The 287139-nt window shown below is 46.0% G+C and overlaps 5 protein-coding genes, 1 long non-coding RNA gene, 1 other non-coding gene and 1 pseudogene across 17 annotated transcripts; 4 read left to right on the top strand and 4 right to left on the bottom strand.

Annotated features, from left to right (window-relative positions):
* Positions 1–53341: 53341 nt before the first annotated feature.
* LOC122220268 (protein POLR1D-like) lies at positions 53342–101111 on the bottom strand. The gene is made up of 3 exons (XM_042939608.1): positions 101033–101111; positions 72785–72859; positions 53342–54501 (listed from the first exon to the last, which is right to left on the bottom strand). The coding sequence occupies exons 1-3, from the start codon at positions 101056–101058 to the stop codon at positions 54165–54167; spliced, it is 438 nt and encodes a 145-aa protein (XP_042795542.1). The 5' UTR covers positions 101059–101111; the 3' UTR covers positions 53342–54164.
* On the bottom strand, positions 99491–101117 carry LOC122220318 (DNA-directed RNA polymerases I and III subunit RPAC2). The gene is made up of 2 exons (XM_042939711.1): positions 101033–101117; positions 99491–100065 (listed from the first exon to the last, which is right to left on the bottom strand). Exons 1-2 carry the CDS (start codon positions 101056–101058, stop codon positions 99690–99692), a joined length of 402 nt encoding a protein of 133 aa, XP_042795645.1. The 5' UTR covers positions 101059–101117; the 3' UTR covers positions 99491–99689.
* Positions 101118–101310: 193 nt separating this feature from the next.
* LNX2 (ligand of numb-protein X 2) lies at positions 101311–181908 on the top strand. Of its 7 annotated transcripts, XM_042939190.1 has the most exons (12): positions 124223–125149; positions 125434–125655; positions 126551–127219; positions 145222–145734; positions 156254–156501; positions 157691–157890; positions 163218–163586; positions 167373–167513; positions 170860–171037; positions 174095–174326; positions 177779–177937; positions 179754–181908. In XM_042939190.1, exons 4-12 carry the CDS (start codon positions 145328–145330, stop codon positions 179887–179889), a joined length of 2070 nt encoding a protein of 689 aa, XP_042795124.1. In that variant the 5' UTR covers positions 124223–125149; positions 125434–125655; positions 126551–127219; positions 145222–145327; the 3' UTR covers positions 179890–181908. The 7 variants fall into 7 exon arrangements, with proteins under 7 accessions (XP_042795344.1, XP_042794973.1, XP_042795267.1 ...); XM_042939410.1 differs by lacking the exons at positions 124223–125149; positions 125434–125655; positions 126551–127219 and adding an exon at positions 101311–101360; XM_042939039.1 differs by lacking the exons at positions 124223–125149; positions 125434–125655; positions 126551–127219 and adding an exon at positions 102539–102717.
* LOC122203153 lies at positions 155048–155192 on the top strand (annotated as a pseudogene).
* Positions 181909–240537: 58629 nt separating the features above from the next.
* On the bottom strand, positions 240538–257075 carry LOC122219970. Its single transcript, XR_006202630.1, has 3 exons — positions 256942–257075; positions 244400–244555; positions 240538–240692 (listed from the first exon to the last, which is right to left on the bottom strand). It is a non-coding gene; the product is annotated as an uncharacterized LOC122219970 (long non-coding RNA).
* MTIF3 (mitochondrial translational initiation factor 3) lies at positions 256695–273675 on the top strand. 5 transcript variants are annotated; one of them, XM_042938662.1, is made up of 6 exons: positions 256695–257233; positions 264757–264832; positions 265890–265990; positions 268972–269432; positions 272314–272471; positions 273420–273675. In XM_042938662.1, exons 3-6 carry the CDS (start codon positions 265929–265931, stop codon positions 273636–273638), a joined length of 900 nt encoding a protein of 299 aa, XP_042794596.1. In that variant the 5' UTR covers positions 256695–257233; positions 264757–264832; positions 265890–265928; the 3' UTR covers positions 273639–273675. The 5 variants fall into 5 exon arrangements, with proteins under 5 accessions (XP_042794596.1, XP_042794442.1, XP_042794677.1 ...); XM_042938508.1 differs by having other exon boundaries at positions 265878–265990; XM_042938592.1 differs by lacking the exon at positions 256695–257233 and adding an exon at positions 257772–258073 and having other exon boundaries at positions 265878–265990.
* Positions 273623–286914, bottom strand: GTF3A (general transcription factor IIIA). Its single transcript, XM_042954194.1, has 10 exons — positions 286866–286914; positions 285690–285889; positions 283389–283489; positions 279296–279392; positions 278811–278899; positions 277531–277604; positions 275998–276078; positions 275259–275488; positions 274117–274176; positions 273623–273885 (listed from the first exon to the last, which is right to left on the bottom strand). The coding sequence occupies exons 1-10, from the start codon at positions 286912–286914 to the stop codon at positions 273721–273723; spliced, it is 1146 nt and encodes a 381-aa protein (XP_042810128.1). The 3' UTR covers positions 273623–273720.
* Positions 283231–283337, top strand: LOC122202388. Its single transcript, XR_006194631.1, has one exon. It is a non-coding gene; the product is annotated as a U6 spliceosomal RNA (small nuclear RNA).
* Positions 286915–287139: the final 225 nt, after the last annotated feature.

Genomic DNA, 287139 nt, shown 5'->3' with positions numbered 1-287139 from the left:
CCCTGCGTCGGGCTCTGTGCTGACGGCTCAGAGCCTGGAGCCTGCTTCGGATTCTGTGCTTCCCTCTCTCTCTCTGCCCCTCCCCTCCTCACGCTCTGTCTCTCAAAAATAAATAAATGTTAAAAAAATTTTTTTTTAATAAAGCCAATTCTGGAGGAGGACAACAAGGAGGAAGAGAAAAAGGAGGAAACATTTCTACAAGCCTGTAGAAAAATGTAAGGCTGCTGAGTTAGCAATTAGATCCCCACATCTGGCAGATACTACCATCTGCTGGCCTTACGAGGTAGGGAACAGCTGGGTCCCAAATGCCGAACTTGGGTCTCTCTCAGCCAAAGTTGCGGGGTCCAGCAGAGCACGCTTGTTCAGCATTTGGTTGTGTACCAGCAGATGGGCTGGGTCTCCAAGGAAGCACATCAGGTCCCCAAAAGCCAAGAGTTTGCAGCAGGAAAGGTGGGGAATGGCCCCCTCGTCCTTGCGGAAATCGACTCCACTTAGGTGGGCAACCTGACTCACTTCCACAGGAGCAGTAAGGGCACCAGTGTGCCAGATGGGAGATTGATGGAGTGGGGTGACAGGCTTTGTGGCCATCAAAGAGGAGAGCCAGGTCACTAAAGTGCAATCAAGGTTTTCTGTGGTCACCATTTATTCTACTAGGAAATTCAAGGCCTTTCGTCATGTCCTCTGGAGCATGGGGATCTCACATGGCTCTTCAGGAAGCAGGGGATGTGCTGTTACCAGTAGAATCCCTCAAGAAGACTGTATGAGTGATGGATGAGGCGTGTCCTGATCTAGTCGAAACAATGGAGGTGGTGGCGCTTGCAAAGACTGACCCTAGCTTCTTCCAAGACCTGTCTCTTTATTGCTGTTAGGAGACTGGCTAGAACTAGGTAGTTCACTGGGATTCCCATTTGGTTGGCCAAGAGAGAGAAAAGCAAGTGAACTCCAGCCTACTTCTCTCTTCCAGCGCTTTCTTCTAGGGAACTTCATTGCCTGAGCCCTAGTTTTATTTACAGGATCATTAGTGCCTGAGAAGCAGAAGGGAGTCTGAAGGAGAACCCAATGACTATGGCAACAGTGTTTTCTTTCCTTCCTTCCTTCCTTCCTTCCTTCCTTCCTTCCCTCCCTCCCTTCTTCCTTCCTCCCTTCCTTTCTTTTCTTCCTTCCTCTCTCCCTCCCTCCATCCCTCCTTTTCTTTCTTTCTTTCTTTCTTTCTTTCTTTCTTTCTTTCTTTCTTCACCTTAATATATATTAAAAAGTATAAAGAATTAAAAAAGAAGAGGAACTTTATTCTTTTCATGCTTCTCTGAGCATCCAGGCTTTTCCCATACAAGGGTCCCATGTCCAGATGAGAGCTGCCTGTGCCCCCGCCTCCTGAGTGTTGGCTGTAAGGAGACTCTTGACACGGCAGCAGTGTTTTCTTGACACAAGTGGGGTGTTGCGATGGCATCCTCCTCCAGTCTCTTTGTTCTTACGTTTCTCCAGTTATAGTAGAGAAAAAATCCAGCAAGATCCAAATGTGCAGAGATTCCCACACTTAGCTGGATGAAGACTGAATAGGACACAGTGTGATTGGAACCGTTTGGTCCTGGATTACTTACTACGAGGATTTCGTGTTTCAGGGTGTTAAATCCACTATTACCTGGTGACAGTATTTGATAGGGATAAAGGAAAAAAACCAAGGTTTGTTCGCTTGTTTTATCAGCTAGGAAGGATACCCCAGTTGTCCCCAGAGGTGGGTGCATTTCAGTGTCATGGAGAAGGTATTTAGGGACCAGAGTGCACTTGTATGTCTTTGCCAAGGTGAGCAGCAGGTGTGGTTAAAGTCCTAGACCTACAGGATGGAATTGGTGTCTGGTCTCCCTGAGATACTGGGAATGTTGATGGGCCTCCATCGCTCTGCTCTACAATGAACATAAATCATGAAGGATCTCGCGAGGGAATAATCTCATCTAGAAAAGAGAATAAGAGATATGCTTTTAATTGCGCAAATTTTTTTTAGCATTCCAATCTGTGTTAATATCTGTCAGTCCCCCTAAAACAAGACTTTCCCCCCTGTTGCTCATCATTATGAATGTTTCCTATACTATTTAACAAATGAAAATAATCCGTTAAACTGGGGCCTTAGTGTGGACTGAATGTTTATGCCCTCCTCCCCAAATTCATACGTTGAAGCTAGAGCCCCCGGTAGGAAAGTTTCAGGAGGTGGCCTTTGGGGGGTAATTAGGCTTAGATGGGGTCATAAGGGTGGAGCCTCCATGAATGAAAGTCACTAGAGAGTTTGCTTCCTCTCTCTGCTCTCTGCCATGTGAGGATATAATGAGACACTGGTGGTCTGCAACCAGGAAGGGAGCTTTTACCCGATTCCTACCTTGCTGGTACACTGATCTTAGACCTAGACCACCTGGTCTATAGTGTCTTTGTTACAGCAGCCTGAATGGACTAAGACAGGCCTCTCATAGGGGTCTGTAATGGGGGCTATTTATTACTCCTCTGATTCATACGGAAGCTGAAGGCCTAAGGATAGCAGTACCCATTGACGCCCATCCTCAACGTATGTCTTCACTCTTTGGTCCAGGCCTTCATTTTCTCATGTATGAAAATCAGGTTGTATGACCGTATGGGTGTATTGTTTTGAAGATTTTACAAAAAAGACAGGAAAAAAAGGAGCAAAATTGTGTAGCAGCAAGCACTCATTTCAGAGTCAGACCTCGAATCTCAATGTATATCAGTTTTCTTCGTTCACTTCTGTTTGTCTGCCTATCTGCCATATATCCATCTTTCTTTCCTTCCTCCCTCTTTCTTTTTCTCTCTTCCTTCCGTAAATATTTACTGAGCATCATGGTATTTATTAACTGTACTTCCTTCCTCTTCAGATCATTGCTGGTTTCTGCCCTTTATCCCTCAACTTGTTTTATTCTGCCTCATAGCCAGAAGTCTCTGAAGTTCTCAGCATAAAACATGAGGGCTCTAACACTCCGGTAGAGTCTCAGGACCAAGAATACTGAGTCCATACCAGATTGTAGAGCCTTCTGTCGTATTATATGCAGGACTTTCTGCTTTTTACGGACTAGCGACAGACTAGGAGGAAGACAGGAGACAATAGGGATTCGGGGCCTGAAATAATCACTTTTTATTAAAAAAGTAGTCAATCTTCCCCAAATGTGCTTATGCTTTAGAAGGAACCCGAGAATCACCCTGCATGTGACCATGTTGAAAGTAAGAGGGATGTAAATAAATATTTGGGCTTTTCAGTGACTCTTCAGTGTCTCGTGGATGTGGTGATCAGACCTCTTTTTGTTTCTTAACCAGAAGTATGTAGGTTTCAGCAAAGATGCTCACGATGTTCTTAAAGGCAAGATGACTGGATAACAATTGCACCGCTAGGCAGATTCGCAGCTGCATGACCACTGTGTCCAAAGAGCATTAATTAATGGATCCACTCATTCATCATTACTTGTGGATGTACATTGTATTCGTTCAGATTCTTTGCCTATAAGCTAGAGAAATTTACTATGGCTAACCCAGCAAAAGAAGAATTTACTGGATGGCTAGCGAATTAAAGAAAGAATTGGAAAATCGGATGCCAGAGACTTTGGAGCAGAAACTAAAGGACAATTATCTTCAGCACTCTCTCCAGGAGATGGCTCTGCTTTAACCATTTTCCATTCTGTATCCCTGCTCACGCTCCAAATTCCCCAGAAAGAAAGTCTCAGTTGCCAAGCTTAAACTAGAAGGGGCACAGGGGCAATGTGTGATTCACATTCCCTAGGGAATGAGGGAGGGTAGTTCTCCACAAAAGAGATACTGTTAGCCAATAATAGAGGATAGAAGGAATGTCGGGTAGGCAAAAACAAACTCCACATAGAAGGAAGTTTCCAGTGAGAAACCATAAGGCTCTGTCCTTGACCATGACCTGCTCTACACTTAATCACGGCCTGGGATGGAGACACTGGTGGTAGACCTTGACTATGGACATGGCCCAAAGCTGAAGAGAGAGCTAATGATGTGAATGGCTGAGTTGAGGTGTGGAAGATTTTATAGGCCATGACATATGGAGAAGTCCTAGATTAATGTTAAACAATGATTCCATGCTCTCTCAAACTCCCATCAACAGTATCCCTACTGGTGAAACACTAGAGACATTCCCATCAAAATCAGAAACAACAAGCAAAAGTGTATTGTTATTTAACACTGTTCTGAAATTTCTGGACAACACTGGGAAATTGGCACCTGCCAACACACTACACTGTGCAATTCCAAGGAGCATTATTCATACAAGTCTACGTGCATGGTGCTCTTGGAGTTGTGTCATTGTGCCTACATGTCTGTTCATGGCAACCCTGGAAACCGAAGTACAACTATTGGAAGGAAGAAGGAAAATTCTCATATACGTAGGTGATGTAATTTCCACTTAGAAAATGCATGAACTGGAAAACTATCAAAATGAATAAAATGAATAAAACTATCAAAATGAATAAAATCATGCATATATATATGTTGTATATAAAAACCGAAGTGGGAGGGGGACGGATGAAATAGGTGAAGGGGATTAAAACACACTTACCCAGAGGAGCACTAAGTAATATGAAGAATTGTTGGATCACTGTATTATACCCCCGAGGCTAATTTAACATCATAGGTTAATTATACTAGAATTAAAAAAAAATGAGTGAGTTCCTGATATCCAAGGCACAGCATGGTGATTATAGTTGACCATTACTGTCAATGTATTTCCAAGTTGCTAACAGACTAAGATCTTAAACATTCCTACCACAAAAAAGAAATGATCATTACGTGGCAGTAGAGACGTGTCAGCTAATGCTACAGTGGGAATCATATCGCAATAACATAAATGTATTAAATCAACAGGTTGGATGCCTTAAAGTTACATGGTGTTACGTGTCCATCGTATTTCAATAAAAAGTAATAAGAGTATTAGAATGGTTTTAATAGATGGTATTTTTATACCAAAAATAATAAATTAGAGGATATAATGGGGATAAAATCCATCTGTGTTGAAAACAAACTTCTCCCCAACGTGCACACACACACACACACACACACGCACACTCTAAGTATAATCTTAACAAGAAATGTGTAGGATTAATATGGAAAATAATTAACTCCACAACTCTTTACTCAGAGATATAAAGGACAACGTGAGCAGATGATGAGATGCTATAGACAGTATTTGTGTCCCCTCCCAATTCATGACTTGAAACTTATTCTCCCAATGTGATGGTTTGGGGGTGGGGTGGGGGCTTTGGATTGATTAACAAAATTAATCACTTTAAAGTGAAAAACTCAGTGACAATTTGGTACGTTTACAGTGTTGCGCAACCATCACTTGTAATTCCAAAATGTTTTCATCACCCTAAAAGGAAACCCTGGGTCCCTTAAACAGTTCCTCCGTCCCTTAGCCCCTGGAAACCACCGATCAATCCACTTGATATCTCTATGGATTCGTTTTCTGGCTATTTCATTTCATATGAATGGAATCATACAATAGGTAGCCTTTTGTGTCTGACTTCTTTCACTAGGCAGGTTTTCAAGGTTCAACCCTGTTGTACTTCATGAATTTTCATGGCTGAAACACATCCCATTGTATGTATATGCCACAATTTATTTATCCATTATCTGTCGGACATTTAGGCTGTTTCCGTTTTTGGGCTAGTGTGAAAAGTGCTACTTTGAATTTGTGTGTACCTGTATTTGTTGAGTATATGTTTTCAATTCTTTGAGGTATATACCTAAGAACGGAATTGCTAGGTCGTATGGTAATTGTATATGTAACTTTTTAAGAAACGAGCAAACTGTTTTCCATAGCAGCTGAACCATTTTACATTCTCACCAGCAATGTACAGGGGTTCTCATTTCTCCATATCCTCATCAACCCTTGTTATTTTCCATTATCGTTGTTTATTAATTGTAGCGATCCTAGTGGGTGTGGAGCGATACCTTGCTGTGGTTTTGATGTGTATTTCCCTAGTTACTAACAATGTTGAGCATCTTTTCATGTGCTGGTTGGCCATTCATGTATCTTTTCTAAAGAAGTATATTCAGATCCTTTGCCTATATTTCAATGACAAATTTAAGTTGTCTTTTTATTGTTGAATTGTAAGAGTTCTTTATATGTTCTGGAAACAAGTCTCTTCTCAGATATCTAACTTGTAAATATTTCTCCCATTCTGTAGATTGTCTTTTCATTTTCTTGATAGTGTCTTTTCATGTACAAAATCTTTTGTTTATTTATTATTATTTAATGTTTATTTACTTTTGAGAGAGAGAGAGAGACAGAGTGCAAGGGAGGGGGGGCAGAGAGAGAGGGAGAATAGACACAGAATCTGAAGCAGGCTCCAGGCTTTGAGCTGTCAGCACAGAGCCCAACTCAGGGCTTGAACCCACGAACCATGAGATCATGAACTGAGCCAAAGTTGGATGCTTAACTGGCTGAGCCACCCACGCACCCTAATGTACAAAACTTTTAAATTTTGATGAAGTTCAGTTTATTTATTTTTTCTTTTTTTGCATGGGCTTTTGTGTCATATCTAAGGATCCATTCCTAAACCCAAGGCCATGAAGATTTACCCCTATGTCTTCTTTTAAGAGTGACGGTTGACTTTGACTATAGGACTCTATGACAGCTTTTTCAAACCTTCCTTAGGCTCCAGGGCAGACCAGGATGCTTCCGTCCTACCCTTCCCTCCTCTCTTCACTCAAGATCAGATTTGCCTCATGGTCTGATAGCCCTCTCAGCCTTCCCTGACTAACTCCTCAATTTCTCTCACTTTCGTTAACGATATTCTTGTACATTCTTGCCAGTCTTCGTGCTGGCATCTCAGAGGATCCAGACTGAAACAAGATTGAAATATTTGTCTATCTAAATACTGGGAGATATTGCGAAACTTGTCAATATTTACCAAAAGTAGTATCAATTTCATTTCCAGGATTCAATCTCCAGCAAAACAGGTAATCAGAGATGCAAACAAAATTTAAGCCTATGTAGGGGGCTGTTCCAAATAATCCTAAGTTGTGGTTTAGAGTCTGGCATTGTGCTGAACGTCTAGCCGTGGCTGGTGTCCTGACCTTTTCCTCCATATATTTTATACAAGTTGTTGTGGTGGGGAGGGATAGTAACTCTTGGGAGATTGAGTGCTTTGACGTCTGGGCCAGAGGCTGATGACAGGGAAGATGGAGGAAGTTATACTCTCCCTTCCTGTATGAGATGTGTCCCCTGGAGTCATTCACAGTGAAGGCTGGAGGGGACCGCTGCCACCTCACGCAATGGACACACTGAGAGCACAGCGCCGCTGGCAGGGGTCAGCTTGTCACAGGGGACACCATCAGTGGTGGTTGTGTTGAAGACCCTCTCTTGAAGGACTTGTGAGTAAACAGACACCCTTCGGGAAGATGAAAAAGGAAAAAAGTGGCCCCAAGCACATGTAAATCACCCCCGGAGTCTCCCAGAAGACTTTAAGATTTTTTTAAAAAGTAATCTCTATATCCAATGTAGGGCTCAAAATGTACAACTCTGAGAGTAAGAGTTGCATGTTCCACCGACTGAGCCAGCCCAGCGTCCCTCCCAGGCTAACGAGAGGTTCACGGCCAAGGACCAGCTGACAGGGGCTATGGGGCCTCCAGGATGAGGTTATACTGTTAGTTTTAGGGTACTTCTGGCCTCAAATAACAGAAAGCCTATCCTAGCTGTCTCTGACATTAAGGACTCCCTCCGACCCAGACCCTGACTCCAGCTTTTTCCTCTCCCTTTCTCCCCTTGGAAACTGGTTCATTTGTTCCTAATCATCTGAAAGCTCCCAGTGATTTACCCAGTAAACCTACATAAGTAAAGTGAGGGACGGATCACAGAGCTAGAACTTGAATATGGCATCTCATGGATACTCTCTAGGAAAATAAGCAAGTGGCTGTTCCTTTGCCTGTCCAGATTAATATCTGCCTCTTCTTAGAATGATTTGAGATTATATGAACATCCAGAAGGGCTGTTGATAAGCTAAGACTATGGAGCTAAATACCTAACCTTTATAAAAATATGGACTTGTAACTACTGTATGACAAGTCAATAAAAGGAATAGGACAGAGGATATTTGGAAAGCAGTCTCACTGCCTTTGGCCAACAGGCAAAGAACATGCTAGGAGTCACTATTATCCTATCCTTAGTAGAGCTATTCTGTGGTTCTACCTGTACACTAATCGGCAGTTGGGAGGAATGGATTGCCATGTGAAGGACAGCTCCAGACTTCAGTACCTTGTGCCGGGCAGAGACAGATACAAGTAAAGGATTCCATGCAAATGAAGACCCTCGTGAATGGTACAAACGAGAAAAATATTTGCCTGGTCCCATTTAGGTTTGGGAGAGGAGATACATTTGGAGGACTTCTGTTATTTCAGATGTCTTCAGTGTGGTGCTCAAGGGCTTCAGCTTGGTTTCTTCACGATTCTCCTGGTTCTACCTCCCTTCTGTGCTATCTCATCTGGTGTGGGACTGCTGAGAAAGAGATGTGCCTTCCTTTTCTGAATGTCGTTATGTCTCAGGCGAAAAAAAGACGACGCTCTTTTTTCTAGGAGTACGAAAAGGTTTTCCAGAAGCCCCAGCTGATGTTTTCCCCGTATTCTGTTGGCCAGAACCAGATCTCAAAGCACTGCCCTACCCATTGGCTTGCTGAGGGTGGGATTTACTTCCACTTAATGTAGGGAAGGGCAGGATCGTTGAATAAAAACAGAGATCTATTAGGGAAAGGGAAAAATGGATTTAGGGTAGGCTATCGGTGGAGTTTGGCCAATGACTATCTTTAATGCTATCTCATTTGGGGCTCGGAAATACGGGTTACATTCATGACCTGACCAAACATCCAAAATAACCTAAATGTATGCTGGGATGATTGCAACCGCTTCTTTAAAGTGGCCCCTCTCTTCCACATTTGCCTCCCTACCGTCTGTTTATTCTCCACAAAGTAACCAGAGTCATGCGTATAAAATATAAATGAGACCTCATCCCTCCATTGCTCGAAACCTTCCGCTATCTCTCCGTTCATTAGGAATAATATCAATATTAAAAATAGTACTGATGTGGGGCGCCTGGGTGGCGCAGTCGGTTGAGCGTCCGACTTCAGCTAGGTCACGATCTCGCGGTCCGTGAGTTCGAGCCCCGCGTCAGGCTCTGGGCTGACGGCTCGGAGCCTGGAGCCTGTTTCCGATTCTGTGTCTCCCTCTCTCTCTGCCCCTCCCCCGTTCATGCTCTGTCTCTCTCTGTCCCAAAAATAAATTAAAAACGTTGAAAAAAATTAAAAAAAAAAAAAATAGTACTGATGATACTAACTAGCATCCTTTGCCCACTGGGCCTACACCATCTGGCTCCAGCCTTTTAAATAAATTAATTTAAAAAATGAATTTCTTCCATTGGAATGGTAACTCTTTGAGGACAAAGACTTGATCTGTGACGTTTACTGCTATATTGCGATACCTAATACACAGTCGGTGCTCAATGAATACATTTGAATGTTCCAAAGGGGAGTTATTATAGATATAATGGTACATATGTGGGGTGGAAAATTATGTGAAAGCTGTTTCTTTTTTTAATGTTTATTTATTTTGAGAGAGAAAGCACGAGCGGGAGAGGGGCAGAGAGCGGGGGCGAGAGAGAACCTCAAGCAGGCTCTGCGCTGACAGATGCAGGGCCCAATCCCACGAACCTACCCATGAGACCATGACCTGAGCTGAAATCAAGTGTTGGATGCTTAACTGACTGAGCCACCCAGGCGCCCCTGAAAGATGTTTCTCTTGAATTTTTAACACGGTGGAAAAACATTATAATAAAATGCCGAGTGAAACGTCGCCCTTTACAAGTCCAAGTTATGGTATGATTCCAATTTGTTAGGTAGATAGATAGGTGACAGGGCTCAAACAGAGTGACTTTTAATTTTGTTTTAATGCTTATTTATTTTTGAGAGAGACAGAGCACAAGTGGGGAGGGGCAGAGAAGGAGACACAGAATCCAGAGAAGGTTCCAGGGCACAGAGCCCGACCCGGGGCTTGAACCAACAAACCTCGAGATCATGACCTGGGCTGAAGTGGGACGCTTAACGAACTGAGCCACCCAGGAGCCCCCAAAACAGAGTGAATTTTAACAGTGGCTCTCTCAGTCTTCTGGCATTGTAGCTAATTTTTATTTTCCATGAAATACTTTCCTATATTAAAATTTGTTTCTACCAAAGATATGTATGATTTTATGATCAGAGTAAAATAAATAAGCAATATTTTTGTAAAAATTAACTGCATGAATACTGGTTGGGGATCTCCTGCCTTTCAGGCTGTAGTCCTGCAGTGTAATTCTGACCCTGACCACCCAGAGTTAGTGCAGACTCAAGGGTTCGTCAACAAGACCAACTTCATTTCAAATACCAGCTGCCAGTTCGGAGGTCCCCAGGCCACCGACACTTCTGACCAACTGGCTACCAATCTGGGGGGTTCCCACCATCCCGTCAGGTTTGAGAATTCACTAGAATAACGCTCAGAACTTAGGAAAGTACTATGCTTACAATTACAGTTTCATCGTAAGGGATGCAAATGAGGACCAGTCAAAGGAAGGGACACCTAGGGTGAGGTCTTTAGAGGGTCTTGAACACAGAGTTTCCATGCTTCTCCCTGTGGAATCACGATCCATCACTCTTCCTGGCACATGGATGTTTTCTCCTTCCACGAAACTCACCCAGGCCTCAGTGTGCAGAGATTTCATAATGTTCGAAGTTTTCAATGAGATCTCCTTATTGGCATGATTGATGGAAGCATTGGCCACAAGATCACATTCAGTCTCCAGCCTCCTCCCCACAGGAAGTCCTGGTGATTCAAGTTCCCAACCTTCTAATCGTGTGATTGGTCTTTCTGGCACAAACAGTCCCATCCTGAGTCGCCTCATTAGCACCAGCTCAGGTGTGGTGGGGGGGGGGGGGCACCATGAACAAGAAGACACTTCTGTCTACTCAAGAAATTCTAAGATTTAGAGGCTGTCTCCTAGACACCAAGGACAAAGGCCGAATTCTTTATTCTACAGCACAGACACATCATATAGGAAGTTCTGGGGGGTTTTTAGTCCCTAGTATGAGTCTGCAGTGTTTTATGGCAGCCAAAGACAATAAAAATAACAAAACCAAAATTAATGTTGGCTTGCAACATTGGAAACATAGCGTATTAGCTTGCTCAGGCAGCCATAACAAAGTCCCACAGACGGGGGGTGCTTAAACAACAGAAATCTATTCCCTCACAGTTCTGGAAGCTTGCGATCAAGGTTTTGGCAGAGTTGCTGTCTTCTGAGGCCTTGTCCTGACTTGTAGATGGCAGTCTTCTCTCTGTGTCTTCGCATGGCTTTCTGTGTGTCTGGGTCCAAATTTCCCCTTCTTAAAAGGACACCCACAATGTTGGGTTAGGGCCCACCCTAATGGTCTCATTTTAACAAAATCATCTTTTAAAAGATCTTATATCCCCAATACATGCACATCCTGAGGTACTGGGGGTTAAGACTTCAACTTATGAATTTTTTTTGGGGGGGGCACAATGCAGCCCATAACACTCCACTCTCCAGCCCCTCAAAACTCATGTCTTTCTCACATGCAACATACATCTACCCCATCCTGATAACCGAAAAAGTCAGCCCATTCTAGCATTAACTGCTCTAAGTCCACAAATCTCATCTGAATCTCATTCTGTGGGTGAGAATCCAGACACAATTCATCCTGGGGTAAAGTTCCTCTTTCTCCGTGAACCCGTGGAACCAGACAATAAATTATGTGCTTCCAAAATACAATGGGGGACAGGCATAAGAGAGGCATTTCTGTTCTAAATGGGAAAAATCGGCAAGAAGAAATAGGTCATGAGTCCCAACTAAGTCCAAAACCTAGCAGGGCAAAGCCCATTAGATTTTAAGGCTCAAGAACTATCCTCCTTGGTTCCGTGATCTGTCCTCCAGGCCCCTGGGGTGGTGTTGCTTTTGGGCAGACAAGGGCATTGGCCCGGCCCCTCTGGAACTGAGGAGGAGATAGTCTTAGGCCTGAGTTTTTTGAATTAATGATTAATAAAGAAGGATGCTAACAGATCCAAAGATTCCCTCCGTGTTTTAATTCAGCTGCGGGAAGAGAAGAAACTGCCTTTTGAATACAAGGTCGTATGCCTCCCACGGAAGGCCATAAATTAAGACCCAAAGTTCCAGTTGCCCTGTCTCCGAAAAACTCAAAATCGTTCCAGGAAAAAATAGGATCTGTGGAAAAAAAATGTAAAGAAAGGCAGGAACTTTCCAGAGATGTTAAATATCAATACCGGTTTTGTCCTAAGAGGGGATGAAAAGACCACAGTCCTCGGGTAAGCAGAGCTGAATAGGCAGAGTCGGGGCACAGGGTGGTGGCCCTGATCACGCCCCTCCTGGCTCATCTTAGTGCCCTGTGTCCAGTGGTAGGGAACATACTCTGGGGACAGCGTGATGCCTGGGTACGATTTCTGCAAGGGTGAGCATAGGATTAACAGTTCGCTTTCTTGGCCTACCTTCATGACTTCTACTATTGACCTCTTTCCCAAGAGATGCATTTTTATTCTATTTTAAAAGCTAGCCTCAGGAAAATATCTCTTATCCGGCAACAATAACCCCTAATGAGGGCTCACCGCTACTTAATTTAACGTGTCCTTTTGTGCCACATTCTTGGTCACATTCACAGATTCACAAGACGGGTGATTGGAAGGGGCTTGCCCCAAGTTTCCCTCAGAGTGTGGGCTTTGTCATTCCACAGGCACGTCTGCTCCTCTTTGGCTATTTGCTACGTGACCGTAGAAAGCTTCCTGACCTCTGAGGCTCAACTTCCACATTTAGAAGTTGAGGATAACAAGATCTGCTTCAACAACGGTGCTGTGTTATTATACTGTCATAGGACCTGGCAACAATTAGGAGCGAGCTTTCTGGGCACCGAGAGAGTTTCCTCTGACTCTCGAGAACTCCGTTCTGGAAGTGTTGAGATTTCTCCCCCCTGTGTCCACTCACTGGGCCTTTTGCGTCTTTCTCGGTTCGACACAGAGCCCCAAAGTATTCGCTCAGCTCTGTCTTCCTGGGGGCATTTCATTTCCGTGAGCTCCGCACCTCCTCAACCACATCTCACGTCCTGGCCCAATTGTGCTGACAGAATTCACTGGGGGGAAATATCATCAGAATTGTGGTATTTCATAAGTGGTAGCAACAGTTGAGTTGCGTCGGGCCGCCTTCCTATAAAGAAATGGATGGATGGCTCTTCTACTCTTTTCAGTTGGAAAATGTAGGCGAGTAACAAGGCCACGAGTGAGAGAGAGAAGCAGCAACTAGGGTGGATGTAGCTTGAGGACACTTGTCTGGCTTTTTCCTGACAATTCTTCTTTTTCCGTTGCCTCCCCAGCCCTTTAAATGAGCACCGTTTGTGACCACTTTTGCCGTAGAAACACTCGCAAGAGACAGCTCCCCGGCTGCAGCCTGCAAGGCTGCTGTGGAAGATGGATAAAACCCCCTCTTGGGAAGAAAATCGAGTTCAAGGCAATCGCTTCCTTCAACGCTGGCGTTGGTTTCGCCCTCGCGCAAAATTAAAAACAAGCCCAAACTTTTCTCCAAAACGCTTGTCTCGCTACGAGCCAGACTTCAAACAACCCTAAAATGTCCTTTGCCTACGCACCAGAGAGTTCAAGGAAGCCGAAAAGTGCCCAGGAGAAGATTTTGTATGGGAACGTTAACTTCCCATTCCATTTGACTTTTGGTCTTTAAAATACAGGTCAAATCAATGAATTTAATGAAGGCCGTGGAACACAATGGCTTCGCCTTGCATTTTGACCCACATAAAGGGGAGGCAGCCCAGGTCACAAAGCTTTAGCAGAACTTTAAGTGGTTAGTACACAAATGTGACAGAACGCTTAGAATCTCAGAGGCTTGCAAGGCCTATTGACAAGCAGTTAAAAGTATTTGAAATAGCTGCATGAATGAACTTTGATAAGGTAGCACCATTGTCTTCCCGCTGCCTCTTTCTCTTCATAAGAAAACTCCCCCAGAAGGACAAGAGTCAATGAATGTGAAATGTAGTGTCAGTTTTACTGGACTCTGGACGCCTTTCAGCACCGTGGACTTTGTGTGGTGAGTTCATGCTATTTAAAAGCATTCTTCCCTCTGAGTTTCAACTCTTGCCAATGGCGACTTTTCAGTCAGCGACCCACCCAAGTCTTTTCCAACTGTTTTCACGCCATGAATGGCTCTCTAAGCTAAAAGAAGTGAAGATTAATTTCAGTATTTTTGCCTCGTCTTGACACTTGGATTTTTCGAGAGGGGATGCATCATCGCTCACCCTTTGGCTCAGGGGAGGGGGTGGCGGGGTTAATAAGCCATGAGGGGAGATGAGCCATGTTCTTCTGAAGGCTAAAGATGATTCCTTCACTCCAAGGGCATGGGCAGGAAGCTGCATTTCAGAAAACTGCCCATCACCTTTGAACTGGCAGACATGAGGGGACTCAAAATCTAAGTGTTACATTTTAAAGAAATATGTAGGGAAGTGGTGGGAATGGTCTTTTCAACAATACCCTTGGACCCTGGGTGAGCCAGTCCTTCCATTCCAAGAGAGGCTCGCTTCCAAAGATCATCTAAACCTGTCTCTCTCTATATATGTGTGTATGTATGTATGTATACACACACACACACACACACACACACACACACACATTAAAATCAGAAAACATCCATTTTTTCCAAGCTGTGTCTGAAATACCAGTTCCCAGGGGGGCTCCACCATTGTGTGAAAGCCTCCTCGCCCGTCGGAAAGTTGTGTGGAGAGAGTGGTGGGATTCGAAAAGTCTACAAAGACCCCGTCTAAAGGGCCATGTGTTGGTTTCACAGGGTTTCATGGTTCCAAGATTGGCTAAATATGCTTTGGGGGGTTTTCTCAGTAAATCTCTATAGATAGATTTTATTGTATTTTTACCCTTTTGTCTGTTTTTTTGTGTTTGAAATTTCTCCCTTATTCATTGACCAGTAACTTTCTGTCACCCATCTTTGACTTTTCTCCTTACATCTGCATTTAAGCTGTCATTTACTTCTGCTGTTCCCTCCTCTAATATCTGACAGCCAAAGCCTTCACACGCTTTTATCCCTTTGTGTTTGCATTATGACATAACCTGTGCAGAGTGGCCCGGCTCCCCAATTCTTGTATGTAAAATTTGCAACATTTTTTGAGACGGGTCAGTGCCCATTTTGGGGATCCTTTTCTTTATCTGAGTACCGTGTTAAAACTTTTTGCAGATGTGGCCTATTCAGGGGCAGGCTGCGGCTGCATGCAGAGATGGGGAAAAGAAGAAAAGGCCTTCCTATTTTGTGATTGCCATAGTAACTCAAACATCGCCAGTGTGTCTGCTGGTCCGGTCGGTCGCAGCCTGTGAGCTTGATTTCCTGTGCAATCAAGCCCTCTACTGGAGATCATGGCTCTTGTGACACAGGGCTACACAGAGGACAGTGTGCTTGTTAGGCCTGAAATTAAGCATTTCACTTTAAAATAATACCCATTTGTATCCATTTTGTTCAACATAACAACAGCTGCTGTCCCTGGAATGACAGACTTGCCTTTTTAACCAAAGCTTCATATGACATTTATGAATGAGGCTGGTTCCATTCACTTGTAGTTTGAATTCACAGTGGTTATTTTTGCTGGGGTTTTTTTCCCCCTTCCCCAGCATATGGGTGAAATCAACATGATTCAAGTAATTATATACACAGTTCATGAGGAGGAAAAAGCCTGCTTTGTTAGTCTCATCTCTTTTAAACTAGTTAGTGGGCTTTAGTTCCCCCCTCCTTTTAAAGAAGGCAAACTATAGAAGGGGGACCCATGCCAACGTGAAAAATGCTGATAGCCTCCAAAAAGCGAGCGATAACGAAAGAAGAGACAGTGTCATCGCGAGGTTTTGTTTATTCGTTTTTGGGTAAACAGCTAAAAAAACGGCAGTCTGAGTTTCTCAGTGGGAAGGGGGCGGAGAGATCCTGGGCCGAGCCCTCCTGCTGAAGTCATTGAAAAAAAGATGGCTCCGAATTCCTGTTTTGCTTGCCAAGGGCTCCGGGTCCAGAAAAATGAATCGAACCGAAGGCACTACCCAGGTGAAAATGCCTGATCTGGCACAAAACGCCAATGGGCAGTCCCTTCGCAGAACCCTGAACAGTCCCACGGCATCACTGGTGTTCAGGAAGATAATCACTGTTGTCACTGCGTTAGCCAGTAAATTCAGTGCAACGCAGATGAGTCAGTAGCTCTTCTCTCCCTCCTCCTCCTTCTTCCTTTGATTCACCAGCAGCAGCAGCAGATTAACTAAATCCGGCAGAACATACCATGTTTTCGTATCACGTCACCAAAAGGCTTCTCTTCCCGGCTTAAAAACTGGACAAGCAACAAGAAATCAACCTATCGGAGCGGAATCCTCAATTTGTAAACCGTTCAGCCGACGAGAGGTTGACCCTGTGAATTCAGCACCACTCAAACAGCATTCCCCTAACCTGAAAATAAAAGGAACCGGAAAGGATGCCTTTCACCGTCTGCAAGTTTCCATTTCTCTCAACTTGTAAAAATGTTTAGAAAATTAAAATATTTGTCTGTAGTCATGGAGTTTGGATGAGGTATTTATTCTGTCTTCCCCTCCTTGCCCCAATGTGTAGAAAGAAAGACTGGAAAGCATTACTAGGGCCGATGGCAATGGAAACCACCTTTCTTCAAGCTGCACGGTTTCGTTTGTTTTCCAGCTCTTTCAAAGTTACCAGTTTCACAGAAAATTCACTTGCCAGCACAAGCTATATAGATTCAGGCAGGAAAATGCCTCTTCTTAAACATGATGGTTTTTACTTTGGTAGGAAATTGTGTGTTAATATATTTAGGCAACGGTAAATAATCAAGAAGGGGCGTGTAGGTGTGCGCGTGTGTAAGCACACACACACAATATACCCAGACTCTAGTAAGTCAGGTAGAGACGAGTCAGGCACGTGGTAAGTATCCTCATGTGCTAGCCATTTTTATTGTCCTAGTCATTGTATCCATTCGTGTGTCCAAAATTCACTTGAAGCCAAGAGGGGAGGATCAATACTTCTAAAGAGTCAACTCGCCAGTAAATGATTTACCTAAGAACCAATGCGATTCTGAACTTCGTTTTTGACTGCACACACACTGAATAGATATTTCTGCATTCACTCCTTCGTGTGTGCAGAAACTTGATAGACTAATTGTAGCCCAGTGCTAGGCACTGAGGCCAAAGATAAAAATAGCCTAGAGTCTTACGAAGCGTACGCTTCAGCGAGGAGACAGCTGAACCAGAAGACCCCTCCCAGCAGTGAGGCCCCAGTGAGAGCAGTGTGTTCAAGGGTAGAGGGAGTATCTGTTCGTGAAGACAGGAAGAACAACACTCACCTACGACCAGAGGGCAATTGCAGCTTGGAATTCGGATCATCGCCGAGGAAGAGAGGACAGCAACGATGGAGAAAAGTATTTTAGATAAATGAAATCAAATGAGCAAAAGCATGGAAATCTAGGTGAATAGCAGGGTTTTTTTTGGAAATAAAGAATTCAGAGAGTTGGAATACTCCTTAGCTTTTCCCCAGAGTTTTCTAAGTAAATCATTTCTTTAACTGGTGTCTCTCAAATGCCTATTATAAGCGAGTTATTTTGTTATTAGAGAAAAAAAAAAAGTTAATCGCAGTATCTGCCCTCAAAAGACTCCCGATCTGCCACTTTAAGTCCAATAAGGAAAAAATTGCACTCCAAAGCTAAACAGAAAAAGTCTGTGGAATTCTGGCAGCTGGTTTCCCTGCACTCCTTTCACTGATAGAGGATGAACGAGGGTCACTCCTAACCACAGCCTCTCCTTTGCTATCTGCAGTTTGAAAATGTGTCATGTTCCCTGTGAACTTGTTCCAGCCGGGTGATGTGAGTTTAAGAGTGTGTGTGTGTGTGTGTGTGTGTGTGTGTGTGTGTCTGTGTGTGTGTGTGTATGGCATATGTACCTATATATAGTGTGTATATATACATATATATAGTATTACACTATGTATATGGATAATATATACTCTGCACGTGTAAGAGCATCTTTTGATGGGACCCTGGGCAACAGCTTTGGGCAGGACCACATTTCTGCAGCTGTGGGGAAGCCTCGGGAACAGCAATGGGATGGAACAGTGCCGAAGTCAAGGGCAGGGCTGCAAATGGTGGGGAGCCGAATTTAGCCTTTCTTGTCCAATTAATGCTTCGCTCTGTCTGTGCTCCTCACGTGTCTTGCCTTCCCGTGTCTCTCACACACACACACACACACACACACACACACACACACCTATGCAGAGCCTCCTTGATACTCGTGGGTGTGGCATAAGCAGTATTATTGCCAAGTTGTTGTGTTGTTTCCTGATGGCTTTTGTTAGTTCAAGTTTTCTTCGGTCAGCCCAGCTAGATCAGTCCTACTCTGCAGGGCTCTGACAGAAGATATCCTTTCACACACTTTTACAATCCTATCCCCGAAAGCCTTCTCTCCCAACCCGAGAATCGGGGAAGCCAATAAGAGCTCAACCGATTTGAGCCCAGTTCTCCATGTGTAAATTCACTGCAGTTAACAACAAGAAGTTGACCCCATGAATTCAACATCCTGTAATAAGTCTTAGTCTCTGCTCAGGATGAGTCCAGATGGTGGGAGCGAGGACCGAACAAGGAGGTGCAGATACAGCCCTGGGACACATTAGCACAACCGAAATTATTATTTAAACTATGACTTGGCTCATTGCTTGTATCGTCTCTGTGTCCCTCGCTGGAGTGTAAGCTCCGTGAGGGAGGACTGCTCTCTGCTCTGCCTTCAGGGCTGAGCAAAGTGCCAATAAGACAGCGGTCACTCAGCAAATGAGTCCATTGCTAAATGAACGGGTGAATGAATCCAGCAACACCCCTGCCTCAAACTCTCCGGAATCCTTCCGGCAACTACGTGGCCACCTCTGTTCCCACTGAGATTGTCTCCAGACATAACAGATACTCACCCAGGTCTCTCTGGTGCTGCCTACAATGACCGCTGTAATAGGAAGACAATATCTATCATTTCCTATTTGAATGAGAAAGAAAATAAGATTTTCCCCACTCTGCATAATTTCTGTGCCCCTCTGCAACCCTGTTCCCAACTGTCCTACATTGTGATAGACCTGTGGCTATGACATCTGAGGTCAAAGCACTTTATAAATTTTGACAATTCTTACTCCTCTGCATTATCTCTAGACCAGTGTTTCTCAGTCCTGGCAGGCCATTAAAATCACTGTGGAAGCTTCGATAAACTCCTGATACCCCAGCTGCACTCAGGCCAATCAAATCAGAATCTCCGGAGGCTGGATCCAGGACTCAATATATATATTTTTTAATGGTTATTTATTTTTGAGAGAGAGAGAGAGAGAGAGAGAGAGAGAGAGAGAGAGCATGAGTGGGGAAGGAGCAGATAGAGAGGGAGACACAGAATCCGAAGCAGGCTCCAGGCTCTGAGCTGTCAGCCCAGAGCCCAGTGTGGGGGGCTCCACCTCAAACCATGAGATCATGACCTGAGCCGAAGTCGGACGCTTAACAGACTGAGCCACACAAGCGCCCCAGGACTCAATATTTTTTAATGTCCTCTAGACGATTCCAATATGTAACAAAGTTTGAGAACCTGTTCTCTGGAGGCTTGTCATAAACTGTCTTTGCTAAGTTTGAGATTCTAAGAATTCTGTGATCAGAAGCCCCCAGTGGGTTGGGATGGGAGGGGTCATTTGGTTTGCACCTTTGCTCCCCACTGCTTCCCAAAGGAGCCACGCATTGGGCCTTTTCTCTCCGACCTGGGTTGGCTTTGGGAAGCAAGTGATCGTCCCTTGTAAAGAGTAAAGCCGCTTCTTTGGGACAGTATCTGGAGGTTTCCAAAACCGTGATGGGGGAAGAAGCACATGAGAAAGGTAGATGCAAAGGGTGAATGTAGGGGATAAGCGATATAGTCAGAGAGGCGACAAAGTCTTTGTGGGAGACCAAGACCCAGAGCTCTGACCTGTCTGATCTCCGTTGACCAGGTGAATCTATAATTGTAACCCAGCTTACCTGGACTTTCCAGGCTTTGGGTACTAATGAGTTCCCTATAAGAGGAAATGGCTTCTTGCCTCTACTTGCTGACAGGGGTGTCTGGGCAGCAGGGGTGGGAGAGTCTCACCCGGGCTTAACGGGCAAGCCTATTCTTTTTCGGCACCTGCCCCATCGGCTTCCCCACCCCCCCCCCCCGTTCTGCATGCTCACAAACACCTTGGTCGTTATGCTGACCCTCTAACGTGTCAGAACTACAGGACGGTTGTGACAAAGGCGGGTGTGGGGACCTTAGCAGAGGGCAGTGATTTTCAACTTTGCGGGCGGCCCCAGGGCCCGCCGCAGTTTGGGGGAGCCCTTGCTGAGGGAAGGCTGAGTGGGGAGAGCCCCAGCACGGAGCAGCCCTGCATCCCTGATCCTACAGGTCAGGGTCCGCGTTAGATGTCACGTTCACGAAGGCTTCCCTCGTCAAGCACAAGTGGGCAACCCTAAGGCACCTGTTCCACTTAATGGGATCCAAGTCAAGACACTGACCTTTAGTGTGGCTTTGGGGAGGCCCCCCTCCCCCGCCCCCATCCCCGCCAAGCTTCCCAAGTTCTACTTTCCATCTCTGTGAACTTGAGTACTCTCGGTGCCTCACAGAAGAGGAATCGTAAAGTATCTGTCCTTCTGGGACTGGCTGTTTCACTTGGGACGACGTCCTCAAGGTTCATCCACGTTGTCGCCCGTGTCAGAATTTCTTCCCTTTGGAAGGCAGAATCCTACTCGGTCGTATGCGTAGACCGCGTCCTGTTTATTCCTTCATCCGTGGACGCCTGGGTTGCTTCCACCTTTTGGCCACCGTGAGTAGGCCTGCTGTGGACGTGGGGGGCACCTGCGTTTACTTTGGAAGCAGATTTCTGCCACCCCTGGTGGCTCCGTCCCGCACCCTCGCTGGGTCTTCTTCCCGCGGTCTACACCCGGTGCCCGGCGTGCCTCCTCTCCCAGGTCCGGGCTGTTACCAGCTCTGCACGGAGAGACGACCCTGAGCCCGTGAGGCTCCTCTGTCCCAGCGCTGCCTCCTCTCCTGCCCCTCCCCCCGGGCCACCAGGTAACCGGCCCCCACCGCTCCCCTTGCGCGGTGCCCTGCTCGGGGCAGAACGATAGCAGCCGTTGCTCTGGCCTGACCGACTCCCCGGAGTGGGAGGGTCCCGCGGAATTCACATGTGGGAGCAGAGTTGAAAACGTTAAATAACACACAAAAAAATTAACCCTAAGATGATCATAGCAAGACAAGGGTGAGGATTCCCTCTTCTTTTCCTCCTTTGCTTCTGCCAGAAGCCACCAAAGGGTTAAATACTTGGCCACGAGGTGGGATCAACTTCTCAGATCCGTGGTGTGCCTGATTGTCCTGCCCGCTCTGTGTGAGGGATGCCCCAGCTGCTTTGTCGGTTATAATGGCACATCTTCATTATTGTTCCGATACTCCTTGAAGAAAAGAAACGCCCTAATCTTTCTCTGGTGCCAATGACTGCCACAATGCGGGGATGTTTTATTTCCCTCCCCTCTGTCCTTCCCTGCACCCCCTATTGTTGCCATAGTCACGATGGGGCGATAGCGAGGGCGCAGGGCCCTGTCTGTACTGTACCGCCCCGAGCGTATTGTTTAAATCTGTATTATTCCACTGTTCTGAAGATTTACATTTTTAATGGCTCATTTATGTAATCCCATAAATAAAGTAGCGAGAAAAGCATCCCACACAAATGAGTGAATCGGAGTTTAGAAAAGGCTCCTGAGGCAGGTCAGCCAGGGTCTCAGCTGCGGGGCCTTGATTGGTGTGGCGGGTGTAGGCAGGGTGGCAGCGGGCTTAAGACCACCCAGTCAGCGCCCAAATGGGGCATTACCAAGGAATAGCGGGACGGAGCTGGAGTTCAATCTCCCCTATTTATCGGAGGACGCAGTCCTACTGCAAAATCCATTTTAGTCTGAGACTCATTTACCTTATTGCTTTGACAGCTGCACCTCTCTCGGCAGAGAAGTTTCTACGGTTAGCTTTTTCCCTCCAAGCAGCTGATGCTGTGTGTCTCCACCCGCACCGCCTCCCCCCCACCCCCGCCGCCCCTCCTTTCTTCTTCTTAACCAATATATTCCTGGGGCTGCTAAATTCTCTCTAAAGAGCCTGTGAATTCGAGCACCTGCCTCGAGAATGTATTTGACACACTGAACAGAGATATGGTTGGAACAATTCCCCGTTGGGCTACCCTCTACCAGTTCTCTCTTCATACTCCCTCCCCGGCCAATGAAAAGCCGGAGTGAACCTTAGCTCCTTTGGGGGAGTGTGTACTAACGGGGCACAAATGAAGAAAATGGCTCAAATGGACCCGAATCAGCGCGCGCCTCGCAATCTTCCCCGTCCCTGCCGGGCTTCGAGGCAAAACTGTAGGTTGCTGTTCTCCAGCTTGGTAGGCATCGTGGCTCCGGAACACGTGTTTGAATAGTCACTATCTCGTGCTGTCACGTGAAACATTTTTGCGTTGGGCTATCCTAGCAAAGCGTGACCGCGAGTCGGGTCCTCTTGTCTTCATCTTCATCTGGCAGAAGCCAGTCTTTTCATTAGACTTTCCGTCTTTTAGAATATTTCCTAAATATCTGCCGTCCCGCATCTTTCAGTGGCCTCTGCAAAGACTTGGATGTCTGTGTGCGCGACTGTCCATCGGAAACCCACGGATGAGGTTTCGTAAGCGTCCGGGACTGAGCCCATAGAGACCCAGAGGGACGGTTAAATGCTCTCAGTGCACATAAATATCACAACGTGGCCAAATTTAATTGGTGAAAACAGTAGAGCAAGAAAGCGTCCGAATCCCACTCTCCTATTTTCCTGCCATGGAACAGATGACTTGTAAACTTGGCAAAATGAAGATTGTAACCTGCAATCTCCATGTCAGGAGCTTGTGGGAAAGGGCAACCCCCATTTTTCTTTTCTATCTCCGTAAGAGGGAAAAGCCCCGTGTAAGTCAAAGAGGACTCGTAAGATCTGTTGTCCGTTTTTCCCAAAATAGACGCAGAGGCAGGGAGGGAGGAGGCCTGGAAACAGAGCCAGAGCCCCGGGCTCGGATCCAACCCGAGCGTGTTCTTGCCGGGGAGCCTGTGACATGTCCTCACACTCGAGAGTGCGGGTCCTGAGAAGCCGGTGGGAACTTCTCTCCGCTCGCTGCCGAAACCTCACCACGCACGTTACACGACACGGGACAGTCATACCGACGGACTAAATGATGGAAGAACCTAACCGAGCCTAACCTCAGTCACCTGTGAAGTCTGCGTCTGAGTGCGTCATGAAATCCTCAGGAGGAAATGATACATGTGAACACCCCATACATACGTGCATCACGGCACACAGAGGAGGCCCTAAATGGGAGGTATGACTTATGGTGATGAATGCTTCTGGTAGAATGGGCAGAAGCCAGTCTTTTCATTAGACTTTCTGTCTTTTAGAATATTTCCTGTGGGAAACCTTTCAGCATTACTAATGGCGTCATTACCTCTCCTTAAAAGAGAGGAGGAAATTCCATAACGTCCTGGAGATTGGATTCAGGGTCACGATCTCCCTCCAGTGAGTTCTGACTAGTGGAGCTAAAATACCCAACCCGTCCATCCAAGATCGGCATAAGCTCGACCTGGAATTTAATAGATTGGAAAAATGAATCCGTGCATCTGTGTTGCTTCTACTCCTGGATATTTCTTTCTTTGATGAATCATGAGCCATGCATTTCTTGAGCCAAGGCCACAGACTGTTTCACTTGTAGTTCTTGAGATCAGCTTTTCTCCCTGATGGTTTCTTGGACCTAAACAAACCCTCCGGGGCACGGGTGTGTCTCAGGCTCCCAACACAACTGCCTGAGCGGCGGACGAGACATCTTCCGCCCTGCATAACCAATTAGATGCCAGGAACCTTCATATCGCATCTTGCTGGTGCTGCTTAATCAGATGCTAAAGCTGTCCCATGAGCTTGGGCCCAGGTGAGGGACAAGCCCTGACCAAGTCACCAGAGCCTGGGGCTTTAGGACTCAGTCTCCCTTACAGATCAATGGCGTTAATCCCATCATGCCTCACGCCCCTTCTTAATTCCAAACCAGTCAGGTCATTCATCACCATCAAGAGTCTTATCTCCATAGGGTCCTACAGTCACCTAATGTCATGGCTTTCAAGCTTTTTCACCCCAACCTGCAATAAGGAATACATTTCATGTCTGTATCTAGGATACACCCACAGCCACATACACACAGCCACATACACAAATTAAACAAAAGAATTTACTGAACAATGCTCACTTCAGGTTTACCAGATATGCTCTTACGTTTTCTCTTCTCTTTCAATGTTGTTAAAGTTCAACCATGCCGCACTAAATTCACTCATAATTGATGAAGTCATCTTCTTGCTGTAACTGAAGCCTGGCTTTCTCCTGCGGACACTGCTTTCACTCTGTCTCTTGAATGGAAACTTTTTCTTCCCACACTCCTTTTTGACCTTGCCAGGCTCTTTCCTCCATTTTCCTTCCAACCTCCCAGCAGCTTTGACGGGCACACCACGAGCCTTTGCTTCGCCACTTGTACCAGAATTCCTCTCCCTCTCGCCTCGTAAGGTCTTGGCTCAGAAGCTGCCCTCCTTCACTTGCGCGTCGTCAACTTCTCCTTCCCAACCGGGCAGTCCCCTTTAGCCTACAAATATGTCGTGACATCACCCACCTTAAAAAGAAATTATTTGGCCCCATGCTTCTTCCAACTCTAACCCAATATTTTGGCTTTCCTTTGTGGCGGTTCTCGAGTTTTCTATACGCACTGTCCTGACTTTCTCAGCTCATATTTTCTCTTTAAGCTGCTCCAACGATTTTCATCTGTCCACTGATGCTGCTCTCATCAAGCTTACCTCCGTCGTGCCCAAGTCTATGATCTAGTCTCCATCCTCTGGAGAACAGGCTGGTCACACAGTAGCTACCCAGTAATTCTTGTTGAATGAATGAACGCATGAATGGATGTAACCCCCCTCCTCTTAGTTTACTGGATTCATGGTTGCGCCCTACAAAAATAGGTGAAATTCAATTTTTACACCAGGTTAATGATCTCCACGCACTCATTCACTTCTTCTAAGGTTTTATTTTGGCTTAATCCATGTCCGTTTTTTTTTTTTTTTTTTTTTAACGTTTATTTATTTTTGAGACAGAGAGAGACAGAGCATGAACGGGGGAGGGTCAGAGAGAGAGGGACACACAGAATCCGAAACAGGCTCCAGGCTCTGAGCTGTCAGCACAGAGCCCGACGCGGGGCTCGACCTCACGGACCGCGAGATCGTGACCTGAGCCGAAGTCGAACGCCCAACCGACTGAGCCACCCAGGCGCCCCCCATGTCCGCTTTTTACACGTCAATTCCTGGAGCTTTCTCGGCCTTGTAAAATTTCAAAAAACTTTTTCCTTTTTTTTTTTTTTTTTTAACGTTTTTAAACGTTTATTCGTTTTTGAGAGAGACAGAGACAGAATGCCGAGTGGGTTAGGGGCAGAGAGAGGGGGAGACACAGAATCCGCAGGAGGCCCCAGGCTCCGAGCTGTCAGCACCCGAGCCCGACGCGGGGCTCGAACTCACGAGCTGTGAGATCCTGACCTGAGCCGGAGTCGGACGTTCAACCGACTGAGCCGTCCAGGCTTTTTTTCTTTTTAACTTTTTAACACAAATGCTCAATTCTTAGGATGAAGGAGTGCTCGTTGAACACATAAGCATGTGTAATTCTATGTTGGACCTCAGGTACACGCACCTGTACTAATCATAATCCAGAGTTCGAGACAAACTCATTATTCTCCACTCCTGGCTTGCTTTAACAAATTAATTAATCATCAAATTTTAATAGTGTAGCAATCATTCACGAGTCTACCACCCAACGTGAAGCTTACTGCATGCTAATTTGACATATACATTGTTCCAGTCATGGATTATAAGAGAATAGGAAGGAAGGAAGGAACTAATATGGCCTTTGTATCAGCCTCTATGCTGAATATTTTATCTGCGTGATTTGATCCTTGAGGTAGCTCTGAGACATAAGCATTGTCTTTACTTTCTAGATGAGAAAACTAGCTCAGCAAGATCATTTGTCCAAGTTATCCCGGAAGTACTAAAGCTGGAATTCACAACTAGGCTTGTCCAGCTTCAAAGCGTAGGCTCTCTCTCTGTGAGCACACTGCCCCTGGGGGCCGGCAGCAACACATAGAAGATGGTTGGGCCTGGCATGTCTGGGACCCGGCCTGTTCTGTGTCAAAGCCTTGCTGGGAGTTAGGTATCTGAACTCCAAAAATTCAGGAAGATTTTCAAAAGTGTTCTTTTGTAAGGTGTGAATGTAACAGCACCTGATATGCAGGAAACTAAATTTTAAAAAGACATACATTTTAGGAATCTTTCATATTGTAAATAATTTTTCGAAGACCTATCAGCTACCTTGCATCATTCAGAAGCATCTGGGGGTATCTGGAAACGGGAAAAAAAATGACGCAAACCTCCTGTTCTCAGTACCATAAAACTCAACAGTAATTTTGCGTCCCCCAAATCGGAGTTTTTCAAGCCACATTCATTTCCTTTATATTGCCCGTTAAAAGAGTTTGATGCGATAAGAAAACAAAACATAGCACATAAAAACTGTGTTGTATTTACGAGATGTTCGTTGACCCTCATTTAGTGGGGCAGCCTCACTCCACCCTGGATTGACTGTCAGCATCCATGGGGCTGGTGGAAGGGGTAATGGGGCAGCTCTTTGGAAAACTCCCCTGGTCTTCCCACCTGTGTACATCTTTTCTTGTTACTTCCCTGCTCAGCCTGTATTTTGGAGAATCTCTTGATCAGTAGTCGCTGCCTTTCCTTCTATGAAATTCACAGGTTTTTCGCTACATGACATTGCCTCTGACAGATAACTTTTGTTCTGTCCCTTTTGATCTGTGCTCATCTGTTTGGATGGCGTGGACTGGGTCACTGTGGCAGCATAAACTGATGTTGTAGACCAGACTCTGAAATTCTCTGAGTTCGCGTCCCTTCTGTGAAATGGAGATGATAGGGTCCATTAGGAATTGCATTTAGGTGGCATGTCTATTTCATCGTCTCTAATCGGGAACCATCCCAGCTGGTCTTTGTCTTTCATGACACTTTTGAAGGGTGCAGGCCAGCTATTTTGTCGAATGTTCCCCCATTTGGATTTTCCTGATGTTTCTTCATGGTTGAATTCAGGCTGCACACCCGTGATACGACTTTTGCAGAAATGCTGCGTCCTCAGTGCGGGTCCTTGGAGGCACGCTGTACTGCTTTGTTCTCGGATTGGTGATGTTAACGTGAAGCCACTGGAAATTTAACCACGTTCCCTTTTGTAATTAGGAATCTGATGGGGAGATATCTGGAAAGGTGCAAATACACATCTTCCTCGACTCACAATGGGCCTTGTCCCGATAAACCCATTGCAAGTTGAGAATATTTGAGTGGCAAATGCATGGAATACACCTGACATACTGAACGTCCTAGCTTAGCCTAGCCCACCTTAAACATGCTCAGTGCACTTAGAGTGGCCTCCAGTTGGACGGAATCATCAAAAACAAAGCCTATTTTATAGCGAAGTATTGACTATCTCAGGTAATTGATTGAACACGGCGCTGAAAGTGAAAAACAGAACGACTGTCTGGGTACAGGGTGGTTGTCAGCATGTGGGTTATTGATCCTCGGGATCCCACGGCTTGCTGGGGGCTTTGAGTTGCTGCTTCTCCCCAGCATGACAGAGAGAATCGTTTGCATATCGCTAGCCTGGGCAAGCATCCAAATTCAAACTTCCAAGTATGGTTTTTACTGAATGCGTATCACTTCTGCACCATTAAAGTAAAAAAAAAAAAATCGTGAGCCGTTAGAAGCCAGGAACTGTTTGCGTCTTTTTTCTCACGTGACTTTTGCCCACGGATTTCAGCACCCGTCGATGATTCTTAACTGACACACTTAACTGCCAAGTGGTGGTTTTCTAATTTCGCCATTCTTCCTACGTCCCGGTATTTCCAAACAGAGTAGTATAAGTATTTTTTAATCCAAGAGTTAGTCAATTATATTAATTCCTCCTGAATATAACCGAGTACACCCAGCTCTTCTAGCCTCTTAGACACCATGGCACTTGTGAGTCGATTCAGCATTTGAAGGGTTCCCCAAGCGCGCCTCTTCCCAAGCCCAACTATGGAGGACCTTCTCACCCAGTCTCCCACTTGTTTGATATTGTTGTCGTTGTTTGGGGAAGGGTTGTGTTGAACAGGGACTACTGAGTTAAAGGCAGACTCCAACCTAATTTAGACTAAGCTAAGTTTTATTCTTTCTGTGCAAATATTAAACTCAGCCAACGAAGGAAGTCATCACAAAAGAATAAACTTAAGAGAGCCAAAGAACTTATGAAATGGACAGAACACAGGGCCTAGAGTTTCTCCCAACTAAAACAATATTGGGCATTTATATTGCAAAGTCAATGACAATGTTAATTAGTAAGTCATTAGGTGGATGTCGTTAATAATTTTAAAAGATGTTTTCCTTTCTCAGCTTGCCCTGTTCTTTTCTTCTTCATTGCAAAGAGGCAGTTGCAAATACAGCCTTGAAAAAAGTTACAAGCAAGGAATAAAATCTACGTTTTCTTGCATCAAAGGGGCTTAGAAAATGCAATTGTATTTTTGACACATTTTCATTCATATTTCAGACATTTCTCGTTCATTAAACAAATACTTTTTAAAAGGTTTGCACTGAGAAGTGGCTATTTAGTCTGCCCTATTTAAAATAGCCAGCCTCCTAAAGCTATTATTTAGCTGACCATGTAGTGAAGTCATTTGAATGATTACTGTAAAACAGGATTTAAGAGGAAAATAAATGAAAGGGGAAAAGTAATTTTGTGATCGTTTCAAAGTTCTAAATACACAGGGCCGGGTGCCATGACACAATTATTCTCTCTTGCCTTTAGACACAGGAAAAGTGGATGGATTTCCTTTGAAAAAGGAGCTCCTTCTAAATCAACAGTCAGTGGTCAAAGTAAACACCCGGTTGAAGATTATGTTTGAGAAACTGCTTACAAGTTCTGCGAAGCATTAACAAAGCAAGGAGTGGAGAGCTGCAGACGCAGAGGAACGCACGAAGGAGTGTTGACAAACGTCCTGTGCGTTGGGCCATCAATGGCCGGAATCCAGACTCTTCTGCAAGGAAGAGTCCCACACCTTATCTATTTTGTGGTTCTCCTGAAAAAGAATTATTAGGAGCTACTCTGACGGAATAAAATAAGTGATGTCATCAGCAACTAGCTTGCAGACAAACACAAAACAACGATTCTATTTGTTGCGAGAAGCTCAACCCCCTCCTGCTACATTATTCCATTGATGGAAAAACATTTACATCTCCTTTGTTCACTAGTTTTCTGGAGAAATTTTATAATCACTGGGCAACTCTATTTCTCTACTCTCTTAGAAGTGACTCGAGTGGCCGGACCCATGTTTTTTATTCCATGGCCAAAAAGAAAAAAATCTTTCTCTGTTTTTTTTTTTTTTTTTTTTGAAACGTTAGTCTATCATACATCAAACCCGTCAAGCTTTTTCATTAAAGTTCATGGTTTTTAAGTTCATTGTAAATAACTCAAACTGATTTTACAAAAGAGAAAAAAAAAAGTCTTGCCCCGATGTTGGCCATTACAAACTGTAATAATATCCCTTGTCAAATGGGATTTCTCAAGTGGCTTTCTGAAGAGGGGGCAGAGAAAGCAGAGATTTAGCTAAATAAAAATACTTTGAGATTAAAACCCATGCCGTACTTGCCTTGTGGGTTGACTTGTTTTATGAAAAGTCTCGAATTGTTGCAAAATATTAAAAGAAAACCAGTAGTTATGTTTATCAAGAGGTTAGATTCCACAGTTTGAGAACCTTAAGAGTTCTTTTGCGGGAGAAAATCCCAATAATAAGAAAGAACCATATACTTGCTGATAACTCCGTAAATTTGTAGAGTAAGGATTCTCTTGGATTTTTCTTTCCCAAAGTAATGAAAAAGGCATCTTCTCACTTTTTTTTAATGTTTGTTTATTTTTGAGAGAGAGAGAGAGAGAGACAGAGTGTGTGTGTGGGGGGGAGGGGCAGAGAGAGAGCGAGACACAGAATCCGAAACAGGCTCCAGGCTCCGAGCCGTCAGCACAGAGCCCGACACGGGGCTCGAACCCACAGACCGTGAGATCATGACCTGAGCCGAAGTCGGACGCTTCACCGACTGAGCCCCCCGACTGAGCCGAAGTCGGACGCTTAACCGACTGCCTCTTCTCGCTTTTAATCAGACAGGGTCATCGCAGCAGGCTGCAGGCAGTAGGTCATTGCTCAGGGTTCAAATGGGGAAGCAGAACGTGACAAAGTGGTACAGAATAAGGGACTCTTGTAGGCATTCGGCTTTTCACAGCTGTGAGAGCAAGTGAAAATGTAGGTGAAAAGCTCTTGCCTCTCTCGTCGAAGTTTCTGCAAGGCAGCAGGGCTGGAAGTGAGGACGAAAACCCAGACAGAGCGAGACAAACCAGAACCTGCAAGGATAAATCAGAGCCCGCAAGGATAAGCTGGAACCGACATCTGTCTCTCACCACCTCCTCCCCGTCTGGCATGGGTGACCAACAGAAGTCGGCATTCTTCTGTTTGAGGGGCACCTGGGCCTGGCCTGACGCTCAGAATTGCTGAGCAGAGCTGGTGGGAGCTGGAGGGCCCGGGAGGGGGCTGGCACAGAAACCGTGTGCATGAGCTACCACAGTGCCTGTGCAATAATTGCAATAATCTTGAGTTTAACAGATGCTGTTTCACTTTCGCCTTTTCAGTCACAAATGCTCCCTACGGCCAACCCTAACCTAGAACCACACAGGAAGGGAATTCTGCGAAACACAGCTCCAGCTCGGGCTAAGGTGGCCCCTGGGGAACCATTGCCGCCATTTTCCTCCAATCTTGCGAGTCGCCCACCAGCTTTCTTCTCCTTCTCCCCACCCCCACCCCCTCCTGCCGAGAAGTTTCTGACGTTGCTTCCATGTTGGGCTGTCAAGAAGCCGCTTCAGGTTGATACAACTGAGGGAATCATCTTGACGTTCTTCTGGTAGTAACGTTATCACAATGGCCCCCACGTTTTCGGGACTTCTGTGTTTGAAAGGATACATTGGTCAACCTTACGTTTATTGCTTCCATTGTAAACATTTGAAAAGGCTCCAGTTCAAAACCCCAGACTAAATATTGATTCCGTTCATGGAACTCTTCCTGCTCCCCATGATCCCTCCCTCCTTCCTGGCACTTAGCTTATTTTGCCCTCTGTGCGTAATTTCTCAGCTTATGTCCTCAAATGTAGGGCGCCGAGAACGGGAACCTTGTCTTTCTCATTCGTGTTTCCCTCTATTCACTCCTACCTCTATACCTGATATCATGCCTTTCCATGGCAGTTGCTCAACAAATGCTCGCGTAGCCCCGATTACTTCGAGGTTGTAACTTACCTTTCTTGTTTTATTTATTTATTTATTTATTTATTTTACCATTTGTTTATTTTTGAGACAGAGAGAGACAGAGCATGAACGGGGGAGGGTCAGAGAGAGAGGGAGACAAGGAATCCGAAGCAGGCTCCAGGCTCTAAGCTGTCAGCACAGAGCCCGACGCAGGGCTCGAACTCACGGACGGTGAGATCATGACCTGAGCTGAAGTCGGACGCTCAACCGACTGAGCCACCCAGGCGCCCCCCCCCCTTTCTTGTTTTAGACTTTACTTTTGTGTTGGGCCTTACTAGCTGAGACAAAGATTATCTCCAGCCTGTGGGGCCTGCTTGATATTCTCTCATCACTTCCTGCCCCTCCCCTTCACTCTCTCTCAAAATTCACAAATAAACATTTAAAAAAATGAATTCTCAGTAAAAGATAAGGTAGAAATCCTTGTAATGATCTGCGAAAACACAGGAAGTCCTTGGCTATTTCTTAAAAATATAAACATACGTCTACAATATGTTAGAGATGTATTTATCTAAGGGAAATGTAAGCATATAGCCTTACAAAGACATGCATGTGCTATCTCATCGCAGTTTTATTTGTCATAGCCCAAATCTGGAAATAGTCCACATAGCCATTAATAGGTGACTATAAACCACTTATGGCATATGCATAGGATTGGATACACCTTAGAAATAAAATTAATGATGGGGCGCCTGGGTGGCTCAGTCGGTTGAGCGTCCGACTTCGGCTCAGGTCATGATCTCGCGGTCTGTGAGTTCAAACCCCGCATAGGGCCCTGTGCTGACAGCTCAGAGCCCGGAGCCTGCTTCGGATTCTGTGTCTTGCTCTCGCTCTCTCTGCCCCTCCCCTGCTCACGCTCTGTCTCTCTCTCTGTCTCAAACATAAATAAAACATTAAAAAAAATTTTTTTTAAAAAGAAATAAAATTAATGAACTATTAATTTTGCTGTCACATACCACAACGTGAATGAATCTCAAAACAATTATGCTGAGTGAAAAAATCCAGACCAGAAAAAGACAGATTATATGACTCCATTCATATAAAATTCTAGAAATGCAATTTAGAGTTATAGTTATGAAAAAGTGATCTATAGTTATAGAAAGGACATGAGTGGTTGCCTGTGGATAGAAGGTGTTGGGAAGTATAGAATGATGGATTAAAAAGGGTATGAGGGGGGCAGCCGGGTGGCTCAGTGGTTCAGCGTCCGACTCTTGATCTCAGCTCAGGTCTTGATCTCAGGATCAGGAGTTTGAGCCCTGCATGGGATTCCATGTTGGGCGTGAAGTCTACTTAAAAATTAAAAATAAAAACAAACGAAAGGAGCCCGAAGACACCCTTGGTTGTAATGTATGTGTTCCTTATCTTGATTGTGGAGTAAGTTTCACAGGTGTAAACATATACCAAAGCCTATCACGTTTTATCTTAAAATATGTGTCATTTATTGTATACCAGTGATATCTCACTACAGCTTTAAAAAACCAATGGAAAAAAGATTGTCAACCCCAAAACACGAGTCTACTGAAAATGCTCTGAAGCACCTGGGCCGCTCCGTCGGTTAAGGGTCTGACTCTTGGTTTCGGCTCAGGTCGTGATCTCACGGTGTGCGAGTTCAAGCCCCACGTTGGGCTCTGCACTGACAGAGCGGAGCCTGCTTGGGATTCTCTCTCCCTCTCTCTCTGCCCCTCTCCTGTTCATGCTGTCCCCCTCTCTCTAAATAAGTAAATAAACTTAAAAACAAAAGAAAATGTTCTTCAAGAATAGAGTTGAAGTAAAGATATTTTCACATATAGGAGAACTAAGCGAATTCATTGGACCAGATCTGCCAGATCCTTTGGCAATAACTGCCAAAGGAATTTCTTCAGTCTCAGGAAAAATGATGCTAATGGATAATTCTGGGAAAGAGATTAAAAATATATGAAACAAAAGCCTACAGGATTAAAGGAAGATATAGACAATTCCAAAATCATAGTAGAGGATTTAAATACTCTTCTATGAGAAACTGATAAGCCAATTAGGCAAAAAGTCAGTAAAGACACATAATCTGATCAACCCTATTTACAGTTTTAACTAATAATGTATCTCTAGTACATATTTATAGAGTATTACATCCCCCAAACTCTGAATGGTACATTTACCAAGATAAACCATAGACTGGCTTTTAAAGAAGGCTATGTAAAAAAGTCTAAAACAGTATTTAAAATACTTTTACCTGAAGTACTAAAAAGAACTTGCTATAACATTGCTCTGCCATAAAGATCTGAAAACACCAGTTTGGGGCACAGAGTTAACAAAAACACTGCAGTTTTCTCTGGCTATAGCAACTGAGTTCTCTGCAAACCATCTAACAAGACTACCAGAGTAGAATGGTCTATGTCATTCCTGACAGGAATAAGTATGCACTGTGTTTTTGTTGAATGCTTGTTGAAATGTGTTACTTAGCTCTTGCCAAACACTGATTAACACTTGATCCACTTAACATACTGAATAATAGACTTACATCACAAATATGGCTCTTATGACTAAACAAAATGTCCACAGAGCTTACTAGATTTACCGAAATAATAGAAAGTACTTATTGCTGAAATGACAGAAAGTAATATGGTATGTTCTATAACCGTGTTATGACTAATTAGAAATTGATTAAAAGGCCCAAATATTTGGAAATTGAAGAATACACTTGTAAGTAATCCAGAATCAAAGAGGAAACCAGAAGGGAAATTAGAAATTACTTTGAACTTAAAGAACTGAGATTGCAGAGCAAACCATGGCCTGAAATTTGGAGAAAAGACAGAAGATACAGAGGATCACAGCTTAGCACAGCAAAAGGCCAGGAGCAGAAGCCTCTGTTAGAACCAGTAGTAGAGAAGGAAAATTTAAACTGTGTTTGAAAAATTTCTGAAGACTGTATGTGGACAAACCTGAGATTTAAAACTCAAGGGGTCCAGTCTTCGGGGAGTGCTTACATGGTTGAGTGTTTACCACCAGGTTCTCACAGTGAAGACTGGGGGAAAATCTCTTTGTTCTTCTGGCATAAGGAGAGGAAAAGTAGCCTTTCTGAAAAATACCCAGAGCATTCTGTTCTTCTTCAGAAGGCCTGCCTCAAGGGAAGCTATTTTACTAGATCCTAACCAAACAAAGTTTTGTGAGAGCCCAACCAACCTGGGGAAAGGGAAATACCCACCTCTAGACTCTCTAGCCTTCCAGTGTAACTTTTGAAAACCAACCAACCAAACAAACAAACAAACAAACAAACAAAAAACAGAACTGAGGAGCACTTGTGAATGTCACAGGCCAGGGGTATGGGATCACGGAAAGACTGAAGCTTAATCATACAACTATAAAACCTCCCTTCCCTTCTAGAATGGCTTACCACCACATCAACAGAGTTCCTGTACAATAACAGGAATGCAACAGAAAGAATTGCACACCTCAGACCTTATTTAAGGAGTCTTTAGGGAAATCCAAAGACAACAGAGGAGACAAAAAAGACACCAGAGGAACTTTTAGCCCCAGACAGCTATAAGGACAGCAAACATGAAACACAATCTCTCTCCTGGACAGATACACGTTAAACCTTACACTAAACGCCTTAGTTCCTTTTACCCAGTACATCACATCTGGCTTTCAACAAAAAATTACAAGGCTTATTAAGAGATAAAAAGCCTTGGTTTGGGGAGACAGAGCAAGCATCAGAACCAGACTCAGCTATAGTAGACATTTTGGAACGATCAGACTGGAAATTTAAACAACTATGATCAATATGCTTAGGGTGCCAATGGAAAAAGCGGACAGTATGCAAGAACGGATGGGTAATATAAGCAGAGAGATGGAAACACTAAGAAAGAATCAAAAAGAAACACTAAGAAAGAATCAAAAAGAAATGCTAGAAAACACACGTGCGTGCGTGTGTGTGTGTGTGCGCACACACACACACACACACACACACACACACACACCAAACAGAAATGAAGAATGCCTTTGAAGGGCTCATCCATAGACTGGACACAGCCAAAGAAAGAATCAGTGAGCTTGAAGAAATGTCAATAGGAACTTTCAAAACTGAAATGCAAAGAGAAAAAAAAAACACACAAAAAACTCCACCAACCTAGAATTCTGTATCCAGTGGAAGTCTCCTTCAGAAGAGGAGGATAAAAACCATCTCAGACAAACAAGAGTTGAGGGAATTTGTCACCCATAGACCTGCCTTCCGAGATGTTCAAAGTTCTTCAGAGAGAAGGAAAATAAGGTAGGTGAGAAACGTGGATCTAGATAAAGGAAAGAAGAATATTAGAGATGAAATAAAGGAGGTAAAAGAAAATATTTTATGTTTCTTACTCTTAATTGATCTAACATGAAACAGTATTTTCAAAATAGTAAAAGCTGCAATTATTCAGTGATTATAGCTTATGGGTATGGGAAATAAAGGATAGCAAGGTTATAAGGGAAGGGGAAGGAGAATTGAGAACACTGTGATATAATATACTTGCACTACCCTTGAAGTGACACAATGTTACTTAACAGTGGATTTAGATTAGCTCTAAGCATATTTTGCAAATTCTAGGACAAATGCATAAAAAGGTTAAAGAAAAAAAGAGGGGGAAGGACAAAGATCTAAAATCACTAACATAAGCCTCCGCCTTAGGAGACAAGAGAAAGAAGAGTAAATTAATTCCACAGTGAGCAGAAGGGAGGAAATAATGAAAATTGGAGCAGAAATCAATCAAATTAAAATGAAGAGATCAACAGAGAAAACCGATGAAACTGAAAGCTTGTTTTTTGAAAAGATTAATAGAACCGATAAACTTCCAATTGGACAGATGAAGAAATGAAGAAAGAAAACACATATCGCTAATATAAAAGAAAAGTGGATTATTACTACAGATCCGACAGACATTAAAAGGATAATAAGAGAACATTATGAGCAATTATTCCTATATATCTAACAACTTGGATGAAATAGTCCAATTCCTTGGAGAATACAAGTTATGAAATTGATATGAGAAGAAACAGAAAATCAGAATAGTTCTGTATCTATTAAGAAATTGAAATGTATAGGGGCACCTGAGTGGCTCTGTCGGTTAGGCATCTGACTCTTGATTTTGGCTCGGGTCATGAACTCATAGTCCATGGGTTGGAGCCCTGAGTCAGGCTCTGTGCTGACATCTCGGAGCCTGGAGCCTGCTTAGGATTCTGTGTCTCCCTCTCTCTCTGCTCCTCCCCCACTCACGCTCTGTCTCTTTCTCTCTCAAAAATAAATAATAAACATTTTTTTTAAATGAAAAAGGAGAACATTATGAACAATTATTCCTATAGATCCAACAACTTGGGTGAAATAGTCAAATTCCTAGAATGGTACAATTTACAAGATTGGTATGAGAAGAAACAGAAAATCAGACTACTTCTGTATCTATTAAGAAATTGAAATGTATAGGGGCAGCTGGGTGGTTCAGTCGGGTAGGCATCTTGATTTCAGCTCAGGTCATGATCTCATGCTTTGTGAGTTCAAGCCCCACCTCAGGCTTTGCATTGATAGTGCAGAGTCTGCTTGGGATTCTCTCTCACTCTCCCTCTCTCTCTGTTCCTCCCCCCCTTGTGTTTTTTCTCTCTCTCTCAAAATAAATAAATAAACTTAATAAAAATAGAAATTGAAATATATATATATATATATATATACACACACACACACACACACACACACACACACACACCTTCCATGAAGAAAATTTCAAGCCTAGATGGTCTTACTGGTGAATTCAATAAAAATGTATAGAAAAAAAAAATCCACTTTTGTACAAAAGTCTTCAGAAAATTGTGGAGGAAGGACCACTTTCCAACATTTCTATGAACCTGGCATTATGCCAATACCAAAACCTAAGACGTTACCAAAAAATTAAAAATTACAGACAAATTTCCCTAATGAGCAAACATGTAAAATTCCTTAACCAAATAATCACATCCAACGGTATATACATATCCATCTGAGTCAGATCAGGAGACAGAAATTACACATGTAAACGGGGAAGTTAAAATTTAAGACATTATTAAGGTGAGATAGGAAAGTAACTATAACATGTAAAGAGAATTGTAGAGGGTAGTCTAGGGCTGAGGGAAAATATCCAAGGAAGGTCAAATAAGGAAAGGTGCCCCCCTTTCTAGGGCTGGCGTTCAGACTTTGTTGGAGAAGGTGTGGCTGTGGACCACTGAGTTGCCTCGGCAGATCCAAAGTCACTGGGCAAGCAGAAAGCAAGCCTCCTGGGTGAAGGTGAGCTGGGGCTGGTGGGTGGGCACACAGAGGGACTCAGGGTGCCACCAGGTGCACAAGGCTTGGAGTGTGTGGCGTTCACATGGGGTAGCTTTGGGGGCACAGATCAGCTGTCCCCAGCTAGTAGGCTAGCAGAGGGAGTCAGGGCATCATCGCAGACACAAAGCCTGGAGCGCACAGTGTCCATGTGGAGAGGGCCGAGGGAGGGTACGCCCCGGTCTAGGCGGGGTCTTCAAAGCACCAGGGGACCTTGTGAGCACGCGGCTGGGGAGGAACAGCCCCAGATGTCATTGCAACCACCTTGCCAACTCTCTGCATAACAGCTGGAACTCTTAAGAGAACGCCCCCTGAGTCCTGCACTATCTGTCCCGCGGACAAAGGTTAATATTGTGCTCCCTGCAAAGAAGCGATGCTTCAAAGAATCCACTCTGTTATCGGGGAACATTACTGAAAGGTGAATTTGGAGCTGAGAGGCAATGGATTGATAACTGGCACCGCCCACCTCTGGCTCACCGGCTTCGTTACGCGCTAGACTACACATACTTAAACTTTCTCATGACAACAAACCGATTTGCTATTTCTACCTGTCAAGGCACGGCTGTTCTCTTACAAGGGAAGACGTTTTTTACCCTCACCCCGAGTAAGAAGATGCACAGGCCCAATGTCGTGGTACCCACCTCTGGCTGTATTGACTTCTGCCTCAGTTCATTTGCCGTCCCACTAAATATTGTGTTACCTAAAGACTACGTAACCTCCAAGAACGCGTATATAAATGAAAATGGGAAGAAGGAGAGAGAACAGATAGGTGAGTACCTATAAATTAACATGTGCATGTAACAAGAAAATGCACAAGATTGCTGCACCTTCTTCTCTGTAACCAGTCACGAAGCGGCAGTTGGTGTCTATGGTTTCCTTCTTTGTTCGATATTGCTCTGGCTTTCAGCTAGAACCTCACCAGTTCCACGTTCTTTACCTGGCCTAATCCCCCAAATCCTCGTGTCGGCAAGGTTTGGGTTCTCAACCATGCTGTCTCTACGGTGGCTGTGGTGTTCCATTAACCTTCCTAACCATAACCCTTGGGCATGGAAGTACTGAAAGGTGCTACAGAGTCCCTGGGGTTGGAACCCCACACGTGCCTACACTTTCTGATCGGCGATCGGAACCGGTCACTCCAACCGGCAGGCTCACACCTTTCCCATTCTCCTTTTATGCTCTTGGGTTCGATGGCAAAAGAATCCCACAATTCTCTGGGGGCATTTTCATCTTCCAATTCAGTGGAACCGTTGTTGCGTTCGCTAGTGGAAGCAAGTTCCCGCCTCCTCTTGCCCCCCCTGGGGAACTAGGATCTGCAAACCAGCACAGCTCAAAGTTGCCAGGGAGCAAACATTCTGTGAGGAGGCTATAGTGAGAGGATCCCGTCTCACTCCAACCCTTGAGTCCCAGATCTGTGCATGCGGGCTCTGGGGGATACAGCATCATGTGATGGTCTCCGACTGGAAGCATAAACTGCATTCTGTAAAATAGAATCCCACACTTTCAGGGCATTGTTACTCAACGGGCTCCATACATGAAACCGTAATTCCCATTTATGCCTTTAAAAAAGATCAACCAACGAAACAAAAAAACCCCTTGTATGCACTTTAGCCACACAGCGGGGACTCTCCCCAGACTTTCAAGATAGAGCAGAGATTAATGTGTTTGTCGGTTTATTTACAGACTGTTTCTCTTTGCTAGAATGCACAGTTTATGAGAACACGGATTGTATCTGGTTCATTTACCGTTCTGTCCCCAACACCATCCATCCATGGTAATAACCATCGCATCCAAAGCATTAATGGAGATGTGTCTTCAAAGACTATGGATAACGTTCTAGATTGTTTCAAGTATCGATAGTTTATTCCCTTTGAAGTATGGAAAGTTTGTTGTATGTCAGCTGTACCTCAATATAGCTATTTAAAAGCGTTATTGGGGAAAAAACTAATGTGAGGTGATAGATACCAAGCTACTCCCTTTGATGTTTCCTGTACGCAAATTTTTCTAACAAAGTATTCTAAGGACGGAGATGCCCAGATTTTTCTTCAATATGACTTTTACTGCTCGTTAGAAAATTTTGCGTGACAATCAAAGGAATACTGTAGGTATTTACATTTTCTATAATTTTATATAAATGGAAGCAGGAACTAGGTGCCCATTTTTGGTGTGACTTCTTTGACTTAGCATAATATTTTGATTCGTCCACATTCATGCATCCATGTGAGTCATGTTTTTACATGAATCAATATTGACTTAATTGCTGAGTAGTACTTCATTGTATAGATATAGCATAATTTGGTCATCTGTTCATTGTGATTTGTTTTTGATACACATTTGGGCTGTTTCTGCTTTTTGCTTACAGCAAACAGAGCTGCTAGGAATGAATATTCATGAATAGGTTTTGGTATGAACATATGACTTCATTTCTCTTGGGTAGAATACCCAGGGGTGGGATGACTGGATCGTACGGCTAGTGTATGTTTAACTTCTTTTTTTTTTTCTTTTTGAAATTTATTGTCAAATTGGTTTCCATACTGTATGTTTAACTTCTTAAGAACACATCAAACTGTTTTGCAGAGCAGTTGTACAATTTTACAGCCCTGCGATCGACGTGTGGGAGCTACAATTACGCCACCTCCTCACTAACATTGGGTAGGATCGATATTTTTAATTTAAGATTTCTTAATGTACTGACATCTAATTGTTTCACATCAGACCTAGTTGTTGAAAAGACTCGTTCTCCACTGAATCTGTTTTTAATTTCTTTAGTGATTTTTGTTCACTGTATTTTTCAAGATTTTCCTTTGTGGTTGCTTTAGGGCTTACCATATACACCTTAATTGAACAGAACCAATTGAGAGTTTTACTAACTTAATTCCAGTGAGAATCAGGTCCGTCTCTTTTCCCCCCTTTTGTGGTATTTTTGTATAAATATTACATCCATGAGCGTTACAGACCTGTTGTTATTACTTTATATATTTATGACTTTTAAAGAGCTGAGAGAAGAAAGGAAAACAAGTGTATATTTATGCTTTTGTTATATTAACATCCTTATGTACTATTTCTGGTTCTTCTCATGTGTTCTTATGGATTCAAGTTACCATCTGGAGGCATTTTTTAGTACAATACAGCTTTGCCTCCACCTATCTTCTCCGTGCTGTTGTTGGCAAAATTACTATATTTCTATATGTTATGGTCCCAACAATACATTACATATACATTGTTTTTTTTTATTTTTTTTTATTTTTTAATGCTTATTTATTTTTGACAGAGAGAGAGACAGAGCATGAGCAGGGGAGGAGCAGAGACAGAGGGAGACACATGTCTGAAGCAGGCTCCAGGCTCTGAGCTGTCAGCACAGAGCCCGACGAGGGGCTCGAATTCACGGACCGCGAGATCATGACCTGAGCTGAAGTCAGACACTTAACCGGCTGAGCCACCCAGGCGCCCCTATATACACATTGTTTTATACAATTGTTTTTCAAATAAGTTAAGAGGAGACAGGAGAAGAAATAGGCGCTTTTACTGCCTTTCATAATTACATAAATTCCTTTTACCAGTGCCCTTGGTTTGTTCATGAGATTTGAATTGCCATCTGGGGTCACTTACTTTCAGCCTGAAAAACTTGCTTTGGTATTTCTTGTCAGTTGAGTCTGTGAGCAACAAATTCTCTCACTTTTTGTTTATCTCGTAATGTCTTTATTTTGCCTTCATTTTTGAAAGATGGCTTTGCTACATATAGGATTCTTGACGAACAGTTATTTTTTCCTTGCACTTTGAATATGTTAGCCCACTGCTTTCTGGCTTCCATTGCTTTTGAAGAGGAGTAAATTAATCTTATTGGGGTTTCTTATCAGTGACGAGTTGTTTTTCTGTTGCTACTTTCAAGATTCTCTCTTGCATTTAAGCTTTCTGTATTTTTACTGTCTGTTTATGGATCTCTTTGTGTTTATCCTACTTGGAATTTGTTGAGCTTCCAGGATGTGTAGGTTATTGTTTGTCAATAAATTAGGAAGTTTTCAACCATTACTTCTTTAAATATTTTTTTTCTTTTCCTTTCTCTCTCTTCTCTTCTTCTGGTGGTTTTTTTTTTTTTTTTTTTTTTTTTTAATATATGAAATTTATTGTCAAATTGGTTTCCATACAACACCCAGTGCTCATCCCAAAAGATGCCCTCTTCAATGCCCATCACCCACCCTCCCCTCCCTCCCACCCCCCATCAACCCTCAGTTTGTTCTCAGTTTTTAAGTCTCTTATGCTTTGGCTCTCTCCCACTCTAACCTCTTTTTTTTTTTTCCTTCCCCTCCCCCATGGGTTTCTGTTAAGTTTCTCAGGATGGTGTTTCTATTACATGTTTGTTGATCTGCTTCATGCTATCCTACCTTTCTCTGAGGCTCTACTCATTTTTCTTCATTCTTTTTTCTCTCTGTGCCTTGGATTGCATAATCTCTATCAACCTATCTTCGAGTTTGTTAATATTTCCTTCTGCAAGAAGTTGAGATCCTCTAGCATATTTTTCACTTCAGTTATTATACTTTTCAACTCCAGAATTTTTATCTGAGTCCTTGAAAGTAATTTATTTCTTTATCGAGACTCTTTGATGTGACATTGTCACAATTCCTTTATAAAAATCCCTTTATTTTGTAAACCACGGTTTCCTTTAGTTCTTTGAACGTATTTATAATAGCTACTTTGAAGTCTTTGTCTGTTAAATCCAATATCTGGTCACTCTCAAGGGCAGTTTCTGTTGCCTGCGTCTATCCCAGTGTATGAGTCATATTCTCCTGTTTCTCTGTATGGCTCATACTTTTTTTGTTGGAAAGGGGACATTTTAGATAATTTATAATAGCAATTTTGGGTTCCGGTCACCCCCACCCCTGCCACTCAGTGCTGGTTATTGTTATTTTGCTTGCTTATTTGTTTAGCGACTAGCTTTTACTTTAGTGATGTCTATTCACCAACACACACACACACACACACACACACACACACACACACACACAGTGTTCAACTTCCGATGTTGGTGTGCAGCCTGGGATGAGAGTGGTTTGCCAGGGAGTCTCTCCCCCTGACCATACTCAGCTGGGAAGTTCCACAAATTGTTGGATAATTATTCTATTGTTTTCAACAACGTTCTGGGACATAAATTGTTCCACAGACAAAACCAACCAAATTCCAGCTTCTCTGAAGGAATACTTCCTGCAATCAGTGTTCGATAAAATAAAAGGGCTCCTCCCAGCTGTCTTGTCCCTGGGGTTCTTTCCTGCAAACCAGCAGTCTTCAGTTTAGCCCGTACGTGCAACAAACCTAACGGTGTTTTTCCAATTTCCTTTCAACACAACATCCATCATTTTTCAGTGCACCTTAAGCCTTGAACTTCTCCATATTTCGCTGCAAATGAAGTCAGTTTCTTTCTTTCTTTCTTTCTTTCTTTCTTTCTTTCTTTCTTTCTTTCTTTCTTTCTTTCTTTCTTTCTTTCTTTCTTTCTTTTTAAAAAGCTGGCTTCACACCCAGCGCAGAACTGAATGTAGGACTTGAACTCACGGCGCTGAGATGAAGACCCGAGCTGAGATCAAGAGTTGAGGGCTTAACCAACTGAACCACGCAGGCACCCCGAAATCAGTTTCTTTGGGAAGAGATTAGGAGCTATCTATTTGATGGCCTGCTTCTTCCTCTAGGCAAAATCTCTGAGTCAGGACTCTGGAGCTAGGGTGGGGACATTGGTATACTTCTCTCTGAATGACGCTCCCACTTTAGGAGCTGAGCATGAGGTAGAGGGGGGGACAGTGGCCTCAAATCTTCTTGGCTTGCCTTTCCTGGCATGGAACCACAGCCTTGTGAACCAGGGCGAGGGCAGTCAGGAACCCAGAATTCTCAGTGGTGACATGCCCAAGGTGGAGCCTCTGTGCCACCAGTGGGAGGGGACTAGGCAGGAGAAGGGAGCCCAACCTCTCAGGCAACTAGCTCAGAACTTAGTCTCAGCAACAGGTAGCTGGGACAGGCTGAAAAATGCTGCTGTTCTATTCCTCCTGGGAAAATAGCGTATTGGCTGGGAGCTGGGGGCAAAGTAAGCCCTGTGTTCTTGTCTGCACCAGTCTGGAGTAGAGTTTCTATCTTTCTGAGCTGGGAGGGAGGAGGAAGGGAGTGGTCTTGATTCAGAAACTATAAGCTCTCACTGGTCTTAACAAATTTTTGTGGATTAAAAAAATGTTTCTTTACTTGTTGTTGTGCCCTCCGACCACTTCTAGAGACTTTAGTTACTTATTAAATAATTTTCACTGGGGAAATCCTGCTAGCTTTTTAAAATAATTTTTTAAAGTTTTTATTTATTTATTTTGAGAGAGACAGAGACAGCATGAGCTGGGGAGGGGCAGAGAGAGAGAGAGAGAGAGAGAATTCCAAGCAGGCTCCGTGCTATCAGTGTAGAACCCGATGTGGGGCTCGAACCCATGAACTGTAAGGCCGTGACCTGAGCTGAAACTGAGAGTTGGACACTTAACCGACTGAGCCTCCCAGGCGCCCTTAGTTTTTTTGTTTTTTTTTTAATTGGAATTGCATTGGATTTATATAACACATTTTGGGAGTATATATCTAAAAAATATTGAACGTTCCAATTCATGAACATATCTCCACTTATTTAGATCTTTAATTTCTCTCAGCTATGTTTTGAATATTTCAGTGTACAGATCTTGCACATCTTTTGTCAGATTTATCCCTCTCCTTTTATTTCTTTTTTGATGTTTTTTAGATTTTTAAAAATTTTACTTTTGATTGTTGCAAGTATTAGGAATACAATTAATTTTCGTATACTCATTTTATATCCTGCCTCCTTGCTAAACTTGCTTAATGGTTCTGGTAGCTCTTTCTAGACACTCTAGGGTTTTCTATGTAGAAAAGCATGTCAGTTGAAAAAGCAAGAAAGTTTTCATTCTTCCATTCCAGTCCGAATGCTATTTATTTTTTCTTGAGTTATTGCACTTGGCTAGGCCCTCCAGGATACTGTTGAATAGTAGGAGTGAAAGAGGCATCCTTGATCTTACTGAGGACAGCATTCAGACTTTCACCATTAAGTAAGAGTAAGGGGAGAGCATAATTTATGCCTTTCTTTTCTTTTTGTGCACTCTCCTAAAATATCAACCGCGTATAACTATTGTAACAAGTGCCAAAAGTGTGTAAAAGAATCGAAACCCCAGTGCCTCATCCTGACGCTGCCCAGTTCTTTTCTCTTACATGGGCTCAAAAGGGACTCATGGAGATGACAGCTGTAGCAGGGGCCTCTGACTCCATGCTTGCGAAACTCTCACTCTGGACGACCCAGCGTGCAAAGAAGGTCATAGCTGGTGGTTCCCCGAGGACAAGAGGATGAGGGTATTGGCAAGGATCTTTCATTTTTGAAAGATATTTTACCTGGGTAAAGAATTCTAGGTTGACGATTGTTTTCTTTCTTTCTGTGTTTCAGAGATGTTTCGCTGCCTTCTGGCTTTGTTTCTGGATGAGATACGCTTTGAACTTTATATGTGCTTCCCTGAATGTACTGTGTCTTTTGCGGGAGGGGCTGCTTTTGACATTATGTCTTCATCATTGGTTTAAAGCAGTTTGATTTTGATGTGCTTTGGGGTGGTTTTCTTCCCTTTTTTTTTTTTAATGCTTCGAGTTCATTGAATGTCTTATGTCCGTGTGTTTATAATTTTCATTATATTTGGAAATTTTGTGGACAGTATGTGTTCATCTATTTTTCTCTATCCATCACCGTCTTTGAGGATTAACATTTTTTTTAATGTTTATTTATTTTTGAGAGAGAGACAGAGACAGAGTGTGAGCAGGGGAGGGGCAGAGAGAGAGAGGGAGACACAGGATCGGAAGCAGGCTCCAGGCTCCGAGCCGTCAGCACAGAGCCCGGCCGACGCGGCACTCGAGCCCACGAACTGCGAGATCATGACCTGAGCTGAAGTCGGACGCTCAACCAACTGAGCCACCCAGGCGCCCCAGCATCTTTGAGAATTTTAAATACAAGTGTATTTGGCCACTTCAATTTATCTCAGAGCTGAATGATGCTCTGTCCTTTTTCAATCATTTTTCTCACATGTTCAGTCTTTTCTACAGTTTCGTGAACATATGGAATAACATTTACTGTCCTTAGCTACTATTCTATCACCTCTCACATCTCTAGGTCATTTCCTGTGGGTTCATTTTTCTCCTCATAACGGCTTGTATTTTTCCGCTTCTTCGGATGTCTGTTGATTTTTTCTTTGGGCCAGACATTGTGAATTTTGCCTGGTGGTGCTATTTATCTTTGTATTCCTATAATCATTCTTGAACTTTGTCCTGGAATGCTACTAATTTGCTTGGAAACAATTTGACCCTTTTGAGTCTTGTCTTTAAACTTTGGTGGATTCAGAGCACCATTTAGCTTAGGGCTCAGGTCGTGACCTCACAGTTCGCGAGTTCGAGCCCCGCGTCGGGCTCTGGGCTGACGGCTCGGAGCCTGGAGCCGGCTTCGGATTCTGTGTCTCCCTCTCTCTCTGCCCCTCCCCTGCTCATGCTCTGTCTCTCTGTCTTAAAAATAAATAAAACATTAAAAAAAATGCTTTGTGGGCTTCGTTGAGTCATGGAGGCAAGATATATCTAGAGTGACTTATTTGCCTGGAACAATCCAAGTTTACGCCTGCTGCCTTGATGTAATTTTCAATAGCACCCCTTTCACGTAGAGGTGCCTAGCCTTGGAACAAGAAATTATGTAGTGCCCTACTCTACCATGTTTGAGTGTGCTTCCCTACCCACTCATTGAGAAATCTGTAAAGCTAGCAAGTCTGAGTGGTACCAACAGCAAGAGAGGCTTCCTAGCTGTTTCAGGCTGCAGTGTGGATTATCCTCAGGCCTTACGATCTAGCGAATCCAATGATATTCAGTGCGTCTGTAGCAAATGGAGATGCTCTGTGAAGCCTGGGGCAAACTCAAATGGGAGAATTACAGTTTAGGTCACAGTGTTTAGGAGAAGAGCCACACTGCCCTGGGCAAACAGCTACCCTCCTGTTGAGAAAAGGCTTCCGGATTGCAGCTGGGTCTGGGTAGAGACAACACACTGCTCCTATAATCCCGAGTGACCCTATGACCTGAACTGCCCGTTATGAACTGGATGTCATCCCAAGGTCAAACATTTGGGCATGTGAAGCAACGCCCCAGTTTCAAAAGTGTTAATATGGGGGTCAAGTCCAAGCAGGTCTTGAAGGCTTAGGTAAGATTCAGAAGCAAGTGCCTTAGACTGCCAGTGCTCCTACTCCTGCTGTCCCGCCCCTCTTCTTTTGTTCACCGCCCCCACCCCCACCCCCGCCACTTTCTGGCCTCGTAACAAGCTCTCTCTGCTGGTCATAGGAACTCCTGCAACACTCCAGCCACACATGGATGAATCCTTTCTGGCTTCAGAGTTGAAGTAGTTTGTCTGATCGGCCCAGCATTGCTCATATGCCCACCCCTGTGGCTGGGGTCGAATCTGTCACAAAGCGAAGACTGGGGAGAAGTGATGGGCAGAGAAAGTCCTTTCGGTCCTCCCCTGGGTTGTGCATGCATTCACCGTTCCCAAAGTGTCCCAGTCTCTCCCGGTGTAACTGTCCTACAAACAAACTCTCTTCTTCACTGGTGGGAGAACCAGCAGTGTCACCCCCAGTCACTGCTTCTGGAAGTGAGGTCGTGGGGCCAGAGGGCTCCAGGATCTCCAGCCCATTTCGCTTTACTTCCTGCCCTGTCTCAGTGTTCACTCACTGCTGTAGACTCAAGGATAAATCACACCGAGAACCAAGACATTATATTCAATCGTAAGAGGGAAGGGAAGAAGAAAGAGACCGAAAACTCAAGGAATAGTCTTTGATTCTTCATCTGGTGGGTGATGTCACCCACACAGCGGCTCCCAGCGGAGGGTGTGAATGGCGCCAAGATCCAGCTTGCACTCAGCTCGCCAATACACAAAGTCACAGACGTTAGCGATGCCATGTTCTCACTCACCCAGAGGCGTGTGTCATACGGACTAGGCGTGTGTCTGGCCTATCTGGCCATGGCTGTTTAAAGCTTCAGTCACCCTCCACCAACCTTTATGCCTAAACATGATCGTGCACAGAGGTGTACCAGGATTTCTCTTCAGCTTCCTCCAGTTCCCAAGATATGATGTCAGTTTCCTTTTCATAGTCATGATCAAATTCCCAGTTCAGCGGTTGCAGCTGAGAAGAGGCAGACCTCGCATAGGGCCGTCTTAACTTCCGATTCAGTGGAACCACTATTATGACCCCTGGTCGTACTCATTCTCCCCTGGGTACTAAAACAGAGCTGTGGAACTCAGAGACTTAGGGCTGGGGAACACCCGTTTCTGAGAGTGAATCATTCGTTTTAACTTCGAGGTTTGCCACATCTTCCTAGTGGTTTCCAGACCTTTTGGTGTCCAGACCTTTTATGAGAGAAAGAGTAATTCATTGGTCACTGATTCACAGCAGGTACCCCATCCTGCAAAAGAACATCCCAACCTTATAACGAATGGACGGGACTGACTACAAGGCAACATGGGAAAATGAATGTAATTAACATGTAAGGAAAGAGCTTTGTTATCTACATTTTTTACATTGATATTATTGCTGTGTTTGTCAATATGGTTCTATAACAGTGTTATTAAAACAAAGGCAAGAACAAAAAGACAACTAATTGAGGATAGTTTCAGCAAATACCTAAAGGTACATACTAAATTGGATGGAAATCTCAGTATGTGGCTTTTAGAAGTAGCATTTCTTTGTCAACGAAGACCATTTCAGTGAGTCCTGGAAATACGGAGTCATTTTACCCTCTTGCGAATTGTTTTTCGAGAGTATTTGTATCAACATACTCTGGTTAGCAGAATTACTTTTTAAAAAGCCCAGCTATTTTGAAAAAGAAAAAAATCCTTTTAGTTTGCATTTTTTAATTTATTGGTGAGTTGAACATTTTTCATGTGCTTACTGGATGTTTGTATTTTCTTCTGAAAAAATGTTCACTTATTTATTTTCGAGAGAGAGAGAGAGAGAGAGAGAGACAGCAGAGGAGGGGGAGAGAGAGAGGGAGAGAGAGAGAATCCAAAGCAGGCTCCGTGCTGTCAGCCCCCAGCGTGGGGCTCGATCTCATGAACCATGAGACTACGACGTGAGCTGACATCAATAGCTGCTTAACCGACGGAGCTGCCCAGGTGCCCCTGGATGTTTGTATTTTCTGTGAACATTTCATCTATTGATAACTTTTTTTAAGCATATTCTTAGTGTGTTTCTAGTACTTTTACATGATCTGGCCATATATGACGTATTGTCTTCTGTGCTTATGTTTGAGATTCACACACCTAGTTTTGAGGTTCACTAGACACATACGTATTTTTAGAACTTGTCACAGTGAAAATTTTGACTTCAAAAAAACATTGAAACTGAAAGCTTTTGTGCTGCTTTTGTGCTAATGAACCACCACGGACCGCTTCCCAAATGTAGAAAATTGGAATGCCTGCGGGCAGGGCCAGACAAATTTGGAGAAGCAAACAGTGAGCTTCAGGAATGCCCTCTACCTTTAAATGTGGTGGATACGACCGTGGCTTATAGACGACTTTGAGGCCGGGAGTTAAATTGCTCCAATCTGGGCCCAGCATGTGCTGGTCCCATTTGCTTCGCTCTCGTACGGACAGAGTGAGTGAGTGAGCAAATGGACGGCTTGCTCTCCACGTAGGATATAGGATTAAAAACCAGGCTTGCAGTTTTTCGTTTGAAAATCCACACTGACCTTTGAAAGACTATCCTCCCCGACTGACAGGCCTGTAACTTGGGAGTAAATAGAGGCTTGTAACTGGGCGGTATATACTAGTTCATCTCGAAGGAACCACACGCCCGGGGAGCGAATGAGAAAAAAACCATCTACGAAGGATGGCAGACAAGCGCTGAGGGCGAGCTATCCATCTGGCTGGTGGAGAAAGATGTTTCTTGGGTATTTCATAAGGTATATTTATAGGGTTCATGTTGCACACAGGGAATTTTCGTGTTACAAAAACCAAAGGTGAGAGCTACAGGGCTAGACGGATGGGACAAATAGCTCAAGTAATTGACGATGCACCCAAATCTGTTTATTATTGGCCTTTTCATGATAATGCCTAGGGCCTTCTACTGAGATTGATAGCGTGGTGACCCAAATAGAAACGACTTAGTTATAAAATTCCCCTGAATTCTGCTTACTGTGTCCTGTTGGCGGTTTTAATGTAGATTAAATAATTTACATTATAAAATAAGTATTAAATAATTAAATATTAATAATAACTAAATAATTCACTTCTTTCCGTGTCCCCGTGGGTGTGAGTGCATGCCTCTTAGCAGCCTTTTCAAAGCAGAACGTTCTGCAAACTAGCCTTCTCCGATGAGGGCAGGGCTTATTCCAAGACCTGCTGACGCTCCCTGGGTGATGGGGTGTTATGTAAGGTACCAAAGAGGCCTTGAAGCGTAAGATTTCTTAACTCCCAAGTCTTGCTATTCTTGTGGATGGAAAAAAGGAGGGGCTGGATATGAAATAACCTAAAATCTTTGCTTCACGTGGGAGTGTAATTCCCCTTCGATATTCCCGTCAGCTGCCATATAACCATTTAACCAGAGAACTAAGTTTTCCTTGTGGATTAGACGGCTCGGCCGGCCTGCAGTAAACGCTGGCCCGGGACACGTGTTCCTTGGGTGGGGCTTGGGCATTCAGGCCGCCAGGAGTCCATTTTAACCAATCAAATGCGTGAGTTATTTAAGCTCTTCAGGCTCTCAAGTTGGGACTCCTTGGCCCATTACACACCGAGACGTCCCAGTCCTGTGTTTGGAGAGAGCTGAGTTCAGATAGGGTTTGGCATAACGTACAGGAAAAGAATGTAGGTTTGTAGATTCAGACAGTCCTGGCTTCAGACAGCCTCTCGGCCCCTTCTCAGATCCGTGACCGTGACCAGTGCAAACTGTTTACCCTGTCCTGTTTCCTTAGTTACAGAATGGGGCAGAGCACCTTCCTTGGACCCAGATAGAAGCTTATCTTAAACGTTCTTGCTACACACACACACACACACACACACACACACAAATGGGTAACTGTCAGGTAATGTACGTGCTAAGTAACCTTCTTGTAATCATTTCACAATGTTTACTTCTGTCAAATCACCACATTTTACATTCTACACTGACACAATGTTATATGTTAACTGTATCTCAGCAAAGCGGGGGGGGGGGGGGGGGGGGGGGGGGGGGGAGCCTGACAAGTTTGGCCCATGGGTGATACACAGTGTTACTGTCCACATAGTTTAGTTTAGCCGATCAGTTTCTCCTGGTGACAATATTTACAAGTTTAACATTCCTTGAGAGAGTGTGAGGCTTCCCTTCATCAGGGATTCACCTTATGGGTTTATTAAACAAGCACTGACTATGGGCCAGCTACTCTTTAGGATCCGAAGACAACGGCAGGACCTCTGGAGTGGCGGAGATTATGTCATTACGATATAAAAATGTGAGTGACACGCTAAGTCACATCGATCATCAGCGAAGGAATGATAAATTCTCCCAGGAGATTTGAGGCAGCTCTGTACCCCCCGCCCCGCCCCTCCTGAAACAAACCAACGGGAAAATTCAAAACTCCACAGCCACCTTCCAGACCCCACCGATCCTTCCAGAATCCGACCTGAGGAAATGTCCTTTAGCATTCTCAGCCTGCTCGAAGAAAAACCACCCGCTCTGGCTCCCTCTCCCAGGACGTGTGGGCCATTTGGGAGGACTGACACTAGCAGGTCAGTGGCCACGGCCGAGACCGTCACTTTTGGTTCACATGTCTCCGAGACCGCATTCCTAAAGCAACGAAAACAGAAAATGAACTCTGCGAAGTCGCACTTGTGCTCAAGTCTTGCGGCTTCCTAGTGGAGGCATGAAAACTTAGGGCTAACACTTGGTCCTTCTGTCTCTACTTAATCGGGGACTCAGTCCAAACATCTTAGTGTACAGATGGGGACGATGAAGGGAAGTGACCAGGTAGGGCCCTCCCCCCAGCCAGCCAGCCAGCTGCAGAGGCAGGCTCAGACTCAACTCCTAGAACTCCTCTGCTGGGCTTTGTGAGTTCCACATACAATTATACTGGAGAGCAGCCAGTATCCGGGGCGGAGGAGGCTCTCCGGGGTGGGGGTGGGGGGGCGGTGGTAAGCAGAGAAGTAGGAGGTGGCTGGTGTGTGTGACATCTCAGGACCAATCGCTTCTGCCCACATCCACGGTCCAGATATGGAACAGGAACAGATCAATTTGCTCTTGACATTTCTATACAGGAAACCATGGCTGCTCTTAAGTTTTAAAGATTCTAATAACACTTTCGGAGGTGGAACAATTCCTTTTTTTTTTTTAATGTTTATTTATTTTGCGAGAAAGGAGCACGCGGATGGGGGAGAGGCAGAGAGAGGGAGAGAGAGAATCCTAAGCAGGCTCTGTACTGTCAGTGTGGACTCCGAGGGGTGCTTGCTCTCACGCTTGGTGAGATCACGACCTGAGCTGAAACCGGGACTCTGAAGTTCAACCAACTGAGCCACCCTGGTGCCCCTGGGAACAATTCCTTTTAAAGGGAAGGTGATTCTGTAGAAGACTCATCCTGGAACACAGTTTAATAAGAAAGGTTCAGTATGGTTAGGCTAACGAGCCTTCCTGTGTTAGAATGTGCTCGTTATAACCATCTTCTTCTAAAGAACAAGAACCTGGCAGTTTGCTCTAAATACGGAGAACGTAGACAGTTGAAACAGTACAACTTTATTTTACTCAATTATAACAAGATTTTTCAAAAACTCACAACGCTACGCTATTTCTGGCATTTAAATAGAAAACATTGCAAATTTAGCACAAATAATGTAAGCGAATGCAGACGTCGATTTGGATAAAGTCCTGAAAGCAACGTGTGCCGCTGCGTCGCTACAAAGTCTTAGGATGAGGCCCTGGGGTCTCTGGTGGGAGGCGGGAGGGTCAAGCGAGGCCTTGGGTTTGTCCCTCCTGCGCTTTTAGCTGGGAGCAGACTGAGGATGCGGCCGGTGGCTCGCTGGGGAAGCAGCACTCGGTCTAGTCTAGTTTCTCTATAAACACCCCAAAGCTAACTTTTCGGATGTGCTCCTTTCTGACCCTGAGAAAGGGCTTTTCTTGGCTGCCAGGAAGCAGGGAACAGGCTGTGGCGGGTGATTATCTGAGAGCAGCCAGGCATAAGGTCAGGCGCTATGGAAAACTGGGAGGGGACCAGACAGACAGATTCTTCTTCCTTTTGTGGGCTGGGGAAGATGGGACTTCGTGGCATTTTCCTGAGTATGAAAGGAAGGACGCGGGTTTGCAAAGTCTGTAATTGTACGTTCATTTGGGAGACACCCTGATACCGAACAAAACAAAAAGCAAGAAAACAACACCGAAACCAGAAAAAGGCGTTGTAAACACACTTTTATTTAAAATTAAGGTTTCGGAAACAACTCTACTGAGGGTGGTAATGTAGGTGTTTAGCTCAAGAAGACACAGCACTGAATAATTTAACCTTTGAGGGTTCTTTTGAAAGCACTGCTTAGAACGCACACGTTGCCCCCAAAACTGACTATGGAAAGGTGGTTCATCTGGGGAATGAGTCTGAGAACGCACAAGGCAGCGACAGAGCCACGTTTCCCCCCCCTCTGGCTTTTGGTACAGAACACCAAACCCAAAGCCCTGTGGGCACCCTCCCCCACGGCTCGCTCGCAGGAAAAGGAAACCGGCAAGGAGTCTCTCGCTGCGTTTCTTCCTGGTACATTTCCAGCCCTTCCAAGGGCCACACCTCGGCCTAAGCACGGTTCCTGGCCGGCTGACTTCTGCCTCTGAAATTCAGCCTCCAGCAAGATAACGTTTAGGATTTACAAGTGGTTTTTGTTTTTGTTTTTGTTTTTTGGAGAAAACTTGAGAAATGACCACGATTGGAACACATGAAACAAACAACCCTGGAACCAGTCGTAACCATCTCGGGGAACTTTGTTTCCGTTTCAGGTTTATTTCGAAACCAACTGGCGGACGAGAGAGAACAGAAACCACACGCGTGCGCGGGGCGCTGCCACGGTAGCCGAAACCTGCCGCGCCGCCTGCAGACGAGTCCCCGGGCGCGGGCGGCCGTGTCGCCGCCGCAAGGGACCGGCGCTAAAAACCACTCCAGCCCGAGGCCCGTGCCCCAACCCCGCGTCCGCACAAGCCCCAGTCCCGGAGGCACCGGCCGCGCGGTCCCGGCCTCACCGCTTGTCGGACCGCTTCTCGTACCTCGGCGGGCCCCTCGGCGGGCCCCTTCCCGGGCCCCTCGCCAGGCCCCTCGCCGGGCCCCCCGGGCCCCTCTCCGGGCTGCTCCGCTTCCGCGGGGGCGAGGGGCCGCGCGCGCCCCGGCCCTGGGAGCGGGGCTTGTAAGGGTGGCCTCGGTGCCCCTTGCGGTGCTCTTCCTTCCGGCTCTGGCTTTTCGCAGGTGCCTTCGTGGCCTCTTTCGGCTCAGGGTCCTGCTCTTTGTGGGAGGGCAGCGTGTTCTTAATCGTGTTAATCAGAAATCTCTTATTCGCGCCGGCCAGGGGGCACTTCATCCTGGGGAGGGAAAAAACACAACAGCGTCAGTCCGCGCAGCCCGCGCCCACGCCGCGTCCGCCGATCGCAGCTCGGGCCGAGGGGTTCTGTGAACACGCAAGCGAGTTTCTGAATTTGTTCGGCTTTCCTTGCATGCCACCTAGTGTAAACTCCGAGTACCAGGGGGAAAAGGCAAGACGCTTGGAATTCGGAGACGGCCGGCGGACCCCACCGGAACGCTTCGGCCCCCTCTTCTCCCTGGGACTCACTTTCCCCCTGCGACACAGGGGCCACACGGTGAAAGAACGGAACCACTCAGTCTTTTCCCCTTGAATGATCAACGCCTGATTTGACTCTAATCTGCACGGCGAGCTGCATTTATCAGGGCTTGGTTTTCATTACCAAAGAGTAAAAAGAAGTCCCTCTTGGGCAACAGAAAAGTATGCCTTGCCGTGTCTTGAGTACTGGAGCCAAATGCTCTGTTCTGGAAATAAAAATTGCGCAAAGAATCCATACAAATGCACTAATCGCTTTTTACCTTTTAAAACAAGCATCTCTCACACTTGCCACATTAGGACGCTACTCTGTGTTCTCGTGGGGAGCACCTCACACAGGCCCACCCTCTGGGTCAATTTCTGCTCTGGGTACACTGAAGTAGCTCGTGATTCAAGTTCACCCAAGAGACAAGATGTAGCTAATTAAATTACTAGTTGACAGGCTTACGTATACACTGCAGTATTTTTTTTCTTTTCACGTGTACTAAATCTCTCATTTTGGAGAAGAACCCCCCCCCCCCCCCCCCCCCCCCCCGCAGGTGAGAGCCTGCATATTTCTCTTGGCCTTGAGCTGTCTGCCACGTGATGGGCTATTTTAGGAGGCTGATCCCCTCCCCCCCCCCATCACGTTTCTCACAGCGGCTGGTACTAAACAAAAATGAATGCAAGATTCTATCATCTCCCATGTTTGTAGCAAACCGATTCAAAGAGAAGCCCACACGATGACTTCAAACTCAATCTACGGGCACCCCACTGGAGTGACCCTGTAGCTCACCACCCCCCCCCCCATCAGTGAAAAGAGAAGCAGACATCAACCTATTGCCACTTACAGGGAGGTCAGACCACCTCAAGCAACCAGAACGGCATCGAAACCGGAAGTGAAATGACAGGTGGGGGAAAAAGAAAAGGAAACGTCTCCTGTGGCAAATGAACAGCTCTTGAGCCCAACGCGGACAGAGAAAATACCTGACAAGAATCAAAGGTGGTGTGGGCACTCGTCGGGCCAGGCGGGGCTAATGCTCAGGCCAGAAGTGTCGAGGGAAAGAACTAGAACAGGGGGGAAAGGAAATGCAGGCAGAGAGGAGCGCGGCAGGGGCGGTGGGAACCCTTGGAGGCGGCAGCAATGGGGGCGGTTTTGTTTTTCTGGTTAGCGCCGGAGTTTAGAAGCCACAGGACATGAGCTGAGGGGCAAAGAAGAAAGGCAGTGACAACGGGGAAAGGAAAACCAGCTCCGAAGCACGGGGGGTAGAACACCACGTGGCTCCCGGTGGCCCCGTGGGGCTTCACGGAGCTTCCAGAAAGAGCACACCAGCCAGCATGACGCCACCTCAGGAGTCCCGAGGCGCAGCCACCTGCCCTGTCCTGGAGCCACAGCCCTGAGCAATAAGGGGGCATCGACGAGAGGCCACCCTGCTTGGACCTCCGTGGCACCAGAGGGTCTAACTTCAGGCACCGTTCCGGAGCAGAAACCTGAACCCCTGCAAACTCGGGAAAGATGTGGAAGAGTACCACACGCTGGTGTCACCAAAGCGGCCAGACTGCGGGAGAAAGCGGCCCCTCAAGGTGGCGGGTGACAAGCGACAAGCTGAGAGTGCCCAGTGCTTCCGGCAGGAGCGGGGTCACTCGTCTAAGTGGACCGCATGGGTCTCTTGCATATGGGGGGCTACGGACGGCTGGCTCTGGAAAATTCTGGGTTACATTGAGTGGAGCGTGCCAGGCCAGTGCCGATAAAACCGGTCAGCTCTTCTCGGGATTAGACCAAGGGGAAAAGGCCAGCACTGCCAGATGGGACAATGACCCAGGATAGCAAAACAAAACCTTTGGTAACCCTGGTGAATTCTGCTTGGTTTTGCTGTCTTCCACGTAAGGCCATCTCCACCCCCACGGGCTTGCCGGAGATGAGCACAGCTCTTCAGCTAGGGACACGCGGGTTCCCACCGAGAGAGTGGGGGCCGAGCCGGAGGGGACAGTTCCTAGCTTCCAGCTGCTTGTGGGACCCACTGACTCAACACAGCGCCCAGAAGGACTGTTCAGAGAATGATAGGGCTTTCTAGGGTCAAGTCCACAAGAAAACTGGCCTTCACAGCTATTTTTTATTTTTAATGTTTATTTACTTTTGACAGAGAGAGACAGAGAGTGGAGGAGGGGCAGAGAGAGAGGGAGACATAGAATCTGAAGCAGGTTCCAGGCTCCGAGCTGTCAGCACAGAGTCCGATGTGGGGCTCGAACCCACAAACGCTGCGAACGCTGAGATCATGACCTGAGCAGAGGTCGGACGCTCAACCAACTGAGCTACCCAGGTGCCCCATTCACAGCTGGCATAGTAAGTGATTCCACATGAAGACACTGTAACATGTGCAGTGAGGACATCAGGGTGTAAGGAGTGCAACAGTGTTCCTGACATTTGAGGAAATCTACACGGAGAGAGCTGCCCCAGCCTCCAGGGTGTAACTCGTTTTGCTGAACCTCACAGCCCGGTGCTTTATTGCTACGCGTGCATACAACACGGTACCCGCTGAGCACACATGCTCTGAAATCTTACCATCTATCCAACTGAACCTTGGGTGTGTCATGTGATCTCCCTACTGCCTCTTGCCTGTTAAGTGTGGGAAATGACTGCAGATCCTGAGAGTGAGAACATGGAGAGTGCTCAGAAGAGTACCTAATGTGTAACAAGCGCTTGGTAAATGTCAATGTCAGCGCTGCTTTATATCCTAGCTCTGCTAACTAGCCGTGTGACCCTGCGCAAGTTACTTAACTCCTCTGTGCATCCGTTTTCCCCATTTGCAAAGGGGAGTGACAGAAATATCCACCTATTGGGAGGACTTACTGAGACAATGCATAAAGCACTTAGCACAGTACCTGCCTGGCACACGGTAAATCTTCAGTGCATATTACCTATGGGTCTATAATTTCTCATCCACAATTCCCAAGTGTTAAAACCTCTGAAAATCAAGTTCTTTCTATGATGCCGAAACTCTGGCCTAACTGGACACTAGGCTATTTATGTCTAGTCTTGATCCCATTTAGTAGAAGCATTCAGAGGTTTGGGGGCAGACGGGATAACGTGTTGAACGAGCACCCTGGGGGTGTTCGTCATGCACACTGGATGTACTCAAGTACCTTGCTAAAATGGGAAAACATCTAAATTTAGAAACTTATCAGGATTCAAGGGTTTTAAACAGGGAATGTGGACCGACATTATTCCTCTTCATTCTCTCTCTGTGAAAAGGGGTGCATGCCACACTCACATCCGTTAATTTAGCAGGGATTTCTCCTTGATGGTGACTCAGGAGAACCTCCTGAAGCCTCAAATCACCGGGGATAATAAGTTAATCACGAACAGAGTGGGATACCTGATGTTTCTCAATGAAAAAAAAAAAATTAAAAGAAGGAAAAAAAAAAAAAACCCAACCACCTGAGCCAGCAAGAAAAGCTTAATGATATTTTATAGAAATTTTCGCAAAAATGGGTAGAACTGCAAAGTTTTGGTATTTCTACACCCGGAAGTTTCCCTTTCCAGAACATCTCAGTCCCCCACTGGTGTGGGGGGGCGGGGGGCGGTCAATGGGCTACGGGGTATCCCTCTGAGCTTATAATTTGCATTTCCTAAATTCTGTGAGCTCTGCAGATGCTTTTCAGATAGAACACGGAGGGCCGGGGTATGTAGGTGGCTTCTGAAGTCTGTCCCAGTTTTGAAATTCTCTGCCCGCAGTTATTTTTCTCTCAAAGTTTTGAAAAGCTATCAGCCAGGATCATGGTGCAGTAAGGCATAACGTTTTTCCTTTAAAAAAATTTAAGTGCGTGTGTAGAGTTATTTTTCTCAAAGTCTTGAAAAGCTATTAGCCAGGATCATGGTGTAATAAGACATAACTTTTTCCTTTGAAATTCTCCGCTCGTGGTCTGTATGTTAACCCTTTAGAAAACGACTCTTTTCTCATTCATCCCATTTGAAAATTCATTTCACCCATCTCTCCATCTGGCGTCTCAGCTCTCTCTTGGTGCCGCTTTTTCGTGTATTTGACATGACACGATGAGCTGGCATTAGGTGCCAACCATTCCAGGGTTTTTCACATCCGCACTGGGGTATATAAGGCCTGCGCCTGGGGCGCGGCTGCTCGATGTTTCTGCACTGCCTACGTCCCTGGCTATGTCCCAAGACGCGCTGCTGGGGTTGGGGACCGGAGAGGCCACGGGATGGGGCGGCTGCTTCCCTGTCTGCAGCTGTGATCCGTCCAACGTCAGTGGTCTCACCCTGGCTGGCTGCTTTCATTTTGGGTTTTAGAAAGCTATCCTAGCTGGCGTGGGAAGAGCCGATTTAAGGCGCCAACGATATAAATGGATATAAAACCCTAAATATAATGAGACTGGTTACAAGTCCACTGGAGAGTACCCACGACAGCACTTCAGGCTTAAGATCCAGCATCCTCCCTCTGGCAAACTCTGAAAGTGACGGGCTTTGCTTCGCTTGCAAAGCCGTCCGCGCAGAAGCTGTGACGAAGGTTGCTGCAAGCCGGGGGAAAGGCGGATTTCTAGAGAATCTGCTATGAGACAGACTCGGACTGATTGAGGCCGGGATTAGAAGCTTTTCATCTCTCCCTCTCCTTCTGAGTGCGCACACTATGTAACCTGATTTGCGAAATAAGGCACATCCTCCTGGTAGTTATCATGCTCGACTTACGAAAAACAGTAGACTATAAAACAAACCAAGAGAACAGAAAGGGGAAGAGATATGTAATTCTTTTGCTGACGTTAATACTTTTTTAAATACTGATTTTTTAATACTTTTTGTCTCTCTACTGCTGAAGGTGGGCAGTCGTGACGTCTAACGTGCTACGGAGTCAGACCTGACACTTTTGGATTTGAAAGTAGTTCCACGGGGGCGCCTGGGTGGCTCAGTCAGTTAAGCCTTAAGCATCCGACTCTTGATCTGTGCTCGGGTCATGGCTCAGGTCATGATCTCGCGGTTGGTGAGATGGAACCCCACGTGGGGCTCTGCGCTGACAGCACTGAGCCTGCTTGGGATTCTCTCTCTGCCTCTCCCCTGCGCACGCGCGCGTCTTCTCTCTCAAAGTAAGTATTTTTTAAAAATAAAATGGTCCCACGAATACGACCCGTCAGATAGTGACACGCGATCACCGGCCATGGAGGCGAACAATGCTGACGCGAACTTGCGTGAAGTGACTGCCATCCATCACATGACTGACGCGACCCCGTTCCGTTTCTCCAGCCATCAAACACTTTATGGGTGGACAAGAGAGGACGAAAAGCAACTCGTCAGAGATCCCGAGCTAGTGGGATGGGAGCCAGGGGTCTGACGCCAAGGTCCACCCTCCGGGATTGTCCCAGACAGGGAAGAAGGAGCAGAGAGAGAGACACATGCGTGGTGTAACGGGGTGGCGAATCAGCAGGGCAGTCAGGCGAGGAAACGTAGGCGCTAAGCCCATCAGCCCGCTTGCCGCCGAGGCCGCTTTGTCCCGCAGGGGCACCAAGAAGCGAATCTGGACGTGGTGCCAGGTGGGGAGCCGCTGACACGGACAGGGCCGCGACAAGGGCAGACAGCGCCCTAAACGCACTCGATTTTGAGATCGGGGACACACAGCAGGCATCGCGAAATCATGATTCTTACTTTTCTGGTGAGGGAAGCCGAAGCCAAGTTCCCGTGTGATGCTCCCCAACTCACTCCTGTGTTCCGTGGCCACACTCACTCCCACACCAGCAAGTGGCCCTCTACCTGCCGCTCGGCACGTTCCTCGGGGCCATCATGGATGTGAGTGAAAAGGACCCTTAGAAAGAAGTGGACTCCCAACGCTCCAGGAAACAAGGGAAATATTTTTAATCTTGACGCTGTGGTTGATTGCAACTCATTTTGTTGTTTAAAGCTGCCACAGCCACCACAACCACCCAGGGGGCCTACAGTTTGCGATGTGGCAATCAAATGCCTCAGCATGTGGCCACCCGAGAAATCCTTTTAGAGCGTCATAAGCCCCATCGCTCAACTGCTAATTCTTAATTACTCTGCGGTGCGGACAGCAGTCCTGAGGCCCAAGGTAGGTTTTCAGCTACTCTGTCCCCAGTGCTGTATCTAAAAGTAATGTGAGATAGGTGACGTGTATGTACATATATAGTTATGCTATTAATTAATTTTTATTTAATTCTTTTTCGTGTTTATTTATTTTTGAGACAGAGCGTGAGTGGGGGAGGGGCAGAGAGAGAGAGGGAGACACAGAATCCGAAGCAGGCTCCAGGCTCCGAGCCGTCAGCACAGAGCCCGATGCGGGGCTTGAACCCACGAACCGTGAGATCATGACCTGAGCCGGCGTTGGCTGCCCAACCGACTGAGCCACGCAGGCGCCCCGCTGGTAATTTATTTTTCAAAGTCTGAGAAGGCACAGGGTAGGTCCTGCGGCAAAGACAAAGGCCAGGCTATCTGTCCACGTATTTATGCTCGTTGGGAGACCACCAGGAGGAAACAGAGGCGTGTGACGATAAACCTCAGAAGCCGGAATGGGAGCGGTGGTGTCCCGGGATGCGTGACAAGCCTGCTGTCCTTGGCTTCCCGCTCCCCGAGCCGCACACATCGTGTCCACGGCGATCTCACCCAGCGGGGACGCACGCGGGGCTCTCTGATTCACACGATCTCACGATTCACTCGATTCACTAGTAACTGGATGTGGAAGGAATGCGGGAAGCTGGGGCAGGAAGGCGCAGGAAGGCGCAGGAAGTATGACACATCGGCATCCTGCCGGACAACAATCCACGGAAGAGAGCTAGTGTAGGACACGCGCGTTCGGCCAGGGACGAGAAAGCAAGTGGGGACCCAGGCGTCCGCAAGTGGCTAGCTGGGGCCGCAGGAAACCCCTCTGGGCCCCATGGTCTTCGCTATAGAGTAGAGGTTTTGGATCTCGTGGCCCTGAACTACTGCCAAGAGCCTCATCCACGAGTCACTCTGAAATGCGAGCCCTTCCTTCCCTCCCCGCTGAGCTGTGCTCACCTGCTCACTTGTCCGTGTCCACCAGTGGGTTAACACCTTTAAAGCCAGGAGGGAGTCTTCTTTACTGCCGCCTGAGCCCGGCCTCTTACTATACCTACCGGTTGGGGCTCAGGCAAGTGAATTAAAAAAAAAAAAAAAAAAAAAGCCTGCAAAAAGACTCGAGAAATGATCCGCTTTCCGGTATAAAGCTGACTACATACAACAGAAGAACGACGTACAGGATTTTTCACCTTATCACCGGACCGACTCCGGGCCAAAACAGAAAGGCACCCAAAGATGCCACTCGCCTTAAAACAACCAGGTGAAGAAAACCGAAGAATCGTTTTCTGTCCCACTCAATCCTTGTAACCTTTTATACCGGAATATAAGCCTTTCCCAGGCTAAGGCTGAAGTTCTGCGAGCCCTTGCCGCAGAAATGACATTGGGCTATAGATCAGCTGATGTGAATGAGACCAGAATAAAAACAGCTTTGCAGACCGTGAAGCTGTGCAAATTGCTGAACTGTGTGCCTATAAATTCCTTTACGTTGACTAAAAGGAAGTCATATGGGCCGATATTTCAGCCTCCTTGAGGCCTCTGTTAAGAACAGCTTCTGAAGAGATTCTTTTGCTGAAATACGTGCACAGAAGTACAGAGCACCAAATGGCCTCTTTCTTTACAAAATAAAAAATGGCATTTCCACTGCATTTTCTTTAGTTCAGCAGTCTCTTTCTGGCAATGGCTCAACGACCTCGCTAAGATCGTTTCATGGAATGTCCAAGAGGGGAAAAAAATGGCGACCTAGTTCTATTTTAAATTTTAAGGCAAATACGGCCCATTCTCACCGTTACTATCTAACATAGTACTGGAAGTCTTAGCCTCAGCAAAAGACATAAAGGGCATACAAATCGGCAAAGAAGAAGTCAAACGTTCACTATGTGCAGATGACATGAGACCCTATGGAGAAAACCCGAAAGACTCGTTTCAATTCCTTAATTTTAATCAACGTGATTAAAAAAAAATGCTAGAACTGATATGTGAACTCAGTGAAGTCATAGGATATGAAATCAACGTGCAGAAATCTGGTGCATTTCTATACACCAATAATGAAGCGGCAGAAAAAGAAATCAAGGAGTCAGTCCCATTTGCGGTCACACCAAAAACAATAGGAATAAATCTAACTAAAGAGGAAAAAGACCTATGCTCTGAAAACTACAGAAGACTTACGAAAGAAATTGAAGAGAACACAAAGAAATGGAAAAACATTCCATGCTCATGGATAGGAAGAACAAATATTGTTAAAATGTGGATACCACCCGAAGCAATCTACGTATTTAATGCAATCCCTATACCACCAGCATTCTTCGCAGAGCTAGAACAAACAATCCGAAAATTTGTGTGGAACCACAAAAGACCCCGAACAGCCCAAGCAATCCTGAACAAGAAAAACAAAACTAGAGGCATCACAAGTCTGGATTTCAAGCTATATTACAAAGTTGTAATCATCAAGACAATATGGTACTGGCACAAAAACAGACACACACATTAATGGAACAGAATAGAAAACCCAGAAATGGACCCACAACTACATGGTCAATTTATCTTTGACAAAGCAGGAAAGAACATTCCGTGAAAAAAAGTCTCTTCCACAAATGGTGTTGGGAAAACGAGACAGCAACACGCAAAAGAATGAAACTGGACCACTTTCTTCCACCATACACAAAAACAAATTCGAAATGGATGAACGACCTAAATGTGAGACAGGAAACTATCAAAATCCTAGAGAAGAACACGGGCAGCAACCTCTTTGACCTTGGCTGGAGTAACTTCTTATTAGCTGAAGGCAAGGGAAACGAAAGCAAACATGAACTATTGGGACCTTGTCAAGATAAAAAGCTTCTCCACAGCAAAGGAAACAACAAAACTAAAAGGCAGCCTGCGTCACGGGAGAAGAAATTTGCAAATGGTGTATCTGATAAAGCGTTCGTATCTAAAACCTATAAAGAACTTATTAGACTCAACACCCCAAAAAACAAACAACCCAGTTATAGATAGATAGAAGGTATGAATAGACAATGTTCCAAAGAAGACATCCAGATGGCTAAGAGACACATGAAAATATGCTCAACATCACGCACAGTCAGGGAAGTACAAATCAAAACCATGACGAGGAACCACCTTACTTGCGCCTGTCAGAATGGCTACAATTAACTCAAGAAAGAACAGGTGTTGGCGAGGATGTGGCGACAGGGGAACCGTCTTGCACTGTTGGTGGGAATGAAAACTGATGCCGCCAATCTGGAGAAGAGTATGGAGGTTCCAAAAACAAAAAACGAAACAAACAAACAAAAACAACTAAAAATAGAACTACTCTGTGATCCAGCAATTGCATTATTAGGTATTTACCCAAAGGATACAAAAATACAGCTTCAAAGGGGGCGCATGTACCCCACTGTTTACAGCAGCACCGTCAACAATAGTCAAACTATGGGTAGACACCCAGACACACACACACACACACACACACACACACTATATTCAGCCACCAAAAAAATGAAGTCTTGCCATTTATAATGATGTGGCTGGAGTTAGAATGTATTATGCTAAGTGAAGTCAGTCAGTCAGAGAAAGACAAATATATGATTTCACTCATATGTGGAATTTAAGAAACCAAACAGATGAGGGGCACCTGGGTGGCTTGGTAGGTTAAGCGTCCAACTTTTCGTTTCAGCTCAGGTCATGATCCCACTGTTTGTGGGTTCGAGCCCCGTATCGGGCTCTGTGCTGACAGCATGGAGACTGTGTGGGATTCTCTCTCTCCCTCTCTGCACCTCCCCTGCTCGCACACACACACACTGTCTCAAAATAAACAAACATTAAAAAAAAAAAAAAGAAAGGAAACAGATGAACATAAGGGGAGGATGGGGGAATGAAAGGGAAACAAACCACAAGAGACTCTTAGAGCAAACTGAGGGTTGATGGAGGGAGTGGGGTGGGAGGTGTGCTAGATGGGTGAGGAGCCTTAAGAAGGGCACTTGCTGTGATGAGCACTGGGTGTTGTGTGTAAGTGGTGAATCACCGAATTCAACTTCTGTGGCCAATACTGCACTGTATATTAACTAACTAAAATAAAATTAAACAAAATTAAAATAAAATATATTAAGCAAATATAAAGGTCTTCTAGATGCTTAGAAAAACAAACCACGGCCCACTAGTAAGCAACAGGTTGTCTACTCCTTTAAGATCTGTCCAAGAAGGTCTGCTTGACAGAGATGGAACTTGGGGCTCCCGTGGCTGGGCTGGCTGTCCAAGTGCCCTGGTGCCGTCTGCCCGTGGGAGAGGTGTGAATTCTTCCTGCAGGAGGGTTCCGTTCTTTTTAATAAATAGGGACTGGTAGAGTGGTTTTCAAGTTTGTGTGCGCTTTAGAATCACCTGGGCATCTTTCTGAAACCCTTTGGCTCAGGCCATCCCCAAACTCATAATTTTTGGTGGCGGGACACAGACATGAGTAATTTGGGAAGCTTTCCAGATGATTTCAAGTGTGCAGATGAGTTTGGGAACCACTGCATTCGTGGTTAAAAGTTTTTATTCACACACACACACACACACACACACACACACACACACACACGCTTTAGACGGAGGGAAAACCAGGTGTTCTCCCAGGATGAGCCTGATGGGGAAGATGCTCGCTGTGCCAGCACCAGGGAAGAGAAGCAAGTCGTGGCTGTCCTTCAGTCAGACCTCTCTGCATCGCCCATAGCTGCTAGGCTGTGCTGGACCAGAAGCTGCCTCCAGGAAAAGTACCTACGTGAATGTTTGAGTTGCGTGCGAACTAGCTGGTTATTCAGAGGTGAGTGAGCCTGTCAATTCAAGGAAAATAGCTTGCAGGCTTCATTGCCAATGATAAAACTGGAGTTTTCAAGTGAAAGAAAATTAGATTTTTGGAAAACTGGGAACTTGATAGTTCCCAGAGAGTTATAAGACTCTCTGATGAGATTAGTGGTGATATTTATAAGTGTACTTTTTAAGTATTCTATAATGTGTTGTCATTAGAAGATGACTCATGAGCCAACATTTTTGAGATGGCTAATGAAGGATGTTACAGAATCACGTATGGGGAGAAGACCCAGTTAAAGTGCAAGGGAGACCAAGCGATTTTATTATGACAGAATATGAAAAGTCTGCGTTATTAAAAAGAATGTTAAGAATCTACTACTCGCTGAGATTACTTGCAAAATTTTGATGGAGGATTAAAGAATACCATAATTTTCTGGAAAGGCTATTGAAATACTTCTTGCTTTTCTGGGCATATATTTGTGTGAGGTTGGATTTTCTTCAAATACTTCAAGCAAAACAACAGGTTGTAGAAGCAGACGTGAACTTCCAAGCGTCTTTTATAAGTCAGACATGAGGGAGGTTTGCAAAAATATTAAACAATATCACTCTAACTCAGTATTTTTTTTCCACAAACGTAGTTATTTTTATAAAAGGCATACTATTTCCTTTTAACATGTAATGGGCTTATCATTTTTTATTTTATTTTATTTTTTATTTTTTTAACGTTTATTTATTTTTGGGACAGAGAGAGACAGAGCATGAACGGGGGAGGGTCAGAGAGAAGGAGACACAGAATCGGAAGCAGGCTCCAGGCTCTGAGCCATCAGCCCAGAGCCTGACGCGGGGCTCGAACTCATGGACCGTGAGATCGTGACCTGAGCTGAAGTCAGATGCTTAACCGACTGAGCCACCCAGGCGCCCCAATCATTTTTTAAATGAATAAATAAATCCTTTTAAATTGCTCAATTTAAACTTCAAATACAGTCAACATTGATAGATATAATCCACCAAAAAAATTTTTTGGGGTCCTCAATAGTTCCTAAGAGTATAAAAGGACCCTAAAACTAAAATGGCTCAGGATCACCGTTAAGACAACTGAAAAAAATGTCAGCAATGTCAGCAAGAATTCTTGTCCTGTAGACTAATGGGAACTTAACAAGTTTCAAGCCCTATTCTCCCAGGACCCATCTCTTACAAGTCTGGAATGTTTCGCTTTGCCTGCCATCTTTTTTTTTTTAAGATTTCTTTATTTATTTTTGAAAGAGAGAGAGAGAGAGAAGGCGTGAGTGGAGGAGGGACAGAGACAGAGAGATGGAGACACAGAATCGGAAGCAGGCTCCAGGCTCCGAGCTGTCAGCACAGAGCCCGACGCGGGGCTCGAACCCACAAACCATGAGATCATGACCTGAGCTGAAGTCAGACGCTTAACCGACTGAGCCACCCAGGCGCCCCAGCCTCCCACCCTTTACTCCCTTTTCAACATGCTTCTGCTTCCTTCATGGGAAGAGGCTGTCAACTGTCCCCGACTATCCATTCTTCCTTTTTTCTAGAGTAAATGAACCCCAGATATTTATCTGGCACCTGACTACCTGGAGCAAAACAAAGACCGAATTCCTGACCTTGTAGTTGGTGAAGGCATGGAACAAAATTCTGGCCAGTGGAGTACATGCGGAAATGGTGGACACAACTTCTGGGCAGTGTCCTTAAAGGGGCGGGGGGGGGGGGGGGCGTGGCTTCTTCCTTCCTTTCTGCTAAGTGAAATGGAGTGGGCCAATACTAGACCATGTGGAAAAGAATCCCACTCTGTGGTTGGAAGATTTAGAAAACTGGAAGGAACCTGGGTCCTTGACAACTCTGGGGGAACTGCCAGCCTAACCGATGTGACACCCAATGGGCACATCCTTCCTCCCACAAACGTCAAGATGACCGGCGCGTGGGGTAACTCTCTCCAGGGAAAACGGAGCTGACACTGATAACCCAGTTCTCTCACCATCGGAAAGTTCTACCGAGTCAGTAAGTGGCAGAAAGGTTGTCAGGATAAACGACTTCTATTTGGAGAGCTGCCTAGAAAGAACTTATGCCCTTGAACATTGCGAACACAGCAAGAGCCCTGACTGATACTTTCATACTCACTTGTCGGGCCATCTGAATTCATGATTTAGCTCCGTACTGATTCTCTCACTGAAGGTATGAGATTGGACCAGCGGCTACAGTCAACCTGATCACAGTCCTGCCTTATACCAAACACCAAAGTGGCCTGCCCCTAACAAAACCGGTACTAATTTGATTCACTTTAGAAGAGGCACCTTATCTCTGTAAAGGACAGAGGGCTGGAAAGAAGATAAGAGCAGATCTAATAACGCTGACTGACTGCTCCATGCCAGGAACCATGCAGAATATTTCTGTCCACTTTATCTCACCAACTTGAGTAACTATCCTTCTAGGAAGTGGGTATTTTACTGAATCTAAGATGATTCCATATGTGACATACAGATTGACTCACACTGGATTACTTCATTTTGTATCATTTCAACCATAAATACATCACAATCAATTTCTAAAAGATAGTATCTTCTGAAAAATGAAGTATCCATTATCACACCTAAAAAAAAATCAATATTAATTACTTAATGTCATCAAATACCCCAACTGTTTCATAAATGTCTTTTTTTTTTAATTTTTAAATGTTTATTTTTAAGAGAGAGAGAGAGAGAGAAAGCGGAGAGAGAGAGAGAGAGAAAGCGAGAGAGAGAGAGAGAGAACACAAGCAGGGGAGGGGCAGAGAGAGAGAGAGAGAGACAGAATCCAAAGCAAGCTCCAGGCTCTGAGCTGTCAGCACAGAGCCTGACGTGGGGCTCGAACCCACGAACCGTGAGATCATGACCTGAACCAAAGTCAGATGCTCAACCGATTGAGCCACCCAGGTGCCCCATAAATGTCTTTTTATAGTTAGTTTGGACAAGGATCCAAACAAGGTATACATTTTATCTGACGTGTCTCAAGTCTATTAGTTCATAGGATTCCCCTCCTTTTCTCTGCAAGTCTTTTGTTACAGGGAATTGGGCTGTTTGTCCTGTAGAATTCCCCACATTGGACTTTTGTGATTTTATTCCTATAGGTGTCAGTTAATGTGTTCCTCTGGCCTCTGTATTTTGTGCAAGCTAGTAGTTCTGACCAGAGATGGGATCAGATTGGGATTCGATCTCTTCGACAAGGATGTCTCCTAAGTAGTGGCCTGGTTTTCCGCATCGTTTCTCAGCATGAAGACGGGTCCGTGAATTCAGGTGTGGGTCCGCCTGACCCGTCCCAGAATGGTCCCCAGCAAGTCTGCATCTGGTCAGTGTAGCGGCCGGAGACCTTTGCCTAGGTCCAGTGCGTCCTTAGGGACTGCAAATGATGCCATTCTTTTTCTTTTAAAATCGGGTTTACGAGACAGAATGCACACAGAATAAAATTTATCCTTTTAAGTAAACAGCGTTAAGAGTTTTGACCAACGTACGAAGTCAATCAAGACGTAGCGCGTTTCTGTCACCCACCAAGGTCTGCCCTTAACCCCTTCCTTCTGTCCCCATGTCCTGGCAACCAGTGATCTGTTTTCGGTCCCTATCGTTCTGGGTTTTCTAGAAGGCCACATCAATGGAATCTTACACTGTGTATGGTTTTGTGTCTGGCTTCCTTCACTTGGCAGGCTCCTGGGATTCAGCCATGCTGTGTGTTATTTCTCGTCCTCTTTATTATCAAGGAGTGTTGAATGTACGGCTAGAACCACGATTTGTTTATCCGTTCATTAGTCAGTAGACATTCCAGTTGTTTCCAGTTTTCATTTACTCATCTATTTATTTTTAAATGTTTACTCATTTCTGAAAGACAGAGAGAGACAGAGCGCGAGCAGGGGGGGCGCAGAGAGAGAGGGAGACACAGAATCCGAAGCAGGCTCCAGGCTCCGAGCTGTCAGCACAGAGCCCGACGCGGGGCTCGAACTCACGATCCATGAGATCACGACCTGAGCCCAAGTTGGACGCTTAACCGACTGAGCCACCCAGGCGCCCCTCGGTTGTTTCCAGTTTTGAGCCATCATGAACAAAAGCGCCATAAACATTACTGTGCGCATTTGTGTGGGTGCCTAAGTTTTCAATTCTCTGGTAATTGGTTAGAAGAAGTCTCTGTGGCGAGTATTTATAAGAAACTGCCAACTATGTTTCGCAATGGCTGTATGATCTTACATTTCTGCCAACCGTGTGTGAGCATTTTAGTTGTGCCACATCCTCGTCTTTATTTGGGACTGTCAGCCTTTTTTAATTTTTATTTTGGATACCTGAGTGCATCCCTAGTGGTGGTAACTAACTGATGTTTTCATTTGCATTTTCCTCCTAACTAATGATTTGAGCATCTTTTTTTTAAATGTTTATTTTTGAAGGAGAGAGACACAGAGTGTGTGTGGGGGAGGGGCAAAGAAAGAGGGAGAGACACCTCTGAAGCAGTGAGCATCTCTTTATATGCTGATTGGCCAACCCTGTATCATTTTCAATGAGGTGTCTGTTCAGATCTTTTGCCTATTTTTAAATTGGATTGTTTGTCTTCTTACTGAGTTGCTAAGAATTCAAATGGTGATCTTATTCTAGCATTCTTTTATATTAAAAAAATTTTTTTAAGTTTATTTGTTTTGAGAGAGAGAGAGAATGTCCAGGAGGGGCAGAGAGGGAGGGAAAGAAGAAAGAATCCCAAGCACTGTCACAGAGTGGAGCCCGACGAGGGGCTCGAACTCACCAACCGTGGGATCACGACCTGCGCCGAAATCAAGAGTCAGTCGCTAAACCGACCCGACTGAACCACCCAGGCACCCCACGATGTCCTTTTACATTTAATAGTTGCAGTTCCACAGGGGAGTTTTCTTTCATCAATGATTTGGTGACCCCGCAGCACAATGTGTACAGGGAACAGGATAAATGTTTTATTCTTCCTCTCTCTTTGCCAATTTTATGGACAATGATTTGGTTCCCCAGCATTCTCCAAACGGGACCGCTAAGTTTCTTGTTGTGATTATCATTATGGCCTTGTGGATCTGAACACAGTTGAGGTACCTCGGTCTTTATAGCTTTATTCTTCTTGGTGATCAAATTACCCCATCTGGCGGGAGGGATTTCAAGTTGTTTCCTGAGTCTTTCGGCCATCACTACAGTAGTCTTCGAGTGTTTCTTTGCTTTCTCGTATGACAAGATTCTCCGGATCCTCGTATACATTCCCTGTCTGTGTAGTAACGGTGTAACCTTGCCCGCAGAGAGGGCGGACTTCTGGGAGGGGATCTCAGTTCTAGGAGGTAATGTCACACACCGGACAGAAATGTCTTTGTCTACAGTGGATCTCAGGATGGGGCAGGCCATGCCTGATGGTCTTAGAGCGCAAGCTGGCCCTGCCAAAAACCCCCAACCATGTGATTTTGGGCGGGAGCTTTGGGTCACGGGGTCTTGGTTAACCCTGGACACCGAGGCCAACCACACGAGCAATCAATCATGCCTAAGTAATGAAATCCCAATAAAAACTCTGCATACCGAGGCCTGGGTGAGCTTCCCTGCTGACGATATTGCCATGCATATTGTCACACCTTAATGCTGACTCTATGGGGAGAGGACAACAGAAGCTTCATGTCTGGAACCCTCTCAGACAATTCCCTTTATGCCCCTTACTTTGGCTGACCTGAATCTGTGTTCTTTCCCTGTAGTAAGCCGTAACTGTGAGTCTCACAGTTTTCTGTGAATTGTAGGGACTCATCAGTGACTTAAGGAAGCTGAGGGTACGTTGGGAACTCCCTAAATTTGCAGGTGGTGTAAGAAGGGAGGGCAGTCTTGGTGACTGTGACCTCTAACTTGCAGTTTGGTGAAGCCCAGACACTGCTTCAGATCTGCAGTCAGTTATCTCTCTAAAGCATGGCTTTGTACTGATATTTCCAATTCGAATTTAGGATTATAGGTTTTTTACTTTGATTTTACATTTGCACCCCTTTGACGCTGGACATCTTGGTATTTAGAGCAGGTAAATATTTGCTTTATCCTGTTACATAGTATTTTCCGAATAACATCATCATATTTTTGACAACATGATGATGGAAAACAATTTAAGATTTCCTGGTAGTTCTTTTCAAAATGTAGTCACATTTCAGATCACGCACAGTAGTTCCTTTATGTGCGGCTAAGTCATTCACTAAATGGCTTTTTAGGTCTATTTGTTTTATTTTGCTTGATTTTTAAGGATTGACTTTTCCCTTTATTTACTTAACTTTTACATTTTACGTAAATCACGTGCATGGTTCTAAGAGTCAAATCTACAGAATGAGGTGTGTTCTGAAGCCTAGTTTTTCTCCTCATTTTTAGATTCGACTCTTTTCTTAATCACCCACAATCCTCCATTGTTGCGGATTTTAAATTCTAGATAAAAGATCTAAACTCAGCATATTTAACACATGAATGCCTATGTTATTGCTAAAGTGAAGCTTAAAAATGCTTAGGACTAAATTCTTAAGGGTAAATTCCTCTTTTGTTTCTAAACTTTAAGTTTTAAAGCTCTATTTTGTATGGAAACTGCAAAGGCAACTTAAGTTCTACCCAGCCGAACTGTCACATAGTCGAAATACTTACGAGTAGAATTTAAAAAATAAATTTCAATTTGCCAAGGGCTAGAATTAAAACAGAGATCCTTGGGGCGCCTGGGTGGCTCAGTCGGTTAAGCGTCACACTCTTGATTTCAGCCCAGGCCATGATCTCACGGTTCAGCTGACGGGATTGAGCCCTACAGAGCCCACTTGGGATTCTGTCTCCCTCTCTCTCTGCTCTTCCCCTGCTCTCTCTCTCAAAATAAATAAAAAGAAACAAAAAAACAAAACAGAGATCCTTAAACAATGAACACTGATACAACATTACTCTCGCATGGCGCCTTTGGGCAGAAGATCTACATATCCACCAGGGATTTGGGATCCAAAGGGATGACGGAGCCTTCACAGATGCTCTCCCTCCATACCCCCAGCCCTCTTCCTCAGGGTCGCAGAGTCCCCAGAGCTGGCCCTCAACAGGGTTCCCACTCTCCTGCTCGCCTCTGGGGGATTTCCTCTACAGCCACAGTTTTACATTCCTTTCACCGGCTACAGATTTACGTATCCACATCTCCAGCCGAGACTTTCTCTTTGCTACTGTTCTGTTTTAAGGAAGATCACTCAAGAACTTACCAACCCATAGGTCCCATCGTTTCTGCTCTCGTTTTGCCACGTTTTGCCTCTTTAAGCAATTCTTCAATTGCTTTCCTGATGGGGAGAAAAATAGAGTTGAGAGGTAGTCACACGACTGAATTCTTAAAAATCAGTTTATTCCACATATATGATCTTGTGGAAAGAACAGCTTTTGAAACATAGAATGCCAAAATGGGGGAGAAGTTTTTTTAGATTAAAAAAAAAAAAAAAAAACATGGCTGACAGTTTTGAGCAGGTAAAAATTAAAAAGAAACTTTGTATATGAAGGGGAAACACAGTGAAAATTAAAGACAAAATGACAAGCTGTATATGTATTTAAAATGTTCAAATGCACTCTTATTCTAAGAAATACTAATGAACTCAACTCTGATAAATATATTTCTACCCATTAGTTAGTAAGAGAGTAGAGAAAGGAGTACTCTTTGCTCGACTAATGGGGACTGAAACTGATAGAACACTTCTTTAGGACAATTTGGCAACATGACAAACAGCCTTCAAAAGAAGACATACCTGCTGACCTAAAAACTCTACTTTATCCTAAGAAAATGGGTACAGTGTATACTGGATAATTTTTATTTCAGATTTCTTTGCATGTATATATTACCCAGGAAAACATTTGGACGGGTGTTATCAAGATGGTAAGAGGAGTGTCTGGGTGATTTTAATTTTTTTTGTTTGCTTTCTGTATTTTCTATTTTTTCTAGAGTGAATCTGTATTATTTGTGCACTTTTAGCAAGATTTTGAAAAAAAAAAACCAGAAAACATACTTATCAATCATATTCTGAGACATTACTCTTTTTATTTTTAACTTATATATAAATATATTATATATATTATAATTATATACATATATATATAATTTACTGTCAAGTTGGCTCACACACAGTATATACAGTGTGCTCTTGGCTTCAGGAGTAGACTCCTGTGATACATCACTTACATACAATGCCCAGTGCTCATCCTAACAAGTGCCCTCCTCAATGCCCATCATCCATTCTCCACGCCCCTCCACCCCCATCAACCCTCAGTTTGTTCTCTGTATTTAAGAGTCTCTTATGGTTCGCCTCCCTCTCTGCAAATAATTTTTTTCCTTCCCTTCCCCCATGGTCTTCTGTTAAGTTTCTCAAGTTCCACATATGAGTGAAAACATACGGTATCCGTCTTTCTCTGACTTATTTCACTTAGCGTAGTACCCTCCAGTTCCATCCACGTTGCTGCAAATGGCAGGGTTTCATTCTTTCTCATTGCCGAGTAGTATTCCATTGTATATATACGTACAAATCTTCTTTATCGATTCATCAGGTTGATGGGCACACGGGCTCTTTCCATAATTTGACTATTATTGATAGCGCCGCTATCAACATTGGGGTGCGTGTGCCCCTAAGAATCAGCGCACCTGTATCCCTTGGATAAATTCCTAGCAGTGCTATTGCTGGGTTGTAGGGTAATTCTATTGTTAGTGTTTTGAGGAACCTCCACACTGTTTTCCAGGGCGGCTGCACCAGTTTGCATTCCCACCAACAGTACAAGAGGGTTCCCGTTTCTCCACATCCTCGCCAGCGTCTGTAGTTTCTTGAGTTGTTCATTTTAGCCACTGAGATCAGTATGAGGTGGTATTTCATTGTGGTTTCGATTTGTGTTTCCCTGATGATGAATGATGTTCAGCATCTTTCCCTGTGTCGGTTGGCCATCTGGAGTCTTCTTTGGAAAAGTGTCTATTCATGTTGAGACATTACTCTTAAGACACTGTAGAAGGTGCTATGGGTAGTAAAATAGGGAGATGATCATCCCTGACTTTAATATTATTTACAATATGTAAGCAGTAAAGTGAAAGAAAAGAGAGGGATAAAGTTGGACACAGATACAGTTCAAAGACAGAACTATACACCTAATCACAAAATTTGGAAACTGGTCATTATACACTGATTCTCTATAAAAATACTTAACCATACTGTTGTAGTACTTTACATAACCCTCAAACGGTGTTAATATTCTGTGAATATTTTATGATGCTTATTTTACCGAAGCAGGCACACGGCTTAAAATAAACAAGTATTATTTAAAAACTTAAAATACAGCAGCCCTCTTGCCTCAACCTTCTCCACCCACTAAAAAAATCCATTTCGACCCTTAAAAAAAAAAGAAATTCTGTTTATCCTGGTATTTATCACCATATTTCTCTTAGGGTGCCGGGAAACTATTTTGCCACCCTCTTGACCTTCAAAAAACACATCTACCTAGTTTTGTATCATTTACATTTTTAATAAACGCTCACCAATAGGGATGGCTTTTATTTTATTTATTTTAAATTTTTTTTTTCAACGTTTTTTTTTTATTTATTTTTGGGACAGAGAGAGACGGAGCATGAACGGGGGAGGGGCAGAGAGAGAGGGAGACACAGAATCGGAAACAGGCTCCAGGCTCCGAGCCATCAGCCCAGAGCCTGACGCGGGGCTCGAACTCACGGACCGCGAGATCGTGACCTGGCTGAAGTCGGACGCTTAACTGACTGCACCACCCAGGCGCCCCAGGGATGGCTTTTAAAAACTGCCTTTTCAGTTAACTCAGCAGCTCGACACTTTCTGCTCCACCCTCGAGAGCCCACTTGACCGGGTCCGTGAAGAACGAAACACTGACCACCTTGTGCGCCCTCTCACCCCCCGGACTCACTCGCTCGGTCAAGATTGTGTTTCACAGTTGAGCCTCATGGCGTCATGAATAGTTAAGTGCATCTGATTACCACGTAGCATCTGTCGGTGGGGAAGACCCTCCTCTGCCCTATGGTCCTTCTAGCTGGACTTAGAATCAAATTGACACGAGACACATTAGTAGGAAAAATATTGAATTTAATAGCATACATAAGGGGAATCCACACAGACATAAAATTTCAAAGACAGTGAGGCAACATGAAGTTCACATGGGAGGGGTAGGGCCTGAGGATACCAAGGGGAGGAAGGCTATTAGCAGGAAGGTGAGAGGAGGGATGTGGAAAATCCTTTCCAGTTTGTCCAGAGTTAGGCAGTTGAGGGGAGTCCGAGAGCTTTTCCTGTGTCTGCTGGGTTTCGATTACTTTTAACTTGAGATCATCTTTATGCCAAAGTGGCCCATCTTGGGGTAGCCTGCCCTTGACCCCTACACAGTACTTCTTCCATCTCTTTAATAATAATAACAATAATGATAATAATAATAATAATAATACATCCTATTGATGTCATCTGAGGGCTTTGTCTCATTCAGTATTTCATGAAAAATGTATCCTATCTAGCTCCAAAGATCCTTTTTCACCTTAATATATGTAAGTTAAAAACTGAAAAGGTAAAAATATTCCAAATACGCCTCCTGCCCCTTCCCATCGGTAAGTGTGGTACTGTATTTTTTTTAAAAAAAATATTTAAAAAATATTTATTTTTTGAAATACATTTTTGTATTACATATTACGTATACGCTTTATATACATGATATATAAAAATACGTGTATATTTCACGTATATTTATTTTTGAGAGAGAGCGCGAGCGAAAGCAGGAGGGGCAGAGAGAGAGGAAGACGGAGAATCCCAAGCAGCTGCACGCGGACAGCAGAGAGGCGCTCGAACTCTCAAGTTTCCAGATCATGACCTGAGTGGAAGTCGGAGGCCTGGCGGACTCAGCCACCCAGGCGCCCCAAGTGTGCTAGTTTCTAAATTAAAAACAGCTGATCATCATACTTAGACCCATCCATGTGTGTGCCCTCTCCTCCTGACAACAGAAAGTTAAACATCTTCAGGGAAAAGGCCTGTTTGGGCCGTTCCCCAATTATGAACAAACCGTGTTATCAGCTGCAAATAAACGAGAATGCATTTTCCCAAAAAAACCCAGGTTAAAATGTTTGCCTGGCTCTCTTGGACCAACCCACAAAAGCCTATCTGGGTCAGAACACGGTTGAGATGCTGTACGTGTTCGGGAAACAATACTCCGTCCAGAACCGTGCAGAGATCCCGAGGGCACATTCTAGGCACCTTCGAGAGGCGGACCCTGATTTTTCTACAGTTTTGACTTCATGTAAAACCATTTCCGGCACCGTCATGAACTTTATCTGCCCCGATTTCTCGGAGATCTGATTTACAACCACGGTCAAAGAGAAAAGCAGCTGTAAGCATGAGAAAGGCTGCTGGGGCAGAAGGAATTCCCCGTGGGCCACACTCAGTCCCCAGCCAGCGTGGGAGGCGGGACCCCACTGCCAGGGCTGGGGTGCGGCCAGCTTGCTGTAATTGGTTTAACAACAGCTGACGTTGGCGTTGGCGTGGAGCTTCGCCTTTGGCCAGGTGCTGTCCCATCTGAACACGACGACATAGTTACAGCAACTAGTTTACAGGTGGGGGAAGTGTCACGCTGCCTAACGTGCCCGAGACGGCCCCTGCTAGTGATCCTGGGGGAGGTGGGTGGGGAGCCTGGGCACTTACTTGGAGAACCGCAGAGGCGGAGGAAGGAAGGACCGCGCACTATTTCGCCCTAGGAATGTTGAGCATGTGCTACCTCCCACCCCCAAATTCTCCTGCCTGGGCTTTCCTTCCAAATAGGCAAAGAAAAGTCCCTAGCAGTCACGTCTGTTGCCCTGAAATAACAACATCATCTTCAAACTCAAAGGGAAAAGACTAGGAAGTCGGGTAGTTTGCCTCACTGCTGACTGTAGCCTTTGGTTTTTCCTGAGACTCTTGCTGACGAATTCTGGGGTAAGGAAACAGTTGAGCCAGCTTCTGTTGAACGTGATCACAGAGGCTTAAATCATCAGAGATGATGATGAAACAGCAACCTCAGGAAACAAGATAGTTATTTAATGAGATGATGACACGTAAGTGAAAGCTGCCTTAAAATACGGGAAAAGCAAACAGCAGGAGAATATGGCAGAACTAAGTACACAGAGAACCCGAGCAAGTAAATAATTTATTCAGACACACGTTTAGTTCTGGGTACTTTTTATACTTAGATTCTTAACATCGCCAAGTTTTCTTTGTAAGACAAATTCATTCTATTAGAATATAAAATTCAACGTGAACAAGAAGTCCAAGAAAGCCAGCTCATTAAGCAGACAGTTTTCTGGGCACGGGAACAAACTAAAATCAATTTTCAACAATCCACGTGGGTATCATCTACACCCGGTTTTCCATCCCAGCTTAGCTTCCTCGGGCCTGCCTATTCATTCCATGAGCCAGCTGGTACATGCTTAAGGAATGTAAACTGATGATAAGAGCAGCTTAAGTAAAACCCAAGCGGGAATGCAAATCTGGTGCAAAATCATCTTAAAGCCCAAAGTCAACAAATTAGTTTTGAGTTATCTGGGTCTATGTTTCTTTTTCCTCACATAAATCAATCTGAGAGTTAAGTCTACCCTATAGAAAGGGTGGCAAGAAAACCAAGGCAACTGAAATGAAACAATAGAAATTGAGGGACACTGGGGCACCTGGATGGCTCAGTCCAACGTCTGACTTCGGCTCAGGTCATGATCTCACGGTTTGTGAGTTCGAGCCCGACGTCCGCCTCTGTGCTGACAGCTCAGAGCCTGGAGCCTGCTTTGGATTCTGTGTCTCCTTCCTCTCTGCCCCTCCCCGTTCATACTTGGTCTCTCTCTTTCTCTCTCTCAAAAATAAAGAAAACATTAAAAAAATTTTTTGGAAAGGAAACAGAGAGGCAAAGTAGGTAAGAACATAAGAAAATGAGATCTTTCGAGGAATAAAATCAGAAAAGCTAACCATCGATTAATTGTTCAAAGAAAAGACAGAGCCAGGCCTCGGGATCTGCATTACACTGTGTCTGGAGAAATGCTGAAGGAAAGTGCTACAGACTGAACATGTGTGTTCCCCCAAATTCATACCCTGATACCCTGATTCCCGGTGTGATGGGACCAGGACGTGATTAGCTCACGAGGGTGGCTTCTTTAGCTCCACAAGTCCTGGGAGAGTATAAGGTGGCTTCTTTGGTGCTGCTAATGTTGTTTCGTGATCTAGGTGCACTCGCTTTATGACTGTTTACCAAGCTGTAAGCTTACGATTTGTGCACTTTTCTGTATGTACAATTACAGTCCAATAAAAACGATTAACCACGAAAAAGGTGCCTTTGATCAACTAACCGTGTAGCAGCTGTTGCATGATGGATGGGAAAGGCAGTTCGAAAAAGGCAATTACGTCGTGGAGGACTACCCGAAGGTCTTGTGTTCAAACAGGCATGACTGTACGATAAACACACGCATTTAGGAAACTGGCACAAACGAGTGAACCGCCCCTGGCCGCCGGTGACTAACACACACCTGACAGGCCCAGCTAATTATCACTGCTGAAGGCCCCCAGTTCATGCTCAGGGTGCTGGGTAAAACTCAAAAGGAACTCGACCATAGCAATCTCAAGGTCTTCCCACGGAGTGGTAAGTTTTGAAGAAAGAAACGGAACAATTTACTGAATCTTCAGGAAGGATTTGATGTCAGACCATAGAACATTCTGATAAAAACAAAAACAAAAAAACAAAACCAGAGACAGAGGACTCGGATCACTGCTGGACATGTGCAAACAGCGGTCTACAGGCTCATGATCAGTCAGCAGTAATTAGCAGTTAGTTGAGTGACCATGTGGATTGGCAGAAGCCAGAGGAAGAACTGGGGGTTCTGTATTATTCAGTGATTTGATTATAGATATAGAGGAAGAAATTCAGGCCAAACTCATTTAATCTCAGAAAACCACATTGGGCGGGTTCCCCTATCAGCTGTCAAGAAAGGTAAGAAAATTCAAACTGTGGAGAAGGTTTTTGAAGATAAAACTCAATAGGAACGTTGAGATCATCTGGGGAAATGAAAAGAATTGTTGGTAGACAAAAGATGGAGGCTGAGGAAGTTAATTCTGTAGATTATGTTAAATGTGGCCAACCTCTATTGAGTACATGCTCTGTGAGATGATTTATACAGTGATCAAGGCCCTTCCCTGTAGAGGCTTATATGAGGGACTGTATATCAAATAAACATCTGTATGTGTACATCAGAAATAAAAATTACTTAGGGGAATGTGGGGAAGGAACCTCAATATATCTTTATTTACAATATAACAGGGAGAGTTCTGAGAAAAGCTGCTTAATTTTTAAAAACAACTTATGTCTGGGGCGCCTGGGTGGCTCAGTCGGTTGAGCTTCCGACTTCGGCTCAGGTCACGATCTCACGGTTTGTGAGTTCGAGCCCCGCGTCCGGCTCTGTGCCGACAGCTCGGAGCCTGGAGCCTGCTTGGGATTCTGTGTCTCCCTCTCTCTCTGCCCTTTCCCTGCTCACGTTGTGTCTTTCTGTCGCTCAAAAATAAACAGACATTAAAAAAAAAAACAACACCAAAAACCCTTATGCCGATAAAATACCAAAGGTCAATGGGGGAGCATGAATTTGAATGCAGGATTAATGAAACTTGGTGATTTCATGGCAACATGGGCCAAAAAATAAGAAAGTGGTAGGTCAAGCAACGCTGGGAAAAATCAAAGATGTGGATTGCTTTTTACTTTGATGATTGTAACCCCACAAGGTTGCCATGAGGATAAAGTAGTTTATTTGGTTCCAAGTGTTCCGATGAGAAGCACAAGACATAGGAGAGGTGCTTTTTGCTTGACTAAACTCCTAGAGGTCAGGGAACTTGTCTTTTGTCATCCCAGTTTCCCCCATGTCTGTCTGGCACATGGTGGGTACTCAGTTAGTTCTGGGGAAAGAATGGGTTCTGGGTGTGAGTGGGACAGGACAACAATGCAAGGATTTACCAGTAAAAACGCTGTATCGGTAGCAGGAAGAGGAGGTGACGGGGGAGGCAGAAGCGGCGGGACAAGGACGGTGAAGACAGCAGTGAGACCGTGCGTCACGGAGCAAAGAAACGTGATGAAAGGAACTGGCGGCCACCTTGGGCCGCGTCCCGCGGGGGCCGGGCGTGAAGAGCAGCGCCCAAGCGCCACAGCCTGGGTGGCGTCGTGTATCAGGTCCGAGTGGGAAACCACAGCCAAGGACTGGGGACGCAGAGGCAGCTGTCAGAATGTGGCACGGCTGGAATTTTTCCCACCAGGATGGAGGTCTTCCCCCCCTCTGGGGCTGCCTGAAAGTCTCAGCCAGCGGTCACTTCTAGAAAACACTTTGCCCTTTGTGTGCCACCAGAAACGAATGACCTTTGTTTGGCTTCTGATGCCATTCTTTTGCGTCCTTTGGAGAACGGGAAAAGCCCGTTTCATTTGTCTGTTACCGCTCTCTAAACCCCATCGCTTAGTGGAGACGCCGACTGCGCTTTGAAATAAAAGTCCTCAGGGTTGGAGTCTGAGCACGCTGACACTGCGATCCTGGGATGTCGCGGTGGGGGGCGGGGGGGGGGGGTACTGGACCGTCCCTGCGAGGCCTCACCAGACGTCCCGTGCCCCACACGGCCAGCCCAACTGCAGCACTCTATCTGCCGTTACGGGCACGGTACGGCTTTGCTCGGGCCACGCTCCCCGTCCGAACTGTTCTGTTCTGCACTCCGGACACATCCTGGTCACCATTCAGATCGCATGTTACCTTCTCTGCAAGACTTTCCTGATCTGCCTGCTTGCTCCATAGCAATGGGTGTTCCCACTCCTTTCTCTGAGGCCCACCGAGGGACAGATAAAGTCGCACAGACGACACTCCTAAATATTTACAGGTTATAAAATAAACTAAAAACCATTCAATAACATATGTTCATTCCTCCTGTGATAAATACACCTTCATTATAATAAAACAATTTTAAAAATGCGCAAAGCTATTTTTTTAAATGACTGAAGGCAAAATACCAGAGATGACAGTATTAACTTACTGCACACATTGATACTTCTGTTTATGAGTTGGTAATATTTGGCTGGGTACAGAAATAAAGACACACATCATTCATACATTATGTATTTATAGTCTAAAATGTATTTTCTCGCCTTGATTTTGGCAAAATCACTCTACTGGTAAAATCCAGATTTTTACATGAATTGTGTTCTCTGAATATAAATTAGATTCTATTATGTTCTAGTAATCTAAAGTATTAAAAAATACATAGCTGCATTGAATGTGGGTAAAATTTTAATATATCTGCCAAAAGGTTAATTACCTTAAATGTCAAAAACTGAAAACCTAAGTTTGGGATGCTGTAAAATTTCCCGGTAAAATACTAAAATGATGAACGAGTCGGTGTCAACCTTCTCATACGCTCTGTATCCACCTGCACATTTACATATGTGCCAAGTATTATGACTTAAATTCCCGATGTTATTCAGCCCCCACATCTACCCCGAGCCTAGTACTATGCTGAGTCACGAGAACCTGCAGACCCATGCACTGAAACCCTCAGACAAGCGGGAAAATGGAAGCTCGGCGCGACGAGGGAACAGTATTTTCTTACGGTATAATCTGCTGCTTTTGTGGCGAGAAGGTTCGACAGGTTCACACGTCTTTTCTGTCCAACCACCTCCGTAGCTCAAATCCCTCCTGTAGGCGAAAGCAGGTTCTGCTTCAGAGTCAACAGCGGTGCGACCCGCGGATTTCCACGTATTCAACAGTTTCCTTTCATTCGACGATACAGCTCAGAACACGAGGCGGGGGGGGGGGTGTTTCTCGGGTTACGAATTGCGCTGAGTGCGATTCACACACCTAGTGACGGCGGGGCCTGTGTGTGCCTGTGATCTATGGGGCTGTCTTCCTGCCCAGGTTCAAGGCAAGCCTCCTTCGCACGTTGATATAATTTAGCATGTAATATGCACCTCTGGGGGGGTGATGAAAGCTAATGGCAACAGTGGCTACATGCCACGTATCTTACGCCACGTATCTTACGCCTAAGCCTCACAACCCCACTGTGTAACTACTGGTTTACTGATCGAGAGGTAAGGAGAAAATAAGGAAAAAAGCCACAAAAGCCAGTAAAGGATGGGGCTGGGGGGTGAACTCTGGGGCCCAAGATCTTGGTTAACCCTTACATCACTGTACTTGAAGGTGTGTTCCCAACCCTCGAGAAGCTCAGTCTAGTGAGAGAGAGGCATTTGAGGGAAGACAGCAACATTTTACTGTATTGATTTGTACTTCTGACAAGAACTGTTGTGGTGAAGGTAACACGCCGGGCCCTTCACCTGGACTTTGATATTCTCCAATCTCCACAGCTCCCATTATAGTTGACTTCTGAGGGTGGGTAGTTATTATAGAGAGATGACCGCTTCAGTTAATAGGGAATATGTGGGCTGACTCTTAGAGGGAAGCCTTATGGCTCAGTTCATAAGACACCTCATCACAGGAATGGCTTCAAAATGACATGACCTCATTTTCAAAGTAGTTAAGTATCTTTTACCATATTTATTCTTCAATCCTGATGCAGGAGCCACCTGCAGAAAATACAGGGGTCCATTTTCAGTTTCTACTGTGAGATCTGATTACATAAGCCCTGGTAAATTTTATATACTACGAAGAAAAGCATCTCTTACTAAAAAAACTTTGTGGGGGTGGGGGTGGGGACACCCCCGGTAAAATATTTCCCAGTAAGATACTAAAATGATGAACGGGTCGGTGTCAACCTTCTCGTACGCTCTGTACGAGGATGAACTTAGAAAGGAATAAACTCTAAAGAAAAAAGCCCATGAATTCTACCATTCCAGGAACGGCAGCATATCTCTTTGATGGGGCAAAGGTTAAGTTCAAAGATACATGCATGCTCTCCTGAAATATTACTAGCGAGAAATAAACCCAGACAGAGAATCTCAAGTCAAAGTTATTTGTGAGCAATCTCAATCAATGAAAGCATTTTGTTATCTCCTTAAGAGAACGGATGCATTGAAGAACAAAACTGACCAAAGGAAAACTGCAAGGAAAAAAAGTGCTTAACGTCTAGAAAGATGGCTATAGAAGGAAGCCAATGAGAGAGCCAAGAAAAGCTAATATGGCAGCTGCTTAAATTTGGTAAAGGAAAGGAAAACCTGGCAGAACGCTACAGAAGCCGAAATATAAAATAAAACTCACTCTCATCAAACAGCCATTCAAAATGCAAAAAAGAAAAAAAAAATCACAACAGTGTACAAAGGAAAAAATCACAGCATAAAGCCTCTAAAGTCTGTCTGCATAGCTTTCTTCAGGGAGGGCTGGCGTTAGGCACGCCGACCTTTGATAATACACGGCATTCCAGAAAAGCCACCTCACCAAGAGCGTGGTCTGTAAATCACTGTCTGAATCCAGGGAGCTCCGCTGCAACACAAGCGACCTGCAGTTCTCTGCAGACTGTCCTGCACAAGGCTTCTGAGCCCCTGGATCTCAGCCCCGAGGACGGCCTAGTCAGCAGAAAGTCTGGTCAGCCCGCGGAAGCTACTTCCCTCAGGGGTGTCAAGGCCGCAGTAAACTGCCCCCTTCTAGGATTAGGAAGCATACTTACGGGCCAAGAGCCAAGGAACAGAAAAACATGAAGACAGAAAGTTCCAGAATGTGTAGGACTTCCTGGTCGTTTCATGCTCTTTAAAAAGGTGCTTTCCTTTGAAAACCCACCTTAGAAACTCTTCTCCTGGAGCAGCCATCTCACGATAAAAAACTGACCTTTCATCCAGGGAATCAGGCGCTTTTTAGGAACTGAACGGGAAGAAGACATACGGAGACGTCTAATTCTTAGAAGTCCAGCGATGCACCAGGAGGTGAGAGGAGGAGAAAGCCTATGCTTCACAGCCATCGACACAGGCTCAGTGACCACCCCGGGGCGCTCAGCGCAAGGCAGAGTCAGGCCTAGAGAGGCCCGAGAAGATGGAGGGCGCGTTGAAGAGAGGGGAACCCCCGGGCGAGGCGTGCTTTCCTCAGGCCGCGTGCACTGCCAGCCCCGGGCCTCATCTTGACCGCCCCATGTTCCCTTGGCTTTCGCACTGGGTATCAAAGAGTGCTTTGAGAGATGTAGCAGTTTCCCCTACAAAACTGGCACAGAGTTCCTGTGTATGTCTACACACAGACAGCATTTTCTACATCAGTAATTAAGTACAAGAATCTCACATAAAAATAATTCACTGAAACCAAGCAGTACGTCCCGGACTCTATAAACCCTCCAGCGTTTCAAGTTTCAGGCTGCCTTTCAGGTGCCAACTAATGTGACAATGAATCGAAGTAGAACAAGGCCATCTTCCAGCCCACGCTCCAATTGAAAAAATCCTTGGTTACTCTGCATACGAGTGCATTGGGGGGAAAAATTCCGGACTAAGGTAGCGGTGAAAAGGAACTAATTAAGCAGGTGGGCACACACGCGAACCTACCCTTGGGAGTGGCGTCCCTCTGAGGTAAACCTTTGTAAGAGGTTCAAGGTACTCAACCTCGATGGCTCACCCAAACAAGTCGGTCCAAACGGCGCAACTGTGCAAACAAGGTCTTACGTGTCCTTCTAAAGCCCCCAGAGAGGCTTCCCTTGTGGCTGCCAGGAGCTGCCGGGTCCTGGTGCAATGCAAAGGGAAATAGGAAAGCACGGTCTGGAGGAAGTGTTTCACGATGCATTCTGCTAGATGTCAAAAAACTGAAAAGCGGACTTGGCCTGTCCCGTTACCGCTGCCGTGCTTTTACGGAGCTGCACCTACGAGAGTCACTGTGTCTGTGACTGAAATACAATCCACCCTTCAGGACGGAGAAACAGCTGTGGTTTAACCGGATGACGCGGGGCTAATGAAGAGGTTAGGACTGTGTTAAAAATGGAATAGGTATCCAACGGAGATGGAGGGGCGCAATCCTGAGAGATATTAACGTGCCGATTACCCAAGCAGCATAATCTGGCCCGTTCCCGATGTCTGATGTACTCGTGGGCTTGTAGAAAAGGGCACTGTGTTTTCAGTAGAAAAGCTCAGAACCGGAATTTCACATCTCACTTGACGCAATCAAAGCCCCAAGTTCACAATTCTCCCTTAGCATTTGCTTGATAGGAAGTGGACCGTATGCTAAACTCCTATATCGATTCCTCAACAGCATTTCCGGAGAGGCCTCAATTCCAAGTATTTACAGGGCTCTTTTTACTATAATATGGAAGGAGAGAAACCGGGATGGAGAGACAGACAGCACGAGCCGGGGAGGGGCAGAGAGAGAGCGAGAGGGAGACAAAGAATCCCAAGCAGGATCTGCACTGCCCAGGCAGAGCCCAAGGTGGGGGCTCGAACCCACGAGGCTGTGAGATTGTGACCTGAGCCGAAACCAAGAGTTGGACGCTTAACCCACTAAGCCATCCAGGCGCCCCTAAGGAACCTATAAATATAATAATATGTTATGAGAACGTAAAGTAAAAGTTTCCCAAATGTTAAGAGTCTAATTTTATTATTTAAAGCCAAGGAAATTATGGCTTAGAGAGGTTAACAACTTGCCTAAAACTAAAGTTATCTTTTTTCTTTTATTGTAAAATTTAACCAAATTCTCAGTATTTCTCACCCTCCCCCCCAACCTAAGATGGCATTTTTCCATCATCCTGGTAGGGATTACCAGGGGACAGACTACAATTAGGATATTTTAGCCCAGGGTCATTGCCTTTAGAGAACAACTCTGCAAAGAGCGGCACTAACACGATCCCGGTGCTACTGCGTGTCTATAATCGTGTTGTAAAACACACACAAGAAGCAAACCCCACCCAGCAATGGCTGATGGGAAACTTGGTCCTGGCCGAATTCAGGAGTGGTAAAACTAGAACTCCCTCGGCCTGGCAAATGTCTCTTCAAGTAATTTACTATGATTGCTCAATCATATAAAACCGAAAACCTACATAAAATTACCTAAATTATTCACTTCAAAGGTTTTGATAGATCAAAACCTTTTAATATGCAAACCCATGTTTTATGTTGGCAACCGGTGGGGTGCAGTGGGAGCCCACTCCACTAGCCAACTGGGTGTTCTTGGGCAAATCATACACCTTCCCTGAGTGTGTTTCTCTCCATAAAATGAGACTAAGCCCTAGCTCACAGATGCACCGTAAGGAATGAAAAAATATGAGAAAGCATAAAGGGCTTTCTTTGTTTTGATCTTTCTTGGGAGGGGCAATGTAGTTCACCTAGGGATTTGAATTTGGCAAAACATTTTTCAATCTCAGTATCTCCTTCTTTAATTTATATTCTGTGAAGAAAAGCTTCCAGAATGTTCATGTTTTTAATCCTGTGTATTATTCTGTTTTGATGATATTATTTATTGGTCCAAATAATAAAGGAAATTATTTATTTACTTTGAGAGAGAGACACACACAGTGGGGGGGGGGGGGGGGGGGAGAGGGAATGAATCCCAAGCCGAACCGCCAGCACGGAGCCTGAGGCAGGGCTCCGAACCGCCAGCACGGAGCCTGAGGCAGGGCTCGAACACATGAACTGCGAGATCATGACCTGAGCTGAGATCAACAGTCAGATGCTTAACCATCTGAGCCACCTGGGCGCCCCAAGGAAATTCTATCTTTCTACAGCCAGAGGAAATTTTGTGTGCACTTGGCAGAGGTAACCAAGTCCTCTGGTGAAACCGAGTGAGATTTTAAAGGGCTAACAGGGAGACGGGCGGAGAACCAGTCAGAAGAGAACTACTTCAAAGGGCCAACGACCCATGAAACACATGATCAGAAACGAATTCTACGAAAGCCCCCTATCTTGTATGTACAAAAAGAAAGCCAGTGGTCTGGTCTGGGTTCTTCAGCTTTTCAAAGAGTTCACTGCGTTCATTCTCGAACTAGGTCTGCTCCAGGCAATACGGGCGGACAGGTTAACATCCCGGTGAACGTGTGCAACATAAGAACACACGTTCAGGATAATTCAAGCTTCAGAGCAGAGTTTCCTACCTGAAAAATCCAGATCGAGTAGAGTTATGAATTAATTGTTCTGTAAACATTCCCTATGCCATCTCTTGGTGCTTTTCAGAGAGGGATTATGCAGTTCTTACTTTCTAGATCTGAATCAAGGACATGTTCAAGTCTCCTTAGGAAAATGACAAAGCCACTAGAACACTGTAAAGAAAAGGATGTGCCCCAGTCCTGCCACTTACTAGCTCGGTGGTCTTGTGATCTTGGTTACCTTATCTGTAAAATAAAGATACTTCTGTTCTTTCAGAGTTCTTACGGGGATCAAATACAATCATATATAAAGTTACTTTGTAACTATAAAGCAGTGAACAAATGTAAGACATTATTTGAAGAAATCTACTCCTGAAATAAGTAAAAATTTAAAAAAAAATAAATTTAAAAAGTGGTTATAAGGTATTGATAGTTATGTGTTAACTAAAACACAAAAGTATTATATAATAGTATCTATAATGTGTATAGCAATTAACAGCATAATACATTATCTCGTGGAGCCTCAGAAGAACCCTTGAAGTTATTGTTCCCTTTCTGTTAGGCAACTAAGGCTTAATTAAGAAGTCTGACTCATCCAAGGTCAACCAGTAAAGGGTACACCTGAGTCTCCCCCAGACCTTTCTGACTCCACCTCCAGAGCCCCGTCAATTAACACACACCCTTATTTTCCTGCGTCTGTGAAGATGTTTTCTACATTTTCAGGACGAGGAAGTGCTGCTTTGGTACAACAGGGATTAAACGACTAGAACGTAAAGATAATGCCAATGAAGTTTAATAATATGGGAAACGGTACTTTCACAAACCAAGTATCAGTAAACCTGTATCTGGATTCTTAACCAGAGACTAACTCTTTGACTCTTTTCATGGTTCAGATCAGCCTCATTTCCATCATGTTGCAGCCTGGACTGGGAAATAAACAAGCACTTGGAAATAAACAAGACAAAACAAGACAGTTTTGTGTCTCGAGTCCAACTCTGGAGCATACGTTCTCACAAAGCTTTGTTATCTTCATATGTACCTGAGGGAGGTTAACACAGGCAACATTACGGACGTAAGAAGCTGAGCCTAAGGAGTCAGGCTGTCCTGGGTCAGACCCACTTACTACCCATATACCCTTGGGCTGCTTACTTCTCCAGGCCTCGGTTTCCTCTTCTATAAATGGGAAAAACTCTCTACCTTGAAGGAGGAGTAAACTGGTTTTCCCATGTGGCTAGGCAAATCGGTCTTCTTACTTTACGGTCACAGTTACGTGTCTGTTTGGCCATCTGCTTCTGGCTAGGGAGAAGCCCAGTTGGCTTCCTCGTGTCCTGGCTTGTTCTGAAGCACACTGCTCTCAGGTGGGGACCAATTTATTAGAACACGAAAACAAAAAGGGAACCCTTGGCTCGCAAGCTGCAAGTCTGGGCAGCCGCGGTGAACGCCTGTGGCACTTCAAGACAGACATTTTCAGCACAGCGTCTAATCAGAAGGCCCCAGAATCTCCGATTTCCTCCATCCACTTAAGAACAAAGAACGATCTTCACCGTGTCAATAAAGAAGCCAACCAACCAACCACAGGTAGCGATTTGTAGAACCAAGTCCGGAAGGCTTCGATGATAACATCTGATGCAGAGTGTGACTCCACTGCATTTACTCTGACACACAAAGAACATGATGGTGACACTCTTTATTCTTCGTTTTCAGGGAATGAAATGGTAATTGATGCTTACATTTTATATTTTAGAGTAATCATTTTTTAATAAAAATCCCGCTAAGTATTCCAAGCCCCAGAATTTATGCGTAAGTATGCAGAACAGAGTAAGCAAGCCAACCAGGATAATAATTTTAGTTGCAGAATCTCCACGATGTGTGATCCTTAACTTGCAGTCTAAGCTCCAATTAAAATGGATTCTGAGATCCCATATAAATTAGCAGGAATGGTGGTGTAGAAATTAAGAGCTGTGGACCAAATGTTCACGAGGATCCAAGGAAAAACTGCCAGAGTCTGCTCATCTTATTGTGGAGCTAATGTGATTTAAAAAAAAAAAAAAAAAGGCACACCAGACGTCCAATTTTAGAATGTCCCATTTATTCTTTGTATAAGAAATAAATATTTGGTCTTTATCTGTTCCTAGCACAGAACTTCTAAAACCCTTGGAATTTCCTAAATGTTGAGGGCAAGAAAGGTATCTTTTGTCATGATGAGCTCCTAGGCTTTCTAAAGATGGGGGCTGGCTAGCCCACCCCCAGCCTTCTGGGGCAGGGAGAGGAGCTGGAGATTAAGCTCAGTCACCAAAGGCTGACGAATGGAGTCTCTGTGAATACCCAAAAGGACAGGGTTCAAAGAGCTTCTGGATTGGTGAACATGTGGAGATGCGAGGAGGGAGAAGGCATGGAAACCCCCCGCCCAACCTACACACCTTATACTACGTACCTCTTCCTCTAGCTGTTCATCTGTATCCTTTATAACAAACTGGTAAACCTAAGTAAATGTTTCTCTGAGTTCTGTGAGCTGTGCTAGCAAAGTAGTTGAACCCAAGTAGGGGTTTATAGGGATGACAGCCCGTAGGTCAGAAGCGCAGGCGATGGTCTGGACTCATGATTGGCGATCTAACTGAGAAGCGGCGGGGCGCACAGTCTGTGGGAGGAAGTCCCAAACCCGTGAGATCAGACCCTGTTTCGGGTAGAGCGTGTCGGAACTGAACTGAGTTCATTGCGCGCTGCTGTTGGAAAACACACACTGGAAGCCTTCGTGCTCTATCAGGCCTATAAAGACTGGGGTTCCCGACACATTTCCATCAAAGCAAAGGAGAAGTCCATTTGCGATGGCAAAACAAAACGTAAGCAACCCTGCATTAATTCACCCTAGAGTTTATTTTTTGAAATAGCGTTCATTTGTGAACTCCCAAACCTGAGACCATGCCGTAGGTATGAAAGGTAGGGCAGGTGTTCACAAAACCAATCGTGGCTGCCTTGAGGGTCAGTTCGCGATAACGTGAGAGCCACCCACTTGCACATGTGGCCTTCCAGAACCAAAGCCCTACCTTCTTAGCCATGTATAACACAATCAGTTGTTTGGGGTTTTTTTAGGTGAGCTCTGCGGACCCACCTGCCACCTGGTATATCTACTTGGTAAGATCGGCTTGGTTCTCACTGTGCAGGCTACCCCTTTGGAACTCTAGCTTTGCCCGAAACGATCACGAGCGTCTTTTGCCTAAATGAACTCCTAGATCTGCATCTTCTCCCTGACAGTCCCAAAGGTTATAGGATATTTTAACCTTTCAAACTAAAATTAAGCTCTTAGAATATTCATTGAAGAAAAATACAGAGTCAGTCTTCTATTTATGCATTTGACAAACAGTTTTTGAGCATCTACTGTGGGCCAGGGTCTATAGACACATCAGTGAGCAGTCAGACCAAACCTGTGCTTCGTGGAGCTTATGTTGTAGTGGCGGTACTTGGGGAATGTGGGGGAGGAATAGACAATATAGAATAAACGCAATCAATAGGTAAATTCTATATGTTTTATAAGACATTAAGCGCCAATACAAAGAGAATGCCGAGGGTAAGAGTGTTGGAGAAGGGGCCACAATTTTAAACAAGGTGTAAGAATTAGAAGAAACGATACCTTTCTTTCAAGAGTTCAGTAATACAAAGGTCAGGAACCAAATGAGATGCACCTTTGCATCCTTAGTATCTAGAACATAGCAGGACTTAAAATGGTAGAAAAAAATGCACATATTTTGTATCTTGCCAAAGCAATCCTATTTGTAATAAAGGCATAGATTCATTAGACAAACCGATCAGGAAAAGGATATAGTATTGCCAGAACAGGATCCCTTAGACTCAAATCCTTTGCATTCCATCTCATAGTATCCAAAACAAAAATCCTACGACTTTGACCCCATTAGAATTCTGTGGACACAAGATCCCAAGGATAATTGGTGTCGCCCTTCCATACTGCTGCTGCTACAAAATAAAAATGTCCTTTGATCCCCTTCAAGTGGGATATATGCTGCCTTTTCTTTCAGACCAATAGGACAAAAGAGAACTGAAGCATGAGCTAAAGGTGGTTAAGGGATGGTAGGATCAAAGCTCTTGGGGATGGAGAGAAGACATTAATGAAATAGATTATAACGCACAACCGCCCTTATTTATTACTTAGGCTAAGATGCCAATCACCTCAGCTCTTCCTCCCATTGAAGCCACAGGACAGGCATGCTTTCTTGCCTCACTCAGGAATTTTTCTTTTTTTCTTTTAAGTAATCTCTCCGCCCAACGTGGGGCTTGAACTCAAGACCCTGAGATCAAGAGTCGCATGCTCTACCAACTGAGCCAGCCAAGCAGCCCAAGAATTTTTTTTCTTGAGGCTTGTTACTGTGGTGGCTTCTCTGAGTGTGTGTCAGCGGACGAGTGTACAAAATAACGTCATTACAAACCCTCAGTTTTTCTCTGCAGTTTTCCCTTTCCTCCCTGTTGCGCCAGTCATAACGGGTGCTGACATTCAGTCATTCGGGGCCATTCGTTTACTGAATATTAACGAATGCGTACACGGGCCTGCCATGGTTTCAAGTGCTGGGGACCCAAAGGCAAAGAGGGACAAAGCCGTTGCCCTCAGGGAGCCTGTATGCAAGTGGAGTTAGACAACAAACAGGTAAATACACAGTACGACGTGAGCTGGTGAGGAGGACCATGCAGAGATGAAGCAAGGTCAGTGGGTAGAAAACGACGGAGGTTGGTCTGTAGGTGCTCTTGCTGTTCTAGAGAAGGCAGTGGTGGGTAAGGATTGTCCTAAGGCTCTCGCCCTCCTGATTTTCACACTCTTGTATAATCCCACCTTCAGCGTGGGCTGGACTTAACAGACTCACTTCTAACAAAGAGAATGGGGCAGAAATGACGAATGTCACTTCCAAGATTAGGGTATAAAAAGACTGCGGCTTCCATCTTGGGTTCGCGCGCTACTTCCTGGCCCCTCCCCTGCTCTGGGGGAAGAGGCCGCGGCAGGAGGCAGCCTCAGGTGAGTGAGCTTGGAGGTCAGTCACCCCCCATTCTGGCCTCCAGGCAACTGCAGCCTGTGAGTCGGGTTCGTCCAGTTAAGCTCCAGCCAGATCCCTGACCCACGGACACTGAGACATGGTTTTAGTTCTCAGCACGAAGTTTTAGGACAATTTGTTACGCAGCATCGGGTAAGTAATACATTGGTCAAGGATGATTCTCTAAGGAAATTACCTTGAAAAGGGATAGGCCATGGGAAGACTTAAGGGAAGACAGTGTAGGAAAATAGGGGGCGAGTGCCAAGGCTCTGACACAGAAAGAAGCAAGGCGGATAAGGAAAGAAGTGAGAAGGCCAGTGAGGTCTGTCACGGGTAACGAGACATAACCAATAGGAGGAAGGCCACTATTCGAATCACCACTAATTGGCTTAAACAATAACCAATAGAACAGTAATAGTAATCGCTAGTATTTGAGTATTTAAGTACACTAGGAACCGTGCTGAGTGCCGTATTTCATTCATTCTTCACAACAACCCTATAAAGTTGGTATTAGCATTAGTCAATTTTACAGATAAGGAAACGGGGGGTCAGGAATCTTAAGACACTTTCCTGCATTCACAAGTTAGAAAATGGTAGAGCCAAGATTTAAACCAGGCCTCCCACTTCAGGGTTCTTACTCTTCCACACAGTACTATTTTGGAAAGAGGCCTCTAGAAAGAAAGCCTCTTTCACTCTTGAAAGAGGATCAAAAACAAAAACAAACAGAAAAACCCAACCCAAACCCCAAGATGTTGTTTAAGCCAACGGTGCAGTCTCCATCTGCTAGACGCTCTAGGAGGTTTGATTTTCTTGTGGAGCTCTTTTAATAGAATTGGTTGAGGCATCATCTACACCATTTTTGAGGTTGGACTCAAGTCCGCATGGCAAACTGAGAAAAGCACACAGGTAGCTTTTCTCTTTGACATACGTTAAATGCCTTACATAACAAACAGGGAACCTACTGAGGGTTTGTATTATTGGATACAATATCAATATATCCTATTTCAAGCAATTTTATGCTTAGCCTGGTTTCTTATTCAGATACCTCATACCAAACCAGATCTGCTATAGAACGTGCTTCCCTTCTGGCTTATTAACCTCTGTCTTGAAGCTTAGAAAAGATTATGGATGCTCCGTCTTAATTTCTTTGTGAAAAGAGGAGAAACACAATTTCTCTTCGCTTTTTATCTGTATTCTATAAATAGGAATGCTGTTTTAAAATATCTTTCTTGAAAGCAATGGCTTTAGCAGACTGATAACCTTCCATACAGGGCTCCACAAATTTGTATTATAGTGCTGCCCTGGGCTAGAGGAAACAAAAATAACAGCAATTTTTTGCTTTTAAGTTGTCACCTGGAAGAAATGAGTGAAATCAGCTTGTTTGACACGTTACTGGTATTATAATAACATTAGTAACTAACGCTAATTGACAGCATACTCTATGGGCCAGATATGCCCTAAGCACTTTCGATAGATTATCTAAATTAATAGTTATATTTCTATATGGCAAGTGTTATTGTTATCTCAATGTTACAGATGAGGAAACTCAGACAGAAAGAGGTCAAATAACTTGTCCAAGGCCACATAGTTAAAGAGTCTTTGGGCCAAGGCCAAGACCCAGGCGGTATGATTCCAAAAATGCAACCTCTTAATTCATCTGCTAAAAGATATTCAGGATCCCGAGCACATCAGTTTCTCCTCCTAAGATATACTTACACACACACACACACACACACACACACACAAAGGAAAAAGGGCCCATTAAAATAAATTCCCCTAATACACATACATATCTAAATGGATATGTATTAGCCAATCTAAAACTTTTACAATATCCTACTGTCCCAGTAACTGAATATTCTTTCCTATAATTATTCTTTACTATATAAGTACATGCACATATAAGTGATATAATTTTAGACACGGATAAAAACTACACACACACACACACACACAAACACACAATGCGGAGAAGTTTATTCCTTTAAAGAGGTTCATAATTTAGCTTTTTCACTGCTGAATCATCTCAGTTTTTAGAAAATTCTGGGTACAGTCTCATTTATCCTTGGTCTCTTTTATTTCTCTGCTCAAACGTCACCTTCTCTGAAAGGCCTTCACTAGCTACTCACTCTCTCACCCTTCCCATCCCTATCCTTCTTTTTCCATTTATACCACTACCTTAAGTCACATCACGTATTTATTTTATGTATCCGCTGTTAAAAAATAAACTGCTTGTGGGTCAGTTTGTTCCCTGCTATATCCCTACTACCTAAACTGTGCATGCATATAGTATGTGCTCAATAATATTTATGGAATGAATGAATGAATGAAAAAGAAAGAAAGGAAGGAAGGAAGGAAGGAAGGAAGGAAAGAAGGAAGGAAGACAGGAAGGTTCCCTTTGAGGAGAGCAACTTGTTGAGGGCCAGCAGCAGCAAGAGCCAGTCCGCTCAGTGCCCTGACCTCCTCTCCCCACCCCCAATCTTGTCACCTGTAGCCCTGGGTTCTCAGCCTTGTTAAAGATGTGAATTCCGACACGAGCGAGGAAACGAGGTAAGGGCGAGGTGCACAGTGACTTCTGTAAGCAAGGACAAGTTGGGGAGGAGCGGAGATGATAAATCCCGCCATACTGGTTTTGGTTGTGAGGGAGTGGGAGAAAAACAAAGGGGTAAAAGACACGGAAATGGGGCCATTTGCAATCCTTAGTTTACCTTTACCGCTATACACAATCTGTCTCCAAGTATTTTCCTTCTTTCTTAGCAGTTTTCCTATCCTCTATCTCCATTCCTACACTTATGCTCTCCTTACATTACATAAATGCCGCCTAATGCACTGTCTTACAATGTTTTCTTCCGCTCATCCATTCTGCACAGGCATGGGATGAAACAAAACACAACACAACTCTGGGGGTGTCCCCAAGCTTAGGAATCTTTAATGGCCCCTTTATACTGACAAAGAGAAAACGACTTATCCTGGAACACTCTTATTTATTTTTCAGGTCTGCCACCTTCAATACCCCATGAGGTGCTGGAAGGCAGGCTATGGCCGTCTTGTTTGCCATCCGCAGTGCTCGGGATGGTGGCTGGCAGAGTGGATGCTCATGGAACAATCCTTGTTTCAGGAGCATCTCTCTCCCATTCCGGTCTGTGTTCAGCACATAATACTCTGCACTGCACGTTAAAGCACTTCATCGTAAACGCAATTTGTTTCCTTTTTCATGTGTATAACTCTGTCTGCCCTCTCCAAACCACATCAGGCTTTTTAGGACAGACTCCACCATTTCTTAGGGCTGTGCCCCTACTAGGTCCGTATCTGCTGTACAATACGGACCCCGATAATTTAGATATGGAAAGAATTCATTAAAAAATTGCAAATCGCACAATAACTGTACCCGGATAATTTATAAAGTTCCAAATAGAGAACAACAAAAAACCCCCCAAGAATCTAAGCACAAAAGGCTGGATTTGGGGTCTTTATAAGTATTTGAAAGCACACACTGGTCGATTTGGGTATACTTCCTAGGAGTCCAGTCTAAGGGATGTTACAGGAGATTATGCCGACAAAAAGATTCTTGTCTAGTGATCTGGGGACTATCTATAATTTTAATGTTTCAAGGAAACAAAAAGAAGGGTGGGGAATGGTGGGCCATAGAACTCGATATGGTCTCATATTTCTAGAAATGCGAGACACTCTTTGGTCAGAATGGCACTAAACGGTCTGCTTTTTATGTACACTTTTTTCTTTTTTTATCCCTACAGAGACTTTGTAGGCACCTGTGTGTTATACCAACTAATTAGAGCACTTAGATGTTACAGCTATATGCAATTTATAAATAATTAGTTTGTAAAGTGCTTTGAAAATAGAAAGTGCTGTGTAAGTACTCAAATTATTATTTATTAAAAGCCTTTGGTATGTAATCACTTTATTTAATGATTGGCTCTTTAAAAGGCACAGTGCTTTACAGCTGAACGAGATTTCTGATTTTAAATCATTAATATTCGTTTCAGTGAAAAGCTATTAGCAAATCAGAGGTACGGATCAAGTTTTTTTCGCAGTTTATATATAAATATATTTGACTCCTGTTTATCTCCCTTACCCTTTTAAGGACCAATTCAATCTTCTGTCAGATGCCACAGACTTTATGCAGATTGTTCCCACTCGTACCCGACTCTTGGTTACCCCTCCAGTCCTGCCCTCAGTCTTTTCCTTCCATCCATCTGCCTTTCTAAAGCTGTTTTGCATCAACCTGTGCATTTACGGCCACTCTAAGCAGATTCAAGATCGCAAGCCGCAAGATCAGTGATGATAAATCTTCTTCGGAGCAACGAAGCCACGTGATATGGAGGTAGTCACGTGAGGGCATTTCCCACATGTACTGCTATTAATTACTTCAGTCTATGATCATCATCCTACACCTCTATGTCCACTAATTAAGCCTTGCTTTCATCTCCTGGAGGTCTTGGTTCAGAGGTATTACACTTCAGTTAAATAACCCTGTTTCCCATCCCCATAGGACTACTCAGAGGCAAACGTTTTTGATTCTCACCTATCCTCTTAGACGTTCCCTGCATCTTCAAGGGCTAATTTCCTTGCAGTGACATTGGCTTTCCAGAATCTCTTCTGGATCACTCTAGGAGAACACTATCCTGGCCCTATGACTTTGACCTTCCCTCATCCCCGCTCCCAGTAACATTCAGCTCGTCAGTGCCCTACAGTGTACTTGCTTGATTGGAAAACCCAAACTAAGTCCTTTTCCGATATAGTGAGTGCTAACGTTTAGCCCTGTTAGGCACTAAACTAATACGCCTAGTGCCCAACAACCTATTAATGTCAATCAGCACTTTTCTGTCCTCATGTGACTCATTCAATGCCATTTTTTCCCTCTTTGGAAGCACTGGCTTCCACGACTCTACTTTCTATACCTCACTGGCTGCTACTTTTATACCCAATCTTTAGTACTGAGCTTGCCCAGAGCTTGGTCTTGGGCCCACTTCTTTTATCAGACTCCAGTTTCTCCATAGAAATACATACATACATCATTTTTATGGCAACAACTCACTTTTTTAAAATTTGAGTGAGTCAGAGAGAGAGAGGGAGGGAAGGAGGGAGGGAGAGAGAGAGAGAGAGAAGGAGAATCTTAAGCAGGCTCCACGCTCAGCACAGAGTCCAATGCAGGGCTCGATCCCACAACCCTGGTGGCATGATCTGAAGAACTCACAAAGTCTCTAACTTAAATCAGGGCCTCCAACTCACATATCTACCGTCTACCACGTTCACAATGGAATTTTTGATTCCAGTTACCTTTTCCACTTTCCAACCTATGTCTCCCCTTAAGCTTCCCATTTCAGTAATTTGGCCCCAAACTTAGACGGAGGTCATGTTTTCTCACCTTCCACATCCGATTCCTGAGGTTCAGCTCTCAAGTGTATTTCAAATCAACCCTCTCTTGTCCATTGCTAGCTTGCTGCCCTTCCAGGCCAATGACACTCTTACAGCTTCTCTGCTTCTACTCTGGCCTCTCTACAACTCACTCCTCTACAGTCATCAAAGTATTCAGATGTCATTCCCATTGTACTTAAAACCCAAACCCCTTACCACCCCAGCTCTCCTTCCTACCAAATCCATAGCATAGGCCCTTCTTTCTCCTCCTTGCTTACCATGCTACCGAGAAGCAAATCTTTCAATACTTTTAATTCCTCAGACCGCCAGCTTTCTGCTTCAGGACCTATGCACAGCTATTCCACCAGAATGCATTCTCTCGTTTTTTGCAGCTAGCCCCTCCTCCTCCTGTAATCTCTGGAGGAGCTTCCCTTACTTCCTTACCAAGATTAGAAATTCGAAATGTCTAATTGTCGGAATTTCTAAACGTCTAATTGTCTATCAGGCATTGTGCTGCAAGCCAGTACAGTGGGCAGACAGCATAAACGCTAACAACAGCCTAGCAAATCCAAGACCGGGAAACCCAAGAGTATAACGAAAGCACACACAACTACCCAAACTAGGGTACGGAGTCGGACATGTTAAGTTCTCTCCTAGAGTACGGCAGGGTAAAAGTGTTCCAGGAAGACGGGACAGCAAAAACAAAGGCCCCAAAGCAAAGAGTGCTGGGGGCGGGGTGCTCAGGTTCAAAGGCTGCCAGAGATTTAGGGTGAATGAAGAGTCAAGGTGGGGTAGGACAGGTATGAGACGAGGTTGATGAGATTAACAGGACAGCTTAGAAGCGGTTCGCTAATATTTTAAGTTAAAAAAAAAAAATCATTTTCCCAACATGGAATTTCCTTCTCCCCATCCTTAATGCAACCTTGGGCTATACCTAGATACCCACCTAAGGACTGAAAATGTTATCTGGTCACTCCAGTTTCCTCCTTTTATAATATAAACTCTCTTGACCTACTTAGATCATTTCCGACAAAATATTTTATTAGTGTCCTGAAATTAAAGCAGTAAACTGGTATCTATCCTATAAATGCTGCCACAAAGATCGTGCTAGATCCTACCTAACCTTCCTGTGAAACCATAATTCTCACAATTCTTTCAAATTATTCCCCACCCTTGCCCCTTGCCCCACCTAAGTCATAGCAAAGAATGCAATTCTCCCATGAATTACTAAAAAGTATCCAACAAGAAGCTAAACCCTCCTCCCATTTCCACCTTTTTTTTTTTAAACCAATCCCAGTCTAGCTGGGGTCAGGCTCCACCGCATCTCTCCTTCTCCCCCAATCACAGCCATGAATGCATATTGCATATTCTTTTGAATTCCCTTGATCAAAGTCCTTTCAAGGCCTGTAATTTTCTCACAGCTTACTTTCACTGCTGACTCAATTAAAAGAAAAACAAACAACCCTGAAAGAGCCAATCTTCCAGACGAAGCAACAGAAACCACTCAAATTCGTTTAAATGAAAGAGGGAATTTATTAGATGAATACAAAGGTTCTTGCGGGGATTCCAACAGCTGTAATGGGTAAGAGCTAGAAGCACGCCTTGCTGAAGACACATCGGGTCGTGATCACAAACTTCTATTTCTGGGTTTTTTGCCAGATCACGAAGACAATATCCTAGAGGACAGTCCTCCCTGTATAGTGCGTGAGGGACTAGGATGTGGACTCCTTTCTGCTTGCTTTTTGATCCTTATATTCCTTTATGCTGGCCTCAAACTTGTCAAGCACATGCTGGCAGACATTCATGAGCTCATTCAAGCCTCTCTGAAATGGCTCCACAGCTGGAAGAGTACCTCGAGTCTGAATGCGTAAGTTAATTTTGCTCTCTGAAGGATGGGTTGTAGTGTAACCACAAAATTCCACTTCCGGGTTCTTCATGATCATGTAACGAAGAGAATTTCCTAGGGTATGGTCCTCCTCGTGCAATACAAATGTCACACAGTGTCTATCTGTTCCAGCTGCCTGGACCATTTCCAGGGCTGTCTTCCTCTCGCCTTCAGCCATTGAGGTCTTCAATCCAGATATTTTTCTACACACATATTTTTTATAAAAATGAGATCATACTGAATATGGTTTTGCAGCTAGCTTTTTTTTTTTTTTTTTTTTTGCATTTACTGTATCACACTGGCAACACATTATACTCTAATGCACTCCAATTACACAGAACTGTTAGGATTAGCCCCTTATTTTCCTGCCTCCACATAGTCTGTCAGTAAGTATGTAATTATTGCCTCCGGTTTTTTCCCCACCCCATCGGACCGTCCACATGGCCACAGGGGAGTCCCCTTAACACACAAATGTTTGTTAAAATCTTCTTTTGGCACAGTCATAAGGAAGGGATAAGATTACAACCGGGTGGGCTCTGCTAGGGAATGAAAAGGCGTAGAAATGTTTAAAGGCGTAGAAAAACATAGATCTTTTTAAAAACAGACTGTAGATTACCATCGTGCAGGCCCCACTATGGTTTCCATTTTCAGGAGATTAACTAGAATGGAAATTCCGGGATATGTAAATCAAGCAGGAGGGAGGAAGAGAACTGAGCGCACAGAGTAATTTGGACCGCAGTTACAGGGGCTTAGGCCTGACTGAACGCACCAATAGCAGCCCTCGGAGAACAGTGGCCTGGTGCGCGATCTAACGTTAGCTTTATTTACTCTCGCTGTTTTAACTGGGGGTGGGGCAATGTGGGGACTTAAGTCCGGCCTCACAACTTGTGCTCCCTCCAGGACATCTAGTGGTACTGAGCGTTTCTACTCCAAAACATCCATGTGTCTTCCCCTCTCTTCCCAGTCGGGGCCCCCTCTCCCCGCTCAGGCGCCCACTTCTCTCCCCTCCCCTGTCCTCCCAGCCAGGCGCTCGCTGTCTGGTCGGGCCGTGGAGGCGGAGGCCCCGGCCGACCACCGGCCCCTCCGCCACCCGCTCGGGGCGCAGGGCGCGGCCCGCTCCTCCCGCCCGCCTCCCCCCCGCCCCTGCCCACCCGCCTCCACGGCCGTTACCTCTCCAACTCCTGGTCTTCTTCCATCGCGGGGGCGGCTTCCGGGATCCTCAGGTGGTGCTGCTGGATCGGAGGCTCTAACCCATATCGCGAAACGTGCAGGCGGAGCAGGAAGGAAGGAACGACCGACGGAAGGAGCCGAAGACGGAAGGAGGGAGGAGGAGCCGCAGCGGCGCGGCACTGCCCAGCCGCTGGGCGGGGCGTGTACGTTCCGCCCGGAGGCCCCGCCCACAGGCCCCGCCCCCGGCGCGAGGAGGGCGGCGGCGAGGTCCGAGTTGCTCACCTGGAGTTCCCGGAGCTTAGTCTGTCCGCTGAGCCAGCGGGGAGAGGTGGGGTCGGGCTCCTGTCCCCTCTCGAGGCCGAGAACCGCCCGTGGGCGCTTGGGTTCAGCCCTCCGCACCTTACCCCAGGTGATGGCGAAGGGGGCGGGGCCTTACCTGTCGGCCCCCAAATCACCTTCCTTCTTAGGGCGGAATCGGGCCTTTAAGATTTGCCGCTCCACCCGTGTTACTCCCTGGCGGGACCCCAAGCCAGGAGGGGGTAGGGGGGTGGTGTTCATGGGATGGCAGGTTTAAACTATAGTTGATCGATACACCTTGATGAATTTTACAACAGAATAGGATGGGTTTAAGTCTGAGTTTGCGTCATCCGGGACCTTGCGGCTGCACACCTCAAATGGGTCAAAGGACAAGCGTTCGTAGAGGAGAGTTTGGAAGGAAAACTGCTCTTCTCCCCCCTGCCCCCGCCCTTTCTCTCTTAGGATCTTTCCTACACTTGGAATACGTACGCCCTCCTTTGCTTTGCACTTCCTTTTCCTTTTACCCTTTTAGCTTCATAAACCTCCTTCACCTGCAGAACCTCCCTCTTACCTTTGTTCCCAGGTGCTCTCCTGCCTCCGCCTCGGCAACCTTTCACCACCCAGACTCGCTCCCCGCCCTCCTTTTTCCTTTGTACCTCTCCTCTCTCTCTTCTCCGCGGGTGTTCTTCTTCGCCAAAAACCCTTCTCCCTTCTTCGATCTCCTACTCCCCTCGCCTTTCTCTGCCCGGTCAGCCCCCCTGTCCCTACCACCTTACCCCAGAGTCCTCTCACCCCCGACACACCTATATTTCTGCTTTCCTGCGCCACCTGTTCTCCTGCCCCCAACCCGATTCCCCTAGATGCTCACTGCCTCCCCCCAGCTGTTCCACTCTCCTCGCGGCGGTCCGCGGTGAGCGCAGAGGCACTTCTTGAGCGTGTCTTCAGCGGGGGGATCAGGCGAGCGGCGGGGACAGCCGAGACCGGGTGGGGGGAGGGCCAGCGGCGAGGGCGGAGTGGGCTCACTCTAACCCGGGAGTGACGGCCCCGGCCTGGCCCGCCCCCCGAGCTCTGGGATAAGCGGAGTTTCTCTCTGGCCCGCCTCCTCCCCGCCCTACGCTGCCGCCCATTGGCCCAGGCGCGTGTCGGGTTGGGCCGCTCGGCCCCGGCGCTCGCCCCCGGGAAGGCAGCAGGGGCGGTTGAGAAGTGAAGTCTTGGCCAGAGTTTGCTTCTTGCCAGGAAATCCGCGGTGGCGGCCGTGGCGGCGGCGGTTCCCCGCGTAGCGGAGGCCGACTGGCTCCCGGCTCCCTCGGCGGGCCGCGGAGAGCGGAGCTGGCGCTGGGCTGCGGCGTCAGGAGCCGGCGCGCGCCCCGGGCGGCCGCGCTTTCCCAGTGAGTAACTTTGCCCTGCCCGCCTGGCCCCGCGCCCTGTCGCGGGTCCCGGGCAGCCGCCTCAGGTGCGGGCGGCGGCGGGGTGCGGGGCAGCGCCGCGCCGGGCGAGGCGGCCGACCTCCGCGGCTCTGCTCCTGGCTCGCCCGGGCTGCGGGAGACGTGGACCCGGACCCGCTGTGGGGCTGGCCGCGCTCGTCCGGGGAGGAGGGGACGGGTTGTCCTGCGCCGGGCGCCCGCCGCCGGCCAGGCGCCTGGGAGAGGCGGGAGGCCCCCGGCTGTTGGCGTTTGGTGGTTCCGGCCGCAGTGTTGCTGATCCTCGCGTCGTTTGCTGTTTTCAGGAGGGGAGAGGTGGGCATGAGTTTCTTATGTCGTGTGTGTGTGTGTGTGTGTGTGTGTGTGTGTGCGCGCGCGTGTGCGCGCGCGCGCTGTAAATGAGAGTGGCACTAACTGCCTTGCGTTGGATCTTGTTCTCCGGGAAAGGAATAGGGAGAGATACCCACCGTCCCAGCCTGTTGCCTACGAATTCTCACCTTTCCCTTGAGGCTGGAGCGGGTGGGACATCACACGTCTCCGAGGGGGTAGTTTCAAAATGTGGATCTCCATTTGGAAGCAGTTGCACACAAAGCACCGTTCAGGAAAGACATCACTCGCTTTCAAAGCTTTATGCCATATGTTTCAGGCGAAGGACTTTTGACGAACGCAGTGTTTCTTGTGATGTTTCAGTTTGCAATTAACATTAGGAATCAAGACGTTCGTATCTGCCCGGAGCTACAGTACACTCGGGCATGGGCTTAACTGTATAGATGCTTCTCTTTAAATCACAGAAACCAGAAGTTGAGCGTAAAGCAGTGGCAGAAGACAGTTGTGAACTCCGCTTTATGGGGACTGCCTTCACTTTAAGAATTTCACGTTCTCGCAAGCGGTAGGACTTATTTGTCAATTGGCCTTTGTCCCAGGACAGGTTTTGATTTTTTTTTTTTCTTGCACCTACTGTGACGCAGCACTGATGAAGTTGGATCTCAGTAGATCAATTTATTTTCTTTTGACACATTTGATTCCCACCTTCACAGTCCTTTAGAAAATGGACTTTGATCTAGTATCTGTTTTGGCCAGTCAAAGCTTTGTTGAGCCTTGGAAAACAGAAGTTTTGCCTCTTTAGCTTGAAGTCCCACATGTGGGTTTTCCCAGAGGGGTAAAATGTAGGCCAAATCAGAACTGAAGTACAATAACACTACTTTTAATTTGGCCCCCTTGTGTATTAAGGTTCCTAGTTGGGTGTCTTGTTCCTCTCTCCTCATCAGGTTGGAACATTTTCATTCTTTATTTGTTCAGCACATGATAGAGTGCCTACTGCCTGCTAGACATTGATGGCAGGGGTCAGTTCTTTCCCTGAAGGTGATCACGGTCTTATTTGGAAGTCGATCCATACCTGTTCCACTATATTTTGAACACAGTGCTGTGGGGACTTACAAAAGGGAGCATTTCTGACTGAGGTTTGCTAGGGAAGGCCTCATCTAGGCACTTCTGCTTCACGTTGCTGAGGAATTTTGCCTGGTACATTCCAGGCAAAGAGACTAACATGTAGGGTGTTGCTTTATGAGATCCACAGGGAGTCTCTGGCTGAGGAACGCAACGTTTGGGGCTGGGGTAGTAGTCAGGGGTTGGTATATTACTCCTTTCAGACGACTCAGCACTTTGCCTTGATTACAGTAGGCACTCAAGCACTTGTTGAACTGACTTGAACAGAGACATAAAGGGTTCTATATGCCAAATTAAGAAAGTTGGACTTGATCCCCTCAGTGATACAGAGCTGCTAATTTTAAGTAGGAGAACGTGTTGATAACATTTGTATTCCAGAAAGATATCTGCAGCCGTCTGGAGGATGGTGGGGGTCCACATGGGAGACAAAGAGGGAACCGTTACACTCTAGGGGTTAAGGGCTCAGGGCTTCTCAGTTCGCATTGCCTGGGTTTGAATCTGGTTCTGTCACTCACTCCGTAACCCCTTTCTTTTTTAGGTTTTTCATTTCGTAGGGTTTGGGGGATAAAAGGGGAAAAAAACACGTATATTACTTAGAACAGTGCTTGGCACGTAGTGAGGATTTGGTAGATGCTAGCTAGCTGTTACTCTGAAGGCAGTGGAGCGGAGGAAGAGCTATCATGGTGTTGAGGAGGTTTATTTGGTTGGATTAGGTAAGTGACTAGATGTGATTAATAAGAGAGGATTCCTAGGTCTTTTGACCTGAGTCATTGGAGTGTACTGGTTAAGCTGGCCGTGGAGTGGGTGCAAGAGTTGAAGTCCATTGCTTACCCTGTAGAATTCCCATCCTGAGCTTTGGTTTCCTAACATTTAGGAAATGATCACAGTACCTGTCTAGTAGGGTTTGAGGATCAAGTGAAATTACGCACGTAATGCCCTTGGCAGACTACCTAGCATGTTACAAGTACTCAATAAATATTAGTTGTTCCTTTAGCGATGACGACACGAATGAGCTTGTTTCGGAAGGTTGGGAGATATGAGAAGGAGCAGTTAAAAGCAACTGCTGGTAGAAATGGGGAAGAGAAGATAGCTAGTTTTAGGCCAGTCCAGTGAGGTGCTAATGAACGGTTGAGATATCTGTGATGAAGATGTTGGATAGATGTGCTGGACAGGAGCTAGGAAAAGAATGGAAAAGAGAAAGAGTTGACACAAATCCTTTGTGGGTGTGGTTAGCTTTTTGGAAGATTTGGGGAAAAGGGAGGCATTTATAACACGGCGGTGCCAGGAGTGTGGATACTGTGTATTAGATATCTCTATCCTTTTTTTTTTTTTTTATTATTTTAATGTTTATTCAGTTTGTGCGTATGTGAGAGAGAGAGAGAGAGCTAGCAAGCGAATTGGGGAGAGGCAGACACAATCCGAAGCAGGCTCCAGGCTCTGAACTGTCAGCACGGAGCCCAGTACGGGGTTCAAACTCACTAAACTCGAGATCTTGACCAGAGGTCAAGTCAGACGCTTAACCCACTGAGCCACCCAGGCGCCCCAGGCATCCCTCTATTCTTAAAATGCATTTTGGCCACAGTCACAGGGGAACTCCGGGCTCTTATACTCTGGTTGGCTCTGTGTCCTTCTCTCCCTCCTCTTTCTTTTCTAATCGCCCCCCCCACCCCAAATTAAAATCTTTTTTATTATGCAGTGTCTTTTAACTTTTCTTTGTTTATGGGGCTAAAGTTCATTCAAGGCCCACCTTCCTATATCAAAATCCAACAAGGTTTCTAGAAGAATCAAAGGACTCGTTTCATAGGTTCCACTCAGGAAGCAGTGTTGATTGAAAAAAAATGTGTGTGTGTGTGTGTATAATTTGACTTGCAAAATATACATATATACACACACATGTATTTTACATATGCATGTATATGTACACATATGTATATATTGAATGTTGAATTATGGTTGTAGAAGATTTTGCTAGGCCTAAAATGACCCTGTTACAGGGCCTGGGAAATTTGCAAAGAAAATCCCTTTTAGTTTTCCTCTCCTATGCCTCTTTTCCTCAGAAAGTGCAAAACAGCAGAAAAATCTGTGATTATGTAAGTTTTTTCACTGGTGGAATTCAAAGAAATAACTGTTTTGTGTATTAGTCTAACAAAAATTTATTGAGGGAAATTTTTTAAAAAGCAAGTGCTCATGATATACATCACAATAATTGTCACCTAGTTAGTATGTTTTTAAAGAGGCAGGCGTTGTAGGTTCTGTTCTTTAGAAAGTGTGCTTCAGATGAGCAAGGATCCTGTCTGTTTTGCTTATTGAGCAGTTCCTAAGCGCTCAGAATCATAAACAGTAATGTATGCATGAATGAATGAAATGGATCCGTTGGCTTTGAAATGTCTTGGCTCACAGATTTCTCTGAACCTTTGGAACAATCATTGGTCAGAAGGAAAACAAAAGAGGGAGTTGAGCCAGCAAGGAAGCTTGAAGCCGTTCATGTACCCACGGGAAGATGGGGCAACTCTTAACAGAATGTATGGCTCTTCTGATTCAGTGATTTTAGTACCTACTGCTGTAATTATTGACATGAGTCCTTCCTCTTTCACATTTTACTTTGATTAGTTGTGAAGTGTGGGAGGGAGGGACAGACTTTCGCAGCGTTATTGCTTGGTTCCGAGTTGAACCGAAATAGCTGTGTCATAACTTTGTCCTCTCTTGGTTATTAGCTGAACTCCGGAAGTCTTAATTAGAAAAGCTGAAAAGATAAGAGTCTTGTGGGCAGAGAGGGTTTAAGCATAGCTTACAGCTTTATCTTTCCAGCCTCAAGATTTAGGCTATTATTTCTGACAACCAGAATCCCTCAGTGGAGAAGTTATGTGTGGGAAAAAAATTTTTTTTCAAAATTGGGGTAGGAAAAACAAGAAAGAGAAAAAAAAATGCTGAAGATTGGCACTAGGCAAGTAAAAACGATATGCAATATATATACAAGTGTATATGTAGCATATATATTTGTTTACTATATGTAAAATACAATAAACAATCACGTGTCCACTTAAAAAGCATACCAACTTCCATATGTAAAACAAATGAGGTTTTAATTTTTCCTCTTAGAGTTCTTTTAAAATAACAAATTGCCCTAATAGGGCAAGTGTATAATAGGAACCATTGTAAAAAATGTGTATATCCAAGTTACGAGGACCTATATCTCATGTAAAATAAAGTCACTACAATAAAGTGGCTACAATAAAGCTTCTAAAGGCTCAGTTGGCTATTACTTTGTTTTATAGACAAAAGTAAGTCTGGGAAATAATTTATATCCTTTCCGCCACCCTCTTGTACCTCCAAATTGGGAGTTTGGCTACCAATCTAAAAAGTTAGTGATCATCAGAGTTCTTAACACTGTTCAGTCAAACTACATAATTATTGAGCAAATAAATTGGAGTCCTTCACATTTATCTTTGCTGTGTGACCGTTGCCACTTTTCTTTCACATGATTTTAACGTTTGAACTTTGACTTTTGACTGTATTCAGATAAGCATACTTGATGTGATCAGCACTGGGCTGTATGGGCCACAGAAGATCATCTCTGCCCTTGTACAACTTAAAATCTTAAAAGACATTCAGTCAAGTTATTAATCATCCCAAGCAGGGTGTCTGATACCTTTGACTTCTAGTACCTTCGCTCAGCGCCAGTGACCTTCACTTCTACTGTATTTTAACATTATTCCAAACTTGCCACGTTAGAAATCTTAAGTGTATATATCCTGTTCTCTGACCACAGCTTCTCTCCTCTCCTTCCAGCTTTCTCACACCCACACTCTATACTACAGTGCCCTTCCTCTTCGCAGAGACCGCTTGCCAGTCTCTTCGTTCCGCCCCACCTCCCGTACTCCGTTGTATTAACATCTGTTGGCCTGGAGGTCTTCTCTGTCCAGTTTGGAGTCCCTTGTTAAGCACCTGGAATATGCTTTCAATGCCACCTCTGCCTCTCTTGAACTTGTTTTAGTGCTGTGCCTGCCAGATCATGTCCCAGTTCCATTCGCTCTGCCTTCTCTCCCTGAGTTGCTTTGGTAACACCAATGAAAGGCTAGGCTCTCCATGCAGGTGACTGGCTCTCGGACCCCCCCCCCCCCCCCCCCCGGTCAGTTGTGTTTATTTGGCACTGACTGAGTTCTCGGACACTGAGCTGAGAATGTTCCCTCGTCGCTTACCTTCCAGAGGAGATGCACATTCATCAAGTGATGGCACTCGCTGCGGTGACAAAGTACGCTAAGCGCTTTGGAGGAAGAGTGTAGGGCTATGTTGTCCGATACTGTGGTCACTAACCTGTGTGGCCAGTCTAAATGGAGATTTGCTGTGTGAAGCACACACCAGATTCTGGAGACTTAGCCTCCGCTTAAGGTGAAATATCTCTAGCTTTTATATTGCTTACATGTCGAGATAAGGTGATAATATTCTGGGTATATTGGGTTAACTAGAATATTAAAATAATTCATTCACTTGTTCTTTTTTTCTTTCTGTTTTTTTTTTTAATGTGGCTACAAGAACATTTAAAATGACCCGTGTGGCTCACACCCTGTTTCTGTCGGGTAGCTCTGCTGTAAGGTGTCTTCTGGGGATAAAATGAGGGGAACCAGGCTCTGGGGAGCTCGATGTTCCGGAAACGGTCCCCGAGGAATTCGTCTCTGAGCAGATACCTGGCTGAGTAGGTGTTACACAGGTAAACCCTCCTCAAAAGAAGCAGTCAGAGGTGGACAGACAGCCCTTTGAAGGAGGACGAGAAGACGGACGAGAGAGCCAGGAGAGAGAGGCCTGGGATGAGGCCAGGGAGGGAGGCAAGGCCGGATCACGTAGGCCTTGTTGGCCCTAAGTAAGGACTCCGTTCTTCATCCCTCATGGGTTGTTCCAGACCTTCCTCATTGACCAACCCTTTTGTCCAAGCCCCACTTCTGCAGTCTGCAAGTAGTCTGGCCACCTCATAAAGGATCTGGTTTGATCTCTCAGGTTTCTGTCCTTCCCCTTCCCAGCTGATGTACGTAAGTCTCAGATCTGTGGGAGGCTAGCTTTTCCACACGTGTTCTTGATCCCATCCTTCAAAGTCCTTCTCAGGAGAGGCTGTCTTTGGTTAACTCCCTACTGTGTTTTTTTTTTTTTTTTTACATTTTTTTTTTTTTTTTTAACGTTTATTTATTTTTGAGACAGAGAGAGACAGAGCATGAATGGGGTAGGGTCAGAGAGAGAGGGAGACACAGAATCGGAAGCAGGCTCCAGGCTCCAAGCTGTCAGCACAGAGCCCGACGCGGGGCTCGAACTCACGGACCGTGAGATCATGACCTGAGCCGAAGTCAGATGCTTAATCGACCAAGCCACCCAGGCGCCCCACTCCCTACTGTGTTTAATCCCTTTCCCCCTGCCGGCTTTTCCATATCAGCTTAAATACGCTCTAGTCTGAAACCTTTAAAACAGAGCTCCACTGACATCCCCCTTGAGTTATTCTTCTTGCAGAATAACAAAATATTTTGGGGCGCCCGGGTGGCTCAGTCGGTTAAGCGTCCAGCTTCGGCTCAGGTCGTGATCTCACGGCTTGTGAGTTCAAGCCCCGCGTCGGGCTCTGTGCTGACGGCTCGGAGCCTGGAGCCTCTTCAGATTCTGTGTGCCTCTCTCTCTGCCCCTCCCCCTCCCCTGTTCACACTCTGTCTCTCTCTGTCTCTCAAAAATAAATAAACATTAAAAAAAAAAAGAATAACAAAATGTTTTTTGTTGTTTGATGTTATATTTTATATAAAACAATATTTTAAAAAATGTATTAACATGTGGTCATCATAAAAGTAAGATATTTGACTTCTTTTCCTATTAAGTATTTGGAATCTGGTTATATTTTACCCTTGTAAGTAGCATATCTCAATGCAGACCCTAAATTTTCAGGGGCTAGAGTAAAAGGAATCTTATCAAAATAATAATTTAACAAGAGTGTTTTATACTGCTTCAGTTTTTCTTGCGGCAAAAAATAACGGAACCTAAGATTTGCCCCCTTAACCATTTTCAAGTGCACAGTACCACAGCAGTGTTAAGTATATTCATACTGTTGTACCAACAGAGGTCTAGAACTTTTCCATCTTGCAAAACTAAAACTATACCCACTAGACAACAGCCCCTGTTTCCTCCTTCCCTGACCCCCCCTGGTTTCTGTGGATTTGGATACTTTAGATACCGCATAGAGGTGGAATCCTACAGTATTTGTCTTTCTGCGACTGGTTTATTTCACCTAGTGTAAGGATCTGAAGGTTCGTCTGTGTTACAGCATGTGACAGAATTTCCTTCTTTTTAAGATGGTGTAATATTAATAACATTGTGCCTTCCTCTGTTGATGGATATTTGGCTGGCCGCTATCTCTTGGCTGTCGTGAATAGCGCTGCATTGAACATGGGTGTGCAAATATCTTTTTGACACCCTGCCCTCAATTCTTTAGGAATCTGATTCTTTAAATACCAGAAGCGGGATGGCTGGATCATAAGGTCATTCTATTTTTAATTTCTTTAGAACTCTATACTGTTTTCCATAGAGGCTGTGCCATTTTACCGTCTCCCCAATAGTATGTAAGGGTTCCAGTTTCTCCACATCCTCACCAACACTTGTTATTCTGTTTTGTTTTGTTTTGTTTTTTTGATTATAGCCATCCTACCAGGCATGAAGTGACAACTCATTGTGGTTTTGATTTGCATTTCTCTGGTAATTAGCGATACTTAGTGACGTTGAGCATCCGCTCGTTATGTTGTTGGCCATTTGTAGCTCATCTTTGGAGAAATGTCTGTTCAAGTCCTTGGCCCATTTTTTAACTGGACTGTTTGATTTTTGTTGATTTGTAGTAGTTGTTTATAATTCTGGGTGTTCGCCACTTGTCAGATACGCTCTTTGCAGATATTTCCCCTGTTTTAGGTTGCTTTTTCGCTTCATTATTGTGTCCTTTGATGTGACAAATGTGATTCTGTGTCCCATTTGTCCGTTTTTGCTTTTGTTGCCTATAATTTTGGTGTTGTATTCAAGAAATCCGTGCCGAATCCACTGTCCTGAAGCTTTCCTCCTGTTTTCTTCGAGGGGCTTTGTAATTTTAGGCCTTTAATCCACCTGAATCAGTTTTTGGATATGGTATAAGATAAGGGTCCAAACAAACTATTTTGAACATACTTCTGAGACTTTGCGCATGGAAACAAGAGGAAAAGGTCTGAAATATATGGAATCGTTTTAATTCCATATGTTAAATTGAATTTAATATATGGGGGGGGATTGATGTGAGTAATTAGGCCAGGAGACGGTTCTCAAATGGTAGTGTCGTATTGAGTCACCAGTATGGAAACGATCAGTAGTCTAGGACTAGCTGTAGTAAAAGGTAAAATGCCTGGGAAGAAACCAAGTATCCGAATGCAGGTGATTGCATCCTCTGTCTCTTTATTACAAATGTGTGATGCTTGTGGTCAGTAGGTGCTGAGCCTACCTCGTCAGGCCATTCTGTCAGAGCCGTTTAATAAGATTTCCAAAGTATCCATAACAATTAGATCTCATATGAAATATTTATTACCCTCATTAATTTTTCTAATTTTAGGCTTTGTGCTTTCATTATAGATGAGATACACTGAGACTTCAATAGACTAATTTCAGAGTTTGTTAAAAATTAAAAAGAATTTTTCTAGGTTTCTGACCTTTTCTTTTTCCAGATATTGAGTACATTTGTCAACACATTTGAATAACGTTTTCCACCTTTGAGAGGTATATAGCATTAAGAAAGCTTTCGGGATTTATGCTGTGAGTCTGGATGTTTTTTAATCCTCTGGTAGCTTTTTTCAGAAAGGACTAAAAAAAATTCAGTGACTCTATTTTGCACGATACAGAAGGATGAGAAAATCTGTTAAACATCAAAGTTAACTTTCAACTAAAGTATATTGTGTTAACTTTTTTTTTATTGTAAAGAGTTTATGTGCTATGAAGTTGTTCAGTCTGATTTTAGTCTTTCTAAGTGTGACCATGTGACTGAATTTTCTTTATTTATAGTTTGGGTTTGCCAGAGGCAATAAATCAAACTTGGTGCTAGAGAAAGCAAAGTAGATTATTAAGTAGTTCTTAAAATGTTTATTCATAGTACACCATTCTTTATGTCTCCATAAAAAATTACTCTTCTGGTTACTTGAACCTTTTGAAAAGAAAATCGTTCTGTTAATAAAAAAGAAATTGCTCTTAAAGTACACTAGGGTTTATGAAAGGATATCTTTCTGGAAGATAAAGCTTATTGTTTTTAAAAATAAGATTTCTAGGGGAGCCTGGGTGGCTCAGTAGGTTAAGCGTCCAACTTCATGGTTTGTGAGTTTGAGCCCCACATCAGGCTCTGTGCTGGCAGTGTGGAACCTGCTTGGGATTCTCATTCTCTCTCTCTCTCTCTCTCTCTCTCTCTCTCTCTCTCTCAAAATAAATAAATGAGCTTCAAAAAAAATAAAAATTAAAACTTTAAAAATTAAAAAAATTCTGGGGTGCCTGTGTGGCTCAGTTGGTTAAGCACCCCACTTTGGCTCAGGTCATGATCTCACAGTTTGTGGGTTCGAGCCCCGCATCTGGCTCTGTGCTGACAGCTCAGAGCCTGGAGCCTGCTTCAGATTCTGTGTCTCCCTCTCTCTCTGCCCTCCCACACTCATGCTCTGTCTCTCTCTGTTTCTTAAAAATGAGTTAATGTTAAAAAAGTTTTTTAATTAAAAAAAATTCTAATTCATGTTAAAAGTGGTGATATGTCTGTTTTAAAGAACATTTTTAAATCTGATAACTCCTAGGAAGCAAACAGTACATCTATTTGATTTGCCTTGTTGCATACATTAGGACATGGGGGCATAAGGGTACATGCGGTTTCCTTTTCCCTTCTAACACTGTATTTTTTTTTTTATAATTACAGAAATGCCAAATATGGAAAATTTAGGAATTCCTATACTATGCAAAGAAAATGGAAAATGGCTAGTAATGCCACCAGTTACAATTCTTTTAAAATCATTTATTCAAATAGTTGAATATCTATTCTGTTACTTGTGTACCATTCTAGATATTTGGGATATGAAAGTGAATTATAAAAGTTCTTGCTCTGAGAAGTTAAGACTAGTCAGATTATAGTTTTATTACTGTTACCATATTTTGATACAAATATGATATCTAAGTAGTAAAACTTAAGTATAGAGAGTTTTGTGGCAAGGCGATAGTTAGTCATTATTACTATTATTCATTCATTATAGGCGAAGGATAGTCTCGAGTGAAAAAATAGTTTCAGCGTTTTTGTGATTGTGCCGGTCCTGAGATAGTTAAGTAATGATTGTGTATTTCCCCTGCCCTCCCTGGATATTTATCGAATGCCTATTGGGTGCCAGGCAGTGTTCCGGATGGTGACCATATAGCAGTGAACAAGACGAGTGGGGTCCCTGTTCTTAAGGAGTTTACGTGCTGTGGGGGCAGGAGGAGAGAGAAACAATAAACAAGTAAGCAGCTTAAGGAAAAGAATCATGACAAACGCCAAGAAGAAAACAAGGTGGTGTGGCCTGCTCTCAGGGGCCTGGTACACAGGTGACTAAGATCCGCAGCTGGTTGTCACATCTCCTCCCCGCCATTAGTTTGTCCTCTCCATCAGGAGAACCTCACTAATACTCGCGAAGAGAAACAGACCAAACGGTGGCATCCCTGCTTCTTGCCCTTGGCCTTTTCCTTCCCTGGACATTTCCACCCAGTGAAATTGCCAAGTAGCAAAAGTAGGAAGGACTTTAGAGGTCAGAAGCAAGGCATCTGGCAAATCGTTTCTCAGATCACTTGGGTCTTCACGAAGCTGAGCGTTTGTAGGGTTTGTACCTGTCAGTATCTCCCAGCGCTTACTCTTTGTGTGTTCTGAATTCACAAAAACAAACCCGACCAGTTATTAGGAGGGAACAAGGGCAAATGATTTTTATCAATCCTTACGGAATTTGCAGTTTTATCATAAAGCTGCTCCTGTCTCTTCAGAAAACCATCATCTGTGTTACCTCATAAAGAACTTTTGATTGATAACATAGTGACCAAGTATCTTTACAATTGATGTGTAAGACTTTTGTGCCCTGCTTTCTCTGGTACATAAGAATTTGGAATGTGACTCATGACTCATCAGTTGACGTTGCAGTGCATTTTTAGAAACAAAGAAGGCCACGGCAGATTTCCCTTAAGCAGCAATAGTGGAAGTAAATACAAGAAAACACAAATGTGTCTGTCTTTGTGGGTGTTGTTACAGTTGGATGTTGAATTGATTCTTAGACACGTGTTACAACACTGGACGTTTCAATGAGTTTGAACAGAATTATTATATGTCTATGTGTCTTGCAATAAAATTCTATTTTTATTATGTGGTAACTGCGTGTCTTCCATTTTTATGGTATGAACTCACTTTGCAGATAAATACAATACTTAATATTTAGGTTTGTGTTTTACTTACTTATTTTTGAAACACGGAGATGAGGCAGTGAAGAAAAAGCATCTTGGGCACAATACTTCATTTTTAGTGCCCCATAAAAATCATCATTTTTGTCGACGATGTTGTGTTTGCTTACTTTGCCTTTTAATTTCATCATGTATGTAAGAACCAAGCTGGGCCACGTTCTGCTTCTACTTTATTTCCTTCTGTACATGCTTCTGCCTTCGTATACAACCACACACATGAAAGTCAGTCTGCCTGGGAGCACCCGGCTGGCTCAGTGGAAAGAGCGTGTGAGTCTTGATCTGGGGGTTGGGAGTTTGAGCTCTACATTGGTTGTAGAGATTCCTTAGAAATAAATAAATAAATAAATAACCTTAAAAAACAGTCAGTCTGAACAAATAGGTACTTCATGAAAAACAAGCCTCACTCCTACTCCTGTGCCCCAGCCACTTAATTCCTTCAGAGTAGACTACTGTTACTTTTTTGTATATCCCTCTAGACATATTTTGTGCATATAAACTCATGTATGTATCTATATGGACAGATCTTTTTAGACACATACTGCTCTGTACCTTGATTTAAATTAGCTCAAAATTTGTTTTAATCTGCCCTTCTTTTTGAAATTCTGTTTTTAATGTGTTTGGTGATCTCACCTGAATTGTATTACCTTAAAAAAGTCTTTATCTCTTGAAGAACAGTTATTACCATGCAGGGATTTTTCTCAGTTGGATGGATGGATGGATGGATGGATGGATATATATAAAGGGTTATTTGGCCTTTTTTATTTTGTTTTGCATGGAGCCCAAACCAGGGCTTGAACTCATGATCCTGAGATCAAGACCTAGGTGCTTAATCAACTGAGCCACCGAGGTGCCCAATTTGGCCTTTTTTAAAACTATAAATCATGACCCTGTTGTTTACTCTTTTTTAAAGGGATAGCTGAACATAATAAAAATTTAGTCATCTTGATGATAACTTAAGGGAAAATGGAACATTTACTAGGTTCCTTTGACCTGACAAATATAGATATGCAACCATGGAAAAAATATCTATTTAGTTCACTTTAAATTTTGCTGAAAAGCTTGGTTATTAGGGAATACAGTAAAACCTTGGTTTGTGAGCATAATTTGTTCCAGAAACCTGCTTGTAATCCAAAGCACTTGTATATCAAAGCGAATTTCCCCATAAGAAATCATGGAAACTTAGATGATTAATTCCACAACCCAAATATATTCATGTAAAAATGATTACAATACTGATATACTATAAAATAATAAAGAATACAAAATATAAATAAAAATAAAGAAATTAACCTGCACTTACCTTTGCAAACCTTCATGGCTGGTATGAGGGAGATGAGAGAGGAGGGTTATTATGTAGGACGACTTTGACTCTCACTGCCGGAATCACTGCTGTCTGTTGGCTCAATGGCATCTTTTTCTGCACGGGGCCGTTGTCTATGCTCGCATGGATGTTGAGTACAGTACAGAATTCATACACTCTTGTCATACACTGTATATAATGTAATTGGCAATAAGGCACAGAGGAAAGGGTCTACGTCTGCAGGCAGCCTCACCTAGAAATGGAGCTAAGCATCCCTAAGCCTTCTCTTGCCTGGAAAAGCAGAGGGCCGTCCATAGGTGCTTTGAAGGGACAAAAAATACTCTAGTGCCAGTTGTGGGCACCTTCCGATGTTCTGAAAAATCACTGATTTCTGCCAAGCACCATGGCCTGAGACCGAGCCTCCAAGCACGGGAGGTGATCCCCCACAGTCCCGCAGCAAGAAAGAGAAGAACCATTGGTGCAGTTGTGATCACGTGACATCCGGCGTCATGTACTACTCGTATTGCAAGACGTCGCTTGTTTATCAAGTTAAAGTTTATTAGAAATGTTTGCTCGTCGGGGCGCCTGGGTGGCTCAGTCAAGTAAGTGTCTGACTTCGGCTCAGGTCTTGATCTCGCGGTTTGTGGGTTTGAGCCCTTCATTGAGCTCTGCTGACAGCTCGGAGCCTGGAGCCTGCTTCAGATTCTGTGTCTCCCTCTCTTTCTGCCCCTTCCCCACTCACACTCTGTCTCCCTCTCTCTCTCAAAAATAAACATTAAAAAAAAATTTAAAAAAAAGTTTGCTCATCTTGTGGAACACTTACCGAACAAGTTATTGCAATCCAAGATTTTACTATATTGTAGTATAAATTATGCTGAATTAATAGTTGTTTAACAAATCTGCTTGCCAGTCAGAAATGTCTCGGTGCATTTTACAGTGTTCATCAATTCTGCAGATTGTACCGTTACTATATTAATGTTTGTAGTGGGCACTCTTAGAGTATCTTTCATTTTGAGAAGTGTTGAGTACATCCATTTTATTCTACAAAGGGGAAGGGGAAAGATGGTCTTTTCCTTGAGTTCAGTTAGAATATGATATTAGAGGGGCACCTGGGTGGCTCAGTTGGTTGAATGTCTCTGGCTCTTGATTTTGGCTCAGGTTCATGATCCCAGGGTTGTGAGATTGAGCCCTGTGTCAATTTTGACAATATTCTACTAATCCACCAGCATTGAATATTTTTTCATTTATTTGTGTGTTCAGTTTTTTTCATCATTTTCTTACAGTTTTAGTTATATACAGGTCTTATCTTCTTGGTTAGATATATTCCTAAGTATTTTTTTTTTTTTCTGATTTAAATGGGATTGTTTTCTTGATGTCTCCTTGATAATTCATTATTAGTATATAGGAACAAAACAGATTTTTGCATATTGATTTTGTATCCTGCAACTTGATTGATTTTGCTTGTTCTGACAGTTTTCTGGTGGAGTCTTTAAAATTGTATATATAAAATATCATGTCGTCTGTATATAATGACAGTTTAACTTCTTCACTTCCAATTTGGATGCCTTTTTTTTTTCTTGCCTAATTGCTCTGGCCAGGACTTGCAATACTGCATTGAATAAAAGTGGCAAGAATGGGCATCCTTGTCTTGTTTCTGATTTTAGAGGAAAAGCTTTCAGCTTTTTACTGTTGAGTATGATGTTAGCTGTGGACTTGTCATGTATGGCTTTTGTTATGTTGAAGTACGTTCTCTCTGTGTCCCCTTTATTGAGAGTTTTTATCATAAGTGGATGCTGAATTTTGTCAAATGCTTTTTCTGTATCTATTGAGAGGATTGTGTGGTTTTTACCCTTCATTTTGTTGATATGGTCTGTCACGCTGATTGGTTAGTGGAGTTCAACCGTCCTTGCATTCCTAGAATAAATCCCATTTGATTATGACGTAGGATTCTTTTAATGTGTTGTTTGATTTGGTTTGCTAATATTTTATTGAGGATTTTTGCATCTATGTTTATTGGGGTTATTGTCCTATAATTGTCTTGCAGTGACATTGTCTGGTTTTGGTAGCAGGGTAATACTTGCTTTATCAAATGAGTTTGGAAGTGTTCTGTCCTCTTCTGTTTTTTTGGAAGAGTTTGAGGAGATTGGCATTAATTTTTCTTCAAATGTTTGGTAGAATTTACCAAACCATCTGGTCTTGGACTTTTGTTTCTTGGGAGCTAGTAATTGCTTCTTTGCAGAGATTGGCTACTAGAAAGTGTATTTCCCTTGATGTTTGTCATGGGCTATCAGTAAGGATTCTGATTTTACTGTTTTATCAAATCTTTCTTGTAATAATAGGTACCGAGTGAGATGTTTCCCTGCATGGGTTGTGTATTTATTTTGTATGATGTTTTTGGACAAGGAATTGCCCCCCCCCCCATTAAAATTTTATTTACAAAATGGCAATTTAGGGGACTCCTTCATGGTTCAATTACTTAAGTGTTGGGCTCTTGGTTTCAACTCAGATCATCATGTCACGGTTCATGAGTTTGAGCCCCTCGTCAGGCTCCTGGCTGGCAGTGTGGAACCTGCTTGGAACTCTCTTTCTCTCTCCCTCTCTCTCTTTCCCTCCCCCATGTGCACATGCACACTCTCTCATAAATAAATAAGTAAATAAATAAATAAATAAATAAACAAACGAATAAATGCAGTTTAGGTACAAGCATAAGAAAATGGGTTACTGCAAAAAAGATTCACTTCTTATAGCTTAAACAATGTTCCTTTTTTTTAAAGTTTATTTATTTTGAGAGAGAGAGAGTGCATGCACCCACACACAAGCAGGGGAGGGGCAGAGACAGAGGGGGGAGTGAGTCCCAAGCAGGCTCCAGGCTGTGAGCCAGACACAAGGCTCAAACTCATGATCATGACCTGAACCGAAACCAAGAGTTGGACACCTAACTAACTGAGCCACCCACCCAGGCACCCCACTTAAATTTTTCTCCATAGTGACCCTTTGAGCCTTAGGTTTTCTTTTTCTTTTTTCTATTTTTAAAAAACTTTATTTGTGGAATTTTAGAGTTTTTTCCACGTTTATATTAAAATAATTAAAAAATAGAACATTTGATAATAGACATTCATAGAAAATCTGGAAAGTGGACAAGAGTAAAAAAAAATAGGTGTAATCCCTCTACCAAATATATACGTGCTTGCTCTGGTGCCCATTTATAATTGTCGGACAGTCTTCCTAATCTCCAGTGAAACGTATGATGAGTGAAGTTGATGACATTTTTCATAGTCCCCAAGGACATGCCCTAATTCCTCCTTACCCTCTTGTTTCTTATTTCCTTGAAAGTGCCTCAGCCTGTATAGCAAAGCTTTCGTTGCAAGTTAGGGAGATATTTATCCTGCATTTTCAGCACTGTTACCATGTGTATCTTTTGCAGCCATGGGGATGAAACCTGTTGAAATAAAGAGGAGAGAGAGCGACCAGAGTTGAGAAAAGCACTTCATTTTGCAGAACACATTCAGTTTAGGGTGGCCACGTAGAGCACTTGTTCGCTGAAGGGCATTTGCACGGCGTGTGCAGCTGACTCTGCTCTGCCTAAGGCTCCGCGGCCACGCTTGCTCTCCTTGTCTGCACCGTTGCATCGCATGCCAACAGCATGTTAACTGTGCTGTGGGTTTTTTTTTTTCTTTTTATCAATATATATGTTTTTAGTAAGGAAACGATTGCAGAAAACAGAAGCAAATCTGTGTTTGGCAGGGCGATACCAAGAAGATGTGTGTATTAAAATTGCATCAGGACATCAGCCTTTTGGTGGAGGAATACTAAATGATAAGTTCTGTAATGGCATCACTTGCGTGGGCATATGCTATGGGAAGTGGTCATAACATATCCAAGTGGTGATTGGCTCTTGTTTCTAGGACAGTCTTGCTGCTTTACAAGCTAATTCAGAATATGCAGTTGTACCAGTGGCACAGTTGCGTTTTTGTTTTCATTTTAAGCGGTGGCATCAGATGCTCTTCTTGTCCCCCTAGAACTTAATTGAAAGATATTAACCACAGTTCCAAAATGAAAATATGTTGGGACAGGCGAAGAAATTCTTTCAGTAATAGAAAATAGGAATTATATTAAAAACTGTTTTATATGTTTATTTTTGAGAGAGAGAGAGACAGAGACAGAGACAGAGCGTGAGTGGGGGAGGGACAGAGAGGGAGGGAGGCACAGAATCTGAAGCTGGTTCCAGGCCCGAGGTGTCAGCATAGAGCCCAGCGTGGAGCTCGAACCCACGAACCGCAAGATCATGACCTGAGCCAGAGTTGGGACGCTCAACTGACTGAGCCACTCAGGTGCCCCAGGAATTATGTCTGAAAGGGTGACTTTGGCAATATTCTGTTTAACAAATGTGTTTGCGTTCATAGTATTAATCCTAAATTATGGATTGTTAAGTGAGCCATAAACTGTTGATGTTATCAAGTAGTAGGAGATGAACAGAAAGGAAAGTTAATATTTTGACACCAGTTTCCTAAGTAAAAGTGCTAATATTTGACAGCATGATTGTTTCCTAAGACACTAAATGAAAGTATATTTTCTGCTGGGTATTTACCCAAAGAATAGGAAAACACTCATTTGAAAAGATATATGCACCCCTATGTTTATTGCAGCATTATTTACAATAGCCAAATTATGGAAGCAACCCAAATGTCCACCGATAGATAAATGGATAAAGATATGGTGGATACATACAATGGAATATTAGTCATTAAAAAGAACAAAATCTTGCCATTTGCAACAATATGGATGGATCTAGAGGGTATAGTGCTAAGTGAAATAAGTCAGTCAGTCAAAGACAAACACCGTATGATTTCACTTCTTTGTGGGATTTAAGAAATAAAACAGAGAAAAGAGACAAACCAAAAAGCAGACTCCTAAATACAGAGAACAAACTGATGGTTACAGAGGGGAGGTAGGTGGGGGAATGGGTGAAACAGGTGAAGGGGATTAAGAGGACACGATCACAATGACCACTGAATAATGTGTAGAATTGTTGAATCATTATATTATACACCGGAAACTAATATAACACTGTGTTAACTATCCTGAAGTTAAAATAAAAAAGTAAATGATTTTTTTTAAAGAAGCAAGTATGCTTTCCATCATGTAATTTCTGGAAAGTAGAAAGAGTTGATATGAAAGTTACCTATAAAATTATAGTGTAACTTTGCTTAATATCGCCCTACATTTTATGTACCTCTTAGCTATTTTTGTGCTATAACAATCTTAGGAACAGTTGCAACTCAAAAGTCAAGTATTAACTAATGACATATAACACAGTGGCTAACATTAAAAAAAATTGACGGTATCAAATGTTGGCAAAGATATGGAGCAGCCAAAACTCCCGTGTTCTTGGTGGGAACCTAAAATGGTACAACCACTTTGGGGAAGATCTGGCAATTTTTGTGTGTGCGTATGTGTTTTTAAATTAAACTAAGCATACGCCTATCCTGTGGCCCACCCAAACGTATGTTCATAGAAAGGTTTGTACAAGAATATTAATAGATGCTTTTACTCATTGTCACCCAAAACCGGAAACAGCCCAGTTGTCCACCAATAAGCTACACGATACGGTGGCATATTGCTGAGCGATGAAAAGAGACAGACTGCTACCTAATGTGCACCGCAACACGGATGCTGAGTAAAAGTAGCCTTACACGAGAGAGTACATACTCTGTGTTCCCATTCATATCCTGTTCGAGAAGAAGCAAAACTAATCTGTTGTGGAAAAAAAAATTAGGGCAGTGGTTGGGAAAGGGACATGAGGGAACTTTCTGGGGTGGTAATTATGTTCTGTATCTTTTTTTTTTTTTGAGAGAGAGGAAGAGAACAAGTAGGGAAGGGACAGAGGGGGAGAGAGAGAATCTTAAGCAGCCTCCACACCTAGCACGGAGCCCTGCGTGGGACTCGATCCCACCACCTCGGAATCATGACCTGAACTGAAATCAAGAGTCGGACACTTCACTGACTAAGCCACCCAGGTGCCCCTATATCTTTTTTTTAAATATTTTTTTAATCTGTATTTTTGAGAGAAGAAAGAGACACAGTGCAAGTGGGGGAGGAACAGAGACAGAGGGAGACACAGAATCCGAAGCGGGCTCCAGGCTCTGAGCTGTCAGCGCAGAGCCCCACGCGGGGCTCGAACTCAGGAGCCATGAGATCATAACCTGAGGCGAAGTTGGACGCTTAACCGACTGAGCCACCCAGGCACCCCATCCCTATATCTTAATAGGGGTTTGTGTTACATGAATGTATGCATTTCTCAGAAACATTATGAATATACAGACACCTAACTTAGAAAATTTTCATAATAAATTGTTAGGAAAATGTTGATTGATGGAACTTTTTACGACTTGTTTCATGCATTTGTTATCATATAAACTTTGTTTCTCTTTGTTTTGGTGATATTTACATATATATCTATATCTATCTATCTAGGTAGGTAGATATAGATAGATATCTATAGATAGATAGATAGATAGTTAATTATGCTAAATTGTAGCCTTATTCGAGGAGTCGGTACAGAGAAGTACATTTTAGCTCATTAATACAATTGTCTTTCTTTGGGGTTACTGTCATGGTTCTCCTTTTTTTTAAATTAAAAAAAAATTTTTTTTAAACAGAGTGGGACTGAGTGGCAATGTCTTCAGATAGATTATCATAAATCTTGTGGTTTCTCTAGGATTTTTATTGCATGTTACTTATATAATGCCTTTTTGTTTTTAACTTTATCGATGGGGAAGAGGGAGGGAGTGGTGAAAAGTTCCCTAACTTCAGGTACCACAGAACATGGGCTTTGAACCTGGTTGGACCTGAGTGTGAATCCCATCAGAGTCACTTACAGCCTACATGCTTTAACCCCTCTGATCCTCATTTTTCTCATCGATAAAATGGTGGTGGTAACTGCTTCCTCCGTTTCAGAGGGTTTGTTGAAAAGAGTAAATGAAATGACGTTTGTAAAGCAATTAGTATAGTGTCCAGCATGCGGTAAGAGTAAGAAAGAGGGTTATGAGGGAATACTTCAGTCCTAGGACTTTAAGACTTCCAGGTTGTTTGAGGAGGAAGTAAGGCCATAAGGTAATATGAAAATAAACCATGCATCTGATGGTCTCCGAATGGACATTTGTGACCCGGGAATGATACTAAGGATATCTCTGGCTGGATTCCTCCCTAAAGATATTGAATCAGTAGGGCCATACAAAATGACCAGTGTGATAAGGCTTTAACGCTCAGAGTGGTGCTGGAGAATAAGTTCAAGTAGCAGACATTTTTAGCCTCCATTCTTTCTCTCCTCTATATACGCCGGATACCTTATCAGTAATGTTGAATTAATGATCGGTTTTAAAAAATATTGATCATCCCCTGGGTGCTAGGCGGTGTGTTTGGCGCTAAGGCTATGATGCTGAACAGAACACAGGCCCAGTACTCACAGAACTTCCAGTCTGGTGGGGGAGGCATTAAATAATCATACAGTTAAGTAATTACCGTGATAAGTACTAAGAAGGAAATGTTACACGACCAGGTAACAGGGGGCCTGTCCTGGTCCTAGTCGTGGGTGCCATACGGAACATTTTTTTTTTTATTTTTTTAGACATCACATTTTAAAAGACAAGAAGGAGCTAGGAGAGGATAGTGGGAAAGAATATTCTGGGCAGGTGATATTTGCAAAGGTCCTAAGTTAAATAGGGGCATGACACTTTAAAGGAACTGATAGGAAATCTGTGGAGTAGAGAAGTGAAATTGATGAGAACTGTGGTAAGAAATGAAAGTTGGAGAGTGAAGTCGAAGCAAAAGTCTACAGAGTAAAATCAGTCAAACTTTATACTAGATTAGGTGTGGGAGGTGAGGGAGAGGGCACTGTCAAAGGTGACTTCTGAGTTTCTGGCTTATGTACCTGTATGGTGGGTACTAGAGCCCGTTCTCCAGGGGAGGACCCAATTTTGACAGAAATGATCTTGGGTTTGATCTTCATCCTGTTATGGTGTCTTCGAAACAACCAGGTATGTGTTTATCATGCTGTGAAGGACAACACCTACCCCCCCACTGCCCCCCGCCCAGAAAGCTTTCCTTTTGTGGCTTTTTCCTTTTGTGAAGGTTACATTCAGAACTTTGTAAAACTTCTTTCTTTCTTTCTTTCTTTCTTTCTTTCTTTCTTTCTTTCTTTCTCTTTCTTTCTTTCTTTCTCTTTCTTTTTCTTTCTTTCTTTCTTTCTTTCTTTCTTTCTTTCTTTCTTTCTTTCTCTGTAGCTGAATCTTGTAGGTATAATATAATGTGGGAGTCTCTTCGCTCCTTATCTGCCTGATAATCATGCTCTTTCTACACTACTGGTGTCCTATAGTTCAAGTTCTCTTTTCTTCTCTTAGATTATTACTCTTATGGCTTTTTAACTGGGCTCCCTGCTTTCTTTCAAATTTCCCCTTAATTCTTGTTTCACAGTATATCCAGAATAAGTTTTTGAAATACAAACCTCATCTTATTATTGTCCTTCTTAGAACCCTTCCATATCTTTTTGTTTATAAACATCCAAATCCTTAACATTGTCCCTAGCCCTTGGTGAATTACTCTTACCCCTGCAGACTTCCCACCTTTTCCTTGTGCTTTCTACTGAGCTGTCTTTAGTTGACCTTCCTCAAGTATCACCTAAAGCATCACATTCCCAGGGAAGCTTTACTTTGAACTTCCTTGTTAGGCGCTTCTAACAATATATCGTGTGTTCTTATTGTTTTATATATACTTGTGCCATTGGCTAATTAAGTAATCTTTGTACTGGACTAAGACCTGTGAGGGCAAGGCCTGTTTAGATCTCCACAGTAACCCTCTCCCCTGCCACAGTGCCTGGCACGCAGCCTATGACCAACAAATGTTTGTTGAATGAATCATGAACTTTCTAGCGCCTAATTTAGGTACCTGTTATATGCTATGTTAGTTAACTGATAGGGGGAAACAAAAGCAAGTGTTTTCTTTTTTTAAATACCAGTGTTCTACTGTTAGGTTTTCTTCATGTCGACTGTTTCCATGGAAACAGCAGCCAAGATTGTTGGGGTTGCTGTAATACTCTGTGGGTGACATTTGCTGCTACCATTGTTAACCAAGGCGCAGAAGTTTAAATTTTTAGATATGTCTCTTGACTTTGAGATCTAAAATGTAAAAATTTAATTTGGGGGAGAGTTGTTACGTACTCACTTTTCCCCAGTAATCTTTTGAAGGTCTTCCTTTCCATTAAAATAGTTTGCTGGACAGTTCTAGAAGAGTTGTAAAGCATGAGCGCTGTTCTGTTTCTACCAGATAACTTTGTGTATTTTCGTTGTATTGTCTATCACTTATTGTCTTTTCTAATGAATGCTTGGTTAGTAAGTCTTACTAATACACCTTTACGTAGTTAGAACATAATTATAGTGCTTGTAACATAAGTGAACCTGTCTTATCAGGAATCAGAAGTTCAGATCGCATTCAGGATGCTAGCAGGGGTGGAGGCATTCACATCCAAAATTACTTCTACAAGTCAGAGCCACTGATAAGAAAGCAGGTGGGTTCCAGATCTTGAGACATTTATTTAAGAGGTAGGAGTAGATGGCCTTGGATGACAGCATCGTTGCAGCGGAGAGAACACGAAGTTTCCTTTTATACCTTAAAGGCCCAGGAAGAAAGCTGTAAGCATGGTTAAAACATTTCTTTATATATCCTTTAAAAATTTTTTTTTTTTAACGTTTATTTATTTTTGAGACAGAGAGAGACAGAGCATGAACAGGGGAGGGGCAGAGAGAGAGGGAGACACAGAATCTGAAACAGGCTCCGGGCTCTGAGCTGTCAGCATAGAGCCCGACGCGGGGCTCGAACTCACGGACCGTGAGATCATGACCTGAGCCGAAGTCGGACGCTTAACCGACCGAGCCACCCAGGCACCCCTATATATCCTTTTATATACGAAGGTTACATTCAGAACTTTGTAAAACTTTTATGCCCCATGGTAAATATAAGTGAATGTTTTCCAAGAAGCTGTTCGATATGGATGGACAGCTCAAAAATTGAGATGCTAATTGAGTTTTATGTTCATTCAAGTTGATTTTGATATCGGAATGATGAAGCAAAAAGTCACTTGAATTGTGCGGATGTAAAAAGGAATGTTGATTTTTAAAGACCCCATCTTATCACAGTAACAATAAAAACGAATTTTTTTAAAATTCTGAGACATTCTTGTGAGAATAAAAAATGAGGCCCATCTAGCATTTTGGCCCTTATACAAGTAACAGTATGTATTGTCTTCTGGCCATTAGTCTCCATGATGCTAACTAACAACAGAAGATAAATAATTTCCCTGTGAGTCTATCATCCATTTATCTATATGCACATACATGTGTGTGTGTGTATATCTGTATCTATGTAGATGAGTATGTACATATTTTGGTTTGTGCAACCTCCACGTATTTATTTTAAGTGTATATCCTTTAAAAATTAAAGCTCTGGAATCAGACTGCCTGCTTTGAATCATATTCAATTACTCACTTTGGCATCTTGGGCAAGTTACTGAATATTTCTTATTTTCAGCTTCTTCATCTGAAAAATGAGGTTGCTGCTGCTAATGATGATACCAGACTCCTGAGGATTAAATCTGTTCACTCCCCATCTCGGTTAATACCATGTCTGACACAAAGTAAACGCTTGATGAATATCAGCTCTTACGATGATCTCGTCCGTCATTGCTTTTTTCTATGTCAAAATTGCTCTCATGAGTTAATCCCTGTTTAATTTACACTATTTGTCTCTTCATGACATCAGTCCTGTCCCTGTTGTTTAACCACAAAAAGTCCTAATTATTTTGTCCTGTCCCCGTGTTCTAGTTCTTTTCACTTGTTCTCATTTTAGTTGACTACCTCTCAATCTTTTTCTGGCTAAACTGTGCTTTTCTGTAGCATATTGGGCCTTGAATTTCAGGCAGGGCGGGCCCTAGGTGTTTACCATGGTGGTTTTGTGTTTTAGTTTTCAACAGTGGCGAAACTTCCTTCTTCCACACTACCCTGTCCCACTGCCCCACCCCCCACCCCCCAATCCCTACCCAGGGCTGTGCTGAAATGTTTGAGCCGGAACAAGCTTGCTGATTGTCTAGCCCGGTGCCTTTGTTGGTCCAAGCAGAAGGTGACAGCCTAAGACTCCACCTCCTCCTGATGATGGGCATTTTTGGTAAATCTTGAAAGACATTTTCTTCCTCAACAGAAGGTAATTAACAGAGTAAAATATTAAATAGGTCATTATATTTGGGCTTTGGGCAATATCAGGAAACTCTTATATTTATGACTGAGAAGCTAACCTTGAATTACAGGGAGTGTAGTTGTATTTTGATGGGAAATACAAGGAAAGTTCACGTATAGCTTTTGTTTTCTTTGATATGTCTGTGCTGGGTTTGATATGCCGACTCCTTACCCTCCGGCTTCTCGCCTTTTTTTTTTGAACATCCTAAAGTGTTGCCCAAATCCACCCCTCTTTTGACCGTTGCTACTCATTACATTAGTTCAAGTTCTCATTACCATTCATCTTGACCATTGCAGTCACTTTCTGTTTTGCCTTCCTACATTATTGCCATATCCCCTTGCCTGTACCAGACCCGCTGCCATAGTCCTCTCCCCTGACACGCAGACCCATTCACATCATTTCCCTCTAGCCATCATCTAGAGTTTGCCTGAAGGCTGACAGAAGCCTGATTACTTTTGAGGGAAAAATACCTATTTAAGGGAGGAAGGTCTGAGTCCCTCTGTGAGAGACTCTCCTGCCAGCCGGTTAAACTTTGCAAAGAGGCATCTAGCCAGTGTATAATGATACTGGGGGTATGCTGGGAAAGTCTCCTTGTTAAGTCAGCTACACTCAGATCCATTTCTTTGGAAGTACCTGAAATTAATTAAAGATGTGTTCCTTTAATGTTTCATTTTGTCTTCTGTTACGTGCAGATGTCCTCAGAACAAAGTAATGTATTAATTTTCATAAATTGGATACAAATCACTTTGTCGATTTATTTTCCTTAGATTTTGTTGGAAAAAGAAAAGACAGGTAAGGGTAGAGAATGTGATATCGAAATAGAGGAAGGGAAGGACAGAGATGAGGAGAGAAAAGACTAAGAAAATAAAGTTTATGAAATACCATTGATCTAAGGTTCTGGAGCTGCCTGTAAGCTTAACATCCCTCCAGCGGGTCCTTTCCTTTTCACCATCTTTTCTATTAGAATTTGTTTTTAGATATACAGTTGATCTAGCTAAATAATCTGTAACCTCTGTGGACTAGATTCTTCGGTACCCATGTAGATTAAAAGGCGTCCTCACAATCTATAAGTACAAATAATTATATAAATCATACTTAGTTGAAAATATATTTATGTAATGGATTTTTTACCTTTAAGACTGTTCTCTAAGCCAAGAGTTTTCCTTTTATGGGCACTTAATGTGTGCCTCTGCTTTTCACATTCTAATGAAATGAATTAAAATGAAGAGAATGTGCATTGAGAACATTTTATCTGCCAAGAGCCACAAATACAACTGAACTTTTCGTTTGTTGTTATTTCCAGTTTTGATCAAATTTGTTCTCTTAAAAACTATTGTGAAATATATAGGTTGAAAATGGAGACTTAAATGTGTTCAATCAATAGAATTGTGGATTACGTACTCAGCTTTATTTGCCTCGTACACAGCCCAGCACATAGCAGGCACTCAGTAAATATTTGTTAGATATAATTTAATATATTAAAGATTAATGTAAATAATGTAATTAAAAATTAAATTAAAGGCTGCAGAATAATATCTGTGGCCATAAAATTCTAGATCCATTCAGAAGCAATATCCTCAGGTAATATTTTGAAAAGATGAATGCATTTCTCAAAAGCTATAAATTTCCTTGTGTTCTGTGTATGGGTAGAATTATTTAACATGGCATAAAATAGACATGGAATAACACCTTTACGTTTGGAAAACTGGCTCTCTCATGCTTAACTGAAGCTCTCATGAGTAAGTTTATATATGTGTATATTTTATTAATAACAGTAGTTTCGCAGGCAAAATGACAGGTTTCCCCGCTCTTCAAAAGTTCATGTTCTGCCATTTTGCTTTGACAAAGGACTTCAAGAGTACTTGTTTTCACTAACCAAAAGAAATCCAAAGAGGATTTTTACTTTTACAAAAAAAGAAAGAAAGGAAGGAAGGAAGGAAGGAAGGAAGAAAGGTGAAGAAAATAGCACTCAGTGTTTGTTTTGCATGAGCAATTACCAGGGACAGCGCACATCTGGATTAGCCAGAGTGGCCCTACACCCCTTCCCAGAGAGCTGCACTCAACATCTTGCCGTCAAGCCACCACAGCTCTGAACTGTGTGAGCCTGTGTGCTTTGTCTCGGTTTAATTTGTGCATCTGTCGGCAAGATGTGTCCTAAGGTATCAGAAAAGCCTAAGAGAAGTTATTTGGGGGTACAGGAATGGCCCGCATTTTTTCCACATAAACTAATGGTGATCGCTTCTTTGCTTTATGCCATTTCTACTTACAGAAGATTGCGTTGGAATGCTCCACGTCCAGATAGTGGGGGAAACCTGTATTTGAAAAGGAGGAATGGGGAGGAATTAAATTAATTATGAGTCATTGGATCTCTGGTGGTGAGCAGATTGGGATAGGTGCTAAATGGATTAGAATGGTCCAAAAATAGTAACAGTAGATGGTTGCAGTTATATCTGAGATGTAAAGAGGCTGAAAAGTTAGTTGGTGAAGTATAGGATTATAGGGGCATAGAATAATGGTGCTTACTTGTTTTGAGTTGATTAACAACTGTTTGGTAGGCTCTTCGTTGGGATGGAGAGGGTCAAAATAAGACCCTTTGGTCTTAGGGACGTTACAGATAGAATTCCACAGGCTAATGAGTCCCTTTCATGTAAAAAGCTGAGATACAACTGAATGAGCTCTTTTTTGTACTCTCATGTGTGTTAACCTTAAAAATAAAACAGCAAAAATGGGTTTATTCAGAAACAGCAGAGAATTTTAATTCAGGACATACAAGCTTTGGCAAAACAATAGGCAAGCCCCACAAAGGAGAGGAACGTTATTGTATGGAGAAGGAGGAGGAAGTTGGGAGGGGTTGTTTTGAACAAAAGTCCCTTGCAGAAAAGCTAGAGTTCAGGGTGATGATGGTTTCTCGTTGGCTGACTTGCTGGAGTAGCTGATTCCTTGTAGGGGATGCGGTGTCCATCTTTTCCTGTTGGGGCCTGTAGTTGATGAGTCTTTCCTGTTAAGGGTTCTTCTGTTGTAGTCTGTAATTGACGGTTCTTCCTGTAATTGACCAGTGAGTGGTATGGCTCCTACTTTTGGCCTCCTCACTCTACTTAGTGAGCTTTCTTCCCTTTATTAATTTTCACTGGTGTTTGGTGGAATTCTGAGGCTTCAGTTATTTATCCTGGGAGGCATGGAGGGATAGGCCCTGTTCAAATTCACATGTCTGGCTTCTTTGGGGTGGTAGTCTCTGGGTGAGTGCGTTTATGGACATAGGGATTTCCTGTAACAGGAAGTTGCTGTTTTATTTAACCCCTTTCCTCTGGAATCCTCTTTTTTTTTTTTTTTTTTTTTTTTAATGTATATATATTTTCTGAGAGAGAGTGAGAGAGAAAGCACGTGTGAGAGGGAGAGGGGGAGAAAGAGAGAGAGAGAATGGATGAATCCCAAGCAGGCTCCACACTCAGCACAAAGCTAACATGGGGCTCAATGGATCCCCAGGGGATCCTGACCTGACCTGAAATCAAGAGTCAGATGCTTAACTGGCAGACTCCCAGTCGCCCCTGGAATCCTCTGGAATCCTCTTGGTCTAACTAGCTCCCTTTTAAGGCCTCATGGGGATAGGGTACTGAAATCTTCCACTTTCAAGAAAGTGTAATCTCGACATTTATATTTAGCATATGGAAGGGAATAATAACGCTAAGAGATCCTGAAGATCTTTATGCTGTGCCCATGTCACGTTCCCACCATTGAATTGTAGGAAACCTGCAAATTTGCTAAGAAGCTAAGGATACCTGTCCTCACATGCCTCATTCCTATGTAGGTACTCTTATTTTCTTTCTTTCCCTTCATTTATCAATTTTGCACACTATTCTATTAATTTGAAGACTATGCCTTCTTAAATAAACAAGTGAACTTGATTTTTATAAGTTATACATGGCCGTTTTAGAAAACTTTAGAAAGTAGTCACTTGTGGTCCCCATCACTGCTTTTAACGTTCTGGATGTTATGTTTTAAATTAAAGGATAAATATATTAAGTCTAATGTAGCTACTTTTTTTTATTTGACCAGTTTAACAATGATTTATAATTAACTGATGTAAATTAGTGTAATGTGTGGCTTAAACATTTTTAAGTAGATATTTTTAAATGATAAACGTATTTAGTCTCTCCCCCCAACCCCCCCCCCCCCCCAAAAAAAGACAATTGCCTGAGCAGATTAGGTAGTTAGAAGATGATAGTGTTTGAGGGAGAATACTTTTAAAATCAATAATTAATTTATATTAACTCCTTTTCTCATCAGAAGTTAATATACTCAGAAATATCATTTTTATATCTTTTTCATTTCTCCTTTAACTTTGAAATTTGATATTAGGAGTCTGGGGCATTTGTGAATTATATGGTGTGAAGACTGACTCCTCTACTGCCCTTTTCAATGATTAATTAGCACACTACAGACAATATTTGCTGTTTACGTTTGAGTAGTTCATAGCATTTCATCTACTTTAAAAACAATGTACATATCCTTAATGTAATTGTACTAAGACTACAAGTTGTTATATGATTAATATTTCACTCCCCCGTATACATAATATGTACAACACAACACAGTGCTTTTCAAGTGCATTATTGTACTTCTCCAACTACTGCAAAAACGTAGCTAGAAGGACACAGCATCCAGAAGAAGTAATAAGCATATGGTACTGAGCTGTTTATGCCATATGTTGATGTACTTAATAACAAGAAATGCTATAAATATAAGGTGCTTATTGACTACTTTATAATTGCTTGTTATGTGAATTCATTTAAAAATTGTTAAAGGGAAGTATAATTTTTAAATTTCTCTATTTCTTAACTAAAAACCTTAGGAAATACGGTTATTTTTCGTATTTCCTAAACTGGGTTTCCTACTGGTCAAAACACTATAGGCATTCTTAAAAGTGAAGAAACATTTCTAAAGTGTTACGATGAACTCTGAATATATGTAGTACATCAAGGGAAAAGACAGAAGGCTCGGCTCCGTAATTGTGTAAAAATATTGTTCTGCTTAATTTATTTTGTATTAGTTTATACCAAACATCTATCCAACTTTCTGGGTTTCTTTTCTGAAAGTGTTAGTATTTATGTATGTGTGTATAGAATAGTTTATAGATTAACTCAGATTAAATCAAATAGCTTCTAGAAACGGGGTAGATTCCCATATTAGACTACTAAGCAACAGATATTTTTAAAGTAAAAAATTATAATAAATTTGAAGAAAGAAGCAACAATATAAAATGTTGGAGTAGAAAATGACCGTCAAATTGTAGCATGTGTATGTGTGTGTGTAATTCTAAATTTTAAGTTTTTGTTTTCAACAGAACCATTAGATTTTTCTGGGGGTGTTATTTAGGGCTAGGATATAGGAACCATTAAGAATTGTGAAATCTTGGGGCACCTGGGTGGCTCAGTTGGTTAAGCATCCGACTTCAGCTCAGGTCATGATCTCACAGCTCATAGGTTCGAGCCCCGCATCGGGCTCTGTGCTGACAGCTCAGAGCCTGGAGCCTGCTTCGGATTCTGTGTCTCCTTCCCTCCCCCACTCACGTTCTGTCTCTCTCAAAAATAAATAAATGTTAAAAAAATTTTTTTTTAATAATAAAAAAAAGAATTGTGAAATCTCTTGTTTCTTAGATTGTCTCTGTCTAAAATGTCTTTCGATATTAATAAAACCACTGAAATATCTAATGGTAATTATTACCACTTTTTAAAAGCTTTTCATAATGTTTAGCTAGAGGGCAAAAAAGCCCAATATTTAAGGACGAGTTCAAAAACTGTGAGTCTTTGAGAAACTGAGCAGGAATCTACATCTCCTATTTAAGAATAGATTTAAAGAAAATTCCCAGAAGTAACCCTATTCTGCAGTATGATTTGATTTTTTTCATCTCCCTGTAATTCCTCGCCCCAGATTGTATCTGAAAATGCCAAATCTCCTAGGTAAAATTTACAAGTACAACTAACCTGTATATCTGTAAAGTGTAAAATGTTACAGGAGTAATTTGAGGAGACACATGGTAATGCTGTCAGGGCAAACACCACCAAAGGGATGTACGTATGTATGTAATCCAGATAATATATATAAAGGTATATGTGTGTATGTATAAAATCCAGAGTATGTAATCCAGATAATATATATAAAGGTATATGTGTGTATATATAAAATCTAGAGTATGTAATCCAGATAATATATATAAAAGTATATATGTGTATATATAAAATCCAGAGTGAGAGGCTTACCAAACAAGTAAAAACCTGATCCCTTATGCCTGATCTGTTTGGCACTTACGTTTCAATGATACCTTTAAATGTTGGCATTTTGGTTTATGAACGACCCACTTCTACATTTGGATAGAGTGATTTATTTCACTGGAACCATAACCGTTTGTGTCCAGATGGCTTCACTGAAGCCACGTACCTTGTGGTGGTTTTTTCCCAAGCCTCGCCAGGCCTGGCTGCTTTTCACATATGGTTCCTAATGAGTGGGGGTATGTGAATGCCCAACCGAGAGCAGATTAGTAGCCACAAACTACGAGTGTGGGTATGTGTGTGAGAGAGAAGTAACAGGTGACAAACATTTAAGGGAAGTGGCAGTTGAGACGGTCGGAGAGCTCTTTGTGGAAGAATCACGGGTATGTATATTAATGAATCATTGGGTAAACATTAATGGCTAGTATTTTCCATTTAAGAAGATAAGGAAGTCTGTAACGTAACAGGGCAGAGGCTTAGGAAATTGGCGGGACGAGTAAGGGGAGTGTGATGTTGGGGGTGCAGCGGGACGGAGTAGGTGAGGCGAGGTGGAGGTCAGGGAGAGAAAGGAAGGAGAGAGGCTGGAAGATCCTGTCAGAGAAGAGAGACAAACTAGCAGTCCCTGGACGCATAGTGGTATGACATACGTGTTCAGTGAGGGGTTTGAAGAAGCTTCTGGCTAGAACACAGAGTTTGGAGGCTTAGGGGTGGCAATAAGAGTCAGACATACCCTGTTAAGGCACTAGGCCTTTCTTCTATAAAGAGATTTTTTTTTTTTTTTTTCCTGGAGAGAAACGATAGAATCCTCGTCCGCTATGAAATCACCTTTTGTGATGGGGAAGTGCAATGAGACACAGGAGGTATGATTACAGTAGTAACGGGGACCTGATTTAGAGCAGAGGCAGTAGGAATAAAAACGCTAGAGGTGGAGTCCAGATTTGGTGAGGCAGGTGAAAGCATTCTCTCTCTCAGTCCTGAGATTGTTCTTAACCGCGTGCAGGCAGGTGCGATGCAGGACACAGTACTTGACCTTTCAGGGAGGTCCTGTAGGGCAGACACATGCCGGCAAGTGGTTGCCTTTACCACAGCGGTGAGGAGCGAATGAAGTCATAATAAAATGGCGGCGTAAGGGACAGGACGAGTGATTTTGTTTGGGTGGATGAGAAAAGAGCCTTGTAGCAGAGGGTTCACTTGAACTGGCCATTAAGTGGACAGGGGCTCTGCAGCTCAGCAAGGCAGGAGAGGGCCTTCCAAGTGGAGAGAGGACTTGCTGAGGTCAGGAAGTTGTAAGTAGTTTGGCGCAGCCAGAGGGTGGAATGTGTAGAATCGTGTCAGGAGGTGAAACGTGAAAGGAGGCAGATGTAGAAGGTTTCGGTAGCTGAAGAATTTGGCTTTCGCTTTGTGGTAGCAGTCGGAGCCTACAGAAGGGTGTGAAGAAAAGAAGATCACCGTTGTGGGGATGCTGGTGCTGTAAGGGGTGGACAGTTGAGGAGGAACGGGACTGGGATCCCTGTCGAGGGATTAGTAAGACGACAGGTGCAACAAGCCATGTGGCCTACTCTGGGAGGAGTGGTGGGGATGGAGGGTAGAGAACGCACAAGTCCCGTGTTCTGGAGGGGGAAATCGGTGGGAACTTGGTGACTGGGGGTGGAAAATGAGGCAGAGAGGGAGAGAAACAGGATTCTCTGGTTCTAGTCAAAGGGTACTGGGCGTCTAGAAGTGCCATTAGGAAGTGTGGTAATAGGATCATCTAGAGGGAAATAATGACATGGGTTTTGAACATAAGTGTGAGTCAGATACACAGGAACTGAGACAATTATTTAATAACTTGGGAGAAAAATAAAGGTAGATCTGTTCTCAGAGTGTGTTCGGAACAAATGGTAGCCATTTTATTAAAAACTATACAAATAAAGAAAATAGAGGCATATCTTTATCTCATCTTATCATGGAGGAGGGGTAAGAGTAGTGGAAGGATGTTTAAAGGGAAAAATGTATTCGTTTGCATGAAAATGGACAACTTCTTTATGTCAGTGAGCACACAGGCCCACGGGATGCCTGGGAAAAGAAATTATGATCTGATAAAGAGCTTTTATCTTAATATATGGAGTTCATACCAGGAAAGAGACTAAAATTCAATAGAAAAAAAATGGGGCCAAGGATATAGAGCCCCTCACAAGACAATTAAGGCTAATAATCATATGAAGTTAGCTACAGCCAAAGAGATGCAAATTAAAGGAAAAATGAGACGTTAGACTTGTATTTTCAATGGTCAGATTTATAAATATTAAAAAGAATAAAATTGGGGCGCCTGGGTGGCTCAGTCGGTTGGGCGACCGACTACAGCTCAGGTCATGATCTCGCGGTCCGTGAGTTCGAGCCCCGCATTGGGCTCTGTGCTGAGAGCTCAGAGCCTGGAGCCTGTTTCAGATTCTGTGTCTCCCTCTCTCTCTGACCTTCCCTCATTCATGCTCTGTCTCTCTCTGTGTCTAAAATGAATAAACGTTAAAAAAAAAAAAATTAAAAAAGAATAAAATTAACCAGGATTAGAACAGTTTGAGAGAAGTTAGCATGCTTATACATTGCTGGTAGGAGCCAGAATTTTGTTGGCTCTCTGGGAGGGCAGTTTAGTAACATAAATCAGAAACTTTTTCACTGGGCCTGGCAACCTCACTTTCTTAGCATTCGCCTAAAGGAAATAACTGCAAGGCTGTCACAAAACAGTGGTACATTGGATGAGAACCAGAACAGACTGGTATAATTTAAGCCCAGGGAGCAAGGAGTTTCAAGGAGAGGAATTAGTCAATTACAGAGAGGTAAAGCGGAAGCTGGCCCTGAGAAGTGATCAGGAGGTCTGGCAGTTAGACACTTCAGACCGCAAAAGCAGTCTTGGGCTGCTGGAGATTGGAAGCTCTTTGTGTAAAAAATTGGAGATTGCACTCATGGTCTCACATTCCAGAAATACTGGGGGTGAAATGAAGGTGGGGGAAGCGGTAATAGTCGACAGATCTCCCGTTTTCACGTTTAAAACTGTGGAGACGTGAACTGCCTTTATGGGGAGGGGAGAGAGTTAGAGGTGGGAGAGAGAGGAGAAAACTGACAAAGGTTGACAAGGGTATGGGATATGGAGCCCAGGTAGAGGGAAGTTCATCTGCAGATCGGGAAGGAGGAGGTCTGTTGCAAGGAGCAAGGAGTTAAGGCTGTGTGTAAATACAGTAATAAACTGGTACATATGGAGGTTTGGTTAAGGAGCAGGACGTGCTATCACCTCGGATAGTCTTCCAGTTCATCCCAGGATTCGAGATTTTCCCCCTTTTCCATTTGGCACAGTTTCTGAAAAGAACTGTCTGTGTTCTAATTGCTGTCTTCCAATTTTCTCTTGAACTCTTTCCAGGAAGCTTTTGCGCTCATTCCACCAAAACTCTGGATCAAGGTCACTGGTGAATTCCGTGTTGCTAAATCCAAGGCTTACTCAGTCCTAATCTTATTTTACTTGCCGGCAGGATTTAACACAGTCAATTCTTCCCTCCTCCTTGAAGCACTTGGTTTATTTGGTTTCTGCACACCATGCTTTCCTGATTTCCTTCCTACCCTGACAGCCACTCCCCTTCAGTTTGGTCCCCCCCTTATCGCCCATTCTTCATAGTACTGGAATGTCCTAGGACTCAGTCTGCTGACTTCGTTGCCACTTACCACTCATCCACTCTCCTTTGGGGATCTTTTCCTGTCTGATGGCTTTCCATACACTGATGCTTCCTAAATTTGTATCGCCGGCCCAATCCTCCCTCTTGAGCCGGGCGGTGTAGTTAGCTGCCTACTCAGAGTCTCCACTTGGAGATCTGATAGCCATATCAAACTTAAGATGTTCAAACTTGAGTATAGCCATTAAAGCTACCCTCTTACAGACTTGCATCTCAGTGACGTTCATTCTCTTTTTTGAGTTCAGACCAGACACCTTGGAATCATTTTTGACCTCTACCCCCCGCCTTTGACCTCTAACGCCACTCCCACCCCCACCCCACCCCCCGTATCAGCCCACACGCTCATCTTATTCTTTGGCAAATCATATTGGTCTGTCTTCAGAATACGTCCAGAACGGAGTCGCTTCTCATTATCTCAGTCATGTCCGCCTGGTTCTTACAACAGTCATCTCTTGCTTAGACGGTTTCAGTAGGCTCCTAATTGCTTCTACCTTTGGCCTCTTCTCAGCATATCAGCCACAGCGATCCTGTGGAGGTACTTAGAGTAAAAGCCGAAGTTGTACCATAAGCCCGCAAGATGTAGTTAGCCCCAGTTACCATTCTGACCCGTTTTCTTCTGTCTGCCTTGTTCGTGTCTTCCACGCTGGCCTCTTTACTGTTCACTGAACACGCCTGGCACGTTCTCCCCTCCAGGCCTTTATGCTTACTATTTATTGCATTCGTCTGGAACAGGCGTCTTTATACCAGATACCTGCGTGGCCTTCCAGTTACTTCCTTTTGGTTTTAACTGAAGTGCCACCTTCACAGTGAGCTTTTTGGCTGATGGCTTCACCTAGAAAGCCACGCTCCTCCCAGGGCTGTGCCTTCCCTGTCATACTTGCTTTCTCTTTCTGGCTGTTGTAACATTTTTAGCTTCACAGTCATCCTATGTTGTAAGCAAAATACCATCGCTGTTTTACACACTAGGAGCCTGAGATTTATAGACGTTTAAGTGCTGTGCACGTCACGGCGTCACGTTGCTAGTGAGTGAGTGAGAGGGCCAGATTTTGAACCCAGACCTCAAACGCTGCAAACTCTAACTCCGGACTCTTCTGATGCTTTTCACTCCCTTGGGTAATTGAGAGTGAGTGGAGAAGTTGCGATCCACGATCACTGAAGCTAGGCATTTTTGAAAAGACCTTCAAGTTAAGAATTTATCAGTCGCTTGAAAACAAGTGTTTTCTGCATTTTACTGTGCAGGAAGTTAAATGTTTGAAAGTTTTCATCCTTTAGAAGAGCACAGATGATTTACTTTAATAAAATCAGGATACTTGCCTTTGAAGGTAATAGAAAGAAGCATCTAAATGATACCCAGCAGGTCAAGTCTGAGATAAAACCGAACCAGTAAAAACGGTGGCTCCCTCTCACCACCTACCCTGCATCGTTCAGGTATGTGCAACACTTGGGAACTTGTGACACCAAGATGTTAGACATTGCCCCAACTCAGCTGGCTGGTAAGGAGTGCAGGTGGGAAGAGCCCACGTGTTGCAGGAGTCTATCTTCCCTGGAATAAAGTTCTTTCCACAGAGGTCTTTCGTTACTGGCAGAGGTTTGCCTGGATACTTAGCCGTCCAGACACGTTTAGCATTCCATATGGTAAGTTTCTTTTTCAAAATAGTTTTATATCAATTCTGTTTTTAAACTTCTCTAAGGTAACATAATTTAGTAGGACTTTCTAAAATCCAGCTTTCGGGGGCGTCTGGGTGGCTCAGTTGGTTAAACCTCCAACTTTGGCTCAGGTCACGATCTCGCGGTTCGTGGGTTCAAGCCCCGCATCGGGCTCTGCGCTGACGGCTCGGAGCCTGGAGCCTGCTTCGGAGTCTGTGTCTCCCTCTCTCTCTGTGCCTCCCCTGCTCGCTCTCTCTCTCTCTCTCTCTCTCTCTCTCTCTCTCTCAAAAATAAATAAACATTAAAAATAAAATAAAATACAGCTTTAGTATCACTATCTGGGCCTGTAGGAAATGGGAAGGTAATGCAGTTTGGTTTTGGCCTTTATCTTTTTTTTCGCATTTGAAAGTTTGTCAGTATAGCTTAGCGGTTCAAAATTAGAAGACTAAAGGTAGACGGACATTTGAGACTTGTTCATTCTCTGCTAGCCACAATTTAACCTCCGTTTCAAAGGATAAGATATTGAAATTAACAGAAGCAATAACCAATGTGTGGACTAAAAGGTAACTATGACCTATCACTAAGTATTTGGTTATATATGAAAAAAGAATCACAAGAATTTTAGGTCTACGTTTAACTCCGTGCATGTGTGTGTGAGAGAGAGAGAGATCAATTAGTATTTAGGAGAAGCTGACAGTTTATACGCAGGAAGCCAAGGCTTCGGAATATATATGATATACTAACAAATAGTAGACGTTGGATAAACATTTGGTGAATGGAAGAATTAATTACGTAGTGACCTAGTTACCCAGCTGGCGTAGAGCTTAGAGCCTAAGTTTCATAGCTTCTAGCATTTTCTGCTCACCTTATTAATTTTCTGGATTATTAAATAGGGTACATATAACTACAAGTGGCACCTTGAGAACTTTATGTTTTATTTTTTAATTTATATTTTGCATCTTAAGAATTTTAAAATGGTTTTTCAAATACCACAGGAAGAGAGAGACGAATAGCTAAGTGTGCTGAATTACAGCTTTATATAGAAAAACGAGAGAATCGTATATGTGGAATTGTTGGAAACTGCTCTTTGGTCGTTTTCCTGGCGACACGGAATAGGAAATAAGTTTTGATTAATTTAAGAACAGGATTTATGTAAGGCTGTCATAGAGTATGTTAAGCATTTCTGTACAGCTAAATAAGACCTGCTTCTTGCAGTAGGAAAAGGCTCTGGGAAAGGAACTTTATTCCAGGAAAGACAGACGCCCCCAGTGCAGGCTCATCTCAACAATTTACCTTTTTGAGTTTGTGTCTTCGTTGAAAGTCGTGCTGGTTATTGACTGGTACTTCTTGTGAAAGAAGACTGTCAGAACCCGTCAGTGCTCTGTACTCGTTCTCACAGTGTGACCCGGGAATCCTTACTCTCTTCCATTGGGCCCACGAGGTCGAAACTGTTTCCCCAGCGATGCTAAAACATTATCTGCCTTTTCCACCATCATTCTCTGACGAGTGTCTAATGGAGTTTCCAGAGGATGCATGTGATCTCACAACAGATTGAGAACAGAAACAGATTTGAGACTCCAGGTTTGCAGAGGTGAACAACAACTGCCTCTCTTCTCACTGTATTTTTTGTTTTGGAAAAAGAAATGTTATTTTTCATAAGAATCTCGACAGGTAACAGGTTTGTTGTTTTATTAACAAATGAATACTTCAAGATTTTAGTTAACTGCGTTGTCATTTCAAGAATATTATCTAAGTGGAATAATGTACGCAGCCTTTCGGGACTGGCTTTTTTCACTCCGCATCATTCTTTGGAGATAATTCCAGGTTGTGTGTAGCAATCATAATTCATTCTTTTTTATTGCTGAGAACTGTTCTGTAGTACAGATGTACCATGGTTGTTTACCCACCCACCCGGTGAAGGATGTCTGGGTTGTTTCTAGTTGGGGGCCATTGCAAATAAATATGCACAGGCTAACGAGTGAATGTAAGTTTTCATTTCTCTGGAATAAGCTGAACAGTAGCTGCACGTTAGTTCTTTAAGAAACCGCCAGACTTGTCCAGAGTGGGTAAAGGGTTTCTTAGGTGTAAAAGTTTGACATCCACTGCCTTGTACGAAGGCGGTTGTCAAAACTGGTCCGTAACATATACAATAAGAAAAGTTTCAGGGGCGCCTGGGTGGCTCAGTCTGTTGAGTGTCCAACTTCGGCTCAGGTCACGATCTCACAGTTCATGAGTTCGAGCCCCGCATCGGGCTCTGTGCTGCCAGCCTGCTTCGGGTTCTATGTCTCCGTCTCTCTCTGCCCCTCCCCTGCTCTTTCTCTCTCAAAAATAAATAAACATTTAAAAAATTTTTAAAAAGAAAAGTTTCTTGTGTTGATAGCATCAGGTAAGAAAATAACTTTTTAAAATTCTCAGACTTTTAAAGGCCAAAGGAAGTAATGTCTTATTCTCTGTAGTCATAGAGCAAGGTCCAGTATGTTGACTGCTTTGCAGTGCCGTGAATAAAAAACGTGCATGGTTTTCTCCTATATATTTATATAGCAATATTATACATTTTAGGACTCTTGAACATTTCAGGCTCAAGCATGAGCCTGAGAACAAATTTTTTTTTTAGTGCATAATATGTGCCAAGAATGGGGAATACAAGAGATAAAGAAGATACTATCTTTACCCTCAGAGAGCTGAGAAGACAGATAAACAAGAAGGCAAATGTTGTAATTGCTGAAATGAAGGTATGTGTAAAGAGCAGCAAGGTCGTAAGGGAAGGGAGATGTCCCCGAGACCAGGAAGGAGGCTGAAGGGATTCGACAGAGCAAGTAGTCTAAGTAGGAGTTTGCCCGAAGGACACGTAAGGAGAGTCTGAGCCTCTCGGCGCTGATGAGTCAAAGGAGCCATAGGAGTTTCCCATCCAACCATACTGTGCTGGTAATCCTTAGCTCATTGTCTTTTTCCCTGGGCTGGATCTCCTAGGTTAGGGACCCCGAGGATTCCTTCAGTCTGAGTTAAAAATAACCTCAGGAGACATCTGAATAATACACAGTTTTGGAGTTTGCAAATTGACTAAGAAAAACCATAGCTCTTCCGAGAGTATCTGTGATGCACCAGGATATACTTGTCTCAGCAGGAAGAGCAAGCCTGTTACTTGTAACTGGAATCAGGTAGAAAATACTACCTTCTCACCCCCTTTCCATTGTACTGCCTGTTTTTCAAGATATTATTTAAAATGTGTTGTAATATTCCCAGCCGATTTAATAGCTTCTGTCTCTTTACTCTTCCTGGAATATTAGCTAAACAGATGACATAGTTTTGTAAAGATACACATTATACTACATTTTATCTTTGTATTATGAACGATATTTAAGACTATTATTTATTTAACGTATTTTAATACTTCAGATTGTGCTCACAGAATATCTGAAATCAAAAGTATATGTAAACACGGACATATCCTCCTATAAACATAGATGTGCTTCTGGCCACCTAGATGTAGCCAGAGTGCTCAAGCAAATTGTCACTTGTGTGGTCTTTGAGCATTTACTGAGCCCCTCCGTGGGAGGTCCAGCTCTTAAGGACCTCATAGGTTAGTGTGAGAAGTGGTACATAAGGTGTTGGAGTGGATTTGCACACAAAGAAGGAATGAAGTCATCTGCCCGGGTTGGGAGTAGAGGGATGGGATTAGGGGTTGGAAAGACAGGATCAGGCTGCCTTTGTCCTTACAAAATTCATACACTAAGGCTTTCATGAAATGCCTCCCTTCTTTCTTATAATTACTTAATTTACTTTTGGGTTATTTTGAAGCGAGAAAGAACTAGATTTATCTCCCTTATCTCTCACCAAGTAATTATAAGTTGTTTGGCTTTTTGCAAATCATAAAATCTGTCTGAACTTTTGTTTCTTTAATGATAGTAATAATAGCTAATACTTACATAGCACCTATTATGTGCCAGGCTCTGTTGTACACACACACACACACACACACACACACACACTTATTTATTCTATCAGCCCTTTGAAATAGGCACTATTATTACCCCCATTTTCCATCTGAGAAGGAAGCAGACACAGAGACATTTGGGAAGGTCACAAAGCTAGTAAGTGACGAGAGTGAAGATTTGAACCCTCACGGACCGGCTTGAGTATGTGCCCTTAACTGCTTATGCTATACAGCCTCACAGTTCTTTAATCAGTATTTCTATGCTGACCACATGTTAGCGATCTCCACATGATAATTTTTCACTTAATATTTGTTTCATGGTAGCAGAGGTATTTCGGGGGTGGAGATAATGCTGTTATTTGGTATTTCGAATGGGAACGTGTTATTTTTCCACATGAAAAGATTGTGTGATAAATAATCAAAGAACGAAAAGTCATGTAGAGACTTAGAAAATAGCTAAAACATAATAGTCTGAAGAGAGATGCTTCCTTAGTCATTATGTGGGAGGCTAGAATTGCAGTATATTTTCCCGAGGAAGAGAAAAATTAGAATAAACACTATCACAAAGAAAGAAGAGCCAAGGATATGTGAATTTTCTTGCTAATTGGGTCAGGAGTAAGAGTCTGGGTACATTCTGTAGTAGGATACCCGGTCTGTCTGCCTGGGACAAATGATGTTTCTCCCCTTAATCTCACAGACCTGCACTGACGTTTAACCAGTTATGATGCCCAGAGGGTAAAGAACCAGCCTCGTGAGTTACAAGAAGCATTTGCTCTCTTCATGTTGGTACTGATACGAGGCTAGATCACAGGCTGCTGCTGTTGTTATTTTGTCAAGTAATTTTTAAAAACAAACAGTTGATCGCAGATCAGTCCTCCCCTCTGAATCCTGTCCCATCCGTTCATAATTTATGGCCGTTCTTGTCACCTTGGTTGAAATGTTAATGTTGTCTCTCTAGTAAATACTCCAAATAAATAAAATAGTAAGTGCCTAAGTGTGATGGGAGGAGAATTTCGTCATTGAAACAAATGTCGGGAGCATTAACGTGGTGTCCTACCCTCTCCGTTCTTAGGGCGGGGAGACCCGAGCTTTGTGATTCCCCCGCCCTGAGTGTGTCGGGCCTCGGATATTTTGATCTGCCGCGTACTCCTCAAGCGTGTCTTGTGCTCAGAAGCCCCTGAGACTGCAGAGAGGCTCTTGCCCGGCTCTGTCTGGCTGACATGCCCTGTCCCGACTCAGAGCGCACGTTCTCCCCCTTTGGAAAGTATTTCCGGCTCTAAAGCCAAACTTGAGCTAGATGCCACCTAATTCATCTCTCTCCGTATTCGCGTAACAGCATTCTTAGGATGCTTATGATGCTTTCTTAGAGTATACTGAATTTTAATAACGAGTTTTCTTAACCGTCCTCTCTCTACCTCTCCCGTCTCCTTGTTCAGTGTTTGGCACATACTGGAGGCTGTAAATACTTACAGAAGATGAATATAGACAGCTGCTGCCTTTGGGGTTGATTTTTAACTCCCGGGTGCTGCTGGGGAGGGGGAGGGGAGCATTCCTTACTAGCCTCGCACTAAACGGGAGAGGCCGTCATGAGAGTCTTAAGGCTGGAGAGGAGACACACACACACACACACACACACACACACACACAATGCTGCTTTGAGTAAGCAAGAACAAATCGAAGTGTGGAATAATAGGAGGTGGAATCGTAATTTATAACACATGTTATCTAATTGAATTACAGTGGGCCTCTTCCTCTAATGGCATAAAAGAGTATTGCACTTTATGGAGTTTGCCCAGATGCTCTTTATGTATGCCGCGCGGTCGTATATTTCTATAAACTGTGCTACAGAGAGAGAATATTCAAATCATACGTATTTTGAAATCCGTATTTTCTAAACAGTGCAGGGCAAAGGTCGTTTTTTAAACAGGCACCGAATTATCTTTGAGACAACGTTGCAAAGGCAGCCTGTGGTATTGCCTGGCAAGTGCATAAAACCAGAAGCGAAGAACCATGGCTGAGACGACAGATGCAAATGCATTGCGCGGTATACCTCACTTTGCATCATTATCATACTGCGTAGATTAAGTGGCGTTAGAAACTACCACTGAGCAGTGCAGTACTGGAGGATTTCAGTCCGTAAAACACACGGAGTTTTTCTTATGTGTCACCGTAGGTGGCATCTTTGCTTTTAATCACAAGTTCTGTTTTCACCGAGAGCCGGGCAACACAAGTCACTCTTCGCCAGCTGGCAAATTCGTTAATTTACTTGTTGGGTTTCCATGGCTAATTTATCACCCGATGTAGTTATTTTTGTTTTGTTTTATTTTACTTTACTTTTTGACGAAAGATGTCAGCCAGTATTGGCACTTTTTAGCCTGCCTTGATCGATAGTAACTCCTTTTTTGGTTTGTTCTGTCTGTCCAGAAAAACCCTGCTTTGAGCCAGATACATCGCCGTCCGGGAAAGCGAACCACACCTGACGCGGAAGTCGAACGTATGAAGATACAGAGACCGCTTTGGTCGACTCACAATGGGAACGACAAGCGAGGAGCTGGTGTCCGTGGAGCAGACCTCTTCGTCCTCCTTCAACCCTCTGTGCTTCGAATGCGGCCAACAGCACTGGACACGAGAGAACCACCTGTACAATTACCAGAACGAGGTGGACGACGACCTGGTCTGCCATATCTGCCTTCAGCCTCTGCTGCAGCCACTGGACACCCCCTGTGGACACACGTTCTGCTGCAAGTGCCTCAGAAACTTCTTACAGGAGAAGGATTTCTGTCCGCTGGACCGGAAACGGCTGCACTTCAAGTCGTGTAAGAAGTCTAGTATTCTGGTTCACAAGCTTCTGGACAAGCTGCCAGTGCTGTGTCCGTTTTCTTCCGCGTGCCAAGATGCGATGCAGCGCTGTGATCTGCGGGCACACCTTGAAAACAGGTAAGCGAGAGCCGAGAGCCGCGGAGGAAAGAGGAGGAGGTCTAGGTTTTGGCCCCAGGCTGCTCCAACAAAGAGAAACGTCAGAAGGAGCACCACGGCATCGGGAAGTACAGGGACAAGTCGAGAGAGGCGGTACGTAGGTGGTGCGGGATGGCGTTCCATATGCTGGTTTATCAGAGGCGTGGATACGAAAACCAGAGGGAGGAAGTGCCTGCTCACGTCTTGCTGGTATAATGTGAGGCTGTTGCGTTCACATGGGTGGCAAGATACAGCGACAGACTTTTCCCGAGGCGGCTTGGCAGTTTGCTTCAAAAACCGTGAAGGGAGCTTATTATCCTAAGAAAATAACTCAGAAGAAGGAAAAAATTGTATATGAAGCCGTGCTCACTGCAACACTGTGCAGAGCTCAACGCATCAGAGACTAATTCCAGTAGGGAAGGGTTAAAACCGACCGTAGTGCCTCAACTCCATCAACTCCGTGGGATGTGATGCAGACGGTACAAATGGTAATTTTGTTGCAGCATGGAAATGAGTATACGTGATTTTATTTGCCCACGTCTTCTAAAGATCTGTATTCAAGAACTAGATCGAATAAGGACGAGGGGTTAGAAACTTTAAACCATTTAGTGGGGATTTTTGTTCTTATAAAGCTTTTTAAAAGGTTAAGTAGTTTGCTGATTATTTAGTGGGTTTTCGAATTTGGCTTTGATAAAAGACTTGATCTTTAAAATTATTTATATACCCTGGGGCGCCTGGGTGGCTCGGTCGGTTGAGCGTCCGACTCTTGATTTTGGCTCAGGTCATGATCTCACGGTTCGTGAGTCCAAGCCCTGCGTCGGGCTCTATGATGACAGCTCAGAGCCACGCTTCGGATTCTGTGTCTCCCTCTCTTTCTGCCCCTCCTCTGCTCACGCTATCTGTCTGTCTGTCTCTCTCCCGCCCTCTCAAAAATAATAAACATTAAAAACAAATTAAAAAAATAAAATTACTTATACCCTTAGGAAGGGTTAAAATACATCTCTTTTGTCTTACGTATGTAGAATCACATACTATGACAGAAATAAATGTACTGATTTATAGGTTTCAGAGTTAAGCCACTTGTAAAGTATAGAGCTGTGATTGCCGTGGAAAACTTCACGGTACAACACGTGAGAGGTTTACAAATAATCGTGCAAGTCTGGTATGGAACAGCTCATCTTTATACTCCCACCTAAAATCAGGACTGGAGATTATCTAATCTAATCCCCTCACTTTAATAAATCAGGAAACCGAGTCCCAAAGATTTAGAGCTAGTTAATGGTATGGTAAGTTAGCCTAACCTTCTAATATTCTTCTTTCCCACTCTAATACACCATGCTGACTTTACCACAGGTCAGACCAGGTTCTCTACCACCACATGGTAGTAAAAGCCTCCTATAGACATGAGTATATGTGGTCATTCTGCTCGTACGCATCGGTGTCGTAAAATGAGGGCACTCATTAGAAATAGTTAAGATATATGAGAAAGAACAAAATGCTATTGGGACCCCATCAAAATAGAAAGCTTCTGCACAGCGAAGGAAACAGTCAGCAAAACTAAAAGGCAACCGATGCAATGGGAGAAGATATTTGCAAACGACATATCAGATAAAGGGTTGGTATCCAAAACCTATAGAGAACTTACCAAACTCAACACCCAAGGAACAAATAATCCAGTGAAGAAATGGGCAAAAGACATGAATAGACACTTTGCCAAAGAAGACATCGAGATGGCCAGTCAACGCATGAAAAAATGCTCAACATTACTCATCATCCAGGAAATACAAATCACAACCACCATGAGATTCCACCTCACGCCTGTCAGAATGGCTAAAATTAACAACTCAGGAAACAGCAGATACTGGCGAGGATGTGGAAAAAGGGGAACTCTTTTGCACTGTTGGTGGGAATGCCAGTTGGCGCAGCCACCAGTGGAAAACAGTATGGAAAACATACTGGAAAAGAGTATGGAGGTTTCTGAAAAAACTAACAATAGAACTATCCTTTGACCCAGCAATTGCACTACTAGGCATTTATCCATGGGATACAGGTGTCCTGTTTCGAAGGGACACATGCACCCCTGTGTTTATAGCAGCACTATCGACAATAGCCAAAGTATGGAAAGAGCCCAGACGTCCATCGAGGGATGAATGTATAAAGAAGATGTGGCATATATATATACAATGGAGTATTACTTGGCAATCAAAAAGAATGAAATCTTGCCATTTGCAACTATGTGGATGGAACTGGACGGTATTATGCTAAGTGAAATTAGTCAGAGAAAGACAAAAATCATATGACTTCACTCATATGAGGACTCTAAGAGACAAAACAGATGAACGTAAGGGAAGGGAAACAAAAATAATATAAAAACAGGCAGGGGGACAAAACAGAAGAGACTCATAAATACGGAGAACAAACTGAGGGTTGCCGGAGGGGTTGTGGGAGGGGGGATGGGCTAAATGGGGAAGGGGCACTAAGGGATCTACTGAAATCATTGTTGCACCATGTGCTGACTAACTGGGACGTAAATTTGGACAATAAATAAAATTAAGAATTTTTTAAAAAGAAAGAAAGAACTAGATGTTACTAAAATGTCCGAAACGTGAAGATTTACAGAAAAATTGTTCACATCGAAGCTGTATTGTCTAGGACGAGGCAAGAAAAAGGGGGGGGGGGGGGGGGGGTGGATACAGAGACTTTCGAAGGTGCAGGTGGCCTTAGGGTTCTGTGTGTCCTCCGCCCCCAGCAGGGGTAGAATCGGAGCACAACAGCAGAGACCCTGTGCAAATCGACGCCAAACTTTTGAATATGGGATTCTGGGTTGGGTGTGCTTACGGCGGAGGTTGAGGAATATTTTAGGCTTATCGTATTTCTCTCAGTTGGATTACTGTTTTTAGGGTAACAGGTTTGTCTTGAGGCTCTTGTGGACATCAGTCATAGGATGTTAGAAGAACTGAACAAAGTCTCAGTTTGATACTAATTATTTTGAGAACATTGAGGTAGACATTGCACAAATTTTTAGGAACATTCACTTGACTAAAATGCCCACGAGAATTTGGTATGTAGTCGAAGTATCATTAGTATTTTGGATCAAGCAGTTTATGGGAATTGCAAACTGTCCTTTCGTTTGTGAGCTGATAAAGGCTAAGCAGTTATGTCCAGTTGAAAGTTCCATTTTCCAAGTAAGCTTGTTAATATTTGAGCTACACATTTAATCATTTCCAAAGCATCTTAGGCCCGTGTAGTGAATGATACACTGGAAAAGGTGAATGATTTGCTTGACATAAACAGCTAAGAGTGACTACTGATTATCAAAAATAAAAAGATAAAGTATAAAATATAATTTTTTTAAACTTTATTTTTTAAATTTTTTTATTTTTTTAAGGTTTATTTATTTTTGAGACAGAGAGAGACAGAGCATGAACGGGAGAGGGTCAGAGAGAGGGAGACACAGAATCTGAAACAGGCTCCAGGCTCTGAGCTGTCAGCACAGAGCCCGACGCGGGGCTCGAACTCACGGACCGCAAGATCATGACCTGAGCCGAAGTTGGCTGCTTAACCGACTGAGCCACCCAGGCGCCCCTTAAACTTTATTTTTTGAAAGAGAGAGAGAGAGAGAGAGAGAGAGAGCCAGCTAGGTAGGGGCAGAGACAGAGGGAGAGAGAGAGAATCCTAAGCAGGCTCCAAACCGTCAGCACAGAACCTGATGTGGGACTTGATCTCATGAACCATGAGATCATGACGTGAGCCAAGATCAAGAGTCGGACGCTTAACCAACTGAGCCACCCAGGTGCCCCTAAAATATACTTTTTTTAATGTTTGTTTATTTTGAGAGAGAGAGGGGGAGAATGCAAGCAGGGGACAGGCAGAGAGAGGGGGGAGACAGAGGATCTGAAGCGGGCTCTGTGACGGCAGCACAGAGCCCGACGCGGGGCTCAAACTCTCAAACCATGAGATGGTGACCTGAGCTGAAGTCAGATGCTTAACCTATTGAGCCACCCAGACGCCCCTAAAATATAATTTTTATACCCCATTTGAACAGATATATGTTGAACAGCCCTACCTTCTTCTAATTTCTCAATTAAAAATGTTGATGTTAAGTAGTCTCCTCAAGCTGATAGCAAGTTAGAATCTAATGCTAGGTCGTAAATTCTTTTAAGCACAGCCCCACGTCTTTCCTGGTCTTTGCATTCCCTTGCCCCAAACTGACCCTCAAGCTAATGTTTTTCCAATGAAATTGTTAATCTGTTTTCTGAGTACCCATTGCTGAGAAACTAACCCGCCCCAAATATAATGACATAAGCATTTGATTCTGCTCGTGGATTCTGTGGGTCAGGGATTCAGACAGAGCACAGCAGGGTGACTTCTCCCTGTTATGTGACATCCGGGCCACAGCAGAGAAGAGCTGAAAGCCAGGACTGTAGCATCTGGAACTGGAGATCTTCATTCACGTGTCTGGGACGCTGACGGAGGTAACTGTGGAGACACAGGCTCAGCGAGGCGAGCCTACAGGTGGCCTCTCCAGTCTGCTGGCCTCCAGGATTGAAAGTTCTTACGTGGCACTCAGTGTTCCAGTAAGTAAGGCAGAAGAAGCTGCATGGGCGTGTAGGAACCAGCCTTGAAGTCACATAGCATCCCTTTTGCTGTCACTCTGTTTGAAGCAGTCCACCCTGGGCTTCACTTCAGACATTTGCAGCTGTGTTTTAAAACCCACACAGACAGGCAAACGAGTGATACATTGAGCCACAGAGTGTGATTATTCTGACTGTGGCATCTCTGCACACAGTCTCACTCATTTGATAGCAATTGACAAGTTTCATTAAAATTCAGCATTTCAGCATCAGCAACAGTGATCCATTGTATAAAAGCTACATGACTATCATATGTCTTTGTAAGCTTTTTAGGATTTGGAAATCTCTCGTTTTTTTTAATCAATTTATTTTTGAGAGAGAGAGAGAGAGAGAGAGAGAGAGAGAGAGAGAGAATCCCAAGCAAGCTCTGAGCTGTCAGCATAGAGCCTGATGTGGGGCTCAAGCTCACAAACCATGAGATCATGACCTGAGCCGAAACCAAGAGTCAGACACTTAACCAACTGAGCCACCCAGGATTTGGAAATCTCTTAATTATTAATAGAAATATGGCATTCGGAGTAGTTTGCATAAATCTGGTAATTTTGAGTTTAAAATTAACTTCCCTGTTTGAATAAAATTCTGCTCTTAAGAAATCTGCCTCAATTTGAGAACAGCTGATATTTTCTTCTATCGCTAAAAGTAGATATTTATGAAAGGTGAATTTGTTCTTTACTAAAATTACTAGTTATTAAGTGATTATATATTAGTAAAACAATGAAGAATTTCTAAAGACATGGGAAAGTGCTCATCTTTGAATGGAAAAATAAAGCTCTTAAGAAATATTCTCCATTAAGTATATAACATTTTGTAATTACTTTGTGCAATTCTGCCCACCAATATCAACTATAAAACCTTACCTCTCTCCTTCTCTACTCCTCTTCCCCGCCTCACCCCCAATAATTTAGCATTATACCTGATGGTAATTGTACATGTCAATTTTTTGTTGTTGTTAAATTGAGCATTTGTGTCCTCGTCTGTGGCAAAGTTCCAAACCCTTGTTTCCTCTTAAAGCTTATAGTTTAATATTATTGTAAAAGGTTAGTACAATCGAGAGAAAACGTTTAAAGAAGTCTTTTTTCCATGCCGAGAGCTTTTCTAGTTCATCAGATGGTTTCAAAGCCTTTAGAGGTACAGGTGGGTTGAGGCCAGGTTGCTCTGTTAAGTTCACAGTTTAACTTAGAGGGAAGCTCCTGTTTGGCAGACTCTTCACCGGCATTCTTCTCTTATGTGTAATATGAAAAGCAGATACATATTTGCAAATCATATAGCTGATGAGAGTATCCAGAATGAAGAATTTTTACAACTCAACAAAAAGGCAAGGAATCCACAATTTTAAATGGGCAAAGAATTTGAACAGATATTTTTCCAAAGAAGATTATTTAAATGGCTAGTAAGCACATGAATAAATGCTCAACATCATTAGTCCATTCCTATAATGGATTGTTTGTCTTTTTGTAAGTTGTAAGCATATATACAGTGTGACGCACACATATGTACATATGTTTGTGTATATATATGTATATATTTATATTCTGTATATAAATACATATTCTGTATACTAGACCATTATCAAATATACGATTTGCAAATGTTTTCTTTTGTTCTGTTGGGTGTCCCTTCACTTTCCTGTGCCCTTTGAAGGACAAACAGGTTTAATCTTTTTTTTTTTTGTAACGTTTATTTATTTTTGAGACAGAGAGAGACAGAGCATGAACGGGGGAGGGGCAGAGAGAGAGGGAGACACAGAATTGGAAGCAGGCTCCAGGCTCTGAGCCATCAGCCCAGAGCCCAACGCGGGGCTCGAACTCATGGACTGCGAGATCGTGACCCGAGCTGAAGTCAGATGCTTAACTGACTGAGCCACCCAGGCGCCCCCAAACAGGTTTAATCTTTATGAAGTCCAGTTGCTCTGTGTTTTCTTTATTTGCTTATGCTTTTGGTGTCATAGCCAGGAAATCACTGCCTAATGCAGGGTCACAAAGATTTACACCTGTTGTCTTCTAAGACTTTTATGATAGTCTTTGATCCATTTTTAATTAATTGTGATTGGAGAACATGATGTGTCTACTTCAATCCTTATTTAAATTATATTGAGGCTTTTTTCTTTTTGCAAGATTCATTTAATCATGAAACAGACAGATGGATGCATCAGTGTCAAGGAAAAGAGCGTATCAAAACCTTTTCACTTTCATTAAAGGTTTTGACAATGAGAGCTTTATAAAATGTCACTAAAGTCTATTTGCTGTACAAAGAACATCTACTTCTAAGTAGGAGACCTATGCCATTTAGAGCAACCATTTTAATGTGTAGAATAGTTCTGAATTCTTTCTGTAAAAATATTTGGCTAAACGATGAAACATCTTTGGAACAAAATTGACAGTGTAACTTCAGTAAGATGTCAGAAATGTCTCCTGGAAAAACTGGGAATACTTCCTTTTGCCAGGCAAACTCTGAACAGTTTAGGTGGTAAGGGGCCATAAATCAGACAAAGCTGAAAAGGAACATCGTGTTACTAGAAAAAACGGCCTGTAATGTGGATGTTCTCCATGTCCAACTGACAGCCACTTAATGGCGATGACTTATTATATGTAAGAAAAACAGAACATGTTCTTCAGCAGGAAATGACATTACAGATAGTTCTTGAAAATAAACCTCTTAGCAAAGCCCTAAATAGCTTCAAAGAGCATCATCACAGAATGGGTGAAGATAATTTATATGATGTTAAAGGATTCCTTTATATATTCTAATACCTTCCTTTTTTTAAAAAAAATTTTTTAACATGTATTCAATTTTGAGAGACAGAGACAGAGCATGAGTGGGGGAGGGGCAGAGAGAGAGGGAGACACGGGATCCAAAGCAGGCTCCAGGCTCCGAGCTGTCGGCACAGAGCCCGACGTGGGGCTCGAACTCAGGAACCATGAAACCATGAGATCATGACCTGAGCTGAAGTCGGGACGCTTAACCGACTGAGCCACCCAGGCGCCCCTAGTACCTTCCTTAAATAGAAACACGCATCACACATAAACACTTTAAACGCTGATTCTCTTAATCAAACGTTCCTTTACTACCACACTTGGCTACGAGCGCCATTTGGGTGCGGAGGTTTAACTCCCGCTGCTCTGGACAAGCCAAGATGGGGACTGATTTGGACACTTAGCGGACACTCGTGCCCCTGGGCCCCTGCTGCTGCTACTCCGTAGTCTGCCCACCGCTGGTGGGACCCACCTAGGTTTTTCGCTTCCAGTTGACGGGCTGCGTATTTGTTATGTTTTCCTGGCGGCCTCCAGAGCGTTGCACTTGGATTTAGGTTTCTTCTCCTTTTTTTTTTTTTTTTTTTTTATTTCTTGAACTTTACCTTTCCCATCGGGAAATCTCCGTCCTACCCTCCCTGTCCCTGCAATCAGAATCGTCCTCAGACTCCCTTGTCCAGTCCAGAGTCCTTAGCACTGCCCCCCTCACTGCGTACCCTCGTCTCTTGAGCCACAACTTCCCACGCTGCTCTTCTTCTCCCCGGAACACCCGAAAATCCTCTCCCTCGGTCGTCTTTCCCAGATCTGAATCGTCACCGGCTACACGGCATTTGGAGATACGGGGAGACTTAGCCCCGGTTTCCGTTTCGCTGTTGCCACGTTTTTCTCTGCCTTTACCTTGAGCTGCCTCCATATCAACTGTTCGAGTTCCTTCACCGACAGGGCCAGTGTGGCTCCCAGTCTCTCCGGCAGAGCGCGTCGTCTAAAGCCAGCCTTTGCGGGGGTTTCCTCTTGTGGTGGATGTCTTCTTTCGGGAGCCCCTTTCTGGAGGTTTTGGTGTTTCTAGTTTTGACTCCTTTGGTGGTGTTCTGGGCTTCTTACCCAAAGGTGCAGTTGTAAAAACAAGATCGGTCACTGCAGTCAGAGTCCTCATACTGTGAGTCGTTGACTGGTTTCTTAGGCCTCACAGACCACACCAGGGCCCCTTTCAAGGCTGGAAAGTTTGCAGCCTTGAAGTTCTTGCCGGGGACAGTGTGCTGTCAATTCCCGCCCCGACCCAGACGCCGGGAGCTCTCCGCCCCCTGCCATCAGCCCTCCAGTGAGGAGCACAGGTTTTGAATGGTCTCTCCCTCTCCTCTTTCCCCTGCAAGCCCTGTGAGTGTTAGCCCTCTTAGCCAGTTACTGACCGATTGGGATGTGGGTGGACCTATCTTTACCTCTTGAACACTTTCAGTTTTCCCTATTTAAATTTATTCTTGCGTAAGATAAGAGAGCCTTTAGAGTTACTTGGTGTGTAGGATTTTATAACCATCAGCTAGGCTCTTTCCCAGCCATGCACCTTCTGCTTATGCTTCCTTCCCGCTTCCTGTGCCTCGTCCATTTCCCCCATTGAAAAGCAGCTGTCGCCCATGTAGATTGCAATGCGTGATTTATATTCGGGGAATTCAATCTTTACCTGCATTTTTAGTCTCAAGTGTGTTTTACGGTCTCAGTTTTGTTTTTTTTTTATTGAATGAAATATTTTTAAAAGGCATTTCTCATTAAACTTACTTACTTGACAACAGTCCTTTTTCTCAGTGATAGAGTTTTCCAAACGTTTCATCAGGCCCTTGCAGGATCATTTTCTGGAGTGCTGCACAACAACGCAGAAGGGAAAATCAGTTGTCCCCTCCCTTAACAAAGGTGAAGAGAATCACTTCTCGGCCTTTTGGCTAAGGTCAAGGGCACTATCTGTTCTTACCAGTTTAACACAGGTGAAGAGAAAGCACGTAATGAAAGGCGAAGGAAGAAACTCTGTAAAGGTCCTTTTCAAGAACTTGGAAACCTACGACTTCTCTTTCATGTGTGAGGAGAAATGTATTGCTTTTACAGTTAAGAGGTAGCCTTCAGTTTTAGTTGAATTTAGCCCAGTGTTTGAGTTTTGTTGAAATTTTAGGTTTTTAAAAATACTGTCACTGAACGAAGTCTGTCGCCCTCGTCGTAAGACCACCAGCCACCGCGTGCACCACATGCAGCCTCAGCGGTGTCCGTGGAGCCGTGTTAGGGGCCAGGGGCATGTGTCGGGCTCTCCATCCTCTTTTCTCCTGCTCTTCCAGACTGGCCATGATTAGTCACTTTGTCCGGTCAGGATGTCAGACGCACAAGAGCTGGCGTTCTGATGTCCGTATCTAGAGACCATATTTCAGTGTTTAAACAAGCATCTGGCTGCCCTCTTTGTTTGCTTCCCTAAGCAAAAACAAGGAAGACAACTGTTCTCATTTCTTGGTGCCTGTGCAAGTTTCCCAAGCGCTTGGCGTCTACTCTTCAGCCCACTTAAGATATCTGTGATGCCACTATCGTCGTTCTAAGTTTAAGAGCCACACGTGTTTTCCTCTCCTTCCGTGTCCGTCAAAAGTTGTCGGGCCTTTGCCAGTAAGTGAGGGTGTGACGTTGGCCGTGACGGTGGAGAGGCAGAGTGCCTCTCAGGGTCCCCGTCGGGGTGCCAGGGCACATTGCGGAAGAGGGTTGCTGTTTCTGCCCTGTGGTTAGGCCATTTAAGCTGCGGGAAAGGGTCCTGTGATCAGAGTTGCAGAATAATATTTGCAGCTTAGTGCCAACCATACTGGGGTACGTATTTCTGGTACCCGTGTATATCTGAATGCAGTCTCTTTACTGAAGTGTTCTTTTGAGATACACACGGGACCGGGCTTTGCGCCAGTGCCTTCTTTTAAATTTGCTGTGTGGAGCGGTAAGGACTTCGTTTGCGCAGAGATTAACACCAGAGTCACATACCGCTTGCGGATGACGTCGAAGTAAGTTTCGCAAAGAAGCCATCGCTCTCCTGTTGCTGTGGTGCCAGCTGTGGATCACTTTTGTCCTTTCGAATCGTCTGGAAACCGCCTGTTGCTCTCTTTCTAGATGTCCTGGAGCTGCTCATCGGAGACTTGCCCTAGAGAGGAGGAAAACCGGTAGAACTCAGACAGAGACTGAGAGTGAGAACGGACCCACTACAATAGGCCCTCCGGGTACTTTATCCCCCGAGGCGGACTGCTCAGGGTCGGGCACGGCGCCTACCGAGCGGAACTGTATGCCAGCGTGCCTTCTCTCGTGGACCGAGGAGCCTGGCCTGGACAACCCCGCCTTCGAGGAGAACGCGGCTGCTGACAGTATGTGCCGTTCAACTTCCTTCCGTTTTTCACGTCTTTTCAAATCAGACCTTTCCTTCCTTCCCACTCCTCGCTGTTTACGTTCCCGACATGTGTTGTTCTTCCTCTTCAAAAAGTAATTTTATTGAGACATGATTCACATACCACATATTCACGCTTTAAGTGTATAATTCCGACAGGTGGCAGGTGAGAAACGGAACATGAATCTCACCCCGGGGACGCTTGTCCTTCCCCGCGCCCCTTCTGTTGTAGCCCATGGTCTCCCTCGTCGTTAACATGCTCCTTACTGTTTGTGTGTTTCAAAGGCTGTCGCTTCTTGACTAAGAAATCCACAGCATCAAGAACGACACAAATGACACCTCAACTTAAGTGCTTATTCTGTGCCAAGCACTTTACATAGATTAACCGATTAACTATACCATTATTCCAAGATTTTTTTTTTCTTTTAATGGTGAGGAAGGAGCCTGAGTCTTGAAAGATTAATTGGTCAAAGTCGGACAGCCACAAAATGGCCAGGGACACATCTGCCTCCAAGGCCGTGCTTCTTACTATCGCTGTCCTCGGGTCGCAGCCCCTGATCTGTCTTGATAGCCCACCAGGAAATAGAAAGCCTGCAGTCCAAGATCTTGGGCGTATCTTGATGGTTGGCCCTATGCCTTTACTTCTAAATATGATTTTCTCTTAGGAAAATTCTAAATTTTGCTACTAATTCAAATTTTCCCTACCATGGTTATAATACATTTTTCATCTCCTAACGCTCAATTCAAGACCCTCCTGTTCTTAGAGGTTGATGTAATTGTTTGTTGTTTGTTTTTTTTTTAAGGTACTGCCTTGCATTGTTTATAGTTGTTTCATGGTTCAAACTTTCTCTGATCAATTAGGACAAGACGACATTGTCTGTATATTTCTTTATCAGATCACTGTGTCATCCCTAGTAATCTGATTCATAGCAGTTATTTATTGATTATTTACTGATCACCTTTCCAAGAGAAAGTGTTTTGATCCTCTTAACGTGTAGACGTTTTCTGTCATTCTTTTTCTTATCCAGTAATACTGCCTCGCCATTAATCATCTATTAACATAAGGTGATCACTTATGATAGATGATAACTTACTTACCTGAAGATAATCAAAATATAAAACGTTTTTCTTTCCATCTATTTTTCTCTTTCTCGTTTTTAACCTGGCAGCTTTACAACAACCACTTAGTTTACCGGAAGGCGAAATTACCACGATTGAAATTCACCGATCTCATCCTTATATTCAGTTAGGAATGAGCATTGTGGGTGGCAATGAAACCCCACTGATTAACATTGTTATCCAGGAAGTCTACCGGGACGGGATAATCGCCAGAGACGGGAGACTCCTTGCTGGAGACCAGATTCTTCAGGTATCAATTTTAATTATTTTGTGAACTTGCATCGCTTCGCTCTTATTCATAAATTTCAAGCTTAGAAAACTGACACTGTGGAACCTGAAATCTACAAAGGTAAGCTTCACTGCTCTTATATGCACAACAGATCGGAATTTATCTGTAATTTTTCCTATTTCCCCGCACGCGTGGAACGTATTTTTTTTTTTTTCTCCCTACCTTAAATTCGATCCCGCGGGTGACTCTGTGCCTGTCCTCTGTGGGCCAGCTGGGTTCTTCCTGGCTCGGACTCCATGCTTGGCTATCTCAGGGCCACCCTCACTGCTGAAATTCTCTTGTCCCATTGGCTTTATCCCTAGTCCATTATACCGTCCATCAGTTACCTTCCTTGTCTGATTTATCCTTCTCTACGCTGATTACTGTGATCTAGAAAAGACAGACCGTGCAGCACTAGCTGCTTAGAATTTATACTGTGGACTCAAGATAGAATTCAGAGAGGGCGGTCTCTTGTTGGCTCCCAAATGCGCTCTCCTCGGCAAACAGCCTGACTCCACACTAGGCCTCGATGCTCGCTTCTCCGCTCTTCTCTTTGAGGAGAAACAGCTACTCCTGCAGAAGATCTGGCTTGGGACGAGACGTTCTTGTAGTAGAGGGTTTGTTGACACTGAGGGTGTGGAGATGGTCAGAATCCTACTGCACAGGACTGGAGTATCATTGGCCTGGATATATGACCCATACAAGTGTCCATGATACTTGAAGCTAAAAGAATGGATATATAGGAGAGAGAAGAAGTAGTCATGAATGAGAAAAGGTGCCTCTTGGGAACCCAGGCTCAAGGACTTTTGCCTCCTCAGTGTCACCGTTCAGTCCTTCACCGTGGTCTGTGGGTCTCCACCCCTCACTTCCATTTTCCCTGCCACCTCTCCGGTCTGTCCCCTCAGTGCTTCTCATCTACTCTAGTGGAATCAACACCCCGGCCTCCCCACTGCCTGCTCTGAAATCTGGCACGACCCCAGACCTCTTTTTACTTTAAGCGCTGACATTTCCTTGCTTTTCTCTTCACCGCTTAACACATAATCAATCACAGAACATTATTTCAGTGTACTGTCTTTCTCTGGTGACTGCAGCCACCTTGATTGTACATATAGTACAGATCTGTGGATATGTACCCATAATGCCGTGCATGTAATAAGGGCCCACGAGGGGCGCCTGGGTAGCTCAGTCGGTTTTGCGTCCGGCTTCGGCTCGGGTCATGATCTCACAGTTTGTGAGTTCGAGCCCCGCGTCGGGCTCTGTGCCGACAGCTCAGATCCTGGAGCCTGTTTCAGATTCTGTGTCTCCCTCTCTCTCTGCTCCTCCCCTGCTCGTGCTCTGTCTCTTTCTCTTTCTCAAAAATAAATAAGCATTAAAAAAAAAAAAAAAATATATATATATATATATATGTATATATATATATATAAGAAATAAAGTAAAAAATAAAAAAATAAGTGCCCAGGAAATGCTTGCTGAATCAATAAAAGTGTGGATTTAGATATAATATCCTAGCAGGAATAGCTGTCTGCTTTATTAAAGCAAAACTTAGAAAGGCTAGGATTTTTAGCTCTTGAAAAGAAACGTCCAGATGGGGAAAAAGACAAAATGGGCTCCCAGAGCAGCGAGGATTGACCTTTCCTGGGGGTTCCTGGCTTCGGTTTCCACTCCCGTCTGGATGCTGCGTCTTACAATATATCATTGACACTTTCCCAGTCGGGCCCCACACCCCTCCTTCTTTGCCGTTCGCCTGGCTGACACAGACTGAAGTTCTCGCGTTTTGTTTTTTACCAAATCCTAAGAGGGAATAGGACAATACAGGAAGCATAACTAATCCAGCTTATGTAAAATCCATTTTCTGATCCTGCCATAGCCAGCTACTTACTGTCTTACTGTATTTGCTGTCATTTTATGATGTCCGTGCTCTGGTGGCATGAGGTTGGCACAGCTCTGTGGACACCTTACCTGCCTGCCTTCCTTCCCAGCTCCTGGTCCGCTGTTCCACGGAGGAAATCTTGTGGCCGGTTCCCCAGGTGCATCGCCCCTGGCATTCTGATACCTTGGCGGTCAAGACCAGGAGAGCCAGACTGCCCTTTCCTGCAGCTTACATAGTGTTCTTTCTTTTTCCCCTCTTCTGGCCTTTCTAGCTATAATTAAGTGTGCATTTATTTTTGTATGTTGTTCTTTGCTGCCAGCAATGTGCCGGTATTAACCTTTTTATACATTTCTCATTCTTTCTCTATATCTTAAAGGTAAAGACAAATGCTTTGTTCGTATTTGCATTTCTTGGAATGTAATTGAGGTTAAATAGCTTTCAGGTTTTGCTCGCTAATATATTTCGTCTGTAGGCTTTTTACCGTTCTGCTCTGGAGATTCGTTTAATAACACAACTGAGTCTGTATACCTCAAATAACAATCGAATTCTCTGAAATTATTGGCTGTAATTTGGGGGATTAACTCAAGGCTGTAAATCCGCATTGTAGAAATTCCAGTGCGTTGTTGTTTATGGAGGCATACGTACTAACAACTCTAATAATGGCGATCTTAAATCCAGTTTAGTGATTTCAAGTTTAGTTTAGTTTCAAGTTTAGTTAAATCCAGTTTAGTGATTTCAAACGTAGTGATACACGTATGTAAGCGATGAAGCACGGGAATCTTCCCCTAAAACCAAGAGCACACTGTATGCGCTGTATGTTAGCCGATTTGACAATAAATTATATTTGAAAGAAAGAAAGAAAGAAAGAAAGAAAGAAAGAAAGAAAGAAAGAAAAGAAGAGAAACGAAAAGTATGAGCAAATAACCTGATTAGTGAATTCACAAAGAGTCTCTTCTGTTGTGGGCCCTGACTTCTCATTGGCCTTTAACTGGCTTGTCAGACTCACTGAGTAAAACCACACCACCTGCCCAGATATGGAGAAGTATTTATGATCGTTCAAAAGTGAACACTTGGAAAGAAGGCTACTTGGTATTTTTTTTACTACCTGGTCGTCTTACACTTTGTACAAGCTGCATAAATAGTAGAGTATGAGCCGATTTGAAAATACCTTAGAATCGATACAACGGTCTGTTTCCAGACCAAAGAGCTAGCTGGCCTGCGCTTTTAGTTCCGCAAACCATATGCAGTGACAGTGTGTGGCTTTGGTTTTCCAGCACACGCGTGCACACACGCACACACACACACACACGCACACACATTATTCTCTTAAATAGCTTCTTTGAAAAGGAGAACCATATACCTTTAAGGCCATTTGCTGTGCAGAATTTTGAGCAGTTTGGAGAAAAAATACTGTTATAAATGATCTCAATATCACTATTAAAAATAATATATATTTTAGAACGTTATTAAGAGTAGGTGTTTTCAGTATGACCTGAATTGTCAGCAATTTATTCACTTCTGGTTTTGAAGAAAAATGATTATAGTCATGTGTTGACCACATTGTTACAAACTACATTTGACTAGCAAATCCACTTCAGGCTGGCTTTTTAGAAGCTGCCTTGAAGTTCTGTTCTTGACCCTCTGTTATTCAACCTTTTAATCAAGGCTTTGCATGGCTACCAAATGCACAAATGTTGCAAACTTGGGAGAATAGCAAGTCTGTGTGACATGTATGATCTTTGATGCCTGCATTTTAAAAGGTATCAGTAGGCCCAAATCAACAAAATTCAAGTTACTAGTGCTCAAAACTATAAACCCTAGGTGGATAGGAGCGGGGAGGGCCTTTTGTGACATAGATTCACGTGGAAAAGATTGAAGGGTTTGGGTGATCACAAACACCTAACCCGGAGCCTGCCACATGACCGAGGCTCATAGGTGTTGATTTCCCCCTCGTGGTTGTTTCAGACAGATGAAGAGAGGAATTCTGATTGTGATAAGTGTCAAGAATGGTGCCAACCCCTTCTTCTGACAATATTCTGGCAAATAATTGAAGCTGAGTATATTTTCTCTGTAAGGCTACATGTCCAATGATTCACTATCCTCATTTCAAGATTAAAGTTTAATAAATGTTCTGTGAGTACTGAGTTATGCTTGTTGTATTAGATGTTAAGCTAAGCTTAACTTGCGGGCTAAGCTGAAGACTTAGAGTGAAACTATAATTGACCTGCTCTTCCTTAAAATAGAGATCACTGGGGCCCCTGGGTGGCTCAGTCAGTTGAGCGTCCAACTCCAGCTCAGGTCATGATCTCACAGCTCGTGAGTTCGAGCCCCGCGTCGGGCTCTGTGCTGACAGCTCGGAACCTGGAGCCTGCTTCGGATTCTGTGTCTCCCTCTCTCTCTGCCCCTCCCCTGCTCATGCTCTGTCTCTCTCTGTCTCTAAATAAACATTAGGAAAAAAAATTTTTTAAAAAGAGGGGGCGGGGGGCGCCTGGGTGGTTCAGTCAGTTGAGCTTCCGACTTTGGCTCAGGTCATGGTCTCGCGATCCGTGAGTTCGAGCCCCGCGTCGGGCTCTGTGCTGACGGCTCAGAGCCTGGAGCCTGCTTCCAGTTCTGTGTCTCCCTCTCTCTCTGCCCTCCCACACTAATGCTCTGTCTCTCTCAAAAATAAATAAAAAGCTTTAAAAAAAATAAAACAAGATAGAAATCACTGATCCGGAATAGGATTGTGACCCTGGAATGTGTCACTTTCCTTAAAATAACGCTCGGTTTCGTTTTTGTAGCTTACGTGTGTTTCATTTGGAAAAGCAAATTCAATCCAGTAAAACTTCAATTTCTGTCCCATTAGAGCTAGTATTATTTCATTAGCACTTGCCTTATGCTGCTGCTGTCCGCACATTGCCCTCCTGATCTCTGAAGTGTGAAGGAGATAGTGAACACATCTCACGGGAGAGGAAACACACTCACAGAAGTTCTGTAATTTCCCTGGTGACATTCGGCTTGTACATGACAGGACCGAGGACTCTAATTCAAGACTGTCATTGAAGCCCGTGTTCCCAACTACTCTTCTCTACTTGGTGCTAGTCATTGTAAGTTAAGTTTAGGAACCGTGTATATTTTTTTAATGTTTATGTATTTTTGAGAGAGGGGGAGACAGAGAATCCCAAGCAGGCTCCAGGCTGTCAGCACAGAGCCCGACGAGGGGCTGGAACTCACACACCGTGAGATCGTGACCTGAGCCAATCAAGAGTCGGACGCTTACCTGACTGAGCCACCCACACGCCCCAGGAACTGTATTTTAAAACATCTTGGGGGTGCCTTTCTTTGTGAACAGTGACTGTATATCACTTTCGCAATGTTAGTTTCTTTGGGAAGCAGTATGTGAACATTCCTACAAGTTGAGAAAAGATCGTCACGCTTTGGTCCCAATTCTTTCTTCCAGGTCAACAACTGTAACATCAGCAATGTATCCCACAACTATGCCAGAGCCGTCCTCTCCCAGCCCTGCAGCACCCTGCAACTCACCGTGCTGCGGGAGAGGCGCTTCGGGAACCGAACACACGGCCACTCTGACGGTAGCTCTCCGCGGGAAGAGGTCTTCCCCGTGGTCCTTCACAAACGGGACTCTGGTGAGCAGCTCGGCATTAAACTCGTGCGAAGGACGGATGAGCCGGGCGTGTTTATTCTCGACCTGTTGGAGGGGGGGCTGGCCGCGCAGGACGGAAGGCTGAGCAGCAGCGACCGAGTGCTTGCCATCAACGGACATGACCTGAAGCACGGGACCCCCGAGCTTGCCGCCCAGATCATTCAGGTACACGCCGGACGGTCATCCCGGTTGTTGGGCCCTGATTACCTTATGTCAGTGTTTGTTTTCATAGCATGAGAATCCAGGGGATATTTGATGCTTCATGGGGAAATCAGGCACGGCTCCCTAAATCCTTCAAAACGCAAAACGCACACTAGTTGAACTTCCTTACCGATAGAGTCCTTTCTAGAAAACTATATCCCTGCGAACATGTAGCCTGGCTCTTTATAGAGTGAAGGCTCTACAGCTTCACATGGGTTTCTCATCTGCTCCCTGGGCTCCCCCCAGTCCCAGACACGACAGATGAAGCTGTGCACATTTAACGGGTGAGAAAAGTAAAGCCGGAAGGAGCTGTGATTCCAAGTGTGACTTACATGCTCTCCGCACTCCCCCTCTGTGCTTCAGGCTCCATACAAATGGGGGGAAAATACTTTTTTTATTAAGAGTAACTCTAATCCAGGGGCGTCGGGGTGGCTCGGTCAGTTAAGCATCCGATTTTGGCGCAGGTCGTAATCTCAGGGTTCGTGGGTTTGAGCCCCACGTCGGGCTCTGTGCTGACAGCTCGGAGCCTGGAGCCTGCCTCGGATCCTGTGTCCCCCTCTCTCTCAGCCCCTCCTCGCCTCCCTCCCCCCCGCCTCAAAAATAAATAAACATTAAAAAACAAAAAGAATAACTCATCTCTATAGTGCCCTTTTTTTAAAGGAATTCAAAGCATTTCAAACACATCATCACTTGTGTTCTCACAGTATCTCTGTGAAGTAAGTAAAGATAGTTATTATTAGAGAAAAAACACATTTTCAATAAGAGCATTAAGACCTATAAAGTAGAAAGTCATCCAGAGCAGATCTTCCGGTTCTACAAGCTGCCATAGCATCTGACGATGTGGGTCTCCCCTGCAGTGATAAGGGTGACACAAAAATGTGTTGTTGTTGTTGATTTTTTTTAAGTGAGCACCAGAAAACCCTCTTACATACGGGAAGCCAAGCATTAATATGATCGGGCATCAGGAATTAAAGCGGGTTGATAGTCACTGAGAAATGCGTACAGTACACAGAAGCAAGTGACAATGACAATTTAAGCTCCTGTGTAAGAACACCCAAGTTTCAATCCCATGTAATTTACTCCTTTTCACAAATGTTTGGTTCAGTGTCACGTCAAGAACACACACGCACAGGAACCAAAATACTGCAGTAGGAGGGAGATTTGGGAATGGGTCTTCCGTCACAGACTTGAAGTTTAAAAAAAATTGGATCCCTTAAAATGTCATCCAATCAGAGGCAGCAGTGGTACCTTCCCCTGTGGGTGCCATCCAGCTGGTGCACCGGTGAGCACGAGTTCTCCGGGGGGGCAGGGGAGGGACTGCTGGCAGGGAGAGGGGAGAAGAAGAAGGTGGTTCACACACTCATGGGGCTTGTTAAAGGAAACAGGAGAATCGCGTGGGCTTTTATGAAGTGAGAAGTCAGGTCCACAAGATGGAAGGAGCTGGGACGACTGTATATTTCCGGCAAATGTCCTAATGCCTAAGTAGGTGGGCCTCACGAAATTTCTAACCAAAACGTGAGAAAAATAGGTGCACGGGTAGAAAAGACATTTGAAATTTTTCCTGGTGACATATGATATCTGGAGTTTTATAATCCACATAGATAGTTGTGTCGTATTTTGCACCATAATTCTCCTCAAACCGTAGAAAACTGAAGTTGCTCAAGTTGTTTCTTTATGAAAAAACTGATAAATCTTACTGTTTTCGATTATGAGACTAGCATGTGCTCCATGTCTAAGAAGGAGACTAATGAAGACAAAATACGGAAAATAAAGAAGGAAGTTAAAATCACATTCAATCTGAAGACCCCTAGATAGCAACATTAATATTTTAGAGAAGATCATTCCAAACATTTTTATGTGTGCGTCCACGGATCAATAGGGACATTTTACATAGATACTTAACCTATGTGCTCATCTTGCAAATTCTGAGTTTGCCACCCTTGATGTCCACAGTAGGTTGTAGACTTCTTACCCTGAAAATAGACTCATCATCACATAGCTGGGTAGTAGGCATGTCCTACTAAAACGTATTTAATCATTCCCATTGAAAGACTTTGACTTTTTTTGTTTTCAAGTTTAAGAGATTTTGCTAAACTTCCCCAATACATACTCCTAGCCACAAGGCATGCCACTTATTTGTGAATTATAGGTATTGTCATTTTGAGATCCTGCATTTTTAAAAATCTTGACTTTAACAGAATTCTTTTGCTGTGTTTGAAACCCTGAGGTATTAGGTGTGCAGTGTATTTAAAAGTAGCCTAAACCTAAATGTTGGTCCATCGTTTAAAGCCTGTATGTCCACTTCCATCACACGCCCAGAGTTGTCTTTCAAGCAATCAAGAAAGATCAAGGATTTGTTTCTGTTAGTGGGTTTGCGTTTTCCAGTAAAGGTGAAATACCGATTGTGTTCGGTGGTTGCAAGTGTTACACAGTAAAGAAAACAATTCTGTACGTTGAAATGAAATCACAAAGGGGCTTTTCACTCGTCACACCTGAAGTGTCAGAATCTTAAATATCAGGATTCTAAACATTCTACTTTGGCATTTATCCTGTAGATCCAGCCCCCAGACTCTGGCCCCCTGTGAAGTGTTGTTCTTTCGGTTCTTTTGAAGAACTCCTCTGAAACTATTTAGTTTACTGAGATGCTTGAATAAGCAAATGATTTGTAGTAGGGCCTTAAAATTGGTTATCACTCATTTTCCCAATTTAATAACTGAAAATGGAGTGACTTGTTAACATTGCTGACTATAATGATGGGGGAGGGCCCTGCTTTCCACCGCAGCCCCTTGAAAGCAGGCTGTCAGATTTCCCCATGGGAATAATAGTGAACTTGGGAACTTGTGGTCATGACCAAGAATCAGCATCACATAGCTCAGGCCTGTACGTTTAAAAGCAAAGATAAAAATAGCTTTAACAAATATAATAGATGTGAATCTGTGTTTGAAATACGCATATATAAATATAAATAATGGACCTCTAAATTCAAGGTGATAGTCATGAACCTCTAAAGTAATTGAATGTAACATTTAAATGTATGTGTGTGTGTACGTGTGTGACATATATATCTGTGTGACCTATATGTGTGACACAGTATACGATGTATATAAATACTATAAATACTATGAATAATACAGTATCCAGTGTATGTAAATACTAATCTTGTTTTACGGGACCTTTGTTACTCTTTTCAGAACTGTTTGAGCTGATGTCCTATTTTTGACTCAAAAATGTAGCAAGCAGAGACAAAGCTGTGCATAGTTCCATTGGTTATTACTCTCAAAGTAGCCACCCTGGAATTTATTTCAAAAGTCACCTGCCTTCTGATTCAGTTTTGAATCAGCTCTTCCTTTTCTTTTCTTTTCCTTTCTTTTCTTTTCTTTTCTTTTCTTTCCTTTGCGCTCTCCCTCTCAATGCCAAGGCCAATCTTGAAGGGGTTACCCTTCAAGAAATCACGGGGAGATCAGAACATGGGCAGCTTGCCTGCTTTGCCTTGCTTATTTCCTTGGTATTTCCAGGGTCGGGGAGGGCCTGCCCAAGAGGTCTGCATGTGGGCGTTTTAACTGCAGAAGGTTTAAAATACTGGTTCCTGAGACGAATTCCCTTCCTCCCCACCAGCAGGTGCCTGCAGTCACCACTCAGGCGAGGCTCCGGCACAGTGATGATGAGTGTATTGAAAATTACACTGCCTTCAATTTTTTAAATGAGAAGCATCATTAATGACTGGTGGTTGTGTATGTGTGTTTTCTCCAGGCTAGTGGAGAGAGGGTGGATTTAACAATTGCTAGACCAGGGAAATCCCAGCCTGGTAATCCTGTTCGAGACGCAGGAGCTCAGAGTAGCAGCCAGCATCACGCACAGCCGCTGTACCACAACAGACCCAGCTCACATAAGGTGAGGCGTTGTGTTTGTGTGTTTTCATTCACCTCCCCTCAGAGGATCATGGTTGCCATCTGGTAAGCTCTAAATGAGGGCTGTTATTCTGTTGGGAACGGCGAATACAGATGTTTGGGATGTGAAGTGTGTGTTTGGCTACCTTGAGAGTCACTCTGTAGTCTCAGTTCCTCAGGCAGTAGGGATGGTTTCTTAGTAAGAAGGTCCTTCTGCCAGGTGACTGATGAGAAGTGTTTGATCTTCTAGAAAAACCTGTATTTGTTTGCTCCTGCTTGAAAGTGGGATCCGTCTTGGTTTGCTCATTTAAATGTAACAGTCGGTTATGTGATTGAAAAAGCATAATGAAGACAATGATTGACAAGTCTATACTTAGCCATTGGGCAGGTTGTCTACAACAGAACTGGGTCTGTGAGTATTAAACGTAAATCGTACATTCTGATAGCCACGTGCATAGTACATTTCTTTTTATGTTATAGCTTACAGGAATACTTCCCTAAATCATTTTAAATTTCCATATGTTGAGCTTTTTGCTTCTTCTTTAATATTTCACTGGGTTTATAATACTCCTAGGTCATTTATCTGTGCTGAAGAATTTGGAGACTGTCCCACCTTAGTTGTAGGCATAAAACAGTGGTACTTTACCGCATTCTCAGTTTTATTTACCTCGTTTGATCTTTCATTTGAACCCAGCTTCCAGTAGGCCAGGATTTTTAAAACAATGATGTTTTGCAAACTGTGCGAAATAGCATATAGGAAACTTCCTATAGTTTTTAAGCGGACCAATAAATAAGTTTTTATTGAGTGAAGCAGTTTAATTTTACTTAAGGCGAGTGACCTTGGAAGCTCAGAGTTAGCTTAAAGTGGCTCCTTAATGGAAGTACGACTTGAGAGAGTACCTCTGGAATGTCACAGGCGCCCCAAGAAAGCATCGCTTAAAGGCACGAGTATTTTTGGCCCATCAGGTTTATCTGGTTCTCTGAGCTGAAGTACAGACTTGTCTTTGGTTCAGTTAATACCTATAAGAAATTATAACCACAGACTTGTTCTCATTTCTGAACAGAAAATGAAATGTGCACAGGAAACCTATAGCTTTGCTCTCACAATGATGGCTATGAAAAGGAGTTACTGTTTCAAATAGGAATTTGAAAAGGAAGTGTTCATATAGCCGATCCTTGCTTTACAAATTATATATATATTTATATATTTTTTCCTCTTAACTCTACTAATTCTTATTCTTTAATTTTATGTGGCTGTGTTTTTCATAGTAATGCTGAATTAATTCTTATTCTAGGTCCTCTACAAACCTGATTGGTGGGAACAACCACATGAAATACCTCTTAAGCATTAATTTAACAATTTACTACTAATGCGCAGCATTTGTGATGTCAAATCCTGATTTAGAAAAATAAAGGTGTCCTAGGGACACAGACGGAAATTCACCAGAACAACCTGTTCAGAGAATAATTGTTGTGAAAAATTAAAGTGCACACGAGTCTACATAGCTGCTTGAATAAACATTCATGTGGTGCCAAGCCCTTCGCAGTTTCATGAAGCATACCAATATAATCTGGGAAGTTTGCCTAAAATGCATGCATCTCAGCCACAAAGAGGAATAAAACAACCACCTTTAATTGATTAAATATCTGACGGCCGGAACTTCTCACATAAATACACTCAAGGCTGACTTTATCTGGGTTGTCTTCCTAATAAACTGGCTCTTGCCCAGGTTTGAAGATGCTGACATAGATTTCATATGGTAGGATACCGCCATGAGGCATTTACAGGTTTCCCACAAGGTCAAAATTTTCTAGGAACGCTCGGCTGTTACTTCAAGTAGTTCCCTTAATAAAATTTCAAGGGGCGCCTGGGTGGCTCAGTTGGTTGAGCGTCCAACTTCGGCTCAGGTCATGATCTCGCGACTCGTGGGTTCGAGCCCTGCATCGGGCTCTGTGCCGACAGCTCGGAACCTGGAGCCTGCTTCGGATTCGGTGCCTCCCTCTCTGCCCCTCCCCTGCTCATGCTGTCTCTCTCAACAGTGAATAAAGATTTAAAAAAAAAAAAAATTTGAAATTTCAAGAGTGGATTCCAGGACCAGAGAAGAACAGATGGACCCGGAACCCAGGGCTTGATTAACAAATACGCACCTGTCAGCTCTACAGAAACGTTACAGTTCTATAAATATAATTCATACCGTTCTCTCATTGATATTGTTAGTCATGTTAACACTTATCTTATTATTACAATTTCTCCTATAGTTGATAAGTGTTAGGAATCTTTTGAAACATTAGTTTCCATTATTACACTTGATAGTATAGTACCCTTGTAGCGTGGGTGCATATAATCAATATACATGTGCTTGCATCAGTTCAAATCCCGGTGTGGCCACTTACAGCTGTATAATTTGGGGCAAGTTACCTGACCTCTCTAAGGTTGTTCCCTCATCTGTAAAATGGGGCCAACAATAGTATTCATGTTCCAGATCATTGTGAAGATTAAAATAAAATAATGCGTGTAACGCCATTAGCTTTACCCACAGTAAATCTTCAATAGGTGTTGGTTACTATTGCTATTTTAATATTAATGTTGCATACGTACACCTTGTTTTTTATTGAGTTCTAATTCAAAAGAAAAGTCATGTTTTAAATTCTCCCTTTCTTCTAGGAGTGACTCACTCATAAGTAGCAGTAATAAATGTCAGTAAAAATTGCTTTTTCCTGAGAACACAGTTTGCTGGGAATTTATTTCTCTTTATTAACTTTTTCAAAAAATTCAGTTATTTCATATCCTTTTAGCTTTTCATGAAGGTTTTGAACATCAATTTGCACCTGCTTCCTGATTGAGCATTTTCATAATCCTATGAGTAAGAATCAGAAGATAGGTCTGTGGCTTATTTCTGGCAATTAATGAAGCCCACACTTTACTTTTGTACTACTCTACTTTTCCTTCAAAGAATACAGGAGAGAGATGGAAATAAAATTCATTGGCTTGTCTTCAGAATCTTAAAACTCCAACGCATTATTTACTTTTATGGAATTGATCATATCTTGGAGGCCAAGATAATTATACAAATGATGTGTTTATTTTACTTTGACTTCCGTATGTCACAGTCCTGAGTGTTTTCTGTCCCATAAATAGTCGGATGAAAATACAGCAGTCCAAAGTTTGACCTTGTGATCCCCAGTGTTCACTGTAGTGTTTATACCATGAAGAACTGTGTGTTACTTCTATAGCAGGTGATTTTAAAAAAGACTTTATAATTGCCACAGTATTTTTTCCTTTAGTTTATGCTGTCTTTTCTTCAGCTATATATTATTTTATTATCCAGTAAATTTTTCTCGTGTTTTAGGATCTTGCCCAGTGTGTTACATGCCAAGAAAAACACATCACTGTAAAGAAGGAACCCCACGAGTCCCTTGGGATGACAGTAGCTGGAGGCAGAGGAAGTAAGAGTGGCGAACTGCCCATCTTTGTGACCAGTGTGCCACCTCATGGCTGCCTTGCACGTGATGGCCGAATCAAGAGAGGTGAGAGAGGGTCTGAACAGTTACACTACATCTTCTCCCTGAATTCAACACGTGTTTTAAAAAATAACACATATCTATGATATTTTCCATTAAACATGACTTCTTTGAATCCTTTAAAATGTCCCTTCCATATAAAGCCTCTCTTATTATAAGGTTAGAAAATGCCTAATGTGAAGGAAATTTGCTGAAGTTTGATGATGTTTCCATTATTTTCCAACAGTTAACTCAGTTGGATTATTTTATGTTGGAAAAGACCCTCTGAAAGATTGAACACTTCTCACATGATGGCAGATTGGATCCTCTGAAGGACTGTCTCACTAAAATAACAAATATTGTTTATGTAGTAAAATACCCATGTGGGAGGGGTCTCACAGAAGAGGTGAAGTGGGAGACATTCTTAATAAAAAGACATAGTTTTAGGGATTAATTCATTTATAATTTCACACTCCGTACCCCACCTTTCATCAGTACCATATAATTTATAGAGGTAGGGATGGTGGTGGTAAAAATAGCATTCTTCATACACTTGGTTTGTTCATTTGGGAAAGTGAGTCTTAATAGCTATTTTTCCAAGAATGAAGTTGGATCCCTACCTCACACCATACATGAAAATTAACTTATAGTGGATCTAAAACCTGAAAGTAAGAACTAAGACTTTTTAGAAGAAGACACAAGCATGAATCTTCTTGACCTTGGATTAAGTAATGGATTAGTCAGTGGTTTTCTCAGATAGGACACCAAAACACAAGCAACATAATAAAAATAGATAAACTGGGGGGCGCCCGGTGGCTCAATCGGTTAAACATCCAACTTCGGCTCAGGTCATGACCTCGTGGTTCGTGAATTCAAGCCCCGTGTCAGGCTCTGTGCTGACAGTTCAGAGCCTGGAGCCTGCTTCGGATTCTGTGTCTCCCTCTCTCTCTGGCCCTCCCCCACTCACAGTCTATCTCTCTGTCTCTCAAAAATAAATACACATAAAAAAAATTTTTGTAAATCCCCCCCCAAAAATAGATAACTGGATTTCATCAAAATTACAAATTGTTATGCTGCCAAGGATGCCGCCAAGAAAGCAAAAAGATAGTAAAGGTGAAATGCACAGGATGGAAGAATATATTTGCAAATCATGTATGTGACCACAGACTCCTATCTGGAGGACATAAAGAACTCTTACAATTCAATAATAAAAAAGACACATAACCCCGTTTTTAAATGAGCAAAAGGGGGCGCCTGGGTGGCGCAGTCGGTTAAGCATCCGACTTCAGCCAGGTCACGATCTCGCGGTCCGTGAGTTCGAGCCCCGCGTCAGGCTCTGGGCTGATCGCTCAGAGCCTGGAGCCTGTTTCCGATTCTGTGTCTCCCTCTCTCTGCCCCTCCCCCGTTCATGCTCTGTCTGTCTCTCTCTGTCCCCAAAAAAATAAATAAAAAACGTTGAAAAAAAAAAAAAATTTAAATGAGCAAAGGATCTGAATAGACATTTCTCCAAAAAAGATACACAAACAGCCATAAATCCCATGAAAGGATACTCCATGTCAGTTGACGTTAGGAAAATGCACATCAAAACCACTCCCTACCCAGTAGGATGAATAGAATAAAAAAGACAGTAACAAATATTGGCAAAGATGTGGAGAAATTGAAACTCTCAGACGTTGCCAGTGGGAATGTTTTGGAAAACAGTTTAGCAGCACCTCAAAGTTAAAAACAGGGGTACCTCCTGACCCAGCAGTTCCATTCCTGGAGAGATGAAAACATACGTTCCCCCACAGAAATTTGTACATAAAGGTTCATGGCAGGATTTTTCATAATGGTCAAAAACTAGAAACACCCAAGTGAACACCAGCTGATGGATGGATCAACAGAATGTGGTACATCCATTGCAATGGATGTTATTTGGCCATAAAAAGGAATGTAGTATTGACACAAGCTCCTATATGGATGAACCTTGAAAACGTTACGCTAAGTGAAAGAAGCCAGTCACAAAAGACTACGTGTGGTTGCATTTGTAGGAAATTTCCAGAACAGGCAAATCTATAGAGACACAAAATAGATTAGTGGTTGCTCAGAACTGGAGAGGGAAATGATTGCTCATGAATACAGGGTTCTCAGGGGAGGGGTCCAAAAATAATGTGTGCTGGTTACACAACAATGTGATTATGCTAAGAACCATAAAATTGCGTACTTGAAAATGAGTGAAATGAGTGGTATGTGAATTACACGTTAATAAGGCTGCTATTGTTTTTTAAAAAATGTTATTTGCCCAATTATGGAATTTGAGGTAATTTTATTTCCTTCTGTTTATTTCATGTTTTCTAAGTTTTCTACAGTAAGAATGTTTGCTTTAATAATCTGAAAAATAAATGATGAATTGGGAGAGGAGGATTTTCCATAGGCTTTCTTGGTACCTACAAAACTAATCTTTTCCTTCCTAACCTTTTTATGTAATCCTCATTACCCTTTTTTTATTATATTATGGCAAGGCAACAGACACTTTTTTTTTTTATTCCTCAAGCAAGAGAAGATGTTCAAATCACAAGTTTCGTTTCTTTGTGTAGGCCCAAAGATATCTTCTCTTTACGTATTCTGATATGAGCACACTAAACAAACGTTGTAGGGCTATCTTTATGTATAAAACAGTGTAACTGTAAAATAGAATATATTAAAAATTCATTTCTAAGAGCAAAGGATCAAATAATTTTCTAATAGAAAAGAACTATAGAAGTCACTAAAGCTCAAAGAAGAGAAATAAATGTGCCCAGGGCCTGTACCTGGCAAAACTAAGTCTAATGATTTGGACCTCCAGTTGAATCACAGTGCCTCGAGCCACACCTTTTCCTACGTATTATGACACTATCTTAAAGTTTTGCGTTGTTCTGGAATGTTCTCCATGAATTGGATTTTTCTTCAGGATCAGAAAAATTACAGAGAAGTAAGAAAATGGTCTTTTACCTCATGTGAGTTATTGGAACCACCCTTTGTTGATTAATTTACAAATAACAGGATGTACAGGAAGATAGTCACTCACTGGCTTGTCTCATTTTTCTTGTTTCTTCATTTGAACAGGCGATATATTGCTGAATATCAACGGCATTGATCTGACCAATCTAAGTCACAGTGAGGCTGTGGCCATGCTGAAAGCCAGTGCCGCGTCCTCTGCTGTTGTCCTGAAAGCGCTTGAGGTCCAGGTTGTTGAGGAGGCAACCCAGACCACGGAAGAGCAGCTGAGCACCTTCAGCGAGAATGAGTATGACGCCAATTGGTCCCCGTCATGGGTCATGTGGCTTGGGCTTCCAAGGTACTGACCGCTTTTGACCCTTACGGAGTAATCATACTTACAGCCACTGTCAGTGTGTAACACCATAAATTCACTCATCCAGGGAACGAAAAGGTTTTAGTCCGATTTGCAATAGCAAATCAAGTTACAACAGAAAATGGTAATTTTTCTCAGGTTATTATATTCTAAGAGGTAAATTTAATAATAAGAACTAGGCTAAAAAGACTTAATGTATCTATTTATAAAAATAATAGGTGCATCTGGGAGGCTCAGTTGGTTATGGGTCTGACTCTTGGTTTCGGCTCAGGTCATGATCTCATGGTTCATGAGTTTGAGCCGTGCCTTGGGCTCTGTGCTGACAACTCAGAGCCTGGAGCCTGCTTGGGATTCTGTGTATTCCCTCTCTCTCTGCCCCTCCCCCTTGTCCTCTGTCTCTTTCTTTTTCAAAAATAAATAAACATAAATACATACATACATACATACATACAAATAAAAATGAATAGGGGCACCTGGGTGGCTCAGTTGGCTGAGTGTCTGACTCTTGATGTCAGCCCAGGTCATGATCTCGTGCTTCATGGGATCAAGCCCCATGTCAGGCTGTGCACGGACAGCATGGAGCCTGCTTGGGATTCTCTCTCTCCCTCTCTCTGCCTCTCCCCTGCTTATGCACACGCTCTCCCTCTTTCTCTTTCTTCCTCTCAAAGTAAATAAAAATTTTTTAAAAAAATGAATAAAGCCATCTGTCCATTCCTACTAAGGTTCGTAAGTGGACCAGCCATGAGATTTGGATGTTCAGCCTCTTGCTTTAGAAAAGCGGTCATTTCCCACCATGCATTCTGATACATGCTTAGACTTCGTGTGCATTTTTCACCAGAAAAACCAGGTCAAAGTGTGGGGCCTTTCCCTATTCCAGAAGCTTTTCTGAAATCCCTCTCTTAATCCTTTTCGCTCCCTAAAAAGGCCAGGTGTAAAACTCCGTTTTTGCTGGACGTGAGAGTCTTTAAGCCACACTGTTGGGGTTCAAGAGTAGGCGTGCCTCGCCACCTCAGTGAAGAGTTCGCTGCTTCCTGATTGTCGCCATCAGGGCATGCTGCAGGGGGTCCGTGTCTGGTCACGAAAGCATTTGCAGCCCCCTGATGATGCTCGTTTAATTGGGTACTGAGATAGGGAGAATGCGTATTACTGTCTTTGTTTCCAGATCACTTTAGATTCCTAATATATAGAAGAATCCCAAAACTGAACTGTGATGAAATATTTGGACTCTGAGCCAAGTATGAAAATGACTGCTTTTTTACAATAAAAATAAACAATAAGAACGCCAGTTTCTGAGCCGTCTAGCACCGTGTGGATTTAATTTTTAATAACTAGCATTTGTATAGTGCTGTATGATTTATTTAAAAAAACGTACTTTCACGTGACACCAGAAAGCACAAGGATGGTTGGAATTCATCGGTAACCTAACTTCCCGACTTGTCCTCTTGGTTGAAAAAGACTAAAAAGGCCTACAACCAATAGAATTCACGTCTCAGGGGCCTGTAGGGGTCAGTTGGAATGGTTGCCGAAGACACGCTAAATTGTGAGGTTTCAGCTCGCTTATCTTGCTAAATACTCAGCCCTGTCACTTTGGACCTAGCAAGTCGGGAAGGCCCCTTCACGCACCAGTGGGTGAGCAGGTGTCTTCTCCTGCTGTGCGGTGGCCGAGCTGGTCCACACCACTGCGGGTGGACAGGCGGAGACCCGCACTGCGCCGGAGAGCCACTCGCACTGCCCTGGTGCTCCTCTCCGTTTTCCTTACCTGCTTCCCCGGCCTAGTTCTGGGGTCCGCACTTCCCCCGTTGTGTTCCGAGCATCTTCCGGGGTACCACGAAGAGTAATGGAAATTTCAGGTGAAAAATACACAGCACGATAAAGTCTGTTTTGGGGTCCACCTGTATCAAAAGAGTTACCTGTCAGGAGGAGGTCACTATTCTGCAGAGTCTTGGGGGGTCTCTGTTGTGCGCAAACCTGTACTCCCAAGCACGTGGCAGAAGGGCCACTACTCTGGGTGCGGGAGGCCCCTTTAAGCGCTCTGCTTCTGACAAGGGAGGCTCCCCCACTGCAATGTGCTAGGAGTGCCCCGGACATCTGCACACCAGACAGAACGATTTGTTTTGTGTTGTTGTCATCATTTTTTTGCGGGAGATTCAGAATAATGAAAGTGACCTACGTTCCCCTTAGGCTACCAGGCCAATGCATGGGGACCCTGCTGTATCTTAGAAGCCTTTTTAAAAGCCCTTTCTTATTGGTGAGCTAAGAAACTAGACCAGATTAAAAGTTCTTGCATTTCATATATCACATGCAGAATTGGCTTTATTAAGAACTGTTTTTAATAGATTAAAAACAGGAAGCCTTGCCTTAGAGGACTTTATATTCAATTTTATCTAAAAAGGAAAGATACTTTTTTTTTGTTTGTTTAATTTTTTTTTTAACGTTCATTTATTTCTGAGAGGGAGCGAGAGACAGAGTGTGAGCGGGGGAGGGACAGAGAGCGAGAGGGAGACAGAATCCGAAGCAGGCCCCAGGTTCTGAGCCCGATGCGGGAGTCAAACTCAAACCGGGAGATCGTGACCTGAGCTGAAGTCAGACGCTTTACCGACTGAGCTGCCCAGGCGCCCCAAGATATTTGTTTCTTAAAGAGAGATTTTTTTTCTGTGTCATTTAGGTGGAGTTTTTTTCTACTTTTACGTTTTTATTCACTGCTTGTTCCCAGATCCATAGAACTCTGAAGTGCCCTATCCTCCAGACAGACGGTCTGGAGCATCTCAGGGTCCCTGGTTTAAAAAAAAAAAAAAAAAAAAAAGGTGGGGGCTGGCGGGAGATGTTTTTTGTTGTTTTTTTTCCCTATTTTGAGTTCCCTATTTTTTCAGAGCCTCCCTTAAAATGCATCTTAAGTGAAGGAGGAAAGAACAACAAATAACTCTTCACATAGATTAAAAAGAACGTTTTCTGTCTTTTTGGGGAACTCACACAATGCTCACTTCTTTCATTTGAGTGCCGAGATCAGGGGTACCAGACCGCTTCTGTACCACTTTTTTGTAGACACATTGTGTGGGTACAAATGGATGTCAGCACCGAGGACGTTGTTGACAGTGCAGTGAGCAAATACAGGCACAGAACCATTTTACACAAATGTCTACGGTGCCACTTGTAACCAGGTGTGTTTGTGCGTGCACGCCTGCGTGCTTGTGTGTGTGGGCAGGTCTGGTATCTTCACCTGGGAAAAGAAGACCGAGAAAAGTGGGAGAAACTCCAGTCCACCTAGGACTCGCTAGAAAACGGGTTGTCGGCATAACGTATCCGGAAGGAAATAAAGCAGCCCGTCTTACTTCCCAGGCAGTGACAGCATAACATGCTGTGGAGTTAGTTGCAGCAGAGGTGAGCAGGGCATAAAAGCCTCCACGTTAATTTTTTCCTGATCTTTCTGTTTATTACAGCGCCCTTCACAGCTGCCATGACATAGTTTTACGAAGAAGCTACTTGGGAAGCTGGGGCTTTAGTATCGTTGGTGGCTATGAAGAGAACCACACCAACCAGCCTTTCTTCATTAAAACCATTGTCTTGGGAACCCCTGCTTATTATGATGGAAGATTAAAGTGAGTCTTCATTATGTCTGATCATGTAATTCAGCTTTACTGAGATGGGCGCCATCGTGACCAGGGGTCAACTCCCAACCCAGCCCGTGGGCTGTTGTCGTAAATAAAGTTTTAGCGGGACGTGGCTGCGTTCGCGGGTTTGCGCGTCCTCCGTGGTTGCCCCTGAGCCACGGCGGCGGCGATGAGTCACTGGGACAGAGACCGTGTGGTTCGCAAAGACTAAGATATTTGTTTACTAACTGGCCCTTTACGGCAACCGTTGGCCAGACCAGATCTAGACTGAAGCGTCGCTTTACCGTCTTGCCTCCGATAGCTCTGTGATGCGAATCTAATGACAGGAGCCAAACCTGAGTCATCTGATGAGACACACTGTGGTAGGACAGCTAGCAATGAACAGTCATTACACACATTGCCCCTTAGGTCCAGTCCTGTCATTAGATGACTCTGTTTTTCTCCACAGCACTTATGTTCACCTAACATTATATTTATGCAAGCTCCGTGAGGGGGGGTGGGAGGGACTCGGTTGCCTCTATCGTTGTATTCCTGGCCGCGACAACAGTGCCTCGTGTATACAGTAGGGTCTCGGTAAATATTTGACGAATGAATGCATGATAGCTTACCGTGTGCCGGGCACAGTGCTGAGTGCTTGCGATGGTATTATGGAACCTTCTGAACAACCCCGGGAGGTCAGTGTTGTTGTTGCTATTTCCGTTTGATACACGAGATAACTTAAGCGCTGGAAGGAGAAAGAATCTTGCCCACAGTCAAGCAGCTGGAAGCGGTTGACTGCGGTTCGCGCCCAGGACCGTGTCTCCAGGGCCTTGGCTGGGAACCCTCTGGAAGTCCTCAGCCGGCCTCGTGCAGCCTCTTTCCTTTTTCAAAGCTCAGGTGCTGGGAGAAGAAGGAGGGGTTACGTCAAGAGATCCTACGGACTGAGAGGAGACGGGTAACGAAGCTCGTCGTGCTTAGTTTTTGAGGGGAGGGCGGGCTCTTAAAAAGTAAGTGGTGACATACTAGACAGGGTGTGCACACATGGCTCACAGAGAGAAAGTGCCATTCACGTGATCTGGCGAAAAGTTGTCAGGATCAGGATGCTCTTGATCAGGCTTGTGTTGACAGAGATGGGGGGAACATCCGTATTTTAGGCGGAAGGAGGAGGGGCAACGTGAATTGACCATCCTCTTCGCTAGGTGACTCCACCAGTCTGGGTCTCAGAAGTGTACTTTCCACCTGCTACTGAGGTAGCTAACAATAAGCTGGCCTGTTGGTGCTACAGACTAAAGAGGGAAAATCATAAGGGATACAGAGGCCTTCGGATTTGTCGTCCATTTGTGATGACCCTGTCAGAGGACAGTAAGCATCGGCAGCTGGCGGCAGCTGAAAGAAAAGGAGGTGTCCGTCTTACTCTCGACGCGATTGAACCCTGGGACGTATGCACTCTAAGAATGAGGAAAGAGGACAGTTAAAATAACAAGCCATCCCCTCGGGTGCATTAGTTAGTATTTCTTAACGGGGCAGCACGTTTATTCTCCGAATTACATTTTGCTTAAGCTTAGGCGAAAATTACTCTGCTCGTCCTCAAAGCCACCCAGCGGCTACGGGAGCGGTGGGCGTACAAGTGTCCTTGATTGGCAGGGGCAGGCCAATCTAGGCTGAAAAACGGCCCCGGGTGTTTTGCAAGGTAGATCACATGCGCTCACCGTTGACAGCGAATGGCTACGCGAAGCTGTGAATTTCACGCTTAAGAAATCTCAGGCTAACGTTTTCTGATCCCATGAAAATAGTTAACGGTCCATTTCTGTTTCTCTTTGCCCAGATGTGGAGATATGATCGTGGCGGTCAACGGCCTGTCGACTGTGGGCATGAGCCATTCTGCGCTAGTTCCCATGTTGAAGGAGCAGAGGAACAAAGTCACTCTGACAGTTATCTGCTGGCCTGGCAGCCTGGTGTAGGTTCCGAAATCGGTTTCGAGTCAGGCCCCTTCCTTGTTTGGGCTTTGCTCACTAGCCCTTGTAACAAGTTCCTGTGCTTAGAATTCAGACCCTCCGTCGTCAGAATGTGACCTAACATGACCGATGAAGTCTTCCCAAACTGTGACCCGGCCAGCTGCATCGGAGGACTGGTGGTAGTTCCTTGGGTCCACGTGCCCCAAGACTGGGATCAGGGAAGCCAGTGGCAGTAGCATTTGCTGCGCTGTCGCCACGGTGCCACGAACGGATCCCTGGGGATGGTACCCCTCCCCCATTTTTTTCCCTTCGGTGCCAACATTTCAAAACTTCCTACCGTTTATAAAGTGATTTTTCTGACGTATGTTACTTCTACTTTAATCTCCTAGTACTCATAGATGATGAAGACAGAAGTCTGATGCTACTAAAGAGCTTTCTCCAAAATAATGTACCAATAGTTAGAATGCTAGATAATAAAAGATCACGTTTTCCAGGGACACAGGAGGTTGGGAGGTTAATTACAGTTCCGTGCCGGAGACGGTAAAAGCAGCACTTACTTAAAGAAGTGCAAAGGCATTCGAGATTCATCTCCAAAGGAACGGTTTGTTACGCAGGAAAATTTTGGAGCGTGTTTTGCTAAAACTCATTTTCTAGCGTTTGTATTGTCCTTGTCAGCAGTCTTGACTGGACATGCTTTCTGTGATTGATGCAGTTAAAGTAGATAAAGATAAAACCGTATTGCTATTCAATACGCATTCACATATATCACAACTCAGTGTAGAAGGTACCCTAGCTTTATTTCATTCTGAGACGAGCCTTGAGTGTTTTAGAAACCCTTATTTTTTCCCCCCATTATTTCTCGTGAACTTAACCATTTCAAGAAAAAGCCTGAAAAGTCCTGGATTTTTATCGAAAATAGTAGGTTTTAGATGCTTATTATCTTTCAGTCCGTCCTTGATCACTAGGCTATCTCTTGTTTTTCCTAAATGTTTCTGAAAACTACGACCAGCCCGTTTTGTTCGTCCTTCACTCCACGTGGTTGTCCTTTGGAAGAACCCATAGAGAAGCGAGTAAGATAAGAAATATCTTTACCTTGCTAATATTATGCATACTTGAAAAAAGTTTCACTTAGGAACCTAGTTCAGAATCTGAGCTCATTTACAAGTGACCTCCGTAATAAATGGTATTGTTTATCAGAGAATGTATTTCGAAAATACTACAGTATATTATGAGCATGACCACTTGATCTTCAAGCTAGCAGTTGCATTGCTAGGGCTTTATTGTGGCTGTAGCATGTCCCTGGTTATTCCTGGTAGCTTTTTAGTGATTTTTTTAAGCCGATCTCTTTTGGATAAATAAGAAAAGGCAACAATAATTGCTACCGATTTGTTCAACCCCTTAGCTACACTGTGTATGGTCAACATATAACCAAGATACAGTGGACTGCTCCATACAGTATATTACTGTTATGTGATGATTGGCTTTTGAAGCAATTTGGTATTGACGTGCTTTGATACTCTAATCGACATGGAACAGGTCTGTTTGTTGGGTTTGTTTTTCCTGCTCCCCAGATAGAATTTTATATCCTACTTGGCTATTTTTTTAAACATTTTGTAAGAATGCATCATTTCTTGGGGAGCGACCATCCATCAACAAATATCCTAATGGCTACTTTGTTATACATAAAATACTTACCTTGAACCTGGGGGGTATGATGAGTATTTTGGAAGAAGGCACTTTTTTTCAACGTTATTTTTATCACGGAAATCTCGGCCTCGGCTGAAGCCAATTTGGTTTGATTACAAAACACGATGGCTTTTGGTCAGAATGACATTTGGTGATGGAAACTTGTTCGTAATTTATTGTTACTGTTGAGATATTTGAATTTTCTCATTTTAAGCGTAAATAGTTCAAATATTTTGATTTGTTCTGTGCCTTCGGTTTAAATTATTTCAGGATTTCTCAAACGTGTTTAAATAATGGTGTGATAATCATCCAGGATGGAAATAAAAGTCATCCTTTCCATGACAGTGACATCGTCTCTTTTCTGGAGCAGCAGATAGTGACTCCGTATGGCGTCCCTTGTATGTGTTCACGGCACCCCTGTTGCCGTCACCGCGCCCCGAGCTCCGAACCTCAGAGTTACGAGTCCACCTTCTGATTCTTACTCCTGTAGGCACAACACGTTGATTGATCCCTGCTGATCGTTGGACATTTTGCCCACACGGTATCTCCAGATCTGTGTTGCCCAGTACGTGCGGCTACTGAATCCCTGAACAGCGACTGGGCCACGTATCAAAATGATAATACCTTGGATATACAGGCTGATAGAGAATATAGTATTTTTTTTAACTTTTATTGTTGGTGGGTTGCCTGCCCATCTTTTTCTATGCATTTTTTCCGGTCTTATTGAGAAAGAACATACATCTCTGTGTACGTTGAAGGCATACGGCATGATGGTTTGGGTTTACATACACTGTGAGGGGGTCACCGCAAGAGGTTCAGCTAACCTCCGTCTTCTCTCACCGACACCGTAAAAAGAAAAGACGGAAATTTCCCCTCGGGATGAGAACTCTCAGGATCTACTTTCTTGACCGTTTTCTTGTATGTCACACAGCAGCGTTAGCTGTAGTTGTCGTGGTGCACATAACATCCCTGGGACTTTTTTTAAATGTTTGTTTATTTTTGAGAGAGAGACAGAGAGAGGGAGACACGGAATCTGAAGCAGACTCTGAGCTGTCAGCACAGAGCCCGGCGTGGGGCTCGAGCTCGCGAGCCTCGAGATCATGACCTGAGCCTAAGTGACACACGTCACCGCTAAACCCACTGAGCCACCCAAGCACCCCTTAGGACTTCTTTATCTCGTAACTGGAAGTTTGTACCTTTCGACTGCCTTCCTCCAAGTCCCCCTCCCCTTACCCTAAAATATCTTACTAAAATTGATTTCACCAGTTTATTTTTGCTTTTTTGAAATGTATTTGGAGAGAGAGCATGAGCATGTGCAAACACAAGCAGGGGAGGGGCAGAGAGAGGGGGGGAGAGAATCCCGAGCCGACTCCACACCGTCAGCACAGAGTCCCACACGGGGCTCGATCCCAGGAACCCTGAGATCATGATCTGAGCTGAGATCCAGAGTTGGACGCTCACCCGACTGATCCACCCAGGCGCCCCTTTTTACTTTGCTTTAACGTGGTTATCAGAAAATTGGAGATTACTACGTGGCTGTGCCTGTCGCCTCTATCACAGCACTTCCCGGACCAGGCGGGCCTGACCTGCTTCCCGGCCTTCCGAGGGCTTTGCTCATTACCTGCATTAAAGAAGAAAAAATTGTAATCAAAGAAAACTGCTCCCGATTTCCCGGTAAATTAAGTTCAGATCAAGGGCCGTGCGGTCTGACCCCTAATCAGGTTTTCTGGATGGCTCTGTGGTCCCATTTACCCTCTGTGGCTCCGGCGGGCTCCCCACGCCCCCAGGTCCTGCTTCCGAGGGCTCCCTATTGCAGCCCTGTGATGCGATCCCTTGTGTGCGTGGCCGCAGTGTCCCATGTCGGGTGTCCCCTGTCGGGAGGCGTCGCTTGGATGCTGCCATCTCTAGCTTTCTCTGGCTCCTCCTCCCCGCTTTCAAGAGAATTGCCCTCCTCGTGAGGGTGCATCTCAGCAGGCCTCCGTATTTGCTTCTGTTGTGGCTCTGCCCTAACCACCCTCACAGTTGCAAGAGCCACCTTGCGGTTCTGAGTGCGCCCACACCCTGGGTCTGCAGCCCGCGCTGTCTGGGGACTGAGGGCCCCTAACGTCGCTTCTGCAACACGGGACATCCGTTTTCTCGTGCGCTTCCCTACCCCCCGCTCTCTCCGGTCTGAACTCTTACCGGTAGCTGTTGTTCTAAACCCTAATTTTGGCCACTGCCCTGGTTAGGGATCTGCAGGGAAAGGTCACAGCAGCTTGGCGGGGCAGGAAAGCCCCTTCCCGCCCCGCCCCCTGCCCGCTGCTCACCTCGCTTCCCTGACTCCTTGCCTCCTTTATACACCATCACCACCACGCCAGTGCCTCCGCAGGCTGACCTGGCTCTCGTGGCATCACCTCCTTGTGGGAAATCCTTACCAACCTCCAGGGGCAGTCACTTTTTGCTCTTCTGAAAGGTTTTGTTAAATTATACTTTCGTGGCCACGGATATGTGCGAGGAAGAAGAAAAACTGGCCAGGTAGGTGCTCGATTACCCCTGCCTGTAGCAACCTTTAAAATTAGACACTAGAAATCAGAGATTCTATACCTTCAGGAGAGCCCAGGGTTCTCTAGACGGAGCATGTAGGCCTCGTGTCCTTTCTGTGTCCCAGGATCCCTTCCAGGACGCCACACGACATCTAGTTATGCCTCCTGGGGCTCCCCCCGGCTGTGCCGTTTTCTCAGACTTTCCTTGCTTCTAAGGATCTGGACGGTGTCGCGCACCCGCCAGGGACACTGTAAGACGCCCCCCATTGGAACGTGCCTGCTTCACTTTCTCGTGATTAGACGGGGGCTGTGCGTCTGCGGGAGGAAGATGGCCAAGGTCAAGGGCCATTCTCTCATGGCCTAGCGACGCTGCATACTGTCAGCGTGACTTGTGGCTGTTGGTGTTGACCTTGCCCACCTGGCCTAAGAGCAGTGTTCGTCAGGTTCTTCTCCAGGAAAGTTGCTTGCCCTTCTGTCTATACCGCAGTCGTTGGACAGAAGTCACTATGCACGGCCCACATTTAAGGTGTGGGGAATTCCATCCTCCGATTATTTTTGAGCTGGTCGGGGAAATGAGGGGTCTCTGGTGCTGCTTAGGGAGGCCACCTGGGTGGGAAGAAGGGAATGTCGAAGATCGAGAAGGGTTGTTCCCTCAGGATACTGCGCGATATGAGCAGACTTTCAAACAGCGGGGGGCCGCGCGCTCCAAACGAGCCGGCGCACTTCCTCGCGGAAAGACAACGCGGTCTGCAAATTCTGTTCGCTCTTGCTTCCGAACCGGGTTTCCGGTCCCTTGTACAGGAAAGCGGGCCGTTGCTTTAGGACTCCTCAAATGGTTGAAGCCTGCGATAAGCGGCTGATTTAAATCCGAAGTCAACAAACCTGACTTTCAGCTCCTAACGGTACTTGGCTCGTGCATCACACCCGAAGCCCCCCCCGCGTTTCAGGACCCATCGATTCCGAGGGAACCAGTTGGGAATGTGAAAGCTCCGAGCTGCAGTGAACGTGGCACTTTCTATAAAGACTAAGCGTCTTGCATCAACATTTAAAAAGGGCAAGTGGGGTAGCCCCGCTGCATGCCGGGGCGTACTCTTTCCGAGTTGCCTTAAGCATTCGCAGAACGCCCGTGCACGTCCCAGGGCCCGACGGGGCTCTCTCCCGTGCAGGCATCGACACGAGAATTCACCCAGCACCTACCGTGTGCATGACGCACAGACGGGCTCCGGATCACTTCTTTGCAACACCGGGTTGCACCTTTTCGTCCTTCGGGCCTCCCTCCGTTTACCCGTCTTTGGCGATAAGACCGCGCAGGTAGGTCGCACAGCAGAGGGAACTCCTACCCAGGCCCAGGCGAACGAGTCACGAAGTGAGCGCCTGTTCTCTTAAGTCTCTCTTCTCGGCCTGCGGAAGGAAAGGTTTCAACGCCCCGGGGGGGCCTTGCTGGAAAGCTCTTGCCACGGCACAGCGCAAATCTACTCCGTTCAACTAGGCGAGCAGTTTGATTTCTCTGGCCACGCAAAAGCTCTTTTTTTTTTTTTTTTTTTTTTTTTTTTTTTTTTTTTTCCAACGTTTTTTTATTTATTTTTGGGACAGAGAGAGACAGAGCATGAACGGGGGAGGGGCAGAGAGAGAGGGAGACACAGAATCGGAAACAGGCTCCAGGCTCCGAGCCATCAGCCCAGAGCCCGACGCGGGGCTCGAACTCACGGACCGCGAGATCGTGACCTGGCTGAAGTCGGACGCTTAACCGACTGCGCCATCCAGGCGCCCCGCAAAAGCTCTTTAGAAGTAAAGTTGGACATGTGAACCCAGCGCCCACCGGCTGCAAAACGCCCAAGGATAGAAATGGTAAAATGTAAGATCACGGGAGTAAAAGACGAGCCCTTTCTAGCACCTCCCCCGCCCGCGGCAGAGGGCAGGCCTCCGGCCAGGGGAAGGGTGGCGGCGTGCGGGGTGCTGCAGGATTTCCATCTGCGCTCCGGTGACTCCCCTGCACATGATGCTTTGAGGCGGGGCTGTTTTGCAAACTTCTCCGGGGCCTCACCTTGTTCCTCAAAAGTCTGCAGTTTTAAGGGTGAATCCAGTAGCAACCCCTCCTTGAATCGCCCAAAAAGCGATCGCCGGTTCGAGAGGTCAGGTGAGAAATGTCTATCGCTGAGGCTGCCATGTAGAGACGCGACAGCTGTCCGGTCGGTGTCGGGGTTCTGAGAGTGGAGGCAGCTGTCAAAAATAAAGGACGTCCGGGGGCGCCCTGGGGGGCTCGGTCGGTTCATGATTTCGGCTCGGGTCATGAGTCAGTTCACGAGCTGGGAGATCGTGACCTCCGCTGGGCTCTGTGCTGACGGTCAGGAGGCTGCTTGGGATTCTCTCTCTTCCTCTCTCTCTCTCTGCCCCTCCCCTGCTCGCACTCTCTCTGTCTCTGTCTCTCTCTCTCTCTCTCTCTCAAAATAAATAAACATAAAAAAAAAAAAAAGGAAAGAGAGAAAATCTTGTCTCACCCACAACGCTGCCAGAACGTCTCCGATCATGGGATGGGTTGAGTCACAACCCGGGACGGCGACCCTCCCACCGCCAGACCTCCCAGGGAAGGGCACCCCAGAGCGGTTTTGCAGATTTGCACCCTCCCTTCCGTGCAACCCTCCGGGTCTTGCCTGGCCCTTGACAGTGCGGGCTATCCTCCTGCCCCCGGGGGTCCCAGCCCGCGCTGATGTAGGGTGAGGGCCGGGCACAGAGGTGGGCGCCCACAGCAGCAAAGCTCACCCTGACGAGTTAGTGAATGTTTAAGGAAAATGAGTTCTCATCTCCTCTCACCTGTAAGTCATCCCAAAGGATACCATGTCCCTGTATCACACAAGTACCCACACCCTAGAGCCTTTTCCCCCAACGGCCCCAAATCATGGAACCTTAGAGTCGGAAAGCCCTTATCCAGGTTTTTCTGATATGGGGATCGCTTCTGTCTCCTCTCCAGCCCCTGCTTGAATGCTTCCACGACTGGGACCTCACTACTCCATTTGTAATTGTCAATGTAATTGACAATTAATTGACAATGTAATTGTCAACCATTGCTTTGGGTGACATTTTGTCCCTGCCTTTCCTCCCAGCTGGACTGCAGAAGCCTGGCAGAGGGGGAAGATCTCTTCGTTTGTTATCTCTAATATCTAAATGAATATCAGGCCGGCACGATACTTTTTTTCCCTCTTGCTCAGGGAATGTTTATTTAGCATGTGCTACAGGCCAGGCACTGTTTTCCATGCTCGGGATCCATCAGTTACCAAGACAAACTGGTTGGCTCTCCCTCAGCTTACATTCTAAGGAGGGGAAGAATGAACAATAAAATGAAGACACGATATGCTGTTAGACGGCGATAAATGCTGTGAAGAGAAAAAACCCAGGTGAAAGGAAGACAGAAACGAGCCGTAGGAGGGAGGTGGTCAGGGAGGGCCTCTCCGGGGAGGTGTGACAGGAGGCACACAGCTCGGTGCTCCGTGTCGGTTGTTTAGAGACCGTCGGGTCACATTTGGTGGTGATCACTCACCTAGGATGGCTGTGCCGGCGTGATGGGCCCTGGGCGTGCTGGCTGACCTCCGCCCCTCTCTTCCCGCGGCTCTGCGACAAAAGCACTGATACCTGCTGGGGCGCACGTGATACAAATTTATTTTTTCATTTTTTTTAACGTTTATTTGTGAGAGAGAGACAGAGCACGAGCAGGGGAGGGGCAGAGAGAGAGGGAGACACAGGATCCGAAGCAGGCTCCGGGCTCCGAGCTGTCAGCCCGGAGCCCGACGCGGGGCTCGAACTCACGGGCCGCGAGATCGTGACCTGAGCTGAAGTCGGGGATGCTTAATCGACTGAGCCCCCGGCACCCCGGGGCGCACATGCTACTAATTTAGAGGGAGGCCTGCTGGGTCACAGTGGATAGAACCCAACAGGCCGGGTTGGGTTTGCCACTTATTGGCGTCAGAGACCCGAAGACTGCATTGCACCTCAGATCCTCAGTTTTCTCATCTAGCAAACGAGAAGATGCTTACCTCGCTAGGGGGCTGCACGCTGTAGAGACTGTGCACGTAAAGCGGCTGACCCATCGTGCTCCACGGGCTGTAGTGCCGTGTGGACACAGAGATGCCGGCTACACCCGCCCGGGGTTATCGAGAGTGAGGGAGCTCCCTGCTTTCAGAGCTTCCTCTGCACCCAAGCTTCTGTCTGCTCTCAACATCGCGCGTGTTTTCCCCAACACGGTGCACCCGTCGGCAGGTTGGGTCGCGCGCCTTAATCGCGTAAGTGACTCAGTTTCCCCAGGCATGGTCCCCAACTTTCCCGAGGCCGGGCTGCCGCTCATGCTGTGCCACCCCTCCAGGAATGCCTGGTCCCGGCCAGGCTAAGCCCTGCTAGTCCTTCCCGGCCCAGCCCCGGTGCCAGCGGCGGCCGGGCTCCCCCGCCCTGCTCTTCCAAGTCCTTGGCTCCCCTGCCACTCCTGGCCCCATCTGCCCCTCTCCTGCTCTTGCTTTTCTGACACTGCCGTCCACCCCCAACCACAGCCTGCGCCGGCCGTGCCCCTCGGTGGCCGCGAGCTCCTTGGGGGTCTGGCCGTTCAGCCTCCCACGCGCCTGGCGGCCCTAGGTGTGGTGCGACGCTTGCCGGTTCCAGCTCAGTGTCAGAAGCCACAGAGGAGGGCTGGGGAGGACCCCTGGATCACACCGTGGGTGACTCTGAAGACCATGGATTCCGGGGCGCCTGGGTGGCTCCGTTGGTGAGGCGGCCAGCTTCGGCCCAGGTCACCATCTCACGGTTCTGTGGGTTCTAGCCCCACGTCGGGCTCTGAGCTGCCAGCCCGGAGGCCACTTCAGATTCCCTCTCTCCCAATCTCTCTCTCTCTCTCTCTCTCTGCCCCTCCCCTGCTGGCACCCTGTCTCAAAAAAAGAAAGAGAAAAAGAAAAAAAGACAAGAGAACGGGTTCCGCAGGGGGGTAACAATCTCGAGAAACCAACAAAACAGCGAGGAAGTGGGAAAAAAAAAGGCCATCATGAGCCAGGCCTCTGTGGCCTGACGTCGGTACGAGACTCTTACAGGAGGCACGAGAATGTGGTTTGTTTATTGCCGCTTATCTACCGTGGTGCCCTTTCAGGCAAATGTGCTACCTTTTCTCTGTGCAGGGGACAGATGGCCACCGTCAACAGCACCGGGCGATCGTCTAACTACGTTCCGACAGCAGCACTTTACTTTCCCACGTGTGGCGTTGACTAGCAATTTGTCATTCGAGCCTCATGACAACCTTAGGAGACGTATCAGGTATACGTAGACGGCTCCCGTTTGACAGATGAAGAAAAACTGAGGTTAAGAAGGGACTTCCCCGCTTGCACGTAACTGGCAAACGGCAAACTACGCACCAGAAACCAGAGCCCGCAGCCCAGCGTCCCCGCCCGCCGCCTCCGCCCGGACCCTACCCTCAGCACGCTCCGTCGGTGCCCTGGTCACACGGCTTGTGTGGGAAGCTGGGGAAAGGACTGCCTTCCTCCTCCGTAAGCTGCCTTTCCCAGGAGGGGCGCTTTGCAACAGGCCATCTTCACTCAACGAACAACGGAAACCAGTAGGCCAGCCCTGTCCCTTGGGAGGTTTACGGTGTCCGACTCCGATGAAAGGGAATAACGTCACTGTCCCCTGTTGGGCCTTTGGAGGGACCAGGAGTTAACATTTCTACCGAGTAGGCACTCTGCAAGGTTGCAGACTGTTTACAATCTGTGTGCTGGTTTACCCTTACCCTTGACTTTGAAAAAGACGGACATTCTTGGTTCATAATAGCATACCGGCTTATTCCAGCCGTCCTCTCATCCGAGCTATTTACTTTCAAGCTTCCATTTTAATTTCTAAACAGGGAACTGCATCGGAGGGGCCGTCTCAGTTCCCGCTCTTGGATCCGGAATTACATATCTCGGCAGCATTTCTCAAGTGCACTTGAGGACTCAGAGACCGTAGGCTGAGAACTTGACATTGAAATTCAGTAAGGGATTCAGAGAACTCCGGTAACTACAGCGTCTCAACCCGAAACGGTTTCTTTGGTTTCTGCGGTTGAGTGAAATTACAACTAACATTTATGGAAAGTCGAGCCTATGCCGAGCATCATTCACACGTGTGTCTGCTCACTCCTCCCAGGCTTTCAAGGTGAATACCGCAGCCGGTTCCACAACTGAGGCACAGAGGGGCCACGCCGGATCCCAGAGCAGGGGGGTGACCCCTGGGATTTGGGGTGCGAGCACCCACCAGGGAGCAGAAATGTCTCTTCTGACCCTGCCTTTGCCTTTGTCTTCCTGTCTGACACCTGCCTCCCCGTTGGTCACGTTGCCCTTGTCCCCACCTGACATCTGACGTGGCCGGGCGGCAAGGGGAAGACTGAACCGGAGACCCGGGGGGGTCGGGCCCTGAGTGGAATCAATCAGCTTCTCCCCGGCCGGTTCCTGCCCCCCTGGGAAGAATGTACGATCTGTCCCAGTTACTTGACGATAAGAACCGTATTCGGCGCGTGATTATTTTCATGTAATCTAATGGACGGGATTTCCTATCGTTCAGAAGAAAGGACTTCTTAGAAACATCACGTATCGTTGACAAAAATGCCCGTTCTCCAAAGGTGCCACCAGCCCGGCCGCCCTCCTGCAGGTCTGGGTTCCCCGGGCGCCGGGCCTGCGGGGCTCTAAGAAGCATGGCTTTCTCCGGCAAGGTTCAGGGTGATCCCGCCAGGAATGGGCAGACCCCCTGCTTAGCCCACCTGCGTAGACCCCACTGCGGTCAGGGTCAGTGCCGGTCTTGGCCGCTGGCACCCCCACAAGGCCTCGCACAGGCGGGGAGGTCTGTGGATGCACGAGGGAGAGACTGACACAGCTCAGTCTAAGCAAAGCCCCCAGCTAATGAGAGAATCCCCAGCCAGGGTTTCCCACCCGCTGCCCCCCACCCCCCAGCCCTTCCTCTCTGTCTCTGTCTTGTGCCCATTCTCATTTCCTCCGCTCTCGTCCTGGCTTTCTTTGCTCCTTCTGTTTCTTGTTTGCTTCCCCAGCCCGAAAACCACACGGCTTTGAACCACACCCTCTTTGTCTCTTGGATCTCTTTCCCACAGCTCTTTTCTGTTGCACTTTGGCTGGGTTTTCGTTTGTGGCTGAATTTCAAGGGTCTGACTGTGTACTTCCGCTCCCCCCCCCCACCCCTACCCCAGGGACACGCGGAGCCCCTGGTTCCTTGATTTCCATCCTTCTCTCTTCTCTCTCATATCGGATCCCCCCACCCCAGCCCTGGGGGGGGGGCACTCACTTCCCCCGCCCGAGGTGCTCCTCTTACACCACCCCCAGGGCTCCCTCCAGCTCTCAGGCTCCTCAGGCCCCGCCCCAGGGAAGGCCCACATTAGCGCCCCACCTGGGCTTTGCTTCTCTTTTTATGTTCTTTCTTTCTTTCTTTTTCTTTCTCTCTCTCTTTCTTTCTTTCTTTCTCTTTTCTTTCTCTCTCTCTCTTTCTTTCTTTCTTTCTTTCTTTTCTTTCTCTCTCTCTCTCTCTTTCTTTCTTTCTTTCTTGTACCATATGTTCTCGCTTGTGGAAGCCTCACCTGGGCGAAAGTCCTTGGAGAAACTGAGGCTGGGCCAAGGCTCTGCTGTTGCTCAGTCCTCCAAGGTGGCTGCCCCAGGGAAGGCACAGATCGGCGCCCCAGCCTTTGCAGGTGATGCACCTGCTGAGAGAGGCGTGCCATCCAGGTCCCCTTTTGCAGCCGTGGCCTCCCTGCCCTTCCCACACCTGCTCCCACTGACCCCCGACCCCCTCCTCCCCCCTTCGTCTTCCTGTGATGTGCCGAATGGAGGGGCTGTGCCAACGGCTCATCCCTCGTGGCGCTGCGTGTCCCATGCGCCTTCACGCGTCTTCCCGGCTATCTGTGTCCAGGACAACCTTCTCCATGCAAAAATGGCCAAGTTCCTCCCTAGCTGAGAGCACTCCTCGCTGATCCCAGACAGGCACCCAAGATGCTTCCTGCCACGCAAAGGAGAGCAGGGGGGCGGAGGTTGGGGAGAGGGGGTATCCTGCATAACACTTCTCTGGGGCTTCTGTGCCCCGGGGTCAGGCAGGCCTGCGGGAGGGAGACCACAAGGGACACAAACCGTGCTTGCTCATCAGAGCAGGTTTCTCCAGACTTTTAAGAGGGTGCACCCCCCACCCAGGAAAGAGTTAGGATGATTCACCCCATCAATATACGGACATCCGTCTATTAATATAGATATGACTCAACTAATACAGACACTTGTTGTAAGACAGAATGGGAAAATAGAAGAAAAACAAGAAAGAAACACGTAAATGGCTTTAGTTTATTAAAAGTATAAAAAATGTTTTCTCCCACTGAAGCATTTATTTATTTTTTACTTTAATTTTTTAAAGTAACCTCATGCCCCATATGGGACTCAGACTCACCACCCCGAGATCAAGAGTCATTAGAAAATTCTGCTTCCACTCAAAGAGTAGAGTGTGAGAGTTTTTGAAGTTTACAACTGTAAATCTAACCTTTCTTTCGCCAACAAAAACGCCCTAACAGGAAGACATTTCCAAACATCCCATTTTCAAAAGGCTGTGTCAGTAGCATATGTTTCTTCTAGGGGAAAAAAAAAAGAATTTGGGGTGCCTGGGTGGCTCAGTCGGGTAGGCATCCGACTCTTGATTTCTGCTCAGGTCACGATCTCACAGTTCGCAAGATGGAACCCTGCACTGACAGCCAGGAGCCTGCTTGGGATTCTCTCGCTCGCTCGCTCGCTCGCTCTCGCTCTCTCTCTGCCCCTCTCCCGCTCGCCTGCATACAGGTGCACACGCACGCTCTTTCTCTCTCAAAATAAGTAAGTAAACATTAAAAGAAAAAGAATTCTGTTCCCACTGATCGTTAAGGCATCTTTCTCTTGAAATGACGGATTTGTTGGCTTTTCGAAAATAAATGCTGGTGGCCCGGGACCGCCAGGTGGCCTGAGGGCCCGGCTGCCTTCCCTGCCGGCTGGATGATGAGGGTTCGCCCCGGAGAAGCAGGGGTCTCCGCTGTCACTTTGTGTCCACGTCTGGTTTCGGTACTGATGTTGTCAATCTGCCGTTTCTTCGCAGTGATCTCTTTAAAGCCACCCGTCCGTTTCTTCAAGGTTCAGTACAGCTAACCTCAAATAATAGAATCCTACGTCCACTTAACCAGACCCACACAAACTGCGATGAGTCACAACGCAACTGAAAATGAGTGGAGCTGTGAGGGTTCCCCCCGACACCCTTCTTGGAGGACCACCCTCTCTTTTTGCTGGCTTTTCTGGCCAACCACACGACCTGTGAGCTTGCCATAAGGAGTGGATGAGGGTGCCAGCACCCATCAGTGTTTTAACTACTTGCAAAGTTTTTGTTTGTTTGTTTTAGGAAAAAACGAATAGAATTCTTATTTTTCCCTCCCCGCCATCGAAAGAGACTGCCGAGGGTGGCCCCCTAGGGACGGGGCAACGAGCAAGGGGCACCCGTGGGGCGTGCATGTTTGTTTCACGAACTCCCAGCATCGCGGTGGTTAAGCTGTGCCCTCTGCCCCATCCAGCTGTGGTGACAACAAAGGCCCGGGGCGAGCCTCCTCGATCGGGCATCTGACCATGTCACCCTCCTGCTCTAGAACCACTCTGGCTCCCCGTGGCCCTCTGAATAAAGCCCAGGTTCCTTAGTCTGATTCACAGACTAAGGCTGGGGTGCCTGGGTGGCTCAGTCCCACTTGGGCTCAGGTCATAGTCTCACGGTTCACGAGTTCAAGCCCCGCATCGGGCTCTGTGCTGACAGCTCGGAGCCCGGAGCCTGCTTCCCATTCTGTGTCTCCCTCTCTCTCTGCCCCTCCCCTGCTCGTGCTCCCTCTCTGTCTCAAAAATAAATAAACATTAAAAAAAATTTTTTTAAAGTGTCCGCGCTGACCCGAAACAGGGCTGATGCGCCTCTTTCAGCCCTGTATTCCCCTCGCTCGGCAGCGAGGGCTGGCGGGTGCATTTGTACAGTGGTTTTCAGTTTCGAATGGAAGCGGACGTCTCTCCTGCACCTGGTCTCCCACAGCCTCTGGGCCACCCGTCATCGTGGTGGTGATGGTGTTTGAGTTGCCTGGGGGCAGAGGTGGCTCACGGTGGCTGCTCGGGGTCCCTCCCCTTCTTTCCGGTACTGCCTTCTCGATAGGGGCAAGAGAAGGTGTGGGGCCCCATCCTCATGGAATTGTGACCAACAGGATGACCAACAGGATGGAATTGTGACCAAGGGGAATTGTGACCAACAGCCTTGACCAAACGTGTGACTCCTGAGTAGTCTGGGGGACAGCAGCAAGTGGAGGCACCGGTTTAGGGTTCTGAAGCCGCCGAGCATCAGCATCCCAGGATTAACTGTGTCGCCTTCTCACGCCCTCTGGTGGCTGGAGGGAGTGCCCACCTTCACTTCCTCCCCCGTGTTTGCAGCCCCCTGCCCAGCGAGGGCTCTCTGAAGCTGGGAACTTCGTCTTACGGATAGAAGGGGGGTGGGTGGGTATGTTCCCTCCCGTGTGGTATGAGGAGCTCACATAGCTTGAATACACCAGAAAAGCAACGTGCGAAGACATCGTCGACCTTCCCACGGGCGTTTCTCCATCATGAGTAACCAACAGGGACCCAGCTTGCCCGTGCACCGTATGTGAGTTGAGCCTCTACGGTATAGGGCTCTTTGAATGTCAGTGTTATTGAGGTTTTGATAATTATGTACCTTCAAAAGATGTTCAATGTAATTCTGATCATACTCCTCTAAAAATGCCTCAGATTAAAAGCTTTTGCTGGCTCTTTAGACCGTGGGCCTGCAATTATAGAAAATGAACTGCATTTTAGCTTTCCATTGAAATTAATAACAACGGTTCCCCAGTTGACTCTGTGAATAGTTAATGGAACAAACAGGATACTTCAGTACAATATGGGTTGGAAAGCCATTTGAGCGAGATTCTGGGTTTCAAATGGGAAAATAATTCATACGATGCAAACCTTTCTCATATGCACTCTGAGCAGTGGGTGTTTCTCTGAAATGAAAACTAAGCTATTGAGCGAATGATTAACCGCACCTCAGTCTGCGTGTTACTCCCCTGAAAGCCGGACTCAGGTAAATAATCTAGCACGTGGTAGTTAGCCCCGCCAGAGACCTTGCACCAAGACGGGTCCCCTTGTTTGACAACCAAGAAACATGTTCAGCCAACTTGAGCGTCCTCCACGGACACTGAGCTGGAAAAGGAGAGAGAGAAGTGGAGTCTGGCCGACCGACCCAGAGCAAACCAAACCCTGCAAAGTGAGTATTCTCGTTCCCATTTTGTAGATGTAGAATTAAGTAATTTGCCTGGTGTACCTCCTCCGGCCAGGCAGTCCCTCCCCATTCGAGACACCTGCAGTGGACATATAGGCTCAGGACGCCGGCGTCTGCACCCTCCCTCCGTCCATCTCTGTTCCTACCTCCATGCCTGGTCCTGTCGCTGAGAAGGGACTTTAGGGACGCTTCGGCTCTGGACGTTCGATTTTGACTCCTTCCCACCAAATCCAAACCGACCTGCTTCGGTGGAGGGAAGGGGTGGGGGGCACAGGTCTCATCTTCATAAGATGTAGGCCTAGGGAGAAAGTTCACAATTAGACGAGTCAGGGCGCTGGCGGTTACAAGAAAACTAAGAGGGATAAGAACGAAACGAACGTAAACAATTGCTAAGAAAGACGCACAAGAGGCGAAGACCCCTCTCCGCCTCTCCTCACTCAGAAATTCAACTGTGGAAGGCACAGTTGTGTCTCCTTGTGACGTTGCACGCTGCGTGCGTTCACACTCCCATCACTCCTTGTGTCACTCACCCACGAAACACTAGGAAGAGGATGAGCCACATAGAAACATTACACCTAGAACCTAGTAGAAGATTCTGGAAAAGTCAGAGGCAGTTACAGACGTTGCACACGCCGTGGGCGTTCGGCCCAGTACAAACACCTTAGTAAGAACTCCCCCGCCCCTCCGAACTAAGGGTGAAATGGTCTGCCAGCACAGTCTCCATGGCAAAAGTGATTTAAAAGAAAAAAAAAAAAAAAGATTTCTGAGATGTGGAATTCATGCTGTTACGCTCAGAGCTGTTAAGACGCGGTTGGAAAATGATATTAACCAATTTTCACCGCTTCGGCGTCAAGGGAGAAGAGACTGTCATGTCGCAAGTCAGGGTTCTATCTTTGGGGGAAGCTTAGGTGACTTTTTACCTCAAAACGGCACAGATCTGGAGGGGGGGGGGTGGCTTATAGGTTAGATGACCAGATATCAGGACAAGAAAAAGATCCCGATGCGCTGATGGGGAACGGATACGCTTTTAAGAGGTAAAATGCTTCATTTCACTTCAAGTAATGAACTGCGTCAAGATGGGGGCGAGGTTGGAAATTCTAGGCAGCCACAAATCCCGTATGAATTAACAGGCCACTTGCTTCTTGTGCAGTTTCCAGCTGTAGTGAGCCCGTTGGAGCCGTGTCTACAGAAAGGGAGGGAGTGGCCCCCGTGGTCCTTTGTCCTAGGCACATGGCGTCCAGTCCTTGTGGGATCTGGACCGTGTCCAGAAGGCCGCTCTGAAAACCGTGTCATCTGACGTATGATTGAGGAAACTGGAGATGTTCACCCGCGAATAACCCAGGGCGCACACCTGCTGTCTTCCTAAATTTGCAAGACTGCCTGTCTGGAAGCGAGCAGACGTGTTCTGCGTCTCCGGGGGGCCGAACTGGTGCTGCCACTGGGAATCACAGGGAGGTGGGACTCAGGGTGAGGGAGGGGGAGTTCCTTACAATTCCACGCGTTTCAGCATATAACCCGATCTCGGGAAAGTTTCCTCTGCAGACCAGGGGGATATAGGGAGGGGTCCTGCGCTGGGAGAGAAGCTGGATGAGGTGACATCTGAGGACGCTTCCAACTCTGAGATGCTGGCTGGTGCCACTGGGACCGAGAGGTGTTTTCAGGGACCAAGTCTCTCCATCAAGTCCCCTTGGGGTAGCACCGGGGCTTGCAGCGACGTCTCTGGTGGCGGATGTTTGAGGAAAGAGTGTTGGAGCGCCATTGGTGTTGGAGGTCATATCAACAAGGGTAAAGGCTTTTCCTCCTGCCCCCTTTCTTTCTAGAAGGAGGGTAGGTCTGACTGAGAAAAGCATGCAGAGAACCGAGGCAGCTGTTGTAGGGTACTTCTGACAGTCGGCTCAAAGCACAATTCCGGGGACGGTTGTAGGGACCATCCCTGGAATGGAATAGAATAGGGCTATAGAGAATAGCCGTATTCTACAGAGCACGTTGCTGTGCTGACAGTCCCTACGGTGGGGTCCCTCTGCACTTTCTGGGCCGGAGTTGCCTTTATTAATGGAACTTGGCTAATAGCGACAGGGCGTTGAGCCACACGGTCTGCTCCCCAGCGAGGGACAGTGGGCAGAGGATAGGAGAGGGTGGGGAGTTGTGGATCACGGACGTGTCCGAGTCCTGGAAGTGGCAGGTGAAGACTTTCCAGACTTGGGCAGAGCCAGGACCATCGCCCAACCCCAATCCAGTGCTGTCCCCACCTTCTCAGTGTGCCCACCACGCAGGCTGACAGATAAGAAATGGGATGATGGCAAGGCATAGGGGAAAGTGATAGATCGCAGTTAATGATTTTAAAAAAAGGAAAGGAAATCAAGCGTGCTTCCTTCCTTAGTGAAGAGGCTTCTCCTCCAGCCTGATTTCGGCTCCTGCAGGGCGGGGAGCCTTGTTGGGGGTTCAGAGGAACAGCCACCATTTCGGTCACGACCATCGCTGTCTCCTTGCCACAGGGCCGGTTACCTGCCCTCCTTTCCCTGCACTGCGGTTGGTCCCACGTTGTAAGCATTGCTGCTGCTCAGGGGGGGACATGAGCAGAGCCCCAGACGGGCTGGGCATGGTGTGGAGCTGGAAAAGGGGAATCTGGAGCCAGATGTGACCTGTGGCAGCCATTTTCTACACCGTGGCAGCCATTTTCCACACTCAGCCTGTTTCCTTGCCCGGTAACGGCACCTGCTTCAAGGTCCGGTGTTGGAATCCCACGAGCCAAACCAGGATTGTGGAAAGCTTTGTGGCCAAAGGCATGACGGGATTTCCTCCCGGTAGAAGGTCACCTGCTGTTTGCCCCTGACGGAGGTCGGCAAGTGACACCCACAAGCACTCTGGGGATGCCGGGTCGTCTTGGGGAGTCTGCCTGGCTGTCTCCCCATAGCAATGCTCCCCTCCCTCACCTGGGGCTCTGGGTGGCCGGCAGACTGTGCCAGCGTGACTGAGCAAAGAGTCTCTCGTGACAGCCTGCAAACTGTCCTCCAGTTCTGGGCCAGCGTGTCTCCTGTTACCTCGCTGAAACAGACACCCGGAGAACACCGCCTTCCGAGCGCCCCGTGAGGACGCGTCCGTGCGACAGCTTCCGGAGCCACAGCTTGCTTTAAAAGCAAGCCAGTGGCAACCCACCAAGGCTCACCGATTTCTGACTCACGCATCGAACTCGACTTGCCAGTGCTGTGCCGCTAAACTGCGTCTGGTGGGGGAGCCGAGGGGAAGTCCTGATGGGGAGCGTCTCCCGCTGCCCCCTGGTCTGAACACTCCCATTGCGGCCACTTTCAGGCCATCAACGTGGTGTCACTGAATGCAGCGGTGGCTGTTGGGGGCTGGTAGGACCCGGCTCCAACTCAACGCTGCTTGAGATTCAGACTAATGTCCATGATAGTTTCTCAGGCAGAATGTTCTCCAGGAAACCACGCGGCTCTGGCACTCACTCATCCTCCGATTTTAAAGCAGCGTAAGCACGGTGATTCAGCTCAGTTGGGCGCTACATAACAGTCCCAAGGACCGGAGGGGCCTCTGAGAGAATGCGCGTGGATGGACAGGCGGTCCACATGCAGGAACCTCCTTACTCGTTTTACCCAACGACGAACGTTTTCCAGAGCTTGAAAGGCTCGATGCTGGACAAAGACACGCACGGAAGGGCTTTGGGACCCTCTTCACACTTCGTTCCTTGGCCTGGGGTTGACAGAAAAAGGTCAAGCTTCTTTGCTTTTGCCACTGACTGGGGAGTGGGCCCCTCCCCGGAGGGAGAATGTCTCCTGGCCGTGAGCAAGGAAGGTGCCAGCCTGTGGCTCAACCACGGGAGCCCATCAGCCCTCAGCAACAGTGAAGTCTAGGACCTTCAGCCAGACCGTCCCCGGATCCAACTTCTTAAACGTGTTTTGAGTTAGAAAGGGGATTGGCAATTGCCCATGACGTTTTCCTAACATTCCAAAAATGTAAACATGACCGGGGCACCTGGGTGGCTCGGTCAGTCAAGCGTCCGACTCTTGGTTTCGGCCCAGGTGGTGATCTCACGGTTCCTGGGTTCAAGCCCCAGGTCGGTCTCCGTGGTGATAACGAGGAGCCTGCTTGGGATTCTCTCTCTCCCTCTCTCTCTGCCCCTCCCCTGCTCACGCCCTCTCTCTCACACACAAAATAAACTTCAAAAAATGTAAACATAACGTACGTACGGTAAAAATGCACAGACCATGAATGTGCCCCTTGATGAATTTCAAAAAGACCACGCCCAAAGGCATTGCCACGACTGGTCTTTCTCTCATATTTGCAGGTGCTGAGCTACGGAGTTGGCGGACTTCCCACGCACCTGTGTCCCTTTTCTTCCTGAGCAAGGAGATCTCTGCACCAGATGGGTTTTGCAGCCGGGGACTTGCCACTGTGAACAGGCCAGGCCTGACTGGGCTAAGAGGAGAAACTCCAGCCCCGGGGTGGGGTTGACGGCGCCCTGCAATTTGGGCACAGGGTGGCCGGTAGCCCTCCCAGGCTGACGCAGAGTCTCTTCCAGACCGGAAGACCGCCTTGGGTGGGGTGACCTTGTGCCGGAACCAGGGAAGCACGGAGCCCACGACGGCTCCCACCTCCCAGCGGCACAGACAGGGAGCTGGAGAACTGAGCCCGTGGCTCCCCAGCACCTGAGGGAGACTCAGCCCGCCCACTGGGGACACCCGGCGGTGCAGCCAAAGCCCAGGAACTGGGAGCTGACGCAAGTCACGGACGTGACCCTGGATCCCGAACGCCTTCTGTCTCCTCCCTCCGCGCCCAAATGGTCGCTTCCTCCTCTGTGATCTGCACGGGACGCTTGCGACACACGCGGCCAATCCGGCAAACCTCGAGGGGCGCGGCTGCCGTTCCCGGGGTGAACGAGACTGACGCCGTCACCCCGGAGCTGAGGGGGTACGGGGCTCCACAGACGCCTGCAGCCAGGGGTTACTGGAGCCCAGGGTCCGCAGGACGCTTCTTTGAGGAGACTGCGTGGGTCCGTGGGCCTCGGTGGGTGAGAGCAAATGGCTGGAGACAGTCCAGAGAGAGTGCGGAAGAGCTCAGGTATGTTCCAGAAGGCAAGGACCTCGGTAAGAGAGTGGCCGGGAGAACCGTGCGGCCACCTGCGGCTGCGAAGGGCTGGGACCAGAGGAGGGAGGCTCCTGCCTGAAACCAGGTGGAGCTTCACCCCCGGGCTCAGGGGCAGCCCTCGGAGCAAGTAAGCGCGGGGCATGACAGGCTCTGCTTGTGTTCCCAGCAGATCATTTGGGGCCCTCTGGGATCCCTTCTCAGCGCAGCAACGCCCCCCTACTTGCTGTAAGCTCCTCGTGGGCGGGGCGGGGTCCCCGCCCTGTGGACGCTTAGTGGAGGTCTGCTGGGGACCTGAGCCGCATCACACGTGTAATTCACCCCTCACGCCCTCTGGACAAGCCGAGGCCAGCAGCCTTTGCTCCAGTTTTGGCATAAAGTCCAGCTGAGAAGGCATGTGGATGCTCCCACTGTCTCTTGAAAACCTTCAAAGATTGCATTTTCCTCCAGCAAGACTAGAGCTTTAAAAAAGGAAAATGCTCTCAGGACGCCTGGGTGGCTCAGTCGGTTGAGCGTCCGACTCGGGCTCGGGTCACGATCTCACGGTTTGCGGGCTCGAATCCCACATCGGGCTCTGTGCCGACAGCTCGGGGTCTGGGACCTGCTTCGGATTCTGCGTCTCCCTCTCTCTCTGCCCCTACCCCACCCCCTGTCTCTCAAAACTAAATAAACATTAAAAAAATTTTTTTTAAATGCTCTCATGAATTTTGGAAACATGCTTACTCTGCCTGTGACTTGTTTTTTAACCTATCTTTCAGTTTTTAAAGATTCTAGAATATGTAATAGAAACAAAATAATGCCTGTAAGATTGAGGCATAATAATACAATGAACACCATGAACCCACCACCTGGCCTGAGAACGAGAAGGTCACCAAGGTCACCAAGAAGGTCACCAAGGTCATAAGAACAAGAAGGTCCCTCCATGAATGTACCCCCATGCCTCATCCTCAACCCTGGGATAACCACTTTTCAAAATTTTCTCTTTATCAACTCCTTGCTTTTTTATCTGTGGTTTTATAACATGAGGCTTCGTTTTGCTTGATTTGAACTCCATAAAGTATTATACTCTACGTTGGCTTTTCTGAGACTTCTTTTGATTCACGTTTCTTTTAAGATTCATCCTTACTTTTGCATGTTGCTAACAGTCATCCATTTTCACTGCTGTATAATATTCCACTGGGTAATTTCATCACGATATACTTACCCATTCTCCCACGATGGACATTGCAGTTGTTACGAGTTTTTGTCTACCCTGAACCGTGCTACTGTGAATACTCTTCTTTTTTTTTAATTTTTTTTACATTTATTTATTTTTGATAGAGACAGACAGAACACAAGTGGGGGAAGGGCAGAGAGAGAAGGAGACACCAGGCTCCGAAGCAGGCTCCAGGCTCCGAGCTGTCGGCACAGAGCCTGACGCGGGGCTCAAACTCACAAACTGAGTGATCATGACCTGAGCCGAAGCCGGACGCTCGACCAACTGAATCACCCAAGTGCCCTGGTATGACTATTTCTTATCGACTTTTTATTGTTCTTTAAAAATAATTCTTAATTGATTACATATATTCTAAAAAACCAATTCCCAGCTTATGAATAAATTCTCTATTTTGGGGGCACCAGGGAGGCTCATTCAATTAAGTGTCCCACTCTTGATTTCAGCTCAGGCCATGCTCATGCTTCATGGGATCGAGCCCCGTGTCAGGCTCTGCACTGAATGTGGAGCCTGGTTGGGATTCTCTCTCTCCCTCTCTCTCTGCCCCTCTCCCACTTGTGTGCACACACACACACACACACACACACACACACACACATGCATGGGCTCTCTCTCTCTCTCAAAATAAACATTTAATTTGGAATAATATAGATTTACAAACGAGTTGCAAAGATAGTACAGAGAATTACCACCTACTCATCACTCAGTTCTCCCCGGTGTTGACATCTTACACCCCCAAGGTGCCTTTGTCATAACCAAGAAACCAACATTGGTATCTGTTACTATTAACTAACCTCTAGACTTTCTTCAGATTTCACCAGTTTTTCCAGCAATATCTTTTTGCTGTTTCAGGAGCCAATCCAGGATACCACTGTGCATTTCATGTAAGTTATCTTAATTCCCTTTATCTCGTCTTTTGATGAATAGAATCTTTAATTGTAATGTAGTTGCATGTTTCATTTATAATTAGTACTTTGGGGAACTTGCTTAAGAAGTTCTTCCTTGTGTCTACATCATGATGATTTTCTTCTATATTTAGGTTTTGCTTTTCACATTAGTCTTTCTTCTGTCAGAACCCATCTTTGTGCATCATGTCAGACAGAGACCCAATTTCATTTTCCCTCCTATAATAATAGCTGCATAACGAGACTTTATATGTAACATGAAAGTCCCTCCGCTTTTTTCTTCTTTAAGAATTCCTTGTCTATTCTTGGTTCTTTACCCTTACTTAAAATTTTAGATTCAGCTTGCTAAATTCCTTGAATAATCCTTATTCCTTAAATAAGCCTGTTGGGATTTGGATTGGAATTGCACTGAAATTACTCAGAGAGAACTGACGTCTTCACAATATTACATTTACAATGTCAGTATCTTCTATCCGTGAACTTCTTGTTCTCTACATTGATTTTGGTCTTGTAAAATATGCTCTAAGTCTTCCTTTTTTGTAATAAATAAATGTTTCAATGGCTTTTAATTTTTTCTCTAAAAAGAAAGAAATTTGATGTTAGATTTATACCTACACATTTGATGCTTTTGCTGTTATCGTAAATAATATATGTTTATATTACATTTTCTAAGTTTATTGCTATTGCATAGAAGTCCCATTGGGTTTTTTAAAAATTCTTTACATTGAGGAAACTCACAAATCATAGAAGTTGTCCTTTTAAAGTGTCCCATTTAGTGCGTTCACAAAGTTGTGCAACCATCACCACTAAATCCAGAACATTTTCATCACCCCGAAGAGAGCCCCTGTACCTATGAACAACCAATCCCTAATTCTCCTACCCCAGACAACTAATTTACTTTCTATCTCTAAGGATTTGCCTATCCTGGACACTTCGTATAACTGGAATCCTGCAACATGCAGTCTCTTATGACTGGATCCTTGCACTTAACATTACATTTTCAAGGTTCATCTACATTTAGCATGTATCAGTACGTTATTCCTTTTTATAGCTGAATAATATTCCACTGTAGGGATATCCTATACTTTGTTTATCTGGTCATCAGTTGATGGCCATTAGATGGTTTCCACTTTAGCTGTTATGAAGAATGCTATGAACCTTCATGTACAAATTTTTGTATAAACATGTGCGTTCAATTCTTCTGGATGCATACTCAGGAGTATAATTGCTGGGTCATATGGCAATTCCGTGTTTAACTTCTAGACAAACTGTCAAACTGTTTTTCTCTCTCTCTATATATATAATGTTTATATATATATATATATATATATATATATATATATATGGTTTTATATATATAAGGTTATATATATAGCTTATATATAAACTATATATACATAAACTTATAATATATAATATATATATAAACTTATATATATATAATTTATTTATTTATTTTGAGAGAGAGAGAAAGAAAGCACAAGCAGGGGAGGGGCAGAGAGAGCAGGAGAGAGAATCCCAAGCAGGCTCCGAGATATCGACACAGAGCCCAGTGCAGGGTTTGAACCCACCAACCGTGAGATCATCACCTGAGCCAAAATCAAGAGTCAACCGACTCAGGATACCTAGGTGTCTCAGTCTGGTTGAGCGTCCGACCTTGACTCAGGTCATGATCTCACCGTTGGTAAGTTCTAACCCCGCCTCGGGCTCTGTGCTGACAGCTCAGAGCCTGGAACCTGCTTCGGATTCTGTGTCTCCCTCTCTCTGCCCCTCCCCCACTCACACTCTGTGTCTCTCTTTCTTTCTCAAAAATAAATAAACATTTTTAAAAATTAGGGGAAAAAAAGAGTCAACCGACTCAACAGAGTGAGCTATACCCAGGTGCTGAACACCTTTTTATGTGTTTATTGGCCATTTGTATACCTTTCTCAGACAAACGTGTATTCAAATCCTTTGCCCATTTTTAAATCGGGTTGTGTGTCTTTTCATTGTTGAGTTGTGAGCGTTCTTTATATATTCTGGAAAAAAGTCCCTTATCAGATGAATGATTTGCAACTATCTGTCCTCTATTCTATGGGTTGCCTTCTTATTTTTTTTTATAGTAAAGCACAAGATTTTCACCGTGATGAAGTTCAATTGATCTGTTTTTATTTTTTTCTTTTGTCACTCATGCTTTTTAACGGTGGCAGAAAAGACACATGTCCCTTAAAATCAGGAACAAGACAAGGTGTGTGTTTGATTTAAGGAGCTCACATCTTGCTTCACTTCCACTGACCTTAGCGGTTGCTTCATGAGAAAACATGTGACCCACGCCAAGTCCACCCGGCCTCTTCAGTGGCATCTGTCCACCCGAACCTGGGAGACAAGGACCCAGTCTCTCCTCTTTGATTGGAAAAATACAAAAATTCACCCAGAAATAACCACCCCGGCTCCCCTAGGGAGTGAAGAAGCTTATTTGCAGGAACGGCAAAATCTCCTGCTTCTTCTCTCTTCTCTGACCTCCCTAAGCCTCAGTTTTCCTGCTGGGAAAACTGGAATAATTCTTACCTCATGGGTGGCTACGAGTATTAAATAAAATAATGATTACAGAATTAGCACCAAGCCTCACTAGACCCTCCCTGTCAATTTTGCTAGATTTGCAAGATTATTCTGCGTTTGCAGCTGTGCAATTCCTACCCCCACAACCACCCATGGAGATTGTGGAAGGACTCATTCTCCCTCCAACATGCTAACTTGAGAAAGGAGCAAATCAGGGGCCCCTGGGTGGCTCAGTCGGTTGAGCGTCTCACTTCAGCTCAGGTATGATGTCACAGTTCCTGAGTTCGAGCGCCATGTGGGGCTCTGTGCTGACAGCTCGGAGGCTGGAGCCTGCTTCGGATTCTGTGTCTCCCTCTCTCTCTCTGCCTTTCCCCGGCTCACATTCTGTCTCTCTCTCTCTCTCTCAAGACTAAATAAACATTTTTAAAAGATTTTAAAAAAAGAAAGGAGCAAATATGATTCCCTTTACTGCATGCCAAGAGATACAAAACACGTACAATTCAACATTTCTTAGTGCCTTTGAACCCTAGTAGTTTTGGGCACATAGTGTATGTTTCATTTGCACCGATAATTCTCACCTGCTAAGGGTGTTTCCAGAATGCCAACTCCATCTTGAATGTTTTGAAAACGTAATTATTTTTTTAATGTTTATTTTTTTTAAGTTTTTAATGTTCCTTTTTGAGAGAGAGAAACATACAGAGCACAAGCAGGGGAGGGGCAGAGAGAAAGGGAAACACAGAATCCAAAGCAGGCTCCAGGCTCTGAGCTGTCAGCACAGAGCCCGATGCGGGGTTCGAACCCGCAAACGGTGAGATCCTCACCTGAGCCGAAGTCAGACACTTAACAAACTGAGCCACCCAGACACCCCAGATGTTTATTTATTTATTTTGAGAGGGAGAGGTAGAGAGAGGGGGATAGAGAGCATCCCAAGCAGTTTCCACACTCAGCACAGAGCCTGACCCGGGGCTCAGTCCCACTACCACGAGATCATGACCTGAGCCGATATCAAGAGACAGACGCTTCATCGACTGAGCCGTCCATTCTGCCTCCCTCAGCCCTTGGCAGCCACCTTTCCACTTTTTGCCTCTATGAGTCTGACTGCCGTCGGTACCTCACGTAAGTGGCATCATACAGGATTTGTCTGTGATTGGCTTATTTCACTTAGCATGATGTCCTCCGGGTTCACCCATGTTATAGAACATGTCAGAACTTCACTCCTTTCGAAGTCTGAGTACCGTTCCATTGAATGGATGTGCCACAGTTTGCTTCTCCGTTCATCTGTGGACACTTGGGTTGTTTCCACCTCTCGGCTGTTGTGAAAAGGGCTGCTATGCACGCGGGCTTACAAAGACCCTGCTACTCATTCTCCCTCCTACATGCTAACTTGAGAAAGGAGCAAATCAGGGGCCCCTGGGTGGCTCAGTCGGTTAAGTGTCCGACTTCAGCTCAGGTCATGATCTCACGGTTCCTGAGTTCGAGCCCTCGCCGGGCTCTGTGCTGACAGCTCGGAGCCTGGAGCCTGCTTCAGATTCTCTGTCTCCCTCTCTCTCTGCCCCTCCTCCACTCTCCCTCTCTCTCTCAAAAATAAATAAATAAAGCAGGGCGCCCGAGTGGCTCCGTCGGTTGAGCGTCCGACTCCGGCTGAGGTCACGATCTCACAGCTCGTGAGTTCGAGCCCCGCGTCGGGCTCTGTGCTGACAGCTCGGAGCCTGGAGCCTGCTTCAGATTCTGTGCCTCCCTCTCTCTCTGCCCCAACCCACTCGCGTTCTGTCTCTGTCTCTCTCAAAAATAAACATTAAAAAAAATTGTTTTAACTTAAAAATAAATAAATAAAACATAAAAAAATATATGTTTAAAAAAAAAAGAACAAGAAAAAATAGTCAAGAAAATGAAGCATAGCTTCCAGGTGTATCCTAAATTTCACGAGAGCTATTCCCGGGATTAACCTGGAACAAGAAAAAAATGGGAAAGGAAATAACTTTTAACAAGCGTCACTGAAGAAACTGAGTGACAATTACCTCTACTATTTAACGAGTATTAACTCTGTGCCAGGGGTTATTCTAAGCAAGAATTTACTTAACGACGTCATGAGGCATGTTCTATGATTATTCCAATTGCATGGATGAAGAAACTGAGTTACCAAGAGCCTGTATGAACTTGCCCAAAGCTGGAAAGCAGCTGAAGTCGCAGACCCGGGGTCACGGGTTCACGGGGTCACAGGGTCAAGGCACAGACTTGGGTCGGCCCTCCCGACCCCCCCCGCTGCTCCCCTCACATTACAAAGACTGAGCTTTACCCTAACTGCTCAAATCTTTATGTTTGAAAAGCCCTGCTTAAAAAAAAAAAAAAATTAAATACCTATCTCAAACGCAGAAGGAAGTAAATACATTGACAATAAAAGGAAAAAACCGCGAGGCATACATTTTTAAATATCTGTGTAAAAATAAAATTTTGCTGCAGAGGAAACATTTGAAATCAGGTAAAAAGGGGCGCCTGGGTGGCGCAGTCGGTTAAGCGTCCGACTTCAGCCAGGTCACGATCTCGCGGTCCGTGAGTTCGAGCCCCGCGTCAGGCTCTGGGCTGATGGCTCGGAGCCTGGAGCCTGCTTCCGATTCTGTGTCTCCCTCTCTCTCTGGCCCTCCCCCGTTCATGCTCTGTCTCTCTCTGTCCCAAAAATAAAAAAAAAATAAAATAAAAAAAACGTTGAAATCAGGTAAAAGATCACGAAGAAGCTCTCCTCAACCACCCGAATGCCTGAAATCAGAAGACTGACAATATCAAGTGTGGGTGAGGCCAGGGAGCACCTGGAACTCTCACACATTGTTCAGTGAGGGCGCAGATTCATTCACCCGCCGTGAAAAACCGTTTGGTACTAACGGCTCAAGCCACACAGGCGCGTAGAACGTGACCCAGCAAAAAATGAAAGGCTTCTATCCCTCCGAAGACATGTACGGGACACAGCCTCTTTATTTGCAGCGGCCAGGAATATCCTTAACAGCTTTAATCACGACAACCAAAAGCTGGAAACCATGCAAATGTCCCTCAGCGGGGAAATGGTTAAGTGAACTGTAACGTATTCAGACGATGAGATACCACTCAGCAAGAAAAAGGAATGAATCACGGACATATGCAGTAACATGGGTGCATCTCCGGATACCCGGTGAAAAGAAAGAAGTAAGACTCTGAAGAATAACTACTGTGTGATTGCATTTATATGATGTGCAAGAACGGGCAAGGCAACTGGTGGTTAAAAAAAGTCTACAGAGTCACTTTGGGGAGTGGGTGTTTGGTAGGAGACCCAAAGGGATTCTTAGGGTCCTGGAAATGTTCTGTCTTAACCCGGATTGTCGTTACACGAGTATAAACTTGCATTTCACTGAGCTGCACACTTCAGACGTGCACCATTTAGGTAAGTCACAGCTTTACAACAAGTACAGCTAGTAAATCAAGAACGATGTTAAGCTAAATATGAATGACAGAACTTTCTTTTAATTCACCAAACATTTGTGAAGTACCTATCGTGAGCTGGGAGCTAAGGACACCTCACTGACCGAACAGGACCACCGTCTAGGAACTCAAATGCTGCAGGGGACACAGATACGCAAATAAATACCGAGTCTCCTAAAGCGTAAAGAGTGGGGAACAGGGGTCACGATGCATACAGGATGCTAACTCTGGGGAAATTAGAGAAATTTTGGCAGGAGAGAAGAGGTTTAAGCAGGTCTTAAAAGATGAGTAGAAACACAGTGAGATACAACCGCCTACCCGTTAGGATGGCCACTATCAAGAAAAACCCAAACAAACAGAAAATAGCAAGCATTGGTAAGGATGCGGAAAGATTGGGACCATTGCGCACTGCTGGTAGAAACGTAAAATGGTGCAGCCGTATGGAAAGCAGTGTGGAATTTCTTCAAAAAATTGAAAATAGAAATACAACCAGATCCGGCAATGCTACTTCTGGGTATATACCCAAAACGATCGAAAGCAGGTTCGTGACGAGGTATTTGTACACCCACATTCATAGCAACATCATGCACAATAACCAAGAGGCAGAAGGAGCGCGAGGGTCCACAGACGAACGGATAAACAAACTAAGGTATATCCGTACAACGCAATGTTATTCAGTCTTAAAATGAAGGAAAATGCCAACACTGCCTACACCATGAATAAGCCATGAGGACATCATACTTCGAGAAATAAGCCAGGCATCAAATGACAAATACCGTATGATTTCCACTGACACAAGGTACCTCAAGGAGTCAAGTTCACAGAGACGGAAAGCCCAATGGTGGCTGCCAGGGGCTGCGGGGAGAGGGGAGTAGGGGTGTGGTCTAACGGACACAGAGTTTCAGGTTCGCGGGAGGAAAAGATTTCTGGAGTTTGGCTGCACAACAACAGGGGTGTGTTTAGCACTCTTGAACTGTACGCTTAAAAAGCTTGAAGATGGTCAACTATACGTTAGGTGTATTTCGCGACAGGTGAAATAAAAGGAGTAGTGACTTTCCTGGCGGCAAAGGGCATACCTGAGCTCAGAAACTCGGAAGAGCCTGGTGTCTTCGGGGAATGGTGACACGCGGTGTGGGGGGCGTGCAAAGGACACAAGTGACGGATGGGAGCCCATGAGCGCCGCTAATGTAGGCGGGAGCCGGATGGCGAAGCCTCTGGACCGTCGTGGAAGCAGTTCGGGCTCGAACGGAGCAGAGCCGCAGCTGGCTCCCGGCTCCCGGACAAGAGCGTGGCTCGGGGCACTTCTCGCTTGTGAAATCCGCCACCACTACGATGTCTGTCCTCTCCCCCCAGACTGGAAGCACCGGGAGGGCAGGCACTCCGCCTGCTTCTCCACCGCGTCGTCTCGAGCACAATGTCTGGCAGGGAGCAGGTGCGCAAAAAAAGGTTCGAAAGAACAAATCATGCGCTTTGCATTTGAGAAAGTTTTTTTTTGAGGGGACGGAGTGTGGAAAACAGAACGAAGGGTGAAGCTGGGGCAGAGACACCAGTGGGGAGACTTTGCAGGAGCCCCGGATTGGGGGGATACGGGAGGGAGGCACCAGGGCAATGACAGAGGGAAGAGCACAAGCCTCCGAAATCAGGCCAAATGGGCTTGGTGTGGAGGAGAGGAGGTGTGCGAGCGACAGGTGGGGAGTGAGGAGGCTTCCACAGGTTCGGGGATCCCATGTTTCCTGGCGGAGGGGGCGGCCCGCAGAAGGAACATTCTGGACAAACATATCTATACATATCTATAAAGCAAATACTGGGATAGCAGGCAGGGGGCATCCGGCCCTCCCAGGAAGCCGGGAGCAGGACATGCTCCTTGGAGCTATGCCTCGTCACACAGCTGCCCCGGCAGAATCTCCTCAGGAGTGTCTGTCCCCCGGGGTAGCTCTACAAGGCAGGGGCGTGCATGGGAGACTGTGTCCACGTGCGTGTGGCCAGCGTGTTCCTGGCGTGTCGAGCCCTCCCTCCTGTGCAGGAAGAGCCAAGGCTTCTGTCCCAGGGCCCGTGTGCTAGGCAGACCGGAGTTTGAGCCCTGCCAGTGTCACTAGCCACCAGCCGTCGAATTAGAGCAAACTCCCGAGCACTCTGAAGTCACGCTCCCCTCCCCTGTCAAATAGGGCCAAGGCGACGGACTTGAGATGGGTGTGATGATTGGTAAGATACGCGTTCACGAACGAAAGCCGCACAGGCTTTGTTCCACAAAACACGGGCTTGAAGGCGTTCAGCGTTGCCCAAGGTTACGCCACGCTCGGACTCGGGCGACTTTGCCTTTCCCACTCCGTGCAGTGACCCCTTTAACAGAAACCTTTTTTCTGTCCAGCAGCGGTGTTCAGGACAGAGCTAGATCCTGTGGAGTTCAAACAGGCGCTTCGATGCTTGTGCACAAGGTAGCTGCTCGGTGCACACTTGCCGAGTGAAGAAATGCATCCTGGCTTTCGTAAAACCGGCCCAGAGGCTTGATTCTCTTCTCCTAATGCATCTGTAGAAAGCTGCACCCTCGGTCGAGCCGGGGGCCAACTTCGTTTGCAATTTACCTTCTCTTGCTTCTCATTGGACTCAGTGAGGGTCACAGTAGTTCGTTTGTTCACTTATCAGACACCGGTAAGCAGCTTCCGATCGCCAGGTGCTGTGTGCTGTGTTAAGAGATGTGGCCCTTGAAAGGTGGCCTGAGCAGTTGTGCAGGTTGTATACTGCACAATCTGAGGGTACACCCTTCACGGCGCAGCCTTCCCCGCAGGCATCGCTGAGTGCTCCGAGCTTGAGGACAGAGGAGCAGATCAGATCTCAACCTGTCCAGGGAAATGCTCAATTCCATCAAATCTGGCGCTTGGGAGACTCAGTGTAGTCGGGAGAGGGTGCAGGGCTCAAGTCCTTCCCGAATCACCCAACATTGGCTCTTGGGTGCCAGCATGCCCCCCGGGGTAGATTCTTTCCCCTTCGTTCCCCCACCAGGCGCTAACTTTCAGCACCAGCCAAATTTTCCCAGATGGATTTCTAACCATGGAAATGGAGGTTTCTAATGGAAATCCGGGCAGCCCTTTACTTAGAGCCTCTCCAGTGGGCACTACTCTAATTATTCAATTGCCTAATTCCATTTATCTTTCATGATCCATTATGCATCACTGACAGGCTGCGTCTTCCTTAGCAGATACATAACCTAGTCTAATGGACTCTGGGTGAAATCAACCACATTGACTAAGGGATTTAGCTGGTACCTAATTCCCCCAAACTATTATTTCATAAATGAACAAGGCAGACAGACACATTTTCTGCTTTAGGATAAATATTTTATGAATTGCCCCTCTGATACATCACATTATTAGTACATTATCCTCCATCCCTCCCCAAGGTTTGAAGGGCCTGGGCAGACACTCAGGAGTACATTTGGGTGATTTTATTGAACAGGCTGCTTTTAAAATCTGTTTGTATCAGTGGAAAAAAGAAATACTTTTGTTCGACGAGCACTGGGTGATGTTTGGAGGCGTTGAATCGCTAGATGGTACACTTGAAACTGACATAACACTGCGTGTTGACTGAATGGAATTTGAATAAAAACTTTTACCCCCCCCCCCAAAGCCGATTTCTCACCAAACTTGCTCATGTTTTCGCTGTGCCCCACAAGGTGCCGGTGAGGGGGGCTGTGGCTTTCAGGCTAAGAATGAGTATATCCAAACGCCGAGCCCTCAACAGCGTTCTGCCCGAGACGAGGAAGAGAGAGCGGCTTTGAGTTGCCACGTTCTTTCCCTTGTCCGGGAGAAGCGTTGCACGCTTTTTCGCGTTTCTTAGCCCAAACGGGTACATCGCTAAAATTACGAGAAGCTCTCATCAGCCGTTTCATTATTGGGGAGACTTCTTATCACGTGGAAGAAGGGGAGACTTACTCAGGAGAGGCGGAGAGGCAGAAGCAGGGGATTTTTGTGATCTGCCCCCATCCCCGGGGCCGTACAGACAAAGATTTGGACCCGAGAGCAAATAAACTAGATTCTAGCGATTTCTTCTCACGACAAAGAGCCTTTACGTTGGTTCCAGATGTTACGGCAACCTGTCTGTTTGCCGAGATGAAATGAGTCCTAACATTTTTTTAGGGATTAATTAGAATCGAATCGGTAGGGACCGTTGCATACCCACCTCTGATAAAACGCCACATGAGGTTGAAAGACGAGTGGCCTGAAAAGGAGGTGGGATTATGATGAATGCATTTACGCTGTCTTAGAGTCTCCCTTGAGTATGTTTTACCTTTGCCATAAAATGAAAACATTTAAATTTCTTTAAAATTACATTTGACTTAATTATGCCCAGGCCCTGATAGCAACAAGCCCCCCGTTTTGTCTGTTTTTCTGTCGTAAAGAGCACCCAGGCTCATCATTTCATAAAGAGTTGTTTTCTGCAGGATGTTCGCTATGTGCAGAATGTTAATAGCTGGCTGAATATGAATAGATTCTGTGGCTCCACTTGAAATATAGAAAAATGGCCCAGACATTAAAAAAGATAAAAGGGAAAAGGGCAGTAATGAATTTAGAGGAAAATGAACATTAATGGTACTAGCATTACTCATGCTCCACATAACAAATTATTGGAAATCTGTCAAGCACACCAAATTATCTACTCGTCGGCTGCTGCGGGGCCCTCTGCAGCCATCCAAAACCAGCAAAAGCAAGACAATTTAAGCTAATTTTACTATTTATAACAATAGAACGGGCCATTAAGATAAATTAATGTCATTATCAAGTTTCTATGAAAATGACAAATACCACTATTTCGAGCAGCTTAGAGGCTGTTGACTATAATGAAATCTGCTGCACAGGTACTAAAGAGAGACACTCCAAGTAATTATTTTCTAGTAGCCTGTTTGTTTCCTGACCATTCATTTGCTTTCACCACAATTAGTTCTGTACACAATATGGTGTTAACCAAACAGTCAACACTATGCAGCATTAGGACTAATTGGGCCATTAGGAGGCAGTTTCCAGCCTTTTCCTCCCTACAGAGAGCTGGGAGTAAACAGACCGGAGGCAAGAATGATAGGACCGCGCTGGCGTGGATTGTCTTAATTTAAAGGAGCTCCAAGCAGGATAATCAACCACATAGGTGACTCTGCAGAGAACACCCTCGGACGAGCTGTCACCAACTGGACTCCCGTCCCTCCCCGGGGGGTGGGATGCCTCGCGGGGCAGGACCTCCGGGCATGCGTCTTTCGGCCCCCCCAGAGCAGCGCCATCCAGAGGTGTTAGGACCACCTTGTTGGTCTGACCCTGGGCATTCTCCTCCCACTGTTTTGGCCCACGGTTTCTGAGTAGTTCAAAGCCCCATCATGAAAGGCTCTGTTTCCCTTAGCCGGGCTGTACCATTGGCTGCCTCTGGGTCGCTCTCTCAGGACCAAATGACTCAGAGACTGTCCACAGCAGTGGTCTGCTGTCCCTCAATCAGACATCAGTGGGAAAGCATTGTCCCTGACAACGCAGTGAGTGATTTTTTAGGAAGAAATAGTCATGTAATCCTGCTCTCGTGAGCTCCTCGTTGCGTAGTAAACTTTGCATCCAGCAGCAGCCCGGTTAATAAAGAGGCGGGATTCACGAGCCCCTCAGGGTAGCCCCTGGTGCTCCCGGGCCGTGGTGCCTCCCGTTGGGGGGAACGTGAGCGGGCTGCTCTGTGGATGCCACTCAGAAATGGCCCGTTGGCCGGTCTCAGCTGTCTTTCCCCTCTTCCAGCTGAGAGGAGGGTGCCAACGTTCAGCTCCGCTCAGGAAGCCTGCGGGTTCTCGGGAGACGTGAGACACACGCACACACGTGTCAGATCTCCAAGGAACCCAGAGCACAGAAGTTCAGGCAACAGCAGAACTACCAGGAAGAGACCAAAAGGACGGCCCGAAGGGTAACAGGTGCAGCGTGCACAGCAATGCTGGAGGCATCTCAGAAGCCCCTTTACACAAGAGCTTTGGCTCTTATCAGCTTCATAACGTGATGTCTGCTGGGGGGAGGGGGTGCGGATACAGAATCAGCCAGAAGGGAACTTAGACAGGAAGTCTTCCAATGGCCAGCCGAGAGGCAGAGGTGAGGGCCCATCACTGGTATCTCGATTCTCTCACCCGTATCCTTCCTGCAGGACCACTTGGCTCCTGCACAACAGGGCGGGGATCTGCAGGGGCCCGTGCACGCACCTGTATGTGCATGTGCGCATGCGTGTGGCCCCAGGCCCCCCCCCCCCACGTGAGCAGCCCTGGGCCCTTTACATTCACTGATCGCAAACCATAGCCATTGGTGGACCTCTTCAGCTTCAGGACTGCGAAATTGGGAGTCCTAGAAGAATAGGCATGACTCGTGCCTCAGGGGGCCACCGAGACCCTAAAAGAAAGGCAAGGCGGCCCTCAGCAGCCCTCAGACCCACACTGCAGCCACCGCAGTCCCCCTCCCTTCTCGCCCGGGGCCCCCATCTCCCACCTCAAATGGTCTGCCGCCCTTCTCCCTCTGCGACCACAGCCATAATCAGCGCTAGGAGAGGCAGAGAGAATGTCTGACTTCCTTATCTTCCACAGCACCTAGAACAGAGCTAGCATTCCATGAGTAAGTGCTCTTTCAAAGAGCGTCGAGGATGGGTTTCTGACCGCAGCGACATGGGGAGGGGGGAGGGGAATGCAGGTGCACCGTGGACCTGGAAGGAGGAGAGAAGCGGGCTTCCGTCGGATGCCGAGCCATCTGGCAGTGACAGCTTAGGAAAACCTACTTGTCGCGGGATCCCTCTTGGCTTCTGAAGTCTGTGTTGCTGTGGCATTCGCTGACTCGGGAGCGAAGGCCCCCCAAGGAGGTGGCTTGTCCCCATTCTGCCCTTGGGACGCCCGGGGATGCCAGCCCGGGACCCTCCTGGGCTTACTTCCAAAGTCACCTGGCTGGCTGCTGACCAGGATGGGGCCATCCAGTTCGTCAGATTACAAATACTGCGTTTCAAAGACCTGGTTCTTGGGGAAGACACGCGATGAGTGAAGTATATGCACTATCCCAGGGACGATCATCATGGTGACACAAACTTTAATCCCCAAGAACTCAAAGCACTCTCAATCATCACGCTAATTATTCTCAAAGGTTCCCCCAAAGGATGGCCCCTTCGTCACCTCTAGCTGAGGAAGCCGAGGGACCCAAAAAGGCAAGAGTCCGGGAAACGGGCTGGAGGGTGCTGCCCTCCGAGCTGTCGGCCGCGGAGGTACAGGCCCATGGGGCCGTGCTGAGCCGCTGGAGGGGTACAGGTGCAACCTGAAGCTTCTCACCGAGGTCCCGGGGGACAGGGAGAAGGTTCTGAGATGCTTTGTTCTTTTTCCCCTCAACAGACCGAGACACAGGCACCGGGTTAAGCACCCTGTATATCATCTGTTTTCATCGTCCCCACTGCCCTGTGAAGGAGGTTTACGCACAGGAGGGAACCGAGGTCACACAAGTCAAGAAACACGCCCAAGACCGTGTGGCTCGTGGCTGCAGAGGCAGGGTTGTGACCCAGGTCCGTCTGTCCTGCTTGAGAGGCGCCGTGCTCTCCCCGGAGGCTTTCTCCCTCTGAGGCTTCTCCACCCCTGATGGGAGTTAGCAGAATCCTGCCTCTCCCCCTTCCTCCCCCTTTGACCTTGAACAGCGGCAGCTTCCTTATCCGTGAAACTGGTCTGATTGCGACCCTGTCTGGTTACTGCGGACATTCAGATCAGTTGGTTCACCTAATGTACCGGGCCGGGAGCGTCGCTCCCACTCCGGCCAGCCCAGCCCTCGGTGTCCCCGTGTCTGGTGGGTTTCAGGGCTTCGGGGGCTGCCGGAGCCGATGACTGGCGGCAGCGACCTCATTCTGCAGAAATCACACTGGCTTTTACAGGTCTTTACAGGAAGGAAGTAGGCTAATGCACTGGTCCCCGCGTGTCTCGGCACAGCCCAATCTCTCTAATGGGCTCAAATTGCAGTTTTAAAACCTAAACTATGAACTTAAACTCTCCTGCAGACACGGCTCAGGACAGGCGTCCTCGCTTCTCGTGCTTCCAGTGAAACTCAAGGCAGGAAACGACACGGGGCCCTGTGTTCCTCCGAAGAGCCGGGCTCGCAAGCGGGAGTGAACGTGACCTTCCCTGAGCTGGTTCTGCATGAAGGTGAGTGAGAAGGAAAATTTAGGAACTGCTTCTTTCTTCAGGACTCACAGTAGTTCTCCCTGGATCCCCCGCGCACCCTAGATCCTGCCGCAGTCCCTGTCTCACTGCCACAGTAAATGTAAGAAAGAGCCTTTAGGTCAGCCCTAGGGTCCCGACCGGCCACAGCTCAATTCGCTGCAGCCCATTGACCTGCATCACCTTTCTGCCGGAGATCGGCCTCGCTTTTTGAACTCTCAGACACTCTTTGCTGCTTATGTTGGTGTTATTGTCAATCAAAGAAACAGAATTGCTCTCAACGATCTGAATTTCTGGCCAAGAACTCTTGACAAGCCAACAGCTAACATTTTACATGTTCCAGGCCCTTGGAACATCGTTCCCTCGGAGGCCCACGGTGGCCCTGCCTGGCAGGCAAAAACTCCCAGTTGCACAACGGAGGTAACAGGTTCGGACATGCTCGACTTACTTATCCAAGGTCACACAAGGGGTGAGTGGCAGGGACGGGACTGGAGTCTGGACGGTCAGTCTTCAGAAGTTGCATGCTTGACTTCTCCGCCATCTAGAACCTGTGGCCTAGCTGGACTCCTGGTCCCGGCCTCAGCTAGTCTGACCTAGCCCGTTATGACCCAAGAGCCACCATAACAAAGCACTGGGGATATCGACTAGCCAGGGCAAAGGGGACATTAGTGACTTAATCGATTTACTGTGGGGATTATTATTTCACTGGCTCTCTGCTCCGTAAGGAAAGAACCGCTCTGGTCCACGCAGGGCCTGGCAGAAAGGAGGCGGTCGGTGAAAGGTTTGTGGAATAAATGAATGAGTTGCTTAAGAGATGAAAATCACCAGTTGGGCACTCCACTGCGGTCACGGACGGGGTCTAGGCAATTCCCCTGGTAGTTTCAAACATTTGCCCTCAGAGTGGATCAGTAAATGGTCTCCTTCTCAGGGCTCACGTGGGCCAGTGGGTTCTTCAGAACAGACCATTGAGCAGTGACTCAGCCCCCGCCATGGAGGCCAACTGTCCATGATCCTTGCTTTCTCATAGCAGAAAGGAAGGCGCACGCCCGGTCGCAGTCAGAGCCTCTGAACAGGGTCCAGCCGGAGTGAGGAGGGGTGCATATGTCTCTGGCCCTTCACGCACTCTTCTAACTCGAAGCAAGAATTTTCTAAGCACATTTAAAAAAAAAATTTTTTTAACGTTTTATTTATTTTTGAGACAGAGAGAGACAGAGCATGAACAGGGAAGGGGCAGAGAGAGAGGGAGACACAGAATCGGAAGCAGGCTCCAGGCTCCGAGCCGTCAGCCCAGAGCCCGACGCGGGGCTCGAACTCACGGACCATGAGATCGTGACCTGAGCCGAAGTCGGACGCCCAACTGACTGAGCCACCCAGGCGCCCCACTAAGCACATTTTTAAAAACCATCCAAGTCTTGGGGCGCCTGGATGGTTCAGTCGGTTGAGCGTCCGACTTCAGCTCAGGTCACGATCTCACGGTCCGTGGGTTCGAGCCCCGCGTCGGGCTCTGTGCTGACGGCTCGGAGCCTGGAGCCTGCTTCGGAGTCTGTGTCTCCTTCTCTCTCTGCCCCTCCCCCACTTGTGCTCTGTCTCTCAAAAATGAATAAATGTAAAAAAAAATTTTTTGTAAACTGTCCGAGTCTCAATAACCAACATCATGGAAGGGACTCAGGCATGCATTTCTCTTTCCAGCTCGCTTGTATGATGGCTCATGGATCACTGTTTTCCTGCCTTCCCAAGGTCCATGAATTAGAAGGGCATCTCCAGCAGATACATCAGTCACATCTGGCTAAGGCTGTCGTGTATCCTCATGTGGCCATGCTGGTTTCTTGACTTTGCTAAATGTGTTCCACTTGTCTAAATTTAGCAGCCTGTTTACTCCCAAGACTAGAATCCAGCCAAGCCTAGGGTGACAATGCCGGCGTATTAATGGCCGGGTCAAAGTGGGCATACTGAGGGGTTGGCAAGAACAGAGCACGCAGGCAGGGCCCGGCTTTCATCCGTAGGCTGGTGCTTTCATCCGTAGGTTGGGAGCTGGGGCTGTGCCTCGTTCTACTCCATCCGGCTGGCTTTGAGCACGTCCCCCCCCCCCCCGCCCCTGCCCAACCCTTCTCATCTGCACCGTGAACACTCAATAATCCCCAGTTCCATTCTGGTTCCTTAAAAACACCCGTGATTTCAGGACCATACAGATTCTGTGATCGTACTGGGTTTTTGCGCTGGATTCAGAATCTATTTATGAGAACATAACATCCAACTCACCTAGTTTCTGACTTCTCATGGGGTGAAGGGGGAAGCAATCCTGGAGTGTGGTGGTTTCCCTCGCCCTCGGGGGGGGGGGGTGCCGTGCAAAGGTGTGCAGGGTGGGCTCTGTTCTGGGGCTCCTGCTGTCCCTCAGAGCCACGTCCCGAATGTCGACACAGCTTTACGGGGTGTACGATCGTGACAGAGTCTCCAATGAGGGTGGGAAACGCCCCGTGAGGGAGGAGTTTGATCCTGTACAGCGGGTGATCTTGTCATCTATCTCTTTCTCCTAAGCAGTAGCAATGACCATGGAGCAGGCTCCCGGTTTGATTCTTAAAAGGCTAAGTCACAGGACAAGGCATTTCCATTTAACTGGACTTTCCAATTAGTTCGATCCGAGCTCATAGCGAATTTGTTAAACTGAGATTTTACCGTCAAGATGATGCTTGCAATGAATTTTGACTTCTTGTGACTTTTCAAGCTTATTGACCCAGAGCAGTTTAATTCTGTTGTACTTCTGGCTCCCCAATAGGAGTGCCCAAGAAAGTGCCTAAGAAATCCTGCGGCAAGAGCCGGTTCTGAAGGCCTGGAAGCCTGTTTGTGAATCGGAGCCCAGGTTCACTGGACAGTGAAGGAGGAAGATACACCCGACCCAGAAGGTTAGTTACAAGAGGAGAGGAATTCACCCCTCTTACCTCCCTGTCATGACTCGGTGTTTCTCAGCGTCCGTAACCAGCTACTAACCAGCTAACTGTTTCTTAAAGAAACGATGACTTTGGCACGTTACACTTCCCGGAAGATGCCTCCCTTGAGACAGCGATGTTGATCTTGCCTGGACCACGTTCTGGCCCTTTCTGATACTCAGAGGTAGGGGAGATAGAGAGATGGCGGGCTGGCCTTGGGAGAGAAAGCCCTCAGGACGGGGAAGGGGGCTGTCGGGGACGGAGGGAGGCATCTTCCCATTCAGGACAATAGGATCAACAAAAAGAACACCATGGATGTGGGGGAAGGATGGGCTCAGCCTGGGAGAGATGAATAATACATTGGAAAGCAAACATAAGCATTATTTCTCTTCTAATCAGGATCATGAAGCATTTTACAAATTAACCACTTTTCTCAGACACTTCCATATTGAGTGGCTCTAGGTAGAGCCATCAGAGCCCCCTCTGCCATCTGCATTTAGAAAATTGCCTATACATTTATTAAAGTGAAATTCACCCATTAATTAATGCTGTTCTCCCTGAAGACTCTCATTAGCGCATTGAGCTAATTACTGAAACCACAGGCCCAAGGGTTGGTTGGGTTTTTTTTTTTTTTTTCTATTACAGTAAAATTTGCTCCTGCCTTACCTTTATAGGCTTTAAACAGAAGAGATGGCAGGATCAGAATAACCTTTGGACGCAGGAATTGAATACACTTTCACGCTGGCTGTCTTTCCCTTCTCTGTGGGAGGCATCCGCAGCTGCCTTTTCAGCAAGAAATCCTTCCAGAATAAGAGAGGCCCACATGTCTAGCCAACACGGCAGTCTTCTAAGAGCCCAGCTGCTGGGCTGGGGTGAGTGAGGAAATAAATTTGGAATGCTACACAAGTCAGTGTCTGTTCGATGGGCCTCTCATCCATGCTTTTTCTCTTCTCTTCTTCCCTACCACCCGGGTGGTTCCCATGTGTCTTTTCCCTCCAGCAGAAACCAAGGGGGTTGCAAATAATGTTTAAAAAGGGGGGATAGGGGCACCTGGGCGACTCAGTTGGTTAAGCGTCCGACTTCGGCTCAGGTCACGATCTCACGGTTCATAAGTTTGAGCCCCGCGCCGGGCTCTGTGCTGACTAACAGCTCAGAGCCTGGAGCCTGCTTTGGATTCTGTGTCTCCCTCTCTGGGCCCCTCCCCTGCTCATGCTCTGTCTCCCTCTCTCTCAGGAATAAACATTTAAAAAATGAATAAATAAAAAGGTGGGGGTGGGTAGAGACATTTCTAAGGTCAATTGAAAGCATCTTAAGCTGCCCTGCGGGGGCGAGGCATTAGGGGACCAGGGAATGGGCCTCTGCCCCTAACGTTGACTTTGAGGAAAGACGGGTGATGCAAACTGAAGCCAGGAACACCTGTTCATCTCAGTGGCCCCCTGGTATTTTAAAGAAGTCTGTTAGTTACCACACCCTCTTTTGCACAGAAGAATAACCTAAAAGAAGCTATCAGTTACAGTTATGAATACTTTATTTTTTTAATTTATTAATTCATTAATTATGAGAGAGAGAGAGAGAGCACAAGTGGGGGAGAGAGGCAGAGGAAGAGAGAGAAAATCCCAAGCAGGCTCCGTGCTGTCAGCACAGAGCCCGACGCGGGACAGGACCCCACAAACCACAAGATCATGACCTGAGCTGAAATCAAGGTTCGGATGCTTAACCGAGCGAGCCACCCGGGGGCCCCACAAACACTTTAAAGTACATAGTGTATTAAGTGAAAAGGGCAGAAGAGAAATTGTATTAAGCCTTTGACAGCGATTATGTGATAGGATGTCTGCATTTAGCCAAAGACAGGAAGGAGAACAGGAAACATAATAGTTGTTGACTTGCCCAAGAGGTAGTGGGGTGGTTTTTCTCTTCCGTACTTTTATTTTTTTTTTTTTTAATTTTTTTTAACGTTTATTTATTTTTGAGACAGAGAGAGGACAGAGTATGAATGGGGGAGGGTCAGAGAGAGGGAGACACAGAATCGGAAGCAGGCTCCAGGCTCTGAGCTGTCAGCACAGAGCCCGACGCGGGGCTCGAACTCACGGACCGCGAGATCATGACCTGAGCCGAAGTGGCCGCTTAACCGACTGAGCCACCCAGGCGCCCCTCTTCCGTACTTTTACAAATAATACATCGAAGCTTACATTTTCGAGTGAATTGTCTGCTTGCCATGCTGGCCCTGTCCCTTTGGCCCACTCACACCAGATCCTGACGGAGACGCGGGGTAGGGGTCAGCTGAATCATGGTCCCCCGAGATGTTCGTGGCCTAAAACCAGGAACGTGCAAAGGTCACCTTCGCTGGCAAAAGGGACTTCGCAGATGTAACTACCCTGAAGCTCTGGAGATAGGGGAGCTTATTCTGGCTTGTTCAAAATATGCTCAGAGACAAGTATCCTGGAAGAGGGAAGCAAGAAGGTCAAAGTCACAGAGGGGACGCTATGACAGAAGCAGAGGCTAGAGGGAGGGGCAGACGGAGCCGGAAAAGGCAAGGAAAAGGATTCTCCTCTAGAGCCCCCACAAGGAACCAGCCCTGCCCACGCCTTGAGTTTTAGCTCAGGGAAACTGATGTCTGCATTCTGGCCTCTGGAATTGTAACCGAGTCAATGTGTGTTGTTCTGAGCCACTTGGTTTGGGTTGGTAAGTTACAGCAGCCGCAGGAAACAAATACACGGGTCTCCTCGAGTGGCTGGCAAGGGAGCCGCACCAGCCCCGTCGGCACGCGTGGAAGCCCGATGACACGCTCAGACCTCCTTGCCTCACACAGGCCGGCTGCCTACAGGTGGCGTTTTTAGCACCCGCAGCAGCAGCTGCAACGTAATAGTCCCTGAGCTTGGGCGCAGGAGTCATTTAGTTACCTGGACGGCGCTGGGGGCTTTGACCCTGGGGCACTGGGAGTTAGGTATCTTGAGGGAGTTAGTGCACTTTATTATCTCCATGCAGAACCTGCTCTGAGCCTCTGTTTCCCCATCTGTAAAGTGGGGATATTTATGGAACTCGTGAGGGTGAAACGAGGTCGCACACATCACACCTCCAGCACATGGCACATGGGAGACATTCAGTAGGGAAGAGATCCTACCGTCTCCTTCAGTATCTCGAGGGAGAAGCCTCCTTTCCACCCACCCCATCCCCAGGAGGCCAGGTGCTGGCCAGCCAGCAGAGGTCGGGGATGTTCTTCTGGGAGTCTAGAAACACCTGCAGGCCCCACGTGCACACCACACCCAGCCGCCTGACTCTCAGGCATGATGCTCTCGTTCAACATCCAGCAATAGCTACTGAGCGCTGGCCGGGTGCTGGGGGGGGGTTAATGGAAAGAAAAACAGACACAAGGCTTGCCCCCACCAGGCAGACATTTCACTGGGGAGGAGAAATACTAGTTAAATTAGCAATTATGACTACTCCTGTGCGTACTCATGAGTACTCATGTGTACATGAGTGCGTGTACAAGGCCAGCCAGGGCGGGGGGGGGCTTCCGCAACCCCTCTAAGCGATCCCAAATATACCTGTAATCTAAGCGAAAGCAAATACGGCTTCGGGACCAGGCCTCAGAGCCCTTTCTGGGTGGAAATTCTGCAGCCCCCGTCAGCGATGGGAAGTGCAGGGCACGGAGGGAACGAACGTCCACCCAGGCTGGAGGAGGAGGTGCTTCCAGGTAGCCCTTCGTCCGTCTGCCTCGCTCAGGGTCGTCGCCTCTCAGTAAATGCGGACTATTTCACATTCGCACACTTTGCAGCTTTCCGCCAAAGACCGGTTTTCCAGGCTGGATCTCGGAAGGTCTTTTTCCACTTTTGCACGGAGACGGTGCTCCGCGCTGTGATCGGAAGAGGTTAAGTCACCATCGTTTGCAGCAGGTCTGGGAGAAATTCGCCAAGAGATCCAAGCGGCTGACGAAGGAATCTTTGGAGTCCGGGCCGTTTATAGATTAGGTTCTGTCTACCATAGACTTATTTTTTTTTTAATGTTTTTACTTATTTTTGAGACACAGAGAGACAGGGCAGGAGCATGGGAGGGGCAGAGAGAGAGAGGGAGACACAGAATCCGAAGCCGGCTCCAGGCTCCGAGCTGTCGGCACAGAGCCCGACGCGGGGCTCGAACTCATGACCTGAGCCGCAGCCGGACGCTCAACCGACTGAGCCACCCAGGCGCCCCAATACACTTATTTTTTGAAAGGGTTACAGCCTATTGCAAGGATCATCCGTTTGGCTCAACTGTTCCGCGAAGCTGTTATTCGTCTGTTGGCTCACCAGACATTTGGGGAGCACCCACTCTGAGCAGGGCTCTGTGCTAGGGGCTGGGCACACAGGGAGAGTGGCCATCTCTGCTTTAAGGAGTCCAAAGATGGCAAATTGCCACACAGAGTTCAGGGAGTGTGGGGGCGGAGTCTGCACCTGGGCCGCTGCCCAGCGACCCAGGTGCTCTCAGCTAGAGCACCGGGCTCCAGAAGGCAGCCAAGGGCAGCTGACTAGGCCCTTATCTGGGAGGTACAAACTAAAGACCCAGCTGGAATGAAAGAGAGAGGAGAAAATGGTCTTTTTTCTCATTTTGAAAAACTAATTAAACTGAACGGAATAAAGGCAACGAACCTCACGTCCCCATCAACCAGCTCCAAGGAGCCACATTCTGTGGTTCTCCTTTCATCTCCGCGCGTCCACCCTCTTACCCCTACTCACTGTAGCGGGTGCACCTTGGACTGCGCACAGCTTGGCAGGATAACTATGACCAGCGACACACCCTGTAACCCACACCTTGTCACAGAATAGAATATCGCCCTTCTCGCAGAGAGCTCCCTCGTATCCTTTCGCGGGTGATCCCCACGTCCTCAGAGGTAACCACTGACCTGACCTTTCTCACCTTAAAATATTTTTGCTCATTCTAGATCTTCGTATGGGTGGAATCGTGCAGTATGGTCTTTGTGTCTGGCTTCCTTCACTCAACATCATCTGACGGTCACCCGTGTTGTTCCGCCTATCGGTGTCTTTTATGGCTGAATAGCCTTCCACAAGGCTTCATATTTTTTTAAAAAGCACTTTGGACAGACCACTCTAGCAGACCGCAAAAGGGGACAGTAAAGACCTCTGCTGCTTTCAGGAAGCCTGGTCCACCTGTAAGGAAAGGGCATTGAGGAAAACGACTCAGGGTTGAGGGGACAATGGCTGTTGGCTACCCACCCCAGGAGCCATTCCTCCTTCTTCTTGATCACAGAACCCCGTTTGGTCAGTGGGGTCTGCTCAGTCATGGGGGCTGACTCGTGATTGGTCTCTTACCAATCTCCTCTTCTCTTTGCCCTTGTGTTCGCTAAGGTTGGCCACGTGGCCCAATGCTGGCAGTGAGACATATGGAGAAAGACAGAGGGGGCTTCTCGGGACTAGCCCCCTCACCGCTGCCATCTCCAAAAGAAATAGGTGCCTCGGCCAACATACAGGACGCCTCCTTACTTTGCCTGTAAGTCAGCTTATGTGACCATAGAAAATACCACCACAGGCTGGGGGCGCTTAAACAGCAGGAGTTTATTTCTCACAGTTCTGGAGGCTGGATGTCCAAGATGGAGGTGTTGGCAGGATTGGTTTCTCCTGAGGTCTCTCCCCTTGGGTTGTGGATGACCGTCTTCTCGTGTCCTCACATGGCTTCTTCTCCGGTCTCCAGTCCCTGGTGTCCCTTCCTCTTCTGATAAGGACTCAGGGCCCCACCATTATGACCATATTTGACCTTAATTCTCTCCCCAAGGCCTTATCTCCAAACAAGTCACATTAGTTTAGATTAGTTTTTCAACCTATGAATTTTGGGCGCACACAATTCATCCTCTAACACCTGGCTCAATACTGTGTCCAGGCCTCATGGGGACTCGCCTGATTGGCAGAGACCAGGCCATATGCATGGAGCCTAGTTTCAAGGAATTCCCGGAATGCGGATTTTTCTGGCTTCCACTTTGGAAAGGCAAGACTTAATGTAGAGAATCATCACAATGCGGAGAGGGTGGTCAAAATAGTAAGCAGCCACAATAACAAGTGTTTACGCCAGCAGACACGCAGTTCAATGCCATCCACAGTCCTGAGCGGTGTTCTAAACCTCTTCCCACTGTTTTCTAGAAGATCCTCTTCTGGAGCCCTTTTGGCCCCCTGGCCCCCTGGGAAGCCATTTATACAGACACCAACGTGAATGCTGCCCCCTAGTCTGTCACCTGGCGGTCCTATGGCCTGCCTGTTTCTGGACCCTGAGCCAAGTAGACCTGTGACTTTAACATGATGATACCTTCATGTTTCTATCCTGGGTCGGATTTGAAGATGTGTCTCTCTTGTTTTTGAGCCAGTTATTCGTCAACTGTTTTAAGATGTTTCAGAATTTTTTTAGATGTTTTGGTCTATCGTCTGAATGTGTTTGGAAGACAGAAGGAAGTGGGGGATGGCTTCCATGTGAACCAATTTTTCTGCCTTGACAGATACCAAAACAGCTGTGCGATTCACAATTTTATCTAAGTGATTTGTTCAGCATTTATACCAAAGTGATTCTTAAAATTGACATTGGTTTTTCTCATAGAATAGAAGATTAGCTACGTCGAGGTGGTACAGATAAAAGAATAAAAGAGAATAAAGAGCCCAGAGACAGGCCAAAGTATATACAATAAACACAGTATGTATCAGTAGGTGATAGCAACCTGATTGTCTTTATTGCACATTTTCTATATGCAGGTGCTGGGAGACAATTCTCCTTGGGTCTCTGACTTCTCTGAATGTCTTGCAGAAGAGGCACTAACAGTCTTTTCTTCCAGACCATCTTTTTAAGGATGACCATATAGCAAAGAGCCTTGGAAGACGGAGGGATCCCTTAAAGCAAAGGGCAGGCATGCTTCCCGAACATTACAGAAGCTTTGGATTCCCTAAGCTCAGGGTTCCTTTTCTAGAATGCAACCCACTGTGTGTACAGGCAACCTTCTGTGCCTACCATTCACTTGGGATTAGTTTGGGGGGGTACTTGGGACTTGGGGACAGGGTACTGCTGCAAATATGGGCTGCTCCTGCTGCTGAGTAACAAGTCCTTTGTCTCTGATACAGGAGTCTTGTGTCTTCTATCAGCATCCTTGAAAGTGTGGCAGGTAACTTATTAGCTGGAAAGCAGGGTAAATTCTCAGACTCTTCACGGTTCTTGACAACAGGCTGCTTGTATGGAATTTTGCATATATTATGTCATTTAATCACGGCTTGAGGTCATACAGGAATTTCTGCCTGGGCCAGGATTTCAGCTCAGTGTTTTGCAAGTTATTAGTTATTTGGAGGCAGAAAGTTACATTCTTACCTCACAATGTAGACTAACTTTCACATGGAACACACAGTAAAATATAAACAAACATGAGAAAATATACATACCTGTTCTCTAAATGGGTAAGAATTTATTTAATGGGGACTGTAATGAACAATATGGTAGTATATACTTGAAATTTAAGAGAGTAGATCTTAAATATTATCACCACATAAAATTTAATAATGGTAATTATGTGGGGGGATGGAGATTTCACTAACCTTATTGGGGTTTTATCATTTACAATATATGTGTGTGTCAAATCATCACGTTGTACATCTTAAACTTACATACATTTTATGTCAATAAAGCTGGGGGAAAAACTTATTTAAGCATAAAGTAAAGCATTTTTAAAAAGGTTTTGAACGCAGGCCAAAAATCACAGTTGAAAAAGCAAATTGGAAACTGGGAAAATACTTAAATTAAGTAAGAGAAGGAATTACTATCTTTCACATATAAAGAGCTCATAAAAATCAACAAGAAAAATATTAAGTCTCCATTAGAAAAATGAGTAAATAGCCAAAAAAAAACCCACACCCCATTCTATATACATTTTATTGTTTTAAATAAATGGAACTAATAGCCAAAAATGAGCGTATAGGCAAAACGTTTCAGTTCATCATTAATGAAATGCTGCCCTCAAATACTTTTCTACAAGTTGGCTACATTTTTTAAATTAAAATACAAGTATTGGTGAAGACACATTGGGATGGTTATTATACACTGCCGATGAAAACACACACTGACACAACTTCTCTGAAAGACCTTCCAAGAGCTTTAAAACTGCTTCTGCCATTTGACCTCATTAATAACACTTCAAGAAATTTCTCCTGATGAAAGAATCAGAGATGCATTCAAAACTTGATGCATACACCTAAAGAATGGTTTTCACAATTTTTTTTAATGAAAATACCTTTACGCCTCTTCCCTGAGACAAAAGAAATTCACGTATTTCTGAGGGCATGTGTTACTTTTGTAATTAACAACCCATTAAACATCTTTGAAAGAATCATAAGAGAAAATAAATCGAAACTATTTTTGCAGAAATAATGCAGGCTCGTTGTAAATAATTATTTAAATATAGAAAAATGTGTAATGCAGCCTTCCCTCCATCCCATAGTTTTTGGAAGGTTTTTTTTTTTTAAATGTTTAATTACTTTTATTTTGAGAGAGACAGAGACCTTGCAAGTGGGGGGAGGGGCAGAGAGCAAGGAGAGAGAGAGAGAATCACAAGCAGGCTCTGAGCTGTCAGCACAGAGCCCGACACGGGGCTCAAACTCACAACACTTGAGATTGTGACCTGAGCTGCCAACAAGAGTGAGACGCTTAGCCAACTGGGCCACCCAGGCACCCCAGAAGGGTTTTTTTTTAAGTCCTATTTCTAACAAACATATATGAATATGCATTTTCATCACTATTAAGAATTTAAAAATATGTGTAGCTCCCCCGCTTTCAAAAAAGCTGCAATATTTAGTACACTTTTACATTTTTTCTCTTCCTCCCTTCCCCAGGATTTCAGCTGTGGTCAAAATCATCCAAATGTCTGAGTTTATGCTAACATTAATTTTTACATTATGCCTCTTCTATTTTAAGAATACTTTTTTTTAAACATTATTATTATTATTGAGAGACAGAGAGAGGCAGAGCATGAGCAGGGGAGGGGGGGAGAGAGAGGGAGACACAGAATCCGAAGCAGGCTCCAGGCTCCGAGCCATCAGCCCAGAGCCCGATGCGGGGCTCGAACCCATGAACTGCAAGACTATGACCCGAGCTGAAGTCAGACGCTCAACCGACTGAGCCACCCAGGCGCCGCATATTTTAAGACCACTTTTAAAAATCGACTACCCTTAACAATCTTGTTACCATTAATGGTTTAAATTCATCTACAGCCTCTATTGTTTGTTTCTTCTCTCCATCTTTTCTGAAATATTTATTCTGGTCCATTGTCTCCTACTTCCCAGAGGTTCTTTAATGTCTATGTTTTGTTTTAACAGAGGAGAGACGGTGACATTGTGACCCCCTTTACCCTCACACGTGAAGGATGAGTCGGGCAGATGTGGGATTCCAGCTCGCAGTTCTTTCTTCTCGGGATCCGGGAACATCATTCCATGATCTTCCAGCATGTGGTGTTGTAGGCAAGACGTTCGGTTCTCTTTTCTTCGGTTCTCTTCTTAATTGTTCTGTTTGTTTGTTTGTTTTTGTCTTCCGTCTTTTTCTATTATTATTATTTTTTTTTAGAAAGAGAGAGAGTAAGTAGGGGAGAGGAGCAGAGGGAGAGAGAGAGGACCCCAAGCAGACTGGCTTGATCCCACAACCCTGGGATCATGACCTGGACTGAAATCAAGAGTCAGGTGCCCAACCAACAGAGCCACTCAGGCGCTCCTTCTTCTGTCTTGAAGCTTATAAATGTATCCATTTGACCTTGGAATTGAGAAATTTCACCAGACAATGTCTCAGTGGTTTTTTGTTTGTTTTTTATTTTTTTCCGACTTGGCACTCCATGACCCCTTTCTCTGCACTCGGTAAAAAAGGTATCATATACTTTCACTGATTCTTTTTCTCCTATTCATTCTATTCTCTCCTCGCGAAATTCCTATTATTCACATATTGGTCACTCTGGATTCATTTTTTTATTCCTTCCTAGGAGTATGATTTCTAACACTTTTCTCTAATTCACAGATTCAATTTTCAGTTGAATTAGAGGTCAATGTGTCCATTCAGTAGATTTTTTTGTTGTTGTTGAGATGGCGTCCATTCATGCTGGTTTTCACATCTTTTTTAAATTTCTGTGTAATATTAATACAACAAAACACACGCTTTTTAAGGGCACAGGTCAATTGCAGCAAGTGCATGCATATAACCGGTGGAACCATTGAATAAAGATTTATATAAAACATTTCCATCACCCCAGAAAGTTCCTCGCGCCTCTTCCCAGTCAACTCACGACCCTCTCCAGAAGCCCATTGATTATTTCTACGACCATAGCTTAATTGTCCCTATTTCAGACTTTCACATACATGAACCTGTACCACATGAACTCTTTGGGTCTAGCTTCATTCCTTCAACCTAATACCTTTGAAATTCATCCATGCTGGATGTTTGGACCATTACTGTAGTCCCTCGACAGTTTCTTCCTTTTTATTGCTCAGCAGTATTTCCTTGTGTGGCTCTACCACACATTGTTTCCATTTCAGTGTTTTAATTTCCAAAATGTGTTTCTGTCTTATTATCGAATGGCTCTTTTCCAAGATGCTTTGCCAATAAAGCTCTGGCTTTACTGAAGGAAAATCTGCCTGAATATTCAGAGGATGTAATAATAGCTTAAAGTTTTTTACCTCTTGCTTCCTCAATCAACTGTGTTAGATATGGAGGCCGGCATTTATTTTGATTGCTTGGAGGCTTCCCTTCCTTCAAGGTGCTGAGTGTTCCCAAATAACCAATGACTTGTTGTTGTTGTTGTTGTTGTTGTTGTCAGTTGCCATAGATCACGTGCCATGATACTCAAGTGTCCAGACCTCCCTCAGCACCCGTCGGCTTCCCCAACGGGACCCTTTGCTCCCCCCAACAACTCATATCACGCGTAGCTGCAGGTGGCACAGAGCAGATTTTGCTCCGGTTTTTGTTCTTAATATGCTTGCAGAGCTCCTGTTTGCAAGCCTGAAATCCCTCGGCTCAAAATAGGAACTTTCTATTTCGCGTAAGAGATGAAACTTACAAAATATAACTAACAAGCCTCAAAGCCCTCCACTCAGAATAGTAACTTTCTATTTTGCAGGAAAGAAGAAACTTACAAAGTAACTAACAACCACATTACACCCAGGCTTATGTGTATATTATTCAAACAGATTGCACACGCCATGATTGTAAAGTTCCTGCTCAAAAGTGTCCTCAGACAGCTGTGTGATGTTGCTACCAAAGAACGGAAGGCGTATGTCCACTACAGGTGCCCCGACTGGGCAGTGGTGTTAGGGCTGGATCTCACCACTCATGATCACTTATGCCCTGGGACATGTTATAAAAGGGGTAAAAGTATCTCCCCCACTTTGAGGCCATCATTTGGTTGCCAGCAAAGCCTTTGTGCTCCGCCCCTGAAAGGCAGCTGATCACAGGATCTGTGCATCGTGGAGGCTCTCTCTCCAGCAGAGAGCAGTGCCAGGGTGGGTGATGGCAGACGGCTGCGTAGTATTGGTTTGGATTGAAAATGAAGAAGCATAAGAACAAAAACAGGAAGAGCCTCTTGCTGGTCTATGGAATCTGAAATCTTCACCCCGTGGCTCATGGGAATAAAGAAAAAGGCCTAGGCCAGGAAGAGGAGTTCCCCCTGATCTGGGCAAGTAAAATAGTGTGGCAGTAGGTGCAGGCACCTGCTGGAGGGAGGAATGGGCTGTAGAAGTGGCCGCCTCCTCCCCTGCAAGAAACCCGGGTGGAAAACACACGGCCCGGTGCTTCCCAGACAGCTCCCGAGTCCAGCCCCTGTCCTGCTGGAGTCTGGCCTGGATGAGGAGGCTTCCACAACCCCCTCATGGTTGGGGAGACCTGGGGAAGGAGACCTGGGGAGCCTATGCCCTTGGAGTTCTTCTGAGCTGAGCTCTTTGTGGGGCAGCCACAACTTCCTGGCTGTGCCCTCCAAATGCACCTCCCTCATCAGAAGGCTGCCTCCTTTGGTGGCAGGGGGGAGGGGGGGGCTGGGAGTGGTCCTGACACCTTTGCCCTCCAAGCCCTCCTCCCACCCTCACCTCTGTCCCATGACTGGACTAAGCTTGGGCTGGTTGGGGACACGGTCCAGTGGTTCCTTGGGAGAGCTCCGCTTTTCCTTCCCCGTGTGAAACAGAAGGCTGAGTGTGGCTTGACCTTCCGGTCACCCCAGTTCCTTCTAGTTTATAGATTCCCACCCCACTCCCCCACCCTGACCGTCTCGCAGGCTTGCTATGCGTATAAAATGACACGATGCGTGGACAGGCATTGCTCAGCACTGGGTACGTAGGAAGACCCCAGAGCTCTTAGTGTCTTTATTATCACATCAGAATTTCTCAACATTTCTACCTACGGTATGTTTTCCTAGTATCTACCTGTGCCACACATTTTCCCCCATCGTTTACTTTTTTTGTGCTGTTATTTATTCCAATAAGGTAGTGAGAGAGAGTGGAGATAAACACATGACCATTTTCTATCTTTAAACCTCAAATCAACATTATTTATCGTAGTTTTTAAAATATGGCCACAACCGAGCGTCCAGCCATAGGACAATAGTTAGGTCACGGCCGTCTGGAGGATGGGATTTTTAATGTGGAAAAAGACATTTCAGGGCAGGTAGAGAAAATCACCTTGAAGCAGATCTTCAAACTGCAGAAATCTGCAACAACAATGCAACAGTCTCCAATAGACATAGGGCAAGGAGGCGCCCGTGTTCCCGAAGGAAGGAGGAAACGAAACGTTTTGTCTTCCCAAATGGGTTAGCAAGAGCTGACACGCTCCTTGAGCTGCAGAGCTGTTGGCTGGGGAGGAAGCCGGTCTGTTTGCCTAAGAAGCCCAGGGTTCAACGACTCAGCCGCTGCTCCCCCAAATGTGACATTGGCGTACCTATCAGTAACAAACGGTGGGGGTGGAGGGGGGCGACTCAAATCTCGTGGCAAGAAAACGAACAAGACCCCGGAATAAAGTTATCCCGAAGGAAGAGACTCAAGGCTCATGTTCCAAGTTCGTAACAGAAGCCTGAGTATTGGTAGAGGAACTGATTTCAGGCGGTATGTGGCTCGTCTAGGAAGTGCCCCAAGACCCATACGTCTTTCCCGGTGGCTGTGACTCGCAGAACAGTGGCTGAAGAGTGGGAATATAAACTCTAAGGGGCTGGACCAGGATGTCCTGGGCGGAAGGTTACTGCCGGCTGGAGGGTACGGGACTACCCTTCAACAGCGACACCTTGTGGCAGGCCCGAGGAAGTGCAGAGCTGGCGAACTGGGTCCCCAGTTCTGTTGGCTGCGTATCTGGAGTCCTTTCCTCTCTTGGCGTGGGGAAGGATCAAGTGTTCTTGCAGAACCTGGGGGGGGGGGGGGGGGGGGGGGAGATGGACAGGCAGGGAATCTTGGGAGGGACGCAAAAGACTGTCTCCTTAAAGGGCCTAGGGTGTTCTAGCAATTAACTTAAAAAAGAAGATAGAGGGGCGCCTGGGTGGCTCAGTCAGTTAAGCCGGTTAAGACCCCAACTCTTGATTTGGGCTTAGGTCAGGATCTCACGGTTGGCGAATGAGTTCTAGCCCCCATCAGGCTCCATGCTGACACAGAACCTGCTTGAGATTCTCTCTTTCCCTCTCTCTCTACCCCCCCCCCCACCCCCCAAAAGAATATAGAAGAGGTGTGACCGTATTTTTATTCTGGGTAGAGTAAGTCTTGCAATCTACATCTGCATTTTTGAACAACCATTAAATGGACTACTATAAACCTATTCATACAATGTTTTAAGAGAATACTTAAAGATTAAAAATATACGTTAATTTTAAAAAGCAGAATATAAAACGGTCCATATGTATGATCACTTTTATTATATTTATCTATCAAAAGTAACATCATACGAGGAAATGAAAATAAATATAAACAAGAAGTTAATTAGAAATTAGCTCTCACTTGTAGCGATATGGGTGGTTTTATGTTCTCCTGCTGAATATAGTCCTGCCAGTGACACTGGCCTCCTTTTCACCCAAAATCTTCAGGGCCGAGGCCCCCCAAGCACCCTGTTTTCCGCATGGTTTGCAGCAGGGGTGAGAGGAGGCATCTTTCTCCTTCTTTCCTTTACTTCTTGCCTCGGCACCCAAGGTAGGATCTTCTGTCTACATTTTTACCTCTCAGGGAGGTATTACAAAGGGATGCTTCGCCCTTAGAGGGAGTGAAAAATAATCTGATCATCGACAGTACGGGTAAGGTCACTGTGACCTCGAAACAAGACCAGGCCCCAGGCTTCCTCTCTTGTCCCTTGGACCTGTTTGCCCTCAGGGGAATGTTCTCTCTGTCTTGGTTTCCTGCCCCCCACGTACCCCCTCCTGAGTGGGGGGCCTGCTCTCCCAACTCTTCTAGCTGCTGCTAAGTGGGGGGACATTCAGTTTGGGACTTTGGGAAAGGGAGAGAAAAGCCCTCATTTTGTCCGGGTGTGGGCTAGTTTTCAAGCCAGCTTCATCCTTCTAAAGCCCATCCTCTGACCCTCTGGCCCTGGAGCCATTCTCAGTAGAAGCCAGGGTAACGAGTGATGGGACTCCTACAACCACCGTGCCCTCATTTATAAAACATCTAGAAGGTCCTTTTACGCTGACTCGGTGTTTCCGTCTTTGCGACTTGGTAGGTTATGTAGACCAGGAAATACTTACCTGGCCTGATTCAGGTACGTGCTGCTAACAGGTGGGGAGGTGGGGGTGGGTGGGGTTCCTTGGGCCCAAGGACACATAGGGTGCCACTCTGTGGCCTCTCTGCCCTCAGGCCCTTTCCTCCCCCCTCCCTTGCTCCCCTCAGTGTCGCTGGGGCTGAAACCCACCAGCATCAGGTTCGCCTGCTTCCAGTAGGGTTTGGCTTGGGAGGCCTTGGTAGAGGACTGGAGAAGGGACGGGAGAAGCCAGGACTCTCCTCCCTCGCCTTCCACGCCCCTCCACCACTCCCTTTGTCCCTGCAGCCTGGAGGTGGTGACGACTTTTTGCTAGTGCTAACCTCTCAGTGACTCCACAGTCTGCCGTTGACCCCCTCACCGGGGAAACCAGTTTCTTATATTTAATTCCCTCTGTTTTCAACACTTGGAGATGTTTCCCCTTTCCTAGTTGGAGCCTGACTGATAATAAAGCTACATGGTCGCCTTCGAGCCCAAGAGGGGAGTCACTCCAGCTGCCCAGCACTCTCAGAGGCAGACCCAGGACACCGCAGAGGGCTGTGCGTGAGAGACCCAGGAAGACATCAGAAAGAGCGCTGTGACATTTCTTCCCTGTCCCCACTGCCCCTCCCTCCCAACCTCAGATACTGGTGTCACATTCTACTTCTCCGAGGCCTTGTTCTGAGCTGGCTCTTCATTAATTCCTCTGAAAAATGTTGCCTGATGGTTACTTAAGAATTAGCCAGTTTCCAGAACTTTTATAGAGGAAATAAAATGGGTTTTTTTTTCCTGCTTAGTAATACGGTCTCCTATAGGTGTTTTGAAAGAATGTAAAAGGGAAACTAAGAACCAATTATAATTCCGGCTATTCAGAGGGAACCTCTTTAATACTATGGTGACCACTGTAGCCTTTTTTTCTTTGATGGCCCGTGTGCACAAGCATGTGTGCTTACCACTTGTATACGGTTCTGTGCCCTCGCTTTTATCACTTGGGAAACAAAGACTCCTCGAAGCTGGAAAATCGCCCCCCCCACCCCCCCCCACCCCAGTGCGTGAAATTTACTCAATGTAACGAACACCGATTGAGCACTCGCTCTCTCCTAAATGCTGGGATTGTGCTGGTACAACGAAAAAATGGGTTTGGAGACATACTGACCGGCAGAGCATACAGAATCCGCAAGAGTGGCCCGTGTGTGCGTGCAGGTCAAGTGACAAACGGAAACCTAGGCATTTGGGGGAAGTGGAATAGCGCTATGGGGGTGCCCGCCCCCGCGCCCCCCGTCTGCCTCGTTCTTACCTGGCATAGAGATAAAGCATGCTGTCCCAGAAGAGAAGGCAGGGGTGGAAACCGTGCCTCCAGCCTCTCCCAAGCAGAATAAACCCCCATCTGGGAGACACGGGTCCTCAGTAAGAAGGGTCTTTTGCCACGAGCGCGTCCTCTACACGATTTATTTTTGTGTTCTACCTAGTACCTGGCCCATCTCCCGGGTAGTAAGCATAGCAGTGCGCCCAGTGTGCTACAGACAGAGTCCAGAGAACTCCCTTGGGATCCCGGGGCTTCTTAATCCAGTGGCAGTTAATCTCAGCTTCATCTCGTGTGGGTTTTGGTTTTAATTGAAAAAAAAATAAATAAATAAAGCCTCTTAGACGTGGATAGTGCAGACAGTAATGTGCAGCAGCCAGAGGAGAGGTGAATAAAAATCCCACCTCCTTGACAAAGATGCGGGGATCCCCCTCCCCCCACCGAAAGCTTTTCTTTTCCGCGAAATGTTTCAGAGGGAGGCCAGGGGGATGACCCAGGAGATATTATGTTAATGAAAAGCAGGATAAATGCTCGAAACGATTTGCATAGAAGGAACCTGACCCAGCCGATGTTTGAAGAGGAAGTCCCAGTGGAGATGTCCCACATAATGGGCCTTCCTTTGTCCGCCCCGAAAGGGGGGTGGGGTGGGGAGCGTCTGAATCCAGAAAAACGACTTGGCCGGTCCTGTCCCCCAGCCAGCGCTCACAAGGCCCCACACCAGCGTGGGCGATCCGTGCTATCGCTCCGCAGTCGTCTGTGTGTTTGCACTAATGTTTGCTCTAGTAACGCCCAGTGAGCCCGCGGAGCCCAGGGAAGTTCTGGGCTCGGGCCCATTCTGTCCCACGCGGGGCAGGGGGGAACAGGGAAGGGTGTCGCCAACCGCTGCTCGCCTCCCCCAGTCACGGGGAGCCTTCCTCAGGGCGGCAGTAGCTCAATGCCGAGGTACCAAACTCCAGGGAGGTTTCCAGCCTCCCTCCCACCCTCTACTTCTCCACCCCCGTCCCGGCTGACATCAGCATCCAAGGCTGGGAATAGCGTCCAGCAACGGAATGGATGATGGAGACCAGGCAGGGGGTTCAGGACTCGCAAAGGGGGGCCTCTGGACCTCCTAAGGTGCCCAGAGTCTCAGAGCCTTCCCGCCATCCTCTCTCTCATGCGAGCTGGGATGATTTGGGGGTGCTTATAGAAGCAAACGCGTCCGGGCCCTTAGACTGGGTTTCTGGTAAGAGACAAGAAGGGCAATGCCACGGCCGGGCGCCTCCTACGGGGGCAGCTGGCGGGCGCTTTGTGGCCTGATTCTCCCAACACAGCTGCCACATTCATGCTGCTGCAGGGGAGGAAGCTAAAGCTCAAAGCTCAAAGGTCATCCAAAGGTCAAAGCTCAAGGTCATCCAAGCTACCTGGTCAGGTCTGCGTCAGCCCGCGTGCCTCAGGGCTCCCTCCCAGGGTCCTTCCTTCATTCCGTTCTCACGTGCTGAGTACCTACCGCCCGCCGGGCGTGCCACAAGGCGCCCGGAAGACAGAGGTGAACAAAACCCTCCCTTGCAGTCTAGCAGCGGAAACCGGTCTCACACAGATCCAGATGCGCGATGACAGGTGCAAATGGCACCAAGCGGAAACCGGAAGGTGCCCTGCGAGAGGAGAGCTGCCCTCCTGATTGGGATGGGACCCCAGGGACGGTGACGTTATGGCAGAGACTGCAGGGTGAGTGGCCCGGGGGGAGGAGGGCGGGAACGGCCGCCCAGACAGAGACCCCGCCAGCACCTGGAAGAAGTGAGCTCAGCAGCGGGCCCCAGGGGTGATGTCTCAGGGACGCGGGGTCAGTGAGACAGTTCTGGAGAGGGAGCACAGCCTCGCCAGCTTGTTAAAGATTTGGGAGGTTGTCCCACCTTTCAGGAATGTAAGCAGATTAGCACTTCGGGAAGAACATTCTAACACCACCCAAATGTCCACTGACGGACGAGCAGGTCCCCAAAACGTGGTACACCCACACAGTGGCGTGTTTCTCAGTCGTAAAGAGGGAAGAAAATCTGACATCTGCCACCTGGGTGAACCTTGGGGACGTGACGCTAAGGGAAATAAATCCGTCACAAAGGGACAAATACGTATCTGAGATACCCACAGCAGTCAATTCGTAGAGACAGAAAGGAAGATGTTGCCGGCCAGGGGCTGGGGAGGGAAGGGGGTGGGGAGTCCTTGTTTCATGGGAACAGAGTTTCAGTTTGGGCAGACAAAACAGTGCTGGAGATGCGTGGTGGCCACATGTGTGAACGTGTCTAACACCACTGAACTGTGCATTTAATGTGGCTGAATGGGAAGTTTCGGGTACTGTGGACTTTACCACAGACAAACAAAACAACATTCCAAGTGCCCAAGGGAGAGCAGATTAGAAGGACGATGGGACAACTACGCCGCTTTTCAGTCGTTCAGGTCAGAGGTGCTACTTCAGGGATCCCCCTGGCTGGAAACCGCTCCGCCGAAAACTCACCAGGGGAGTTTTCCAGAATGTCTGCCTCGTGTTTGTCTTGATGAGGACTGTGGTGGGCTTCTGTACAGATCCACCGGGGTGGGGGGGGGGGTGCTGCCTGCAATGTGAAGCCCACAGTCGTGCGACATCTGAGTCAGAAACCTTCAAGGATGGAATCAAGCCTGCGGCCACCATCCCCCACGAGTCACCTGGGGCACGTCCTCTCTGCAGGGATCGAGCTTTGCCGACGTAAATGTGAAAAATGGCCGAAGGATGCTGGGCAGGACCCAGTGCACGGTGGGCGTGGGGAGATTTGGCTTCCCCACCCTTCACCAGGCCTTCCTGGGTCTGCTTCCAGGAGGAAGACGCGCCCCAGGGCCCTCCCCCTGGCCTTACCAGATCAAGGTCTGGGGCATGTCCTGATGGTGGCCGCTTCCCCAGGCTCTTCCGGTGGGGAGCACTGAGGCTGGCCTCCGCGCAGTGAGGCAGTTATGTCAGGGGAAAAGGGGGGTGAGTACATCTACGAGGCCTGTTCTTATAGAAGAATAACGTTCGGACTCACAAACAAGCATATTCCTTTTAGAACTGCACCCCTCCCCATTCAAACAAAGCCACAGGGCTCTCTTTGTTCCAGGGGTGGATGAACCAGCAGAAACACACAGGCTCCAGGAGTCCGTGCCTGCCTTTCCATTTCAGAAACCAGAGCATGTGTGTCTCAAGGGCCAAGGATGAAGAATGCAGGGCTTAATCACCAGATTTAGCAGAAAAGCGAGGAATCAGAGGCCGTTTTCCGCGCACCGGGGGAGTGAGTGAGCGATTTTGCTGAGGAGAGAGAGGAGTCTGGGGGCTTGAGTCCCTCACCACCCCGTTCTGTGACCACGCGCAGGTCAAGTCACATTGGGGGCTGCGGTTTCTCATCTGTGGCCAGGGGTCCTGCACTCCCCGCCACGAGCCAGCTGGCTGTCCCTACACCCCGACGCTGGAAAACCCTCAACTGAGTCACTTCCCCCAGCTGGGACATCCTGAGTGTCTCCGGAAGGACTTTGCTTCCTCCATGTTCCAGGCGAATTCCTGTCTCCACACGGATGCTGACTTTGCCAGGAGAGGGTGTGGGGTGTGGGGTAGTGGCTGGCTTGGGAACTGGACGGAGGTGGGCTTAGAATTCTGAGGCCATTGCTTTTGGTGTTGTGACGTCTGAACCCCGATTCCTCATCTGCAAAACGGAGACCAAAGAGCATCTGGCAGGCCCCTCATAAGGATGAGAAATGTCGTGGAAGGGACCCGGCACCCGTACACAGTGGGCTTCGAGCGTGATGGCTAGACATAAGAATTAGAAGAATAAGAATTGTGATTAATATTATTATCATTTGCCATTATTGGGGGAGGGATGCTAGCTTTACGTACAGGTTAAGAGGGGCTTCTTGTGTTCAAGTGGGTTTTGAGGACTGTCGTCCTAAATCACAATGCACTACAGAGCTCCGCCTCGCAAAACTGGGGCGTAGGAAACTGACTCGAAAGGAGCAGATATCACCAGTAGTAGTGATCTTACGTAGAGGATCCTTCTTCAGATGAGATCGAAAGCTCTTTCCACCAGGTAATGGTAGTGTCTTCTCTTGTGAAAAGACTGTCTCAGCTCCTGGGTTCTGCGCCCACAAAGCCGGGCTCCCAGCTTAAGCCCAAGAGCGGCCACTTCAGAAGGAGCGTCTTGTTTCCAGTAAACAAGGCAGCGTTCACCTCTGGGGTCTCCCCGACCCACGGTGTGGCCGTCCCTGGGGGCTGGGGTTCCCACAGGGACACGGGTGGTTAATGCGCGTTTGGGCATCCGGCTGTCCAGAGACAGCCACTCTGGAAGGTCTGGTGACCACCGTGGAAGGATGATGCTCCAGCCCCCGCCCAAAGGGCTGTGCTTTGCTCCCCAGGAGAGCAGGGGGGTGGGGTAGGACCCTCCCGCCAGGTGAGTCCTGAGCAGACTTTCTCACACCCCAACACACATTCTGATTCTGCAGGTCTGGGGGACAGCCCAATGGTCTGCATTTGCAGCAAGCCCCCGGGGGAGGGGGGTGCCAATGCCACTGGACCCAGTGACCTCACCCGGGGACACCAGCTCTTCCTCGAGAATCTCCGATGCGGACCCTAGAGTCGCCTCCACCATGTTGCAGAGACCATGACAAGAGGCAGCTGGTTTGTCCCCAACCCCGTCCTTGCCAGCCACACCTGATGTTATAATCACACGGTTTAATTAAAGATTACATACAACTGTTGAAATAACGACCGCAGAAAGGGCAATAAAACCCAAGTTGAAAATCTCCGTAAAAGTGAGTCGCTAAAAATAAAGGCTATTGAAATCGATGTAGTGAGATAACTATAAAAACCTGGGGTGGGAGGGATCTAGATGATTCCGCATTCCTGTTCCTCCCCAGATGGCTTTAGCTGCTCATAGCACGTGCGGAGTGAACGTGGCTGCACACAGGACAATGTGGCTCTCGAGGCAGTGGCTCGTGCTCGGAAAAAGGCTTGGACTCCACAGGAAAGGCTGGGAAGAAAAGAAAAGTAACTGGGGGCAGCTGGGTGGCTCAGTCGGTTGAGCGTCAGACTTCGACTCGTGTCACGATCTCACAGTTTGTGGGTTCGAGTCCCGCATCGGGCTCTGTGCTGACGGTTCGGAGCCCAGAGCCTGCTTCGGATTCTGTGTGTCTCTCTCTCTGCCCCTCCCCTGCTTACTCTCTCTCTCTCTCTCTCAAAAATAAATAAACATTAAAAAAAATTTTTTAAAGAAATGTAACTGTATTTTTTAAGTAAAAATAAATACTGGATTTGAAATACGTATTTTTTTAAATCTCTGGTTCCAACTGAATTACAGGGGAAGGATTCCCTTGTATCCCTTCAAAAAGCAAGTTAATATTCCCATGTATCATAATGTAGTACAATCATTGATTTTTGCTGTCATTAATTCTTGCCCCGTTACGTTACTTGTAAGTTTTCCAAAAATCATGCGACAACGAACACTTTTCAGGCATACAGTTTTTTGCTCCTTTTAAAAAAAATTTTTTTTTAACATTTATTTATTATTGAGACAGAGAGAGACAGAGCGTGAGCAGGGAGCGGCAGAGAGAGAGGGAGACACAGAATCTGAAGCAGGATCCAGGCTCTGAGCTGTCAGCACAGAGCCCAACGTGGGGCTCGAACCCACGAACCGTGAGATCATGACCTGAGCCAAAGTCGGGTGCTTAACCGACTGAGCCACCCATGTGCCCTTTTGCTCCTTTTTTAAGGATAATATTAGAGGAATAGAATTTCTGCTTCAAAATGCCTTTCTAGGTTTTGGTTACACTTATTACCTGTCTGCTTTCTGAAAGAGTAATATTTCCACTTCCTTTTTAGAAAAAAAATTTAACGTTTTTATTTATTTTTGAGACAGAGAGAGACAGAGCATGAGCGGAGAGAGAGAGGGAGACACAGAATCCAAAGCAGGCTCCAGGCTCCGAGCTGCCAGCACAGAGCCCGATGCGGGGCTTGAACTCACGGACCGTGAGATCATGACCTGAGCGGAAGTCAGATGCTTAACCGACTGAGCCACCCAGGCAGCCTTCCACTTCCTTAATATTAATCTAACCCGCATAACTTAGTGGCTTAAAATGACCAGCAAGTCATTATTTCTCGTGGTTCTGAGGGCTGACCAGGGCTCAGCTGGATCGTTCTTCTGCTCGTCTCGTTTGGGGCCTTCCATTCAGCCGCAGTCAGCAAGCACCTGGGCATGTCCTGAGAACTTGGTGTGAAATCTCCAGGCTTCTGGCAAATAAACTGCTGAGCGAGGCATGGGGAGGAAGGCGGAGAACTCAGACTTGAGAGCAGGAAAGATTGCTTTTAAATATTAATTTTTTTATCTTTATTTATTTTTGAGAGAGAGAGAGAGAGAGCAAGCATGAGCGGGGCAGAGGCAGAGAGAGAGGGAGACACAGAATCCGAAGCAGGCTCCAGGCTCTGAGTTGTCGGCACAGAGCCTGACGCGGGGCTCGAACTCATGGACCTGAGATCATGACCTGAGCCGAAGTCGGATGCTCAGCCGACTGAGCCACCCAAGGCGCCCCTAAAGATTGCTTTTAAGCTCAAACGTTTCCATCTACACCTTTCCCCTCAGCTCCCCCCACCCCCAGTTATGTGGGAGGGATGAGGGATAAAGCATCACAGACAAGAGTCAGAGTGTGGACCCAAACCCCAAGACATGGACGGATTCCCAGGGCGCAGAAGTCCTTATGTAATTTATTCCAAGGACCTTGCTTTAGCTAGAAATGAAAAGGATCCCAGCTTCCCCCTGAAGCAGTGGGAGTAGAAAGCTCATGTGAAAGCTTTTGTTCCGAATTCGTTCTGATCCCCACATCTGGGTGTGCAGTTAGTAATTACTTCCTTTTTTAAACACCACTTCAGCAAAGCTGGAGTGTCACCAACAGAGGAGGCAACTCTGAAACGGAGACCAAAAATGTATAAATAGCCCCTCTGAAAGCACAACAAAGGCTGGGCTGTGACCTCCAGGGAGGAATCCCTATTTCAAATGAGGCTCGGTGCTTCTGGAAACATAATTCTGTCTCATCAGCCGGGCCCCCGTCCCCGCCCTCTGCTGCGCTGTTCCCTCCACATCTCACACCTCCTTTTCGCCAGCTTCCTCCCACCTCCCACCTCCAAACAAAAGAGCGGGAGGCGGAAAAGCTCAACTACAATTGCAGAAGGTCTCCAGCAGCAGGCCACGTCCCGGGCTCTCCCCGGTGAGAACTTCTGGAAGGAATGGGGGGACTTCGCAGAGAGCTCTGGTGTCAGCCCTACTTTTAGGAAGTCAGCAGAGGCTTAAGGATGTCATGAGAAGCAGGTGCCTGGGTGGCTCAGCGAGTGAAGCTTCCTCAGGTCGTGATCTCACAGGTCGTGATCTCAGGTTTTGGCTCAGGTCGTGATCTCACAGTTTGTGAATGGGAGCCCCACATCAGCCCACATTGATGGCGCAGAGCCTGCTGGGGATTCTGTCTCCCTCTCCCTCTGCCCCCCCACCCCACGTACACACGCATGCGTACATGTGACCTCCCTCTCCCTCTCTCTCTCTCTCAAAATAAATAAATAAACTTGAAACAAAAAAAGAAGAGTTCCCATGATTAACCAATCCCCCTCCCCCATGCTGATCTGAAATTCTCCCAGGATGTACAAGGGCGGAGAGAAGGTGAGACACGTTCCGGGGGAAAGACGGCGGGGTTAAAGGGAGAGGATCTGTGGCCCCGGTGGCGAGGCCACGTCAGGGACCACCACACGTGGCTGCGCCCCCCTCCCGGCCCCAGCCACTGCCACCTCGGTTGCCGTCCTGCTTCAGGCTTCCTTCTCGGGCGGACATCTAGTACTTTTGCAACGTTGCAGCTACGCGTTAAACTTCTTTACGTCCACCGGGCAGAGGAGCGAGCAGAGACAAGCGAGTTCAACACGCTGGCCAACGTGACAGCTGACAGCTGGCCAGGCTTGAAGCCCAGGCTCTTTTCCGCTTTGGTGGGGACACGCCGAGCCAGGAGAACTGCTCGGGGCTCCCCCTTCTAAGAAAGCAGGAATCGGAGCCTCTCATCTGAGCTTGTCCGTGTCCCGGGGGGCAGACAGTAGCAGGCACTGCAAAGTAGGTGGGCCACTTTGGCTCAGGTCATGATCTCGCGGTCCGTGGGTTCAAGCCCCACATCGGGCTCTGTGCTGACCGCTCAGAGCCTGGAGCCTGTTTCAGATTCTGTGTCTCCCCCTCTCTCCGCCCCTCCCCTGTTCATGCTCTGTCTCTCCCTGTCTCAAAAATAAATAAAACGTTAAAAAAAAAAAAGAAAAGAAAAATATTCTCTCTTTAAGGATGGTGATTGTGGCTTATCCTCCCAAGATGGCGACTGATCCTTTCTCGAGATATTCCCTAAGTATTTGAATGAACAAATGAATGAATGAATGAGTGAAGGAAGGAAAAACTGTCCACATTGGTGCTTCTCAAACTTCAGCGCATGCCAAAATCACCTGGAGAACTTGTTTCGCCAAGTCAAGGTTGTTGGTCCCCAGGCCCACAGTTTCTGAATCCGTAGATTGAGAAGGGGCCCTGAAATCCCATTTCTAACATCCCAGAGGCTGCTGGTCCACAGGCCGTACTTTGAGTCGCACTGGTTTACACAGTGGCTCTCCTCTTGCTGTCACACCCAGAAGTGAGAAAAGACTCAGAGAGAAGTATTTCCAGGGAACACACACCTGGATCAGGAGATTAATGATATCTCACCCTTGTGGATTGCTTTCTCGTTTCAAAAATATCTTGATAGGTCTTGTTGGATCCTTGCAAGGCTGTGACATCATGAGCCCATTTTACAGATGAAGAAGCAAGGGTCCAAAGGATCACAATCAATTGCTCTAGGAAGCACAGCAGATAAAATACGGAGTTAGGAAACACATCCAGGCCCCCTGAGCCTCGCTGGAAGTCCTCCGCACTGAACACGGGGAATTTTCAGCATAAAGTAAGTAGTGATATAAAGATTACCTCGTGCTGAGTGCTTTGCAGTATGGCCTTCCCAGCAGTGTTTGTGAGAGGGGAAGGAAGTTCTGAGATTATAATTCACTTTAAGCAAGATTTAGTCGTAAAATCAGTTTAATACTAGTAATAAATTACCATTAAAGCATTATTAATAAATAGCATACCACAGTATGATTTTAGCTACTGCTTGACAAGCTGCAGATGTGGGTACATACATGTGAGTTTTGGGACATGTTATGTCATTATTGCTGACACGTGACCTGAAAGCATTCAGCCCTCAGGCTGGGGCCAAGTGGGAGCTGTGGGGAGCCTTCATTCAGGCTAGGACTCCTGGGTGTTGAGGTTCAGTTTTCTGACCCAGAATTGTCCTTCTCAAAACCAAGATAGAATCCCTCCGTCCGTAAGACCAGAGAGGAGTCATTCTTGAAAAGGATGATTAAGGGAGAATTTGCAAAGCATCTCTGACCCAGCCCTTGTCGTGGAGGCAGGTCAAGAGCCCAAGGGTCCCTGGGGAGAGCGCGGCTGGGACAGCCAGAGGAGCAGGACGGGAGATGACAGCCACTTCTTGCTGGCTGAGTACCTCACTGTCTCTCCCCACCCCCCACCCCCGGCCCCCTGCCGTGATACCAGCCCTTGGCCGGTCAGCCAGGTTACTGACTGTTACAGCATCACTCCCAAGAAGGCACTGAGGCTGAAAATTAGGCAGCCTGAGAACTCCACACAGCGCCAGGCTGCCTCCGAGGGCGTGCCACTGGTCTCAGCCATCTGTACACCAGCTCCAGGTACCCGGCTCTGGGAAGCCACTTCCCGGGCTCGATTGCAGCCCGTCCTGTCCTCACTTGGCCCCGGGACCTTTTTCTCACTGCTAGTGCTTGACTGGCAAATCCTTTCCGTGCCTTCGGTGCCGCAAACTCCGCACAGATTTCTGCTCTGCAGCTTTCCTAATGGTTGTGTGTGCTGCCCCCCTCAGGAAACCCAGGGGTCCCCTGTCACAGAATGAAGGACAGAATGCACCACCCCGTTGGGGTCCTTTCCGCAGGAGCCGGACTCCTGTTCAGTATCGAATCTTCAGGGCGTATAAAAATAATTCGATAGTAACACTATTTTGTGACTGAAACCCTTAAACCGGCAAGACAAGACTTTCCTTAAAGAGTTGAACGACAGAATTGAAATCCTGGACTCTAGAAGCCTATTCTCCACCTCTAGCTTCTACAGGACATCTCAGACACTCAAGCACTTTGGACATGAAGGGTCAGCTCTGACCCGGCCTCCTCTCATGAGAATATTTCAGACCATTGGTAAAAATAAGAAACCTCTGTTCTTATTAGAATAATGGAATAATAAGCTTTCCTGTTTGGAGTAATGGACTGGTAAGCTTTATACTGGTTATATATATACTGGTAAGTTCATACCGGTTAATTTGTAAAAGAAATTCCATTTACACACGGGCTGGAATTACAACATATCAGTCACCGAAATCGATTCATAGACAGCCTAACGCGAAATTTAGCTGTGTTTTGGTCTTCATTTTACATAATAGTCTATCAGCGGTGGCCAAAACGATACTTTACCGTTATGATTGTATTTTATTTAATTACTAAGGCCAAGTATAAAATCTGAGCGCCCTCAATCCCACGAGATACTGACACACTGGGGAAAATACATCTCTACCTACCTACCTACCTACACAGAAATTGAAACAAATATAAGCAGTGCTTCTGCACAAGAGTGATTTTAGAAAATAGAAATGCCGTTCATATTGAATTCCGCAGGACGTATTTCACAGTTGATCGAGACAAAGTAAATGTCATACTGAGAATAGAGATTTGGTAAAACGACAATCTTATTACATAAGATTTTCCTAGAAGTCTTTGTGTTACTTTATTATTAAATCAGTATTTTCTTTTGTTTTTTTTTAAAAATACCTTTATTGATATATAGTACCGATACATACCATAATACTTACATACCATCCAACTGACCTATTTTAAGTGTACAATTCAATGAGCTTTAGCAAACGTACAGAGTTAGGCAACTGGCACCACAATCTAAGTTTAGACCATTTCCATCACCCTAAAAAAATCAAAACCCTTTTCTAGCGATAATTATTCCCTATCCTCACTCCCTGCCCCGGGCAACCATTACTCGACTTTTGGTCTCTGAACATTTGCTGTTTGGGGGTAATTCATATAAACAGGAAAATGGTAAGTGTTTTTCTTTGTCTGGCTTCTTTCACTGACCATAACGTGTCTGAGGTTCATCCATGTTGTAGCACAGGCCAGTCCTTTGTTCCTTTTAACGGCTCAATACTATTCCATTGTATGGATATGCCACATTCTGTTTAACCATTCTTTAGCTGATGGGTATTTGGGTTATTTCCACATTTGGACTATTGTGGATAATGATGCTACGAACACTCACGTACAAGTCTTTGTGCGGACATGTGTTTTAATTTTTCCTGGTTAGACACCTAACCAATGGAATTTTTGGATCCTGTTGTAAGTCTGTTTAACTTCTAAAGGAACTTTTAAACTGTTTTCCAAAGTAGTCGCACCATTTTGCATTCCCAGCGGCAACTTAGAAGGGTACCAGTTTCTCCAGATCCTCGCCAACACTTGATATCGTTTTCTTTTTGATTCTAGCCATTCCAGGGGGTAAGAAAAGGGAGCTCATTGTGGTTTTGATTTGTATTTCTCCCCGAATTTTTGAATCCTTAAATTCATCCAAGGTCAACATTTAAGACTTTATGAATGCTTTTTTTTTTTGGGGGGGGGGATCACACTTCCATTTTGAAGTCATCAACTCTGTTTCCTTGAAATGGTATGAAATACAAAAGGTATACAAATCCATAGACTACTTGTAATCAAGATTCACTCAATCAGGGAAAGCCTAAAAAAATTACGCAATGCTACAGGTATTAAGAAGAATGGATTAAAATGAAGGAAAATAAGGAAGATTGCTTTTATCATCCAGTGGTATATCACATTATGAGTAAAAAAATAAGAGGGTAAAAAATTTTTTTTCATTTTAAAAAACTAAAAAAATCAAAAGGTGATAGAAAAAAATTGGTTTGGGATCGGGGAAAATTCAGCCAACACAATCTCACCGACTGCTGTTCCTAAAAGGCTTGTCTGTGTCTTTTCTGCGAATAACACACTTTTCGTAGGTATGTTTTCTGTGTATGACTTTACTAGCTAACATTTGCCAAGCACTCCTAAGTGCCAGGAACCGAGCGTGTTTGCACGCATGTCGTGGGTATTTTTTGAATGTTAGCAAGCCCACATGGAAAATACTTTTGCTATCCCTATGTGGCCGACGACGAAACACAACTTTACAGGGTACGTAACTTGAGCAAAGGCACACGGTGGCCAAACTAGCAGAACGTTAAGTCACTGGTCCAGGTTTGCACTCGTGCTGCTCAGCTTTTTTGGCAACCGATGGGTGGCCGTGTGACTCTTCACACGTCCTTACACACGTCAAATTCTTCGTTGCCCTGTGTTTCTTTCTTTGGCTTTGTTGCATTAACAGCATGAATGTGTTACTTAGCCCGTTAGAGCCGTTCCTTCTGGCCATCACTCTTGCCTGAGGCTCGTGTGTCAGCCTTCTGGCCACACTCGGGGTGTCCAGGAAGCAAGGAGGGCCTGGCCTCCCCAGATTGGGGCTATGATGCAGCTGCTGTTACACCACCTGTAACTCAGCAGCTCTCCCCCATTCAAGAAAGCAAGTGACGGGGTGCCTGGGTGGTTCAGTCGGCTGGGCATCCAACTTCGGCGCAGGTCATGATTTCCCAGTCCGTGAGTTCGAGCCCCGCGTTGGGCTCTGTGCTGATGGCTCAGGGCCTGGAGCCTGCTTCAGATTCTGTGTCTCCCTCTCTCTGCCCCTCCCCCTGCTGATGCTCTGTCTCAAAACTTAATAAACACTAAAAAAAATTGAAAAAATTAAAAAAGAAAGCAAGTGAGCTAGAAGCCAATTATAAGAAGAGTAACTTCGAATCCATGTTAATTTGTAAAAAATATCAAATAAGTGACATCAGTGCCAGCTTCTACGACTTACGCTATTATTAATATAAACTGACATGCACCCAGCATGACATGATGGTTGAGTGTGAAAGGGATACTATGAATGCCAGAGGCTATCAATTATAGTCACTAAGTGACATATCAGAAATGTGAGGCACACATACCTTTATCTCCATTATCCCACATTATTCTGTTGCATGCCTCATATTTATGATGCATCACTTCTAGACTATAATAAAGTTGCAGTTATAATTCCACATGGGTCCATTTTATGATGTCAGGTTTGGTTTTTTTCACCGTGAGCGTTACTACCAAAACCTTTGACCAAGTCAGTCATAAAACGCATCAATTACGTACAGAAAATTAAAGAAATCGTTAGACTGGGTTTTCTACTGTGCTGTGAACTTTCTGCCTTAGAGGTAGCAAGGGGAACCCAACGTTACACATGTGTGATCATTTAATAATCCTTTTGAAAGTAATGATGATGATTATATGGGGTGTAGGCTATAATGATAGAGCCCCTAATGTAGTAATTAATACAAGGAAACTCAAAGACCCAGTTGTTACTCCTCTTTGAGACAGTGGTTACTATCCCTTTATGATATTTTTCACAGATTGTTTAGACTTTCTATGCTTTTTTTAAGCTTGTTTGTTTGCTTGTTTATTTATTTAGAAAGAGATGGAGCACAAGTTGGGGAGGGCAGAGAGAAAGAGGGAGAGAGAGAGAATCCCAAGCAGGCTCTGCCGTGCCAGCGCAGAGCCCGACACGGGGCCCGAACCCACAAACCATGAGATCATGACCTGAGCCGTAATCAAGAGTCAGGCGCTTAACATACTAAGCCACCCAGGCGCCCCCAGACTTTCTCCGCTTCTAATTCAGGAACGGTAAATCACTACAGTAGCAAGCACGGAAGTTTGTTTCAACAAAAGATGCCACCTTCTTTTGTGCTTCCCATAGTGGTTTAGAAAGGCTCCTCCTACAACCATAATAAAATACCTAGCAGTCTCTTATTAAGTACTCTCACCTCGGAGCCAGAGAAAAAGCGAAGGGAAGCCGCTACGAGACACGAAGTCCTGCACCAAAGCTCATACACCTTATCCAAGAGAGTCTGCTTTCTCTGATTCCAGAGACCGTTTGAAAAGGCTCCGTTGTGTATTTGACAGCCCGCAACTATTCAGCAAATATTTAATGCACACTAAAGGGATGCGGGCCTTAGGCTGGCGCTGGCACAACCTCGGCAAGGGTGTGTCCCTGCCTCTTAGGGGCTGACAATGTCGAGGGCAGGAAATGCCAAGTATTCAAGCAACTGTATGCGGAGGCAGAGAAAAATGAATGCTACGGAATAAACATACATTAGATGGCAGGGGTCACCCAGTTGGGCTAAGGGAAGGCTTCATGGAAGAGGGAGCATTTGAACTAGGGCTGGAAACGTGGCTCTGTACTCCAGGCAGAAAGTAGGGCACGAACAGGCACAGAGGCAGCACAGCACAAAATGCGGTTCGGGACCAGCTAGTCGGCAGTGGTGGTGGAGGAGGGAGAGTCAAGCTACAAACATGTCTGGTTGCACTGAACGGAAAGTTATTGTAAGAAAATCCACCTAAGAGGTATCTGCAGACGGGAAATGCAGACCAGTGGACTCCACGGGGACTGGAATTGGGAAGTTAGAAATGAAGGCTCCTACCCCATTTTCCACGGAGCCCCACTCTCTCCTGCTTTTCTGCGTGGTTCTTGCTGCATGTCTGTTTCACCCTCCTGCCTCTCTCTGCAGACCAGCCCATCTGCATGAAGAACGCCAGCATGCGCGTGGCATGAGCCTGACTTGTGAAATAAACACCTTTGTAAGACTTTTTGTCCCAGTCATGTGTTGTCAGGAGCAATGTAAAAGCTTGTGTCTCTCGCACGGTCAGTAAATCCAGAGGCACGGCGTGCTGGGGTGTCAGGCCCCAGGCTCCTCCTATCTCATTGCTCTGCCAGGCGTGGTTTCCATTGCCACGAGCCCCCCCCCCGCTCCAGATGCCATCCAAGCTCCAGCCATCACGTCCACCTTTCAGCCGACAGAAGGGAGGAAGGGGAGGAGAGCACACTCTCCTTCTGAGAACACTTTCTGGAAATGGCACGTACCACAGCTGCTTATTTAGGATGACCATGGGATGTGCCAGGTCAGAGTGAAAGAGGTTTATGCTGGGATGGCAGGCATAAACTAGGACCCCCCTGCAGCTACGGGGAAGAAGTTATATATGAGCAGGTATACACAGATTCCACCGGCCAGAACTTGGTCACGTGGCCACAGCCGTCAGGGAGGCTGCACATACCCTCCTTACCCCGCGCAGCCATGTGCCCGCTGGAACCCGGGAAAAGGCAGGATGAATATCCAATTAGTATCTGTCTCTGCCACAAGTACCCTTTGACACCCAGCAAATTTCCTGGTTGGAATGTGGAAGTTGTCACAGTCTGTGGACTGGATTCTTGTAGGTCAGTCTTCTCCCCTAGTGCAACCAGGTGTGGACAGGAAGAGGGAACGAGGGCAGGAATTTGGGTCTGGATGGCTCCCCTTTCAGGGGCGGAGGAAGGGGCCTGGGCAAAGCAGGCAAACTGACTGACCTGTCAACTCCAGTAGGTTACAGATATATCGAAGAGGGTGGTAAATGCTAGAGCAGACGCTCACAATCCAATTGAACAGGTGGATGAGGGAACCCGCCAGAAGGAAATGGGGGGGAGGGGAGGCGCTGAAGCTTTACTCAAACAAGGTTAGCCCGGCTGCAGTGTGAGGGCTGATTTGGAACAAGGATGTTTGGAGAGCAGCAGTCTCCTTAAACAACCCCTGCATTCGGCCAGGTGGGACTGAACTTGACTTTGAGCAGAACGTGAGAAGGTGGGGAGAACTATAAAGCTAGGTAGCAGGGTACCAACAATAAGGGGACACTAACAGTATTATGGCAAGAGAGGAGTGAGAAAACCTATGACAAGCAAAAGTTTCAAGTTCAAAACGACTGCAGTTTGGTACAGTGGCACTTGATACAGGCACGACTATATATATTATACAGCACCATATAACAATGGATGATGCCCTTGTTCTTTAAGAAACTCATCATACTCATGTTTCAGGATGCAATACACTGTAATACGTTATATAAGACGCTTTTATTCAACGTGGTTAGAAGTTCTGTGTGTTTCTGGAAGGTATGCTTAGGTATCCGGAAGATTCTCTCATGCAAAACATCGTATTTCCTGAATAATAATTAAATGAGTCCTCACTGTACCTAAGGCAAACATGTTGTCAAATGCATATTACAGTACAGCACTTAGATTGTTTGATTACACTTACCCTTCCGACCATCAGAGCAAAACCGTGGCCCTGGCAACCCAGGTTCAGTATTCTAAAACCTCAGCCCCATGCATGTATAAAACTCACTAAAAAGAAGTCGAGCCTCTTATCATGGAAATGCGGTTAAATAATACCTGAAGCCTTCACGTGTCACAAGACCCTCGACATCAGTTCTAGGTAAATCATACCTATTGAAAGGTGTGTGTTTCCAACTGAAAGGCTAGAGTTGGCAGGACTCTCTTCCCAAAGACCGATTTCCAAAAGATTTCAGTCCGTGGAGAGAAAATATGGACTACTAGAATGAAAACGCCATGAAGGACATATGCAGAAAACTATGGCTACCTCCTTTGCTTGCACGGAGAAATAACACACAACTAGTGATGCCCGGTGTTGTGCTCGAAATGGAAAGAAACACACATGTGGAAACTTAAGAGGGGGCCTCTTCGGTAACTTTGAAAAAAACAACTGGGAAAACTAGGCTGGGATGGTTGAAAGTAAACACACACAAAGAAGCTTCTAGAAACTTGAGCCCCTGCATCTGACTGCTGAAGCATTCCTCCATTTCTAATGGGGATTTTTTTTTTCAACCTCCCTCACAGATTATTTTTGACTTAGCCAAGCAGGGAGCCTATTCTAAAGCCTCCCAATTTGAAAATCACGGAAGCTTTATAAAGTCCCCCACCTGCACCTCTCTTTAGGAACACAGTCCTTTCTTCTCTATAAAGGATGAAAACCTCCAGCATATAAAAACTTTGTTAGGCTGTCACTATCAATAGGGCAAAAAAAAATAATAATAACCGTTGACAAAGAAGAGACAAATTGCATCTTCGAATAAGTTTTCTTGAAGCTCTTGTTAAAAGCTATAACCTCCGACGTTAACTAAATTTAACCCATCCTGACCCTCACGGTGGCCCTTAACCTCTTCTTTCTTCTGCTTCCTGTGGCTGCTGGAGACAACGGGCCCAGTCCTTGGAAAAGCGTTCTCTGTAGCACACAAAAGGCCCAGCCTTCCCGCTACCCCGCCAGGAGGCCCCGGATCAACCGAGGGGTCAGCACCTGTGCGGAGAAGCAGGTGACAGTGGACCGCCAGCGTCCGTCCCGAGCGAGCTGTAAGAGTGTCTACCCTTCAGCCACCACGCTGCAGTTTCAGGCATTCAAGCCACTGCGGTTCAGGTTTTCTTTGTGAACGCAGACTTTAAACAAATTAACCTATTGCTGTTCAACTGACTGTAAAATTAATAGATTTACTGTTGCAAAAAAAGAAAGAAAGAAAGAAGAAATACTGAGAGCTTTCACTTCCACTTTGGTAAGGTCACGGATGCGTCCTAAGCTGCCAACAAAACAGCCCCGAAAATCTTTGCAGCAGAACCTAGCAACTTTAAGGGAGGGGGTGGGGGGGGGGGGCAGGCAAACAATGAAACGTACAGTGGAAATCTTCCCAACCCGGTGAGCATGTTAAAACTTCACATCTGACAAGCTTCTCAAAGGGAGAGGACAAATCTCGTTACTAACATTGTAGTTGCCGGCAGTCCCGCCTTCCTTAAAGAGCCTAGCTAGAAAATCTCACGTGTCGGCAAACATTAGTGGGTGTTATTTAAAATGTAAAATGCGAAGAACTTGGTCCTGTCGTGCTTGGATTTACCCAGTACGCATTGTACCTTCTGCAAAGCTTCCCACGCCAGCTGTTGGCACTTTAGCATCACGTCCTATGACGGGAATGGGAATTACGTTCATGAGGGGTCTCGTTTTTCCAGTGGGGTCTCTCGAGGCTATTTTCTGCTTCGTTCAGTGGCACAAGACTTTTCACAGGAGATAAATGGATCTTCCCGATAGACCTCTCTTTTATTCGGCAGACCTGAAAGCTTTCCAAAACTTTATTACAACAGGCCATTCGTTGTAGATGAATTTAGCTCACTTGTCCGCAACCGCCATCATGTTTTAATGATTGGTGCCATCATTTTCTGACAAGAGGAATGATTAGTCTGGAGTCTACCGTTATGGGCAAGTTTGCATGTGGTCAACGTATTCTGAATCTGGCAACAGTTGGGGAGGACGGAAAGGGTTTTCACGCAGACGCGGTCACCAGATGTTCTCCGGCTCTCCTGGGGAATCGGCACACGCAGCCCCGTGATGGATTTAGGCTGAAGGAAGAGATTCGTTCCCTCAGTCTTTCAAAACAGTGAAATGAGCTCCTACGGAAGGCTGAATCTCCCTGCCTCGGAGTTTTCCCTTTTTAAGTGTGTGAATGTGTACACGCCGAGAATAGATGAATCACAGTTCCCCCTGGGGGTCACCAGTAGAGCTCCGGTGAGGAGGTTTCCAGCTTTCGTGTGTTGTGATAACGGGCACATGGTACTGGGCCGAGGGGATCTTCAAGGTGTCTTTGACGAGTTAGCTCACACTCAGCCACGCCCTCTTGCGCACCTCGCTTTCCGTGCCCCTCTTGACAAGCTTGTAAACACGAATTAAGGAAAGCGTGGACCCTCTTAGCGGTTAAGAAGGCACCGTAATGAGAAAGTTGCCACCACTTAAGACAACTGCCATCAGCTAGATTTAGTAGGGACTACGTAGGATCTCATACACGATGGACTTCAATTCCCCTATTTTCACCAAACTGTCCTGATGAGAGCTTACGATGTTATGGAGGGGATACACAAGCTAGCCGTGATCTGTTAACAACTAGGTGTCGAAGCATATGCTGAATGTGTGAAGCCGCGCAGGCTTTGAGTCACCTATGTGACCTCAGAGTAAACACAGGATTTCATTAGTGGAAGATCAGCCTCTTAAAGTTATTGTCTGTAGTGACTGTGGCATCACGACAGAGTCGGGGGTTAATCACTTTTTGAAGAAATCGCCTGCAGAATAATTACTTTGTGGAGCGGGTACGTTGTGCCCCAGTGACCTCAGGCCGAGACTGTCTCCAGGGGCTTCTCTGTTCCAAAGATTCCCACCATGCCTGTGGAGAGAGGGGATTTTCAAGGCGAGGGGCGGAATTTCCCTTTAATCCTTTCTCAGAGCAAAACACCAATGTACACATTGTGTGAGAAACCCTGTCATTTGGGGACCAACCATGGGAATTAACGGGGAAATTACTCTGTGGAGGAAAATGCAAAAGTTTTAGAGTCCCCTGGATTTGAGTTTTATTACTTCTGTTTGGGTTTTTGTTTTTGTAAATTATGGGTATGAAACAATAGCAACTGGGAACGTGTGTAAGTTCCTGAGAGCCCTAGAGGCCATAAATACAGGAAGGGGACCCAAGCGAGCCAGTTACCTGCTTTACTATCTTTATTCAAGGGTCTCCAAAATCTGCCACCACGGAGCTGAATCCAAGACTCCCAATGACTTTTTAAAAGCTGCCGCATCTCATTTCAGCTGGAGGTCAAGGCCGAGTTCAAGAGAAGAGATTTAGAACAAAACAAACAAAAAAGCTTCTCTCTGAGGGCATGTCTGCAATGTGTGTATTTTCCGGCTCATCTGCTTCCAGGAACACTAAAGCGCCTCCTTCTTGAGATATCTGATGACGACAGTCTAGGAAACTTCTCGAATCATCTACGCCGGACACATAGCCTTCAAAGAGGGGATACCAATGGGGTCCTGGCAGGTAGCTCCAGTTACCTAACGATTACTTTGTGTGAATTCATTCAAATTGCAACCTTACCAAATTTCAAGTCCTTAATTTGGGCACAAATACCTTCACAGACTTGTAACCCCTCTGCTTCCTTAGTTGAGTCTAGCAGTGGAAGGAATATTTAGTATTAAGACTACCAACTCTGGCTTCAGGCTGCCTGCATTCCTTTATTCTTTTTTTTTTTTTTTTTTAGTTTATTTACTTTGAGAGGGAGACAGAGCCCATGAGCAGGGGAGAGGCAGAGAAAGTGGGAGAGAATTTCAAGCAGATTCTGTGCCGCTGTGGGGCTGACGCACCAACCGTGAGATCGTGACCGGAGCCAAGGTCAAGAGCCAGACGTTTGACTCTGCTACTGGTACATGACCTTAGCTGAACTTCTTTATGCTTCAGTTCTCTCATCTGTGGAACAGGGTGAGATGCCTGTATTGAGGATTAAGTGATTTGAGAGAAGTAAAATGCTTAGAACGGTGCCTGGCAGATAAATTCTATAAATGGGCATATGCATAATTGTTGAGCACCTACCCACGGTATCCCATAGTCACTCTATCCCCGTTATCTACACTAAACAAATTCAGATCTTGGTATTATGGAATAATTTTGGTAGAGTAACAGGAATCTCTAACTCTTCTGGTGTAACTTGGAAACGGCCAACGTGCAAATACTAACCGTGGACTTCGGGCCACCTACACGCTGTTTCTGGGTTTCCCACTTCACTATTTCAACAAAATAGTCAGCACGTAAGATGCCAGACACTGGGACAGAAACTTGGGCCTCTGCTCTCAAGGAGCTACTTAAAGCTGAACCAGTGTTTTGATCTGCAATAAAGCAGGTAAAATCGGATTCAAGAAGTCATTTAACGAGAACAGAGCAATGTGTTGGCGGGGCTATAACATCCTCTAAACGTAGTTTGCTCCCAATACGGTAAATTCCCTAACGATGTAGCTTCACTAAGTCACGACGGCAGATTTCCACCGGGCGCTGAGCAATTTCCGATCGAAGACGAGGTGAGAGGGCAGGAAATTGACACCCACAGAGCAGCCTCGCGGACAAGCAGGTGACACCCGGGAGCACCCGCCTGCACCCGAATTTTGGGACCGCCCCACGAACTCCGGACAAACCACTTCACCACCACCGGCCCGTTTTCGCCTTCGTAACACCGACGGCCTGCCGGAAGCTCTCCCAGTTACATCCATTGAATCTCACACGCCCGGCCCCATCTCCGGATCTGTCTCCTGGGACCCAGCGCTCGGGAACCTCAGACGGTCTTTTATTTCCCGGATCTGTTTGCTCACCTGCAAACCGGGGGCAGTGCTCCTTAAATCACGGTAACTACAAGAACACTGACGAACTATTTTAGTCGACGTTAAATTAAAAGAGAGGAGGCGCACGAACCGCCCCTCGCCCTCCGCACTTTCTGTCGGAGGACCTCTGCCCGCCAGCTAGAAGGCGCTCCTCCCTACGTCACCTTTCCTTTAAAAGACGCGGGCCGAAGCCCCGCCCACTACGGAGGGCGAAGAGGGCCTCCCCGCGAGGGCCGTTCCCCGGCTTCTTCCGCCAGACCTATCAATCGCCGGCCCGGCACAGGTACAGCTAAAGGCCAGGGGCGCCGAGGGGGTGAGGGGGCCTGTGGCAGGAGGGCTTGGGCTTAGGCACAGACCTGCGGAGGGAGCGGCCTCGCGCTCGGCCGTGTCCCTGGAAGGTCAGTGCCGCCCTAGCCGCCGAGCGGAGCGCGGAGGGGCGCCGCAGGCCCTGCCGCGGGGCCGGGGATCCGGCCGGCCTCTAGGGCCGTCTTTGGGACCGGGACGCTGCCTGCGCTCGGAAACCGCGGAACCGAGGCTGGACGCCGGCCTCCTCCCGCTCCCCTGGGCGGCCCGCCCCGCCATCGGGGCGCACGTACGGGCACGCACGCACGCCCCACGTCCCCACGCCCCTTCTCTGGCAGAGACGCGCCGAGAGACCCTCCCCCCCCCCCCCAACTTCCCGGCGTGGGCGTGGCTGCGGCCGCAGCCGAAACACTTGACCGCGGTCCGTTCTGCGGAAGCGCTCCGCGTCCTGTACTGTAGTCCCTGGCTTCGGCCACATGCCTTTTCTAAAACCCGTAGCCTCCGAAGGAGGCCGTGGCGGGGAGGGTTACTGAGCGATTGCGGGATCTCGGTTTTCCCGATTTACTGTTTAATAGGCTCCGTGGCTTAAGACTCTTGAAAGAAGTAAATAGCTTTCCGACTTGAAAAGCCTCCGTTCCACGTTCGTGGAAGGCCTCCGTCTAAGTACAGAGAGTGGAGGGGAGTCTGTAAAGTCAACGACTGTTTCTTGTGCCGCGGACGATACAGTAAAAGATAACAGATTCGTTCCCAGCCTCTGAGAACTTGCCGTCTGGTAAAGGAGAGAAACAGCAGTAAGAAAATCACAAAATTGTTGATTGCGGTAAGGGTCATAAAGGACAGATAAACTATACTGTACAAGCACTTGATGTTGAGTTCCACTAACAGATGAGGGAGCAGGGAGAATAGTGGCTGATGGGCGTAGTTTGGAAGGTAATCCGAAGAATGCCCAGAGAAAGGGAGCACTGAGCAATGATCTGGCGGGTTTTTTTTTTTTTTTTTTTAATTTTTATTTATTTTTGAGAGAGACAGAGATAGAATGCAAGTGGGTTAAGGGCAGAGAGAGAGGGAGACACAGAAGCAGAAGCAGGCTCCAGGCTCCGAGCTGTCAGCACAGAGCCCGACGTGGGGCTCGAACTCACAAGCTGTGAGATCATGACCTGAGCCAAAGTCAGATGCTCAACCAACTGAGCCACCCAGGTGCCCCTGATCTGGCGTTTCCTAAGCTTAAGGGAAGAGCAGGGAAGAGCATTTCAACACTGCACCGCCAGTGTCATTTAGACAAGGAAGAAGTTTGGTATAGAACGATGCTAGAGACGTGGCAAGAGCCTTTGGCCTCATGAACGATGTTGGCCTGTAATTTGGGGCGGTTTTGAGGAGGGCATGGGGTGTGGTGAGAGCAACGCAGAGACGGGAAGGGCTTGCAGGGTTCAAGTGTGTAGTTAGGAGACTGATGGGAATCCAGACAAGAGATGTCCAAGTTCAAGATGTCTTGAACTACGTTGGTGGCAGTGGCTATGGAGAGAAGTGGATGGAGTTTGAGTGGTGTTAGGAAGTGAAATTTGTGAGACTTGGTGTTGGGTTAGCTAGGAGAGTGAGGGAGAGCAAAAACGGAAACGATGTGGCTCTGGGTGGACTGTGATGCTGGTCCCTGAGATGACGGTTGTGGAAGAGGAAATGACCGTGTAGAAGATTCATGTACAGGAATAAGTCCGACGTTAATACTGAGTCTGTAGCTCTGGATTTTAAAGCTTAAAAAAAAAAAAAGTTTCCTGGATGGTTGGTTATTAAGCTATTTCAGTAAAATAACTAAAATAGAAAATAAATGAAAAATGTCGTAGCTAAAGAAATGTGGTTAAGAAATTGGCCAGAGACATGTGTTGGCTTTTTCCAGTGTTGCAAATCAATGTTCTAGCTCTTAAAAAGCCAACCTGAGTATGGAGAGTACTTTGTTCTCCTTATGGAAGAGCAAAACCAGAGCCAAGGGACAGCAGCGGGCAAGCTCAGCGACCATGCTTCAGTCCTCTGGGATTAAAGCTGTACAACTCAAACCCGTTGGAATGGGGCAGATGGATAGTTGGCAGGTCAACAGGCAGAAGCAAGGACTTTGTGAAACTCCTGTGAGAGGTGTGAGAGGCTTCTTAAAGCCCTAGGGATTGGCGAAGTTAATTTCACAAATACTTAGTTCACTAGACTCTATGTAACTTTCATCCAACCTTTCTGGAAATAACATCAGTAAATACGAGCTTGTGAATATCGGCAAAATCAGAAAGAAAAGCAGTGAGGGTGCAAGCAATTTAATCTCTTACAGGACAGGATCATAACCTGTATCGTATCCACATATCATAACCACATATTTAAATCATTTTCCGAGAAGGTTCGTGACCGTACTTCCTGAAGAGATACCACAAAAAGTAATGCAAAATAATCTATCAAGGGGAATGCAGCTGTCCTTTGGAGCAGTAATGACTTGGCCACTTTTTTTTTTTCTTGTATATGACTAGCAACCTTCCTCATAATAGCCCCAAACTAGGAACGGTCTAAATGCTCCTCAACAGAAAACTGGGTTTAAAATCTGGAGTATATTCATACACTGGGACAATCCTCCGAAATAAAAAGGAACAAACTGATGATACTTGCAACAACACAGCTGAGTCCCCAAAACATGCTGAGATGCCTTTCAACAAAGAGTACATAGTGTGTGGTTCCATTTATATGAAATCTTAGGGCAGACTGGTGGAAAAATATCAGGACAGTCTTTGCCCCTGGCTGGGGACAGAGACTGACTTGGAAGAAGCATGAGAGAACTTTCTGGGGTGATGGTAATATTCTACACGTTGGCAGGAGTTTTGGTTCCAGAGATGTTGGTGCTTGTCAAAACCGATTAAAAGATACAGTTAAGGTTTGTACATGTCATTGTATGTAAATTTTGCCCCAAAGTGAAAGGAATCGTAAACAAATATTGAACCCTAGTTCATGGTCTGCATGCAGAAGTATTTGAGGATGAAGTGTACCAATGGCTGCAATCTACTTTGAAATGTATCCAAACACAAATGGGTGGAAGAAGGAATAAATAGATAAATAAAACAAGGATAGCAACATGTAGCATCTAGATGAATGGGTATTGGGTGTTCACTGTATAGTCTTTCAACTTTTCTGTATGTTTAAACATTTTCATAATAAAAATGGGAAGAAAATAGTCCTCAAAGAATATTGTTCATCTTAAACAACTGCAGACCAATGGGAAAAGATAACGCAGCCCTAAGCTCACCAGAAATACACAGCGTATGGAGGTAGCCACATGTTTATTTCATAATGTCCCGCTTTATGGCTTAATATTTAAAATCATTTCAATTTCTTATGGAATATGTGGGTCAAACACTACAGCTCCTCTGCGTTGTGTGCATTTGGAATAATGCAGCTGTCATTTTTCTCCCATGGTCCCAGGCAGGTTAGTGATGGTGTTGAAGAGATCCAAGCAGTGGAGAGAGGACCAAAATTAGTAGGGGTGAAGGGGTTTGAGGGCACTTGTCAGTTTATCCTCCAGTGCTTGCAGGATACATTTTGGGCGATCCAGTCTCAAGTAAATAAGGAATAAAAAAAAAAAAAAAAAAAAAGAAATTATATGGGTTTTTTTTTCCCCCCCTAGAGGTAGAGTTAGCTACCGAATTAAAAACTACCAACTAGATGCAGATTCCCCCAGTTTAGGATGATCTTAGTAAGGTCTGAGTTACCATGAGACCAGAAATGGATACCCATACTATAAAATTGTGTGATTTAAGTAAACGACTTTAAGATAATTGGCTTTTAAAATAGTTTTGGATGTCTCAGAAGGGATAGCTGTGGCAGAAAGTAACCAAATGCACCAATATTGTCATGAGAATGTAAGCATCTCTATTTCGATGTAGACCACTGGCTCATTCAGCCTACTGTTTGTTTGACAGAGTATCGGAGACGTTTAATCAGAGAAATCTTAATGAGAGAGCAAGGCTTCCTATTTTACGTCCACCTTGAAAGGTTTCTTAACCTTTGTCCTCATAACCCCAGACATCCTATAGCGTAAACTATTTGAAGCCACTTAACATTATCACGTTTTATTCTTGGGGCGCCTGGATGGCTCAGTGTGTTCAGTGTCCAACTCCTGATTTCAGCTCGGGTTGTGATCTCAAGGTTCATGAGTTGGAGCCCTGCATGGGGCTCTGTGCTAACAGTACAGAGCCTGGTTTCGGATTCTCGGTCTCTCCCCCTCTCTCTGCCCCTCCCCTGCTTGCACTCTCTGTCTCTCTCAAATAAATAAACTTCAAAAAAAAATAATAATGTTTTATTACTTATTTCCTTATGTCTTCTTGTTTTGAGGGGGTCCTGACCCAGCGGGTGTGTGTTTGTTTTTTGCGGAGGAAGGGCAGAGAAAGGGAGACACAGAATCTGAAGCAGGCTCCAGGCTCCAAGCGGTCAGCACAGAGCCCGATGCGGGGCTCGAACTCACAAGCTGTGAGATCATGACCTGAGCTGAAGTCGGACACTTAACCAACTGAGCCACCCAGGTGCCCCTAAAAACTTTTTAATTATGAACAAAATTATACAGAGAAGCCATAAGACTGGTAACAGAACACCCGTGTAACCATAACGTAGATTCAGCAAGTGTTGCCATACTACACGTATATTTTCTGCCACATCCTGTCAGAGTAAGTGGCAGATGTTGCAGTCCTCTACCCCGCAAACAACCAAGTCCCCTCCCAAGAATGGCATTGTCCCTGACACCATGCACAGGACTTCTCTGATAGCATCTGGTCCATCAGGAATCTCGTCCATATCCAGCTTGTCCCCTGTATCTCTCTTTTTTTCTTTTACAATTTATTCAGACTGGTTTCCATACAACACCCAGGGCTCATCCCAACAGGTGCCCTCCTCCATGCCCATCACCCACTTTCCCCTCTCCCCACCCCCCATCAACCCTCAGTTTGTTCTCAGTGTTTAAGAGTCTCTTATGGTTTGTCTCCTTCCCTCTCTATAACTTTTTCCCCCCTTCCCCTCCCTCCTAGTCTTCTGTTGAGTTTCTCAGGATCCACATAAGAGTGAAAACATACGGTATCTGTCTTTCTCTGCCTGACTTATTTCACTTAGCATAACACTCTCCAGTTCTATCCACGTTGCTACAAATGGCCAGATTTCATTCTTTCTCATTGCCAAGTAATATTCCATTGTATATATAAACCACATCTTCTTTATCCGTTCGTCAGTTGATGGACATTTAGGCTCTTTCCATAATTTGGCTATTGTTGAAAGTGCTGCTATAAACATTGGGGTACAAGTGCCCCTATGCATCAGCACTCCTGTATCCCTTGGGTGAATTCCTAGCAGTGCTATTGCTGGGTCATAAGGTAGATCTATTTTTAATTTTGGGGGGAACCTCCACACTGTTTTCCAGAGCGGCTGCACCAGTTTGCATTCCCACCAACAGTGCAAGGGGGTTCCCGTTTCTCCACATCCTCGCCAGCATCTATAGTCTCCTGATTTGTTCATATTAGCCACTCTGACCGGCGTGAGGTGGTATCTCAGTATGGTTTTGATTTGTATTTCCCTGATAATGGGTGACATTGAGCATCTTTTCATGTGCCATCTGGATGTCTTCTTTGGAGAAGTGTCTATTCATGTCTTCTGCCCATTTCTTCACTGGATTATTTGTTTTTCGGGTGTGGAGTTTGGTGAGTTCTTTATAGAGTTTGGATACTAGCCCTTTGTCCGATATGTCATCTGCAAATATCTTTTCCCATTCCGTCGGTTGCCTTTTAGTTTTGTTGATTGTTTCCTTTGCAGTGCAGGAGTTTTTATCTTCACACAGTCCCAGTAGTTCATTTTTGCTTTTAATTCCCTTGCCTTTGGAGATGTGTCAAGTAAGAAATTGCTGAGGCTGAGGTCAGAGAGGTTTTTTCCTGCTTTCTCCTCTAGGGTTTTGATGGTTTCCTGTCTCACATTCAGGTCCTTTATCCATTTTGAGTTTATTTTTGTGAATGGTGGAAGAAAGGGTCTAGTTTCATCCTTCTGCATGTTGCTGTCCAGTTCTCCCAGCACCATTTGTTAAAGAGACTGTCTTTTTTCTGTTGGGGATATTCTTTCCTCCTTTGTCAAAGATTAGTTGGCCATAGATTTGTGGGTCCAGTTCTGGAGTCTCTATTCTATTCCATTGGTCTATGTCTGTTTTTGTGCCAACACCATACTGTCTTGATGATTACAGCTTTGTGGTAGAGGCTAAAGTCTGGCATTGTGATGCCTCCTGCTTTGGTTTTCTTCTTCAACATTACTTTGGCTATTCGGGGCCTTTTGTGGTTCCATATGAATTTTAAGATTGCTTGTTCTAGCTTCGAGAAAAATGCTGGTGCAATTTTGATTGGGATTGCATTGAATGTGTAGATTGCTTTGGGTAGTATTGACATTTTAACAATAGTTATTCTTTCAATCCATGAGCACGGAATGTTTTTCCATTTCTTTGTATCTTCCTCAATTTCCTTCATAAGCTTTCTATGGTTTTCAGCATATAGATCTTTTACATCTTTGGTTAGGCTTATTCCTAGGTATTTTATGATTCTTGGTGCAATTGTGAATGGGATCAGTCTCTTTATTTGTCTTTCTGTCACTTCATTATTGATGTATAAAAATGCAACTGATTTCTGTACATTAATTTTGTATCCTGCGACTTTGCTGAATTCATGTATCAGTTCTAGCAGACTTTTGGTGGAGTCTGTCGGATTTTCCATGTATAATATCATGTCATCTGCAAAAAGTGAAAGCTTGACTTCGTCTTTGCCAATTTTGATGCCTTTGATTTCCTTTTGTTGTCTGATTGCTGATGCTAGAACTTCCAACACTATGTTAAACAACAGCGGTGAGAGTTTGTCCCCTATATCTCAGCATACCTTTTCAGTTGCTTTTTTCAAACACATTGTATTTTATCATTATGTCTCCTCTGTCTTTTTAAATCAAGATTAGGCCCCCCCCTCCCTTTTCATTCCCCATAACACTGACTTTTTTTTAAAAGACACACTGAGCCAGTTGTCTTGTCCTACAGTCTGGATCTGTCCGATTGTTTCCTTGTGCTGTCATCTGATTTGTTCTCTCTGAGTCTGGCCCTTGTATTCCTTGGAAACTGGAAGCTAAGTGTAGAGGCTAGACCAGGTTCCTGTTAGACCTTTTCCAGCAGGACTGCTTTGCAGAAGGCACCGAACAGGTGCCACACTGCACAAGGAGGCATGCCCTAGGATGTTGGCTTCTTCCCACCGGCGGGATGCTGAGTCTGACCTTAGGTCAGGCAAGGTGATGGCCAAAGTGTGTTTTCCCCATTTCGATTTGCAGGTAATCTTTGCGTTGCCCTTCAGCACCATATGAATACCTCGTTTCCTCATTAGCTTTTTACCTCATGATTTTGCCTCCATCCTTGCCTGAATCCGTGATTTGATTGAAGGTGGCAAAATGGTGATTTCCAAATTACTTCTCTTCTCCATTTATTAGCTGGCATTCTCCTCTAACGAAGAGCTTTTCCTTCACCAACTGGGGATGATTACTGATTGTAGTTCTTCCTAAAGAGGTAGGATGACGCTTCGTTCTTTTTCTTGACCAATTTTCACAGTGAGGAGTCAGGGTAATAGTCACGCAGGGTTCTGGCAAACGATCTTTCTTTTTGATAGATTTTTGTGTATTCAGTGTGTTGAAATAACTTTCAGCCATTATTCTTTAATGTTGAAATTACCGCACATTTGGCCAGTGGGAGTCTGTCCATGCTACCAACCTGTGAATGAAATGTCAACAAACGATATTAAAGTATTATCGGGGCAGTCAGAAAACTGGATATTTAAAGGAATGATTATTAGTTGGGGTAGCGTTATCATGGTTATTAAAAAGATAAAAGAGGGGCGCCTGGGTGGCTCAGTCAGTTAAGCATCCCACTCTTGACTTCGGCTCAAGTCATGATCCCAGGGTCATAGGATCGAGGCCCACATCGGGCTCTGCCCTGAGCATGGAGTCTGCTTAAGATATTCTCTCCCCCCCCGCCCCGCCACTCACGAGCTCTCTGTCTCTCTAAAATAATGTTTTTTTATGTTTATTTTAGAGAGAGAGCCACTCATAGAGCATGAGCAGGGGAGGGACAAAGAGAGGGAGACACAGAATCCGAACCAGGCCCCAGGCTCCACGCTGTCAGCACAGACCCTGACTCGGGGCTCGAACCCACGAACCGTGAGATCATGACCAGTGCTGAAGTCGGGCGTTCAACCAACTGAGCCACCTGGGCACCCCTCTCTCTAAAATAAATTTTAAAAACAGATAAAAGAGTCCTAACCTCCTAGAGACGACATATTGAATGACATATTGAAGTATTTGTTGGCAAGATAGGATTTACCTTGAAGTGTTTCATGGGTGGCTGGCAAGGGGGGTGGGGGGAGGGGAATATTAATTAGGCTGCGTGAGGGATGCTTAGGGTTTGATTATACTATTCTTCCAGGACATGTTTGAAACTTTTCCTAATGACTAGTTTTTTAATTATTTGAACCTAATGTGGGATTTGCGGTTCAGATTGAGTAATCTCACAGCTCTTTTTTCTTAACTGCGTATTCATGTTTTTAATCTATGAAAAGCTTATTTTGAAGGAATGTGTACCTGTTCAGCTTTGCTGACGTAAAGCCAAAATGGAGCTCGTATTGGAGCTTAATTGCTGTGTAAATCCAGGAAATTTGAAACTCTCTAAAATGTAAGTAATGGTAAAGAACTTAAAGAAAAAAGTGGTTACGGTATTTCTCTACCTTTTCCTCTTCTTGGAAAGTGTCTTTAAAGCTTTAAAAACAATTCCCCATCATTATTCTGCAATAGTCTTTATTTTGTAAATAAATGTACTAGTATAAAAAATACTTCTTCCAGGGGCTCCTGACTGGCTCAGTGGGTAGAGCATGTGACTCTTGATCTCAGGGTCGTGAGTTCAAGCCCCCACTGGGCGTGGAGCCTACTTAAAATTAAAACTAAATACATAAATAGAAATACTTCTTCCCTGTAAAAGATTGAGGGAAAAAATGGCAAGAAGGATGGGGGAAAAAATCACTTGGGTCTTCGACCACAGACAGCCAGGGTCTTCATAAATTTCTTTTCATCTTTTTCCTATGCCTTGTCTGTTATTTGCTTACTTGTTGTCAAAAATCCTACATTTGGAATTAATAGTATCTGTTTTAATGTATTGAGGATTCATTACACACGACGCGTCAGCTTTCATCTGTTATTGCCAGGGCCGTCCTAACTCACTGTGAAATTTGGTGCTGTGGCTGTTTTCCTGACGGTAAATGGAAAAGAGGTCATCTCTGGTCTCTTCAGACTGTCCTACTTTTTGGGTTTGGGGGCTTCCTCCAGCAACAAATACCTGGCTTTTTGGTGAAACAGTGCTATGGCAGCTATTTAAAATCCAATTTGCTCCTGTCTTAGAGCCTTTAGCACAAGGACGGGTGGGGGGAGTCCCCAACCAGGTAATGACCGAAAGGGAATTCATCCCATTCACCAGGGGTGGAGCGTTGGCCGTAGATCTCACTAAGGTCAGCGGACACGTGAAGTGCCAGCCAGAATGCGAAGCCAGGGGACCCCAGCGTCCCTGTACAGTGCTAGGGAGTGACGCGCAGAGGTCCCTCCCGGCCGTTCCCCTTGTCTCGGACGTTCACTGAGCACTTCCAGGCTGCGCTGGGCTCTGGGCTCTAGCGTTCGGAACGCAGCCGCGAACAGAATGGGACTGGTTGTGAACATGTGTGCAAATAACCAGATAGTATGTCCGGCAGGAGACGTCTGTAAAGGCAAGGCAATGGCTTTGAAAGCGATGGAGGGTGCGGTATTCTACAGAGCAGGCGGGGAGGCCTCGCTGAGCAGTAACCCTGGGGCCGAGCCCCCGGGTTCACGAAGCACATAGGCAGCTGCAGGGCGGGTCCACCCGCGTTACATGCACCCGGAGGAAGACTGTGTTCACAGGCCATCGAGGCTGGAACCGCGCCGCGGAGGCGGGGCAGGTGCTGCGGGCAGAGGTGGCCGGGGGCCGCTGTCGGCCCCTTCAGGGGCTTGGCTTTCTCCCCCGGAGTGAGATGGAAACCGGTGGAGGGTGATGAGCAGAGGAGGGGCGTCATCTGCCGTGTACCTTGTAAAAGGACCCCTGGGCGTCACGCGGGTGATCAGTTACAGGGGGGAAGGGCAGAGGCCGAGTGCCGGCGGGGGGCCAGGACCCGTACACCAGGTGAGGGAGGATGCTGTCTTCGGAGCGGGGTGATAGCAACAGGGAGGGGGGGTGGTGATTGGATCCCGGAGGTTTGTAGAGGGTGAACAGAGCCAGACCGACGAATCGCTGAGAGAAAAAGGCGAGGGAAGGATGCCTTTGCTGTCTGGGGCCTTGAGCAGCCGGAAGGGCACGTGGCCTTTCTATGAGCTAGGGAAGACCGAGGGAGGAGCGAGAGCGCGGGGGCGGTGGTGTTCCCTGTGGGTGACGTCCGATATCTTAGCGGACAGGTCGGGGCGGCAGGCAACTCTACAAGTTGGGGAGTCAGGGCAGCCCGTGGTGGGTGTTATCCAGCTAGGACGGTGAGATTGCGTGTATCCCTTCACTTTCACTCGATTTACCGTGTCTTTTTTTTTTTTTTTTTTTTTGTCATATCACTTGCCACCAGAGGCGTGAGGTGGGGGTGATGGGGGTGGGATTGGTGGTCGTACAGCCCAGTGAGATCCAAGCTAGCGACCGGAGGCGGTTTCAGGTTCTAGCGAACACTCTAGGTGACTCTCATTGCAGGTGACCCGGGGACCGTTCTTTGAGAAGCACTGCTGAAGGCACCTCGTCCTTTCCTCTTTTGTCGTGGACAGGGCCCCCTCCCTGAGTTCTTGTGTTACTCAGCAAACCCCAGAGGATGTGAGTGGGTCCTCTCATCCCTCCAGCCCGCACCTCTGGGCTTGGCCTAACGTGCAAATGGAAGGAGAGAGACACTTAGTGGGCGAGAGAAGCAAGTGAAAAGCCAAAATGCCGTTAATAAGAGCAGCGGTTATTCCCATGCAGTAAACCAGCTTCACCCCGTGTGCCTAACGCTTAGTTAACGCTTGGTCGTCACGCCTTATTACCTCGTGAGTCATCCGTTCGGTTTATGAGGGCGGCGCTTTGATTCCTGTCGGGATGTTTCCTCTCTGAGAGTCCTCCCAGAGTGCTCACAGCTTTCCCAGAATAGCGCTTTTGTGTTCTGGATACCTCCAGATACACTGATAAGTTCTCAACAGCTGACTGTATTCACAGTTTATGACTTGGTATTTATGAATCGCCGAGGATGTTATGTACTGCCTTCTAAATAAACCTGTAGGATGATACTTGCTGTCAGAGTCAGCACTGTAGTGCTCGGGAAATAGATCAAATGAGGCAGCTCGGGAAATAGATCCTCGGGAAATAGATCAAATGCGGCAGCACTGGGGGAGGAAACGATGGAAAACGAAAGCACTGTGCAAATACGGCTTGTTCTGACAGTAACTTGCACTGGAGCCGGGACCACCGTGACCTAGTGTGACTACAGTCACCTGACAGTCCGTGTCATTGGTGTAAATTTCCCATGCACGGGTCCACAATGTTTGCAGATGACACAGGCCTGCAGCCCCATACACGCACGCCCTCCGTGCACCGTATCAGACCACGGGGAGGAAATGATGGAACAGTAACAAACCTTTCTCCCTTTTTAGGATGGCCACTCTTCTTCTAAAGAGGCTAACGTTGCATACCGTAAAGACTGGAAATAATTGCATTAGATGTCCTGGTACATATACCCTGCACCAGACCGCACCAGCACAGCCGTCGCTCCGAGCTTCTGGCCCGAGACTGTCCTGCCCGATTCACGCAAAAGCTTTTGGTACTGTTGCAGACACCCAGGACGAAAGGAAGAAGAAAAAGAAGAATGAACCAGCTCTTAACAACATCGGAAGAAAAATTCACGAGCGGATTATTCACGTGCTGGATGAGGCGGGCAACGACTTGGGCAACATGCACCGAGCAGACGTGATCAGGCTCATGAACGAGCGGGACCTGAGGCTTGTGACAAGGGACAGCAGTGCGGAGCCCCCGCAGTACCAGCTCCTGACGGGGGCACAGATCCACGAGGAGCGCCTGCGACTCCGGGAGCTGGGAAAAGCCCACCCGAAACCCGGTAGGTGACCTGCTGCCCACGCCCTGAGCCCCAGGGACCGCAGAGGGCATCTGCCGAGGTGCCTGGTGACAGCGGGGGTGTGAGCAGCGGGGTAGTTCACGGCCTCCCCACCGTCTCCCGCATCTTCCTCCAGCTCTCGCTTCATTTCCATTCCTCCTCTCGTCTTTTTTCCTCGATGCCCTGTGGTCGGCGTCGCTTCCTCGTGTAAAATGAGGGGGAAATAGGGAGGCACCCCAGAACGACGGGACCCCTTTTCCTCTTGGCCTGGCCCGGGGGTGGCAGCATCTCTGGTGTCCGGAACGAAAGAGCCTCGGAAGCGGTGGGGTGGGGTCCCTGTTCCCCTCTTTCCCCCTCATCTCTAACGTGGAGGCGCCTGGCCAGTTGGCCAGAAGCCCTTTCTGATCTCCGAAGGGATTCACAGAGCATCTTCCACACCCTGTTGGTAGTAAGGCTCATTTACACATTTACCGATCACCTTACCACGGCCTTGTCTTTTATGTCTTATGGAGCCCGGAACTAGACATCAAGTGAAAATTTTTCATGAGTCCTAATAAGCGCTGACCGTTACGAAAGCTTGTTTTATGGAAAACACTCTGGGGCAGGGGCAGGAGACGGGTCCCAGAGCTGCCACAGCGAGGTTGTGTGTCTTAGGAAAATCACACGGTTCTCTGTGGCTCAGTTCTGTGGCACCACATTCAACAAGGATGTTGGCTGGGAAACAAAAAGTCTTCAGAAGAGGCCAACCGGGATGGTAAGGACATCACATTGCATCGCAGAAAAAACGCAGAACAGCACCGAGAAGCTTGGAGAGCTTTGGCGGGGGTGCTCTTTGCAGAGATAGTTGAAGTGCTAAGGTGGTAAAGGCATTAATTTTGTTCCGGTGGCGACGTAGGACCAGCTGCGGGAGCTTGAAGGAAGCGGGGAGGTGTTCCTAAAAGGAGGTCTTTTAGGAAAATTACTTTTGGGAATTAGAAAGCATACCGAAAACTATACACACCTGTTACCCACCATCCAAGATGAACAAGCGTTAACGTTGTTGTACTAAAGATTGTTAAACGAAACAAAACATTAGAGGAAAGTCGAAGTCTCCGTGCTCCCTTTTCCTGTGCCGTCCTCCCTCCCTGCCGCCGTGGACATGAATGTGGGTCTGTGCTGTTAAACTTCAGTGACGTACAAACCCGTGGTATATGGCATGATTCTGTACACATGAAAATTATGTCATGCTGTCTTCAAGAGCTAGGTTTATGTAACAGCTGTAGCTAATTTTTTATAATTACTCAGTGGAATCCTCAGAATGTACCAGATACCGTGGATTGGTCAGGGCCTTTCCATGGGCATTGGGCTCGTTTCCAGCCTTTCATTTCCAGACCAAAGCTGGCTCGTTTCCAGACCAAAGGGCATGTCTGTCAGTGTCTCCAGAGTCTATGGGGCAAATTGTCAGCAATATGTGAAATTTCTTTCTCTACATCCTCACCCATACTTGGTACTCTCATCTAATTTTTGTCCTGCCAATGGGTGAGAAACCCGATCTTATTATTTCTTTGGGTTTCATTTCACCATTTGAGCTGCCTCTTCTGTGAACTGCCTGTTTACATGCCCTCTTCCTCTGCTTGCGTGGTCCCCCCTCCCACCCCCGCCAATTTATAAGATTCTCTGTGTGATGCAAAAAAACCTTATCCTAGTTAGATTTCTTTTTTTTTTTTTGCCCTTTTCAAAATTACACCATAGTGTCTTTGATATAGGAAATTATCAATTTTTTTCCTTAACAAAATCCTTCTTTTTTTTTAATGTTTATTTTTTAGGGAGATAAACAGAGCATGAGCAGGAGAGGGGCAGAGAGAGAGGGAGACACAGAATCTGAAGTAGGGTCCAGGCTCCAGGCTGGAGCACAGGGCCCGATGCGGGGCTCGAACTCACACACCGTGAGGTCATGACCTGAGCCGAAGTCAGATGTTCAACCAACTGAGTCACCCAGCCGTCCCTTAAAATCCTTTTAGCCTGAGGTCACAAACATACCCATACCCGGTCTTTTCTTCTATTTTAAAGTTGTATTTTTTCACATGCAGTTAGTGCTCCCAGGAAGATTGTTGTGTGGATTAAAACCTAACTTTTCCCCCGTATGAAAACTCTGAATCTTCCAACGCTTTTACTAAGGAATCTGTTCCTTCCCTGTAATTTTCTAAGTCAGGATTTCCATTGCTGGATACAGGACATAGAAAGCTCGCTCTCTCGTCTGATGCAGTCTGGCTGACCCCATTGTCATTAGAAGGGCACCACTAAGGGAGTCAGATGAGAAGAGTACTTCCCAGGGGCGCCTGAATGGCTCAGTCGGATAAGCGTCCGACTCCAGCTCAGGTCATGATCTCGCGGTTTGGGGGTTCGAGCCCCACATCGGGCTCTGTGCTGACAGCTCAGAGCCTGGAGCCTGCTTCGGATTCTGTGTCTTCCTCTCTCTCTGCCCCTCCCCGGCTCATGTTCTGTCTCTCTCTCTCTCTCTCTCAAAAATAAACATTTTAAAAAATTTTTTGAAAAAAGAGTACTTCCTAAACACTGCTCCAGTCAGAAAGAAAAATAAGGCCAATTAAGTTTATCATAAAGCTAAACTTGTTCCTTTTAAAGGACCATTCTTTTGTACTGTCATCAAATGAGGGTACTAATAAATGGAAGCATTTCAGATCTAGATACTTGACAGGTAAAAACTGGTACCTTTATGTCTATTTTCCTTGTTTAAAAAGCGTTCACCGGTCTATCAGACTAAGTCAGGAAGAGGAGCGTCCGGGCCCCTGTGGCAACCGCAGATCTCACGAAGTGTGCATGACCCAGCTCAGGTCCCCCAAAGGGAGCAGTCAACAGTCCTAAAAAAGTCTCTGTTTTAAACTAGGCCCTACCCTGACAAAGGAGCTAACTTTTTCTTCAAATATTGGACAACATGATTTGGACACAAAGAGTAAACAGATTCAGCAATGGATTGAGAAAAAATACAGAGTTCAAATTACTATAAAGAAAGGGAAGAACGTAGAGGAGCCAGAAAATAAAATGGTAAGTGAAAGCAGGTCTGAGAAACTGCTCACTCTGTTTGCTGATCTAAAAGGACAATCTAGAAAGTCTGGGTAACGTGAAGGCAGAGTAGCTGGCGAACTCTACCGTGACGGCAGTAGCTTCCCAATTCGTTTTTCAAAATGCAAACATCCGCTCCATATACTTTTTCCACTGAAGCATAAGTATCGTCATGTGAAAACACTGCACTTCGTAATCTAGTGAAAGAGTAATGTGTACTCTTCTCTTTGACAAATTGTACAGTATCTAACATTTAAGCAGAAAAACATAGATTCATTTTTTTTAAAGTCTTTTTACGATTTATGAACGCCTCTGAGAATTCTTCCATATAAAGTTAAATGGTCTTTATGAAAAGTATCAGTTTACACTCCCAGGGTAAGTCTACAGAGTAACGACTTCACTTTTAGAGCCCGAGAACTCAGCAGCTAAAAGGCAGCACGAGTCCAGTGGTTTCCGTCCTTGTTCGTGTTAGAATCACCGAGACCTAGGACCCAGCCCAGCTGATCCTGGATCTCTGGAACTGGGTGTGTTTCCCAAATGACTGTGAGCGAGTGTTAGGAACCGCACAGGACTGACAGTTGTGGGGATAAGGAGGTCCTCTGCCCGTGCCCAGACCCACCGCTCTGTACTTCTTTTTTCCAAGAGGGTAGCTGGAGCCAAACACAGCCCCTCAGGGCCATTGACAGCGGGGATTTTAAACTATCGACTTTTAGTGCAGGAGTATAGTTACATGGAGTTTGTAAAACTGCCTGGTTATGGTATAGGTTTCAACGACTGCTTAACCAGAAAGGCACAGTTTAATTGAGCTAATCACTTAAATAACAGCAACTCAATCAAGAATGCAGATTTGCATGGGTATTAGAGCATTAGCACTAGGAAGAATCGAAGACATTGGTTTTAAATTAATCTTTGGCCGTTCTCCCCTTCTAGGAGGAGATATGTAATCAAATACTCCAAACTATGCCCGGAATAGCTACCTTCTCAACCCGCCCACAACCTGTTAGGGGAGGGAAAGCTGTAATGTGTGTTCTTCGTCATTTAAGCAAAAAGGAAGAGAATGCATATAGAGAAACGCAAGGAGCCCAGAAAGAGGACCCTTTGAACAAAGAAAATGGAAACAACAGAGAATCAGATGTTGTGCATCCATGATTTTAATAAAGAAAAATGTGCTTCTGGGAGGAAAGAACTGAACTGGCTGGTCTGTGGTCCTTTAAGCAAAGCAATCTGGTGTTCAGTTGAGGGTAAGTATCGCGACCGTCGAGAGCACCCTGTCTTCAGTACAGTTCAGTGACTCTCCGTTTGTAGGCAGAGATGAGCTTTGTCCTTGTTTCTTTTTAGGAGGAATGTATCCACTGAGACGAGAGGCCAAACTCCGTTTTTCACGAGACGGTTTTACCTTTGGAAATCAGAAAGCGAGACAATGAGAACACAAAATCAAACTATCCAACTAACCTAATAGCTGTACCCCCCAACAGGCACCCAGCACCCCCTTAGAAGAAAGCGAAGCCCGGCGATCGCGTTCCCGGTAGAGCAGCTCACACAGCAGTGACGAGCGGAAAGTACCCGAGACTGCATCCGGCTGGGGCACTTGGGGTTTAAAACCCACAGCGGGCCCCAGTTAACTTACTTTGAGGTTCATTTTCTTCTTGTCAGGGTCATGCACAACGGCGTGCCTAGTGAGACTTTGCTACAATGAAGGGAAAAGAAAAAGTTATGTTTCTGAAACGCTGCCATGTGGGTGCCTATTAATATGAGAACTTCACGAGTTCTTTAAATAAACTGTCGACCTTCTTTCTGTTACACACCGTTGAGGGACTCGACCTCTACTTAAAGATTCTCCCACCAGAGCAGAATTCTTCCTCACATCCTACACCTCATCACTACCTTTCCCGAGGACCCATGTTCCGAATTTAGACAGTCTCACCGCCACCCCCCCCCCCCCCCGTGGCTTCTGAGTTGCTTCCTGAGGGGGAGGAGGGGGAGCCAGTTCTGGATGAGCTATTCCAGGCTGGAGAAGCTTCCTGTAACTGAATCTAGGCAGCAGCATTCCCAAACACCAACGGAACACCTGACCGGTCTCCCTGCCCTCGATGAGGATGCGGACCGCGATCGGCTCCGAGCTGCTGTCGGTTTGCATCCACGCTGGGCCTGCCTCACTTGTGTGTTCTGTCTTAACCATGGCGCACGGCGCATGGCACACGCTTGGAAGAGTACCGGCCAGAGAGCCTGCCGAGCCGCACGGGGCCCTCCGGTGAGTGTCCCGTGCTCGCCTGTTCACATCTCGCCCAGATCTAGACTAGACTCCAGTCCTAAGGTCCCTCGTGTCCTGATGCCCACTTCTCGATCCCTAGATGGTGAGTCTAAAAGGACACCTAATAGGCATGTGGTACCACAGGCCACTGGTTCTCAAATGGAGGTAGGGAAGAATCACCTGGAAGGTTCGTTACAACACAAATTACCGGGTCCCATCCCCAGTTTCTGATTCGGGGGGGGGGGGGGGGGGGGAAGGATATGCATTTCTAGCAAGTTCTCTGGTGATGCAGAAGCTCCCGGTCAAGGGCCACACTTTTGAGAACCACTCGCACGGGCGAATGCGGTTGTTGCGGGGACTTCAGAACCACCCCTGCTGAGGCGAGAGGGGAAGGTCCGGGTCACCCAGCTTTCCCCATCGGCAGGCCCCGGGACACCGTCTTGGGACCCAGGGCTCCCAGGAACCCCGCCGGGAGGCCGCCCGGCTAGAGGACCGCGTCTGTGAGGGCGAGTACTTACTTTCATTGCGAACGTTTTGCCGCAGCCGGCGTGCTCACAGGTGAATGGGCGCCTTTCCTCGTGAAAAGAGAGAATGTGGCTCTGGAGATTAAAGACCGTTGTGTAGGTCCTACCACAGCCTTCCCTGGGACACCGGCACACCTCCCTCTCCGGGGCGTGAGTCTTCATATGTTGCTTCAGGTAGTCCTTGCGTTTAAAGGTTTTCTGGCAGACTTCACATCTTATGGCCTCTGGTGGAGCAGACACACACTTAACCCATTTCCCCGGGTATCGCCACGCGGGAAAATTAACAATGAGCTTGTAAGGCAGGTATTTGGGGCCAAAAAGGTCACGATGATCATAAATCCGAACACCGGCTGCGGTGTCTGTTGCTTGGAAGCCGGTCTCGATGCTCCCACGTGCTGTATTACGTGGAGTCACTCTGTTCCCTTAAGGGAGCAGGGGTTCTCAGCCTGGTGGCCGTGGGCAGGGGACAAGATGAAGTAGACCCGTGTCCTTCCTCGGCCTCCAGTACAGAAGGCACCGCCTCCCAGATCGCCCCCCCTGCCGGAGCCTTTCCGGCCGCTAACTGCACGGCGGTCCTCCCCGACCCGGGACCCCGGCTCCCGCGCGTCTGCCGGGCCGAGGTACCAGCTTCACAAACGTCACGGGAACGCCTTTGTCTTAAGGCACACGCCTAGCACTTCACTCTCCAAAACCGTGGGGGCAAATGTCACTGCACCACGCACATCTGCCTCACCTTTATGGGCTTCCCTCATGTGTTTTAGAAGCTCTGTCCACGTTTTTGCCACGAAGGAACATTCTTTTTTGCACACGTAGCCTGTGTAGGAAAAGGCAGATTGGCGCATCGCCTTGTGTGAATATTCAGCATAAACACCGCTCGTCATTGGAAAGGAAACTTACAGCCTATACAGTTGCCCTCCTACCTCCCAATACCATTGTGTTCCGTCAGCCGTTGGAGGTGGGAATAAAAACTAAGGTTTGTTTTATAGTAAAACCCAACGACCCCACAGCGAGGTGTTCACTGCACGTGGGGTTTCACCTCAGCAGACTTCACGGAAGGATGCCGTGCCCTCTCCCGCTGTGGTCAGTGAGCTGGGTAGACCGCGCGTGGGCTCCCGGCTGCCGTCACTCCCCGGCCGCTGGCTCACGGTCCCTTCCCTCCCTGCTCTGTGCTTGCCTCTTGTTTTCCTCAGAGCTCTGGGGTCCTCTGCGTTCGCCAGACCACCAACACTGAGTCTCGGTGGTCGTGTGCCCATCCCTGGCCGCCTCGAGTCTTACCATCTGGTAGGTTCTGCACTGCAGAAAAGACTCGGGCTGCGACTAAGGGAGAAAATAAGACCCTAGAGGAAACGCTGCGGACGACAGTGGACATTGTGCAAAGCACCGCAGCTGGAAGAATCCGGGTAACAGCCAGCCCGTGTTTCACCCACGAGATACCAGAGTGAAACTAAAAGGAGCGAGGCCACCTCTCAGGCTTCACCTACTACTCTCTTGTTTTAAAAAAAAAACAACCCAGGGGCGCCTGGGTGGCGCAGTCGGTTAAGCGTCCGACTTCAGCCAGGTCACGATCTCGCGGTCCGTGAGTTCGAGCCCCGCGTCAGGCTCTGGGCTGATGGCTCGGAGCCTGGAGCCTGTTTCCGATTCTGTGTCTCCCTCTCTCTCTGCCCTTCCCCCGTTCATGCTCTGTCTCTCTCTGTCCCAAAAATGAATAAAAAAACGTTGAAAAAAAAAAAATTAAAAAAAAAAAAACAACCCAAAAACCTATTCTATACTCAGAAAACCGGAATACAGATATAAAAACGTCCCTCGTGGAAACAGAACAGATTCAGGTAACTTAATCCAGTCTTTCTGAAAGAAGTTACGACCTGATTCCTCCGGAACCTCCAACTGTTACCCAAGCCCTGCGAGTGCCAGTAAGGAAAAGAACGACACAGGTCGTGAAGACGTTTAAATGGTGGTGGCGAAGCCGACCTCGGCTGGAGCGCTGCACTCAGAAGCGTAACGCACCGCCAGGCACTCGCGCGGGGCATAAAGCGTTCGCTGCCAACGGCGACAAGAGCGGCGCGTGAACGGGCGACAGGCGGGCCTCCGGTCGAGAGCCTAACACCTCGGGCTGCGGCGTGCCGCCCCTGCCTGGACAGTGTCGAGTTTCTCAGCGTGGCCGTGGAACAGAAGAGAAGGCGCTTTCCGCTCAAAGCGTTAGGCCCGCCGGCACGCGTCGCGGTTAGTGTCTACTCAAAGCTGGTGCCACAGGGGCCCCCGTACGCACCCTCGTGGACCTTCCCGTGTCTCTTCAGCCTGCTGCGGGAGGCGAAGTGTTTCCCACATCCCTCATGGGCACACCTGGGCGAACGACACACGAGGCGTGAGCCAATCCGTTTCCGGGGGGCAGCCCCTCAGGGTCGACGTGAGCTTCGTCCTTTTCCGCTCCCAGAGTCTCTCCCCACGACCAAACCAATCGTAAAAAGGAGATTTAAAACTGAGACCGAATCACAGGTGAAATTCAGGTGACTGGCCAGCCTGCAGACAAAATAAACTTAGAGAAAAGTACCAGCACCTTTTTTTTTTTTTTTTTTTTTTTTTTTTAGGATGTGATCAAATAGTTTTTATCTTTATGCTTCTGAAAAGATACACTGTTTTCCTGGCTACAAAAACACGGCCTGTGTGAACCCCTAAGGCACTGGGCATGGTCTCTGCGAGTTTTAACGCTGCGGCCGAGGGCCGGCGTGGTGAGCAGGCTGCGTCAGGTGCACCCGTCTGGCGACCGGTGCAGAGGCACGTCCCAGCTCCGTGCGACAGCCCTCGGTGGCCGCCTACCGGCCCCGCGTGGGCCAGAAGCACCGCCAGCCCGTGCTCCTCAAGACCTCACCGGGTGCTCCTTCGCACCCTCCCCGAGTCCACCCCCGTGTGTCCCGTCGCCGTTCCTGTCCCTCCTGAAGGCCCCTCGCATGCAAGGCCGACAGGCCTGATCGCTGTGGCTCTGTCGGAAGGGACCGCTTTGTGTCTGCACCGTGACATTTCATACGACTGAATAAAGCCACTTCTCAGCGCTCCCTTCAAGCTTAACCACAACTGTACTGATCTCACAAATTATTCTGGAACACGTTAGCTATTTCTTTTAGCAAATAAAAGCCAAATTAAACTTTTGACGTGCCCCCGATATAGACGTGGGCGTTCACTGCACAGAAAAATGTTAAGATGTGGCTTCAGAACGCTTGTATCCCACCTCTGCATTTCAATCTTTTTTTTTTTTTTTTTTTTTTAGTTTTTATCTATTTTGAGAAAGAGCGAGAGCGCGTGCATGAGCTGAGGAGGGGCGGAGAGAGGGAGAGAGACACAGACAGAGAGAGAGAGAGAGAGAGAGAGAGAGAGAATCCCCAGCAGGCTCTGCACTCTCAGCACGGAGCCCGTCCCAGGGCTCAGACTCCTGAACCGTGAGATCATGATCTGAGCTGAAACCAAGAGTCGGACTGAGCCCCCAGGCGCCCCTGCGTGTCAATCTTCCCGCCACCTGAAATGCAAGAGACCTCACCCATGTGGAGAACCTACTTGAACAGTGGCTCACTGGTGTGCTGGCACTGATGGGTCCTCAGCTGCTGGTGTTTCTTAAAGGCCTTCTCACACCCTTCAAAAGTGCACTGTTTGATAAAGGTTCGTTAGACTTTGGAAAAAATCAAAGAGTGGTTCACAAGAGAATTCCCTCAGGAGAAACACACCGTGAAGATTTTACACTTGCTGCCTGCTCCCCCCGAGTTACCGTCAAATCCTATGCCAGGAAGCTTTAAAGATTTAACACATTGGAAACAGCAAAACGGTTTCATTTGGGGCAGTCTACCATAATAAACTTCATTAGCAAAAAAAAAAAAAAAAAAAAAAGGATGCTTTCAAAATAAGCCATTATTATGATAGCTAGTAGTTGGGCTAAATTCAGGTATCTGCCAGACAAAATCTGGTTGATGAGCCCTTTAGGAACATTAGACAATAAGCCTAAAAATATGCAGAGAGTTTAAGCATAGAAAATCATTCATACTTACTACATATTGTTTTTGCTGATTTTCATGCTTGCGTTCAAAATGTTTCTTCAAGTTTGATTTTGTGTTGAATTTCTGATCACAGCCACTAGCTGTACAACTGTAAGAAATTGCATAAATCAACAAAATATTAACAAACCGAGGGAAGAGAAGTTTTAAGATGTATATATCCTCCTCCTTTATAGAAGTACTGTCCAGGGGGCCTGGGTGGCTGTTGGTTGAGCGTCTCTGACTTCGGCTCAGGTCATGATCTCACGGTTCGTGGGTTCGGGCCCCACGTCGGGCTCTGCACCAACAGCTCGGAGCCTGGAGCCTCCCTTGGATTCTGTGGCTCCCTCTCTCTCTCCCCCTCCCCCACTTGTGGTCTCTCTCTCAAAGATAAACATTTAAAAAATTTAAAGAAACAACTACTGTCCAAAGTACAGTATAAAATAGTTATACTGTTATACAGTATATATGGAGTTATACAACTCCAAAGCGTTAAAGCCGAAGCGTCAGCCTCACTCTGACGGGATTACCAGGGAACGAGATGCGTCTTCACCCAGGCTTCTGAAACCAAGCACGTTCATCACACGTCCTTTATGAGCCGGGCACACAGAAGGTGCAAGACATTACTTCCAAAAGCCCAAACCCTGCTCAGGCTTAACTCCATGTTTAAGCGAAATTGTTTTTTAATTTAGAATCTGAAAACCTTCATTTTGCTTGAAATGTCAAAGTAAATTGCATTTCCAAAGGAAAAAAAAAAAAACCCTCAAAAACACTACTTTTAGCTTCTGTTCAGAGGTAGAAATGGGTATTTAGAGCAAAACCACCAACCATAATGCCCTCTGGCGTATCACCAAGCCATCCTAGTTCCCCTTAATGAGTGTTTCTATATCTTGCCCTTGAATTATCCAAATTCTTTGTGAAGTTGTGTTTTAAACGTGTGCTCTTCTTGTGAGAGTCCTCAGCCTGAGGGACGAAGCAGGACTTCTATGACGGCCCTAATCTCAGCCATCACGGACCAGTAAACACGGGGTGACACTGTCGGGCGCTGTGCCGTCTACAGGGGGCTGACCGTGAGCGGGGGCAGCGGGAGATCCCACTGGAAGCGTGCGGGAGGCTGTGGCAGAGAACACGACGGACGCCAACGGGTGGTGGTTTTGACCCCAGGGACGGAAGGCTGACTTTTAGCTGGGTACACGGTCAACAGAAATAGAACTTTTTCCAGCCTCCCCTGCAATCAGGGGTGGCCACACGGCTGTTTCTGGCCCATCCGGCTCAACGACCACAAAGTGTCTAAAAGGGGGCACGCCTCTTTTGCGCCTTCGCCCATCCTGGTGGCTGGAACGCCTATGATGGCTGGAACTCCAAAGGTCATCTTGGACCGCGACGTCGAAGCCCCAAGATGAGGACGGCAGTGACAAGTTCCAAGGAGCCCAGGTCCTACTGACTGTGGAACACCCCCAACTGTCCATGTCAGCGTTTCTGTTACACAAGAGAAACAGAGATGGTGTTGTTTAAGCCTCTGTTGTGCTGGGTTTTCTGTCACTCTTGACTTCAATCCTGACACAGGCATCTAACCCAACACCAGTGTGGGGCAAGAGGACAGGGTCCAGAAATGTCCCGACCGAGAGCAAAGAGCAGGCGCAGGGGCACAGAAGACGCGGACAGAGTTGCAGGGTGGTGCACGGACCGGGTTTTATGTCTGAGAGTCAAGCAGATGGGGCAAGATCACAAAAAGGCCAGATCGCAAAGGCCATTTGCACAATATACTAAGACCCTGGACTTTGTTATGAAAGCAACACTTAGACCCTGCACAGCTTTAAGAAGGGAAGCCGTCTAGAGCAGAGACAGCACCATTCAGGTCGGAGTCAGACCCTGAAATATGACCGTGGCCGCGGGGGGAGGGGCAGGGGTCTGACGAGAAGGGACAGAACCTGACGACCCGCCGGCTGCAGAGGACAGCCGCGAGGACGGGGCGTCCAGGGGAGCTGCCTCGCCTTCGCTGAGGGCCATCGGGTGGACAGGGATGCCACCAACAAGAACGAGGGACAGGAAGGCCGAAGGAAGCAGAGCTGAGGCTGCACTTCAAGAGACTTGGGCCACGTGGAATTAAGAGGCCAGAGAGAGAGCCGGAAGGGAGGAACACCGAGCTGCCCTGTTCCAGAGGGAACCCTCCCTTTCCAATTCACCCTGGGAATCTGTCCAGCCCCAGTTCTTCTTGAAGATCCAGTTTTTTAAGGAGCATACAGTAGCTTAATTCAGAAACCATGAAGCATAAAAAGGGACACAGCTGCAGGTTTCCTTCCACTCCTCACCCCTGCCTCCTCCCCACCCGGGACTCCCCACTACTCCCAGCCAGGACAGGCGACCTGTTCGGCTTTATACAGATAGAAGCAGATACAAATGCAGATTCTTCCCGCGTTCTTCTTCCTCCTCCTTTTTATGCACAAAAAGGCAGCCCTCTCTCCACTCTTCTGAACTGTGGTCTTTTGATGAATATGCCGTGGGACACTCACTCACGGCTTCACAGACGGTACCTGCATTTGTTTTTCCGGCTGTCTAGGATTCTAGCGTGTTGATATACTTTTCAGTCCCTCCTGATGAGCACACGGGTTGATTCCAATGCTGTGCACAGAACCTCGTAGCGGCATTTAATTCAGCCACAAGCGTATCTGTAGAATAAATTCCCCGAAGCGAAACTTCTAGGTCAAAGACTCTCTCCCGGCCCCATTTTCCAGACCACGCTTCGTTACTCTTTGCTGGGCTGGTCGAACCACATTTTGAAATACGTTAAGCTTCACTTAGGGTCATCTGTTTCGGTGATACGCCGTGTGCTTGAACAGGGACGGGACTGAACAAGTCTGCCCCCTCAGGACTTTGTCCCGTTCCCGCTGGCCAGCACGCTGGTCAGACGGAGGTGGCTCTCCACATGGACAAGGGCAGTGAAGACGATCCCGTGCCAACAACTGACAGCTCCCCTTCCTCAGACTGGACCTTAGTGAGACGTGAGACACTTCACATTCGTCATCCTCTTAAAACTGGAAGAAGTGAACTCAGATCATTAGCAAACCTCACTGCTCAAGGAGCTGTCTCATAGAACACACTTGTGATACCAAATTCTAACATCTGCAGGACGTGCCATACAGCTATTTTTCGACGTGGTCTCCCGGATGTAGCTCTGGGGATCTATAAAGTCGTTACTCTTTTTCCAATGAAAACTCCGTGTTTTCACGGAACATTTTGTCCAGTGGTTCTCAAAGTGTGGGTGCCAGACCCACGGCATCAACATCACCTGAGCCTTTGCTAGAAATGCAAATTCTCAGGCCCCACCCCATGTCTACTGAATCAGAAATTCCGGAGTGGGATCCAATACTCTGTGTTTTTTCTTAACAAGCTCTCCAGGTGATTCTCACGCTCCCTATATTTGAGACCCACTACTTTAAAAGACAAGCAACACCTCCACCCTTTTCAGAGATAATCAGCAACTCCAAGGAAAATACAATTAAGCCTGGCATGGGAGCGGTGAAGCGGCTCGATCTGAAGAAACACAAGATCAACTATTAAAAGCTCTACTCCTTTATGCTTCTGTCTCTTCTCCCAGCAGCTTATCGGTTCAGAAAGACCCTGTTCAATGCAGGGCCAAGAATCTGCCAGGGAACCATGACCCCATCTAGTCTGAACGGAGTGTTTTTCGAGGAGGGTGTCCCACTTAGTAGACACGTTAAAGGGAGGAGAGAGGATGCCAACTTAAGAGAACTTCAGACAGACTCATTCCTGAAGTTCTCACGAGTGACCCACACACCCCTCCTCTCTTCCACACGTTCAAAACCCAGGCTCCTCTCATACCATGAAGTGCAAAGGAAGGACACTGCACATCCCTGGCCTCACGAGTTAACAATCTACTTTCTTACCAGGTCTGCATGCCAAAAGCAAGCTCTTTAAAGGCCGTAAGAGTGCTCGCTTCGGCAGCACATATACTAAAATTGGAACGATACAGAGAAGATTAGCATGGCCCCTGCGCAAGGATGACACGCAAATTCGTGAAGCGTTCCATATTTAAAAAAAATAAAAAAATAAAAAAATAAAGGCCGTAAGACTGTTCTCTACTTACACAAATGGCTTTTCCCCAGTGTGAATCAGGACGTGGCGGGTCAGATGGTAGTCCCTGACGAAGGCTTTGCCACACCCTTCACGGTCACAAACAAACGGTCTCTAGCAGGAAGGAAAGAAAAAAACATGTCACTCCTGCCCCAGTTAGTATCTCTGGTACCATTTAAAGACCTAAAACGTGTAGGGGACATTTTAGCCAGGCAGGGACTCTGCCTCCAGGGATGGTTTCCACTGAGTTACACAAATGCCACGACTGCCTCCCGAAGTCGGTGCAGCAGATCCTGCCCTGTCAGTCGCACGCGAACTAAGCGGGTGGCCTTCACGGTAACAGCACCGCTCACGTGCTCCCAACCCGACAGCAAGCGTCCACAGCAAGCCCCTTACGGATGACTTGTGTGCTGTTAGCGTTGGCCGATGTGCACAGGTCACCACCACTGCATGTTTTTCTCCACTGAAAGCCTACGGCAGAGGCAGGTGCGGGTTCCCTCTCATCCCGGACAATCCCAGGGTCTGTGCTAAGAGAAGGCCTGACACACCCAAGGAAAACGCTCGCAGCCTCACTGCGACCACCGCTTGGGACCCAGGAGGTGGGAGGAGGGGGTCTCCATTCTGAACCTACAGGAAAAGTCGAAACACATCCCCCAAATAACCAGTGTGGTTTATTTACCTATGAAAAACATAGCCCCACGGCAGTCCGGGGGGGGGGAGGTACCGAGGCCCCAAATGTCAGTGCTAGTAACAAAGCAAGCAGACGGGAAGACAGAAGAGCTGAGTTACCAGGGGAACATCCACAGAGTTTTGCACAATATTTGCCATTCTTTTTGTTGTCGTTGTTTTTGTTTTAAAGAAAGTGCAATTCATTGAGAGAGGCGCAGCTGAGGGAGGGGGGTGCAGGGCTACCGCTCCCATGCCCCGAGGACACAATCTGCCCTTCCCCTGGGCCATGGCTCTGGGGGCAATCCACAGAGGGGACAGGAGGCTCACGCTGCCCCAGGGTTTCTCGGAGAGGGACACAAAAGTGACCACGTGCTTCTCTCCCTGGACATACTGGTTTCAGAACCCAGAAGCTGAGGGGCGGGATGGGCAAGAGAAAGGACAGGAAGGAGAACACAACGGCTGCTCCGAGGGGAGCCAGTCACTGGGCAAGACTGCCACGACAGCGGGTGGCACGGGTAAAGTCCGGGACAGAAAGGAGCAGCGCGAACGGTCCGCGTAGAAAAGAGCTGGAGGAAAGGGTCAACCTTCCAATGGCAGAGAGGGTAGGGAGCCATGAGGTCACACGAAGGAACGGCCCGGAAGTTAGGTAGGTTTGGGAGCAAAGGCGGGGGCTGCAGGTCCCTGGGTTAAGAAGTAAAGGGCTTTAGCTGAGGCAGTGTCAGGCCAGGCTCTGCCGAACACTGGGAAACTGGGCAGGTTCCCTGGCCTCCGTGAGCTTCCCTTTCCCCAACTGCCATCTTCCAAAGGCTTCCTACTGCCCTCAGAAGAAAACCCAAACTCCAAACCCTATTTGCACCCTGGCCTACAAATGATCCCACCACACCTGCTTCTCAGACCTCCTCTTATACGGCCCCCAACTCGATCACAATCACAGGTTCCTTCTGCAGTTTCTTTCCACCAGGACTGTTTTCCCTTGTGTCTTCCCAGTTGGATCCCTTCCTTCTCATTCAGGTCAAAAGAGACCTTTCCTGACCATCCTCCAGGAGCCCTCAATTTACTGCGTCTCATTCCTACTTATTCCTTTGTCCCCACTCAAGGACAAGGTCGGTGACAGCAGGAGCCTTTTGTTTTGTCGACTACTCTCGTCAGAGCTAAAAAGGTACTGAATTGTGAAGGAATGAACGCATGCTGCTTGCAGAACCTCCAGTACTAAGACGTTACCCCTCGTTCCAGTTCCAGGAGGCCAGGGATTAAGGCAGGTGTCTGCTGGGGGTCGAGGGCGTAGAAAGCATGCGAGTAAATGAATCCTTCCTCTGCACCTATTTACAGATTATCAGGAGACGGTGACGGACCAAGCCTCAAGATCAAAGGAGAAGCAGCGGCTCAGGGTGCTTGGAGCCCATGGCAAGGCTGTCGTTGGGTCTCAGAACTTGTCTACCTCTCCTCGGCTCCTCCCTAACCTAAGGCAGAGCTGGTTCGCCTCTGTGATCCAGGCTGCCAAGACCGCATAGGTCTCGCACAGGCTTGTGCAGCCACACGCTGCCCCGGGGCCTCTGGGACAGAGCCCAGCTGGCGGGCCACCCCATCCCGAGTCCCCGGGCCCGGACGCCACACCCCTCCGTGGCCGGGCCGGCGGCCCCGTTACCTCCCCCGTGTGCTTGCACAGGTGCGCGTCTAGCTTCCACGCCTTGTTGTAATTGGCGCTGCAGTCGGGGAAGGAACAGATGAACCTCCTACTGAGCGCGGAGGGCGGCGGGGCGGGGCTCTCGCCCGCCGCGGTGAAGGCGTCGGCGATGGTCAGGGATGACACGGCCTCGGCGACCGAGGCCTGCGGCTCCAGGACGCCTCAGCGGGCGCTCAGCCACGTGCCGAGCCACGGGCGACGAACGGCTGCGCGCGGCCGCCGCCGGACCCCGCTCCTTCCACTCCCGGAGGCTCCCACGCGCGACCCCCCCCCCCCCGGACTTCCGGGAGCACGACCCCGGAGGGGCGGAACTGGAGCGCCGGCCCGCGCGCGCGCACAACAAGCCCCGCCCCGCGCCGGCGCCGCGTTTGCGCATGCTCCAGGGAGCCGCTCGCCGGCCGCGCCCACCCACTTTGGGTGGAGCTTGCTCGCGGTGCCCGCGGCCGGGGCTTCCTCTTCCCCGGCGCTTTTCCCTGATGGGCTCTAAGGGTCCCGCACCCCCAGCGCAGCTGATTTGTGACCTGTTTTCCGCCCGCCACCACTCTCTATAAAGCGTAACTTAAATTACATTATTAGTTTGTCTTTTTTATGGATAGATTTCCTTGCATGCTTTCTACTTGGTTCCAAAAGTTGTCGGCACGTTTGGAATCTCTTACAAATTGTGAGCCCAGAACATACCCCGGACCAACGAAGCCACAATTTTTGGAAACTCCCTAGGGATTCCGGTGTGCAGGAAATTTGGGGAACCAGTGCCCCGAGACCTTGCTGCTCCGAGTGTGGTTTGCGGACGGGCAGCATCATGAGAAATCAGAACCACAGACCTACTTGAATCAGCGCAATCTCCAGGGGGTGTGGTGCACATTCAGATTTGAGAAGCGCTGTTTCAGAGGCTTGAGTGAATGGAGGTGTCTTGGTTTTACCAGGATCACTTAAGGATGTCCTTGGATGAGGGTAACAGTGACAGGATGGATTGTCTGATGATCCACCGGGTGTGGCTTGTTCACATCTCGCATCATTCCAAATCGTTAAGCGGGTCCTTATCAGAAGGTGATGAACAGGTCTCTGCAGAGAAGCGCAGTTTTGAAACCAAGCCCGGGGCTTGCCGCCCAGCCCTGATCTGGGATCCTCACATCGTACTCGCTCCTGAGCTCAGTCGCGTCATCTGTACAGTGAAGATGATGATCATAACGCCTGTCTCAGAATGTCATGAGGACTGTACCAGGGCGTCCGGGAAGTGGGTGCACCTGTTGCTTTTCTTGATTGCCGCTCTAGCCCCGCTCCATGGGACAAGGTCACACACATCCCTCGGTCTGACAACTCCCAGAGTCTCAAATGGTTTCCTTTGTGTTGGATCTGGCTTTCTGCTCCTACTGTGCGTGGGCGTGGCAGGGTACCTCCCTGAGCTCTTTGA

Source organism: Panthera leo, chromosome A1, assembly GCF_018350215.1.
Source record: "Panthera leo isolate Ple1 chromosome A1, P.leo_Ple1_pat1.1, whole genome shotgun sequence".
In the NCBI taxonomy this organism is placed as follows: domain Eukaryota; kingdom Metazoa; phylum Chordata; class Mammalia; order Carnivora; family Felidae; genus Panthera; species Panthera leo.
This window is presented reverse-complemented; position numbering and strand designations above follow the sequence as displayed.

What these genes read in the sequence shown, in the direction of transcription:
- LOC122220268 (XM_042939608.1), bottom strand. Translation starts at nt 101,058, where the DNA reads ATGGAAGAAGACCAGGAGTTGGAGAG. An exon ending in GAAGACCAGGAGTTGGAGAG is followed by an intron (nt 72,860 to 101,032) that starts GTAACGGCCGTG and finishes TCTCCCCATCAG; the next exon opens with GAAAGCAATTGAAGAATTGC. An exon ending in ACGATGGGACCTATGGGTTG is followed by an intron (nt 54,502 to 72,784) that starts GTAAGTTCTTGA and finishes TTCCCTCCCCAG; the next exon opens with GATGAAGTGCCCCCTGGCCG.
- LOC122220318 (XM_042939711.1), bottom strand. Translation starts at nt 101,058, where the DNA reads ATGGAAGAAGACCAGGAGTTGGAGAG. An exon ending in GAAGACCAGGAGTTGGAGAG is followed by an intron (nt 100,066 to 101,032) that starts GTAACGGCCGTG and finishes ATATGTGTGTAG; the next exon opens with AAAAATATCTGGATTGAAGA.
- LNX2 (XM_042939410.1), top strand. Translation starts at nt 145,328, where the DNA reads ATGGGAACGACAAGCGAGGAGCTGGTGTCCGTGGAGCAGACCTCTTCG. An exon ending in GGAGAACGCGGCTGCTGACA is followed by an intron (nt 156,502 to 157,690) that starts GTATGTGCCGTT and finishes TTAACCTGGCAG; the next exon opens with CTTTACAACAACCACTTAGT. An exon ending in TGATGGCCGAATCAAGAGAG is followed by an intron (nt 171,038 to 174,094) that starts GTGAGAGAGGGT and finishes TCATTTGAACAG; the next exon opens with GCGATATATTGCTGAATATC.
- MTIF3 (XM_042938662.1), top strand. Translation starts at nt 265,929, where the DNA reads ATGGAGCTCGTATTGGAGCTTAATTGCTGTGTAAATCCAGGAAATTTG. An exon ending in AATTTGAAACTCTCTAAAAT is followed by an intron (nt 265,991 to 268,971) that starts GTAAGTAATGGT and finishes CTCCCTTTTTAG; the next exon opens with GATGGCCACTCTTCTTCTAA. An exon ending in AGGAGCCAGAAAATAAAATG is followed by an intron (nt 272,472 to 273,419) that starts GTAAGTGAAAGC and finishes CTCCCCTTCTAG; the next exon opens with GAGGAGATATGTAATCAAAT.
- GTF3A (XM_042954194.1), bottom strand. Translation starts at nt 286,914, where the DNA reads ATGATCATCATCTTCACTGTACAGATGACGCGACTGAGCTCAGGAGCG. An exon ending in ACTGGGGAAAAGCCATTTGT is followed by an intron (nt 279,393 to 283,388) that starts GTAAGTAGAGAA and finishes AATTTCTTACAG; the next exon opens with TTGTACAGCTAGTGGCTGTG. An exon ending in GCAAAACGTTCGCAATGAAA is followed by an intron (nt 274,177 to 275,258) that starts GTAAGTACTCGC and finishes CCTTCATTGTAG; the next exon opens with CAAAGTCTCACTAGGCACGC.